The 288,358-nt window shown below is 38.4% G+C and overlaps 18 protein-coding genes across 23 annotated transcripts in view; 8 read left to right on the forward strand and 10 right to left on the reverse strand.

Annotated features, from left to right (window-relative positions):
• LOC146480995 (uncharacterized) overlaps positions 1-396 on the reverse strand; it is a 31,740-nt gene extending 31,344 nt beyond the window's left edge. The window contains exon 1 of the mRNA XM_085108686.1: positions 121-396. The gene's annotated coding sequence lies outside the window, so the exon portion shown is untranslated. The remainder of the gene's footprint in view (positions 1-120) is intronic.
• A 14,504-nt stretch (positions 397-14,900) lies between these two features.
• LOC146480998 (FK506-binding protein 2-like) lies at positions 14,901-19,326 on the reverse strand. The gene is made up of 3 exons (XM_085108687.1): positions 18,974-19,326; positions 17,070-17,340; positions 14,901-15,272 (listed from the first exon to the last, which is right to left on the reverse strand). The coding sequence occupies exons 1-3, from the start codon at positions 19,186-19,188 to the stop codon at positions 15,117-15,119; spliced, it is 642 nt and encodes a 213-aa protein (XP_084964813.1). The 5' UTR covers positions 19,189-19,326; the 3' UTR covers positions 14,901-15,116.
• Positions 19,327-20,781: 1,455 nt separating this feature from the next.
• On the reverse strand, positions 20,782-26,986 carry LOC146480999 (uncharacterized). The gene is made up of 3 exons (XM_085108689.1): positions 26,700-26,986; positions 23,837-23,940; positions 20,782-21,939 (listed from the first exon to the last, which is right to left on the reverse strand). Exons 1-3 carry the CDS (start codon positions 26,940-26,942, stop codon positions 21,522-21,524), a joined length of 765 nt encoding a protein of 254 aa, XP_084964815.1. The 5' UTR covers positions 26,943-26,986; the 3' UTR covers positions 20,782-21,521.
• Positions 26,987-29,162: 2,176 nt separating this feature from the next.
• Positions 29,163-38,466, forward strand: LOC146481000 (uncharacterized). The gene is made up of 16 exons (XM_085108997.1): positions 29,163-29,444; positions 29,587-29,679; positions 30,128-30,493; positions 31,183-31,293; positions 31,672-31,910; positions 32,330-32,508; positions 32,774-32,873; positions 33,292-33,388; positions 33,497-33,729; positions 33,863-33,980; positions 34,182-34,273; positions 34,565-34,685; positions 34,915-35,019; positions 35,309-35,476; positions 36,440-36,829; positions 37,923-38,466. Exons 1-16 carry the CDS (start codon positions 29,213-29,215, stop codon positions 38,042-38,044), a joined length of 2,766 nt encoding a protein of 921 aa, XP_084965123.1. The 5' UTR covers positions 29,163-29,212; the 3' UTR covers positions 38,045-38,466.
• On the reverse strand, positions 35,647-37,914 carry LOC146481001 (uncharacterized). Its single transcript, XM_085108690.1, has 2 exons — positions 37,330-37,914; positions 35,647-36,835 (listed from the first exon to the last, which is right to left on the reverse strand). Exons 1-2 carry the CDS (start codon positions 37,379-37,381, stop codon positions 36,042-36,044), a joined length of 846 nt encoding a protein of 281 aa, XP_084964816.1. The 5' UTR covers positions 37,382-37,914; the 3' UTR covers positions 35,647-36,041.
• An 8,034-nt stretch (positions 38,467-46,500) lies between the features above and the next one.
• LOC146481002 (bifunctional peptidase and arginyl-hydroxylase JMJD5-like) lies at positions 46,501-54,869 on the forward strand. 2 transcript variants are annotated; one of them, XM_085108693.1, is made up of 8 exons: positions 46,513-47,040; positions 48,712-48,942; positions 49,857-50,164; positions 50,647-50,978; positions 51,970-52,133; positions 53,330-53,402; positions 54,065-54,097; positions 54,199-54,869. In XM_085108693.1, exons 1-8 carry the CDS (start codon positions 46,766-46,768, stop codon positions 54,355-54,357), a joined length of 1,575 nt encoding a protein of 524 aa, XP_084964819.1. In that variant the 5' UTR covers positions 46,513-46,765; the 3' UTR covers positions 54,358-54,869. The 2 variants fall into 2 exon arrangements, 1 of the variants encoding a protein (XP_084964819.1); XR_014864514.1 differs by lacking the exons at positions 53,330-53,402; positions 54,065-54,097; positions 54,199-54,869 and adding an exon at positions 52,257-52,707 and having other exon boundaries at positions 46,501-47,040; positions 51,970-52,219.
• A 281-nt stretch (positions 54,870-55,150) lies between these two features.
• LOC146481003 (MPN domain-containing protein-like) lies at positions 55,151-71,415 on the reverse strand. The gene is made up of 14 exons (XM_085108692.1): positions 71,330-71,415; positions 68,004-68,234; positions 66,992-67,138; positions 64,414-64,479; positions 63,870-64,189; positions 63,234-63,370; positions 62,364-62,466; positions 60,611-60,707; positions 60,408-60,480; positions 59,798-59,874; positions 58,987-59,155; positions 58,376-58,536; positions 56,847-56,939; positions 55,151-55,971 (listed from the first exon to the last, which is right to left on the reverse strand). Exons 2-14 carry the CDS (start codon positions 68,226-68,228, stop codon positions 55,894-55,896), a joined length of 1,746 nt encoding a protein of 581 aa, XP_084964818.1. The 5' UTR covers positions 68,229-68,234; positions 71,330-71,415; the 3' UTR covers positions 55,151-55,893.
• A 46-nt stretch (positions 71,416-71,461) lies between these two features.
• On the forward strand, positions 71,462-99,469 carry LOC146481004 (puromycin-sensitive aminopeptidase-like). The gene is made up of 23 exons (XM_085108691.1): positions 71,462-71,767; positions 73,914-73,995; positions 75,283-75,482; positions 76,371-76,478; positions 77,643-77,843; positions 80,011-80,107; positions 80,315-80,348; positions 80,789-80,859; positions 81,163-81,206; positions 82,039-82,190; positions 83,296-83,308; positions 83,822-83,926; positions 84,791-84,851; positions 84,978-85,087; positions 85,980-86,043; positions 86,738-86,871; positions 87,797-87,931; positions 91,497-91,716; positions 93,818-94,125; positions 95,198-95,250; positions 96,370-96,469; positions 97,571-97,618; positions 98,357-99,469. The coding sequence occupies exons 1-23, from the start codon at positions 71,507-71,509 to the stop codon at positions 98,492-98,494; spliced, it is 2,739 nt and encodes a 912-aa protein (XP_084964817.1). The 5' UTR covers positions 71,462-71,506; the 3' UTR covers positions 98,495-99,469.
• Positions 99,470-100,680: 1,211 nt separating this feature from the next.
• LOC146481005 (flap endonuclease GEN homolog 1-like) lies at positions 100,681-122,446 on the reverse strand. Of its 3 annotated transcripts, XM_085108695.1 has the most exons (19): positions 122,310-122,446; positions 121,796-121,877; positions 121,055-121,235; positions 119,355-119,444; positions 118,163-118,249; positions 115,718-115,766; positions 114,185-114,320; positions 113,141-113,209; positions 112,922-112,958; positions 111,879-111,968; positions 109,521-109,571; positions 108,116-108,192; positions 107,911-108,022; positions 107,335-107,413; positions 106,289-106,317; positions 105,623-105,691; positions 104,129-104,168; positions 103,177-103,227; positions 100,681-102,839 (listed from the first exon to the last, which is right to left on the reverse strand). In XM_085108695.1, the coding sequence occupies exons 3-19, from the start codon at positions 121,118-121,120 to the stop codon at positions 102,796-102,798; spliced, it is 1,176 nt and encodes a 391-aa protein (XP_084964821.1). In that variant the 5' UTR covers positions 121,121-121,235; positions 121,796-121,877; positions 122,310-122,446; the 3' UTR covers positions 100,681-102,795. The 3 variants fall into 3 exon arrangements, with proteins under 3 accessions (XP_084964821.1, XP_084964820.1, XP_084964822.1); XM_085108694.1 differs by lacking the exon at positions 121,796-121,877 and having other exon boundaries at positions 122,310-122,397; XM_085108696.1 differs by lacking the exons at positions 121,796-121,877; positions 122,310-122,446 and having other exon boundaries at positions 121,055-121,538.
• LOC146481006 (puromycin-sensitive aminopeptidase-like) lies at positions 121,911-149,306 on the forward strand. The gene is made up of 24 exons (XM_085108697.1): positions 121,911-122,482; positions 124,378-124,459; positions 125,856-126,055; positions 127,403-127,510; positions 128,336-128,536; positions 130,174-130,270; positions 131,264-131,297; positions 132,913-132,983; positions 133,537-133,571; positions 134,184-134,192; positions 135,718-135,869; positions 136,681-136,693; positions 137,028-137,132; positions 138,175-138,235; positions 140,475-140,584; positions 140,930-140,993; positions 142,443-142,576; positions 143,035-143,169; positions 143,744-143,963; positions 144,613-144,920; positions 145,545-145,597; positions 146,544-146,643; positions 147,179-147,226; positions 147,913-149,306. The coding sequence occupies exons 1-24, from the start codon at positions 122,072-122,074 to the stop codon at positions 148,042-148,044; spliced, it is 2,883 nt and encodes a 960-aa protein (XP_084964823.1). The 5' UTR covers positions 121,911-122,071; the 3' UTR covers positions 148,045-149,306.
• Positions 149,307-149,583: 277 nt separating this feature from the next.
• LOC146481007 (uncharacterized) lies at positions 149,584-155,984 on the reverse strand. The gene is made up of 5 exons (XM_085108998.1): positions 155,970-155,984; positions 153,585-153,851; positions 151,575-151,677; positions 150,665-150,843; positions 149,584-150,191 (listed from the first exon to the last, which is right to left on the reverse strand). Exons 1-5 carry the CDS (start codon positions 155,982-155,984, stop codon positions 150,054-150,056), a joined length of 702 nt encoding a protein of 233 aa, XP_084965124.1. The 3' UTR covers positions 149,584-150,053.
• An 18,258-nt stretch (positions 155,985-174,242) lies between these two features.
• Positions 174,243-186,973, reverse strand: LOC146481008 (uncharacterized). Of its 2 annotated transcripts, none has more exons than XM_085108698.1 (5): positions 186,911-186,973; positions 179,452-179,718; positions 178,013-178,115; positions 177,111-177,211; positions 174,243-175,279 (listed from the first exon to the last, which is right to left on the reverse strand). In XM_085108698.1, the coding sequence occupies exons 1-5, from the start codon at positions 186,965-186,967 to the stop codon at positions 175,091-175,093; spliced, it is 717 nt and encodes a 238-aa protein (XP_084964824.1). In that variant the 5' UTR covers positions 186,968-186,973; the 3' UTR covers positions 174,243-175,090. The 2 variants fall into 2 exon arrangements, with proteins under 2 accessions (XP_084964824.1, XP_084964825.1); XM_085108699.1 differs by lacking the exon at positions 186,911-186,973 and adding an exon at positions 181,796-181,950.
• A 4,764-nt stretch (positions 186,974-191,737) lies between these two features.
• Positions 191,738-197,380, forward strand: LOC146481009 (uncharacterized). The gene is made up of 2 exons (XM_085108568.1): positions 191,738-195,420; positions 196,115-197,380. The coding sequence occupies exon 1, from the start codon at positions 192,685-192,687 to the stop codon at positions 194,560-194,562; it is 1,878 nt and encodes a 625-aa protein (XP_084964694.1). The 5' UTR covers positions 191,738-192,684; the 3' UTR covers positions 194,563-195,420; positions 196,115-197,380.
• Positions 197,381-204,102: 6,722 nt separating this feature from the next.
• LOC146481010 (dermatan-sulfate epimerase-like protein) lies at positions 204,103-209,363 on the reverse strand. The gene has a single exon (XM_085108569.1). It carries the CDS (start codon positions 208,732-208,734, stop codon positions 206,392-206,394), a length of 2,343 nt encoding a protein of 780 aa, XP_084964695.1. The 5' UTR covers positions 208,735-209,363; the 3' UTR covers positions 204,103-206,391.
• Positions 209,364-215,898: 6,535 nt separating this feature from the next.
• LOC146481011 (uncharacterized) lies at positions 215,899-217,956 on the forward strand (the record flags this gene model as incomplete). Its single annotated transcript, XM_085108999.1, has 1 exon — positions 215,899-217,956. A coding segment is annotated over one exon (1,041 nt), but the record flags the coding sequence as incomplete, so codon positions are not given.
• An 11,496-nt stretch (positions 217,957-229,452) lies between these two features.
• Positions 229,453-234,960, forward strand: LOC146481012 (carbohydrate sulfotransferase 9-like). The gene is made up of 3 exons (XM_085108702.1): positions 229,453-230,889; positions 231,277-231,332; positions 233,943-234,960. The coding sequence occupies exons 1-3, from the start codon at positions 230,739-230,741 to the stop codon at positions 234,765-234,767; spliced, it is 1,032 nt and encodes a 343-aa protein (XP_084964828.1). The 5' UTR covers positions 229,453-230,738; the 3' UTR covers positions 234,768-234,960.
• Positions 234,961-236,131: 1,171 nt separating this feature from the next.
• Positions 236,132-250,550, reverse strand: LOC146481013 (uncharacterized). Of its 2 annotated transcripts, XM_085108701.1 has the most exons (16): positions 250,410-250,550; positions 250,005-250,101; positions 249,377-249,562; positions 248,733-248,856; positions 247,763-247,938; positions 246,884-247,102; positions 245,359-245,427; positions 242,791-242,913; positions 242,077-242,190; positions 241,116-241,232; positions 240,093-240,230; positions 239,340-239,423; positions 238,662-238,820; positions 238,171-238,268; positions 237,036-237,183; positions 236,132-236,379 (listed from the first exon to the last, which is right to left on the reverse strand). In XM_085108701.1, exons 2-15 carry the CDS (start codon positions 250,099-250,101, stop codon positions 237,040-237,042), a joined length of 1,848 nt encoding a protein of 615 aa, XP_084964827.1. In that variant the 5' UTR covers positions 250,410-250,550; the 3' UTR covers positions 236,132-236,379; positions 237,036-237,039. The 2 variants fall into 2 exon arrangements, with proteins under 2 accessions (XP_084964827.1, XP_084964826.1); XM_085108700.1 differs by having other exon boundaries at positions 236,132-237,183; positions 250,410-250,549.
• Positions 250,551-255,921: 5,371 nt separating this feature from the next.
• The window catches only part of LOC146481014 (uncharacterized), a 68,837-nt gene continuing 36,400 nt past the window's right edge, over positions 255,922-288,358 (forward strand). Inside the window, exons 1-11 of the mRNA XM_085108715.1 lie at positions 255,922-256,030; positions 261,103-261,234; positions 261,900-262,062; positions 263,340-263,518; positions 264,686-264,848; positions 267,696-267,868; positions 271,994-272,144; positions 273,332-273,519; positions 277,727-277,966; positions 281,118-281,229; positions 287,068-287,139. Coding sequence (XP_084964841.1) covers positions 261,168-261,234; positions 261,900-262,062; positions 263,340-263,518; positions 264,686-264,848; positions 267,696-267,868; positions 271,994-272,144; positions 273,332-273,519; positions 277,727-277,966; positions 281,118-281,229; positions 287,068-287,139 — 1,508 coding nt within the window. The 5' untranslated portion in view covers positions 255,922-256,030; positions 261,103-261,167. The remainder of the gene's footprint in view (positions 256,031-261,102; positions 261,235-261,899; positions 262,063-263,339; positions 263,519-264,685; positions 264,849-267,695; positions 267,869-271,993; positions 272,145-273,331; positions 273,520-277,726; positions 277,967-281,117; positions 281,230-287,067; positions 287,140-288,358) is intronic.

The raw sequence follows: 288,358 nt of genomic DNA on the forward strand, positions 1-288,358 counted from the left end.
GTTAGTGATCTAGAATTTACCAATTTACCATCGACACACGAAAATAAGCTGATAGATCCACGATTAACATTTGATTCGTAAGTTACATGACATTGTTTATATATTTTACTTCAGGCTTACCTTATTGTAGAGGAAAATACTTGTAGTCTTCAAACAATTTAGGAATATTCACTTTCCTACGTGAGGCAAGTCATGCTCTTTGCATTCGTTATTCCATACTAAATAATGCATGTCATTGTTCGATGGAAAATTAGTGCCAATCTTTACATCATCCTTAAGAATCCCGAGTTTCTCGTAACCAGTGACACAGGTTTCTGATAGTTTAGAGATTAAGTCTTTTTCTTTCTTCAATCAAACTTGTTTTTCTGTCAAATAAAAACCTTTTTGTAGCATGAAACTACCTAAGGTCCATTCTTAATAAATAACATCCCTTCGATCAAACGGTAAAAGTGTTTTTCATGTATGACACATTTTAATGTTTAATGTGCTCCTTAAAAGGAGCGATGCCTGAAAATTTTGAGCAGATGGTGGCCAAGATAATAATTTTCTTTCCCCTCATATTTCGTGTGTTGCTAGGCACTACTAAGTTGATTATCGCGATGCAGTTTGTTTTTCCAAAAAAACCTCTTTAATTGTTCGAAAGACGGAAACATACATTTTTACGGCCGGTGGCCTCAAATGATGAAGCAGCCGCGCGCGGCCATCGCGGCAGTGAGTGTTCAGTTATTGTTACCGTATTTTTTTTGTTCTTGTCCACGTAACATGAGAGTGATTTCACTAGTACTGACGACGGTATTAAGTTTATAACTAAATCTTGATTTGATTCGTAAGTTGCGGGGCATTGTTTATATATTTTGCTTTAGGCTCAATACCTTATTGTTGAGGGAAATTCTTAGAACCTTCAAACAATTTAGAGATATCCAGTTTTCCGTGTGAGGCAAGATGCTCTTTGAATTCCTTATTCCATAATCAACAAATAAAGAAGCCTCGACTGTGCTCTGTTCTGTTGTAAAGCACGCAGGGAGCGACTGAAGAACGAAAGAAATGTTGGGGGAAACACGAGACGTAGTCGAGCGTTTCTCCCTACTTCGTGAGTGCTCTAGCCGCTTCCTAAGTGCTTTACAACAGAACAGAGCACAGTCGAGGCTTCTTTAGTTGTTTTATGATATAGAATCCTTTTATTTTCCCACGCATTCACCCTATTTTCAAAACAAAATTCATTTTCTAAACTAACAGAAGTGGCGTCAGCGTGCATCCGTACTCTGATAGAGCACGCTAAAATAAGTCAATCACAATCCTTGTTAGAATGGTTCAAATGATTTGATTGGTTGAACAAGACGAAAGCTGTCAAAAATGTCAGAGCAAACCATCAAAGTTAACAAACTTTGCATAGTTCGAATGTAAAGCCGGTGCTTCTTCATAGTTTTTCCATTTAAAAATCAAGATGGAAACGGTAAAATGTTCAGTGAAATCCGGTGGATTTGTGGCTCATGAAAATCTGGACGTTAATTAACATGGCAATTCGAAAACAAACTGCTTAAAGCTTGCGGCTGGTATTAAACTAACAGCTGCGGTGTGTCTTGTGAAGGAACCACAGTCGAATTCACGTGAGCAAGAGGACTGCTGGAACTGTTGACACCGTTAGGAAAACTGGGCTGCTGTCGCCTCCCGCTCAATGCTCCGGAGAGGATATTTGAACAAGCTGTCAGTTGTTCACTCGAAGGGCGAGCGTTGCAATCTCTGAGGCTTGCTTCACTGTGGTTAGCGGAGGTGGCCGTGATGTGCCATGATGGAACTTGCACGGAAAATGTTAGGATCTTGTAAGTTTATATACGTCTGTACTAATTAAATTTTCAGTTGTCTCAATTTTTTGTTTGATTTTTTACACGAAAATATAGCTAACAAGCGTTTACCGTATTTTTTTAACACTGTACTTAAGCTTATGACATTTTTACATCTTTGGTTCAAGAATATGAGCTGCCCATTTTATGTTATCTTTGGTGTTTTTCGTCTCTGCTTTCGTTGTAATTTCGTTAAATTTCGGTGGTTGACATGTGTCATGATATTCAGCGGTATTACATTTCATTGTTGCCTAGTAACACTCGGTACATGTGCAGTGGTGCAGATCATAGAAACCATGTGCTTTCGCCTAATGGCGGTCTTTGTAAGCTTTTGTTGTGTTTTCCAAATAAGCCTTGTGAGATTTCAAGACATGGTGGCAGCAGTAAAACATGAAACTACTCGACTGGCCAGATTGAAAGAAGAATTTCTTGCGATTTCGACTCTCAACGAAGCTTCAAAAGAGGACGGCGATGTCCAGGTCAGTGCTCTCGTTAACACAATAGGGAGAGAAGCCGAACATGTGTACAAGTCCTTTACCTTAGCAGAAGGAGACGAGAAGAAATTTGACGTGATATTGCCAAAGTTTGACGAGCATTTAGTTCCAAAACGAAACGTAATTCACGAGCGAGTACGTTTTCACCAAAGGAACTAAAGAGAAGGAGAGACGGTCGACCCTTTCGTTCGAAGCCTTTATGAGATAGCGGAACACGGTGATTTTACAACCAGTCGGGATCAGCAAACACGAGACAGGATCGTCATCGGAATTTTGGACAAGAACGTGTCTCAGAAGTTGCAGTTAAAGGCAGATTTAACGTTAGAAGCAGCGATTCAAATAGCTCGCCAGTCAGAAATTGTGAAGTCTTAGATAACAGATCAGAGCTCCCACCCAGTGAAGAATCTGGAAGAGGTGCAAGGCCAGAGGAGGCCAGTTCCCTCCCGTCCGACGAAAGGAAAAGGGAAGAAAGCGGAGTCCGCCCAACAGCAAAGCCAGAAGAAATGTGGCAGATGCGGCCTCAACAACACAAAACCAGAATACTGTCTAGCAAAAGACAAGAATCGAAGTGTAGGTGAAGAAAGGTCACTTTGCGGCTGTGTGTCGGTTTACGTTTGCACATGAGGTGCAAAGAGATGATAATGTTGCTGCAAAAGGCAGTGGCGTTAGCCATTGGTTCTTAGGTGCATTGTCTGGTGACTCACTCGAGGAAAATAAGTAGAGAGTTCAGCTGAAGGTCAGCGGTAAGCCAGTAGATTTCAAGATTGAAACGAATGCAGATATAACTGCGATGTCCAAGTCTACTTTTGACAGTCTGCCAAACCATCCCAAGTTACATCCATCCAGGATAGCGCTTTTTAGTCCGGGAGGCGAATTACAGTGTGCGGGACAGTTTACAACAACAGTGACATGTTGTAATAAGAACCATGAAGTGGATATCTTTGTAATGAGAGGAGAACATCAAGTAATTTTGCTAGGTAGACAAGCGGCCTGCGAAATGGGTCTAGTTGCGAGATTGGAAGAGGTGGATGCAGAGTTGTTTGGGGACATAGGTCTATTAAAGTGTGACCCGATAAGGAACCAGTTGGATGAGAATGTTGAACCTTATTGCATCACCACAGTCAGAAGGATTGTTTTCCCTTTGATGCCAAAAGTAGAAGAAGAGCTAAGGCGGATGAATGAAGCCGATATCATTGAAAGAATCACAGGGCCGACAGAATGGTGCGCACCCATGGTGCCCGTACAGAAAAGTAATGAGAAGCTGAGGATCTACGTTGATCTGAAAAAGTTGAATAGCGCGGTCAAGCGTGCAAGATTTGTTTTGCCTATCTTGGGAGACATCGCTCCAAAGATAGCTGGTGCTCAATACTTTTCAAAGCTGGATGCATCAAGCGGATTCTGACAGATTCCCCTCCATCCTGAAAGTGCCAAATTGACCACGTTAATCACTCCAATGGGGCGGTTCTGTTTTAAAAAACTGCCGTTTGGAATTACTTGTTCCCCAGAGATCTTTCAATGTCAAATGACTGACTTACTAAAGAATGAGGAAGGTTGCAAAGCGATCATGGATGATATTATTGTGTATGGAAAGTCTGCTGAAAAGAATGATGAGAATTTACGGAAGACACTTGAAATCATCAAGGAGTCAGGTCTAAAACTGAACAGGGAGAAATTTGAGTTCAAGAAAGACAGGTTAACCTACTTCGGACATGTCCGCAGTGCTGACGGAGTAAGTCCAGACCCTGAAAAGGTGAACACTATCAGACACCTAGAAGCGCCAAACAATGTTCCAAAGGTACGCAGAGTAATGGGCATGATTAACTACCTCGGAAGGTTCATACTCAACCTTGCTACACAAACTAATCCAATGTCTTATCTGCTGAAGTCTGATAATGTTTGAACTTGGGGACCTCCCCAGAAAAAGGCATTTGACAAGGTCAAGGGGTGATGTGAAGAATACTTTGAGTATTGTATATGAAGTTTTTGTTTTTTTTTGTTTTGGGGTTACATGACCTACTAGGATTAACGTTTTGAGTCGTTTTGGGACCACGAGATTTTTTGGAGTATTTGTATTTTTGTTTATAAAACCATTTAACGGTCAATTGGAACCATACTGGTAGCAGAGCGAGGTTCTTGAAGGGAAAACCATGCCAAGAAATCCAACGAACAAGAACAAAGCTCGTGATAGAGCAGAAATTAAAGACAGCGCCGGAGCCGACGATGCCCGCCAAGAAATTTCAAACAAGATCCAGGAACGGAAAGGCGCAAAAGCTAAGTCGAAATCGTCGTCTACAAGGAGGAGAAAGCAGTTGTTGGATTTATTATAAGATAGGATCGCAGGGAATCATCGTGAGATTCGAGATTCCCGAAAACTGTTGGATGAGGCACAAGAACGTGTTATTGAGGATCTGTCATCGTTGGCAGAATTGTATTCGAAAGCAAGTGATCGTGGTGCTCTGGAGAAAACAAGTCGTGAGATTGAGGATATCGAAGAAGAATTTGCTAAATTCAAGAGTGTTTTCAAGAGTATTTGCATGCCATCAAAGATGAACTGTCGAGTCAAGCATCAGAATTTTCTGATAAACCATTTGGTTTGCATTCAAAGGAAAAGAAAGCGCGCTAACATGTGTCCGACCTCGAGGAGAAATTTCGTGAAAAGGAAGAATCAATCAAGTGCGCTCGAAAACAACTTGATAAAGAATACGCACGCCGTCAGAAGGAGATGGAATCCAAAATTCGAGAAGGTAAGAAGGAGTTATCCCTGGCAAAACAAGATGCTACAGATAAATTATGCAAACGCGATGGTGACATATTGGATAAGGAACTTGGGTTATCGTGCCCGCCGTTGCCATAGAATGATACAAAGTCGGAAACCAAAGAAGATGGATCGTCCAATCATGAGCTTGGAAAGGATATGTGAAAACAATAAGCGAGAGTATTAATTTTGGTCTTCAGTGGAGACAAACGGTATCATGGGAGCTGGAAAGCTGCATTAATGGCTTGTGTTGACAAGGCCCCAGCCACTGCAGAGTATAAGTTGTTGCAGTTGAAATAGTACCTGTCTGGGGAAGCATTGAAGGCGGTCGAGAGCCTGGGTCATTCGCCGGAAGCCTATGAAACAGCTAAGAGCAGATTAGAGAGAAAATATGGTGGACAGCGTCCTCAGGTCAATTTGTATATGGAGGAATTAGACCAGTTCTGACCTATTCGTACTGATAATGCTAAAGATCTGGATAAATTAGCAGACTTACTAGATGTGATCGTCATTAATCTCAAAGAAGCTGGAAGACACGAAGAACTTGGCCATGGGTCTTTGTACATTAAGATACAGAAGAAAATGACCGAGTTGATGTTTGCTAATTACAACAGATGGGTGTTTGAACATAAAAAAACCAGAGTGTGTTGATACACTTCGAGAGTGGATCATTCAAGAAGCTTAGTTTCATACTGTTGCAGCAGAGACATTATGTGGAGTCTCAGGAAGGCGCAAAGAAGGAGCCAGACCTTCTTTTGACAGACAAGAGCACAAGGAAAGGCTAAAAACCTTGACCGTGAGTTTTGCAGAAAAGACCAACCCCTGTGGCGTTGTGAAAAATTTAAGAAAATGGATGTCCAAAGCCGTTGCCTTACAGCTAAACAATTGAGAGTTTCTTTCCGTTGACTACGAAGAAATCACACCAGCGACCGCTGTGCCCGGAGTAAGCCCTGTGGTATTGATAGCTGTCAAAGAACGCACAATAGATTGCTGCATGGAGGTCTAGTAACAAGAAATGATTTTGTTGGAGCCGGAAAGAGCATTGGTTACTGAGATGGGACATTCACAGAGCGGAAATGTTCCAGCCAGTCCTAGCACGGAGGGGGAGCGCAGGTTTTTGAACGAGAGTTCCCTAAAAATAACAATGATGACTCCGAAGCCCACAGAACAGGCACATTTTGTGGCTTTGAGTGCCGTACCGGTGGTTGGGAAGAATAAAGGGCGGAGGTTGGTCTTGAATGCGTTGTTGGATAATGCTAGTACCAAGACTTAAATACACAGTGATGTGGCCGATGAGGGTTGGAGGGAACCATGCAGAAGATCACTGTTAACGGCCTCAACGGTGGAGAGGATTCCTTCCAGACCATGCTGGTGGAGTTTGACCTGCAGGGTGTGGATGGCAGGACTAATGTAAGGATTTCAGCATATACCGCAACATGAGTAACTGGAAACATGCGGCTAGTCAACGGCAAGCTGCAAAATGGGAGCATCTACAAGGCATTAACTTCCCCGATATTGGTCCTCGACCAGTCGTTGACATGTTGATTGGGATAGATTATGCGGAACTGCATTATTCAATTAAGAACATTTTTGGGCAACCTGGTGAGCCTGTGGCCCGACGGACACCTTTAGGCTGGACATGCATCAGGGCCGCAGATTTGATTCCTGGTGGCACAACTTTGACCCATCTTAACATGGCCTACTTTGTGCAATCATCAAGAAAGCACAACAGGAAGCATTTCATGAAGATTACACGGCACTGGTAAAACAGAAGGCTCTTCCATCAAAATACAAGCTATTGAGTTTGAAGCCAGTCCTGGCCGAAGATGGCCTGGTTCGATCGGATAGCAGACAACGCTATGTTGACTATTTGCCATTTGATGCAAGGTTCCCTGACATTCTACTAAGGAAGAATTCGGTGACAAGGCTGATTGTGAAATCCTTTCATGAGGGAAGCAATCACTCAGCGGGAACCAAACACACGCTTTCATTGCTGTCGTTCCGATTTTGAATCATGCAGGCAAGAGAAGAGATTCATGAGGTGGAAAGAGAACGCTGCGAATACCAACTAAGGAAAGCAAAGTCTGCACAGCAGATAATGGCCCCACTACCAAAGATCCGACTGAAATTGCCCTTGCCAGCGTTCGCCCGAACAGCAGTCGACTTTGCAGGACTATTTGTGAGCGTACAAGGAAGGGGCAAGAGAAGAACATAGCGTTACCTATGCTTATTTACATGCTTGCTGTCACGCGCTTTTCACCTAGAGATGGCATGCGGGCTGGACTCAGATTCCTTCTTGAATGCATTCTTCCCTATGACAAATCGAACAGGTCTACTAGAGGAGATGATATCTAACAACGGGAGTAATTTTGTTGGAGCAGAGCGAGAGCTAAGGGAGCTAGTTGCAAAACTGTACCAAGACAAGATTGTAAGTTCCGTTGCAAATAGAGGTGTAAAGTGGAACTTTAACCCCCTCTGGCGCCCCATTCTGGTGGGGTCTATGAGATAAGCGGCCAAGAGAGCAGCATATGCAATACTGGGGAGTGCGGACGTTACAGACGAGGAACTGACGACTGCATTTACGGGTGCTAAAGCTCTTAGTAACTCCAGGCCGTTAACGTACCAGTCAGCAAACCCCTTAGATGATGTACCACTCACTCCTAATCACTTCTTGTTCAGACAAGTGGGGGATCAGTGTGCTACAGAAACAGTTGACAGTAGCCAGTTTAGCCCACGAAAACGTTGGAGACGTCTACAAGAGATGGTGCAGCATTTCTGGCACCGCTGGCTTCGAAAATGGCTACCAACACTCAACCGTATGACAAAGTGGCAGAAGGAACAGAAAGACATCCGGGTCAATGATGTTGTTCTAATGATTGCCCCAGACACGCCTCGTGGACATTGGCCCCTGGGTAGAGATCAGGAGGTCTACCCTGGAAAGTACAGGCATGTTCGCCAGGATTTGTCCGTTAGAATGTGTCGCAGAGGACGCAGCAGCCAGGAGACAAGATGAATACTGAGGACACTAACGTTATGACCACTTAAAAACATTGAAAGCGCTTTGAACCATGCTAAGGAACACCGAGAACATTAAGTATAAACGTTATGGGTTCGATGAGCTACTGGCCTATCGAGAAGGGGGAGAATGATGTGAAGCATACTTTGAGTATTGTATATGAAGTTGTGTTTTTTTTTGGGGGGGGGGGGAGGGGTCACATGATCTACTAGGATTGAAAAACGTGGTGGGTCGTTTTGGGACCACGAGGTTTTTTGGAGTATTTGTAGTTTTGTTTAGAAAACCATTAACGGTTAACCATTAACGAAAACCATTAACCATGGGGATAATTTCAAACTCCACTGTGTTAGCTTTCTATGACTCAGAGAAGCCAACTGTTGTGTGTGCGGATACTAGTAGCTATGGAAATAGTGGGGTTCTGATTCACGGGCATGATGGCCAATTCTGTCCAGTTGCGTTTTGTTCAAGAACACCGACAAAGGCTGAAGTCAAATATGCCCAAATTGAGAAAGAGTGTCTGGCCGTGGTGTGGACGTGTGAGAGGTTATCACGTTATCTGGTAGGACTTCCAACTTTCAAGCTTTTGACAAATCACAAACCTTTAGTTACACTGATCACCCGCAGAGATCTTGACAAGACACCACTACGTAACGGTCACAGAGGCTGTTCATGCGTCTGATGAGGTTCTGGTAACTGGCAAGCAAATGGTGGTGACAGATACCTTGTCTAAACGCCCTCTAAAGCAACTGCAGGACCCAGACACCGTAGAAGGCGTTCAAGCTTTTGTAGGCTTGATTGAGTCTAATATAATGAACGGTGAAAGGAAAGTTCACTTGAAAATGTTTTCGGATAGGACTGATATAAAAATAAAAACAAAAAAAAAGTCAAAAATGGTTTTGAAAGAAACACAGACGTTTCGGGTATATAACCCTTCTTCAGTGTGGAGACAACCATTGAAATGCGCTACAGGACACAAGCACGCATATGAACAGTAGCGCGCGCATGCATTGAAAGTTACAATTCAAATATAACTAAAATTGACGTTAGGTCCATCCGGCTGAACAGTTCCAAGTTGGAAAATCAACCTCATTTCGCGCTGCTTGCGCTGGAGGTTTGTCCCATGCATAACTGCATACTGCGCATTCGGATATCTGTAATACTGTGACCCGTGGAGTCGAAATGTTGGGCCACAGGGCACCCAGGAGTGTTGTTGCGGACACTATGTAAGTGTTCGCTAAAACGACTCCTGAGGCTCCGACCGGTTTCACCAATGTGAAGAATGGTAAGGCATTGGTTACAGAATATGCAGTACACAAGATTACTGTACTGGCATGTGAAATGGTCACTGACAGAAAAAGAGTAGTTAGGGCCTCGTATCTCGGTTTCAGGACTGATGCACTGGCAAGTATAGCAACAAGGGCGTTGACACGCACGTGATCCATACTCCTCAGTGGAGGAGTGGTCGCTATAGTGTACATGCATGTTTCTTAGGTTGAGGTCGCGTTTGTATGCCACGAAAGGCGGTTGTGGGAAAACAACCCGCGTTTGCTGATCGGTTGATAGAATACGGAAGTTCTGAAGTAGAAACCGTTTGATTTTGGTGTTTAACGTGTGGTATGCGAGAACCAGAAGTACTCTACTTTTTGATTGAGTCTACCAGGCCAGCCATCGATACTTAAATGAGGAGGATCAGAGAAGCAACTGCCAGAGATACACAGCTCCAAAAGGCGATAGAACTAACGTTACAAGGGTGGTCAGAGCGCGTGAAAGAGGTCCCACTCCAGGTACGAGAGTTCTTCGATTCTCGGGGACACCTGTCGATAAGCGATGGCCTTCTTACATACGATGATCGCGTAGTGATACCTACTGACATGAGAGAAGAAGTATTTGAGCGCATTCACACGAGGCTGCAAGGAATCACAAAGTGTCGAGCACGTGCCAATTTGTCAGTTTGGTAGCCTGCTATTTCTAAAGAGATTAAGGAAAAGGTTGAGTCTTGCCACTTCTGCCAAGAGAACCAAGCTGTTCAGAGAAAAGAACCACTTATACCCACTATTCTACCTGACAGAACCTGGAAGAAGGTGTCTACTGATTTTTTTGAGCTAGGCGATCAGATGTACCTTGTGGTAATGGATTACTATTCAAGGTTCATCGAGATCCCTAGCCTAGTGGGGACGGCAAGCCTGGTCGTCACCCAAAAGCTGAAGTCTGTGTTTGCACGATGGGGTATTCCAGAGGAACTAGTGAGTGACAAAGGCACCCAGTTCAAGTCAGCTTGGTTACCACATCAGGCCCACATCACCACCAGGCGAATGGTCCCACAGAAAGAGGGGTACAAATCTCCAAGCGAGTCCTGAAACAAGAAGATTCATTCCTTACGCTTATGGCGTATCGTGCAACTCCCATCCCAGCCAAGGGGAAGACCTCATCTAAGCTGATTATGGGAAGACAGATACGGACGACTCTCCCGTCAATTACCAAGGTCTTTGAGCCTAAGTTTCTATGCCATGTAGCTGCTAATAAAGCAGATACGGAAAAAAAGAAGAGCTACAAGGAGTCTTTCGACAGGCTCAATGGCACGTGAGAACTACCTGAGCTCCAACCGGGAGACTGGGTGAGAACTACGCTAGATACTGAGAACCAGTGGATTTACAGAAGCTAAAGTCGTTGATAAAGACCAAATCCCAATATCGTACATTATTGGCTCTGGTGGTCGAGTGTTGCGAAGAAATCGGAGGCACCTAAGGAGAATCCCTCCACCCACTTGTTAAGATCCGCAAGAGGAGGGCTCGCCGATTCCAGGAACCAGTTGTGAGACTACCACCAAACTTGTTCAGGAGGAGAACTCCGCTCCGGAATTTAGCAACACCAGCCCCACAAGCAACTTGGATCTTATCTCAGAACAGAGGATCTCCAGTGGGAGACATATCAGGAAACCTGTTCGTTATAGAGAGTGACTTTGATAGTCATCAGGGGGTGTGCGTCACGACCCACAAAGGGTGCTGGGTAAAAATATGGAAATGGCCCATTTGCCTCTGGTCACGATCGAGTAAACATCTCTCCAACGTAAGACTTATGTCGATTTACAGTCGCACTGAAACTGGGCATTCAAACTTTGCTTCCTTTCCCAAAATCTATCACTAAAGACAGCAATGTGGCAAATTTCAACGGTCTAGTGGCAGCCGTAGATGATTTTTGTTGGATACACAGGGCGATTTCGTTGAGTTATTCCCGGTTCGGAGACAATCAAAGGCGAGAAGTTGTTATGTTTATTCTTATACTAGTATTTTGTGCCGTCACGTCTGCTTATAGACGCTTTATTATATAGATATTTAGACCGCGAGCGGTCGAGTGGTCCCTTTCTCCTAAGTTCTGCGGCACGCGATGGATCTAGCGAGCGGTGAGGCCGCGAGCCGCGAGTTCATTTTTGGAATTTGCATAATTTTATCGTTACTTTGCGCGCGTGATCTAAGGAAAAAGTACGACTGCTCGCAGTGTATTTTTCATTTTTTTCGCTCATTTGTATTTTACTTTTTTATCTCAGGGTGATAGAGATCTACATTTCCTTCCTGGATTTGTTGGAGAGAAAAAGCATTCGCCCGTTGGCTTTTTTCGGTCGGTTTCCCGTGAGTTGAGCTACTTTGTTTACACGATCTCTTCATAGATTCTCTATTAGTTCAACGGCTTCCAACGGAATAAACATAAGGGGTAGACCCGGGTAGACCCCAAAAATTCTAAAGTAGAAAGGGTAAGCTAGCTTAATGTGCAAAAGTATTGGCCAAACCCAGCAAGAGCAAGTAGCTTTAGCCTCAAGAAATGCAGTAAATCAACGACCAAAACAACATGGCGGCAGCGAGGTCGTCACCTTTGGAATGGCTACAGACGCGAACAAATGCTTCAGCTTAAAAAGTAAGCTAACCAACATTAAGCCAATTTGTTCCTCTAACTTTGAAACGAATTTCAACCGGGAAAAAATGTCACAGACTTCGTTAATGACGAAATTTTCGACAGGCTGACTTCTCCAGACTGATGTTCGACTACTGATCAAATAACGCATTCTGATTGGTCGAATTTCGTGACGCACACCGCCTATTAGGAGTTGGGATTTTAATTGTAAGGACTTTGGTCGTTGCATTGCTTGGCTATTGCTGGCCGCCCAATCATTGTTTAGGATATCTGGGCATCCAGAAGTTTTTACTGATAATAATAATAATAATAATAATAATAATAATAATAATAATAATAATAATAATAATAATAATAATAATAATAATAATAATATTAAAAATAAAAATTAAATAAACCGAGAGAGAAGTCCAGGCATTTCACAAACGGGCTGATGGCGTGACACCGTTGCTTCGTGCATCTGTGCTCTGATAGAGCACGCTGTTTCAACCAATCAGCACGCGTGTTACATCGAAACTTTATTATAACTAAATTAGACTGCAAAACAGTCGTATTTTTTGCATTGGTTCACAGTCGTAGGAGTACGCGCGGTCTTCGATCGAAAGGTCTGGACCGAGTGTGAAAACGGAGAGTGGGACTGGGGAGAGACGCTGAAAAATACGACTGTCGGCTATCCATACAACGAATTCGTTCGAATTTCCCGTCGCTGTACGAACGGGAAATTCCCATTGGTTGAATTATGACGCTACCTGTCAACATAATGTCAATCGCACCTCATCAGAGATAATCGAGCCTATGTCAATTTCACGCTTTAATGATCTCTTCGCGGGGAAATGGAAGACCTGAATTTGGATGCGCTTGCGAGAGATTTGGGATTTATTCTGAAATCAGAGCAAAAGGAAGCGGTCGAGTCGCTTCTCAGAGGAAGGGATGTTTTTGGTGTGTTACCGACAGGCTTTAGAAAAAGTCTTATTTATCAACTGTCTGTTTTGGCGAAGAACGCGAGCCCAAAAGCAGTTTCTTCGGTCGAACGGCCGACGATCATTGTCATTTGCCCACTAAAGAGCATCATAGAAGAGCAGATAACATCAAATGAGTTCAACTTTCGACGCAAGAGAATTCCCTTCGTCCAGTTCAAGAGAGAGATCAACTGTAATTACTTTCGCCAGCATCGGCAACGTTTTACCGTTTCTTCGGGGCTCAACAAACATGTTTTCTGAGGATATCCAACCGGTTTTAAAATTCCCATACTGAATTTTAAAAGAACGACCACACAATCTGCAATTATCCGCCGTGGTCGCTTCCTTCGACTTTCTTCCACGTCGAGAAGCAGGTTTCTTTGGTGTTGTTTGATTCATATTTAAAAACAAAACACTTCCGCCAACATTTCGGTTAAAAGCCGAACACGCTTACATTAAAAATAAAAAATAAATAAACCCATCGAGTGTATCATATTTAAATGTGGCGGAGCTGTCAGCGAATTTTCGCACCTTAGTGATATCCGAGTCAGAACGAATTCGTTGTATGGAAAGCCGACAGTCCTTTTTTCTCGCCTCACACGCCCTGCGGGCGTGTGAGGCTCGCGCTCGCGCTTCGCGCGCGCGAATCCACGCTTACGGCGCTTCGCGCCTTTGTAAGAGAAAAAACGACTGTTTTGCAGTCTATAACTAAATAATGTATGCCATTGTTCGATGAACAATTACCGCCAATCTTGACATCATCCATAAGAATCTCGAGTTTCTTGTGCCAATGGCACAGGTTTCTGATTTATTTTAGACCCACATACGTTACTTTTAGGCCCTCGATCTATTTGTTGTTTCTGTTTTTCTGTCCAATATATAAAAACGTTTTTGTAGCATCAAACTATCTAAGGTGCATTCTTAATGAACACCAGCTCTTCAATCAAATGGTAAAAAATATTTTCCATGTTTGACAGAAGGAGTATAAATGCCTAATGTCTAAAAATTTCGACCAGATGGTGGCTACGATTAAAAATTACTTTCCCCTTATATTTCGTGCATTGTAAGGTACTGCTAAGTTGATAATGGTGACACAGTTTGTTTGTCAAAAAAAAAAATGTTTTTTGAGTATATTTCCATAGTGATGCCGCAAACTGACTAATAATAATCTGTAGTACTAATAACACTACAAAGTTTTGTGTAAATCTTAGAAAAGAATAAGGATTTAGAGGGGTGGGGTAGTTGGTAAGAGCCTTGCTGAGCTGTCGTGTCGTCGAGACGCAAAGGGCAAGTAACGGGGGTAGTCAGTTTCGAAATTACCACGTTACAGCAAAGTACTGTAGGCTCAACAAAAACAGGACCGTGCGGGTAGTTACCCCTGGGTTTTGCATTGTGGTGAGAATGCTTGTCACGTGACTTGTGGACGCCCAAACCCTAACCCTAACCCAAACCTAGTCCTGGTCATAAAAGCTAAGCGAAAGGCCGACGACACCGACGTTAATTCTACAATCCCAACCCTAAGCATGCGTTTCACCCGAGGCTCACCGTTGCTGTTTCCTGGTGGAGTCAAATATCCTGGTCACGTGATGTCCATTGTTTCTCTTAATATATTTTTTTGTCAGTATATTTCCTTTGTGATGTCGCACACTATAGAAACTGATAATAATTCGTAGTACTGATAACACTACAAAAAAGGACAAGGATGTATTTAAAAAGTGGCCACCTTTAGACACATTTTGGTGCTTAGAAGTTTGGAAGAAACATAAGAATTTCTGTGTACGATACATTCAGAATATTCGAAAACACCCGATAACTGAATATGTCCAAAACCATGTGCTATGCGCCCTGATCAGACTTTGCTTGAAGTTTGCACGTGCGCTTATGATAAATTCCTCATTTTTATCCTTAAAGACTAAAACAAGACAACAGTACGAGAAAGTGGAGATCTTTGTTAAAACTCATTCGTTTGTTGTAAGTAATTACATGACTGAACAGGTTTTTGAGATGTCACATGCGAAAAATTGAAAAGAAAAGATATTACTGATTTAAACATCACTGTTTACGGAATGAAGACTTGGTTTTCTAGATCTGCTGGTTAATTTATATATTTTGTATACCTAAATAAAAATATTGCGGTTAAAAAGTCTATAGCTCTCCATGCTTTAATCCCTGAAATTCGTCGTGTGAAATATAGCCATCCTTGTTTTTGTCTTCCTCGTGGAAGATTTCTTGCATCATCGTCTCATGGCTTTCGTCTCCTTCCCCGTGTGAGAGTCCCTCCCGCCTCAGGTAGCCTGCGACCTGCGAGAAACAAAAACCAGAATTATTAAAAACCAGATCATAGTATAATGGAATTCCAGGGAATTGATTGGATTAGCGCCCATGGTATATTATGCACTTAATGTATGGTCCCGAGGGAAACAGTTAGTTTAGTTTTCCCTCGAGTCCTGATGTTTCCCGAGAGGAAGTCGAGGGAAACATCAGGACTCGAGGGAAAACAAAACTATACCATACATTAAGTACCTTGTTATATATTTAGACTTTCCCTTCAACAGTCACAGCAAAACAAACAAACAAGCAACTGAGAGGGCAACAACTGTAGAATTGTATCATTTGTATTTGATCAGGGGCACGTGGCCAAGAATCAACCAATCACAGTGCTCGTTTTGTTGATTGAAAGTCTAGGTATATAACAAAAGCCATTATACCACGCCCGAGAATTAGCGACCATTAAATTGTCTTCTGGTTGTTCTTGCAAAACGAAATCAGCAAGATCTAGTAACATTTCTTGATTGTTTTTAATAAAACAATTTTTCCACTGAATCACGCTTGTACATATTGGATATGAGATGTTTATAGCTAACTACGCGCCTCGTTGGCTATCTACCATCTCATATCCAACAAACACGAGTGATATAATTGTTAATTATAATTCGTTTCTATGGTTTATATCATACATTGTGCGGGTGTGCTGCGGATTACGTTAGCCGTGTTTGTTTCTAGTGTGCGTGCTGGGGAAGAGAAAGGCAAAAGAGACAAGAGTACTACCCCATCTATTTTCTTTTTTTCCCCTCCCCCCTGTTTTGTTTTTTGTCTTCTTACCTTTCCCTCACCGTCGCGCTATAATTATAGATATCTTTAGATTCTAGTACGCCGAGTACGAGGGCGAGTTTTTGCAAAAGAGAAAAAGTGAACCACCGTCGTTTTGGCGGGAAAACGAGATAGCCGTCGTCATTTTACTACGAGTTTTCGTGAGAACGTGGTAGTGGCGAAAACAAGTCTTCCAAGGGTAGGTGATCTCGTCTTTTTGGAATCACGAAACGGCTTAACTATCATCATTCAAAAAAACTAAGTATTTCTTAGTACCTCGCTAAAAACTTGAAGTCAAATCTCGTGTTCCTAGAATCTAAAGGTCTCTATTGAAAAACGTATCAAGTAAGAAATTTTTGATTTGGCGAAAGAACAGAACTTCCGAAACCCTTTCTTCTTCCGTAGTTCTTAACAAGTGCGTCTATGCCTGTGTTAATATGATGCTGGGCTCATTGATCTCAGTTCGGTGATCGCGAACTTGGCCAGAATACAGGAAAGCAAGGGACAGTGAGAAGTCTTGCAATCGCTGAGTTTAATTTGTTCATTTATGAGTTTTGCCTAACTATCGTGTATGACATTGTAAATCTTGACCATTCAAGTGAAATTCTACTTCACACGGCACTCTACTTCGGCCACCATGCAGTTTTTGTGAGAAGGTCGGGTTGCTAGGTAACGAAACGTCTCTTTGTAGCAAATCTTGTTGACGAGTTGGCTTGAGCTGGTGGATATCGAACCTATTTTCTGATTGGCTAAACTTCCTGTAAACACTAACATTAACATGTTTGTTCTCCTCTTTGTTTTCCATCAATTCGTTGTAATTGTAACGGAGTGAATTTGTGCAGAATTTAAGTCATTTTGTCACTGGCGATCATTTGCTTTCTTCTTATAACCTTGTATATTTGATGAAATAGAGAAATTGTACGAAGAAATGAGATGCAGATCACTATTTTGGGGCTTCAGTGAGGGATAATGGAAACTGATCTTTGATTAACCTCTTCTTTGTCTTACCTCCGAGTGTGAAATCATGCCGTCTCCATCCACATCAATCTCTTTGAACATGTTGGGTTTAGCACTTTCCTCGCTAGGGTCACTTATTCTTAACAGCTCAACGTAGAACACTAGCAGCGCCCGTGGGGGAATCTTATCCCCGACGGGGTATTCCCCATATCCGTACTGGGACGGGACGACAAGTTCCCTGAGTTCTCCTACGCACATGTCCCTCAGACCCATGTCCCAGCCGGGAATGACTTGGCCTTCACCCAGTATGAACTCAAATTCACTGAGAAGTAAAAACGAAATGTTACTAAGCCATTAGTTATACCACAGCTTTACCATTATCTTTCTTGAGTGGTGGGCTGTGGTTTTTATGGCTGTGTGGGTCTCAAAACAGCATGAAACGATGTCGTTCTTTGTTGTGCTGTAATTGTTTTGATGACGAGTTTTGGGAAAGCTTTTTCACGCTTAAGTATGAGCTTCACTCACGTTCAATTTACAGCGAGCCAGACTCCTTGTTCTCCAGTCCTTAACATGATCAGTCGAGATTTGCCGGTGTAAATACCGCCAAAAACAATTGTGAGCGTTTCATATTTGGGTCAGAAAAAGGTTGAAGTGATTTTTGCAGTAAAGAGAAAGGTTCTACGTGGTCAAAGCTTGTGGAAACTTGAACGCAAAACGGAGAGTTCGTAGAGAAATTTTCACTTAGCAACGGATCAGTTTGAAAATTCTGCCCAGGTTTCCCAGCTGGCTCTCGGTCATGCCAACAGGGCAAAACATTTGCATGTGTGAAAATAGTCTTATTGCGACGGTTTAGCATTACATATTGGCAGTAAAAAAAGTTATGAGCTAGTTCGTCTGAATTTCCCTTTAATAGTGCATATGGGCTCCAGTTGTTCATGTAATACTGGTTTCACCATTCTACAAAGAGGGCTAAAAAGTTGGTTTAAAAGAAATTCAAGGACGTCTTCGCTTTCTGGTTTTATTTAATAATAATATTCTATAACTTATTTTTGACAATTATAATGTCAATGTCGTTGTAAGGACTCCAAAAGAGCACAGAAAAACCTGCTCAACTTTTGACACATCGAAGATAAATTTAACGCCCAACCATTTTATCCATTTTTCCGTCGATCGAGCAAAAATGATTGCAAACTACTCCGCTTAGAAAGTAGAGCTTGAGCTCGAGGAAGTTTTATTAAAAAAAGTCAGTATAGATAATGCGCAGGAACACAGCCTAACATCTGGTTTGATGCCAGATACGCTGCATGCATTGACTACAATAATGTAGCTTTTTGCTATGGACTAATTATGTATTGAATTAAGGCTAACTTAAAACTGCGGAATCTGTCAAAATTTTCACATGCAGTTAGGCTGAAACAACTTCCAGTCTACTTGTTCGGCGTTGAAAAGTTGTGGGATTTTAATTACCTTCCGGCGAATTTTAATATTCTGCGATCGAGAGCTGAAACGCGTGCGCATAAAATTATGAAGCCAGCGCGAAACTTTCTTCCGCAATAATTTTTTCCACGGTCCGTTTATAACAGAAATGGCCAATTCGAGAATATCTTTCAGTTATTTGACTAACTCGTTTGAAATCAGTAACCCTTGCATCACCTTGCGATAAAATTTCTTCTCCATTGAACACGTTGGGCTACAATTCTGATGACCGCTTACTCCAGATACAAAATTAAATAACACCAGAAAATATCGATTTTCACTGAGCGGGAAACGCAAAATTTCGGTCGCGCCAATTCGCAAATCTGCTTCATAAAAGTTCTGCAAAAATTTCTTGCTGTACAGTAGTAGACGAGCAACTTCATTTGCAGAAAGATTTGTGCTCAACAAAACAGCGTACTGCAAATGAAGCCAAGAATATTGCAACTTTTGGCGTGAAAAAAGGCATTTTTATTACTTACCTGATAGGAAGTACCGGCGTCTGATCTATGAGGGTGTTGTTGTATCTAACTGTAAGCAGATCTCCATCTTTTGATTCCCTCGGACAGTTTTTGGGCTTTATCATAATTCCTACCGAAAGATGATCCCTATCTTGCTCGCCTTTATGCTTCCCGGCTTGGGCGAAGGAGGAGTAAGCGAGTAAAAATGCAAAACCGGTCAACAATGTAGAAACCATTGTAAAAAGTTAGTCCGCTCGCGAAGAAAGTTTCACTTAGTTCCTGTTCACCAGCACTGCAACAGCACACTAGAACACGGCTTTGCAGGCAGATAATAATTATTACAACGCATTTGAATATGTCCACGTAGAATCAAGGCCACGAGTGAGCAAACGTGGACAGGAAATTAAAATTCATGACAGCGTTGGTAAACTGAAACATTCATTCCGCGAACCGACATGTTTCTAAGAGACGGGGGCCTCCATTGTTTAATATGCGATAGTCTTTTATTCGCAAAATTCATTTAAAAACCTTTCCAAAATGAGTGGAAAATAGACTTCTTGGTCACACAAAACTGTTTCGTTTATCCGCTAGAAAAAGGAATGAATTAGAACTAGTGTTTTAGGTTTTTTTCGTCGTAAAAGTCTTCCTCGGCCATTAACTTGCTACAGGTTGGGGCATGGCCAGGCTTTACTCTATGAACGCAATCATGTTATTTAACGACAGTTTTGCTTGTAGTCTTTAGAACATAACGATTTGAATCACAATGGAGTAGTCACACAATCTCAGTCAATCTTGGGAAACGCTGAGAAAGAACCAAGTACTAATTTGGCACTTAACTCTTTAGGATAGCATCGGAGTTGCACATGTCCACATGCAGTTGAGAAAAGAACTTTTTATTTGAATACAAACAAAAAAGGAAATTTTAGGCCCAATAAACTGGACATTGTTTTAATCAAAAACGGAGAGTTCAGTTCAATGGTGAAAATAAAGATGCTTTTTGAAGTTGAGCACTCGGTTCCTCTTCATAAAGTCTGCAAATTATGTTTTCTCAAATACACTTTGACGCGATTTTCGAAAACCGACGTCCGGTTTAGTCTTGAAGTTCGTCTTGTATAAATTTGAGCAGAGCTGCTGGGATAGGCTATTTGCTAGTTACCTTTCGTTAATCAAGACGAACGAAGACAGACAAATATTCATGTTAAGGCTGGTTTCCATATGATCGCAGACCTTATTGCGATCTGCGATCATATGGAAACCAGCCTTTAATCTGGGCAAAAAAATTGTCACTGGAGAAAACGTTTGCACAAGCCGATTTCTCACGGTTCAAAACGACAAGCCTCCCAGCGAGACAAATACGGATAATTTGTTCCAAACGAACACTAAATTAATTTGTCTATATCGGACCTCTAATGCGTGACAAGGTGAGTTTTGTGACGATTTCACAACCATTACAAATCCCTTTAGTGTTAACTGTCGGATAGTTCACAGCGATTCTTCGCAAATCAATTAATAAAGCTGAAATCACGTTCTTTTTGTTATGTCTCCATAGATCTTCTCGTTCCTGTAATCTGTACGGCAGAGCGTAGCTTGCACAAAGGCTTACCGGCTGCGGTAAGCGGACCTTGGCCTATGAAAGTTTGTCAGCCAGTTTAGCCCTAGTCCAGCAAAGAGTAAAAATGGGATGTTATTAGCGAAACAGAAAAACACAAGTCTGTTCAAATTAGGACACAGATGTGTCGGATTCTCACCTTTGATATTAATTCCGCTCTGAATATTTGACCAAAAAAAATGATATATTTAAATAATAAAAAAAAAACAAATCCCACACATAAAAACACCAGTTAAGGTATATTTTTGTTCCCTCTGATTCTACATGTACTTACAAACACCCTGGTTTCTTTTCAAGCTTAACAAATAGCTTGGTAACAATTGAAATTCAAAGCTCAGATTTACTGCTATTTTTTTTTCATGACCAAAAGCGCGTTGTTTTTTTCTTGTTAATGATCAACATCAATTCCAGTTTGAGCTTTCAGAAAGGTCTCAGTTTTACTGTTTGAAAGTATTTTCACTGCTCTTTGAACTTAAGCTTGAGAATGGTTGATGTACAACGAAGGTAATTCCCAGGAAGCGACACTGATCAAATTTACAACTGTATTAAAAGTTAAAGGTCCTCAACATTTAGGTTCCGTCTTTTAGCACTTACCAATGTTGTCTTATGGGAGAGGTGGGGGATGAGTGTTGGGGGACATGCTGATGTGGGTCAGTTTGGTTTCAATATTATGGATCAGTAAGAAAGTCCAATTGACCCATTTTAGGCTGATATGCAGATCCCGTTCATGTATCCATCATTTATCAATTGACATCGGAAAAATGATATTGATCAAATGCCCCAAATTCTGCAGGCCCCTACTTCCAGCTGCCCCCTACCCCCACCCTAACCGCTGCCAATCCAACATGGCATGATACATTATAACTGTAACAAGTACTTCATCCTGTTCAAGACTAACACTTCTTCAAGGTTGTCCTCAGCAGCACTCTTCAACGAGGTTGAAACGTTTTTATTTCGCGTTCACAATTCATCATGTCTGGCTTGTTTTGGCCACCATTCAAGCAGTTCACTCACGGCATCCCAGTTGATGATCTTCCAAAACCCTTGAACATACGCTGCTCTGCGATTCTGATGCTTCAGATAATACGCATGCTCCCAGACGTCAATCACTAAAACGGGGTAGAGCCCTTCTTGGTTAAAGGGGCTGTCCTGGTTTCCCATGCCGATAATATTAAAGCCCCCTTCGTCAACATTATAGCATAGCCATGTGTAGCCTGAACCAAACAAATTCAGTGCATTGTTCTCAAAGGCTTGTTGGAACTTTGAGAAACTCCCAAAAGACTCATCAATCAGCTGAGCTACTCGGCCAGTGGGTCTTCTTTCTTCGTCATTTGGGTTTGGAGACATGATTGCCCAGAACAAGGCATGATTAACAAACCTGGAAAGGAAACAAAAAGTAAATCTTCAACCATATTCTGCCCCATGATCAAAAGGTCATGTGGCAAATTAGCCGTAAGGGAATTTACTCATTACTGCTGATGAAGCCCTTGTGATAAGAGTGAAAGCTTCACAATGTGTTTAGTTGTAATTTCTAGTCTCTGCAGAGGTGGATAGCCATTGATAATTTAATTAACTAACATATTAAATATTATTTAGCATACCACTTCACAACAGGATTGTTTTGATCTGAGTGGACATAATCTGTGATCCGGCCCTAATGAGTTTAGTATTGCTGTGACGTTCTCTGGTGTCAGTTGCTTCTCAAACCTGTAATGACCATTTCTGAGTTGCTGAGTAGCGGTGAACCTCATTATGAAAGCAAGGCTAAGTGCAAACGTTGACTCGGAAAACTCGTAAATGGCCTATTCACTTAGGAGTGTGCAGTTCCAGAAATATCCATACCACCCCCACGATTTTTGGTTTTGCACCCCCTCCCTCCAGGAAATTCCAGTTTAGGTTCATACTTTGCTTGTAAAATTTTGACTTTTAACACCCCGCTCCCTCTAGCTGGAATTTCTGCTGACCTTCCATGGGGTGGGTATGGATTTTTTTCATGGAACTGCGCAATGGTTTACCAGGCAGAGATATGGCTGATTGCAGTTATATTGGGTACACCCTGTTGATGTTGATCCGCTGCTGGTTTAAATCCCTCATTGCAGATATGGTACATTCCAACCTGAAGAAGTGGGCCACCCATAGAGAGATTTCAGAGGACCTTTTATCTTGAAAGGGAGTCCATGATTATTGAACTTCTAACCTAATTTAACTTCTAATTTTATAGTGTAGCAAAATACACTTGAAGATAGAAATACAGCATTGATGGTAGTGGCTTGCATATCGACATCAAATCTGAAGATCAATGGTTTTATAAGGCCTTATCCTTTGCTGCAGTGTTGTTTCCTTAGACAAGAAACTTTACTCCACATTGTAGAAATCTTCCACCCAAGTGTATAATGTCGGCACAGTGGACTACCATACCATCCAAGGGGGGTGTCAGTGGTAATTCTCCTATCAATTGTACTTCATATTAAAGAAACTGGGTCAAATTTCATCAATGCGCACCTGACGCACTTGTGTGACATTACAGCTGCTGTACCTCAGTCTACATAATATTAGACGTCAAGTACTCTTCCTTAGGGAGTGGAGAGTGCAGCAGATACGTAACGAAACAGGGATCGCAAATATTTAAATTTTGGAAAATATGGAATTTATTAAGATGTTCGGAAAGAGCAAAATGGAAAAATGTCTAATTGCCAAAAATCAGCACCTTATTGCAATTTTGGGTTGAGATATTAGCACTGCTATGCTGCTATGACTCCATACAAATTCCTTCTAATTTTGTTTCAGTTTTAAACTCCATAGAAATCCTTCTTATTTTTCCTTTGTTGTAAACGTTTAGAATGGAGGTAAAATTAGAAGGATTTGTATTTGTCTCAGTTCTAAACTCCATAAAAATCCTTCTCATTTTGCCTTCCTTGTAAACATTTAGAATGGAGGTGCACGTAAAATTAGAAGGATTTGTATCGAGTCATAGCAGCATAACAATGCTATTATCTCACCCCAAATTGCAATATTCAAAATGGTGATTTTTGGCAAATAGACATTTTTCATTATGGTCTTTCAGAATAAATTATCTCTGTCAACAAATCCCATAATTTCATAAATTAGTTTTTGTGATGCCATCACTTGAGAACTCTATGTTGAGCTTTAAACAGGAAGTTCCGGGATTAAGTGTCTTACTTTGCATCTCACGCCCACAAAGGTGTGAAATGAGGGAGGGGCTTGCCCTTTTACAGCAGAACTTCTTGTTTAAGAAGAATACAAACTTGACTCACCCTCCACCATTGTTTTGGATTTTCTCTCTCCAGTCATATGGTATGAAGTTGGCAAAGTGCAGGATTCCTATGATGGGTCTTGAAGCTACTGCTTTCTGGTAGCCCTACAATGTCATGAATACATGATAGTATCAGATCAAGACTTTTAGAAATTGAAAATTGCACCCCTACTTGCACTGTATTTGCTCAGATATTAGGGATCCACAGGAAACCTGGATACCCCTACTGGTTTAGACTGTGAGCGGTCTTACTTTTCTCCTTAGATCACACGTGCAAAGCGAAGGTAAAATTATGCAAATTAGAAAAGTCGCTAGAACTTGCTACAAATCTGGCAAGCATGATTCGGAGCATGACAGAACTTAAAAGAAAGAGACTGCTTGCAGTCTAATTCTGGCTAAAACCCCTTAGTGGGGTCCTACTGTATGTGATAAATGGCACCTAAGGATGGTAGGCTGGGGTGGGTTGCACATTGAGGCTAGTTTGCATGATTGCCAGCCTTTTTTTTTACTTTTAAATACAAAATTACTGTAGCATGTGTACTTGGTTTAAATGGTAGATAGATAACTGACACTAAACTAAATTAAAATAAAGATACCATGATATCATATCATATTATGTAGTTTCAGAAATTATCCATAAACCCCCCTTCCCCTCCACCACCCTAACTTTTGGAAGGAATTTCTCCCAAGAACTCTCATTCCTCACTGTTACATACCAGCAGATAAGGAGACGTTAGAAACAAGAATGGTGTGACAAGCAATTAGCTATAGCATGCAGGGATGTCACTAAGAGCTGGCTACTGGTAAATTTCACGGACTGAAAGAGATCTTATCAGTGACTGAAATTTCGACAACACAATTTTAAAGATGGACAGTCCAAAAGAGCTCAATGCGCCTGCTGAGGTTGTAACTAAATCTCTAAGCTCGTGAACTAGATTTGAAATTAAAGTTGTTTACTACATCAAACTCAATCTCATCCTCTTATTCAAATCTAAAGGTAGCTACTGACTGACCAAAAAAAACTTTTTAAAAATTTATTTGCAACTTAGTGAGTTGCCAAGATGCACGAGCAATAACTGTTGGGGTATAGAACAGTCCTTGAAAATGATGGGTCTGCGCTGACTCTGGGGAAATTTTCGGCGAGTCTCAAAGTCTCAGCATCTCAAACAAGAGTCTCAGAACCTCAAGCTCGCAAAAAATAAAGTGGCTCTGGGAATCTTGTACATGTATTTTCAAATTTGAATATCAGAGTCTTGCAAGCCAAGTTGTTTAGTCTGAATGAACCATCATTGATAAAACAACAAGAAGACGAATAGTGAAAAACAGCTCAACACTGCAGTCGCACAGGCTGTGAAATATGTACATTGTAGACTTCGATAAATTCTATTTGTAATTATTGCTGTATTATACCTAAAGAAAAGAGCAAGGCTGATTTCACGGGGTCTCATGTTCGGATTTGAAAAAAAAAATTAAGTCTCAGCCTTGGATTCTAAATGAGGGCGTCAGCATCTCGGCAAGTCTCAAATTTAACTATTCTATACCCCTACTGTTATTGGTGGCAAAATATACATGATGATACTTGTCTAGTCAGACCCCCGGGGGGGGGGGTACTCCCCTATATGGGCTATATGGGGACATACCGCTGGATAGGGTATGGTTTTTGGCCCCTCTGTCCTGAACAGGGTATATCATTTCAAGCGAGTCTGTCCTGGAGTGATGGCAAAAAATCCCAGAATTTCGCATTAACAGCGGTGAACCTTAAGTGGAAACTCAATTGACGTGAAGCATTGTTCACAAAAATAAATAACAGACAAATGTCTCTGATTTCGGATTGCCAAATACTCGACGACAGTCTTGCAACCATACCCTGTCTAGTACGGGTCCTGGTATTCGCGTTTCAATGCGTGCAACATCACGTCCGGTAATTGACAGTGAGCCTTTAAATGTTATTACTATTAACAATAAACACGTGTGTAACACAAGAGCTAGATGTTGCCCTTTGTCCTGAGTAGGGTCTTAAAATAGAGGACATTGTCCTACACACTCCCCCCTGGGAGTCAGACATGTCCTGCTTTGAGAAACGGACAGTTTGCTGAGAGAGGCTGGAGTAAAACTGTGCATTTTTTTGAACAGATAATGTTCAGCAACAAATACTTACATGTACATTTGAAACATTGGATAAGATCTCTGCACAACCACCGCATTAGTTATGCATGCACCACTGCCATACTAACCCTTGTTCAAAAAAGGCGAGTGTGAAATAGAGTTTAAGTTGCAAAATATACAAGCATTACTAATGTATGGGTCTTGACAATTATTATTGCATACAATTATATTATCCTTTAAATATTTTTGCCAGATATACACACATAGGATGTTGACTGAGAGCACGTGGATATACTCTTCAATCTTACTGTTTTCACATGTTTTTCTTCGTATTGAAGCCACTGTACTTTGAAAAATGGGGGATATCAATCACGGAATATCATCTGAGATGGTCAGGCAAGCGAAAATACATGTGTAACGTGCCCAGCTGACACCCAACCCACTGGTCGCTTGCTCTCGGGGGCTATAGACCTATACAACAAAACTTTCGTAATCAGAAATGTCGTGGTCAAAAACTGCGACTCCTTGAAAGGCCATTTGTTTTCTCCGGAAAGGCGTTAACCGTTCAAAATTAATTCTTGAAAATATTCGGACGTTACACGTTATAAAGCCACCTCCATACAAATGGTAAGCTTAAGCTTACTTAAAATTCCCCCTGCAAATTATAGTCATCATGATGAAACCCTCATAATATTACTAACTTCCAGCATGTAAAACCATTAAAACTTCAACCAAAGAAAAGTTTAAACTGAACTCACCGATTCCCTGAAACTTTTTAACGCCTCATTCAGTTTTTTGGTGTAAGCGGCATGATGCCCCAAATGATGAACTCTCATCGTTGCTTCGTCAATGAACGGTTCTAAAGCATCATAACTGTACGGTAGCTCGGGCAGACTGTATTCTTCCTTATATTGTATGATCTGGTCATAAGTTGTGGCACATTCTATGTTATGAAGATGAAGGAAAAGGAACAAAAACGCCACAAAGAAATTCGCCGCCATCGTTCTAAAATTGCTTCGACGAAATGCGGGCGCTGAAAAAATACCAAGTCACGCAGTCAATCACGCAAGTCACGAAATTCCCTGGGTTTCGGCCTCGTTCCCAGGGTCTCTCCTGAGGAAACGAGGTTGGTGAAATCGTCGTTTGCGTCTCGACCATCTGTCACTGGGTCTCCAAGGATGGCTCGAGGCCAGTACAAATCGATGATGAGTCAAGGAGATTTTCAATCAAAAGAAAAAATTCGTAACCGCGTTTCAAATAAAAATTATCTGGCGAACTCTCTTTTAGTGTTATGTTGCATGCTAAAAATTGTTCTGCCCTTCGCTTACATTGAGCAAGAAAAGTTTTCAACACTCTGCACTGTTCGAAGGGCATGTTCGAAGCGCGTCACTCCCATCCCTCCTCTCCTTCACAGGCGGGACTCTCATATGAAAGGGGCGGGGATGCTCGTCGGAGACCTATCTGGGCGTGGCCCAAGCTTTTTTGTTGTTGTTGTTGTTTTTTTCCCTAATAGCCCATTTTATATATATCAAATATATACATTTTTATATTTCTTTTTGTGCAACCCTTAACGAGACCTTCACGGATAAATATATAAATGGCGTTTTGCCCCGAACACCCTAAGTGAGGGGTATCGAATGGTCCTATTCAATTTAAGGTGCTCACAAAATTTGGCCTTTGCTCGCCAATTGCTCGCAAAAATTACACGGGTGCTCGCTTGCCCGTGTTCGCAAAATTTTTGCAATTGCTCGCACGCTCGCATTCTCGTTAACATGTGCTCGATTGCTCGAAATTTCGTTAATCCTGCTTTGTAGTTTTTTTTTATGCATATATAAACGATAAATCAGTTATGATTACAGTAGAGAGAAATGGAAAACTTTAGATCGCGGGCTTTAGATCTAGTAGATCTCCTTGAGAGCTCTTTGAAGTTCTTAAGGTCACTCCCCTAAAATAGAACCTACACTCAGATTTTTTCCAAACTTTGCCCATGTGTGGTTCATTGTATGTAAACTGCAAAAATGAAATAAAAAGAGGGGGTCACCATGCTTGTTCTTCAGCAACGAAGCATTGAAATAAGGTAATTTCTGCATGTTTGGACAAAAAGGACTATAATAGAGCATTTGCCAAAAACAGGAATTATTTTCTGAAGAGAAGGGTTAACGGCTCATTTCATAAAATTTTTTCCCTGTTCATAAATCATTTTCAATGTAAAATCTGTTTGAAAACTATTCCTAACCAGTACTACTGAGATATTCAACAAAATAATATAATTCTTTACCTCTGAAGGTAGGCCAAAATGTCCATTGGCTAGATATTAGGCACAAAATTTGATATTTCTAACACTAGGATTTTCCTTAAATTTTCTCAGTAGTTGGTAAACGATATTGTGGTTAGAAATCTGAAAAGAGAAAACAGGTTCCCCGAGTTGGTTTTGCAGATATTTCACAAAGCAGTGGTAAATCGAGCTTCAAAACTGGTTTCTCCGCGAAGGGACTGGGGCGAGTCTTATGAAAACACCTTAATTTCCGCGCAAAATGCAAATTAAAAATTTTGTTGTTAGATGCAAGTCAGATTGAGTGATACTCAGTAGTTAGCTAGAAATGGGCGTAATTTTTTTTTTATTTTGGCATTGTGCGCAGTAGAGTTGCGCACTGCAAAACAGGGGAATGACCTTAAGCGTCCGACTGACTCACGCGAAGCTACGTGACGTAATTTGGCATCAAGCAGGGCACAATTGGCTGTAAGATGCTGGGACTGGTTTGAGCCTAGGCAACACAGCGGCAAAATGAGTGCGCATGCTCCGGGGATTTGTGATTCAATCGTGAATCGATTACGAATGCTCCACTTCAATCGCCAAATTCACACCTGTTACCAAAATATTTTTTTTGTTGAATAAGATATGTGATGGAGCAAGTTCGAAGGAACCTTTCCTGAAAGCGGCAACCTTAGCTATTTTGATTTGGGCTTATCCACGCGAAATGAGAACAAGCAATTGAAATTTTAAAAAAGCCGCCATTTTGCCGAGTAAGATTGCTCACGCGTGACGAGCATGCGCACTCATTTGACCGCTGTGTGAGCCTAGGCTCGATTACCAGCCGCTGTTCGGGAAAATGAGCCCGCACTCATCCCCCCGAAAAGACAACACAGTCTCCCCAACGAATTCACTCATATCATGAATTGTCAAAATCGATTGAATTCATTGAAATCATGAATTTAACAAGGAACGTTCCCGTGGTGCTTAGCTTTCTCGCAAAGCTGAGTAGGAAACAAAATGGCGTCTTCAGGGCCTACAAAAAGATCAAAGAAGGATGCCAAATCAGCGCTTGAAGAAGCCATCGAGGAATGCGATAAACTGCTGAAGACATCGAAAAAACAAAGGAAAAAGACAAGGTATCGCATTTCTCGGAATCCTCTTACCGGGAAACGCAATACAAAACATCCTTATAAGCCAAGATTTCGAAACCAGCCGCCGAGTACAAGCGGCTCGGGTCATGAGCCCGATGGTAAGCGAATGCCATGCTTTTTAGAAGATTTCTGGGTTTTTTTTTTAATAAAGATAAATGATTCTTTATAATACAGTAAGTGTTGTCAAGTTAGCTTACGCTTGAGCTGCAATAAAATTCTCCTCGTTTCGTCTTGCCGTAGGTCAGAATTCAGATACCTCCGATGTCGATTCTTACGATGCAAGTCATGATCTCCCAGGCATTGAGCAGGGTATGCCACCATCAAGTGAAGATGGTACGTTACTGTCAATTGCCCATGTACTGTGATTGCGTATTGTTGGCGCTTGAAGATTGCTTATTCCCCAACCCCAAGTCTGGGCAGACATACAATTACAAATGCCCTAATGCCCGGCAAATGTGCAAGGGTTTAGGAGATGGAAACATAGTTAATTTATAGTCTTTTTTACGTTTAGTTTTTAGCACAATCGACCCCACAAGCTTTTTATCTTTAATATTCATCATTTAAAAAAAAAAAGAGGTTATCTATCCATCCATCCCTCCATCTATCTAAACATTATTAATAAATTTTAAATGAAAGGTGTACATTGTACATTAGATATGAGATTGTCCCAATGCTTTTTATTTTATTAATTCATTATTATTATTGCTATTATTATTATTATTATTATTATTATTATTATTATTATTTAAATTATGAAAAAGTCTGTTTAATTGTTCCACAGATAATCTTGAAAATGCCTTGAGCAGGTGTGAGGATATTCTCACCTCTCTAAAAATACCATCACCCAAAAACTGGGAGACACGTATGACAAATTTGTCATCCAACTGGGACAGCGCACGAAAGCTGTTAATGGAGGCAGTCCTCAGTTGTGAAAGCCTTCCCTCACCTGAACAGTGTCAGGCATGTTTGTCGGGAAATGTCCTTATCAGATGCCATGACTGCCCCAAGAAGTTCTTTTGTCCCTCTTGTGACAACGAAATACATGCGTTATTGCCTTTTCACAACCGAGATGGGTATGTCAATGGTTTCTTTGAAGCTATCCCACCAACTGTGACTGTAGATGAAAATGGATACAAGAAAAATATAGGTAAGCAGCTCCTAACACCACTAGCAACCACCCAAATACAAAAAGCATCCATGGGAAAATGTAAAGATTGAGGTGGTCCCTTATTAGAGATCAGATCACAGGTGGTATAATATTATTATTCAGTCATTCACCTGTGGTACAGTACGTGGTTTTTCCAGCAGCCTACACACAAATGTACCCAGTTGAGTGACCCAAACATTGATGCAGTACCATTTTAGTAGCAATGCTCTGTCACAACTTGCCAGTATGATCACCAAACCGAACACAGTTTCCCTTATTATTTACCTACACTGTAGGGTATGAGCAACTGTCATGAGCAACTGTCATGAGCCTCTTTCAAATTATCCAAGTTGTGCCAATCATAAGTTAGTATTGCCTGTCAATTTGTGGCTTATGGGAGGTTAATAGCAAAAAACAATTTCAAACCTCTTGTCCAAAAAGTAGATACGGTTGCTTACGGTGCTGGTCGCTTTAAAGAGAGACTCTAACAACATTGATGTTCTCTCTGGTTTTAATGGGTTTTTTTTATTTTTCTTTGGTAAATTGAATTTACATGGAGCCATTGAAATTTGTATTCATTGATTGGTCACTGTTGTTGTTATTCATCCATTCTAAGCAAACTTTGATGTTATACAAAATACTTTTTATGCTGAAGACTAATGTTTCTATTATTTCATTCTTTTTTAAAGTGAAGCAATTTCCAGACATTGTGTTGCCAGCTTGTTGCCCAGCCTGTAAAGAACCTGGTGTTTTATGCCAACTTCCAGCTTCTGGAACAATAATTGTTGTAAATGAGAAAGGTACAAGAACAACCATCAGTCTCTTGTGTGTTTAATCCCTTTTTCTTTGTTTAAGTTAAACAGTACATTGAAAATTTTGTTTCATTTTCTTCAAGTTATGTTTATGTAAATTTAATTCATTTTATTTACATTCTGTATCCTATTAAGTTTTAAAACTTTTGAAAATACTCTATTTTTTGATACCATGATGTTAGTGTTAGTTGGCTTTTGAATAACCACACCCTGTACATGTATTTATGTTGGTTTTAATTCTACTACATGTACAAGTTTACTGGGAATACAGGGTCAGCAGCAGTTGTATTTGTTGTATGCTGCAGAAGTGTTTTTTTGTCTTATGCACTGTTATCTTTATCACCTGTCATTGTTCTTGATTTTTAGGACGATTTGATTTAAACAAGTTTACTGTTCAGTGCAGTGCATGCAAAACATGCAATCCATCATGGTCTCTGCGTGATGTGGTACATGCAGGATACTGGCCAGGGAGTCCCACAGATACAAGTTATGTCTTTGACCAGCAGTTATTTTATCTGTGGGATTCCTTGCAAAAGAGAATGCCAGGGACCTCTGAAACCTCCTTTGTAAGAGCTCTTGAAGATGTTTCAGTTCTGAAGGGAAGAGTAAGTTTTAAACATGTAAAGATAAATTTAATACTGTTTTGTAATGCCACATTGAAGTTTAATAAAGAGATTGATATTAAGTCTTAAGGATAATGTGCAAAAGAGTACTGTTATAATACCCCACACCAAGGCAGGTTTAAAAAAGTAATGGGAAGGCTATCCCTTTAAACACCTTATTTGATTGTCAATCCACATTTCCAAAATCATAAAAAGGAATCAACCAATACTGAATTTACAATAATTGATTATTACTTAAATTTTACCAAAACTCTGTTTTTATGTTCAATTGTATTGTTCTTATTCTGATTTAAATTTGCATAGTATTCGGTTGCAGTGAGTACAAAGTTAATGTTTGTTGATTCTTTTGTTTGTTGTACTGCACCATGTTGTTAAAACAATATGTCCCATTGTGTTCACAGGCAGCAACTATTAGCTATTCGACTTTTAGTCGTGCCTTTAAAGAGTGGAAGTTCTGCCAGCATGAGTTAGACTGTCTTCAAGGACTGAACTGGATGCATTGTCCTTCTTGCTCCATTTTTCAGCATTCTTGTCACGTGGATGGCAATATGAAACTTTATCGTTTTAAGTCATCAGGAAGGTCAGTATAAAGATTTATTTCACAGGATGTAGTGGAAGTGGACACCTGCATGCATAGAAATGTTTACTTTTAGTCTGAGTCTATGGTTTCTTCTAAACATCACATTTTGCCTTAAATTTCTTGAGATGCTTTTTATGTTGTAGCGTTAATTGAATGTGAATACACTTTCAACAATAATCGTTGTTGGCTGTGCATATTATAATTTTGTCTTACATTGTAGCAAAGATTTGATACATGTTCTTTTTCAATAATTCTCTGTTCACAGTCAGCGAAGGCCATCCTACTATGGAGATATCTTCATTGCCAATAAGGACAATGTTGACAGTCACTTGAAGACGGTCTATGCAAAACAGTCCAAATCTAAGGTTTATTGGGAACACTTAGTGTCTATCCCATTATTACATATACCTAGTTGTTTACCCAGGAAATGTTTCTATTGTACAGTACAACGTTGGAGTAGCTTGTTTTTCAGGTTTTACTTATCATACATGTATATACACTTTCTAGCATATTTTGAAGTTTTGGAATTTTTTTAAGAATATATCCCCTTTTTTGCTTTGAAATCACTCGCTTGTATGTTTAATTGAGAGGATGTCCATATTCACAAACTCAGACACTTTTTCATATTTTGCTATGAAGGTTCTTTTTAAAACGAATTTAAGTTTCAGCAACAAATAAATGACCTTAGGCAATGTGACAACTGATACCTGTGTTCTGAGAATGTCTTCTGAAGCTTACTCAAATTGCATGTTGCCTTCAACAAGGTTTCTTTTGTTTTTGTAGGATAGTGATAATAGATGTGGGGATTCACACTGGAGGGCTGCAAACAACAAAGGAAGAAAGTCAGGCAAACTTGATGAGACTGGACTTGAAATAGCAGGTCAAAATATACTTTAAACAAAATATTACACCCATGCTTTAAAGTTTATCACATACTGTAGTTGTTTTTGGTAGATAGACTCCCTCTGAGTGAAAACTCTTGTTATAGGTTGCAGGCATGGTCTGGCTCAGTGGGCTGTGAATATGTTCCAGGGGGAGTTGTTTGGTTATGCAAACTATATACATCTAAAAAAAATGATACCTGCTGGTGTCAATTTTTTTTGGGAGGATATAGTTTGTAAATATTGGAAATGGGCAAGAAAGACTGGTGGTCTAGATGGAAGCAACATGAAACCTGCCTTGTCAGTAATGCATGCTAAGGCGCACAACTGGACTTGTCAGGTAATAACCAGTACTTGTAATCTCACAAAGTCTTCAACAGTACTTGAACATGAACTACAAGTTACATGTACATTCTTGGCGGCTTTTACCTGGAGAAATTGCTATGAATTGCAATGAAGTTTCTAATATACAGGTCATATGGGGAGGCCGTTGGCAGGAGGGAAGTGCCTGTTCCACAGGTGAGGAAGTGGAGCAAATCAACTCCCACATGTCACGGTGCGGCAACACAACAAAGTACATGCTTCCTGAGAGTAAGTGGTAATCTTAAACGATAATGCACTCATGAAGACCCCTCCTTTTTTGTTTGTAATTATGATGGCCATTTTCATTGGAATAATATGTTGTAACAATATTATTATTATTGACAATTCATGTATAACCTTGTTTTAATTTAATGTACTTACTTTGAATATGTTGAATGTTTATACAAACTGTTTTTCAAAATTTTCCAGACAGAGAAGAGCTCATTACTGAGCATGCCCTCCGATGGAACAGGAGGAAAATTATAAGCATGGTACAGAGTCTTACTCAACGATGCACTCGTGTAAGCTTTTTAATTTTTGATTATTTGTGGAAAGTCAGCTCATTCCTTCAGGGTTAACACTGCATAAAATTTCAATAATTTCCATTATAAAATCATAAGATTCCATGTCTGTTGAGTGAGGTCTTCCTTAGAGGCACTTCATGGCCGTTGTCCTTTTAAGTTGTAAATCTCTTGTAGAAAGCGCAATTTAATTATTTTGTGTTAAGTTTTTAAAACGCTACTGTTTGTTTTCTTTGTGTTAGCAAAGTATTTATCAAGTCAATTCTTGTCTTTCTTCCATTGCTTTAATAGGCCGTTAAGATGGAAAATGCATCTCAAAAAGAGTTCAATGATGCTCTTGAAACATACCATGTTTCCTTACATCAGTTCAAACCAGAGGAATGGAAGAAAGTTGTGATTGACCATGCCAAAGGTAACTACTTTCTAAAGTCACAAATCAAATGTAAAAGGAAATCCTTGAGATACTACCCGTCTTTCTGTATTACGGTAACTGTACACTGTATAAGGACTCAACCTTATTTGATTTTTTTTGTTTACAGGTGGGAATGGTGGGAATAACTCCTTCTAGTGAACCATCTTCAATTACACAACTTAATGGAATACTTAATGGAGTATGTACATATCTATTTCTCTTTACTTAGAAGTGGAGGCCTTGCAGGCAACCTCTGGTGTTCGACTCCAAGATGAAATTGAACTCTTGGTTTCCAATATAGAGCTCACCACTCGTGCAATGAACAGATTGTCAGGTATTCATTACTTTGCAACTCTTTCATCTACAAATTTCAGTAAACTTACTTCACCGGAACCATTATTGTCTTTTGTGTTTCTTGGGGTAAAACCTGTTACTAACATTATTAATTCATTTTGTTTCGTCCTTTGCGTTGAAACTCCTTCTGCTTTGCAATATCTTGCATTATGTCATTATCTTGTATTTATTCCGGATTATTTGAAGTAGTGTTTAGCAATGGAAAGTAGCTACCTCCTTTATCTATGTTATTGTGTTTTACCCTTTTTACTTTGTTAAATCTGATGCAGATTCATGCAAGCAGCGAACGCGACTTCGCAGTAAGATCACTGCGGACAAGAGTAAATTGGCTTCTCGTCTTCAACAGTACAATGCAGAAAGGAACTGTAGTGATCAAGAATCCAATTGCATCTTGTCTGAAGTCATGAAAGGAAACTTCCCTTGGGGAAATAATGCAGGTTAGCTGTTTGTACATTGTTTTCTCACAAAGGGTTAATGCTCGAAACGTCAGCACTCTCATATCTCTTTACAGTGGCCAATGTAGCTGTAGTTATCAACTGTTGCTGATCAACCAAAATTTTTCTAGGCATTTTTTTTATTGTTATGTCATTTAAGGGGTACAGCTTATTATGGGGATTTTGTTTTTTGTTCTAACCACTTTGAAGTTTTTCTTCGATAAAGTTGTTTGTTATATAAACATGTCCCAGCTATGTGTCCTTGTATGCAAAAGTCATGTACAACCGTTGTGACCAAAGCACTTTCCCTCCGAGTCGGTCCATTTTATTACTTTACTAACTTGATAGCTGTCCATGGCTGCGTGTTGCTCAGACTCTGCTTTTCACAGTCTTACACTGTATTTTAGTAATTGTTCATTTTGTTAATTTCATTTAGTCTGGGCATACTTGCTACGCCGTGCTGATGAGGCCCAACAAGGCCGAAACAGCTTTTAAAAATTGCTCTTCAATTACTCCTAACAGTTTATAGAATTTTCGTTTATGGAGAATTGACTTTGAGCACAGCTAGTCACACAAGAGTAGCCATGACTCTCTCCTGATATTGGGGCAGCAGCATTGGCGCAGTGGTGGGAGCGACTGGCGCTGGGATTTTGGGTCCAAGCGTCTGTGATATCTGTACACAGATATTGCCAGGGGGGATAAGTTTCCCATGGATAACATTCCTTGATTCCCAAGGGACTCCAAGTGCCTTGACGGTGTTATTATTGACGTAAGCAACAAGTTTATCGCTTGCTTTTGGCACAGTTGACGAATGAGCTATTTCACCAGTAGAAGCGACTGAAGAAGATGACTGAGGCAGCAATTTGTTTTCGAAATTAACACGCTTGTAGACATCGGAATATCCAGTTGAAAGCGAATGACTAGGGCAGGCTTTTGGGCTGGCAGAGGTGGTTTGAGGCGGCATAGACGAAGCAACAAGAGGTGGCGTGGATGAAGCAACAGTAGGTAGAATGGACGAAGAAACTGTAGGTAGCGTAGAAGAACAAACAACAGGTGGAATGGACGAAGAAACAGTAGATAGCGTAGAGGAAACAACAATAGGGGAAATGGACGAAGAAACAGTAGGTAGCGTAGAAGAACAAACCACAGGTGGAATGGACGAAGAAACAGTAGGCAGCGTAGAGGAAACAACAATAGGTGGTGATGATAGGGGAATGGATGAGGGTGTGCAAGTAGTGGAGTCACTGGTTATAGAATGTGAGATTACTGACACAGAAGCTTGTGCAGGGGGAGTGCTTGTGGATATGGAGGCCGGCGTCGACGAAGCAGCCACAGCAGCAGTACTTGCCTCTGCAAGTTCCTCTGTTAAAGAGAAAAAATAGGGCTTTTAAAAACCTGACCTCAATATCATTAGGCCAGTTACAAGAGACACTGTTGAACCCTGTCATTACAGTAAACGCTTTGCAAAAATGCCATAATGTACTCTTTTCCGAAAACAGGTTTTCTCTACGGCCCCTCTATGATACAAACAATGATACTATCAGAACAAAAAAAGAGAACAATAACAACACCACTAACAGGGTAAATCTTATTCAACAAACGTAATTCATATGTCCTGTGAAAAGTAGTGATTGGGAATTGACTCGCTATGTGTTTACTAAAACTTGCAAGTAGATTACTCCAAATTTCAGTCTTGACAAATTCTTTATTAGGCTTGCAGTTTCATGTGTTTCATAGAAGTATCATGCACCTACACATATCACGCTTCAAGATTTGTCTTTCACACTAAAGGTAATTGTAAGGGCCATATGCACACCAATAGAAAAGTGTCTGTGCGAAATGCATTATTTACTTACGATCGATAAAACGCTCAAAGAGATCTAGGGCACCCTTCCCTGCTGGATGCATGCTTTCTTGGTCCTCACACAACCCAAGAAATCTAGCAGCAGCGCCCGGAGTGCCATAGTAGGATATGGTGTCGCCTTTCCCATGTGGGTGATAATAAAAAACAACAACATCCCAATTATGTTTTTTATAGAGGATGTTTGCCTATAAAAGAATAAATACATTCATTTATATTTTGAGATAGCACATGACCAAGAAAAGTATTGAAGGAGTAACATTTTTTTAATTATAAAGGTCCATATCAGCCCTAAGCGGCCTTACTAAAGCCCTTTTCACTTTACATTATTGGACTGGGGATATTCAAACGATCCATGTGTGAGCATATATATGGAAATTTCCTAAAAAAAGGGGGGCTAAGTCCGTTCCTTTTCCAAGTGAGATTAAAATAGACAGGCAGATTCATTACGGTACACACATCCACACATACAGGCAGGTTTTCATTAAAAAACTGCAATCAGTTGGGGATAAGGTACACAACTCACTTACGTCAAACCTCTATCAAGGAGTCACCCTCAGGAAGTGCCTAAGTGACCATGAAAAACAGGTTGCAGAATGCACAGAATATACAATAATAATAATAATAATGAAGATGATGATGACGATGACGATGATGAAGATGATGCTGATAATAATAACAACAACAATACTACTTTACATCGCATTTGATCACTTGATGTTCAGTTAATTCTCAAGGGCATTTGCAATTTACTAACTGCAGGCATGTCAACACTTTCTAACCAGTTACTGGTTAAAACAGATGTTACTGAAAGAACACAATGTGCAATACTGAAAAGACTTTTCAGAAAAGTGTGCAAACAGTAACTTCTGTTTGACAATGAACAAATGTATTCAAAACACCATACCAAGAGCTGCTACACTGAGCCCCACCCACCACAACAATTAAATAAAATTAAATAAATAATCATTATCACAGAAAATACAATACAAAAAGAAATTACCCTTTTTTCTAGAATTTCTCTCTGGTTGGTTGGGTTTGTCTTTCCCATATTTTCAATATCATTCCAGTTGAATGATTTAGATCGGAAAACAACCCCACAGGAATCATGCTTGCATATTTTTGCTGCAGGTGGACTAAATTGCTTGCAATTGTTGCACACCTAAAATAGCAAATCCTTCAAAATTAAACAACAGTTATGGCCATTAATTTATAAGTGGTTTCAGGGGTTAAAAGTAATGCTTACCTCTCATTGCAAACATTAATTTTGCAATTAAAATGTACCAATAAATTTTTATTAGCATGAACAGATACAAGGGCACCTTTGTTTCCCCAGAAACATTAACCTAGTTGTATTAATAAATCTCAGAAGTGAGGTAAGTGAAATATTTCATAACCATGACTGATTAGAGGGGAGGAGAGAAGCTTCTTGTCCCCTCCCCCTTGCTTGCAGACTATAACTACTACTTATTAAGCCCCATAACAACCATTACAACCTCTCACATATATCCATCAGAGTATTCATTGGCAGCAGTAAATGTAATAGAAAATAATGGAAAAACTGGCTCCAGCTATAATGAAGAATGTCACAAATGAAACTAGAATATAGTATGAATTAAGGCATGCATCAAGAATTAATAACAGAATCGGATGTACATAATGAGAAACACAGGGTTTGACAAACTCAATCCCAGCACCAGGGTGACAGAGTTGTTCCTCAAAGCAACACAAACACAACCTTTCCCACTGACTAAAAATCAAAGAGTTTATCTTTTTCAGCTTCAATCTGAAGGTCTAGTTTTAAAACTACTGGGGTAACTGTTTACAGGACATTCTCTCCAAGATACTAACTCTACATTAATATCTTAACGCATTTGGATTGCGGTAGTTTTTACATGTAAACAGAAAATTATGATATATTTACCCAATCAAAATGACGATGTATAGAAGGTAAGGAGATTAAAATATAACATAATTCCAGTATTGCTTTTTATGGCTAATGCCTGTACTAGTGAGCTTAAAAATTTAATCTCACAGCTACATATTTAACATGATTGTTAATTATCTAAAACATGATTGTCTAATTGTCTAATTCACAGTGAAAAGTTAAGTTATGATCCTTGCAATCTATGTCAAATTATTTTCAATTGAAATATTTTTTTAACTATTTATTAAGAAAAAATTAAAGGTAACAAAAAGAAGATCGACACTTGAATCAGTGGTAACTACTGTGCACACATCTTTCTAAAACTTACATATAAACAAATAACAACCAACCACAAAATACTGTAGCTAAGTTAGGCTGCAGGGCTCATAATGACAAGCCGGTAATATACCTTCCATCCTCTTTTTCTGGGCAGAGTGTTCCCTTGTTGGCTTGAATCTGAAAAGGGGTAAAAAACATCATATCTCTCACCACTGATTGGCAATTTCATAAAGATATGATGATAGGGTATATTTGTTACTATGATGCATCAAATAATTAACAAATTAACTATGCCTTGAATGCCCAATTTTGCCTACAAGCAAGAAGATGATATGAATTAAAGAACTGCTTTTAAGCATTTCTTAAATAATTGTTCCAATATAAAAAATTATATCATGCACCATAACTACTGGTAATTAGTATCATAAGGTATTTAATTAATACCTGATCATGGAAATAAGTGGAAAAAATATAAACATAAAATCCAGTCTTATTTGATCTGTGGAAAATTTTTATTTTACCTGTTTCCCAGCTATTGGAAAATCCATTGACTTCTGGCTGTTATACAGAGTTGTGGTCTCATGTCAGAAGCTAATTTCTGAGATACTGTGCTGACACTTTGAACATGCTGGCATTAGGACTGTTAACAGCAAGGGTTCATTACATTCTCAGTGGTTCTCTTACATCCCCAAATTGGAGACAGGATTGCCCTTTTCTATGAGGATCATCCAAACCATGTGAAGGTCTGACCATTTGCTGATCTCAATGCAAAGGCAGCACCTTCTCCTCAGTTATTTTTAATACCTGAGTGTGGGTATGGTCAGGAAAGAGTCTGTGACCTAATGTCCAGCAGTCTGCTGCTCTACAAACTGACCGTAAAGGGTATTGTTATCCCATTAGTTTACAACAGTCAAAGCCGCAAAAGATGCAAAAAAATTGAAGATATCCGTTGTATGCAAGGCAAAGTATAACACTGAGATTAGATGACTAAGCTTTACTTTCAACAATGGAACATTGCAAAAATGATATAACAAATGCTTAACTCAGGCTATGTTTTTTCTATAAACAAACAAGGTGGTGAAGGGGAGGGTGGGGGGTCCAATCACAAATCATGAACATATTTTTCCTAAATGACAATTCATGTGTGTATTTTATGGCTTTTCAAAAAACACATATTTTATATTGACAAGAGAAAAGTAAGTCAAAGCAAATAATTCAACTTAAGTGTATTCAGAGAGGAATTTCTTTAAAATCACATAGCACATTATAAGTACCAAGATCTGTCCTGTTTTAAAACAGCAAGGGTAACACTTACAAAAACAAAATGAGGTAATAATTGTGATAAATTTTCAACAACAGGCCTTTCAATTTATGGTTATTAGCCCACATTTATTATGATGACATGACAACACTCTATTTAGCACTGTGATCAAGCTTTGTCACAATAAAGAAATGGTTAAATCCAATAAAAGTTCACTGTAATATTATAATTTAAACTTCACCACGACCTCCCTCTGGAATTTGTTTATATCTCTGACTTTCCACACTGACATAAAAATGGTTGAACATTTTGAGTTTTTAGGTAAATGCAGAGTTATATAATTAAAAAAATAATGTAAAATGGTTAATCAATGACTCTGTTGACAGCCTGGTAACACCAGCATATTACTAGAAAGTAACATTTGGTTCACGTGTCTAACAATTAAGAAGATCATAGCTCATGCTAAGCTATCAGTAATTTTAATATATTATTATGGATCACACCTACTTAAGAATAGTTAATATTGAGCTCTTTGTGCATTTCATGAACTTTTATTTGCCAAATACTGCATCACGCATAACTCCTTTACTACACTGAACAAACAATTCTTCCACCACTTCTTTTACCTATAAAATATGAGGGCATGAGTTTCACCTCTTAATCTTATGTATCCACAAAAATGAAATCAATGATAAATGTGCTTTTAAAACCTCTCAAATATATTTAATAAAATAAACCAAGCCATTGCAAGAGAATGGCCACTTTGCAGACTGCTGTCTTATTTTTAGAGGTTCTGATTGTATATTAAACATTTTGAAGTTAACCTAGCTGAAGCTCAAAGTTTAATCCAATCCACACTTTGCCAACGAAAAAAAAAGGAAGCACACATTTTATTCAACTGTACAGATCAATTAATTTTAGCTATCAATGATCAAAAAATTAATTTACAAAATATTGCAAAAAAAATATAATGCTATTCAATGAATATTTAATGAGCATTCCTTTCCTTTCGTCATTGGTTGGACCAGTAGGCTGAACTCCACGGTCGAAAAAGAAACTTTCACAAGGAATTGGCTCTGTTTTGATGAAAACTACAAAAAAAAAAAAAAAAATTAAAAAAGGTTTGTTACTGTATATTTTAAACATAAAATTGCTCTTAGAGAACCATGAACCATGTACAGGACCCAACTATTTCAAATGTAATCATCACTATGAACAGTCACAATAACACTTGTTTCTGTGCATGTGACATTAACCCTTTTCAAATCAAGTTTAAGCTAATAATATAAGGGGTATCGAATGGTCTATGCGAGCAGTGTGTTTATTTTTGCGAGCACGAGCAGTTGCCAAATTTTTCTTGCGAGCAGCGAGCACTTTAAAAAAATACAGATGGTGAGCAGCGAGCACTTCGAGTACTTCATAAATTTTCCACTAGCCAAAATCTCTCTTTTATTAATAGGATAAAATTAATGTTTTGCGCCAAATAATAGCTAATAATCTGGCTGACACCTCCAAAACAGAACAATTGTTACAGGCTGAACTGTTGAAGAAAGACTGAAGCCAGAGGTAAGGATGTTTAAACCTTTTTGTTTTAATCCTATCATAACTGATTTATTGTTTATATATGTATGAAAAATAACTACGAAGGAGGATTAACGAAATTTCGAGCAATCAAGCACATGTCAACGAGAATGTGAGCAAGCGAGCAGTTGCAAAAATTTTGCGAGCACGATCAAACGATCACCCGTGTAATTTTTGCGAGCAATTCGAGCAAAGGCCAAATTTTGCGAGCACTTTTAAATTAAATGGGACCATTCAATACCCCTAATATATTAGGATGAACTTTACATACAAAAAAGTGTACATTTGATTGCCTTTGTTCCATAATATAATGAATACATATATATGTACTAAAAATCCAGGGATCGTTTAAAGTTTAAAATCGTATGAAATGCTTCTCTGCCCATGAGCTCCGTTTTATCATCATCATCATCATAACCATTATCATCCTTAATTTATTTATTTGAACACAGTTAAAAAATTCACCAGGGCAATACAAAAAAACCGACAAACTATCAATATCAAAATTTTATTCAACCATTTATCTCTAGACAGCAATTCTAAATCCTAAAGAAAAACTTGACAAACTTGACCTGTTTTCCAAGAATGCAGTCAAAAACTCTGGTCTATCGAACACGAAGTAAGAAATCATTTGCAAGGCTTGGATTAGGGGATGAAAAGTACAGTAGATGAACATATCTCTGGTAACTGATTAAATAAAGCTTACAACTAGCACTCTATTGGTAAGAATTGGCCGAGCAGGGCGGTCAGTTCGAAAAGGCGGTCGCCATTTTTAAGCTCGGGATCTACAAATTCTTCCAACTTGCATAATCAGATAAATTTAAGCTTTTTAAGTTCCATTTCGCGCGTATAATCAAGCATTCAAATTGAAGAATTTCACAGCGAAGTGACAGGTCTGGCCAGCCAGTTCTGACAAATGGTCGACAAAGGGAAAGTAAATTTATAGCTAGCATACATTCTCGAGATCAAGGAAAGATTACCGCAATGAGAGCGCATCATTACAGAATTTTGTTGTAAAATCTGACCCCACCACAGCGAAATTTTCGAAAATGTTCAGGTATCTGAGGCATAGTTTCTTACCTTTGTTTTGGGTACTCATTCCAGTAAGATTACAACGAAGAAAGGAATTTACAGACGACTGCAAGCTGGAAATTATAGACCACGCAAATGCATTTACATACGAGAAAGGGCCGGGGATCCGGGAAGGTCCCGGGGAAGGTGCAGCCACACAATAGAATGAGTATTTGATCAACTTGACCAGCGGTATTTACAACGTTAAATTCATGATTTTAGTGAATTCAATCGATTTTGACAATTCATGATTTGAGTGAATTCGTGGGTGATCCTGCCATACGGAGCTTGAGCCCGCAGTACGAGCGGCAGTCAAAACTGGTTATCCTACGTCATTAGCAAGTGACACTTCACTTGGGACTAAATGACAATACTATCGAATTTGTTGTTTATCACCGCTCCAGTCGCTCTAGAGTTCTCGAAAATGGCCTATTTCTCCAACGTAAAGCAAACGGGAAACCACTAGATACCTTTCCCCAGCATTCTGGACCTTTCCACACAGCCACTTAGCTTCACTTAGTGAATAACACCTCACAGCGTTAAAAAGAAGGAGAGCGAAAAACCTTGACAACCGCGGCCGTCCGACACGGGCAGTGCTTTTAAATGAGGTACTCCTTAAACAATTTGCGCTATTCTATGCGTTTAAATATAAAATGTAGCACTAAATAAATTAATAAATATGTATAGAAGTATACAGAATAAAATTATTTACACTACTGTATACGCATGATTTTTATTAAATTTAGTTTGCGGCTTTATGATGTATCCGCGAAAAAGTTTCAATTTCTATTTTTCATTTGGTTGTAATGGTTGATGGCATGCATTACTCACTTTTTTCGAATCACCGCCCCGAGCTTGTTGTGAGTTATCAGCGAGTAAGCCGTCAGTATCTTTTTTAGCTGAGAACCCGAGTTTCACAACAGACATTTCCAGCCCAGATTTGGGAACTGAGTTCGCACAACATGTACCTCTAATATTTGCTAAAATATTATAAATATTTACCTCTTGCTCTGAGTTTCAAGTTCAGATTCAAAAATCCAACCAAGAAGAACAACGTAGTGAACTGGCCCGCAGGTAGCGAGTGGTAATCTAGGCGGGCCAGACTTTCAAATCAATCTATTGCTAGTAGTTGTTAAAATTTCACCTATTTACATTTAGACATTTCACCTATAAATTTAGACGTGATTCCTGTTCTTGTTATTCAAATTTTTGAAGATAATCCAAACCCCGATTCAAAACAGTAATAAGTTTAAGCCCCAAATTCACATCATTTCCATTATTATTAAAACTTTACGTGCATTTCCTTCTGATATTTTGTCTGGCTTTTTACTTTTGCTGTTTCTTTGTTACCCTATCTAAAACTCGCCCTACATGTTCTTTCCACCTCTTGCTCATGGCATTCACTAACTTGATAAATATGTCTGATGTTTGGCATCCATAAATTCTTACTCTAGCTCACATGTGGTGGGGGGGGGGGGGGTCTATTTCCCCCCTTTCAATCTCATGTTTGGGGTTCCACCAATTGAAAGCATTTTATTTTAAATGCAATGGGATACCAAGAATACTTGCTAAGTTCTGTTTTCTCCACATAGTTTTAAACTAAGCAAAAATATTCCTGTATTAGTGAGCACTACCCATAAGAAACCCGAGTATCTCGGTGCGTACTATTGTTTGCGCAGTAACAATAGTAGGCACCATCCTTAAAGACATTTAACATTTGACACTCTCCCACCCACGCACCCTGTCTAAGGGGTGATGCATCCGGCTGGAAATACATTTACCAATGTTATTCAATTTATATAATTTCTTTATTTATAACAATTTAATGGCACAAATCGGTAAATAAAAAGTAAAAAATATCTAAAATAGCCATAAGGATAATCTGTTAAATTTTAGGGTAAAAGCACCTCATACTGAGACAGATCACCAATTACCAAAACAAAAAATGTAGGGACAATAAATGACAATAAAACTAGCCATAAAGCTAGTAAGTTAATTAATGAAATTATTTAAATTATAATGAAATCACATATGTTGGTCGGTGAGCGAAGAGTCCAGTCCACAGTTGATCGATATAGCCTTCTTATTCCGTTCCGAGCTATTGCTGGGCTGCGTTTCAACATTTTACAGACACTGACAATTAGCCGCACACTTTAAGTGTCTTTTTGAGCTTTAAACACAAGTGCTGCAGGAGGATTGCAAGCAGAGGACGTGGAAAACTCTCAAAGATTTATACTCGTTGTTACCTAGCAGAGAAACAGGTCGGGAATTTGTATCCCTAAACACTACAGTTCCCACCCGGCGAGATCAGTCTCTCCGAAATGTAAGAACAATTTGAAAAGCATATTCCAAAACCGGAATGCAAACAAAAGCTGTCCATAAATTGTACGACGAGTCGGCCAAAGCGTCGGAGTCTTCACTGTGAACCTCACGCGGCGAAGATCACTATATACTGGTCATTCAACCGAAAACAAAACAACGCAGTAAATCGATCAATACTTGTAGTCGCCGTGCTATGTCGTGAACTTGGTAAAATCAAAAGCACGAAACAGAAAACAACACTTCAGGCCATGCTAAATATTTTTCTTGCGCTTTCAATAAGCACTTCATGTAATTTCTCTTGCTTGGCACAACCAATCACAGAGCGCAGATATCAATGACGTATGAAAACTCAGTTTTGACCCGTTGCTGAAATCTGATTGGTTGATTTAAATTTCAGACGCGCGGACCGTATGGCAGGATCGTGTTGGAAAAGACGGCTGAGGACCCGAGACGGCGGAAATCGAGTCTAGTTGAGCCGCCTTAGCTTTGCGCCTATTGTTCTGTTTTGGAGGTGTCAGCCAGATTATTAGCTATTACTTGTCGGCTAGCGGAAAATTTACGGAGTACTCAAAGTGCTCGCTGCTCGCCATCTGTATTTTTCTAAAGTGCTCGCTGCTCGCCATCTGTATTTTCTAAAGCGCTCGCTGCTCGCCATCTGTATTTTCTAAAGTGCTCGCAGCTCGCCATCTGTATTTTCTAAAGTGCTCGCTGCCCGCCATCTGTATTTTTCTAAAGTGGTCGCTGCTCGCCATCTGTATTTTCTAAAGTGCTCGCTGCTCGCGAGAAAAATTTGACAACTGCTCGTGCTCGCAAAAATAAACACACTGCTCGCATGCTCGCAAAGCGAGTACATCTCTTTCCGCTTCCGCGCTCCTTTTGTTTTCGCGCGGCAGAGATCTGGGCTCCAGCAGCACAGGGTCCCCAAAATTCTACTTGGAGGGAAACTTGGAGGTGACAATAACACTCGATTCCCACCTGTTCGAAATCAAAATGTTGATCTTTAATAAGCCGCAAACAGGTGAAATTTTCAAGATGTTCAAAGAAAACATACTGAGTTGTGTATTGCTCATTTATATGATAAGTGTTAGCCCGTCAGTTTGCCTCAACGAATCCCCTTTGGGTCATTTGAAGCCGTTCGGACAACATAGAGACCCCGATGTTGTAACTGATGAACTCGAGATTGTCCCACATCCGACGATGTTTTGGGAAAAATACGTGTCGAAAAAACGACCTGTTGTCTTTAGAGGGGCTGCCAAACATTCCAGGTAGGTACTGGTCGACTTGTAATTCCTGTACATGTCCAGTAATTGAACGGCTTCAGACGAAGTCGAACTATTATCATAGAATAGCGCAAAAAAACCTCGGAAAACGTGTTGGCCTGAGGGAAAACTAGCTGTTAGATTTTGCCGGTACTGTAGTTTCAGGAACTACGGCTACAGTAAATTAACAGCCGTGAGAGATCTCCGGTTTTGGCTTCCGTAATTAAGTAATAATAGTCGAATTAATATTCTTGGCAAACATTTATTGAAGTTTTTCGGTCGAGTACAAATTAAGTTCTAGCTTATCAAAATGAATGTCTTGATCTTGATCTCTTACTTGACAAGTAGTTTAAACTTTTTATTTTTTAAAAAACTCAGATTAAAATGTCATGAAGTGTTTTGTTTTTGTAAAAGAAGTAAGCATATTTGTTGTTCCTTTTAAAAATATTGAATGCAATTTTTTATGGAAACCACTGATTGTGTTCAAGCCTTGCCAAATAAAATGTTTAGCTGCAGTGTTAAAAAGGGTTTAAGCCTTCAATCAGCTCCGGGTGTCGATTAAAAGAACAGCTGTCTAGATAACAATTGACATACATTTTACTTTAGCATATTTTTGCATACTGATCAGGTACTGATCTTTCATCGAAGCTGTATGGGTATGAATTTTCAAGGAGCGTGTGCGCTCTGTTTTTCTGAAATCTTATCATGTCAACGGTGTATAAATGTTCCCTGATCATTATGCACCCTTGCAGCTCCCCAAATCTTGCTTTCTGGTCTTTGATTGGCACTTTGCTATATTTAGTAAATGAATTCATATTTCATTAGCTTGTTGTTAATTTATAGAGTCTTGGTCTCACATTTTCTAACAAGAGGCTTGCAGTCTTGCAAAGTGTCAGATTTACCTTTCTATATTACCCCTCACTGTGAGAGGCTCATTTGTGAAAAGTCCCAGCTTGGAGATAAACCTCAGAATCCTTTGTATTTGCCTACATGACAACCTCTAGGTAAAGAGGACAATGTCCAGGGCCTAATATGATGGCCTATTAATGGACCATCTGTTGGTGTTACTAAGCAACAAAACAATAAATAATTTGTGGATTTGATTTTCACCCTGGTCAAACCAATAAAACTGCATATGAGCAAATAAATATAAGCAGATACTTTGAACTTGTAAGTATTGTGGTTTAAATTTTTTTTTGGTTTAAAACTTTTCAAACCAGTTTAATTTTCATTTTCCTTTGTTTGGTATTAATTTGGGCAAATAAATAAATAAATAAATAAATAAATAAATAAATAAATAAATAAATAAATAAATAAATAAATAAATAAATAAATAAATAAATAAATTACCATAATCTGAGACAAAGGGAAATGAAAATCAAACTGGTTTGAAAATTTTTGAACCACACGTGCATTGGGTGCTATCATGCCAGAAATTAGTTTCATATCAAACTGATTATTTTGTCAACGATCATGGGTGAGTGGTTAGCACAAACTTCCTTGATAGCCAGGGTATATTTCTGTTTTGATCTTGTCCCTCAGGGTACAAGCAAATATAAAAGAAATGGGGTCTCTGCAAATTGGGAAATTGGTGAAAAAAATCATGTTTTTTTTAATTATTTTTGCATCCTTGAATTTTTTTTAATTTTTATCTTTTTTTTGTTGTTGTTGTTTTAGAGCATATGAGCTATGGACAGAAGAATTTTTAATTTCAGAATACGGGAATCTTACTGTGCGACTTGAATCACGAGCTGAAAGCAACCAAAGAGTACCAGCTGGTGAAGATGGAATTCTCGGCCGAGATACTGTAAGGCATTTTATACAAAACTACCAGAAGGTGGATGCCTATGTAATCTCACAGGTTCCTCAACCAATGGAAAAAGATATTGGAATACCTCCTTGTTTGAGGTATTGCTGGTATTTAAATTTATTTAATGTGTAGTTTTATTGTACAGCTTCAATTTATTAATACCATTATAAACACTCGCTTTGAAAAAACCCCACATTGATGGTTTATGTTATCTCATTTATGGAGAGAATTACTTTCTTCAAAATAATACAGAATTTAAACTCAAAGTAGCTTTTCCCAAAAGTCTCTTTGTCACCTGTCGCTGACATTATTCTGACTAGATTTACATGATTTTGTACTCACTGTATCATAAACATGACATAATTTATTCCTTATTAACAGGCTAATTCCTTATGATACTTATCTCTCTGGGTATGACATTGTTTTCCTTCAACTTGGTCACATTCATTTTTGAGTTTGACTGATTTTTTTTTATTATAATCAGCTTCCTTCTTGGCCTGCTAGCAGAGGTCTCTCTTTCTTGGCCAATGGAAATATCTCATTTTTCTCCTGGCTGATGAAGAGGGGCCTAGCTTCAAAGTAGTTCTAAGAGCAGGGAAATTATCAGCACTTCTTGGAGAAGAAGGGGTGGGAGGGGGAAGGGGTATCTATGACATTCAAAGGTGGTCAGGATCTAAAACGCAGGTCACATGTTACAGGTACAACTATAACCCTAACCCTGACTTAGACCTATAACCTGTTACTTGTGACCCGCGGATTTAAAGGGGAATATTACCTAGGGAGGGAGGCTTAATTATAATATTATTATTATAACTTTTAAGAACTTTAATTTATGTTATGTTCTGCATGAGAAGTTGCAATTTCTTGCAGGTGCATTTTCATGTAAAGCGTCCCCTCAAAAATCTCCATAGAGACTGGACTCGCAGAAGCCAATTTCCAGAGAATTAAAGAACACCTTTGAAAACCCATGTTTTAATATAATATACATGTAATTATTCGCTGAACCTTGCAGATGTGGTTCCTTTACTGAAGCCATCCAAGAGGTTCATCTCTTTCTTTCTGCCCGTGGAGGCCAAACCAAGCTACACCAAGATCCATACAGTAACATTCATTGTATATTTAATGGCACCAAAGATTGGCTTCTAGTTAACCCAGATCAAACAGATCTTGTCTACATGTCTGAAGATTCTGAATTTGAGTGGGGAGGATATTCAGAGATTGATGCAGATTCTGTCAACCTGGAGATGTTTCCAAAAATTAAGGATGTACATTATTCTAAAGTGACAATGAACAAGGGTGACTGCATCTTTATGCCTGGAGGTAAGGATTTCTATGTGACATTGTGCAGCTTGGGAAGGGGAGTGGGGAGAGGGGGGGCTGGGGGTACTCTGCTCAGGTATTTTTGTTACAGAGGGGTAATTATGCCAATGAAGCAAACCAAAGATTTTAGACAATCCAAATCTCGTACCCAGAGTCCTCAGGCTTTTTGGTCAGCGGGTGGTCGCCAGGAGAGACTCTGGGGTACTGGAATTTTATTCCCGCAGGATTTCTGCGGTAAAACAATGCAAGCGGTTAGGCAGCTGTTTATGGGAAAGCCAATCAAAAAAATTTAAATAAAATTCCAGTCTCCCAGAGTCTCTGCTGGCGCCCATCCGCTGACCAAAAAGCCTGGGGACTCTGGGTATGAGATTGAGACAACCCAAAAACTCCTACTGGCCGCTGACCCCAAAATCGTCCAATGGGCCACCCAAAAATGTCCATTGAATTTAATTTTTTTTTTTTGTTTCTCAAAATTTGAACAGGATACTGGCACCAAGTGCGCTCCTGGGGATACATGAATTCAGCAGTGTCCATCTGGTTCTCGCAGTTGAAGAGTTTCACAAACCAAGGCTGTGATAAAGTAGAGGTCGCCTTCACACCTATGGACCAAGTTATGGTGCTATGGAGGTTCTCTGGGTATGGTAGCTTGACTCAAGGACACATGGATATTCACATTGTCAAACGATTTATGTTAACATTAGCTGACAGTGAGGGGAAGATCTGGCTGCATGATTTTGTAACAAAGTACCTCAACAGTGAAAGGGGTAAAAAGAGAGATGCAATGAGAGAAGATGAACAGAAAAGGGCAAGTGAGGTAGGGAGTCCTTTGCAAGCAGGCACCTTTGCCTGACAGTGTTAAGCCTTACGCTGTCTAGTAGGCAGTTTTTCATGCAACTTGTTTTTAATTAATTACAATTTTGTTGCACCATTGCAGGGCAAGTTGCATAAAATGTATGTTGCATCTAATTGTAAAATGCCCTGAAGTGAATGTTCATGTCTCTCAAAGTTTTTTGTTGCACTCAGCATTGTTTAAGGACGGTGCCTACTATTGTTACTGCGCATCTCGAGATACCCGGGTTTTCTATGGGTGGTGCCTGCTAATACAGGAAAATTTTTTGGCAGTTTAAAACTATATGGAGAAAACAGAATGTAGCATGTGCTCTTGGTATCCCAAAAGAAAATTAGGAATAACCATGCATTTTTCAGAGATAACTAGGCTTCAATTTAGAAAAAAAATCCCATACATTGCTTTATAATTTTTGGCACTTTACCGCACAAAAATACTTCTTTATAATTAATAATTATTATTATTAGGCACCGTCTTTAAAGCAGAATAGAGTTCTTCTTCTTGTAATGACTGCAGCAACAGAATTTAAGTTGCAAGACATGTTTATGTATTTCAGGGCATGTTACTCTAACTACAGCAGTAGGCAATTTTTGTGCAACTTGTATTGCAACATAATTGAAATACAAGTTGATAAGACATGTGTATAAACATACTCGAGGCTTATTGCAGGAAACATTTCTTTGAGGAAAGAGGACTTGTTCGACCCTACTTCCCTGCAGGCTCACTTTCATACCACACCTGTGTGCCCCTGTTTACCTAACTCTACTTTACACAACTAGCTGCTTATCAAAGATGACCTATTAACCTACCTAAGATATTAGATATGTCAACCTACGTAACTGTACGGCAAAGACCCTCCAATTATCACCTACAGTCCATGGTGGCTGTAAAAATTAGTTTAACTTATGACACTAATGATAATTTGGTTTTACTGTGTTATAAACTCTCCTTGTTGCAGTTGGTTGCCTACCTTGACCCTGATGGTAAAGGCTACATCACTAAAGAATACGTACAGAGCTTTACTATTGATCAAATGAAGGAAATCTTGTTATTTGTTGATCCGAATGATGTGTCAAACACTGAAGAACTTGAATACAGCCACATTTACGCTGATGAAATTGAGTAAGTGGTCATGCAGTCAGTCAACCTATCAGCCATTCACAGAGGCACAGTTAGCTAGTCAACCAGTGAGATTGTCAAATGAATCAGTCCTGAAGTCAGTCAGTCAGTCAGTCAGTCAGTCAGTCAGTCAGTCATTTTATCATTTCAATATTGTCAGTCAGTCAACCTATAAGCCATTCACAGAGGCACCGTCAGTTAGCTAGTCAGACTGTGAGATTGTCAATGACGGACAGACAGTCAGCAGCTGTCACTCACTCACTCACTCACTCACTCACTCAGTTCAATATTGTCTTTCAGTCAGGCAGTCAGTCAGCTAGCTGGAACTAATTGTCAGCCAGTCAGTCTGTTCTGTTATATGCCAGTCAATGAGTCAGTCAGTCAGCCAGTTTTCAATGTTGGTCATTAGTCCCTTGCACAGGTGGTTGGTCATTTGACCAGTTAGACAGTCATATATCAAGTGGTCAGTTGGTCCGTAGTCACTTCCACAGATCACTAACTGGCTAACTGGTTGTCTATCAGTCTTTTATATGGCCAGTAAGCCATTCAGCTGGTCAGTCAGTCAATCAGTCTAATGACTAATAGTGTCATTCAGTGAGTTACATACAGGCCAGTCAATTCAAACAAGCCTTCCAGTCAGTCAGTAATGTTCAGTTTCTCTTTTGACTTTATTGAAATATTGGTTAGCCAGTCGATCCTCTCATCTAGTCAGTGAGCTTGTCTGTCAGTCAGTCAGTCGAAAAGTTACTCGATCTGAAGTCAATCGATCTGCCTGTCAGTCAGTCCATCAATCAATCAATCAGTCAGTCAGCCAGTCAATCAATCAATCAATCAATCAATTATGCAGCCATGTTACTGCTGTCACTCTGGAAAAATTGATGAACACCTCCCCGTAAACCTGACGGATGACTGTAGGAAAATGGTCAGTCGACAAGCAGCCAACAAACGGCCAACAGAAAGCTGACAAACAGGCTGAAATAGCCAACAGATGGCCGACAAATGGCCAACAGATGGCTAACAGTCACTGAGCCCCAGCCCCCAGTCATTCAGTCTTCCAACCAGCCAGTTAATTTGTCAGTTAGACAGTCATTCAGTCAGCCAGCCAGCCAGTTATTCAGTCACTCTGTGTTAATGCCTGCTACGTACCCAATCATCAATAAAAAGGTAAACATGTTATAAAATGTCTGACTCTTTTTCAGAGGTTTGCTGACTGACAGCTATGATAAGGAGGGAATGTTTGATAAAGACAAGTTTGTGTCAAGCTATGTCAAGGTAAGAATGAGCAAGGACCATAAGTTAAAAACATGAAGGACATTTTTCAGAAAGAAAAATTAAAATTGACCAATCCAACAAAAATTTTGATGGCTAATAAATTAAACCAGTGATGGTGAGAACCATATAAAAGAGCACAAGTGCAAGATCCCAAATTTATTTTAGAATCAAAAGTGAAAGCCCCCTTACTGCCTTTTCATCAAAGCAGCAATTACAGTCAATCTGTATCATGCGTGACCAGTATTTTTGACATTTGAACAAAGTTTTGAAATTTACATGTCAGTTGTCACTGAGATTTCAATTCCCATAGAAATTTCCTTAGTTTATTAAATTATGGTATAAAGCTAAAAATTTTTCTTTACATTCCAACATTATTTCTAGAATAACAATTGTTTCCCAGGTATTTTGAATTGTTTGTAGATTTCCAGAGAAATCTTCCAGATTCCATTCAAATACCGTGGACATTGCAAGAGGAGTTTAAATGTTGATTTCATTCTTGGAAATACTGGTTATGTGTGACATACACTGACTAACGTCTGTAACTATTATTACTTACATTTACTTGATGGCTATGAGGGTTAGAGGTTGTACATTACTTTGCATTTTATAGTTTTATATTCTAACCTTGCTTGTTTGTAGTAATTGTTTTTTTCCTATTCTAGGATCTTGGAGGAACTCATAAAAAGGCTTTGGAGGTAACTGTACTGTCTTGTTAATTGTCACTGTGGAGTTCTACATGTATCAGCATAGAAAGTGCTCATAAAATAACGAATGCATTTTACCACCCTCTTTACAGATTGTGGAAAATCTTGGAGCATCTGACAAACAGGTGTCACTAGCTGAGATTGTAGTCCAATTCCCCCAAGCCTTGGAAAAGTTTCACAGTTCAAAAGTGCATGATCCTACGTTTGAGCGGAAAATGTACCAACGTCTTCATCAACATGATGAACTTTGATAGTTCAATAACTGATGTGCAGACACCTTAATTATTTATGTATACCTAGTATGTGTAAAATGGAAGTAACAACTGTTTCATAAAAAGAGGAGCTACTAAGAGTTTAAATGTGAATAAAAGAGAACAATAATAGTGCAATAATTATTATGAGCTCAGTATTTGGTCAATTTGTGTGAAATTTGGACAACCAAAAGATCTTTGAAAGATCTATAAATTGAAGGCATAAAATCATGCCCCCTCCTATATGAGACTTGATTTACCACCCCTCAAACTTTTGGATTTTTTTTCCTTTGTACATTAAGGGTCCAGTTGATATCTTACAACAAGTGATGTACTGAGAGCTGTACATTAAGCTATAGTGTAGGGGGATACCCAGTATGTACAACGAATAAGCAAAATTTTTATCTTCTTTCGTTTTGGACTTTTCTCACTCTAATATGTGACCTCCTTCATCTCTGTTGGTGTGATTTATAGCACACCCCGGAAAATACCTTTTAAATGGTATATCACATGTGGTCTCCCAATTCATGGTTAGCGATTTAGAAAAATTTGCCATTTCCCTCGGACGGGAAAGGGTTAATGTCTCCCAAGAAATGATGGGAATGAGATTACACACTTGGCATATTTTGTGTTTTTACTTTGGAGCTTGAAGTCAGCATTGTTTTCGATGAGAGAAGATGCTCAAACCAAGAGTGATTTCTTTACAGGCGATGTATTTTCAACGTGATATTATTTGCTGGATGTTTTAACATTATTTATGGAAAGGAAATTCCCAAAACATATTTTTTGAAAATAATTATGATGAATTTTGAAAGCAGTTTCAATAATTTTGGAAACATTATTTTATTTTATTTTTTACGATAGCTGGTAACATCTACTTGAATAGACCGTAAAAACAACTCATTAATTTTAATACCGGCTCCTAACAAGAACCCTGCATGAGTGACTTTCTTTAGTTTCTGAATGGCCTCTTTCCTTGCAGAACTTAACACGGAATAGGCTGGTAAATCACAAAGACCTGGTTGCACTAACTATTAGAAACCAAGATCACAGCCTTATTGTAAGGAATGATGGAAAAATTGGACACTGTAAGCGGTGATAATGATAGTGTGTTACTTAGTATAAAAATTAAATGCTATTTACCCAAGGTAGTGGCCAGTTTTTCTTTACCACCTTCTTACAGTACAGTATTCATCTGACTGTCCAGTGTATTTTTCTAGAAATTGCAAACAATATTTGGAGGATACAATAGGTGAAATGCACCACAGGCACTGACTTTAACAGTTAAAATGCAGGCCACATGATTTAAATCGCATAACCGCTGCTAAATGCTGGGAAAACATGAAATAGCTGTCAAACTACTAGTTAACACAATTTCTCAGCTTTTATTTTAAGACTTGAACAATTATAGTTACAAACAAAGCATTCAATGTTTTTGTTCCCTTATACTTGGGTTGAGGTAATGTCAAAGCGCTAAAAATAATTTACTATACAATGGATATGAAAAGCGAAGTAAACATTCTAAACAATTGTTTACTATGTTAGGAGCGTGTTGATGAATTCTAGAAATCTTCCATCTGTTTGGTCTGTTGGGAATTTCTTTATCAAAGAGGACTAAGAAAAGAAGAGAAAGTTGTTAGTTAATGCCACAAAAATGTATATCAGGAGAGCAAATAAAAATTCTGCACCTTGAAAAAGCCTTGTTCTCAGCAATTACTTCTACTGAGAAACATTTGAGTGGGAAGTGGAAGAGAAGGGGGCAGGAACTGAGAGAGGAAGGGTAGGAACTTGAAGAGGGAGGGAGGGAGGGAACTGAGATCTATTGGAGGAGAGACTGGGAGAGAAGAGGTGGGAACAAAGAGAGGAGGGGCTAGGAGCTGGGAGAGAAAGAGGTACACAAACTGGGACAGTAGGAGGGGTTACTGGGAGAGAAGGGGGTGAAAACTGGGAAAGAAGGGAATAGGAACTGAGAGAGAAGCAGGTGGGAACTAAGACAGGATGAAAGGAACTGGAAGAGGAAGATGCACAAAATACTGGGAGAGGAGGAGGGGCAACTGGGAGAAGAGAAGCTGGGAAGAGATGGGGGTGGGGCTGGGAGAAAAGGGGGTAGGAACTGTGAGAAGAGAAGGTGGGAACAGGGAGAAACAAAGGGTGGGAACTTGTCACTGGGATGGAAAGGCAGAAGAAAGGCTAAAAAGAACAACATTACAATACTGAACAAACTTCATTCCAAACAGTACATGCCAGATATAGTGGTCACTATGGAAGGACTGTTAAACAGGAGCAAATGGCACAGAAAAGGCAGGTGTGACAAGTCCCCCCTTTTATTATAATCATTATTTTCTGTAATATACATGTAGCTCTCTATTTTTAGAGCATTTGAACTTTTCTCCCACAGGTCATGGGTTTAAATCCACTCAATATTCAATGTCCAATAATAATTACGCTTTCTGTTGTTTACTGTACACTGGATATTCTTCAAATCCTACCTTCACTTTGTCAAGGTATGTCTGGCTGCCATGCCACATGTTATGAAAGTTGATAGTGTCTGGACTGCCTTTGTAGAAACTCCACATCCATCTCTGAAAACAAAAAAGGAATCAAAATTTAAAACAAATCATCTTCCATGATGGAAGAAATCATTCAAAAAGCATTTGGTCACTATTTTGTTTTGGATTCAATATTGTAAAAAAACATATTTGATTCTATGACCAAGTATGAACAAAGGTTATATACACTCAATTCAAAAATTAAGCAGACGATGATAACGTGATTCCCTTGTAGGATTGATTATTTTTTTATCCCAAAACACCTACTGTACTTTGCTTTGTCTGTCTTGTAAATCACAATGTACATGTATGCAGGTACAGACAATAATTTTCCCATGGAAGAGATGGACACCCCCTCCCCCCGACCCCTCTGGAAATTCCAGTAATATTAACCCTTTCCTGCCCAAGTGAATGCCGAATTTTTCTAAATCACAAACTATGAACTGGGAGACCACATGTGATATACCATTTAAAAGTTATTTCCTGGGGTATGCTATAAATCACATCAACAGAGATGGAGGAGGTCACATATTAGAGTGAGAATAGTCCAAAACAAAAGAAAAAAACTTTGAAAATTTTTCCTATTTGTTGTACATACTAGGCACCCCCCCCCCCCCCCCTAAACTATAGCTTAATGTACAGCTCTCACTGCATTGCTTGTTGTACGATTCTAACGGGGCTGTTCACGTACAAAGGAAAAAAATTCAAAAAGTTTGAGGGGTGGTAAATCAAGTCTCATATAGGAGGGGGGTATGATTTTATGCCTGCAATTTGTAGATCTTTCCAAGATCTTTTGGTTGTGCAAATTTAATACAAATTGACCAAATACTGAGCTCATAATTGCGTCTTGTGCCATGTGGCACTCTTGGGCGGGAAATGGTTAAGCTACATATCTTAAAATTTTAAGCAACATATCTCAAAAATTTTTTTGCACCCCCTGCTGACTTCTCTCCCTTTTGCAACGGGAGGGGTGGTATGATAGTTTCTGGAACTGCACGCTTTAAAGGGGCAGTATCATGGGAGATCGATGGGAGATATCATGATTTTTTGCCAACATTCACTAAATTTAAACTTTGAACACTGTGTTAATTAATTTCTCAATCGCTAATTTAAAGAAATATTAATAGTGATCCTGAGACGAAAGGTTGAACCATTTGAAATATACTACAACCGGCGATTTTTAGTGCGTTACAACAGCAGAATTTGAAAACGTCCGCCAGACGTTTTCAAATTTGAACTCCTCTCTATCTTGGTCATCTGCCGGCGAAAATATCCTTGGATAGTTTCTTTACATTCTTATAGTCTTTTAATGGAATTTTGTCATTATATCTTGGCTGCTATCAACCGAATAGCGTCTTTCTGATTTTCGATGTGTTACTAAAAATAGCGTGATACTGTCCCTTTAACCTCTGCAAACTGATCAATTGGGTATCAATTAAACAGTTGCCATGATTTAAACCTGGACTTACCAGTTCATTAAGAAGGTCCTGTGTTAGGAACTGATCTTGGTGCATAGTGGTATTCATAAGCATTGGGATACCCAGCTTATGAGCTTGACTGTCGGGTGATGCTTGAACCCAGAAAGCTCGCACAGTCGATTCTTTTGTTGGTCGGTAACTGTCGTAAGGTGCTGTTAATAATAATTTGAAAGATTTGAAAAAAAAGCTGACTGTAACCTAGCAGCAAATAATGCAACAATTATTTAAAACAGTATGCCAGTGAAGAACCCTCATTTCTGCTAGATTTGATTTAAAACCATTAATTTTGGAAAACCTATAAAACAATTCTCGCCATCTGACAGTGTTCTAGACTGCGAGCAGTCACACTGTTTTCCTCAGATCACATGCGCAAAGTGAAAGTTTAAATTATGCAAATTAGAAAAGAGGACATAGAGGGATATTTGGGGATCTCAAGGGAGGAAAAACTTGCTCACAAACTTTGCTGCTCCCTAGATCCACCAAGCACTGTCTCTCGCGCTACAGAAATTAGGAGAAGAAAGAGACAGCTCGCAGTTTAACAATGTTCATAGGGAGGTAACAAAAGCTAAACAAAATAGAAGTTTAACCTTTCATATACTTACACACTATAATACCAAGGCATGGTCCATATGGTGCATTTTCATATTGCAAGATGCTCTGATATTTCAGCTGGTTTTGAATATCTTGCACCGATGGGTCAGGCTGATATGATGGATGACTGTGATACCAACCTACAAGAGTAAGACCTCGCTGGGCAATGGCATTCCGAACCTGGGACGAAAAAACATGGAGGAATGGTTTTAAAACTAGTGTAGCTTTGATTAAAGTGCTGCTGGGGCATTTCCTCTATTAATCCTCTTTCCACAAGGATGGGGGCTTTTTAAGAGGGGTGGGGGGGGGGGGGAAGAGGCTTATTACAGTGCAATGAACTCAACCGGGGCCAAAAAAACCGACACCTTGAAATTTAAAGAAACGTTAGATCGTTTTTTTAATTGGTTTATAAACTACCATAGCTAGACTCCTTTGTTGTAAACGTGACCTGTGATTGGCTGATCAATGTTGGGTGGCCCCGGTTGAGTTCATTGCACTGTAGAAGGGTCGCTTAATAGAGCAAGCTACCCAATATGCATGCACTGAAGGGAGACATACACTGTACCAAAAAGATGCTGCATCTTGTTTGTTTTACTATAATTATAATTATATGTCTTATTATCAGTTGTCATTGAGCATTGAGCATTTTTTGTTAATGGCAAATAAAATTGAATTGAATTGAATTGAGATGATATGGCTCACTCCAAACAGCACATGATGCAAAAACATGCAAAAACTCAAACTTCCATTGAAACCAGGGTGGGGTGGGATGGGAGAGGGGGGGGGGGGGGTTAAGTGGTGTAATAGATCCATACACTGTACCTCTTCCTCCACTTTCGGTGCATTTTCTTTATCAGCAAATCGGCAGCGGCATGGAAAAGCCTGCACAATCTTCATATCTAAATAGTATGTAGTATAATAATTATTATTATGAAAAACAATTGTACAACAAAGCCTCCATGTGTGACCACCTCTCGTAAGCAACCACCCCCTGTAAGTGATCACTAAGTGAGCACCAATATTGCATTAATCTTGACTAATTAATTGTCTGCCAAGAATCATGATAAATTGGGCTCTACGAGGGAAAAACATTATGGTTTCTAACACAAAAACTACATATTTATACACAGGAAATTCAATGTAAGCTGTAGCAAGAAAAACCTCAGCATGAGGCTTATTTTAATAATTTTAATTTATTAAAATAAATTAACCCAGCTGACTCTTTAGGACTGTGCATCTTCAAAATTAGCCTCATTCTGGTATTTTGTGGAATGCCATTTGAATTCTATACTTTCTTTAAAAATTTCAGATACTTAGCTCTTGAGACTCCCCCTCCTCTTCCAAAAAATTTCTAATAACTTTCCACGACTCGGGGAAATGGATATTAAATTCCGGAATAGCACAAATGTAGGTATACATGAAGTGAACTTACGATGAGACTGAGGGTCAAACTTTCCTGCTAAATATCCCACTACTTCACTTGTTGTTAAATGGCAATGATAGTCCTGCAAATTAAATTAATTTTATAAAATAAATTCATAACACTGCTATCAGATTTAAGTGTCCTAAATAATTCAAAAGCAATAGTTGTTGTACCAAACAATGATAGAGGCAGGCATGATAGATAATACTCACCATAAGCAAAAGACAGTTTGTAGAAATATCAACTGAAAATGGCTGCATTTTTCCCATGGCAGTGAAATTCACAAGCTCTACCAGGGTATGGGGGTCGCTATAAAACAGAAAATAAATCCACGATTGAATACTCTATTGTTACTGTATTTATTTACTAACTTGCTCAACAGTGCAAAACATTAAGTTCACAGTCTTGAACAAGAGTCCAGAGGTTCTAGAATTTGACCTTGCTGACATGAGTTTTTTTGCCTGCGTAACCCTCCTTTGCATGCCCCGCTCTTTCTCGCCCCCTATATTTTTCATGCGCCTGCTACCTACTAAAGCTAGTTCTTTTAATTTATCATTAGGCCCATGCCAGTGAAGTAAAGTGGTTGAGGAATCCAATGGATGCACGCTAGAAATTCATTGAAAATTCACATCATCTTTTTTTTAAAAAAATGAGGAAACTACTGACACCACTTTTTAACCTTACTATAGGTAATAAATGCGTCATGAAATTAACGTGAATTTTAAAAAATTGCGTAAATTTAAGCCACGTTAATTTTTGTTAACATTAACTTCCTCGTCTTTAATTAAGTGGTGCATTAATTTCCACGGCCTTGATTTCCACTATTTTTGCACCAAATTCTCGATACACTTCTGAAAGGAAAAAAGCACTGTTGGAGATCCCCCGGTATGATGGACACTGTAAAGAACGCTCAAAATGGTCAGATTCTGTGGCTTAACCCTAACATTTAGGAACAATTCCACGAACATTGTTTGCATTTGGGATCTTTAAACTAAGTGTTAAAAGAAGTTTGTTCCTGTAGTCTCAACAAATTGTTTCTTTGTGGCAGTTGAGTTACTTAATTTCCCTCATTTTGAAATTTTAGCACCTCTTTCGCGTTAATTTCCTTTATTGCGAGGTAATTTTTCCTGCAATTCACGTTAATTTAAGTCGTGTTCATTTCCAATACCTTAATTTTTTTATTGACACGAGCGTTAATTTCCTATAATAAGGTATCTAGGGACACAATTTTAAATTTCTGACTAAAAGCCTGTTACAAGTACATACATGTACTGTACATACAGTGTGTATAATGAATTAACATTGGAAGGGGTGCCTAGAAAAAAGCCCTAAGTGACTTCTGATAAATTGCTAGATTCTTCTTACAAATTTCCTTGTATTTGCTTGTGAAACAAAAGGAGAATTTGACCTTACATCAAAAGTCACTTAGGGCCTTATTCCACGCACCCCTTCATTTACATGCAATGAGTGGGGGAAATAACTGCCTCATGAACTCAATGAAGTTCTTTTTCAGTTTTGCTCCTAAAAAAATATTTATTTCCATCTTTCCTTGCATATCTGTACAACTTACTAATTTAAAAGCAAAACAAGTCCTAAGAGCACATTGACAAAACAAGGCCCGATATGTTATATTTATTTATATTTTTTATTAAAGACTACAATGTTAGTTGTGAAATACATTGTATACTCATAATCTGCCGTTCACAAAGAATACTCATGATTGAAAAGTGCCTTTTCCAAGTAAAGAATTTTTTAAAGGACAGCTAAACAAGGGTTTCTATAAAATACATTATAAAATGGGGCACAACTTTGGAGTTTTAACCTGGTGGCCTTGTGAAAAATAATAGGCAAATATGAGCTGACAATAATAATTATTATTAACAAAATTTAATCAACAACAATTACTGCAATGACAACCTAAAATTTCATAAAACATTTAGCTGTTTTTGGAGGTTTTATTCTTACCTGTCTGGAGTCAACATTGCGTATTTAATTGATTGTCGATTCCTAATGGCTGGCCGCTTGCGACCTCCAGAGGCAGGTGGAGATGACAATGGACTAGGCAACTCTAATGTCCATGCACATGTAATAAAAAAGAAGTGTTTTAAGCTGTGCATATATGCTACACAAAATGTGCCTAGTGCATTTTTACAGACTGAACAGCTTTGAAGCTAAGGGATACATGTTAATTTAAAAAATACCCGTAACTACATGTACCAACTTACAGTAACTAAAAAGGAAGTCAGACAACTTGAAATATTATTAATATTTGTTTCTTACACGTAAGCCCCACTAGCTAGTGACAAGCATTCTACTTTCTCCATAAAATATCGATACTTGATCAATAAAACTAAGTAGATCATAAGAATAAAAGAAATGATCAACAACAATAAAATGGTCTGATGTTCAAACAAATTATAAATACCGGTAATAATAATTATATTATCATTCATTAAATATTAATTAGCACCATAAGAAATAATATTAAGGAGAGCAATGAGGAGGACATGTACAGTATGTTGATACCTGGGCTTAAAGGGTTAAAATATACAGTATTGTCTGTATACTCTAATATGTAACTAAATTGTTGGAATAAGTAATCCCTGACCTCCCAGTAAAGAGACAAAGTGTAAATTTATGGGTCAGAGAACAAAAAAATAGAGGAGGAGTTTGTTTGACTAAAATTAATGTATTAAAGGTTACAAAGTCTGTGGAATTATGCAATGTGTATGTACTGCAAGTACTGTGTAAGCCTGAATGGATTCATTTTCATGTGCGGATAAACAGTGCTATAAAAATACTGATTGAAATTTAGTTATAATATTATTCTCTTACCAACTGGACTTCTCAGTGCTCCTGAAGGCCTCGATGCTGATGATGGGGAAGAAGAAGTTGGTGAGACAAGTGAAGGAGACTTTTGTTGAGGTGGTGGGGCAGGAGGTGGGTGAATGTAACCGATGTTTGGTTTCCGTCTGTGAAGAGAATGATAACAAAACAATTTGAAATTTTAATTTGCAAAAAGGTTTTAGGCAAGTGAATCTTACTCCTTGAATATATAAGCTGCTGTTGGCTTGCTGAAAATGCACTTGCTAGACAAGTATTTTTTGACACTTTTGACAACATATATGTCTGAATTAATTCGTCTCTTTGAAAACAAAAGGAACTACATGTACAGTACGTAATTATAAGTCTTCAAGTGTTACGAGATTATCAGCTGAAGTTTTTCCAAAGATTAAGAAAACTAAATCCAAATTTGTGATGTGATCAAGGCTCTCTGAACTGATGCCCACAGGAATGAGCCATTGGGTGTCCCTGAGTCTCAAAGATGAAAAGCTACATGTACAGTGTAAGCTGCGACCCCTCAAATCAAAGCTACAGGTAGTTGAGCAGTTCTTTCCCAAGTGGTGTTCAACCTTTTTTGAGCCCATGGATGAAATCCTAGAGTGGAAAGATACTGAGCAATTTACTAACCCTCGACCTGATGATGTTGAATGTGGTGCTTTACTGGGCCGTTTCGTCTCTGTTGGCCAGTAACTTGTTGTTGTACCTGACACTGAAACCTTGTGTTCTGTGCTTTTTGGAGCTGCAGTTGCCTGTGAGGTAGAAGGCCTTGGTGAATGAAAACTGGTTGACGAAGCTGATGATGATGACGAAGACACATTGTGCACATCTCCATGGCTAGTAGATGGTTTATTTGGAGGGGACTTGTGTGACGAAAGGGGAGTAGACTGAGATGTCGAAGGAGGCAACTCTTTTTGGGATACTGGTGGAGGTACTTGGCTTGATGACGCCTAGAATTCAACAAACTTCTATTTAAGAGCTGATCAAAAGAATCTTCTTGCTTCTTGAAATAACTTTTAGCACCTTAAACATTCTGCAAACATGTAGTTTTTGAAACTGCATGTACTTTTAGTATAAGGATAAATTATATCTAATGGGAATTCATGCACTGGTGACTACAAACTAAAATAAATTTTCATTGTTGTTACATATTATAGCTTTTCAAAATTCTTACAGATGGATTTTGTTTCCTAAACCAAGTGGTCTTGAACTGATCCAATTTTTTACCCTTGTACTTCACCTGCAAATTAGAAAGAAGATGAAAGCAATTATTAAGAAAGAAGATCTTAAGTTGTATCTGGAACAGTCAAAATAATGGTTCAGTTTTGTTAACAATAACCCTACTAGTACACAGAAACAGACAGTTCTGTTTTTGGTTTTGCAGTAACTTTTATAATCAATAACAACCATTATGTGAACTGTTTGTGAAACAAGTTGGGTTGCGACCAGTATCCTCCTACAAAGACTATGAAGGACTTGCCCCCTCTGCATGTGCCGACCTTAAGAGCCATGGGCCTCATCCTACTGAAGGCAAGTTCAGCCTGGGCCCATTTCTGAAAGGTCCTCGACACTGAATTACTGGGTTTGGTCTTCCCAAATATCATTCTGTTCTGTGTTCACAGTGTTCATAGTTAGTTTAATATGTACAAGTATAATATAATTTTATGGAATTTTGTAATGGATTTGAAAACAAAACCCAAACAAACAAAAAAAAAATTACAGTGAGTTACACTGTATAATTGCAACTTTCAAGAAACAAGATCCAGATAATATTATTTTATGAGGTCCACGGTGGCTACTCCTGGGGTAACATGATCTGTTAAATCGGACCCTAACATTAAAGAAGCTCCCTTTCCAACTCCTCCAGTACCCTGGGTACCAAATCAACACTTCTTCCTCAACAAATGTTGCCTACTTTTTGCCACTGTTGCCTACATGTACATACTTTTCTATATTAATTTTCTTATCAATTTTTTAGAGCTTTTAAAAAGCGCAATTGAACAATAATTATTAAATGGAAATTTTACTACACTTATATCAGCAGTGTTATTAATAAAATAATACTTTGTTAATGACTTGGAGCAAGTTTGCTCCCTGATGGTGTGGCATAGAGTGGCATTAGCGTTTATTAGTGTACAGTTTGTTGTGCTGGTTGCACCTTCAGTGTAAGTAGCATTTGGGCATTTGTTGTCGTTGCATTACTGTTTGGGCCTGGTTCAGGTCCACAGGCGGCTATGTGGCCAGCGGTATTCTCATGTGGTTTAGGCACGCACCTTTGCATGTGCTCGGAATTTTACTCTACTCAGCATTTTCTGTGCTGTTGTTGGTTTATCGTTTTTGTAGCCAAGGACTTTTCTGGGTTTGGGTTGGCGGTACCATCCTGCTGGCTCCTGGGCACCCAACCTCCATAATTTGTGACCTCTCACACAAAAATGTACCTTACAGTATCCGTTTTTGCACGGCTAACAATTTTTTTTTTTGAACGGTAGCTCAAGCCGTTCAAACGGCTCACAGTTTTTTTTGGAATGGATAGCTCGAACTGTTCAAACAGCTCTTAATTATTTTTGAATGGATAACTCAAGCTGTTCGAATGGCTCACAGTTTTTTTGAAACGGATAGCTCAAACCATTCGCATGGCATCCCATCTTGTTCAAAGAGCTGATAATCGGCTTATGAACAGGGCTTCTGATATTTCGTGCGGTCGCGGAGCCGCGAAATTCGGGTATATGCGCGGAATCCCGTGAAATTCACAAAAAATTGCGTATTAACGCGAAATTCGTTAAAAATCCTTCCAAATACATGTCGGTACAACATATTAGAAACTTTTCTTGGCTACTCAGGGGCTGTTTACTTTCCATAAATGCAAATTTATCTTGAAATTTCGTCACTGCCACGAGTAAACACAACGTACCATAACTACCAGGCGTTCTTAGATTAATGTTGCGAAAAACTGGGCACAAGAAATGAGAAGACTTTTTGGTGACACTATACGGAGTGGGAAAGGAAACTGCTGTCTGTAGTAATGTAGGGACATGTTTAATCGTACGTGCAGGACACGATCGAAGCGCAAAAATGTTTTGACTTCACAAATGGATTTGAACCTTCGATCACGAACAATCTTGCCTTGTAAACTGCAAAGCAACACAAGAGACCAAGGAGAGAAAAAAAATTTATTCCGTTACAGTGTTCGGCTCTAAATTGCAGCTGAAAAAGGAGGTTAACCGGCCAGATGTTTCGGTAAAGCTAATGTTTAAATTCTTGTAGCTCGAAACAAGAACAACTGCCTTGAGAACTGTGTTGGAATTATTGAACTTTTGTGTTTTCTTTCTTGCCCTGAATTTCACATCCTTCCAATATATCTTTTTTTTTCTGGAATCTTTCTTCTTGGCTTTTTTCTTTGTTTTTCGGCGAAATTTGCCCCGAAAATTCTAAAAAAAATTCCCGCGAAATTGGCCGTTTTCTCCGCGAATTTGTCTCCAAAAATCCCACAAAATTTGACTTTTTTTCCCGCGTATTATCAGAAGCCCTGTATGAATGGCTATCCATTTCAAAACGGCATACCGTACGGAACATTTTCTCGTGAGAGATCACAATTTTGATCATTGTAGATGTTAAAGTCATGTATCATTGGGCTTGGATATCACCAATGTAAAAAGAGACTGTAAGGTTTGCTGGTAGCCATAATGTTACCCCAAACAAATTAATTTACTATGTGATAAACAACCTATAAACTAAGCTGATAAACCACTCACAGAAGCCCATCCACATCCTGACTTCTTGGATGGATTAACAAGCCTCTTGCAGTAAATTGCCCATGCAGATGGTGAGTTGAACACTTGATTAGCTTCAGGCCATCTTATTCTACCATCAGGTTGGAGATCAGCCACAAACTTTTGACCCTGAAACAAAAGTTAAGAGCCATTAAAACAAGAAAACAGTATGACAGCAGACAGTTTCATTACACTATATCAGTCCTGCAAATAACAGTTGGTTATTTATTAAGACATTGCCCAACATGTCAAACTACAGTGCAGACCTGTCAGAATTAAGCGAACCAAAACAAGAAAACATTTGTGCTTGGGTTGGTGCCGGCAAATTTTGTGACAACTGAGATACTAGGAGGTTTCAACCGCTATTCAGGTTAGTAACAGCATAGTTCCTTTTTTCGAACAAGTAGTATTTTACTAATCAGCTTAGATTTATGTTTTCTATAACACATGCTGAATATTTAATACCAGTTAGGAGTTGTTTTTAAAGTCGCCAGTATTTATGAAGTGGTAAGATTCAAAATATGATAACATAACTGTCATTGGCTGATTTCATAAAATGCAAATTTGGTGTTTGTTGGCAACCTGTTGAATTCTTTTGTTTTATTTGACAATACACCACACAAAGAGAACTTATGATGATGAATAACAATGGCAAAAATGACAACTTTTAGACTAGTCTAAAAATACGTGCATGGTTAAAATTATTTCAACCTAGGTTGATTTGTATTTGTCTTTGTTTCAGATGTAAATTACCCAACCTTAAACAAAGGAAAATACAAATCAACCTAGGTTGAAATCATTTTAACCTGGATTCATTTTAACCTACAGTGTACAACACATACATGTACAGTGTATGCATTTTTGCTGCCTCAAGAACGCATCTGCGTAGTTCGCTTAATTCTGACCTGCACTGTAATTCTAAACCTTTCTCTGATGTGGTGTTCATGTAATAAAGATGACTCATGATGTACACATGTAAGCTACTTGTACTAACCAAGTAATCAATAGAGAGGCATTTTTCTCCAGGCTCCATCACACCATCCTCAAGAAGCATGCCCAAGGTGACACCACGTCCTGTTAACACTGATCGCGGCTTCCTCCGTTTTTTTGGTTTTGCAGCAGATGGTTTGTCTGCTTCATCTTCCTCCTCCTCATCATTATCATCTTCATCCTCCTTCATCACTTCATCTTCCTCAACATCGTCAATGTCATCTTCCATTGTTTACTATAAATTAAAATAATAGGTACAATTTATGTATGTTACAGTGTAATAGGGATAAATGAATGTTTCCCCTTTCCATTTTTGTTAAATTGGTACCAGTATACATAGTAATAATTATTATTTTAATGGGGCCACATGTAATAAAGGTGAGGTTGTAAATGAATGTACGTTAATCTCGAGACAATGCTGGCCAGCATTCTCCTTCACTAAATTATGTGGGGTGGTCTGAGGGCCTTCACAGGGCCTCAGTAAATTTACAGCTCTCTTGTTGAGGTCAACCCGTTTCGCTTGTGTTGCTCTGCGTGTATAGTTGTGGAGAAAGCTTTTAATATATGCTGCCGCCCAAGGTTCTAGGTATTTACTAAGTATGTCAGGATCCGACAAATGTCGACAAACTTGTCCCTGGGCAAGTGGGAGGCAAAAAGCACTTGCCCCGCAGGAGGACCTGGTTGTCCAATATATAGCGTGATGGAAGAAAGTCTAGCAAAATTAATTCTTGTAATTTGCAAAGTAAAAGAGTGAAGAAAGTACAATATTCTAATGCATTTGTACCAAAAGCAAAATTGCAGGTAACCACAACATCTCTCTTTATTTGCAACAACATGTTGACTCTATGGCTCAGATAAAACATTTTTCTTTTTTCTTTTTGGACTCCGAGGGTCAGAAATGGTTGGCCACGTGTAACAGATTTTGCATTTCATAACGCCGCATTCGGTGTCCACCATAAGCCAAGGAAATTCCTGAAGCCACCTCGTTTGGAATACCCTTTTGCGTCTTTTGGAATCGTACTCCTTGTCGTCATATTTTGTCTTCCGTTTTGCGTTTTTTTCGGCACTCGTGTGACCGGTAACGGTCTTCGGCGATTTCGTGACAAACTTATCCATAATTGCACAATAATGGCAGAAGACCACTTGTTAGGGGAATAGTGGCCTGGCCTTTTGGCCTCTACTGGGAAAAACTGGGGCTAAAAGTTACAAAGCACGTAAAAATGGCGATCGAAACCGATAAAAACAACGGAACGAAACTCGACGACATGTCGACAAAAAGGTCTGAATTGTACCCCAAAATGCCTCAAGTTTTATTGCAAAAGGTAAACATTACATAGATTTCAACATATTACACACTTGTCAGTAAACCACCACAGCCCGGTGGGCTTCTTCGAGGAACAGAACACTTGCCCGGTAAAGTTTTCAGCTTGTCCCGGCAGGCGTCCGGGCTCAGTATTTGTCGGACCCTGTAGTATGTATAATTTAATTTTTCCACTAATCATGAGGAATTCAGTGTGAAGGTGCCTAGTGGTTGACTTTCACGTGGTTGTCATGGTTACCTTCCGCACTCACTTTCAGTTCTCACAGAGCTTTCAGGCACCTTCCCTACACTCATCTATTGGTGATCAACAAATTTAACTTTTTTAAATAAGATGCCATTCCCAGCATTTACTACAAATTCACCATAATTCTGCAAATCCTAAATTTTATCCAGAAATTATGGAACACAACCAGATAGTCATAACAGTTGTATGACAAAGTACATGTAAACAGACAACAAAATGGCATAATTGGGAGGGGCACAGTCCTGTAGCAGGTTATTTGAAACAGGTCGTACACACAAAACCAAACTTCAGTCTCACTTAATTATCTCTTCACTAACTTGGGGACTGCAGCCTTTTTATCTTTGAACAACCAGGGCCAGGTATCCAAGTTGAAGGATCCTCCTTGAAATTATGTGAAAGATGGGTTAGCCAGTACAATGCACTGCATGGCACCTTGTACTGTATAATGATAAGATGGCAAAGGCAAGGAAAAGCCATATATCTAAAGCAGGAATGTAGCCAGATCAAGACAACATAAGATCCACCTGTGAGGAAGTCTCAGAGGGGTCAAAATTAAAGACCAAGAAAGGACTGTATGAGCCATTTAGACACCTGGGAACTTGTTGAGGAGAGATGCAAGATGTTAGCTGCAGACAAGGGTGGACCTGGCTGCTAGAAAAAGAAATCAGAAGCTGATCACAATACATGAATACAACATGAAGAACCAAGAAGTGAAGAGAAGTTATAGGACAGATACATGTAGATTTGGAGGACAATGAGAATCAACAAGATTGCTCAAGAAGTGTTGAAAGCTGTGAAGAAAAACACATCAAGAAAGTGTATGATACCATGAGGCTGCTCACTGGAAAGAGAATCAAACACCAGGCCTTTATCAACTGAGAAGTCTGTTGTTTGGGAGTCTGGTGGCCAAGGAGGATCTCAAACGAGGACTTGTGGCTGTACACCAAGCAGTAGAATTGAAATTACCATTTGAAATACAGTGTAAGAAGTGAGATGGATTGGCCATACACTGAGGAAACCTGGAAGCCTCAAGGGACTAGGAGGAATGGCAGTTTAATATGGCAAAGAACAACCCAGCATGTCTTGGAATGAATCGAGATGGGCAGCACAAAACTGAGTCTACTGGAGAACTACAGCGGAGGCCCCTTGCTACAGACAGAGTGGAGAGGAATAAATCTTTGAAAAATTTGTCACCTTTCAGCACACAAGAATATCTTGAGGTGTGTGCCCATGGGAATAGGTAACCTCGCCTCCAATTTTTCAAGATGGCGTCTTTTGCGTGAAGATCGTCCAAGTCGCATAAACTACAGTTATAGTAGCTTGTACCACCGCCCTCGGATCGTCACCCTTAAAAATGGCACACTTGAATATGGGCAAGCCACCTACATGTACACTAACTCTACGCTACATTTTTTCCTGAACATCTCGTACGAAAGGTCTCCACGTACTGAGTTTGAATCATGTTTTCATGTACATGTACCTGTGCGCTTTATACTCCGATCCACTTTAAACTAAACTTAATGCATGAACTGTAAGCTTCTGAACAACTCGAAAAGCAGAGAGTGAATAAATCAGCTCAACGCAAACTTTGGAAAAAATGCCTACTGTTTGAATTGAACGCTCAATTTAATTAACCAATTCAAGTCAGAAGAGGTCAATTTCATTGTGATCATGCATGCCATCAAGAAGTACGCTCGTTTTCAAGATCGAAACGCTCAACATTTCAAAATAAACAGTAAATGCAACAATATACACATAGACTCACCAATCAGGGACAGAATGTTCTTCGCCGTTGCTCACGGTCGAACACCAGCCTTTTGCTTTGACAATTAAGGCACGCTTAAGTTTCCGATGTATTCCTCGGTAAAGCATCGGATCTTCCGAGAAACCTCGTGCTATCTTCGTAACCTTATGATTTCCCTGTGAGCTCCTTTTCAATCACATGCGAGTCAGAGTTTTTCGTTTCCGCTTTCTTACTTCAATCTTTCTTTGTTCCCCAAACAATTCGCTTCGTCTCTGTAAGAGCTCTGTCTGCCTTTCAACAACATCAGAGAACCGTTTACAAATCGTAACAACCATGACTACGGCAAAGAAACCTTTTGAGCGACTTCCAACCAACGTGTTACCGAAGAACTACAAACTGACTTTGCAGCCAAATCTCACGGAATTCATTTTCACTGGGAAAGAGGTTATAGATGTGGAGGTAAGTGGGCTTGTGTAGGAAAATTTTTATTGAAAAACTTGAATGTCCTTGGGAAAGAAATCGCTACCACAGTTATCCTCGTGTGTTCAAGTCCAGGCGCCAGTTGTTCTGAAAGAGCGGATCACTTTATCCAGTATCTAGATAAGGTGCTATCCAGCGGATAAAAAATTGATGTATCAGTTAGAGTACACTGAGTACACTTTATCCACTGGGTAGTGATTTATCCACTGGATAGAGTTATCTGCTCTTTGAACAACCAGGGCCAACTCTGATTATGACCATGCACCTGATGTGCCACTAAGAGATGTGCAGAGTCCCCTTTTTTGTGGGGGAGGGGTGGGGGGGTCCTCAAGTACAGTCAAACCTCTGTTGACGGACACCTCCTGTAGGTGGACACCTCTCGCAAGCGGACACTTGGTCAAATTTTCAGCTACATACAAACACTACATTTTTAACCTCTCATAATCGGGGAGTCCTCTCTTAAGACACTTTTCTGGTCTCAAGGGTGTCCGCTTATGGGAAGTTCAACTGTAAATTAGTGATGGCAGAAGTTGATTCCTCCTGACTTTTTGGGCAGTTAAAAAATAAGGGAAAGATTACCACACTGTATTTATTTTCACTGCAAGTGTAATGTTCAGAGTTCAAGGATGGCTCAATAATAATTATTACAGAAATACTCGGAAAAAGGGAATCAGAGTGCGCCCAACAGGAGTTGAACCTATGACCTATTTATGTATATAATGACCATTATATCGCTAGACTGGTAACATTCCTTTAAATAGTTGGGGGCAGAATTATTGTGATATGTATTAAAACAACAACAATTACAATGTACAAAGAAACAAACTGTTTAGTTTTACCAAGTTTGATTATCCAGGAAATTTTTATTATATACCTATTTTGAAATTGCTGGTGATCCTTGGAATCTGATTGGCTCTCAACAGTGCGATTTATCCACAAATCGCACTATTTTTTGCTCTAAATCACATCCTTTCTCTATCCCATCAAAATGAAAATGAAATAATAAAAATAAAATACTAAATAATGACAAAAAAAATTATATGATTTCAAAATAGGTGTAATAAAGTCACTGTGGTAATGTTGAACTTTGCGTCGTGCAATTTTAGTCTGAGATCATACTTGTGATTTCAAATCAAACTCGAGCTGCACGCTCATTCGATTTTGAAATCACGCATATGATTTCAGACCAAATTGCACTCCACTCAGTTCAATTACCATTATACATCATGGGGAAGGAGGGAACTCCTATTGTGGAATTAGTTACAAATATTTATGAGGTAGACTCTGAATCAAATTCTAGGTCGGCTTACATCCTTGGAGTAGGTGGGTGGGACAGTGGGAATTTCCTATAGAATAAAAAATGCAAATGAGACCTTTAAACCAAATTCAAGATATCTCTGCCTGAATAGCTCATAAGACTGGGATATATAGAGATGCCAACCTCTGGAGATTTGAAGTCTGGAGATCTTCTTTGTGTTTACCAAGGTTGCTTTTATTTGGGAGATTTGGTGGCCTGTATTGAAGATTGGAAGATTCCCTGTATTTTGGAGACTTCCTGTTGATCTGGGAGAGTTGGCACCTCTGGTAACAGGGGATAAATAGGGAAGTGGAAACTCTGTGATGAGTCAGTAATGACTATTGACAGGGTATACCACTGAAGTAAGGAGTTTGTCTCTGTCATGTTCCGGTGGAGAGGAGGGGGACTGTTTAAGACTTCAGTGGCACAGTCTATAATTATTAAAGTGAGATAATACCATGTGGGCAAGTTTGATGTTGGCTCTGAAACAAATTGTTTAAAAATAAATGAAATTACCTCAAAAACTGCTATTCTTTTAGCTACGTACATACATGTACAGTTAGTACAAGTATGTTGAGTTCATACATGTATAAGGAGTAACATGAAGCCCTCAACTTCTGTTTGACTGTTCAAAGCTACATGAGTGGTCCCTGACAGAAATGTTTTACTTTTCAATAATAGTGCCATCAAGTAGTCCCTCAGTCTGTTCTTAATGCATTTTAATATTTAATTATCGAGGATGAGAACTACAGTGTACATGTAACAAAGAGATAAATATTATTGGAGATTGAAATGAGGCAGGTGTTACAATAAGTTATCTTGTTTTAGGTCGGACAATCAACAGACAAGGTGAAAATGAACTGTATGGACATTGACATCAAGTCAGCAAATTTCACAGCTAATGGTTCAAGTAAGGATTTCGTAAATATCATTATACTTAAACATGTGATTCTAAGATGAATGTAGAAAAGAATAGCAACTGTAAAGAAATTTGAGATACCAACTGAACACTCTAGCCTCCCTTGTAGACGCTCTTTTCGTTCATCATGGAATTTGTCAGGACTCCTTGGGGAGGAAAGATTGCGTGACAAACCAAAAGAGTGTCTGTGAGGGAGGGAGACTCAAGCCAGTGTCAAGAATTATGATTCAAGACTTGACTTTATCCAAACAGCTAGAGATTTATCCGAAGTTGTGGTTTTCCTTTAGTATTAATTATACATGTGCAGCACCTGGTTGCAGTTGCTTTCCTTTGTTTGTTTGTTTCATTCAATTTTTTCCCCCTATCATTATGCCAGGATCATGGATTTCTACTTGACTAGAATTGAGCTGGCTCAACCAATTCAACCCTACCATCACCCTACATGTACCTTAGCCTACTCTACGCTGCTTCTCATTATTCTACCCTACTCTACCCTTTTCTATCCTATCATATGCCACCCTACCCTACCATACCCTGGTAAAGCTTTTATGTTTTAACCTTGGGTAACCAAACTATTAAGTCAACCAACCTTTCCTACCCTATTCTACCCTACCTTATCCTATCCCACCCTACTCTACATTTACCCAATCCTACCCTACCCTACCCTACATGTACTTTACTCTAATCTTTTCTACTCTACTCTACTCTGTTGTACTCTACTCTTTGGCTCTTGCTACTCAATCTAGTTAATGAATAGAGATCCTAGGATGGTTCAAAACTTTCACCAATAATTTTCATCAAGGAATGGGACACATAAATTTGGTTGTTATTTCCCACTGATTTGGGACCATGTGTACAATGTAAGTCAATTTCTTGTATCTGGACTTCTTAGAATTTGATTTTGTGGTATTTGTCAACTCCAGTGGGATAGCCATATGACTTCCTATCATGGCTGGAAGGTATACATGTAGGAGGAGATCAAAGTCAACTTATCGGGAGGTCACAGATGTTTATAGCGCTAGTGTCCATGTACTGTACTTGTACAGTGTACATGTAAGTGACTGGGATGTCAACCAAGATTTTGAGATTCCTCTGGTATCTACAGATATTTATTCATATTTATTTCACATGATTACATGACTGTATATGAAACTTCAAGATTGCACATAACATTCTGCTGAAACTCTCAAGGCACGTACAGTGTAATTCATCTTCTTTGGTGATCAAAGCCCTCTCAGTCTGGCATGGAATAAATAATTCTTTGGTTATCTTCTTTAGCTGTGAATCCATCTGACATCAGCTATGACAAGGAGGAAGAGACAGTGACAATCAGTTTTCCTTCCCCTCTTCCCCTGGGAAATGGCCAGTTATTTGTAGACTTCACCGGCGAATTAAATGACAAGATGAAAGGATTCTACAGAAGTAAATACACAGGCACTGATGGAAAGGAAAAGTATTGTGCTGTCACCCAGTTTGAAGTAAGTGCACATTATAATTATTATTTGACCAGTGCTTATATAAGGCAAGGGCATTCCTTATACAGCTGTACTATTATTATTAATTATAATGCCTGCGAGAGTGTAGGCAAAGCTGCTGTCTGACTAGGGCAGGTCGACGTGGTTGGTTGAGCTGGCTTTGCATAACAGACAACCCATGTACTGTTTGAGGATGGATGGTGAAGCATACTGTAGGTGTACATATTCAAATTATATTTAATGAAAAGACAACCACTTTTTAACAAATGAAAATATTTTATTATACACACACACACTTGACAAGATGGATGCTAATAACCAAACCCATTGTTCAAACAGATGCTTAAAATTTTACATCTTAAGTGGCTTACCTTTGGATGCAGGTAATAACAGCGATCATACATATCATGGACACTACAACTTAACTGGGCTAGGTCATGTAAACTAACTTTGTTTGGCAACTTGGGTTGGTTTAACTGACCTACAGTGTAGGTTGGTAGTCAACCTAACAGACCCTTCTGTATGTTGAATTTTTTCCAAACATTATTTTTGTTATGTACATTGTATGCCTTACATTTCAGCTGTGAATGTTATTAATTAGTACTGTCAGTATGTAGTAAACCGTTGTAATGTACAGTGTACTTTGCATTGAGCTTCATATTTCTGGTTTTGTCAATCAATTCAGGAAAATTAACTACAGTTTCTGTAAAATTGAAGCTTTTGGCAGCCTTATTACCTTTCCTTAATTAAATTGGACATACAGTGTTGACATTTTTCAATGGCGGGTTCAAGAGGTAGAAATTTAAAATAAATACCCCTTGTGTCCAGTAGAGTTTTAAAATTATTTTCAATTGATGGTACAATCTACATGTACGTTCTTTCTCTTCTCAGCCAACAGACGCAAGGCGAGCTTTTCCCTGCTGGGATGAACCTGCTCTGAAAGCCACATTTGATGTCACGCTGGTTGTACCCAAAGATAGAATAGCTTTATCAAACATGGTACATTTAAATACATGTGCAAATAGCAATATTATCCCCTTTGGCCCTTGGCCACACAGTGATGGTTTTGTCTGGAAAATACTAATATAAATTTACTAGTTTATAATTATGTTATTCACCAGCTGGGAGGTCCATATTTGAAAAAAAATAATGCCCTCTGTCTTGTGGCACTCAGCCTGCAACCTCAGGCCATACCCAAGACAAAGGGCGCAGTTTTTCCTGACCTAGTCCCAGGTCTTGCATCAAATCAGCCCAGGTGTGCAAACATGATTGAAAAAATTCCACTCCATGCTGGAACCAAGCAGATTGCATGTTTTACAGGATTCCACCCACTCACACACTGAGAAAAAAGTAAAGCAAGTATGGTAATGCCTGAATGCAAACTCCCAGATAAACTAATGAGGAATTCCCAAGCGTCATTTTTTGCTGAAGAGTTGTTGCCTACATTGTAAATCGAAGACCCCCATGACTGAAGGATGAGTGGCGATTGGGACGGGGCAGAGGATAAGGGGTCAATTCACCCACAGAGCCCAGAGCGTCCTGTACAACCTGTAAATTATTGAGTTTTAAAATTTTGCTGCTTTCTTATGTCTTACTTGATGGAAAGGTTCTTTGCAATATTATGGAAATAATTTAATACATTTGCGCATTTTTTGATCGGCAATTAATTACAGCATTATGTTAGAAAAGGCAATGATCAAGCTGTTTGATTCCTAAGATTAAACATGATTATAATAAAAGCTAGATGTACAGAAAAGACATGTTGTTAACGAATCCTTAACTGCATGTGCATGATGTTGACATGCTGCTCAGTGTCTAATCACGATCAAAGGGTTTGGTAGCATTTTAAGTTTGCTTAAAGTGGTGCATTTGGCCATAAAATCCAAATAATTTGCTCCAAAGAATAATTATAATTATAGAGGCTCTTTTCTTGGCACATACATTTGGCTTGGTTCCATATCTACTTTTTATCTCGAGGGAAAGTAGATTATTTAATGGCTAAAAATACAAAAATGCTACATACTAGATTTAATAATTATGTCAAACATGAACTAAGTAATTTTAAGGTCAATTTTGCCCAGGTTACAAGCTAAGTCCTTCAATTATTTTAAGAATTTGCTTTTTGTATCACTAATAGTGGTACTATTTTTCATCACACTATAGGATGTAGTAGAGGAGAAAGATGTAGCTGAAGATAGTTCTCTTAGAAGTGTGAAATATGCCCAATCACCCATCATGTCCACATATCTGTTGGCGTTTGTTGTTGGAGAGTTTGATTTTGTTGAAGGAAAAGATTGTGATGGTGTGAACATCAGAGTTTTTACACCAAAAGGAAAAGCAGTCCAAGGGCAGTTTGCTTTAGAGGTCAGTACACGGTGTACAAATGCATTATGAATGAACCAATTACTGACAGTGTATACTGTATTTTCTCGATAAAATGCCCCTGGTGTTTATTTAAAATTCGGCAGTGTTGACCCGGCGTTTTCTTGAGGCCGGCGTTTAATCGGGGTCCGGCGTTTATTAATGAAATGTGATTTTCAGCCATTTTTCCAGGTTGATTTATTAAGAAAGAAAGTGCATCAATAATACAACACGAACAGGGGTCCAAACTTTGCTATATTTTATTTCGCTGTGCAGCAACTATCCCAGTTATGTTACGCCCAGGCATTTTTCCTTTGAACGTTTATTAAAATACCAAAACAGCATACCGTACTTGGTATGTCGCAACAGTGTCATTCAAAAGGTTACTATTTACTTGCAACCGGTCCTTGTGACCTCGACCCCTAATAAACGCCGGGACCCCGAGCAAACGCCGGGGCCCCGATTAAATGCACCCGGCATTTATTTACAAATCAGCAGTTTTGACCCGGTGTTTAATTGGGGTCCGGCGTTTAATCGAGAAAATACGGTACAGTGCTGGCGCCATGAACTAAAACTAACTAAAGATGATTTCCACAAGGTTGAGTAGTTACTGCATCATACCATATGGTACATGTACATGTACGTGTATTTCTTGGTTCTTTTAACGCTGGACAGAAGGGGAAGGGAGAACTGGGTGTTGGTTGGGGTGCAATACAAGAAATTACCTGGTTGCACGTTAATAAATACCAACCTCTTACAACCAGTGTACCAACCAACCAACAGCTTTATACAGTATATTGTTATGTGTGTTAAGTAATATATCAAACACGAGAAGGCATGTTTCATCAGATATCCAAACACTGAGAAGTAGGTTGAAATAACGAGGCCCAGCCAAGTTTTTTTTAAAAGACTTTGAGGTGTTTGGATATCTGATGAAATGCACTTTTGAGTGGTTGATGTGGCTTCTCAGATGATCAAAAATGCTTGGACAAATTCAAGGCTAAAGTGAGAAAAATTTTTTGGTAATTAGGAACAGATATTCAAACTACGGTCACAGTAGTGGTGGTAGTAGTGTTTTCTCTTGATGAATAATTATTAATGAGTTTGAGAAGCTTCTAGCTTGTTGCCAGCAAGGCTTACTAATCTGGAACACACTTAATAATTATACATACAGTCTGCCTGTATTGATTTAAAAATAAAAATAGTTACGTACATGTAATTCCAACCCCATATAGAATAATAAAATCTTATAATAATTATGGCAATTAATAAAAATAATTTAATTTAGAATAAGTCTCCTTTTAAGTTCAACATGCATTGTAAATTTATCAAGTTCTCAGAGCTGTCTAACCTGTAAACACCTGTTACAGCTGAATACCGTTGAAATGCCCTTGATGTTACAGCTGATCTTGATGGTTATTAAGAATACAACTGGGTCATTTTACTCAGATCAAAGCAACAAGTTAAGACTGTTACAGATGTGAAGATCAATGTAACATTGTGGCCTTTAACTTAATGACAGGCCTCCGACTGAAAACTGGAGATACAGTATAACCCAGCAGGTGGTGTCATTGTCATACTTTCATTCAAAGAGTTTCTTCTTAATACAAATAAACCCAGATGAAGTGTATTTGTGTGGGTGACCTGTGGTCTTACAGTAGTGTTTCTGGGCTGTTTAATAGCTTTGAGAATAATGTTACTTTTCTGAATGATTTGCTGTGAGTCTGTCTGCCCATTTATACAAATATTCATGTACAATGTACAGTCAACTCTCTTTTTTGTGGACACCTTTGGGACCACGAGTTAGTGTCCTTAATAGCTAGATTCCATAATAGCAGGAATCTATTTCAGTCAAACGTCTGTACATGTAATTTATTTTTGCCTGGGTTAATTAGCTGCTGCTGTCTGTGTTATTGGGGTGCCCGCATTGGCGAGGTGTCTGAGAGCATTGGCGAGAGCTGACTGTGTACTCAGAAATTTTCAATGTCTATCTGTTGATACAGTGTACAATTTCCTCACGGTAACAAAGTTTGTTCTTACTGCTGCTGACAGCTGCAATTTTCTTTTTCCTCACACATACATGTGCGCTCAGGTTGCCCTTAATTAAGGATACTCTCAGTGTTAATTGTTGTGCCACTAATTAACAATATATATAATGCGTCATTTGCAGGTTGCTCAGAGGACACTACCATTCTATAAAGTCTACTTTAATATCAGTTATCCTCTGCCAAAGATGGACCTTATTGCCATTCCTGATTTTGCTGCTGGTGAGAGTCTATAAAAACCAACCTTCCCTTGTTATATTGATATGAATCAGTTCCACACCATTCATATTATAATTTATTGATTTTAATCTTGTATTGTTAGTCAAGATTGTTACATGTATGTTTAATTTACAGTGTATGCAATATTTTGTGTTTAACACCTCATAGCCTCACTGTCTCATGTTTTTTTTCCCCTTTTTTTTTTGGTAGGGGCTATGGAAAACTGGGGTCTTGTTACCTATAGGTAAGATGGACAGCCCTACAAATTTAATTTAACCATCATTGCTCATTGAAGGCTTGGTGCCTCTGAAATCCTGGATTTCCCTTTACCTCTGGGCAGATTATCTCTGGGCAAGATAGAATTTCTTGAGAAATTTTATGTCAAATTTCCCTTCCTGTGGCCAAAAAGCTTTAAAGGGTGACTGAAGTTACTGTTGGTAGATCTATATCAACTCCTTTATTTGTGCTTGTTTAATTTCCTTTTCAGCTAAACTGAACCACGTGATTAGGCTATTAAATAGAGATAAACAATAGATTTAATGCCCCATGGCCACATCCCCACATCCCAGGACCCGAGTCCCACCCTCTTCCCCTCATCCAATCCCGCCCCCTTTTCTTGTGTACATGTAGTATTTTTGTCAGGATTGTTTTTTATCTATTAATAAAAGAATACTCTTTTTCTAGGGAAACAGCTCTCCTTGTTGACCCAGAAAACACGTCTTCAGCGTCAAAACAATGGGTTGGTCTAGTTGTTGGTGAGTTTCATTCCTCAAACTTGTTTAATTGACTGTGTTTACTTTGTTGATGATCAATGGTCAGAAGTGAAACTCAGGCTTGAACTTATTAGTCCTGAATGTTCCATTTTTCAGATATTTTATGATAAATGCATTGATAGTGATTCAAGTTAGTTACCTTAAGTAATAAATTAATATTATCAATGCTAACATTATATTGTCATTTCAATAAAAATTAATGCAATGTACTATCTGCTCAAACAGTCATTATTCAATGTAATTGTACTGGAGCACTTGAAAATTAAACTTTTCATTTATTATTAGGTCACGAAATAGCTCATCAGTGGTTTGGAAATTTGGTAAGTGTTGTTAAAGTTCATGAAACTTGTGTGCCAGATACACTACATATGTGTACATGTATGCGATAGACCTAACTATTATAATTTATTCGAAAAATTATTGTAGTGTTCAGTTAAATTCATTTTGCAATTCACTGATGCAATGTTTTTCTTTTCTTGTTTTCTTTCAGGTGACCATGGTAGGTTTTCTTGCAAGCAATACAGTCTCATCATTAATATTGCAATTACAAACTTCCTAAACATGACAAAAACTGTGTTATAAAAATTTAGTTCTGGATCTATTTTTATATACTGAAACTGTACCGCCTACTCTGACATTGTTCTGTTGTTCCACTGTGTCATGCCTGGCCTTCAAACAAAGGAATTACAGTTATGTAAGAACACATGCAGGTTTTGTTGCAGTAAATGAGGTCTTGTAAACTCTTTGAAATTAGGCGTTGAGGCTGTTAAAAAAATACAATAATTTGTTGATAATGTTTACTGCAACCAGAAAGGTCTGGGTCCAGTTTCTGCAGATGAAAAGAAAATTTTTTTCTTGACAAAAGTCTGTTGTTGAATTAACAATAGCCTATTATATTGTTAGGTACAATTATATCAAGATATATTCTTGACTTAGGAGGGCTTCGTAAATCTGGTCCCGATTCAATTCAATTCAATTTTATTCACACTTATTCGAATGAACTTGAAAATTTGGGTAATTTTTCAACTTTTTTATTCTAGCTAGAGCAAGCTTATCACCTGACCTTTAATTGGTCCTACAGTACATTCTTCTTCTTGTGAAATTAAAGTTAACATTTCATTAGTGATACTGTGAGTAAATTAATTTTTCTCTTGAACCCAGGAATGGTGGACACATTTATGGCTAAATGAGGGCTTTGCATCATGGATTGAGTACCTGTGTGTAGATCACTGTTTTCCTGAGTGGGATATTTGGACACAGTTTGTTACAAATGAATACTCCAGAGCTATGGAACTTGATGCCCTTGCCAACAGGTGTGTAGAGTATAAAAAATATACGAGGAAATAAGGGATTAATGAAAGCTTTGGGTGCGCCAAATTAACATTTAATTTATTGTTAGCATTAAGTATCATTTGGTATGGTTGGGTCAGTCTGAGGTATCCAGGGTACTCCACTGCTCACTGTGCTGCCATACCCTAGACTGAGTTCAGCTAGCTGCTCCCACATGCAAGGATGGGGATACTCACAACCCAGCCATGAGTCCCCCACTACAGTCCTGAAAAAATAGTCATTGACCACATGATGAATCATACAATCTTGTAATTCTCAGAGTGGATTAAGACACAAGCTTAAGGGGAGAGAAGGAGATTTGATGACAAGCTGACTATCAAATAATTGCCCTCTTAAAAAAACATGTTAGAAAAAAACAATTAATAAGCAGTGACAGCAGATATATAGTCTAGTGAAATGCTAAATAAATGGGCTAACCCTAACCCTAATGTCTTGTCTACCCATGTGCCAGAATCCTGAACTACAGACTGTTTAAAAGCCAGGCTTTGTTGTTCACTTAGTTTCTTATTTTACTACATGAAACATTTCTATGAGCTAGGGGCCAGACTAATGTAGCTACCTTTAGATTATAAGGTGTCCTAAGCATATCTTTGGACAGCTTTTGTTAGGAATTTTGTCTGGTCCCTGGATCCCAAAGCTCAGCAAAAAAGGAATCCACCAGGTTCTGAAATGTTAAACTTTTGTGTTCCACCAAAAACTATTTGGTGTTGATGGCAGTGTCTTGGGTATGGTGGGCTTCAAAGTTCACCTGTTAGACAAAAGCCTTGATCACATCCTGTGTGTTTGGTTACAGTACATTCACATTGGCTATGATACTTTGCAAAATTTAAGTTTATCAGTACAGTGTTGTCTAGTAAAGCAAACATTGATTTTGCGAGACTTCAAATTAATGTAAACTTTGACAATTAATTTTCAAAACTTGTGATTTTATGACATAGCTTTCAAAATAAAAAATAGTGATAATCATGTATGCAACATCTGTGTTAGCTTGTGATGTCCCTCAAAAACTTAACAAAATTGTCTTACTTTCTCTTTTCTGTTCTGTTTTCTTTATGTCCTCATTTCAAGTCACCCAATTGAGGTAAGTTAGAACCATACATAGCCATTTAATATTTGATGATCCTGCTTATCCAAAAAAAAAAAATCACCCTTGCCCTTGGGCCTTCAGTTTTTATAAAGCATCTATTAAACATGGTCAAAGCAGTCAAAACATGCACATAACCTTCCTGAAACATCCTCCATGCTGCCTGACACAGACACTAGAATCCTTCCATTAATAAGGCTCAAATAATTATGTCGACTGTCAGGGTTAGCTGTTTGAAGCTGTACATATTGTTTAGTGTTTGAATTTTTTATAATATTATCATATGCAGCCAAAACTAACCAATTTTGAAATGCACAGTTTTCTCTCTGACAAATGCCTTCTTTGTAAAGCACCCCTTAAAGTAACCTATGAGCAAAATTGATGTAAGCTCATGGTGGTTTAAGCTCTAAGTTGCTCTATGTGGAACTATTTACATGACTCAGTGCTAGCTAGAACGTTTGTTTATGTCGCTATTGTAATCCATGTCTTCTCCCATCTTTTCTTGTTTAGGTCCCAGTTGGACATCCAGGGGAGATAGATGAGATTTTTGATGCTATATCATACAGCAAAGGTGCATCTGTCATCAGAATGCTGCATGACTATGTAGGAGAAAAGGTACGTAACTAAAATAATGCCTCAATTCCCATTGCAGACTTGTAGTTACTGACATGCATTTCCTAATGACCAGAAAGACTTGCAGAGCCTTACCTGTGTTAATACGTAACATGTGGTTTACTGTCAGTGGTATTAGAGTAACAGTGCTGTGAAAATCAATCTCAGTATTTGAAATGCTCAACAGTATCATCAGGTAATTTTGTCTCAATGATGATCAATGGATCTTGTCATGAATTCATTTTTGCATAGATCGATGAAAATATTTGCAATGAAATGATAGTTGCATTGTTACACACGTGTGACTGTCCTCTTTAAGAAGTGTTTTTCAGAGTATATTAGCCACTGCATTTTTAAAATTAGTATCGGTTAGATCTGTGTTAATTTCAGTGGGATTTCCTCACCTTCATCATTGTGATAAAAAGATAAACTTTTAACTTTTGTTGCTAGGGGTGATCATGCCATCATTTGCACTTTTGAGTTAAAGGTGTGCAAAGCACAAGGAAATGGTCTTTGTGCATTCATGTTGTGACTGTCTTTACTGGCCAGTGTTACGACTCCATGGAAAAGCCTTCTGTTGTGGCCAATCACTCCATGTTAGAAGAACTAAGCAAATGTTTTTCTGGGGTTGATAACATTGAGATTTGCTGACTTAAGAAGTAGCCTGTGAACAGGCTGTGAACAGGCTCCCGATTGGCGTACAGAGCTTGCTCTGAGAGTGATTTTTTGTCGATTTTTCTCTTCACTCACAGGCTTCTTTGGAATTTGCTTGTGAAAGTGAGACTGAAGCCAATTAAGTTGTTGACTCGTCAGTGAATTTGAGAGGACTTGGTTAATTTCTTGTGTGTGTTTCTTTTTAATTTTCAGGCTTTCAAAGATGGGCTTGCTTATCACTTGGATAAATTCAAGTACAGCAATGCCACAACTGGTACGTGTAGCTTAAAATAAATTATCTTTATCTGGCTAGACAGAATTTTTTGTCAAAGGTTATAATCAGGAGAGTAATAATTATATTTATTTAATTATTGCTGTGTGGTTGTGTGTTAAATTTTAGAGGACTTGTGGGCTAGTCTGTCGCATGCTAGTTCCAAGCCTGTGGCTGCTGTCATGGAAACATGGACAAAGCAAATGGGGTTCCCTGTGCTGTCTGTAACTGCGGAACAGGTATGTGGACGACAATGTGCTACGTTAACTTTCAGTATTTCAGTTCAAACAGTCTTTTACTTTTGGTGGTCACTCCTGTACAAAAATTCAAGGTGAGACACCAAGGTTCAAGCAATAAGAAATCTTGGTACCTTGTGGGAATCATATGTGATGTGGCAGAGCAATAATTCACTAAAAGGCAAGAGGGAGAAAAATGAGCCTCGTAACTTAGGTGGATTATACGGAGGAAATGGGTTGTAATTCACTGAAATCTTTTTTATATATAGTAAAAATCCTTTATTGCATATGCTAGTGTTCATCATTTGATAGAATACACCATGTTATGTACAAAAGAGAAAAGGAGAAGGAAGGTAGGGAGGAAAGACAGAAAGGAAAGAGTTGAGAGATAGGATGGACTAAAGGAGTGAAGCAAGAAAGAAGAAAGGGAGGGGGGAGGAGGTGGGGGTGGAAAGTAAGAGAGGAAGTTATGGAAGAAGAAGGAAGGAAGGGGGACCTTGTTGGAAGGATAGGAAAAAAGGGACAATAAAGAGGTAGAGAGGATAAAGGGGGGAAGTAACAAAGGGAAGAAAGAAGGAAGATAGGTAGGTAGGTAGGTAGGTAGGTATGTAACAAGGAAGGAAACCAGCAGTAACAGAAAGAGAAAATTGGCAGGATGGATGAGAGGAGGGCAGAAAGGAAAGGAATAAGGAAGTTAGTTTATAATAGTAGGTAGGTAGGTAGGTAGGTAGGTAGGTAGGTAGGTAGGTAGGTAGGTAGGTAGGTAAGTAAACAGGCAAAATGGAAGGGAGGAGTTGGGAAGGAGGGTAGATGAAAGGAACTGGAGGGAATGTTCTAGCACAAGTATTCGTTTGTGAGTAAAATTATTGATAACTGTTGATTGATTGTATATTAGAAAGGAGATTCAAGGGAAGTCACAATCTCACAGAGCAAGTTCTTTGCTGATGGGGTTAGTCAAGGTATGATTACATCACTGATCTCTTATCTTCTTTTTCTTCACTTGTTGAAGAAATTTTTCAAATTTGTGACTGCTTAGAAAATTAGCCATTTTACTCGCAGAAGAAGGTTGATCTACAAAAACCGCGTGTAGCTGCCATGCATTGTGAACCTTGCTAAATAGTAGTAATATTTTAAAATATAAAAATTCTGTACTCAGAGCACAATTAAAACTAACAGATAACAGATTCTTCGGAATCTCTCGAAGCGGATCCAGTGTTCGGTATTGTTAGCATCCAATCAGGAGAGTTAATTGAGATAAAATTACGTAAGCCCTCCTTGAACAGAGAGAATGGCTTCGAATTAGCTAGCATCTATGACACCATCTTAGCTTCCTCGGGACCATTATTGAATGTAAAGAAGGGTTACATATTATAACCCTTCTTGACATTCAAATTTGCATTGTGGCTGACGAAGTTTAGTGGATCCGAACGAAATATCCCACTTTTAAGTTTTAATTGCACTCTGAGTACAGAATTTTTATATTTTAAAATCGTGATTTCAGAGCAAGAAAACAATATTTTTGATTCCAGTAGTAATATTGTTATCCTTAGCCATTTTATAGTTGTCCCATGTTACCTTTGATGGTAAAACAATGTATGCTTGCAACAGTACCCAAGGATTCCTGATAAACATTCATTTCTCCTTATGCACCAGGTTCTTATCATTGGCAAGTTCCAGTTAACATATCATCAAGTGTTCATCCTCAGAAGAGCGTGGTTAGTACCTTACTGGATCAGACCTCTTGCACTTTGACAGTGAATGGCATTAAGCCAGATCAGTGGATCAAGGTGAGTGGTTAACACGATACTATTTGATCTAAAGTAGTAATGTTTAGGCAGTGTCGCCTTGATCAACGGGAGCTGTTTAGTTGACAGATACAGCTCGAACCAGGATCACCATTACCTAATTTGCATTGATTATAATATCATAAAAATGATAATGATGATGACGATGATGACGATGATGATGATGATGGTGATGCACAGGCGGCCTAAGCTCAAGCTGTGTGCCATGATCATTTTGCGAAATAGCGGTCACGGTGCAAATATGAGAGTTCGTATGGCAATATTTATGATCGGGTTTAGGGAGTACAAATACTGGAAAGTTCTCAATAAAAATGACCTTCCTTTTATGGTCTATTGCTTACTGTCTGTCTGCTTCTTTTAATAGCTTCAAATCAGCATAAGAAGTAAACAGACAATAGACAATACACCTTAAAAGCAAGGTACTTCTGTGGGTGATGATGGTGATGAAGCTTAATATGCTGATGCCGATACTAAAAGTCTACATCTAAAGGTTACAACAATTAGGAATGTAACATGAACAGTTTAATCAACAGTTAATCAAGATCAGTGCTAATTATCATGATCATGAGCATTTACAGGCATTGCCAAAACATTTGTACTTCAAATCAAATTATGTAGCCTGTTAAATTTAGGATTGACCACAGTACTGCAAAGTATTTTCGTAACAATCATCACCAACCTTCTAATCATTTCACGTTTCACTGTTCATTCTTTGGTAATTTTCACATCAAAACCGAGCGATGACATGGTAATTTCACACAATGCCCATGATATCATTAGATACGAAGACAGTGTGACTTATATCACAGTAATCTAAACTGCACAATACAGAGCTTGCAATTGGCTAATTTCAAATTTGGAAGAGGTAATAAAGGAAGTTAGTCTCAACTGATGCTCCATTTTGCAGTTAAATCCAGGCCAAGTTGGTTTCTATCGAGTGCAGTACTCATCCGCCATGTTGGAACTTCTTCTACCAGCCATCAGTGACAACAGCCTTCCGCCAAGAGACCGACTGGGGCTTCAGAGTGATCTCTTCGCTCTGGTATGTGGAGTGTATGCATGTTATAAAACTATCAAAACACCCTGTGATATAGTCTGAAATGTCAGCCGCCTCCTCCCCCCTAACCCACAGCGGGCGGGGATTAGGGGGGAGGAGAGGGCTGACATTTCAGACTACCTGTAATTGTTTATACCGCGGTGAAAAATAAACAAAAAAAAAAAAATAAAATAAAATAAATCCGTTAAAGATACAGTGTAAGATTTTGACTTTTAGAGTTCAAAGGTCGTTTTTTTTTTCTTTCTTTTTTTTTTTTTTTGAATCTAAGAGTTTACTAAATCATTTTATGATTTACTTTAAAAACTTTCAGTAGCTATTAAGTGAATTGGTTCTCCAGATGTCACGCATTCAAACTTCTCCTTCATTAAAAAAAGAAAGAAGCAAAAAGTCGGAAAAGGGAAGAAGAAACGGAAATGGAGAAAAAGTGGCGCGGGATGATTTTTTCACTCTCTCTAGTCCCTTGTTGTCTTCGCTCGACCCTCGCCCTCCTCGTGATTTATTTCTCTGCATTTATGTCTCTCCTCGAGCGCGAAAGAGGCCTGTTTGGAGACGAGAGCATTCATTTATTTATTTATTTATTTATTTATTTCTTCCTTTTCCTTTCCTGCATTTACACAGTTCTCCTCTTTAGCATTAAAACAAACAAACAAACAAACAAACAACTTCGAACACGGAAGACGGACAAAAGTACACATATACCACCAGCCCCATAGCAGGGTTTTCAACTGTTTTGTAAAGTAGCGGACATACTTTTGAAAGCACCGGACGTGAATGTTTTCTTGGCGCCGTAAGGCGCCTTGCGAGCGCCGAAGGCGCAAGCACCTAGGGGGGTCTGGGGGCATGCCCCCCCCCCCCCCGCCCATGAAATTTTTAAAATAGAATACTCAGAAACGCCATTTCCAGCGTTTCTGGAACCAAGGAAACAGTTTCCTAGGCAATGCTGGCGCTCACTAAAATTCTCGGTAAAAAGTAAATTACTGAATGAAAATGATCAGTTGGTAGGGGGAGGGGGAATGGCAACAACAGAATTTTCATTGGCTTATTATTATTCTGTCATCCTCTAGTCAGTATGTTCATGAGATGCCTTAGTAAGAAAAATATATAATACAGTGATAAAACAAAAATCGCCAATATTGATCTCAAAGTACCGGACGTGGAATGGCAAACGACCGGACGAAACGTCCGGCCTCCGGCCTCAAATGAAAACCCTGCCCATAGCACAGCGGCCCACGCTTCCTTAAATTGCTTTTAATTGTTATTTTTAGCTGCATGTAATTGATATAGTTTGTTTTTAAATTTTTTTTTGGTGAATCATAAAACGATTTAGTAAACTCAATGTCCCACAAAAAAATTAAATTTGTAATCTCAGTCCTTTGAGCTCTCATCGTTGACGGACTTTTCGCATTTTTGTCTGACCGTGGTTGAGTCATCTCATCAGAGCGCTATCCATCTTCAATTGTCAGTTTTATTGTTTTTTTATCCGTTTATTTCCCGTTTTTTTTTTTAAATCAAGGTCCATTGTTTTTCAACTCTCTTATTTCTGAGGTTACTAACTTTTCATCTGTTGCACCCTTCAGAAAAAGACTTAAACATTCCATTATCGACAATTACTGATTCTATATTTATAGATTGCAAATGTTCTTGCTGTTTCCTACATCTGTTCATCCTGTCTTTTCTTGTGAGGAAACCTAAGCGTACAAGCCTCAATGGTTTTTATTATGTTCCCTCGCCATGTATTTATTATTATATATTGCAATGTTAATTAATTGTTGGAAATATTTACTCATGATGGCAAATAAAGCATTGTATTGTATTGTATTGTTTTAGGGTAGAGATATTTCACCCCTAGCCACTAAGCTATCCTTCCTACATTACGCTAAGGTTAGGTCGATACCTTTTTCTCAAATCGATCCGATAATAGTGCGATTTATTCGCCGATATTTTGCATTTTTCTCGATATGGATAGCGATATTGTGATGTGAACCCTGAAGGTAGTGCCTCTGCTATAAGGGAGCTTAAGCCCGGTTCATACGTCGAACTTTACATGAGCCGAACCTAATCATTTGGTTCGGCGCATGTAAAGATCGACGTATGAATCAGTTAGGATCGACAGATTTGTATTTGGGTCGACCCGCCGTTCTATTCGACTGCGCCAGTCGAATAGAACGGCAAAAGTTCGACTTCGATTCATACGTCGAACTTTTACATGTGCCGAACCAAATGCATACGTTACGTATAAATTATATAAATTATATCTATCCCAGAGGTCTACGCGTTCCATCGACTTGGCATGCGCAAAGGACTTCATTCTGAACAAGATGACGGGAAAAGAGGAATGTGCTTGTTCTTCTTGTTTAGAAACAACTAAATATACTTGTCTGAGATGCGAAAGATTAAAAAAAAAAGAATCTATTCTTGATATGCACACGCACTTCAAACTGACAGAAACTTTCCAATACAGGCTATATCAAAGGCGAAGCCTCAAGACTTCTCAGAACAAAATCTTCAAAAACAACATTTGAAGAAAACATTACTCTATTCAAACAGAGGTTACCTCGATAACCTTATAGATAAAACTCTCTCATGGAGAAGTCAATTTCAGCGAAAGAATGTCGGCACTACAAAACAAACAAAAAACGCGCAAAAACATTTTGCCGTTTGTTACGGAATATCGCCCTTCAGTGCCTAACCTAAAACCATTCAGATGAGTAAATGGCACTTGATAGAAACTGATCAGCCTGTGCTAAGAGAGATCTACAAAGACCCTTCCCTACTTTCGTACAGAAAAGGGAGATCTTTGAAAGATTTACTCGTAAGAGCAAATTAGCTTTGAAGGTCATACTTCTTCCTATCTCGACCAGTAGGAGCCGTGTTTGACCTGTCTTCATTACTGATTTTACCAAACAAGCTCTTCCATGTCAGAATTCATCTTTCCCGCCATTTTGAATCTTGTTGAGTAAAAACAACAGCCGCTCACCACGAAAATCTATTTTCTCACTTTAGCTTTAAGTTCGACTTCAGTTAGGTTCGACGTCTGAATCAACTGCCGAACTTAATTATTTGGGTCGACCTTAATAGGTATTAGGTTCGGCTCATGTAAAGTTCGACGTATGAACCGGGCCTTAAGGAACGACGGCAACGACAACGCCGCAAAACAATAGGTTTAATGAGCCAAAACAATCGCTCTGCTCGTGCATTTTACATTTTGGTACATTTCTTTGCCATCCTCTGCAAAACAACAACGTGAAATGACCACATTTAAAGTTTTGTGGAGAACGTGAACGCACGACGGTGAATTTTTCATTTTCTTTCTTAACTTGTACGCAACTCCTACCAATTTGGTTCCTGGATAGTTCGCCATTTTTCGTGAGCGAGTGGAAATAATCGCGAAGTAGCACAAATGAAATAAAGATATATTTTCGGGTGACGTTTTCGTTGCGGTTGCCGTCGTCGTTGCTTAATCTCCCTATAAATAAGTAGAGAACGTGTAATTTTCTGGGCTGACGCCTAACCATTCTCTTTTTGTCTCGTGTACTGTGTTTCTTTCTAGTGTCGCGCTGGTCTCGTACCAGGCCCCGACGTCCTGAAAGTAGTTGAGGCATTTAGGAACGAAACAAACTACACCGTATGGAATGACCTCATTTCCAACATGGCTGGTATTGGGGGACTCCTTCAGTATTCTGACTGCTATCAGAGCTTCAAGGGCTTCTGTATCGAACTTTATGAACCTATTATGAAGAAGGTTGGCTGGAATGCCGTTGAAGGAGAAGGTAATCGTTGACACGCATGTTCCTCTAGAGAAAATAACAAGATTTAGGCCCCGTCTACACGAGCAATTTTTATATGGCAATTTTTATGTGGCAATTTTTATTTGCCCGTGTAGATGATGAGAAATGACCAATTTTTATGTGACAACTGCATTTGCTGAAAAGCTGGCTTGTTAGTTTTTGTGTGGCAAAAAAAAATTGCCACATAAAAACATTGTCCGTGTAGACGAGATGCCACATAAAATGTGACAATTTTTTCAACCTCATCTTTAGAACCCAGTCCCTACAGTCCCTAACATTTGTGCATCCAGCATGGCGCCATCTTGCTTTTTGCCTTTCCATGGACATCTCCCCTGTGCGAAATTATTACTGACGCAAATTAACAACAAATATTTGTCGATCCATCTACACGGGCAAATAAATATTGCCACATTCAGTTGCCACATAAAAATCGCTCGTGTAGACGGGGCTTTAGCATCGCGTTTACGAGAGACGGCAAACGTCATCATGCCGTTTCACGTTTCACGTAAAATAGCGTAAATCTTTTGACTTAAGCTTTATTTTTGCGAGTTTCTATGAAGCTGTTTTGTGACCCACTGTGGTGAGTTCATAAAGAAAAGTGCGGTAGGAGTGAGTTATGAAGAAATTTAAACATGAAACTTAATTTGCCCTAGTATGACTTGTCGGAAAAATTATTGGGTACTTGTTTTCAACAATTAACTACTTATATGTATAAAAAAGGAAGAAATACTTACGTAGTTCTCACGTGGAAACGGCAATCGGCAAAGGTGAAAAAATGGCGGGAAAATCATGGCCACGTGGTCTTTTCTGCCGTTCGTGTTTCACGTATACGCGATGTGGGAGACACATCACGAGACCGTAGAGAGATTTAGAATGGCGTTTTCGGCAAACGTGAGATTCGCGTTTATGCCTTCTTGGTAAAAATGTGAGTTCATTGATTAGAATAATGCAATCTACATGTAATCTGCCTTTTGATGCTAACGCAATACTACTCAATTTTACTGAGAAACGAAAACAGCAAGTGGCAAATGAAAGATGAACATGGTCACGTGGCCGTTTTTGCCGTTTATTGTAAACGTAACTCCAGATCTCTTTTTGTCGGTATTAACCCATAACGCCCCAATGTCAATGTACATCTTCTCTTCACTGTTTCTATATTTTTCTCATGTTAGTAGTTGGGAGAATTTGTTTAATAATAAAGACTTTCCACCCTTGGTGATCATTTCATTTATTCGTTTAACCTGTTGTAAGGAGAAATTAGATGGTGATCGGTATTGGGGCTTTATGGGTTAACTGGTTTTATTAAAAACTGAATCATTGTATAATGCAATTCGAGGGATTTGACTGGCTTAGCGGCCATGGTATATGAGCCATTATACCATGGCCGAAAAAAAGGCGACCATTAAATTGTCTGCTGGTTATTCTTGCACAGCGGAATCAGTAAGATGTAGGATATTGCTTGATTATTTTTAATAAAACAATTATTCCACCTGCGCTTGTTGGATATGAGATGATTATAGCCACCTCGGTGCTACGCGCCTCGTTGGCTATTTACCATCTCATATCCAACGCGCGCTCGTGGAATAATTGTTAATAAGATGAATAATATATGTAAAACATTGGCGTAATTCTTTAATCTTTCTCTGCCCTTCAAATGTAATCTGTTATCAAAACAACTGATGTAAGGTTCCATGTATAAAAATGTTAATATTTTTCAAAAACCACCGATTTACAGTTAATTACTGTTTTTTGAGTGGAAAGTTGAACTATTTGAGCCTCTCTTTGTGTAAGGTTTTATTGATATTGCATTCCTTAAATTGTTGTACATTGTAAGAGCATTGAGATTTTAATGTAATGCGCTAGAAATTAATTATCATTATTATAATTATTATTATTATTATTATAATTATTATTATTATTATTATTTTTTTTTTTTTTTCTTGCTACTTAGAGGTCTACGTACCTACCTACCTACACCACCCTACTAGCAATGTTGATTTGTAATGATCGTGTCTGTGTGTCTGTGTGTCTGTGTGTCTGTCTTTCTATCTGGCTATGAACCACGTTCCTTACTGTCCTCTAGGACACCTTGATGCTCTCCTCCGCGCTCTGATCGTTGCCTGCATGGGTAGATATGGTGATATAGCTACCGTGGCTGAGGCGTGCAGAAGATTTGACGCCCACTGTAAGGGTGAATCGATGATCCCTGCAGACTTAAGGGCACCGATATACAGCACTGTTCTTAGGCATGGTGATGGTAGCACCCTGGAGGCTGTAATGAAGCTGTTCAGAGAAGCTGATTTGCACGAGGAGAAGGTTCGACTGATGCGAACTATGGGAGCTGTATCACAACCTGAGCTCATCAAGAAAGTTTTGGACTTCGCGATGTCAGTGAGTAGTCATATTCTTTTAATCAGAAAGCACTCCCTTGCACCTTTGCATTTCATCCCGCAGAAAATCACCTTAGCACAAGAAAGTGCTGGTCAGTAGTTTTCTATGTATGGTCACACTAAAGGATGGATTTCATTCACAGATTCGAAAGTGAAAACCGTGTTGAAGAGCATAATAAACAACATCACAGGAAAGTACTGCTCACTAGATTTCATTTCAATGGTCACACTTTAGGATTTTAGCAACAGACTGAAAAGTTAGAACCCCCTTGTACAGCATAATAAACAGCACCACAGGAAAGTTCTGCTCAGTAGCTTTTATTCGAATGGTCTCACTTTAGGATTTCATTCATGCACTTGGAGGTTAGAATCACTTTTTATAGCGTAGTAAAATTTACCAAAGGAACTGAAATCCTGAAGCTGCTGTCGTCTTCAAGGTGAAACTTAACTTTTACCCGAAGACTCTAAGTAAGAACCACGCCCTCGACCCACGCACATCGGGTTTTCTTTTTATAAGGGAAACTACACACAAAAGAAAAAAATAGGAGCGTTTTTATAGGTAAAAGGATAAAAACCTTGCTTGTACAGTTTTTTTTTTGCCTCAGCTATCACATAATAGCAAAAATTTATTATCTCAAATTCCAGCTTATGAAGTCCGAACGGGGTAATGGTTGTTCGTTAAGTTGTGTCGTGTCAGATATGTATTGTCGCAGAATGAATGAAAGCGTCTGGTGATTTTTTTTAAAGGAATGCTGAGGAGTGTTTAAAAGTTTTCAAATAAACACTCAACAGTTCTTAGATTGAAAGTTATGTTATGAGTTTTAAAAAAAAAATAAATCGTTTGAAGCGCTGAGTGAATTGTCAGTCAATAAAAGTCTGGTTAATAAAGTCCTGTTTCCCGCAGTAAGTTCAGTCGTTATCCCCTTTAATTCCAAAGTTATGAAGTTCTTTCTTTCTTACCACCATTTTCGTAACATATTCTGACTAGATGGCGAGATCTTGCTTCAGTAGTGTTCTTTCACTGTGTAGCAGTCAGTATTTACTATCGAAAGTTGTTTATATTTACTTCATAGGACGAGGTACGTTCCCAGGATACTGTGTTTGTGATTGCGGGTGTCACTGGCAGGTCAGTGGCTTCAGTGTTTCCGTTTACAAATGTCAATTGTGTTGTATTTTAACTCGCATTCATCCCCCCCCCCCCCCCCCACGACCGCCCCGCTTTCGCTAAGTGCAAAGCAAGTAGGAAAATGTCTCCCCCCTCCTCTATCCTGGATAAAGTGCTTGTCAAGTGCATCATTGTCCCTGTCAGTATCTCGCAGCAAAGTTTCAATGTCAGTAGCTAGAGCTAGACCAGCGACCGTCTGGTCAGTTCTACCGTCCAACCTCTAGCAGGGTTTATTCTGATAGTTTATTCCTGTAGGTCCCCCATCGGATATTTTAGGGGGCTTTTATCTTGCGGAAAGGGGCACAATAAATTTTAGTTGTAGCACAGAACATAACAATACCAACGATAACATTTTGTTGCAAAATTAATATTCTGACATATGGTCAAGGACCTTTTACAGTCAATTCAGGCCACGCGTGAACAGTATTTCCAAGAATGAAATGAACATTCGAATTTCTCTTTGTAATGTCTGACGCGTGAATGGAATGTTGGACATTTCTCTGGAAATCGTTCCGAAAAAGACGCATTAACTGAAAAAAAGATTCAAAAATACTTGGGAAACAATTGTTATTCTTGAAATATTCAATTTTGCAATGCAAAGAAAAATTCATAGCTTTATACCGTCAATAAGCTAGGGAAATTTATACGGGAACTCTGAAATCTCGTCGGCGATTTTCAAAACTGACATGTAAATTTCAAAACTCCGTCCAAATTTCAAAAATATCGTTCACGCGCGACCTGGGTTGACTGTAAAAGTTGCTCTGATAGCAGTTAAAATTTGTTGTGTAGCGTTTTACAGGTTTTTTGTGCAGTAAAGCTTCAAAATAATATATCCATGTTCCCAAAATGTTACCCATAAATTATTGTCAAATCTCTAGTTGAAAAAGGAACATACATGTAGCCGTCCTGTGGAAAATTTGTGCGCTATATTTGACGTACCTCTGCAAATGTCTTGCTTGAAAATATTGTTATTCGTGGTAATGCAATGCCGCACTCTATAATATACTCTGCTCTAGCCCCTTCAAAAAAAAATTAAGGGTTGAAATGAAACTTTTTTGTTTGTTTTTGTTGTTGTCTCAGTGTAAAAGGACGTGAAATGGCGTGGAAATTCGTCCAGGACAACTGGGATGAACTGTACAACCGTTACGAAGGAGGATTCCTGTTGTGCCGTCTTGTCAAGGTAATTAGCGTCGTCTTTTTTGTATCTACCTTGGTTGACTTTAATAAAACCTTTGACGTCTTCAGTTCGAGTTAATTTTTTCTGTCGAATTGGCACTCCCTGGCAAGCCCAGCTCTCACATTCTTCTATCATCTAAATAGTATAACACATTCGCCAGAGTGTTTTTGCAACTTTGAATCATTTGGCAAGTACTAAATCCTTGGTTTCTGGTAATGTTTAAATTATTATTATTATTATTATTATTATTATTATTATTATTATTATTATTATTATTATTATTATTATTATTATTATTATTATTATTATGTGCAGCTGATAAACGCATGGATGCTAAAATAGAACCACATAGGGCGCGCAGCGTAACCTATACGATCTGAAGGAACTATAAAAAGAAAACTGCTGAGTTAAATAAAATAAAATTGGCGATAAAAGATAAAAATCTAATAGACAATCTAAAGCTCTCTGATACTAAAACTATATTGAGCTCCTATGCTATTCCCTCAGGGAAAGTCAAGTGACGGTAGCTTTGAAAGTTCTCACTATGTTGAGAGAACTCGAGATGGTAGCCTTCTGCATCCTTCTCAATTATCATCATCATCATCATCAGCATCATCATTATTACTATTATTATTATTATTATTATTATTATTATTATTATTATTATTATTATTATTATTATTATTATTATTATTATTATTATTATTATCATCCCTATAATCTTTGCAAGTGTATTTCCTTTGCTTTTGTAAGAGAAACGGTTGTAGAGACACGTATCCACATTAATGCCGAGCTTGGGCAAATTGGGAATTGAACCCTTCTTCTTTCCGAGCCCCTTTTCCAGGAAGTCCCTTCTCCACCAGCCTTATTATCAGCCCCTTCCCTTTGGGGTCGAATTTTACAAAGGAAATTTAACATAAAAAAATCCTTTACTGTTGAGAAATTGAACGGTGTCAGAGGAAAACGATGTGTACCCTACGAATTGTTTCGACTCAATGCCAATGCCTTCATCAGTGTGTGCAATCAATCCTTTACTGTGTTCCCTAACTGCCAGTGAAATTTTGATGTTAAATTTTTTTTTAATTTATCGTTTTTCCTTTGCAGGCGACCACAGAGATGTTCGTTACTGAACAGGCCGCTAAAGAGGTCGAAGTAAGTTGTACGCATTGTAGATTCACCAGATTTCGGATCTTTTGGATTTTCGTCTTACCAAAGAAAGAAAAGCAATCTTCTTGTCTATTCTTTGTATGGCAAAATATAGCCCACTTAAAGATGACGGAAACTTCCCGTAACAGACTGGTAACCAACAAAATGACACTCCGGCTATCCTAAATAGCTCTCCGCTTAATTTAGCCTAATTTAGCTTAAGTAGCTTGCGATTAGCCTTTATATTTGGGGTTAGGATATCTAGCCAAAAAATTGCAACACTCTTGCAGCCAGTTGTCGGTAGTCTAATGGTCATGTGTCCCGCTTGGGAATCCGACGACTCGGGAACTTCGACTCTTCCTAGCTTCATTTCTTTTTCTAACTCAACAAGGACGGGGAAAAAGCTAAGTGTGTGAAAAAAAAAAGGTTCCGAGTTGGTCTCACTCCATTTGCAACGCTGACATAGGTAAGATCATTTTAAAAAATACCCGTGTTCAAGAGCTGATCTAAAACTGGCTTCAGACGGATTTGTGAATATAAGATACTTTCTGTCACTGTAAATGATCCGTTTTTAAGTGGAAGTTAAAAAATTACTCCCCTGGAAGAGCCAACTGAGTGTGTGGTATTTGATGAGGTTGTTCGGCAACACGAAATGAGGACAGTCACTTGACCACTGGCCGGTGAACCAAACCAATTTTTTTCCTTAGACTGCTTTTGAAGTTTTCATCTGTCTTTTCTTCTCAGGAATTTTTCTCCAAACACTCCGTCCCTGCTGCCGAGAGAACCATCAAGCAATCTTTGGAGAACATTCGCCTCAACTGCAAGTGGTTGTCACGTGAATCGAACAAGATAAGCGCGTGGCTTGAGGATAAAGGATATTAAAAATTCAATACCAAATAGATCTGACAGAATTCATTCACTTCACACAAAACTTGAAAACTACGAAGAGGACTAAACTAAAAGAACGTTAACGAGCGTAGATGTTTTATTTAGGCCCACGAACAAGCAGTTTCCTTGTTACTTGCTCATCGACTAAACGACAGTTGTAGTTTTTATTACACCCATTTTGAAATCACTGGCGATCCCTGCAATCTGATTGGCTCTCAACAGTGCGATTTATTCCCAAATTGCACCATTTTTTGCGCTAAATCGCATCCTTTCTTTAGCCCATCAAAATGGAAATGAAGTAACAAAAATAGAATATTAATATTGACAATGATACTCTGTCATTTCAAAATAGGTGTAATAAAGTGGTAATTGGACTTTGTGTCGTGCAATTTTGGTCTGAAATCATACTTGTGATTTCAAATCAAACTCGCGCTGCGTCCTCGTTTGATTTTGAAATCACGCGTATGATTTCAGACCAAATTGCACTCCACTCAATTCAATTACCATGATTAATCAACGCGTTGTCTCTTGTCAGCCGCCATTCTGTTTAGTTGGACTCTGGTCTTTGAAGTTTACTGCGCCTTTCAATATCATGCGGACTCTGAAGTTCAAGATTCAACCAACCGTTACGCTTTTCCTTGCCGTCAATCACTGCAGCTGACCTCTTACAAAACAGTAACGTTTGGCTTAAGGGGGTCAAAAGGTCATATTAGTGCGCTGTGATTGGCGGATTTCGATCCACTTTTGCCGGTTTCTTTATCTTTGCGGCCAGTCGGTTGTCTTCGTAATTATGATAGACGGCAATAAAGCACGCAAATCGTTACTTGAGGTTGAAGTTCAGAGTCTATATGTCATTGAAAGGCGTAGTAACCCCTGCATTACCTACAGTCAAAACCTCGCTTTATGTAAGGTGACTCTAACATTGGGTTCTAAAGTGCGATCATTTCAATAAAAGTAAGTGAAAGACAATTTCTTTGTGGTGCTGTTTATTATTTTGCACAAGGTGGCTCTGAGTTAAAAGCAGTGCTTTCCTGAGGTGTTGTTGTGTATGGATTTTCCTGTAATGGCGTTTTTCATGGCAATGTACATTATATTGGAAGCTATGCGGGCTCTTACTGGCTAAAAAGTCGTTCTTTGTTGGGCTTCAAATGATAGGAAACGCGGTACTTCTTTTCAATGTACCTTCCTGTAGACTAAACTAAAACGTGAAATTGAAAGAAGTTTTATTTTTCTATGTACAATACTCTGCAGATATTTTCGGTAGAATATCTAAGAATATCGACAGGATTTGAAAAGAAAAAAATAATAAACACTAGGTTAAGAAACAAAGCTTTGACAACTCCACCTCCTCCTTCTACTTGAGAAAGGAGGGAGTTAAATTCACTGACAGTGTCATTTGTAAATTTCAGCCCGGGTTGAAATTCGCCATGCAATCGAACTTCTGACAAAACACTTAGCGGCGTAAAAAGGAAAGGGCTAACATAATACTGATCGCCGCTATAGACTGTATAAACAGCGATTACCGCAAGATCTGAAAAGCCGACTGGAATTAAATTATATGGCGGAGAACTCGATGGATGTTTAGGGATTTAAAACTTAATTTTTTTTTTCAATTTACGTAGTTGTCTACCGCTATGCAAGCAGCGGTAGACACAAAAGGACTGCGTAGCAAATTCCCCCCCTCTTCCCACACACACAAACACACAGTAACGTCAAGAGTATTGAAGCGGTAATGAAACCTGCCGGATGTTTCACTACATGTCTGCGAAAATGTTCCCTTCAAGGTTCAACAAATGGGTCGATGACGTCGCCTACGTCATGACCGTCGAGCAAACGCCATCTTGAAACTACCTTCAAGTAATCAAAACCAACAGAAAAATACCAAAATGACCTACAAGCATGAAAAGAATCGTAAGAGAGATAACTTTTATTCATCAAAAACAATTACAATTTCTGAAAAACCTAACTTGCTAATATGGTAATATCAAATTCAATGGACCTACTATACCAATGGACCTACTATACCAGAGTGGTTTCAGCAAAAAGTGGTGAAGTTTGGAGGTGCGCGCTCAAGTGTTAAAAAAAAGTGATAAACGTTTAAAGTCTGCGGGTACGCGGACTGCAACTAATCTTGTCACTAACATGAAGCATGTAGACATTGAAACAAGATGACACGAATACCTTGTCTACAAACAAGTGTATTTTTATTAATTCAGCAACAACCACTAACATTGAACAAGATAATGGACATGCAAAGTGTCTTGAAACAGAACGAGAAAAACGTTATGGTAAACAGAACCAAAGTTTTATTGCCAAAACTTAACATAGCATACTGGTACATATCGGTTCTTCAGACGTCATTCAGTGATTTCCTTTGGCAAAAGAATAGAGAGATTGCAAACTACACCGCGGGGAGTTTGACTTTCTCAATACCAAAATTTTCCAAACGAACTACAATATATCGTATCTGCCAATTGAACTCCTAAAATTACTTGATAAATAACAATATTCTTTAAACGTCTTATTGAATACAACTATTAAAATTATCATTATAATCTATATATTTCATATTAAACATCTTTTTTTCATCACTGCAAATATTTTCAATCTCTTACCTATTCTGAGGGCTGCGGATTTCCTCGGTAAGTAAAGTTGCTTACTTCAGTTTCCTCTCAGCGCAAACCCTAGTTTTTTCATCAAACAGGCAAACTTTTGACAGCTCAACGAATTGCTACCTGCACGGATTAGCAAGAATCATCCAATAACAAAAATGCCATGTACATAGCCGCTCGGCAATAACAAATTTATTTAACGACAACGATGGATCCCACAAACCTGTAGCTCAGAGGAAAGTCTTTGCTGACGCTATTGTTTACATTTTGCCTCATCAGTATATTCCAAACAAATGCCCACTGTAAACTAAAAGAGCAAGTCACTCTTGGCATTTAGTGAAAGTATTAGTTTGATATGTTGAAGAAAACCAGAGAAAGTAGGTTAAAAACTGTCAAATTTACAAAGAATGCATGCCTGGGTGGAAAGATTTGCCACCAATCCATGTATTCCTTGCAAAATATTGACACTTTTAACATTCGTTTCTCAAAAACTATTTAAGATAGCGCGCTTAAATTTTCATGAAAATGTTAACTTTTCCAAGCTCTTTCAATTTATAAAAGAACATTGATTTGTAGCTAGTTTTGTCGTTTATGCTAATGCATGCGAAAGGGCCAAGTATGTAAATAACGATCCTCATATTTAAAACAATTACTGTCACTGTGCTTGATACTAAAAAAATCTAATTACATTTATAGACAAGAACTTAAAAAACTTACAAAACATACAACCGATAAGAAAACGTACGTGTTAAAAGTTACATTAAAATTCCAAATCAGCCAGTGTGTTTGTGCGGTTGATCAATGGGCTTCTGATGGCTGATTTAAAAGAACTAGTACTCTTTTTCAGTTTTTCGTTAATAAGTGTGGAAGACTGTAGCCACATTGTGTACAACTAACTGTTTACGATTTGCTTTATTCGTTTACGCAACCGAATCACACCAGATTGTACTGAACAGGCCTGGTTTGTCTTACATGACCTGAGTTGTTATTTATCAGCGACATGTTCCTGAAGAGTACGTTAGTTAGGTTTGACTTTAACGTAAATTGGAATCCAGCCCTGCAGAATACGTTACCAAAAGAACGCTACAAAAAGAAGAACTGAGTTGCTGGTCACAAAAATACTTATAGCATAGACTACATTTACTTAATTCGATTTTACCGGAATCCACCCCTTGATCACGCGTCACCACAGGAAAAAAAACTACAAAAAACACTATTTTGATACACCTAAATAAAATAAATAGCTCACTAATTTATGAGAACCATGCTTTTTACAATACTAAAAAAATACGCTAACTTCCGAGGCCCTATGCGCCATGTTGGCGCCAGGGGACAAGTGAAGTGAAGTGAACTTCCGAGTACCAAAGCAACCTTGTTTTGTAGTTTAAAAATTATCTTGAAGTGCTCAGTGGAACAAGAGAGACTGTTTTCACAAGCAACAAAGGTTGTTCCAAAAAAAAGTTAATCCGTGAAAAAGTATACTCGATTTACGGTGTTCTAGACATGACTAACAACAAATGTGTGATATTCCTTGCTTGGAGGACTTCTGTTTGGTGCCATTTTCGTTTCACTTTTCCTCCCAAAATATAACATGCCACCAGAGCTTTTTTCCCAGGAAAAGAGATGTAAGGGGAGAGAAGGCATGATCACAGGTTACCAAGAATAGAGTGGCGTATTCACAGTTTATTGCTTCTCTGCGTCTATTCTTGACTCCTTTTCTTCCATTCCTAGAAATAAAAAATAACAAGAATTATAAACTGAACTAATAGTATCTTAAAATTGAACTGACAATGATGCATGCTTGTCTGTTTAGGAAAGTGTTTGTTTTTTGGGGGGGACGGAGGGGGTGGGAGTGGAGGTACATTATACAAATCAAGGGCAAATTAATGTACAAGTAAGAAATTGACACAAACATACAAGGTTCATGAACTTCTTTGCATGTTCACTTTAAATTTAATATTAATTAGCTATTTATTATCTTTTCTATTACATTTGTAATTTATTCTGTGTGGCAAAATAATAAAAATAATAAATAAATAAAATAATAATAAATATATTATGTACCATTTTTCAGCAGTTCATCCATAAAAAGTTGCCTTTTTGCAGGAGTAGTGACTGGAGAAAGAAAATAATGTTGTCAGTGAGAGGGTCATTTCCAGGGAATGGAAATGAGGGAATGAGGGAATGGTGCCTCAGTGGAAAACTACAAATATTTATGAAAATACCATATTATTTCGCTACTACACCATTTTACCATATAAGGACAAGAAAACGGAAAATATGACAGGTCGTGTACAGTATCGTTTCTCAATAGGTCATTTCCGAGTTGCTGTGTACCTCATTATGAAAGCGAGGCTAAGTGCAAAGCTTTTCATATTATGAAAATAAGTTTTGTTTGCATACGAATGAAAACTAATTTTCATAATAAAAACGTGGCACATCGCGTTCATGATGAGGTTCAAAGCAACTCGAAAATGGCTTATTTGAGTGGTCTACGCGATCGTTGGAGCTAAAATCACAGATCAAATCTAGTGGCATAATAGAATTTTTAAAGGTAATACTAGCGCATATTTTACTCATTGATCGCGTTGGAACTCGGAGAAATACGAACCATCTTATCCATGCGTATTATCTGTAAAACCACTCTTTCTTTTTGCATAAATACGATAGCTGGAAATTTGAAAAGAAAAGCTTGAAGCTTTTGAAATTATCTTCAAGTACGTTGTTTAACGAGTACACATGGTCTGTATATTTCATTATTTCAAACTTCTAGCATTGCAGTGTGCTATACTAAAAAGTAAAACTAAACCACACTGAGAAATTCCTGTTCAAGTATATTCAAACTTCGCCCTCAAAATTCCGAGAACTTTGACGAAGCTAAGAAATTTAGCTCCTGTTGACATGAATGACAGGAATTTTTTCAGTTATTAATTCATTCACTTGAAGAAATCCCCAGATCTTTCAAAATTGTTGAAGCATACATAAATATTGTAAGTTGATTGTATTCTTTCTTTACCTGGTCTTTTTGTTTGCTTTCTTTTTGTACCGTCCGCGCCCTAAAATTAAAAACAACAAAACATTATTCAACAACAGATAATGGGCCGTTTGCCGCTAACGGTCACATGGTACAAAAAACACCTAACTGGAGAGCAAGCTACGCACTGGGACATCCAAAACAAAAAAGATCAAATTTGACTGGATGAAGTCGCTTTGTTTTGGATGTCCCAGTGCGTGGCTAGCTTTTCAGCAAGGTGTTTCAGTATTGTACCATGTGACCGTTAGCTGCAAAGGGCCCATCAGAACGAAATTACCGTGATTTTCTTTCGGGATTGAGTCATGTGATTGTGCTGGACCTTTCTCTCTTTATGCATGCATTTATGTCAAGAGTATGCACGAACCGCGGCGACTGATTCCGACAATACACGAAATATTCACAAGAAGACTTTTCTATATTCTCAATAATTTATTTACTACATTCTGTTGTTGGCGTATTAGAAACCACATGCACTTTTGATTGAAATCTTGACGTACGAAACTGTTCCGCATTCCAACACTCCTAAAATTTATTTTAAAAGGAAATTGAACATAAGATTTTTTTTTTTCCAAAATGTAGTAAATAATTTTAATTTGTCTAAGATTTTCGATGACGGGAATAACTGTTATTTGTGTCCAACATTTTGCCGCGAATATGGAATACAGTAAACACAAACATTCTTAAAAGAAACTACTTTTTTCAAGGTTAGCCTGAATAAGTCTTCATATATTTATTGTAAGGTTCTTATATAACAGGTGTCTAAAATGACGAATTTCAGCCTGGAGGTTCTTAATCCACTTGTTCTTTTATGCTGGTGTTTACTGTATCAGAAATACACGAGGCGGGGGGGGGGGGGGGGAGGGGGAGGTAAACTTAAGTAATGTATTGTGATGTGACAGAAACGAAATTGCAGAAAACCTTTCATAAAGAAAATCACACGTTTCGAAGTCTAAATTTCACATTTTTAATCCCTTAGAATCCAATAACTTTCAACGAGTTTTGAAATCGCAAAATCTGCGTCTGTCTAACTTAAGTAGCTTTAAAATATCAGCACAAAACGCGATCCGCCTGTAAAAAGGAAAACCACGATCTAATTCCATCATCCGCTAATATGCCTTTCAACTTTCAGCGGAACCGAACTTCAAACTTTAGGGATTTAAGGATTTAGAAGGTAATACCTACCCCAGAAATTTTGCTCATGAATTTATTCTTGGTCAGGGGTCAGGTTGAATAGCTTTTACATGTTTATATCTTCCAATTGCTGTTTTTCACATGTTGTACCAATAGCGATTTTTACTATTTACAAGGATTGCTTTTGTTTTTTTAAATGTGCCAATCATTACACCAGGGAGCTCGTTCTTTCACAAGCGAATTCGTCTTTGTTTGGCACATTGATATCAATCGGTGACGTGACGTGAAGCATCGCTATAACAAACAGATAAATGGAATAAATTAAAGATACAAAAACACGGATACCATTTCAGATGCCTTCCTTTTTCTTGGTGCAAAATGACTACACAGCGTTCTGTTCGTTTTCGGCGTCTCCTAAAAAATGAAAATAATCTTGCTGAATAAAAAAAATGAATACAAATTTCGGTGACTTTGAAGGTATAGATCACAAAAACATTAAATCGGCATGCTCGTAAATAAGACAGTAGAAGACTGATGGGGTCTGTTGTATGATAAACATGGACCTCATGCTTTTCTTTTTTTCACAAATGGACCGAGACTAATTTGCTAAATTAGAATTTATATTCAGTGTACTCCCGCAGACTTTTTAAAATAAATTCTCAGTCACTTATTCCATGTATTATTTGTTAAATTAGTAATATTAGTTTGTAACGAATTAATGTAATGTTCAGTGTGGTTACCTGCTTAATAAATGTATATTTTCTTAAAAAAGTCGAGCTCCGTATGTGAACAAACACGAAGGAGGGCAATATAAAATTGATTCAATTTATTCCTTTAGACCGAACAAAACCGTGCAGCAAGTCAGATTGTTTCAACGGAAACAGCAGTTTCTTGGGGGTAAATGGAACACTTTTTAACCGGAGGGAAATCCCCAAACAGAGACTTCCTGATTTTACTTGTAAATGGTAAAAAACCGTAGTTACAAGTATAAACAACAGAAATGCAGCTCACCATTGTAACATTCTGTCTTCTTTTACACTCTGTCAAGAACATTGTACAACGTAAATTAGAATCACTCGTTGAAGGGAAATATAAAATTGATTCACTTATGGAGGCAGCGTGGTCGAGTGGTTAGGGCACCGGACTTGAAATCCGGTGGTCCCGGGTTGAAGTCCTGCTCTGACTGCTAGGTGGAGTTGTTTCTCGGTAGCCCCAAGTTCAACTCCTCGGACGCGCTTGCCTCCTGCCAGTTGGGATTTTTAACCATGTTATTTTCAGTTTGTGTTTATTTCGTTATGAAGTTTAATGCTCGGCCCCACTAGCACTTGTGCTATAAACACTGCCGAGGGTAAATAAAGGTTATTTATTTATTTATTTTATTTTTTTGAAATATTCACAGTTCAAGCAAAATAAACCCAGTGTGCCAATTTGTTTAACAATCAAAGCAATGCGGCAGCCTCTTTGTTGATCGTTTCTTGATTCATTTGACTCTTATTTTATTTATAATACTATTTCCACTGGACGAAAAGAAATACTGTCTACCATACTGCAGCAGGCTTAATGTTTTACGACTTTGGTTGACTTAAAGGGAAAATGTTACTGGAATTTGATGTTATATCAAAAACTCCAAAACATTCTTTTTATCAACAGAAACCTAAATGTACTGCTTATATTTGTTGTAGATTGTTACCTCGGTGTACTAGGATTACCGATAATTGTCTCTGGCCACAGATGGACTGGACTAGAATGGACTGCAACTTGAAAAATGTTAGGCTAACTGTTTTCAAGTTCTTCCATTTTTGTTCCTCAAAGATTACGCTACAGCAGGTTATGAGTCATGATCAATGATTTCTTTTTCTTGATGTTCAAGATTATTTTGTGACAAAGTGAAGGTGTTGTTGCACCATTTTAACCAAAAAAGGTCAAAATCCCCGTTATACTTCCCCTTCAATTCGAGTGGCGTTTTAAAGTCACATATCGAATGAGCCTAGTCACATCTTTTTGAAAATTTAGGTACTATCGCTTAGAGTTAAAACTTAGAAACTTTGTCGACTTACTTGACTTTTTAGCGGACTGTTTTGTCGCTTCTGCCTTGTTGAATTCCTCTACCAGATTAGGATAGGCTTGATTGAAAAGCTATAAGAGGAATAAAATGCAACTGAACAACAAAAACACCCATCCAGTCAATGCAGGTATCATGGACCAGAAACTGGTGTTCGCGTTTAAACTAACTTTGAGCAAACTGTTAGCAGTAATCCCAATGAGCCAAAGTATTCAGTTTTAAAGACTTAATAAAGAGTTTCCCTTAATAACGATCATTTTTTAAACTGGCGACCTAACAAAGCGATAACGTTTTTTTTTTATTTGATTTTTTTCTGTGAAGAGGTTTATAATTCTAAGAGAGCCTAAAAAAATGATTTTTTTTTCAATCTCTGACCGAACCAATCATGTTTCGTTGACCAAAGCAAAAACAAATACCCTTAAGAATGGAAAAATTCTGCAGTATCGAAAGTTGAATCTCAAAATGCCAGTGGCAAGTCCTTCCGTCGGTCCATCTATGTTCAAAAAGCCTTGTTACCTTAAGTTCAGGGTTCAGGACATTCAATGTTTAATCATTAAAAGACTCAAGGTACCTCCCTGGCTTCAACAGTCTGAAAAGTAGTAGGCCATGTTTCGCCAAGTTCTGCATTCTGCCACTCAACCTCGTAACATTCTACTTTCTCCTGCATTCGACATTTAACTATCCTGTAAGAAATATGAAAATTGTGAAATTAATGAAGTTCCCTCGCAGTTTCTGAACAATGCTTTGTTTAAATGATGTCACTGTAAACGTCTTACCTCATTGGTTCAACCAACGTTTTGGTGCCTTGATCACGAGCTGATTCCATTTGCCGATATGTGATTAATAACAGAACCTTAAAAGAATGATATTCGTAAATGTGGCATTAGTAAATGGCTTACCGCAGGGTTTCAAAGTAGAAACCAGCGTTATAGTTTAGCAACCTTTTACTGTCTTTTCCTTTGGGCCCTATTATAATTGGTCGCTAATTATTCACAGGCTCAAGTTTAGAAATGTCTTGCTAAGGAATTTCTCCACACAGATGACGTAATCTGTGCTTCGCATGCTGATTACTGACCAGCATTTCCTTGACAATAATTATGGCTTGGTCAACCACAGATCACCAAAGCGTGATGTGACACAGGTCACCATGCAAGCGTGATGTAAGAGTTTGTATGGCGTTAAAATTAAATCGAAAATTAGACAACAATGTTCCCACAACAACCCACAAAAGTTATAATAAAGTCTGAAAAAGCTTACCCGGTGTGTTTTGCTGAAGGCCTGTGTCTCAATAAATGAACTTCTACGAGAAAAAGTTGCTCCGGAAGGATCGCACATCATCCTTCCTGGTATGTGGTGTGGCAGGTAAGCGTGTGCTTAACTTTCAAACAAATTTTAGCGAGGTTTTCGAAGTGCTTTCTTCAAACGACGGGTCAAATTATATTCAATTCCGACTTCAAGTTTCCAACCTGGCCACTAACATAATACAGTGATACACGTGGACCAGCCGCTGAGAGATAAACCGCTCATAACGGCGATTGGAAGCACTGAGAAGCCTTGAAAACACAGCAAAACACACCGGGTAAGCTTTGTCAGACTTTATTACGTGGGTTGTTGTGGGAATATTGCTGTCTAATTTTCGATTTAATTTAAACGCCATACAACTCTTATATCACGCTTACATGGTGATCTAGGCCACATCACGCTTTGGTGACCTGTGGATATCCACAGGAGGTCTGAGATGACATGAGATAACTCAAGTGAGCAAAACACTTGAATTAGAACTTCGAACTGGATTCTGGGGATACCGGAACTGGTGTCAAAAGTTCGGAGTAGTTTTTAATACCCTCTCGACTAAAGAAAAGGCTGGATAGAGGCGCCACTATCAGTATATTTTAAACCTAGCTATTATGAGCAAAAACTACATTTCCTAAACGAAACCCGAGTAAACTCCGTCACAGTGACTTGTTTAGACTAAAAATAAACATAAAGCGCTTTCTTTACAGTCCACAAAATTATAAAAACGTGTTCAGTTGGTATTGGAACATTAAGTATATTCACAGTTCTTTCCACGCGGAAGATACTATGAAGGGACTAGCCTCAACACGACAGCCTGCCAATTTTTTAAAGTCGTATCGTGCATTACTAATATCGTACATTTTGCATTGTTATGTGGATCCCTACCTTCTCTTGGGTCCTTTTTTCTTTCAAATGGAGATTATCCTTACAAAATTCCTTTGAAATACAGAAAATCACTAATGTCAAACCTATATTGATCTGATCGATCTCAAAGTAAACGTGACCCCAAAAATGAGGTCGCCCTTACCTTTTATGAAAACCCCAACTGCATGACGTTTATTTTCGTTACCTTTATTGTTCGAGAAAAATTAAGCAGGGCTATCCTTAAGCTTGTAATCAATTGACGTAACCTCTTCTTAGAAGTCACAGAGAGAGGTATCAACGGTATCTGTATGTGGGTCTCTCGGCCCTCTCTGTCAAACTCGCCTTTCCCTGAAATTAGCCAGTTGTACCTGTATAATACGGTCAAACTCCACTAAGCGCTGGGTCACCCATCTCTGAGGATGAATGCTAATGTACAGCTTTAACTGTGTCAACAATGGTGTGGCAAGTCTGATCTCTATCTTGATATGGAGAGCTGAAGTTAAAAACTTCGTGCGGAAAATTTTTAAACTTGGCGCACTATTTTCCATATTAGGTAAGACTCCGACTAATGGCTCATAGTCAGAGTTTTTGAGCCAATTAGAGAGCTAGAAATGCAATAGTCGGAGCTGAGAATATACTAATTAACAATTATTCCACGAGCGCGCGTTGGATATGAGATGATAGATAGCCAACGAGGCGCGTATAATGTTTCATTGTAAAAAAAAAACCAAACAATCAAGAAATATTGCTAGATCTTGCTGATTTCCAGAAGGCATTTAATGGTCGCTATTTCTCGGTCATGGTATAATGGCTCATGCATGTCCCATGGCCGCTAAGCCAATCAATTCCTGGAATGCATTATACAATACTCAATATTCATGAATGCAGCCCGATAGCCCTATTTAAAAGCATGCAGTCAAGTAACTCTCAACAACTTAAGCTGTCAGCTTTGGAGGGGAGTACGTTGAAACTGAGTTGTCTGTGCTTTTAACGTCAATTCAACAGTTCACGGGAAGGTGACAGCAAACACATTAAATATTACTGTCCTTCTGATCTACTAAATTATCCCATTTATTTCCCACCTGGCCTCATGTACACAAGCTTCAAATAAAAACAGAACTTGTATTCCAATTGCAATTGCAGTCAGTTGCAGTACCTATCAATAACCATACGTACTCCTTATGTTTCCATGACACGCATATCGGCTAAGGTTTTTCCGAAGTGAAGTCCAATGAGGAACAAACGATCCCTTCGGAAGATTACTGGAACACTTCCAAAGATGTTCCTTGGAATTTTCAAAATTTCGATGGGAAGTCTTACAAAGATTTCAAAACTTGTATGTTCCAAAGACTGCCAAAGATTTCTAAAGACGACATGAACATTTCCGAAGAATTTGAAAGTCGATCAAAAATCTGCGACTTTGATAGAAGTCGAACAATTCCACGGTGACGAGGATTTCCGAAGTAACCAAAGACTTCCAAAGCGTCCCGAAGACCATCCGTAAACTTCAGAAGTCAGCATGAAAACTGGCGATCACAAAGTGAAAATTTCTAAAGCTTAGTCCTTCTTAATGATTTTGAAGAAGTTGGTTATGGTTCGTGACTAGTACTATATTTTTATTGCATATATTAAAAATAACAGATCGTAAGACTACCTAGCAATTAGTCGGGATTAATTAATTCATTCATTCATTCATTCATTCATAAATTGAAGGCTTGCGTAAATATTGACAACTTTCAAAACATTCCTCGAACCCGCTTATCCCTATAATTGCACTTTATATATAAGATCGTACGATTACCTAATACAAATTGTCACACACCGTACCACATAGACCTTTCTCATAAATGGCGGCCGATTTATTATTCTTTTCAATAAATGTTAATTAGCCCTACTAGCCTCATTTCAGGGTAAAAATTCTTTTGAATTTTGTACACGCTGACGAGGCTAGTAAGGCCAATTTTTATGAAAACAAAAGAATAATTTATCGGCCGCCATTTATGAAAAAGGTTTATACATGATTATTAAAAACTGGATCATTGTATAATGCAATTCCAGGGATTTGATTGGCTTAGCGGCCATGGTATATGAGCTATTATACCATGCCCGAGAATAGGGATCATTAAAATGGTCTTCTGGTCGTTCTTGCTAAGCGAAACCAGCCATAACTTACAATATTTCTTGATTATTTTTAATAAAACAATTATTCCACTCGCGCTTGTTGGATATGAGATGATTATAGCCAACTCGGCGCTTCGCGCCTCGTTGGCTATCTATCATCTCATATCCAACGCGCGCTCGTGGAATAATTGTTAAATATATTTTATACGTTGCAAGTTGTTTCAAAATAAATCAAATAACACTGGACATAAATTTCACCTGCAGTCTTGGTAGATCTATAGGCGCAGTCTTCAAAGAAACTTGTGGAAGGACTTCAGAGTCTCTAGGACGTAGATACTCCTGAATTACCTGTTCGTGATGAAATCAGCATAAACTTCGTTTACATATATTTCTAGCTCACGTCGTGCAATTAATATGAAGTAGTATATGCTCACCTACTTATAAGAAGTCTTAAAACGACGTTTTAGCGACTTAGGGTGAATCAAAGAAATGCCGTTACCCTTTTTTTCTTTTGTTAAATGACCAAACACAAGGTTTGAACATGATTTGAAGCAACTATAGGAAGGCAAAAAGAAATGCTACTAAAGAAGACCTTAAAAAATGATAACAGCCCTGGAGACTAAAAATGGCGGTCTCTTATCACCTCAATCTCTGGGGCAACGAGCTATTTTTTTTAAAAAAAAAAACATTGTAAATAGAGTTTGATCACAACTAGGGATGAAAATGACTTGGTTAACGACGTTTTTGAACGGCATGTTAGGTAACTTATGCATAAATTGACCTTCTATTTTCTTACAAGATTCTTCAGAGCGCGGGGGAAATAAAGACTGCAGGAATTTTAATGAGAGCGATACCATGATGTGGGGGTAGGGGTGGGGAAAAGAAAATAATAGCTCTCTCACGTGTTTGCTTTGCTTACCTATTCGCCCAACGTTTGACTTCCGTGTGTCATTTATTTTGACAATATTAATTAACTTACTTTTGTAATCTAATTATAATGTATAATAACGTAATATAGCGTAACATAATATGATATTGTCATTTAACGGAATAGTTAGTTGTGTAGGATCTGAAGTTTCGATTGAATTTATAAAGCTTAGAATTTTACTTTCATACAGAATAGAGTCAAGAACTTACAAATTCAACCGAAATAAAATGATATTGTATTAAATATTGTAATATTGCAATGAATGTACCTTATGCTTGAAATAAATTTATAAAGGGACAAATATGTTTTGAAGTAAATAACAAAACAACTGTTATTGTCATTGTTGCTGTTATTTCTTAATTGGGAGGCTCACCTCTCGATGTGGAAAGTTCTTGTTCTTCAAAGCTTTGCTATAAGTTGAGAATGGGGGCAATCAATTTAAAATGTGAGTAAACGCTTTTTGAAACTGATTGAAATTAATGGAATCAGTCAGAATCAGTTAAAATCAGAATTGCAATAGCTATTGAACATATTGCGTACATGCATAGAGCAAAAGAGTCTTCTGGATAAAGAGTATATCATATTCACGTACCATTTAATAGACTTCTCTATTTTCGAAAGATATTCATCGTTCCATGTTTTCTTTGTCCATTCATCAAACCTTGTTTTTCAATAGAAAAAAATGTAAATTTTTAACGACAAGTAAGAACACAGAAAAACAAATCAATGGGATAAAAAAGACGTATCCTTAGTCTGCGTGATCCAGACTTCATGTTTTCCAGTATCGACTTGGAGTTACGGATCAGTGTCTCATAAGAGTGAAATCTGTTGGTTCTAGTGCGAAAACCCGATGGATTTATTATCAGTCTTAAATGGAACTCATCGCTAACAAGGTCAGTATGTATGTGAATTTGTTGACATAGCTTTGGTGGTTTGATGTATTCGATTAAAGATCAAAAAGCTATACTGATGATCAGACAACACTTAGAGGGAGGGGGGTTGGGGCTACTTTATAAAAAGGACGGGAGTGGTCGTTGTATCTTTTGATAGGCGAATTTGTGGATTAGTACCACTTAAGGCGCAAAAATCAAAACTGACTACTACAGCTAATGATGATATCTTTTAGGAAATTGAGCCTGAATTACGGCAGGAACCGCGTTTGTCAGTGACCTGATGTGGTACCTTTTAGGGGCGAAACTGAGTTGGGCACGCCAAAAACCTTCATTCTGGTACTATTTTTTTATATATTATAGGGTGTTTCCAAAGATTTCCGTCAATTTTAAATGAAAGTCTCCCATTCCCACCGATCAGAAAACATTAATAGGTAGACATTCTCTAGAGTCCGCCACAAATACGGGAATCTGATTGGCTGTCGTGAAAGTCTGTTTGCTAACCGAACTTTGCAGCTTAACCATGACGTCACTGTAATCCAGGGAGGGTCATTTTCTTCACAGAGAGGAGGAGTGGAGTTTAGTAGTTTAACAATTAAATAAATAAGGGCCATTAACAGGGTCCTTTCTTAATGGTGCTAAGACTTTCACGTACTGACGTCATTGTGGGTCTGTGCTTAAATAGGTCATGGGTAAGGGCCAATCACAACGCGCGCAGAGTCTTATAGTTATTATGTAAATGTCACCTGTTAATCAAGCTGCGATGATTGATAGCTGTGATCAGTTTCATCGCTTTTTTTCCTCCAACTCCCGGCACTCCTTGAGGAAGGTAATCACATCCGAGAAGAACTCCAAGTGCTATAAGGTTCTCCCTGTTGAGATCTACAAATGCAGAGTGCAACCCTAGAATTATCCATTTTAGAGTGGAATAGATCTAAGTTAAAGTAACCTCTTTTTAGCAAACAAAAGGACCTTCACGGGATGATCGAATAATGGCATATCGTCACAAGTAGATATAATAGGATGTAAGTAAGATATAAGTAGCCAAACCAAATCGTCAGACGTGACAAGTCACTCTCACAGACGTTACAAGTAGTAGCACAGTGTCGCAAAATGCTAAAGATGACTACAGACCGTTACAAGACGTTACAATTAGTTACACATAAACACAAGCACTACCTTTAGTGACAAGACGTTACAAATACTTCCACGGCGTTACAAGAGAGCACAAGTAGTTACAAATCGTCACAAGACGTTCTAGAAATATGTCCACCGCGACAATACGTTACAAATAGTTTCACACGTTAAACCGTTGTAAGACGATACAAATAGTTATACACCGCCGTAACATGATGGAAATAGCTCGTCAAAACACGAAAGGTTACTCATAGTAGGGCAACAGCGCGGTCGAGTGGTTAGGTGACAAACATAAAATCCGTAAATGGCGGGTTCAAGGCCAATAGTCGGAGTTGTTTTACCGTACATGCTAGTATGACGCAAAGCTAAGGTTACGCTTGTAATTAAAAAGCCAGCTGGAATTCTTGAACGGGATTCGAACCCATGACCTCTGCGCTGCCAGTGCAGTGCTCTACCAACTGAGCTTTCAAGTCAACTGGGAGCTGGTCATATTGTGAGTTCGTAATATACCCGTGAAGGATGAATTAATAAATATGAATATATGAAACATCATATATTGAACTGCGGATGAAAGATTAGATAGAGGAAAGATCCTCGCAGTTAGTACGCGAAAAGAAAGCCTGAAAAAAATTCAGGCTTGAACGAGTTGGCTTGATAGCTCAATTGGTGGAGCACTGCACCGGCATCGCAGAGGCCATGGGTTCGAATCCCGATCAAGCCTGAATTTTTTTCAGGCTTTCTTTTCGCAGCTGCTTAAGTTGCGTACTAACTGCGAGAATCTTTTTTCTATCTAATCTTTCATCTGCAGTTCATTATATGATGTTTCATATATTCATATATATTACTTTAAGTTTATGTTAAATTTGATTCCAGTTTTCGAGTGGACTGTCTGCAAACTAGCTTGAGACCTTTGGGTCACAAGGCGTCAGCAGCAGAGGTACTACTGCAACATAAATTCTGGTAAAATATTTGCCAATTTATTCCACAGAGTACTGCAGGATGTTCTTCGGAATTACTTTCCTACTTTAAATCAAGGTATATTAGAAGAAAAATCCCAGTAAATATTTAAATTTATCATATGTTAATCTTACACCCTTTTACTTATTCAGCCTGGCTGATAAAACATGATTACGTGTACTTACTTAGCTGAGACTCAATATCCTCCATTTTGTAGCATTCTACAGAAGGATCCTAAAAGGTAATAATTTAAATAAGAGGAAATGTATACAAATGCATTGTCATTACACATTTTTTTTCTCTGAAGCTCTCTACCTTGATCATGAAGTTGAATAAAATTTCACCACCGTGGAGTTTAAGCAATGTTTAAAAAAACGAGCAGGAGTGTTTTATCGAGTGTTTTATGTGGGTCGCGGTCAATAAAATTAACCTTGTCCGAGAGCGGACAGCGTCCGGTCTCATCAGTTTAGCATGTTGTAAAACTGCTGAGGTCTGATTAGGAGTAAGCCGTATGTCTCTATCTCGTAGTTACTAAAACAAGGAATGACCTAAAATGATCTAAAATAAATCTGACATATTCTAAAATGATCTAAATGAAGTGAAACCAAGATGAAATTACAGAATTACAGAACTAAGTGCTTACCAAAGTAAAGGCTGATACCAGGAAACTGCTGTGAACTGCCGGAAAGACCGAAGAAGACTCGAAAAGTGCCGATGGTTGCACGAAAGCCGATTCGATGACAAAGTTGCGTACACAAACCGCACTAGAGCGAATTTTTTTTTTTTTTGGTCGGTCCGAAAGACCGAAAAATATCGGCACTGACCAATTTTTTTCGGGTTCGTTTTCCGGTCACACAAAAAAGCCACACGACAAGGCTAAATTCTTGTGTAAACACTGATAAAACGCTTTTGTAAACTATGTAAAGGCATGCCTGTGCATCAATCTCCTTAAATAAACACGCAGTTAACAAGTCAAGGGTAGTGCATGAATAAAAGATACAGCTATGTCAGTACCATATCAAATAGCCGCATCAATCAAAACCGCGTTGCTGGGTGAAACATAGAACTTCGCTTCGTACCAATCAAAACCACGTTGCTGGGGAAAAACTAGGCACTTCGTACCAATCAAAACCACGTTGCTGAGCGAAACTTGGAACTTCGCACCAATCAAAACCACGTTGCTGGGGAAAAACTAGACACTTCGCATCAATCAAAGCCGCGGTTGTGATACAGTAATTATCGGGAATTTCCCCGAAGAAGTCTCCGATAGAGACGAAACGCGTCGGAAATAAACGAAAAGTATATAACTACAAGAAGTCTTCCGTTGTGCTGCTCACTAGTCTGTGTTATAAAAATAAAAAAATAAAATCATTTTAGATCATTTTAGGTCATTCCTTGTTTTAGTATTCGGTCTCTATATCTCTCTATCGCAGCCCTTAATCCGTTCATGCATTGATCTTCTCGCTGTTTTTCCAATATGGACTTTGCCGCCACATGCACATTCGCCGAGAATGTTGTAAACTACACGGTGATCTCATTACCTTGTACATGAAAACAGCGTGTAGTCTGAACAACGAGGATTAAAATCCTCAAACAGGGCCCGCGGAGCGGGTTTTGGAGCGGAGGGGGGGGGGGGGGGGGGAGCGGGGGGGCTAAAAGTTTTAAACTTAAGTCTTCTGAAATGGCTAGAAATGCATCAAAAACTATCAACACTGATGTATCAACTAAAATATGTTTTCTTTTCTTTTGAAGTAAGGTGTCAATGCTTCAGTCTGGCCCGTACATTACATTTGACCAACACAACAAGCTGATGAGGCAGAAATTTTCCACTTGTTTTCTTATGAAAGCCAGCAGCTTGTGAAGACCCAGTTTCGTTGTTCATGTTTCCGTAAATCATATGCGCTTCTTGATTGAATGATCCAGGAACTTTGTAAAACTATTAAGTGTTTTGTGGAACGAATTGACTATTGCGTGGAACGAAACGACTTTTTTATCGTGATAGAATGAAGTGACTTTGACTTGGAACGAAACGACCATGGAACGAAACGACCGGATACCCTCTGAGCTATCAAGTGTATTTTAGTGTATTCTGTCAAGTCAAACCACGACGACCAGATATCTCTTACTAACCGATTTCGAGGTTTGTACTGTAAGATACGGACCGAGTTGTTTCCGTTGATTTATGGCCCAAGCGCGAAGGGCGCGAGCTAATAAATCAACGGGAAAAACGACGATCCGTAACTTGCAGTTAGGAATCAGAAAACGAGGTTAGTAAGATATTTATTATATCACTGAGGTTAATCGGGCGCGTGGGAAAGGAAACTTTCAAATTTAGCGAACCGTACAGTGAAAAACAGCCCGCAAAATTGACCAATCACTCCGCGCGTACTAACTGAGAAATATAATAAAACCTCTAGAACGACATTAACAAATTTGTGATATATAGTCAGCTGTTGCTTTTTTTTTGGAAATACTATTCTTGTCATCAAACACTACAGCATAGCTAAAATCTGTTATTTTTGCGGACGTAGTGAAATCTCCGTTGAAATACTTGGGAAATGATAAATTAACCATTTCCAAAATCGCAAAATTTAAACATCGCAAACAAATACTTTCATGAAGGTGCCTACCTTCTTATCGATTGAAAGGTTCTTGTAAACAGTCCTTGCTCCATAAAGAAATGCATCTCCATCATTGGTTATACAACCATCCACAACCTAAATTATTGTAAATCACTATACATGAATAACAATAAAGTGTCTTAACTAAGCTTTCACCTGAGGTACTTTTAATTACTGTGACACCTTTTACCCCAGAAGAACAGAAGGAGAGGTCTCCAACATAATTATGACCGTGCTGCTTATTGGGATATTATGCTCGGAATTCCTCAGAAGTAACGGAAGCATGCTTTGTGGGCATTCTGGCATTTTTCAAAACAATCTATTTTCACCCCTAATTCGAGTTAGGCTGATACTAATTATTGAAATCTTTCTGATGCATTATTTTCTGGCCTGAAATATATTGTAAATGTACTTTGATAACTCAACTTACAGACGCCATTCTTAAATTAGACAGTAATAAATTGCCTTATTAATGGCCCCTCAAAATATTTGTCAGTTACTTTGGTATTTAAGAACAATATGGTTGGTGCATAAGTTAAATTACCCATTTTTTCCAATGTATAACTATATTTCAAGTCAAAATATTAATTTTATCTGTTTGACTCCTTGTGAAGTGAGGGCCATTTAAGGCCCGAACGTAGCGAGGTTAATAAATTTGCCGGGCGTATTGAGGTTCGTATGTGAATCGCTTGTGAGCTAAGCCACGCAAATTCGAGTGAAAAATATATTTATATATATCGTTAAATATGTCTGTGCTGTACGTACATTGCCAGCATGGCAACAGTGCAAATAAAGTTTGAATGACGTCAGACAAAGGGAAGGTTGCTAGGCAACAACAGGTTGGGAGACAGGCTGGCGTCAGATGCAACATATTTTTTATTCATTGAAAACTCAAAGGGTTTATTCATTGAGCAGTGAAAAATGTTTGCTATGTTTGCAAATGAACCACAGGAGAATGCACAAGGGACAAGACAGATTCGCCGAGGGGGATTAAACAACGAAACTCAGCGTGAGCAGCAAAGAAGAAGGAGACATCAGGAAACCACAGAGCAAAGTCAAAAGACAAGTACATCACCTCGAATCAACTGTCCACCCAGCTCTAGCTTCATGAGGGTTTTGTGAGTCACATATTTCTAGTATTATATATCACACCATGGCATTGTGTAAGGCAGAGGATTAAGATATTGATCACAGTACTTGCCTGATGGAGATTGAGTAAAGCACAGAGAGCTTCAGCTTCCCCTCTACTCTCAATACACTGGACACCCAACAGTTTTAAGAGACTGCGGCACTGAAAATACAGCAAAGTTGAGTCATACTTATAACAATTACTTGTAATGATCAATGAATTCGAATACCTTTCTTTTAGCACCCACTTGCTTATGATAGTTTGGTATCAACATTTGATTGGACAGTCAGATGATTGACAGGTTGGTGGTTTGAAGCTAAGTTAGTCTCTGCTTATTAAATACTGCATTGTGTTTTATTTACAGTGTCCTTGGACAAAAAACTTTACTCCACATTGTCTCTCTTCACCCGCGTGTTGAATTGCAACATACTGCTGGGGGTATAACCCTGCGGTAAACTAGCATCCCATCCAGGGGACATGTAGCAGCTTAAAGGAGCATGAAATGCCAGGACATGCCTCTTGTGTGTGTACTGCATATGAGGCATGTTATAGGGACAAATTAATATCAACCTTTGAGGTTTTTATTGGTTTGTTGCTATTTTGTAGAAGGCAGATCACTAGCTGTTAATTGCAAGAGCAGTACACATGATGCAAAATTGAAAATTTGAGTTGATCACTATGTCTTAATGTCCCCACATCAGGGTGCCCAAATTCAATTAAACCAACCAAATTTCATACGTACCACAAAAAGCAGGGGCAAAATTTTGTCCCTGCAACAGAATGCCACTAGGGAAACATAACAAACTGTCCATGCCACATAATACTATAGACCCCTGGGCTGCCCCGGTTGTTCAAAAGCCGATTAATGCTAATCCCCGATTAAAAGATAACCGAGATTTTCAGCTTGCTCGTTAAAAATGTTTTGAACAGCTGCTTTTAAGCCAAAGGTCAAGAAAAGCCTAAATCAAAACTGAAGGGGAAAAATCTCTTAGAAAAATGCTTATATTGATTAGCAATTAAGGACGGTGCCTACTAATATCGAAGTATTTTTGTGCGGTTTATGACTATGCGGGATAAGCAGATCTTAGGAAGGCCTGTTGGTATCCAAAACGAAAATTGGGGGTAGCCACGCATTTTTCAGAGATAATTAAGCAATAATATCTCTAAAAAGCGCCAAAATATGAAGCAATGTATGGGATTTTTTGCCTAAATTGAAGCTTAATTATCTCTGAAAAATGCATGGTTACCCCCAATTTTCTTTCGAGATACCAAAAGCGTTTGCTAAGTTCTGCTTTCTCCGCATAGTTTTAAACCGCGCAAAAATATTCCTGTATTAGCAGGCACCACCCATAGGAAACCTGAGTATCTCGAGATGCGCAGAACGTATGCGCAGTAACAATAGTAGGCACCGTCCTTAAACTCAAATCAAACAAGGATTTACTTAATCGGGATTTGAACAACTGGGCCCTGGTGGTTCGTGACCTTATAGCAACGTTGAAACCAGATGCAAATTTTCAATTTGGAGTGCAGACAAAAAAAAAAAAAATAGGAAAAATATTTCCAGTAGACGCTGTGCGCAGGGTCCATATATCAAGCGGCAATAGTTTGCGTACCCCCTCTCCCACCCCCTGGGGATCTCGTTCGAGAATAAAACTCATGTCGCCATGAAAATTGTTTACGTCTCAAAACCGTAAACGCGATATAAAGGTTTCATCTTGCACCAAAATGAAAGTGTTACTCATATCAAGAGAACACTCCTTTTTAAAACTTACCTCTCTAACCCAGATCGCGAACTCTGATCGCCCAACACGCGCTACTGGAGAACCCGAACTACCCATGTTTGTCCACGCTTCGCCATTTTTCGCCTGGATTCGCTTCACAATGGCCTGCCATTTCAGTTCAGGTGGATTACCGTCCACGACAAATACCAACTTAACTCCTAGCCTGGTTAATCTGAGCAATCGGAAGAAGAGAATTGTCAGATGTGGTTTGTTTACATTTTTGCTAAGGTTCTTCGCACCGTGCGCCTCGCAAATCCACACGCTCAAATCAACACAAAGTGTTTTGTTGCTTAGCGTAGATAGATTTTCCTTCTTCTTGACTGGTTCTAGAATGCTCCAAAGTTGTTTTACACCCATGAAGAAAGGCTCACGATGACTTGAATTAGGATCAACCTGAGATAACTCGATCCACACGTACGACGATGTTAAAGACCGATAGACCGATAACAGCGCCTTCTTTGGTGTTGCGTTACGTATACATGGTTTAGTGATTAACTTTATAAACAACTCAAGGCGAGCAGTCGATCTCTTTCAAAAACGCACACCTGCAAACCCCCAAACATGCAAATCTGGAGATTTTGAAAAAAATCCCAGAAAAACTTGGAGATTGGGTCCTCAAACCTGGTCTGTAGAAGATCTAACTGGTACTTTTAATACGCGCAGCACAGCCTAATGTACTTAGTTATTAATTAACTTATTTAGTTTTTAATTATAAGATACTAATGTACGTACGTTTCTTTTTGCCCTGGCCGTTCTCTCAGGTCTCAGCATCTAATCAGCTAATCGCTTTAGTGATTACCCCCGGTTGCGTTGACTGTTGACAGCGAAAATCGTGCTTATAAGATTTTGGTTTTTACGGTGAAGGGAATATATGAACATATGAACATTTTTTTGCTCAGGCTTCTCTTTGGAAGTTCTCGCACTCACACCTCAGATATGATCAGATGTGACTGTTTCTCCATTATTAGTTCTTTTCATTTTTTTTAATGCATCAAAAAACACATTGATATGGAAATTTTTCAAAGGAAAAAAAAGGAAGAAGAAATAAAAGAAAAGAAAAATACGTCACGCAACATCACCTGCGTTACGACATCTCTCTGGAAGGGACTGGGAATGGTTTCTCTCTTCGTTGCAAGTGATTCCTGTCGCTTTCACAGAACATTTACACAAAACACGGCCAAAATTTTACTTCTTGCTTCTTTTCGACCTTCCACTTTCCTAGGAGCTGCAACTAGGTTAAGCCTACCTCATTTTGCATCTTCTCTTCGTCGTTTAAGTACTGTTTCAAGAATCATGGCTACGGCAAAGAGATCTTTCAAGCGACTTCCAACCAACGTGTTACCAAAGAACTACAAACTGACTTTACAGCCAAATCTCACGGAATTCACTTTCACTGGTAAGGAAGATATCGAAGTGGAGGTATGTGGTATATTACTCCTTTATTGTTGGCAATCTGTAATTTATACCTGCCAACTTTTTCTGAGTCAAACGCGTGAGATTTTTGTCTCGTCATGACCGGGATTTCGGAAAACGTCCGAGCCACTTCCGAAGATTTCCGACGATTTTCCGAAGACTTCCGAAAGTTGCCGAAAATATCCGACGATATTCTGACGACCTTTGAACACTTACGATTCAAACGGATTGTAGACATTTGAATGCTTTTGCAATTGTTATAGGGAGCAAAGAAATAATACATAACAAATCTGAAATGAAATGAAGATTTTTTAGATCAACTCGTCCGGATTAGTGAGTCAGGCGTGAGAAATTGTCTTTGATGCGTGAGATCGATGTCTCTAGTCCCCAGGCGTGAGACTCACGCATAATGCGTGAGAGTTGGCAGGTATACTGTAATTATGTACTGGTATGCTATTAATAGGCCATTTTACAGTTGTGTGCATAGTGACCTGGTCTTGGAATGTAAGCGAGGCTGGGGTTGACCTTGTTTTGATAGAAACCTCACTGCTTTTCATATGTAAATGCAAACTAGCTAGCATCAGAACAGCATGATCTACATATGAAAAGCAGTGAGGCTTGTATCAAAACAAGGTCACCCCCAGCCTCGCTTACAATCCAAGGCCAGGTCACTTAGCACACAACTGTAAAATGGGCTATTTATTTTATTAAATTCAGATTCAGACTGAATATTATAAAAGGCAATCATGGGTCACTGCACTTAAGGAAATTTTTGCAAAGATTTGATTACTTTGTGGCCTGCGTGCAGACGTCTCCTGTTTCCTTTGTTGCACTTAGGATAATTACTTTGTGGACAATAGCTGTCAACAAAACACTTTTCCTAGTGTCAGACCCTAACTTTTCCAGTTTGCAAATTTGTGAAAATCACCAAAAACATCAAAGATACCATAGTGCTTGGGTGGGGCAGGCAGATTTTTTGAAAATTGAGCTGAACAGTAGGGATCACAGCGGTAACTGTCAATGCTTGAACAGAACATTTGCAATAAAGTTGAAAAGGCATGGGATTTGCTTCAGTTTGCGCTCTTTCTTTGTCATGGATGGATGTGGATTTTATAACCATTGCAATCCCCTGCAATTGAACCCCACTTTTGGTGTGAAACACTTGTAATTTTTATTAGGGCTGGTGCTAAGTGGCAACCAAATTTATAGTAAAAGAGAGGCATTAATTGAAGCCCACACAAGCAATTCGCAGAGTTTGCCTAATTTGTCATCTTCTGAGCTTGAGGAGCCAAAGCTGTCTTAGGAGAAATGGACAACTGATCAAGAAAAACGTTGATACCCTAGTGGGCCTAGAATTTCAACAGTTACGTACCTCCCACAAATGCATAATCCCCACTCAGTTTGGCTTAAAAAAAATTCTTCTCCAGTTGCAGTTTTCAATTTTTGCAGATATTTTATTGGCAACGTTGAGGAAGTGTGACCCATGCCTAAGCTGAAAGCTTAATCAATGATCAGATTGTCATGATTGTTTTAAAAGCCCTATTCAGCCTGGAGGGTTGGGGGTGGGGGGGGGGATATACAAAGTGCCCATGCGAATGTTGAATAATAAAACAAACACTGCTCTCCCCCCAAGATTCAATTCCAGTTTAGCTTCATGCTTTGCTTCTAAAATTTTGGCTTTTTAAGACCCCCCTCCCCTAGGAATTTCCGAGGACATTGCATCCATGGGGTGGGTATGGTTTTTTTCTGGAACTGCACAATGATGACCTGTGATGTACATAGGAGATTCATGGAAAATCATGCTACATGTTCAAATAGGCTGAATTTAAATGCCACATTAGGTTGAGGTTATGCTGCTATTGAATAGTTGTATTAATATTCATTAAATGTTTGATTCCAAGGTTGTGGAAGGAACAAACAAAGTAATCATAAACAGTCTGGACATAACTGTTGATTCTGCCACTTTTTCTTCTGGAGATCTTCGTGAGTATTTACAATTTATTTATTGTACTACCAGTAAAATCATTTTTGACACATAAGAAACTTGTCTGAGCTAATTATTCAAGAACTAACCAAATGCTGGGGATGACAGTGCAATCACCATTCATCATAACATCCAGTGGGGGGAGGAAGTAGTTTTACTCTCTTGGGAAATATACTAGAAATATTATGCCCTCAGGCAGACCCAGGGTAGGAAGTTTAATGGTAAGGGAAAAGTTGAAGTTTTACAGTAACAGATGACGAAAAATGGTGAAGAAATATTTGCGCTATTTTTTTCCCTGCAACATTTCTTTACCAATTTTCTAGACGATTTCGTACATTTGCCCTGAGTCTCTTAACATGGTGATGTAACCAGAGTGCTGATTCAAAGAGCCATCTTGCTGTTATGATCCCATCCAACACAGAGTACTACCTCTTACTTCAACACTCTACAGAAACTGAAGTTAAGTTCTGGCCATGTGAACCTCTACCAGTCTGATCATGCACCAGACTGCTTCAGCTTTTTCACCTATATAATATGCATGCAGTCATGATCGATAATTAATGAAAATTTAATAGAAACAGTTTAGGTAAATTAGCTGCCATAAGATTGCTTTTTGTTTATAACATGATTATTAAGTCAAGCCTAATATAATAATATATTGATATCAATTGTTTTGTGATAAATCAACCCTACAACTACGAATACTAATATCATTGTTACAAGTACATAACAAATAAAATATTAAATGTAGGCTGCTTAACAAGTTCCCTCCCCTTCCATTCAAGTAATCGTTAAGAATCATACAGACATATTGGTTGTACATGTTGGATAATGAACTTTTTTTGTACATACGCTTTTTGTATGATACTGTACATAGTAATTAAAACAAAGTATACTATACAGATGTCACTTTCATTTGGTAATTAATAATGAGACGTTCTTATTTATTTAGCAACTGTTATTAGTCCTACCACTGATGAAAATTGGTCTAACTTTTTACCTACATCTCATACAAAATAGCCACAAGAACAAAGTTTGGACCATATCTGGGCAGCTGTAATTGTACTCCATTATTTTGGGAAAATTACATCTGCCTTTGGGGGTGGGGGATGGGGGATGGGTCTGGAAAGCCTATTTTAAAAGCAGAAACAATCAAATGCACTTGTAAGGCAAATTGAATGCTGGCTTGAACAAAATTTCATAACATGAAGGGTGTTCATAATCCGAGACGTACAACATACGTACAGCAATTGCTCAGTAACTGAATAAATATAAACCACACGTGAACTATTATTAACTACTTAATATTTTAATAGACCTATCATAAATGTTATGTAAGTGCTTGTAAACTGAGTGCTAGTGTTGTATATGTTTGTGTATTTGTATTCTCTACAGATTACCCATCAGAGAACATTTCTCATAGTACTGAAGATGAAACAGTTACCCTAGATTTTTCCTCCCCGCTCCCCTTGGGAAGTGGTTTGCTTTCCCTGGATTTTACTGGTGAACTGAATGACAAGTTGAAGGGATTCTATAGGTGTAAATATGAAGGGGGGGATGGAGAGGAGAAATTCTGTGCTGTTACACACTTTGAGGTAATAAACAACACCTGCATCAGGGTACTGTCCAGGTGTCCTTTGGATGCCCACTTTAAAAATAAAATTCACTTACCGTATTTACTCGAATAAGCACCGCCCCCAAATAAGCGCTGCACATGGAGCGGAATGGTTGATGAGCGCCACCCTCGAATAAGCGCTGCAACTCCGGTGCGGCGCTTATTCGAGTATTTCCATAAGATGAGCAAAAGTCAGGACATTCACTCGATGTCAGACATTGAGTGAAGAGTTGTTAAAAACCTGCAGAAAAGTATTGACCAGGCTGTTATGAAAGCCAAAACTTAGGTTAGCTTGAAGTCAGTAGTCCATGAAAAAGTACTCATGAACTAAATTAATTTCTGGTGGTACGAGCCTTTTAAATAAGCGCCGCCCTTGAATAAGCGCCGCACAGGAGACACGAAAAATAAAATAAGCGCCACGGCGCTTATTCAAGTAAATACAGTAATCCTTTAAAAATTTTACCAGGTCTACACGTGTCTAAAGGTTGCCCAGTTTTCAATTCCTGGCTAAAAGCCTGAGCTACATTTGTATTCATTTTGTACATGTCAAAAATGACAATGAATTTTGTTTTCTTGGATCCTGTGACACTATGGGAAAAATATTCATTGACTCAGCTGTTTTAAAACTTTTGCAGTTAAAATTTGTGGTTTGAGAAAAGTATTAAAACAGATTTGTAAAATTATTTGGTTCATTTCTATTTTGATGTGGGGACTGCTTGTAGGCACAGTGCACACAATGCTATTATTGAAATTTTGGGTCACTGTGCCATTGCTTCATGACACACAAATTCAACCAGCTGAATTTCATGCAATGCATAGTGCAGGAGAAATTTTGTCCCTCCAACAGAACTTTTAATAAAAGCAATATTATCTCAGGAGGGAAACTGTCACTTTGACATGTCCAATGGTGTGTCCTGAGCTTAAGTGTCGCAATAGATCAGACATTAACAACAATCTCAACATTTTTGTCTCTCAAATCAAGTGGCTCAACTGTACAGTCCAGGCACTCCATTTGGGAGAAGCTTCTCTGTCAGTCAGTAATTTTCTCAGAATCAAGTAATGTCACAAGAATCTCTTTTTAAAGGAAATGTGAAATAAAGTCTTGTATTGTATTGTATTCTCAACTGACGATTGATAATAAGTGTCTTCACAAGACTGTCACTTCAACTTTATGATTAGTTTCCTTGGTACTGCACTCCTACGGCAATTTATAATACTTGACCAGGTTCTTTTAATAAACATATTTAGACATTACAACATGAGTTGTAAACCAGCTAATCCTTATACAAATCCTTCAATTTGATGACCCAGTTACTTGTAATCACAGCCAACAGGTGCTCGCAGAGCTTTTCCTTGCTGGGATGAACCAGCTCTTCGCAGTACATTTGACATCACCATGGTGGTACCTAAGGACAGAGTAGCGTTATCAAACATGGTAACTAAATATTTGTAAAATGTTATATTTAATAGCTGCCCACTTGCAGTATCCCAATACTATAAATAATTTTGCTTAGGTTCAGTTGTTTTGCAGAATACAGAGGGTGGAATTAAGTGTTTACTGTTAAACACTCATCTACAGTATTTATCAGGTTTAAAAATACTGTTCCATGATATTTAAGGTTGTTAAACACTGATACAGTAACTGCATTAACAGCTGTCAAACAACAGTTCCTGTGTACTGATGAATTATATCCTCTGTACTCTGTACATGTATTTGATTAATGCCAGTGCCATATTAATTTTTTGCCAAGATATGCATGTCGTAATAACAACAGATTATTTTGGACCATGCCATGTACAGTTCAAGGGCTAATTATTAATATAATGTATTAAATATAATGAATTTCATGGTTTTACACTGTCTTCCAGTTAACTTTCCTTATAGAATGTTGTAATGAAGAAGACTCGCACTTCACAGCATCCAGTTCTTTTTTAATCTTGTTCAACGACGAAGAGAAGGCCCTTACTTATTGTCTTCAAGGCTTGGGAATTCTGTTGTTTATTCCCTTTTTTATGTGAGCAGCATAAAAGAAGGTGGTCATTCATTCAACAGAGCAGTTTTCTTACCAAAAAATGTGTTACATGTACATATAATACCATACCTGTGAAGGATACAATGAACACTTAAGCATCGATGTAGCTAATTAAAAGAAATCTCCCAATAATTATTTGTAAAATAAGTAGGCGAGTGAGTGTACTAGGTACAAAATTAATGGTCTGGACAAACTTTACAATAAATGCTTTGTATTGTTGATAACAGAATGTCAAAGAAGAGGAAGAACACGCCTCTGATGCCAACCTCAAGGTGGTTAAGTTTGCACAGTCACCCATCATGTCCACGTATCTAGTGGCATTTGTTGTCGGAGAGTTTGATTTCGTTGAAGGAAAAGATTCGGATGATGTGAACATCAGAGTTTACACGCCAAAAGGAAAAGCTGTGCAAGGGCAGTTTGCTTTAGAGGCGAGTAAAGGTCTTGTTCTGCTTTCATGAGGCGTATACATGTAACTCAATATGGTAGATTTTGTAGGATCATAAACACATCCCGTTTTCTGGTTGGTGTCGTTTGGCAGACCCTTGAGTTTGTCTTTGAGAATCTTTGTATTAGATCTTCGCGTATCTTGCACAGATACTGCAAAACGATTTAAGTGATCCTGCTTGTAAAACGCGCTTGAACATCCTGAGGTAACATGTGGCTGATTGTTGCAACATATTGGCCAACGGTTTTTCATAAATTTTATAAATAGCGCTAGCTTTTTGTGGGGCGCAGTTAGAAGTCAGACGACAACTGACAAAGGAGCATAAAGACTTTCTTTTTGAGCAGCTGCATATTTCTCTATAAATGAATCAAATGTTTGCATATCAGTACTGACATTTCTCTCGTGGCCTGTTTTTGTTGTTACAATGCCTTCGGCCAAAACTCACTGATCAGATTTTTTTTTTAAATCTTAAAAGTAAAGTACTTGGAGCATTTCACTGAGGGGAAAAGCATGACCCGCAAAGTATTACCAAGTGACGCCTGGAAATTTGATTTAAAATTCTATTTAAGCGAGGAAGTGTAAGGATTGCAGTTGTTATATATTAAAAGCAATAGATCTCGCTAAAACTTATCATGGAAATCCTCCATGATAGCCCACAAAAAGGACACTGCTGTCCTAGTCACTTCCACGGAGCATTAAGCCCTGGTCAAACGGCGCATGATAGTCAATGATAGTCGATGATAGTTAAAGCGCGCGCGCTCGTTTGACCACCAACTATCATGCGCTATCATCGACTATCATCAACTGTCATTTACTTTGAGCGTGTTCAAATTCTTCATGATAGTTGATGATAGTTCTTCGGTCAGCTGTTTTCTCCACCAGCGCTCTCAAGATTAATTTTCAGTTACTTCTTCCAACAACCGAAGGAAAACGAAGCAGGCAGCTGCTTTCTTTCGCCGCGAAAACTTCATCCCTGCGAAGTTTCGGCAGTGGCTGGCACTAAAGGCTCACGGTAAACTATCGTCAGCTATCACGAGTTTCTTTGAGCCGTTTGACCACCCGTTTGATAGTTGATAATAATGGATGATAGTTTTGACTAGCATCAACTATCATCGACTATCATCGACTATCATGCGCCGTTTGACTATGGCTTTATATCGGCCAACAGCATCCGTATTTTCGTCAGACCAGCTATGTGCGAAATCTTGCATCAGTTAACTCCCGAAGCAGTTAAATTGAAAAGAATACCCATGCAAAAACAGTGAATTTTGATTTTTTTTTCAACTTTACTTTTAAATACATCGGTATGTTTTGTTTACGTCCCCGATATCGCGTCCCGGCGTCCCACATCTCGCTTCCTTACGTCCCGCCTCCCCGAACTCGGGTCCTCGCGAGTTCGGGCCCGGGTCCCCGTCCCACTTTTAGACACAGCCATTGTTTACGGTTCTGCACTTGAATTGTTTTGCCATCGTTAATACAACAAATTGGAAAGAAAAGGCTTTGTGTTATCATTTGTATCAATTAAAGCACCTGGATTGAGAGCCACATCTGTTTATCATACAAACAGACTATTATGCCTCTGACACTTTCTAGTGAGTAATTCATGTGTTCTTTCGATAGGTTGCAAAGAAATGCCTACCATTTTACAAGGAGTATTTTGGAATTGGCTATCTACTGCCAAAGCTTGATCTGATTGCTATTCCAGACTTTGTTATTGGTTTGTTATAGGGCTTAAATTTAACCCTAATCCTTACGTATAGCTGTGAATTGCAACTAGATAAAATTAAGGACACGTTGGAGATAAAATAAGTGAATGCTTGAACAATCAACTTGGCTAATTGAAAGAGTTGGTAGAGAAACGAGGTACTGTAAATTTAATGATTTGACCTCGAAATACAAAATTCTTCAAATTATCTGTAACTTGGCATACGGATTGACAAATTTGATGCAACAAACATATTTCCGTATTTATGTTTAGATATCTTAAGGCTTGAATTCAATGAATTAGCGTATTATATGTAAATGTGAACCACGACTGATTTCTACTGTTCCCTGTTTGTATCGGAATGAAAAAGAAATTTAAGCAAGTATCCGTGTCTCAATTGTTTTCAGTAGGACAAGCAAGCAAAAATGTATCCGAAAGAGTCTTAAAGGAAACCTCTACTGTTGAAATAAGTTAACGTTAAATTGTTAAAACTGCAATCTTATTTAACATTTTGTCGGAAAACATGGAAATAATATTTCTGTGTCGGACAAAATAGGATTTGATTATCGCTCATTTCTCGCTTTTATATTTCCCGGGATCCGCCTTGTTGGATTTCATGACGTAATATGGTTTGTTTAATTGTTTCACACAAAAGAACTTCCGCTCACTGAAAATAGCGACAACCGTATGACGTCACAAAATCCAAAATGGCGGCACGCGGGAAATTTTGACGTCATACAGTTGCCGCCTTTGTCAGTGAACAGAAGTCCTTTTTTGAAACAATAGAGCAACCGTATTACGTCATGAAATCCAACATGACGGCGCCCGGGAAATTTAAAAGGAAACTAGGTGATAATCAAATCCTATTTTGTCTGACACAAAAATCTTATTTTCCAATGAAATTTGAGATGAGATTGTATTTTCAACAACTTAACGTTAATTTATTTCAAGAGTGGAGGTTTCCTTTAATAGTTATATGTAAAAATATTTTTATTTTTGACACAGGAGCTATGGAAAACTGGGGCTTGGTGACATACAGGTAAATAAAAATCACGTCATCGCACATTACTTTTCCTTAGTGACTGGTGAATCACCTCAAACAATTAGTGATAATTATGATACAGCAATGTTTACGAGGATCAAAATTATATAGTGATTTTAAACGGTAAGCTGTGCTCCAAGATGACTGAAAATACCGGAAAAGAAATTCCTTAACCGTTAACGGCGTGTTTCACTAAGAATTAGTAAAGCAAACTCACTATTATTCAGTTTCAGTTTCAGTTTCAGTTTATTGTTTTGCCATAAAAAGTGTAAAATTTTCATTATTTAACACTGATGGGTAGGAAACCCAAGGGAAGCCACCGTGCTTATAAGGGATGGGCTCCCTCAGTTACAGTAAGTGGAACATAGTTATACATGGGACCAAAATCAATGGCAGAGCTACAGTAAATCTTAAAATATATTACTTGGTTATATTTATCATAGATAGGCTAAAAAATAAAGCGAAAATGAAAGTGAAAAGCAGAGGTAAACAAATAAATACATACATACATACATACATAAATGAATGAATGAATATTTATGATAAGAGGAATGCTTTCAGCTTGCTACAAAAGGAAGCGGTACTTGTTGCATTTCGAATTTTAGGACTAAGAGAGTTATAAAAATTGGGACCTTGGAAACTGATGGAGAACTTTCTTATATTAGTCCTGCATTGTGGTAGATAAAAAGACTGTAGCAAGTGTCTCCGTGGGGTTTTGTGGGTTTTCTGTATGACCATACGGAAATCACTGACAGCGGAAAATATTCAAAACCCCACAGAAACACTTGCTGCTTAGGCTAATTATTGTTATAAAAGAAGTAATAGGCCATTTCCGAGTTGCTGTGAACCTCAGTATGAAAGCGAGGCTAAGTTTTGTTTGCATATGAATGAAAACTAATGTAATAACAAAAGGTTTGCACTTAGCCTCGCTTTAATAATAAGGTTCAAAGAAACTCAGAAATGGTTTTGATGGAGGACATGCCTTGTTCTTTTTGTTTCGTGGGAATTTTGTTTAAAAAAAATTTTTATTATATTTTATGGAAATAAAATGTTTTCGTTATTGTGGATTTTACATGTATTTATTGAATTTTCTTTGTTTCAGTGAGTTGTAGATATTTATTCTTAAGGCACGGTAAAACCTCTTTAAGCAGTTTAAGTAATCATTAAGTAACAAACGGACTGACCATCGAAGCTAAAATTACAAATGACAGCGAAATGAAAAGTACAAAATTACTGTTTTTCAAGGTAAACCTGTAATTTTGTCTTTCACTTTTTCGATTTTCACTTCTTTTAAGCCTAATTATGCTTTAAAGAAATAGGAAATCTGTTCTTTTTCAACTCTGCCATTGATTTTGTCATTATTCTACTGTTAAACTGTTAATAATATATGATAGAGGGAATACATTTATTTAAAAGCCTTGTGGTTTCTCATGGGCTTCCTCGCCACCTTTATTTTATCATGATTACACTTGTAATTTCATTCATAGTGGCAAAAATAAACTTGAAACTTGAGGATGCTAGGTACAAACCTCCTTAAAAAACGTAAGACAACATTACTTTATTATAAATTAGGAGCTAAACATTTTATAATTTGCTTCTCGTCTCATTAAAGGGAAACTTGCTTGTTGATAGACCCAAAAGATTCCTCATCAGCAGCGAGGCAGTATGTCGCTTTAGTTGTTGGTAAGTAACTTAATGGACTTTGATTACTGTAGGCTTGACAAAAAACGTAAGTTATGACTATTGCAATTCCTTTCAATCTCATTGAGGTGTGACGAAGAACCTTTCAATTGAGGTAGCAGTTCTATTGGGTACATTGTTAGCGTCTTTTTGTTGTAATAATTTCTTGATAGTTTAATGGTATTAACCTACACAGCAGGCCAGGGGCTCGCCTGGGACTAAAATCATACAAATTACCACGAAGAACTCAAAATTGGAAAGATCTGTTTTCTTTGAGCTCGAGCTGGAACAGGTCGGTACATTCCAATATCTCGCAGTCACCATCAATAAAAAAACTCAAACTAATTTTCCTTTCAGTAAATTAGTGCAACTGAAGTGTGACCTTTAGTTCCTCTAGTCTTATCTATCCCTTGCGAGTGGACATGTTGAATTGCGTGTAGTTTGCTATGTCACCATAATTAGCAATGTTAGGCTAACCTGTATTTTTTTGTTTTTGTCTTTTTAACATTTCGTCAAAGACATTTTAGTAATTGTTTTAATTCTTTTAACTTTACAGGCCATGAACTTGCTCACATGTGGTTTGGAAATTTGGTAAATATAACTTGTTCAAGTATTACTTTTTCAAATCATTCATTTTAATTATTTTACTTAGTATTACATTAAGGGTAACAGTTGAAACATTAATTTAGTACTAAGGTTGTTTTTTAAATGTGTTTATTTATTAATGTTATTTTATTGACCAACAAGACTCTTCAAAAATAAGTTTCAAGTAGGCCTTTAACACTGTGGGCTCTTGTTGAAATGAAGAAAACATTACTCTGGTCTCTGTTGATAGATATTAATAAATATCAAAAATCTCTACTTTTCAGCAGTCTCCAAAATGCGTAGTTTATAAAAGAATAAAATGCAAATAACATTTTATCTCAGGAAAGTTTCGAAAAGTTAATTTTCTTACTTGGATTATTTTTTGGTGTTTTCTTTCTTAAACCATCTCTTTTGTAAATTTCAAATCACTTGCTCTGAGAAAGATCAGAGAATTAACAGAAACGTCGAGATTTTAGAACCTTTTTAAAATACCTATGAGCAATTTGTTGGGTATTTTTAACATTTTGTTTATTTCAATCATACAGTTTTGCTTTTATCTTGTTGTTTAAAAGTGTAGTTTGTAGTTTACTCTGACTATCATTCTTTTTTTTGTTACAGGTGACTGTGGTAAGTTTCGTCTGCCATGTAACGTGTCTAGATTAACGCTTGTTTCCATATCTCAAAATGACTTTTGTCTTTCACTTAAAATTACGTGAAGTAAAAGTTACTTCAAACATAAGAGTAAAGGAAGGAAAATATCACATTAGTGTACACCTCGAACCCGAGTTTATCTCGGATTTTCGTTGTTTCGTGCTAGTAGACAATCAGTAAAAGTTTGAAACAAAATGCAAATCAACTTTCATTTCGCAAGGAGCACCTAAAGGAAAAGTTTTTGAACATGGCTTCATATTTAGTCAAACACCTTCTCTGGTTCACGATTGGTTAGATTTAATAAACCAAAACGTGTCATAATACACGTAAAAATAGAAGAAAACATTTTCACGTTTCCATGGAGCGAGACGAGACCACTTGTGTTTCCATTGCTGTTTCCATTGTACCCACACCTCTACGAGTGTAACTCTATCGAATCACAGACAACAAAATAAGTCAGAAAAAAATTACCTTGTCCTTGGCAGTAGTGCTTTCCGCAAGCGCTACTTTTGACCAGTGATCCATTTTACAGTTGTTTGCTTATTGACTTTGCCTTTGAGTTGAAGCGAGGCTGGAGGAACCTCACTGATTTTCATATGAAAATTATGTCGTTCTTACCGCTAACTAGTTTACATTTCCATGTGAAAATGCGCTGAGGTTTGTATCAAAACAAAGTCAACTCCAGGCTTGCTTCCAATCAAACACCAGGTGCGCTTTCCAGTTAGCCAAAATTTTAGGTTTAACCCGTTAAAATGTAAATGCTACACGCGGGTCAAACAAAATGTTTCTGGAACAATCGAGGAACTCAAATTTTTTTTTGTTTCATCCGATTGGTATGGAAATTACCGTTCCATTTGCACTAAATTTCCATTTCCATTTTGTCTTCTAACGCCATCATTGCGTCACCAGGTGGGCTTTTTTGACCCCCCCCCCCCCCCCCCCCATGAGATTGCAAGTATGGAAAGACTGGAAAAAGAGCCTTTCCTTTTGGCACGGAAAGTTTCCGATATTTTCAACCGAATATTATTGGTAAATTGAAAGCGCCCCAGGTCACTAAATACACAACTGTATTATGGGCCACTGGTCGAATGTTATGTTTGCGAAATTAGGAAACACCATAATTTTCTCTCTGTTATTGTACTAATAACAATCAAAGATTAAGGAGTGCGTTCGATGATCTCGATCCCAGGCTCTCTCTCCTTTGCCAAGTTGGTGATGATGTCATCCGCCCCTGCGAAATCCGCGGGGGATGCTAGATACGCGTCCCAAGATTCATTCATTCAATCAACGTTGCCCTATCCATACTCGACTCCAATCTGTATTAGGAGTGCGTTCTTTCTACGTCGAACCCAATAAAGAACATGAGGATACCTAAACGAAATGTCCGTGATTCCATAGGCTATAAGAGCAAGGTTATTTTGTAGCTCATGGTTCCAACTTTCCTGTATGTTATCACTTCATAAGAACCTTGTTTTGATTCTTCCGTTGATGTCTAATATAGGAATGGTGGACTCACCTGTGGCTCAAAGAGGGCTTTGCCTCATGGATTGAGTATCTTCTCGTTGATCATTGTTTTCCCGAGTTTGATGTATGGACGCAGTTTGTTAGCACAGACTTTGCCAGAGCCTTGCAACTTGATGCGTTACAAAACAGGTATTAGATCCTACCCTTTGAAAAGACACGTTTAGTGTACAGGTGGGTTGCAAAGTTCAGTATTGGATGGAACGAGGTTGTCGCACAATCTTTAGCACTTCTTTGCATAAGTCATTGTTCACAGAAATTACTATTTGTAGTGTAGTTTAATCCTTTAACTCATATATTAATCACGGGGAAGAGTGTTCCATCGCATTTCCAAACACCGAGAACTGGGTTGAAAAAACAAAAACAGTCGCGGCCGAGTATTTCAATTTATCTTTTTGCCAACTTTGAGGTGTTTGGAAATTGGGCGAAGCGCTCTACCGAGTGTTTGATATAGCTTTTCAAACTAGTAACAATTCTAATGTTATGATATTTTAGATTTCCAAACCTGTTTCATGGTACTGATTTCCTTTGTTTTCTCTGCGTGAATTGTTGATGAGCTTGAGAATGTAAGATGCGGTACGTTTTACTGATGACAAACAGTTGAAAAATTATCGTAGTACAATTATTTAAAAGAAATGTGACAGCAGTGATTTAATAGCAATAGACCATATTCATATTCTCTATATGGAACTGGATCGAGCTTGCAATGGAGGCTCATGCGGGGGAATATATTAGAAACTACTTGCATGCGAAAAGATTCCCCCGCATAAGCCTCGTGTGCAAGCTAGTTCCAGTTCAATACCGAGAATACAAATACGGTCTATTTGGTGGGAGTAGCTGCCAGTGGGTGACAGAAGTGTGACGTTTGAACTGGTTTCTAGGCTACGTGATGTTGATTGTATCATTGTGTTTCTTTTTTATATTATCACCTGCCTTGCTCAAGTCATCCTATAGAGGTAAGCACTTTTAGACAGTTTTAGACAAACTGAAGTCTATCGTTATAGTTACCCTCCATATACAGGTTTGAAAAGCGTCAAGCAAAAGGCCAATTTTGGGAATTTGTTGCCATGTTGTTTACTTTTTGAAGATTTGGAACTCGCTTTAATGTTTGCACAGTATCAGCTCTAGCCATACACGCTACTGCTTAATTCTGCCAGTGAATTACACGCCTTTGAGTTTTTATTTGAAAGTCGTTACTGTCATTTGGCAGCCTTTGTTCAATATTTCATTTATTAGCATAGAAAAAAATTAGTTGCTGTGAAATTAACAATGAAAATTGCATTATTCAAGGTTACGGTTGGTCATCCTGGAGAAATTGATGAAATATTTGATACGATCTCTTACAACAAAGGAGCGTCAATTATCAGAATGTTGCATCAGTATGTAGGAGATCAAGTGAGTTACATTTGATTGTCGCTTTACAACGGTTTTCAGTTGAGTGTCATAAAATCAAAACCAAGGTAAGAAATCATGCCAATCACAGCACAAAAAACAGCACAAAATACGAATCAGAGTTCTTAGCAAGTTACATGAAACCGGCGCCAAACGCAAATTTTGCTAACCAAACACAGTGTGGTGAGCAAACTAAAGCGAATGCGAATTACTCTCGACACTCAATTGAAAACTGTTTAAACGTACAATAAATTAGTCTGCCATGCTTACAGACAACAGAACAGATGCCTAACAGTTTCTTGATCAAGGTGAACACGAGAACAACCTAGGCTGGCCAAAATAGTTAACGAAACTTGTTACTTGAGTTGAAATTTTTCTACTGGAGTTCATGTTTCCACTGAATCCATATTTGGTATTCAAGTTGAATTACTTATTTCATTTGCCATGTATTCAACCTTCACCTATCGGACATCTCCCGTAAGCCAGGAAACATCTCTCTTATTCACACACTCAGTCCTGGCGTCTGTTTCTCAAAACGTCCGAACAACTATTTTACGTTTGCAATATTCATTAACAAAAATACGATTTTCGACAATTTTGAAAGCAACATGCTGAAAGCTTTACAAGATTAAGAAACACAGGCTAGTTTGCGCCAAAACGTACCACGTTCGAAAGAGAAACGGATGTATTAGAAATGCTTCTCAGGCACAAACACTCTTCGACGTAAGTTTGAAGAAACGGCCTCTGGTCCGAAGGGTGTCCACCTGCGGGGATTTGTACTGCAGCATGTAACCCAGTCTACCAGTTAAATCTTATAATGAAGTAAAAATGAAAAAACAACAACAACAACAACAACAATAAAAACAAAAACAAAACCAAGATATTTCCTTATTTTATTTTAACCTCAATGGAATTGTTTCTCATTCCAAGTTGTGTGTATTTTGTTAAGTTGGGTCAGTACTAAAAGTTAGTCAAGGAAGAGCAAAATAGGAATGATTCATTATTGCTTATTTCATATCTAACTACTTATATTGTGTATTCAAAGGATTTCAGAAAAGGGCTCAATCAGTACTTGAAAGCATTCGAATACAGCGCTGCGTCAACAGGTAATGTCAGTCTCAAACGTTCAGTACATGTTCGGCCGTTTTTCACCTTGGTGTGTTGTTTATCGCATGTTATTAAAGTTTCTGTAATGTTTAAAACACGTGCAGCAGTGTTTTATCGGGATCAGCAGTGTTTTATCGGGATTTAAATCCCGACCGACCGGATTTTAACTCCCGATAAAACACGTGCTGCGATTTTTTTAAACGGTTTCAAAAACGTTCCTGGAAAAGCGTGTGTCAAGAGAGTTCATAACAATGATGCTTTTGTGAACGTTGGAAATTGGCATACGAGAAGAACATTAAACACCGCATACTAATAAGGAGGAGGTTTTATCGGGTTTTAAAACCACTGCACGTGATGTTTTATCGACCATTTGATAGGTCAATGGGCTTATGAATTATTGATGAGTTTTGGAAGTATATTGAAAAAACAAAGCTTGCAGTGCAAGTTTTATTGTCAGTAGAAACGTAAAGTAACAAGATGGACATTCTCATCGGCGATTTTTCACTGCCACCACTGCACGCTAGGGGCGCTTACCATTCACGCAGACCAACCAGTTTGAAATTTTCGGCATAAATATCCGATAATATAGCTTATCTTAAGGTTGCGAAGGACCCTTAACAATGAATAAATTTGTAAGCCAACTTTCTGTGGTAGGTGTTTTTACTCTCAGACCTTCACATCTCTGAATTTCCAGGGTCGATTGCGCTGAAAATTTGTATGGAAGTTGAAGTGTACATGATTGTAGTTTTTTTCTGGAGGATCGTGCTTGCCGTAATGTTTTAAACTAGGAAAGTTGGAATTAGCGAAAAACAGCTTTTGCGTCCAAGGTTCCACCTTGAGAAGCGTCCTCGGTTAAATGATTGCATTATCTGGTGGTAAATCATAACCTGTTTTGCGGTTTCACCGAAGCAAATTTGCAGTTTCAATACTCGCAGAAAGTGTGACTTCTAAAGGAGTAAAATGTGAAGATTATTGGACTTTGAAGCGTTCGATGTTCGTTTTAAAAGTTTTTTTTTTTTGTTTTGCAATTCCGCTTCTTTGACATCACAAAACAGTACACAAACCTTACCTCCCTCGTGTGTATATTACTCTTTTAAGCTGCGAATTTTTTTATGATAATTTTATATTTAATTTAGTAACAATCTAGCGGACGTGCACACCTTTTTCTGTTTCAAGCTGCCAAAAAAACCGTATGAAACAACGACAGTTTTGAGATGCGCAAGAAGTTCTTAATTTGTACCTCAAATTTCATAATTACTAACACGCCGAATCAGAATGCGTTGAATAAATAATTATATATAACGCCAAAATAAATCTTGTCATGGATATTTCGCGTATTGTTGCAAATAGCTGTCTTGATTCGTGCATACTATTTAAATGCATACATAATGGGGGAAAGGGTCCTGCGCGACCTCAACCGAAGATGGATAACGTGCAAAATGTATCAGCATCAACTGTAAATCCCATAAGGAGCGGTAAAAGTGCATCACTTCGCTGACCGGGAGCCCATAATTTCAGAAATGTTCGAAATGTAACGAAGCATACCATTTGTACCGTGTGTAAATGAGAAGCGCCCTAGTTTTATTGCGAGGAAGTGAGTGATCCCTCCATGTTTCCGGCTTTCGGAGCTCTAATTTTTGCGAGCCTGTGAAAATAACAAATTAAAATTAAATAATCGTGCACGGAAGTAACGAAAACGATAGGCATCAAGGTAATTAACATTTTCATCAATAAAACGTTCAAACTACATAACGTCAAATTGTCAATACACGTAACAAAATGACCAAACCAGACTAAGCATAAAAATATCGCGATGGTTCCTTAGCAGAGACAATAAACTATAAGATTAGCTGTAAGCCCAGTTAATAGGAACCATCTTCATTACTTCATTTCAGTGGCGACACCTCGGTTGAGGCGAACACGATCGGATGTCAATTATTCTATTTCTAAACGGTGAACTGAAATGAAACAGTATAACACTGACTGTAGTTGCTTGAACGATATTCATTTTCCCGGCAAAAGCTTAAAACAGGCGATGAAAAAGAAAACAGTCCCGATGGCTGCCGTGACAATATCTGGAGTTGTCAATGTATTGAGTTAAGACTTCTTTGCTTCTCTGCAACCCAGTGCTCGGAAATTACCTTTTTTTGTAGTAGTGCCTTAGGGTTTTCCTTTTTATCATTGAGAATATGTCAGATGGCTTTTGCCACCTTTTTTTTCTTTTTGTCTTGTTTGAAGACGACTTGTGGGCCCATCTGTCTCATGCTAGTTCCAAACCTGTGGCTGCAGTCATGGACACCTGGACGAAGCAAATGGGATTCCCTGTGCTATCTGTCGCAGCAGAGCAGGTAGACAATGACACCATTTGTTGTGATTTTCTAGGGCACCCTCTTTGGGTTCTCTCGGGTACTGTTACTCGAAATGGTTTAGGACTAACAGAATGCACAGAATAGAAATTTTCAAAGGAAAGGGTTTTTTATACTAGAATAAGTATCTGGAACCAGTAAACGTGAATTCGTGCCGATTTGGCTCGTACCAATGAGAGGTATTTAAACTGACTTGTTAAAACTAATAAAGTTTTGCACTTAACCTCGCTTTAGTAATGAGGTTCCAAGCAACTCAGAAGTGGCCGATCAATCTCCCATTGTGGACCAAGCATCATGCATAACGTTTGGAACATTTTTTTTTTACAGAAAGAAGATGGTATTCAACTCAGAATATCACAAAGGAAGTTTTCTGCTGATGGCTCAAAAGAAGGTATTTCATTCGAAATATTCAAAGCGCACGTAATAAAGTGTAGTGAAAGCTATCAGCGTATCACCTAAGAGGTGAATAAGCATTTATTCAACTGGCTAAAATGGTTACATATTTGGATCATTGCAAGGGAGTCGCTCCACTTCATATAATTTATAGGAGGGAACGTGTGATTTATAGGCAAGCGCGTACGTGGATAAAATATATGTATTTTTAATTAGTCACCCAAACAAACCGAGCATATAAAACAGGTTAACAGAAATCGTTTTTAATTACATAGCAGTGAATGTGACAAGGAAGCCTAATAAAGCTACAAGCTTGTATAAATAGGCTTCCTGAGACTATTTTTAAAACCAAAACGTGGCTAAAAGGAGAGTAAGCAAAGAGAAACAAAAACATCACACATCGAACTTACGTCACAAATCAGCTTTAACGATATTTGCTACCTGCTGCCTGGAATTGACCTAAAAGTTAATAGCTTCAGACAAATGATCACTGAAGTAAGCCATGTATGGGTAATGGAATCCTTAAATACCGGAGAAGGACTACAACAAGGTCTTCCAGTCCCCAGGGAAGAAAAGGGATCTTTTGTCAATCAACAGCGAACAGCACATAAGCTTGAAATTAACAGAGAATATAGTTTACGGGTTGTCCTCTCTAAATTCGTTCAATTAAAAAAGAACAATGAACGGATTTTTTTGGATTTCTGAAAGTGTTATGGTTTGTAAGAAATAGAGAGCTAAAGAAAACGAAAATTGGAAGTTTGAGCAAAAAGAAACGGGTAAGAAACAAGTCCTTATCAGTGACAGCTTTCGCCAATCCGTCATGTTAGATTTCATGGATTACCGTTTTATCTGTTGTCCCTTTTTTGCCATCCAACTGAAGATTAACCAGAACTAACTGTAGTCTACAATTTCCCCTAAAACCAAAGTGGCTTGTAAAAATCTGTAGTTGGACGTTTTGCTAAGATAGGTGACGATGAATTTTCCAGTCTGTTGTAGCGAAATTTCAGTCTGTTTAGGAACAAATGTACTAAATACGAGGAAGAGTGTTTCATCAGAGTTAGAAGTAGTTTGAACCAACCTCAAGGTGTTTAGAAATCAGATGCAACACGCTTAATAATTCGTTAATAGTTCATGAAGAGAAAACAAAGTAAATCACTACCGCGAAGGAGATTTGGAAATGTGATCTTAATTGTCATAAAAATTGGTGAGATTTTGAAAATTTTATTCAAGAATTGTTAAGAGTTTAAAAGTTTAAAAGTTGGTTTAATAAAACCTCGGCTGCGCCTCGTTTTTTCAATCCAGTTCTTCGTTTTTGGACGTCGGATGAAACACTCTTCCTTGTGTTTGATATATTACTTCAAGCCCTTAGTAATTCTTGGAGAAATTCAAAGCAAACGTTCACCAAGCAAAGGACCGTAACGCTTTTTAATACCCATGTTTATGGCAGATTCGTGCAGGTGGAAAGTGCCTATTGCTGTGTCCACCAGTGTTAATCCCACTAAGCTGGCAGTTGAAACGTTGTTGGAAGATGAGTCCTGCATCTTAATGATCAGCGGAGTTGACCCGGGTCAGTGGATCAAGGTAAAGCAGTCATGTACCGTACAGACATCTACTATAACTCGTTTTTGGAGCCTTGTTACACTTTACAGGTATCACACCCAGTGATACATATAGAAAGCACGTTTGGTGACGAGGAAGCCTGGACTGAAAGCTGTGCCTTATGAGGTACAGGCTTCCGCTGGCGTAGAATAAAGAAAAACAGTTTCGTGGAAAGAGGCAAAATTTACCGAAAAACTGAATACAACGAAATACGTACGTTACACAATAATTGCATTTGGTACAAAATTTGTTATAAAAAGGTGCAGGTATAAACCAAATACGAAAAATTAAAAATAGTTACATTGCTAACAAAATATATCACAGAAAAGGTAGAAATAATAATAAGAAGATTAAACTTAGTATTATTTAGGTCAGTTAAAACAATCGTCAATTCAATGGAATTCCAGAATTCTACTTCACCACGTATTTGTACATTGCAGTTAAATCCAGGCCAAGTTGGTTTCTATCGAGTGCAGTACTCATCCGCCATGTTGGAACTTCTTCTACCAGCCATCAGTGATAACAGTCTTCCGCCAAGAGACCGACTGGGGCTTCAGAGTGATCTCTTCGCTCTGGTATGTATGAGGATACTCCCCATTCCACCGGAGATTAAATCGCATCAGCCATGGTCACAACACGACTAACGGAGACTTGCTAACTAAAAACCTTCCGCCCCATCCCGCGAAACATTTCTTTCTCAAACATTTCCGGAGGGAGTGAACGAGTGAGCTAGCGCCAAGTAAAAGTGCAGTCAAATCTCAGTAGAGCAATTTTCGTTTGACAAAGTGTGACAACGAACGAACTGTAAAATACCAATTTGATTTGTTCAGTGAGCAAACATAAGCAACTTTAAAACTGCTTTCGTTAACAAAAGATGGAAAGACTGAACTAATGCAAGAGATGAAAATGCACATTTTTGGGCTTTATCCAGGCATCAAAATTTCTCTCGTTTGTGATGTAATGCAACTAGATACCTGTTTGTGCGATTCAGTACAACGTGGCAGCAATTGGATCCGATGCCTTTGAAATACGTTTTTTTAATTTTTACCTCTAGAAAAGGTTGGGTACTAAAATTGATAAACTGTAGCTTTGCACTTTGGCGTGATCCGACCGGAGGTGACTGTCATCTTGTTTCTATTTATTTTCCAGGCACAAGCAGGACTTGTTTCCACTACTGAATTCCTAAAAGTAGCCGGACAGCTTACAAACGAGGCTAACTACACTGTATGGAATGACTTGACAGCCAACCTTAGCAGCCTCTCCAAGCTGTTGCAGAACACTGGGTTCTACTCTAGTTTCCAGACCTTCTGCGTGACGCTTTATGGAGAAATTTCCAAAAAAGTTGGATGGGACTCAAAGGAAGGCGAAGGTAAAAGAAAATGGATGGTAAATAAATCGTTGTGTTACCCATATGGCTCTTTCAATTTAAGTTTTGTTACTTTGATTTGCTGTTCTGTTATTTTGCTCACTCATTTAATTGTTTTATTAGGTCCCAGTTTTGCTCTTTAATTTATGTTGTTTTGGTTATTCATATCACCGTATTGTAAAATTAGGCAAAAGTTGATTGCTGGACTAAGTTGCGTTGTAAGGGAAAAATCTTGCCACCTAGTCATTCATTTGGAACCTTAAAACAACGAATTAAACAATGGAGTGTTTCCGAGGAAATTTGATGATCGTAAATCAAATGCTCGCTTCTCAGTCTTATAATTATGCTAGTTTTAAGAACAACAAATTTCTAAGGGCAACTATCAGACCGATAGCCCCAAGACAACAACACTTAATTGTTTTTATTGTTCGCCACTAAATTTTATTCCTGGCAAACGTTGCTGTGAGTGGAATGTGGCCTTGCCCGCCACGCGTTCCCAACAGCTCAATGGTTCGAAAATCCGACCGGCGTGCCGAAGTCTGATTCACGTCGGGGAATCAGATTTTTTTCTCTGCTCCATACCCTAACAAGATGAACATTTCATGCTTTCTACTCTAAGCTTTGTCATATAATCTCCTTGCACTCTTCTTAGGCCATTTGGATGCTCTTCTAAGGGGTTTAGTTCTCGGTGTAATGGGGCGCAGCGGGGATCCCACGACTATAGAGGAAGCTCGTAAGAGATTTGATGCCCACTGCAATGGGGAATCCACGATCTCTGCAGACTTGAGGTCAGCAGTATATAGCACTGTTCTTAAGCATGGTGATGCAAGCACGCTAGATGCCATCATGAAACTGTTCAGGGAAGCTGATTTGCACGAGGAGAAGGTTCGACTGATGAGAAGCATGGGTGCTGTGTCACAACCTGAACTCATTAAGAAAGTTTTGGACTTCTCGTTGTCGGTGAGTCTCATAAGGTACTGAAAGAGAAATTTAACAATCATCCACGTTTGAAACGCATTACGTAACAAGAAGAAGACTGTGAAGTGAGATGTTAGAGTAAGTTTACAATGGTGTTTAACATATATACCATAAGCTGGCATAAATTCCCTTCCACCTGAATCTCGGCCACAAAAATTCTTCCGAAATCTAAGCAAACCAGCTGTATAGTGATGGACCTTCGCCGATGAGTAAGGCCCCCTTTTCTTATCCCTTTCCCAGATATATTTCCATGGACTAAGCGTTCGGATATGCTGTTTTATTAGCAAGCTCCATCCATTTCAGTTTTTAACGTAAAATTGTCTTTAACGATCATTCTCACCCACCCTGAAGATAAACGTTTCCCGAAATCCCCCCCCCCCCGTCCTCAAGTATGTTCCTGCATAATATTCTTAACGTTACAATAATACCCCAAAATTGTCAGTGTCACTCTAAAAAGATTCCACGCACGGGAAATAAGAATTAACGAATGGTAAACTGGACAACACTTCCATTTGTTTCTAGATAAAAAACCTCAATCCTACGCAGGAAACAAATATAGAAAGAGAACAATAAGCACACAGTGCCATTAACATCTTCATTTTTCAGAGCGAAGTTCGATCCCAGGACACCGTCTCCGTCATCGCTGGCGCAACTGGCAGGTAAGCTTACGAGAAAACACAACTGGGCTGCAGGCATTAAAAATTTCTGATTGTTGATATATGTATGATGTAGCGCACTGCCACTAATTTCAATAATAAATCAAAGAAAACAAATACAGATACCATTGTCTATTCTATTCTTATAATCTAAACCTCCATGTGCTGGTTGCTAACATAGTCAAGTGCAATGTAATACACTTGCACTGGTAATCGTACGTGGACTTGGCCGAGCTTTATATTAGTTGAGTTGGCCTTGTCGAAGAAAACAGTGCGATGCACTTACCATTATTGATTGACCGTGCTTTAGATTGCAGGAAAGTGGAGTCGTAAGTGAACAAAAGTTCCCACCTGACTCAGTTCGGTAGCACTGGCGTGTACTTCACTTGCTTGGACTTTGATGACGCTCAAATTCGCACACCGTACACACAAGTCCGTTTAGTCTCTCCGTTTTGCCGTTTGACCCAAGGTTTTGTAAGCATGTTGGCATTACTAAACTTCTCTTCTTTTGGCAAGGGTCTTAGGAGTGCGCGTATTTCAATTTCAACGTTCGGCGCTCCTTAAGGTCCTTTTAAACGGTTTCAACATTTGACCAACATTCGTTCAACAAAAGGTGAACGGATGTTGGGCAAATGTTGGATGAACGAAGTGTTCAAACGGTTTGAACGCTATTCAACGTTTTCAAGAACAAAGGAAGTGTTGAATCGATATTGGATGAAAGTTTAAACCAATTTACATTTGATTCAACAGACTTTCAACAAGTTTTCAAGAATTTTTTACACTTTCAACAACGTTCAAACGCCCGCGACATTTGGTTCAACAAAATGGGGAACGCATGTTGAAGCAAATGTTGAAACCGTTTAAACGGGCCTTTAGTCTACGATCATTAATAGAAAACCTGGCTTCTCTTGGCCTAGGTAACCTCTAAGTTTTTGTGTTTTTCTTTCAGTTTAACTGGGCGTAAGCTCGCGTGGCAGTTTGTTCAGGAGAACTGGGACGAGCTGTATAACCGTTATGCCGGTGGACTGTTGTTCTCCAGGCTTGTTAAGGTAAACGAGTCCCTATTAAACGTTTGTGTTCTTCATCTAACAACGAAAGGAAGTGGCTACGCAACATGGTGGCAATGCATGAATAGCGTAGAAATGCATAGCCTAGAATTTGTAGTATGAAAATTATAACATGAATCAGAGGCTTTCCACACAAAGTTGCCGATTGTTTATTTACTTTTGCTCACTAAAATCCCTTCGTCTTAAAATTCCGTAAGCAGGGATGGCGCAGTGGTGAGAACACTCGCCTCCCATCAGTGTGGCTCGGGTTAGATTCCCGGACTCGGCGTCATATGTGGGTTGAGTTTGTTGTTGGTTCTCTTCCCTGTTCCGAGGGTTTTTCTCCGGGTACTCCGGTTTCCCTCCTCTTCTCAAAACCAGCATTTCTAAATTTCAATTCGACCTGGAAAAAGTGGATAGAAGAGTCACTCTGTGGAATCCATTGAATATCCATTATTATTATGTGAGAGAAGTACACAGCTAGAAAACCAAATGAAGCAAAGAAATGTGACTTTCACTATCCATTTCTCTTTCAAAGGTTACAACAGATTCGTTTGCAACTGAACAGGACATCAAGGAAATTCAGGTAACGAATGCATGGAAATTGTAGTTGGTTAATCGTTGTAGGCTCCTTGGTGGTGGTGGTATATATTTAACTGAATTTTCACAAAATATTAGTTTGATCGGAATGGTGTCAAATACTGTAAATTGGCTAAGTCTGGCTGGAAATGGGCTTCTTGCCCCTTTCGAAGCCTTTTCGTAGGATTTGGGGAAGACTAAAGTTTGACCGGTATGATGCCAAATGCTGTAAAAATACTAAGTCTGGCTGAAAATGGGCTTCTTGCCCCCTTTCTTTTCGTGGCATATGGGGAAAACTATTTTATTTCGGGTTATATCTTCAAGATTGCCAAAAATGGAAAAAGTATGAGAAGAATGATGGCCAAGTTGAGGCACTTGGCGTTTAAACGCGGACTTTTTGAGAACTTGTCGGGGATCTTTTGCTTTCAATTTCTTCAACAATTATTAATAATTGGAGAAACCATATCAAACTCCCGAAAAAGTTTTTCATCCGGTATCCAAACATCGCGGCTTATCTGGAGTTGTTGTTGTTATTTTTGTTTTGTTTTGTTTGTTTTTTTTTTTGTTGTTGTTGTTTTTTTCCAGCCCCACTGTCTTTTCGGTGTTTGGAAATCGGAAGAAATACTCTTTCGAGCGTTTGATATACATGACTTGCAGTACCGTTAGCTTATGGCTTTTATGATTTACTTCTAGGATTTCTTTTCCAAGCACGCTGTTCCGAACGCTGAGCGAACTGTACAACAGTCACTGGAAAACATACGTTTGAATGTGACGTGGCTATCACGTGATGCCAATAAGATGCAAGATTGGCTCACAAGCAATTAATACTACTAGCTAAGCCTGTGATCGTTTGCGCGTGACTACAGGTTAAATGAGTGAAAAGTCAGCCATTTAGCCCTTTTCATGCTTGGGTTAAACTGTAGGTAGGTTAAGGTACCTCTAACTTTTCTGGCGTTGGATGAAATCCTAAGGTTTGACCATTCAAATACAAGCTGTTGAGCGCAAATTGTTCTGGGCCCTGGGCCCGGTTGTTCGAAGCCCGATTAAGTTAATCCTGGGTTAACGTAAACTTTGATTCAAGTTTAATTACTGATCAATAAAGATTGTTCCTTTCAAAAACATTTTAATGAGCGAGATGAAAACATTGGTTAATTCTATTTCTTAATCGGGGATTAATCGGAGATTAGTGTTAATCGGCTTTCGAATAACTGGGTTCAAACCATTTGCATCACAAGCAGGGTCCGGGGTCCGGCCGTCATGCTGTACAAGGTGATTTTAACTTTTGTGTCTGTAGAAATCGTACGTTGTGAGAATTCAGGTGAAAACTTTGGAGTAGTATTTCGTTCTGCGGTGCTGTTTGTCACAATGTTCATACACTGTACTGTTTATTATAAAAGTTGTGTCAAAGTGCCTGCCATTTTAATATTATTTCGTTTACAGTCAAATTAGCCTTTTTGCCTCAACTGAGGCAAAATGTTCTTTTGATTTTTTAGCTAAAGAACGAGGGAAGAAGTGTTGAACTGAATTCGAAGAAAAGGATATTAAAATGTTAGTCATTTTGAAATAAGCTCTTTACTGTACGCTAGGCAGCTCTAAATTTGGTTCTCTGGACGTAATCGTAAGTAGCTGATAAAAAGTTCAATATCTCGAAATATTAACTGAACACAACAATTTGCCGTTAGTTCTGATAATATCTACGAGAGGTTGAAACATGTTTGGGCCCGGCTTTCGTGAAAAAAAAAAAAGCCAACTAAAGTTCCTCAAGGGAGGCCTACAGGACCCCGGAACTTATGTAAAGAAAAAGCAGGCAATAAGTATTACTAAAGGCCCGTTTCCGTAACGGTTTCAAAATTTGCTTCAACATGCGTTCAACGCTTTATTGAACCAAATGTCGGGGGCGTTTGAACAGGTCGTTCAACATTGTTGAAAGTTCAAAAATTTTTGAAAGCTTGTTGAAAGTCTGTTGAATCAAATTTAAATTGGTTTTTAAAAACTTTCGTTGAACATCGCTTCAACATTCATTTTGTTCTTGAAAGTGTTGAATGGCGTTAAAGCCGTTTGAACACTCCGTTCATCCAACATTTGCCCAGCAACCATTCAACTTTTGTTGAACGAATGTTGGGCAAATGTCGAAACCGTTTAAACGGGCCTTAAAAGGTGATAAAAACAACAAAGGAAACGACAGTCGTATGTAATTTCAATGTACTTTAATTCTCCTTTTGCTTTCTTTTTCTATTTAGTTTTTGTAGCATAAAGATAGGGAATCAAAATCCTCAATAACTGCACTTTACATTATGGTAACGTTTTATTTTAATTCAACTAATCAAATATCCTTTCATCGTTATGTAAAGCCGGAAAGGTGTGGATCAAAGTTGTCACTGTTGCTTACTAGCAAGTTGTACCCAATCTAACTACGAATAGTGTTGTATCGCCAATGTTGGTGGAATTCACGGTCCTACTTTGAGGAGAAAGATCCAGGTACAAGTATTTCCCAGGATCTACGATGCGGTACAGGTACACTGCCAAATCTGGCATAAGGTAGCTGCGGACAGCAGTATCTGTGGATTTTTTGAGCTGAAAAAAAAAAAGAAGAAGTGCAGTGGAATTAGTATAATTAAATGATTCACCCTCTTAAAGGGAACCCCTACTCCTTCAACAAATTGACGTTAAATCTAAATTTCAAAGCTTGGAAAAATAAAGTGAAGATAGCATTTTACTTTGTTACTGCCTATTTCAAACTTTCTGCGCGGCGCCATTGTGGATTTTGTATGACGTCGTACGGACTTCAAGTCCAGCGCCCCAATTACTTGGCCCTGCTGCCAGCTAATTTTTGTTTATGTTTTACGACGACAAATTCTTACCGTCGTGTAAACTTTACCAAAAGGGTTGATGGCTAGGTACCGTCCCGATGCTCTATTCTTGATGAAAGGAATCCCGTTAGTCTTTCCAGCTTGAAACACTCCTGGCATCAAAAAGAAAAAGATGGAATATTACGTGTGTTGGCACATGCCCACCGAAGTGGATTATTCGGTGTTAACACACTTCCCGATGGCAGCCTAGTAACACTTTTATCAGAAAACTGGAACAACTTAAATAAGATTCACAAATTGATTGTATTCAAACGTATGCTATGTTGATTCCTCCAAATATCTTAAGGAGATTTAAACCTTTCGGAGAAGTGCGTTTCATGGCATCTTGGCATTTTGAATCAGTTGTTCTTTTCAATCATCACGCGAAACATTGAACCGAAATATGAATTGTGATCATTTGCCGAAGCAAAGTAGAACTCGATCTTAAATACTCACGTTTTTCTAATTAACTTCAGAGGGTTAACTGTTTGTCCATGTAATTAAAAACGCCTATGTTCGCTTTGGAGCGGGCGTGGAAAAATATATTAGCCTGAATGAATATGTTAATGCCCTTTAACTCTTATGAGCCAGCTGACCCAAGAGTTAATAGAGTCTAGGAGTGGAAGAGGTATGTTGCGCTCTCCTTCATTCTCAGTGTCTTTCCTCTCCCCAGTCACCCATAGGGTAAAGAAAGAAAAGTTGTTGTCAAGGAGGTTGCTCACGCTGTTGTCGTTCTTTAACTCGTTTGCTTTGATCGTTGCGATATCGTAGGTACCTTTAAAAATAGAACGCTGTCGAAGACAGCATGTGGATGTTGGTAGTGGTATGGAGATTAAAAGCATTGAAAGAATTGACAAGAAAACCTTAGTACAAAAGACACCATTGTTTAAAAGAGCAACATTTAAGTAATATCTTCCAAGTTTTGTAATATTGTTTTCCTTAATCAGCTAATGCCTGCCCTAGTAGAGATATTTTCGCCCTCTATAAGATATTGCCTTCTGTAACGAAATATTATCCTGCAGTGTCTTACTTATAACCAGTGCTCATGAACAAAAGGCATCTCGTAAGACAGCAACGTCTACTGAGAGAAATATACAAAGATTCACTACTCTTATCGTACGAAACGGGACGTTCTCTAAAGAGGATTTGCGTGCGTGCGAAATTATAAAACGTGCGCGAAGGGGTCGTGCTGCTTTTTCAGTCTTAAATTACTTAGTATTTTTTTTGTGGACATGGTCTAATTAAGAACTCTTCCACGAACGTGCGTCGGCTATGAGATGAAGAAGACTAAAAATTTAATGGTCGCTGTTTCTCGTGCATAGTAAAATGGCTAATATACCATGGCCGTTAAGCGAATCAAATCCCTGGAGTTGCAATGATCCAGTTTTTAATAATAACTGATATCCCATTGCCGCTAAGCCAATCAAAACTGTGTAATTGCATTATCCAGTGATCTAGTTTCTCATAACAAAGAATGTACAACCCTTTTTGCCGTAACAAGCTCACCGTTCGTGTTACACTTTGCTCTGTCTTTTGTCCCGGTGACGTTGTGCCCTTTGGTCTCAATCAGGTAGTCTCCCGCTTTGTTTCTGAATGATCTGTAGCTCCCCTTTGAAATAACAATGGCAATGATAACGATCATGGTACACAATGTCAACCCTAAGTGGTCGCTTATAAATTTTACCTCTAGCGCGTTGAAGTTCTACCCTATAAGGAGGTGGAGATGCAACCATTCCCTTGGGGTTTTGTTCAATTACAACACTTTTTCCTCTTGTTATCATCAACAGACGACCCATTAAGCCCTAGACAATATATGATGGCCGAGGGTGACGTCATAAGGCGTCATAGTTTCCATAGCCGCCATACTGGATCCGGAATCTTCGATTTTCCGAACTCCAGAAAGTGCCTCAGTATACACAAAAGTCAGTAAAATCGATAAAGGATTGATAACAACGAAAATGAGACAAAAAAACGTGAATTTATAGGTACTGAAAGCCTTGGCCTCCCAAAATAAAAAAAAATACTGAATAACATATGTTGTTCAAAACAACTTGCCACAATGACAACGACAATTTTATTCGACATTTTCTCTTTGCATAATTATAAATTAGACAAGTGATTATTCACCAGCCAAACTCTTAGCACCTTTTAGGGAAAGTTAAAGGACGGAGGGGTCTCACCGTGTTGTGTTTCTAGGAATTGTATCTATTTCTCTTTGCTCAATTTCGCTCACTGTTGGTAGGCTTATCGTGCAGTTTTATTAATTCATTCCCAAGTACTTGGACATGTATATGCCCTGGACAGCCTCAAGTTCTTCGAGTTCAGTATCCGAGGAAAATGGGTCATCAAAGCAACAAAGAATAAACAAAGCTCCAAAGAAAAAAAAAACATTGCTATTCTTAAATTTCTACTAACATTAAGGCAACGCTCAAAACGAAATAACAACGTGAACCAGAAATGTGAATAACATAATTAAAATACGTAGTTAACACAGTAATACAAAGAACGCTAAGAAGCTCCTAGGGATATACTTTCACTCGCATTAGATAGATTTCTATGCAAAACATCCCATAGAACAGTTGTGTTTATTGTCTAACGCTCACCAGGTTTCAAGTGTTCTGCAAATTAGTTAGACTGCAAAACAGTCGGTTTTTTCTGTGTGTGAATGCGCGAATTCTCGCGCGCGAAGCGCGAGCCTACCACGCCCGCAGGGCGTGTGAGTCGAGAACTGAGGCAAAATTAGAACGATTTGTATGGAGTCATCGGGGCATAACAGAGCTAATATCTCGACCCCAATCGCAATAAGATGCTGATTTTTGGCAAAGTAGGCATTTTTCATCATGCTCTTTCCAGTCATATGAAATTTTAGTTTTTATGACTTCATCACCTTAGGACTCTATAGGGAGTGTACTATTTTCACGACGCGTCCCAGATTTCTGCGATGTCGGCGATCATTCCCGTCGTCGGGGACGTCGGCAGTTTTAGCTCGTTAATCCTCTAAATTGCTTCGCTCCAGTTTCCCACTCCCCCCTCCCCCACCTCCCGACAAATCAAAATGGTGTCTGTCACCGATGGTTACCTCAAATCTGGGACAGACTTCTGGCGATTTCCCGATATTTCGGCAAAATCTGGACTGTCAAAAGACAGTGAAATCCCCGGTCGTCTGGGATTTTCCCGACATATGGAAACTATGCTTTACACTGTTTCCAGAATGGAGTATTTGACCGTTATAAGTCTTAGACAGTTAACGATATTACGGGCTATGCCGTTGCCACTTGACTTAATTCTTGACATGAGGTTGTGCGTTTCATCCGACTACTAAACATCGAGAACTCAGATCAAAACGAGGAAACGTGACAAAATTTTGAATTTGTCTCATGCAGTTTTGACCAAGGCCTTATGCTTGACATCTCAAGAATGAACCTATAGTTTGCGTTTGAGTGTCAAGACAGGAAAAGTTGAAATGGGAGAAATTATCTTTAGACTAGCTTCAAACTGAGATTAATGATTACTTACAGAACTTCTTTTTGTGTTTACGATGGAGTTGGCTTCAAAATAACCAGTTTCCTCATCATCAAAATCCACGCCATTCATTTGGTATTCATTTGTCTCTTCGTCAAATTTGTCCTTGGTTGGTAGGCCATATGAAAGGCTTCGGAGTTCATCGACGTCGCCTTTGTAGTTCTTCGGCTTCCAAGCGGATTCGGAATATGAAGGTGCTCGATAAGGATAGCTACTCACGTGAACAAACAAGCAGGAAAGAAAGCCCAGCACAAAAAGAATCTATAGGAAAAGAATCTTAGTTTAATTAACACAAATATTACTATAGCCCCATATTCCTAAAGATCTAAGTTGCGTCTTCTCAACAATAGGTCACAAAAAGTAAAAAAAAATTAAAAAAAATAAAAAATTTCGGAAAATTTAAAAAAGTGATTGTCTTGAAATTATGCTAGGTTTGCTTAGACAACACCTTTTGGTAAGCAATGAAAACCATAAATGGGCTCAAGCAAAATTACATGAATAACTCATACAAACCCACGTGCTTGCGATCAGGAAAATAACACTTTCCGCCTTCGACAAGTATTTGATCATGTGAGTTTAAGGTTAACGGATACCTTCGAAAGTCGTTTTTTTGCCAAAAAAAATTTTGAGGCCAAATTATACATTATTAGTCTCGCTTCATTTTCCAAAAAAAAAAAATAAAAAGATAGCAAAACTTGAGGCGTGCACGAATAATCAACAAGAATTTTTTTTCTAATGAAATTCTATCACCCGCCAGAGTGCTATAAGCCAATTAAAATGTGTCAGCGTCAGGGCTTCCCGCGATGTTTTTCGCGGTAAAACATCCGGAGTCGTTCATTTCATGTCGCCTTTTGGGTGCAAACAAGGCATTCCATATGCTCAAGCACTGAGACTGAGACGACGTTTACAACTTGTGATTTACTCACACCAAGTTTTCGCTTGTGTTCGTTTTGCGTATCGTGTATGGCGAAAAATAAGAAAGAAAAGAGTCGTCCGTGGTTGAAAACTAAGAAGAAAACTGGTCCTAAGAAAAAGAAGAAGAAAGTTTGCGATGAAGGATGGCGAACAGCTCTTGCCGAAACGGCATAAGCGCGTAGCGTATAAGCCCAGGTACAATAATCGATATATCGAGTTCTTTGAGGCCCTCTCCCTCCCCGCATATTGCGCTCAACGTTGGCCTCCAGGTTGCGGGTGAAGGTGCGGTTATGGTTTCAATCGATGTGGTGGGTTTACACTCTCACAAACCTCACAGTGAGGGCTTAGCTACTATAAGACACGCGTTACGTGGTAGACAGAATCAGGAAATACCCACTAGTCAAATTGTTGACTTGGTGGAGTTGGTTCTTAAAAACAACAATTCTGAGTTTAATGGTAACCACTACTTACAAATCCTGGGGTACGGCAATTGGTACTAGAATGGCGCCTGCCTTTGCAAACCTGTTTATGCATGGACAGACTAGAAAGAACACTGATATCTGAGGCACGTATCAAACCATATCTATAGTTGAGGTATATTGATGATGTCTTCATCGTTTGGACAGGTAGTGAACAGGAACTCATCGAATTTCTGAACTATATTAATGAAGCGACCATCAAATTTACGTGGAGTTGGTCCAAAGAGAAAGTAAACTATTTGGATGTTCAAGTTATCAATAACCAAGGCAAGATTGAGACGGACCTTTATACAAAGGCGACAGATAAACATCAATATCTCTTTCACACTTCTTGTCATCCCAGAGGGTGCAAACAAGGCATTCCAAATGCTCAAGCACTAAGACTGAGACGAATCTGCTCTACAGAGGCAGCACTCATCATAAATATTTGTGGCGAGAGGATATCGTGAACGATTTGTGCGGGAACAGATAAGGAAAGCTACGTCCAAAACTAGCTCAAGAAAGAAACATTGTAGGTTAATCAAGTTTGATTGTCGCGATCTTGTTGTGTACTTTATATGATACCACGTCGGCACAAACCAATACAAAAAAGTATCGTTACTTAAATATAAACTTCAAGGCTCTTGATTCAATCAGGAAGACGCCAATGCAGTCATTTTCGGCCAAAATACTTCATTGTTTTTTATGTTTTCTGTCCTTTAAAATTTCTAAAGCAAAAAAACAACAAAGCCTTTTTTTTTTGTCATTTAAAGAAAGTCAAAAATAAATGATTTTTTGGTCATCCTTATCAGTCATCTAATTAAAAGCGGCTGGTAGCCGAACAAAAGCCGTGGATAGGTCTAGCTAGTTTTTTGCTTCTTAAGCAGTCTATTTTACCAACGGGTGAACAACTGAAACTCTTAAACGGTGTTAAAACTACCCGTAAGAAACACAGAAACTTTAAACTCTTTGTTACAAGCTTTTAAGAAAACAATATAGTCCTTACCCTGTTTGCGCCCATGTCGACTGAAGGTTACAAGTTGAACTTTTTGACTTCAGGCGTCTGGTTCTAATTCTACAATACCCAGCATTTTATACAGTAAGTGTCAAAATTCCCGCGTGTTGATTGGCTTGTAGCTATTGCCCATAAAAGTATAGATAATGAGAGTGACGTCGGATGTAACGTGCCGCTTTCTCAACAGAAAATAAAGCCATTTCCGCTCGTACTTTTTTTTTAATTCTAAAAATAAAATCGACAACAATTTTCTATGATCTATACTTTTATATACCATAAATCGACTCCAAAAAAATGTTCAAAACTTGGCAGTGAAACCACTCGCCTGCATGGGTGCTTGAATGACCTTTGAGACCGAAAGGCAGCAAATTCCCGCGCGTGGTAAATTTCTCACTATGGGCACGCACAGCACGAACAACAATGAAGTGCCGTTGCAACGTTTGTGTTAACTTCAAAACCTTAAATTTATGTAGAAGACAGTTAATAAATCTTCACATCATATGAAAATTGTAAGGCGAATTTATATGTTTGTCACTTCTGGGTGTGAAAGGGTTAAGAGTAAATGTCCCTAAGCATCAAATATAATCGTAAAATCACGAACACAGCTCAAAATTCGATTTCGCTCATACTTTTTCTATAGATAGGCCTTTGACCCAAACTAAACAAAACGGGGTTACGTTAGTTTGTTTTAAAATTCGTTTCTTTAAGAGTACTTAAATAAAAACGTTTAGGTTGGCGGCGGCGGCGGTGGCGTTCTAGTGTTCGTTAAAAATACATAGTAAATCTTCCGTTGCTGGAACTTAATAGTTTGGTCTCTAGGAAATTCAGCAGTGATAAAAAAAGCAGTTATTTTTCTTCCTAAACAACGGTCATGGTTTTTTCTTGAGGCCACCTCGATACTCTTTTCAAATAGTATCGAGGTACACTAAAATAACTCCCTAAAAATCATGTCGGTACGCCAAACTAGGACCTCAAACTAAACTGCAGATACAAAAAAAGGATAGATGTCAAAAGTTATGCTGGCATTTTTTTAGAATGTCGGTTTGAGGTACCTTAAAATAACTCCCTAAAAATCATGTCGGTACGCCAAACTAGGACCTCAAACTAAACTGCAGATACGAATAAAGGATAGATGTCAAAAGTTATGCTGGCATTTTTTTAGGATGTTGGTTTGAGGTACCTTAAAATAACTCCCTAAAAATCATGTCGGTACGCCAAACTAGGACCTCAAACTAAACTGCAGATACAAAAAAAGGATAGATGTCAAAAGTTATGCTGGCATTTTTTTAGGATGTCGGTTTGAGGTACCTTAAAATAACTCCCTAAAAATCATGTCGGTACGCCAAACTAGGACCTCAAACTAAACTGCAGATACAAATAAAGGATAGATGTCAAAAGTTATGCTGGTATTTTTTTTGGATGTCGGTTAGTTGTGTGATACGACTTTTTACAAATTTGCCGACGGACGCCAAGGGCAACACTAAATTTAGGAATCCGGAATCCGGGATCCGGGATCCGAAAATTGTCTGAAAATAATGTCAAAGCAAATGTTATATTTTTCGATCCGTGACACCAGAGAAAAAAATCTAATTAAGTCATTATTTCCCGCAAATGAAAAATGATTGGTCTCACGGTTAAAACATGTCAAAATAATCGCGCATGTAGTAAAGGAAAGAAAATTTGATAGTCTATATCTTGCTTTTGAAACTATGTCAAGGTTTCTGGAGACCACAAATATCACCTACAGTTACGTTCACGAGGTTTCATTTTGCATAGCCAGCAGATTATTTGTTTTCACTCAGGCAGTTTACAGCTTGTTTGACTACAGACGGCGGATTCTCCAATTAAGAGACGGTAAGTTACCTGAGTGCACACTTTCTTCTTTCTTTTGTTTTAAACTTGTTTCAACTGGTTGAGAAAAAGGCTGTTAAATGTTTCGGCCGGTCGCGAAGTGAAACTACTGGCAGAGAGAGTGAAGGTTCCAGGTAAGTCAGCAAATCGGAACCGAAGAGCGCTGATGATGCTGAAGCGCGCTGTGATGGGTATACTTATTTTATTCCGGGCCGTTATTCATTTATTCTATATGATTTATCCGCAAACACTGAATAATTTTCGAACCACCGAGTTTGTCAAGTTGCCGTGAAATGTTCATCATTCGTGTTCAGTGCTAGGTGATTAAACAAGCAGTAAACTGCCTGAGTGAAAACAGATAATCTGCTGGCCATGCAAAATAAACATTTTGAAGGCAACTTAACTGTAGGGTGATATTTGTGGTCTCCAGAAATCTTACTATAGTTTCAAAAGCAAGATATAGACAATTTTCTTTCCTTTGCTGCATGCGCGATTATTTTGACATGTTTTAACCTTACGAACAATCATTTTTCACTTGCAGGAAATAGTGACTTAATTAAATTTTTTTCTCGAAAAATATGACATTTGCGTTGTTAAGATTATTTTCAGACAATTTTTGTACAATCTAATTGTTGAATTTTGAGGATTTCTCCGGATCCGGATTCTGGATTTCGGTTTCCGGATTCCGGCTTTTTGTGTTGCCCAAAACAAGGCAAGGTTTAATCTGTTGTTGACAACTGGAGTGATGTTGAATGGGGATAAAGCTGTGCTTGTATCTCATCTGTAAAAATCAGAGTAATCAGAGGGAAAATTAGATTTTTGCCATTGTTTAATATTTTAAAATACAAACAGCTGTCCACGGTTGCCGCATTCTGTTGATTGTCATTTTGGTCTCTATCATGTCGCTGTCGTGTTAAGTTTTCTACGCAGTCCGATCAGCCTTGCAGAAATTTGATTCATTTATATTTTCGGCTGATTAGATCTTTCACAGATCCTGCGTATACTTGCAGCATTTTCGTTATGCGGTTCCTTGCAGATTGTTTGCTTTAGGGGCGGACCATTAGAAATCACGGGAGGGGTGGGGGGGGGGAAGGTAAAAATTTTTCAGTGGATGAATTTTTTTTAGTCCAAATTGTCTGCATGTATTTTTTTTTCGACGTGGAAGCTCTGCACGATTTTTTTCGTCGACAGAACTTCTTTTAATATTAAAGGCATACAAAGCTCCGCACTATGGCGGGCCATACAGTTGAACACAAAAGCGAAAAGCGTGAGAAGTTCGAAGGCAATATGGCACGTATATTCAGTGTTGTTTTTGTTGGTCTAAGATAAAAACGTCTTGTCCAATCGACAAATGGATCGTGCTTCAAAGAGTTCACAAAGCACCACAGGGAGCAGAGGAGTTATGCTAGAAATGTCAATAAAAAAACGTCTTACCTCTCTTTTCTTACTGCTGTGACATCTTTGCCGCCCACAGTCAGTTGGCCCAATAAACAGCGGTCGACACTTTTCAAAATAATTGCGGTTCGAAACGATCGATCGCAAATGAATGCATATATTTGGTTCGCAAATGAGGTTTTAACTACGCAAAGAAATACAAGAATGCCATTTTAAGAGGTAAGACGTTTTTTTATTGACATTTCTAGCATAACTCCTCTGCTCCCTGTGAAAGCATACGATAATTTTCACAGCAACAACCCTGCCATTCCCACCCGATACCTGAGAGAAATGCTAACACTCATTCTCAACGGAAATTATTTCCAATTCAATGGAAGGAACTACCTCCAAATCCACGGTACTGCCATGGGCACAAAAATGGCCGTTGCTTTTGCAAACATTTTTATGACCGACATTAAAACACAAATTGATAGCCGTAAAACCTACAGTTTGGAAATGTTACATTGACGATATCTTTCCGCTGTGGGACGCCAGTAATTTATACGATATAGAACGGTTCATCGAACAAGCAAACTAATATTCCAACAATCAAATTTATGACTTAAATCTCAAATGCTTAGACTACATTTCTAGATAAAGTTGTATACAAAGGCAATCGATTCCATCACCATTCCATACTGGATATTAAAACGCATTCCAAGTTTTGTCAATACACGCATTTTTCCTCTAGTTACCCACCAGGAGTGGGGAGGCTACTCAAATAATCTGATAACAAAGATGTCAAATTTATAGAAAGGTAATCGGCATTGAAGCAAAAAGACAACACCCCCAGACAAATTTTGCCTTTTGTAACAATATCAACCATCGTGCTCAACCTCAAACATGTTTTAGTGGGAAAATGGCGCTTAATACAAAGCAAGCCTTTCCTACGAGAGAGAGTCACCACTAATTTCCTTTAAGAAAAGGAAAATCTTTAAATAAAGTGCTTGTCAGGGCAAAACTATAGAGAGATTATGGCTTCAAAAAATTTTTCCATTGATAGAAGTCGTGCAGGCCTGTCACCCCTTGCTATTTCCTATTCAAAAGAAAGATTGTTGAAGGTTTGCTATAGTAAAATTGTTTTATATTTCTTCTACATTTGAAATCCATAAATGAGCAGGAGATCAGGTTGCATTGTCCCTTCTAAAAACATTAATACATGTAAAATGTGTTAAAATGATAGAAGAGCAGGTTATATTCTTGAAATGCGCAATAAAACTACTTGAAGTTGTGTTTTGTGGATTGATATTGTACTTTGAATCAGTTTACTTGCAGGAATTTTTTTTAACGCTGAACTGCTTGCACGAATTTTGTTTTGGGAATTGTCACCCCTCCCCCCCCCCCCCCTCCCGTGATTTCTAATGGTCCGCCCCTTACAATATTAGTAACCGATGAATTTTGCCGCTTCGACTTTTAGGAATGGGTTTCCCGGAAAAACAGACACTGACTTAGCATGTATTTGAGTTTTTTTTGAAAGCGTCAGCCCAAAATTTCGTTTTATTTTGGTAGTTCAAATATCCAAAAATAAAATGTTTCGGGACTACTATAGATTCGCATATTTTATATCCGACGAAAAAAATGGATTAAAATAAGCTTACCTGTTTGTATCAAATTACCATTGTCAAAGGGCCGTTTCTCAAAGCAAATGTCACATGGCCTTCCGTCATTACTTTACCGCTTCAGTTTACCTCAAGACGGCAGTATGAGTCCAAAGTGTATTGAACTCCATAATGTCTATGATTATGTACCTGTTCAGTCCAAAACGATGTGCTGTGACCCGCGGGAATCGTGAAACTCAGAGTGGTGAAACCATCGAAATGCAAAGTATTGTTTGAATCAGGCGTGCCTCGATTGAAGAGTCTCTTGCAGAGTACGTGAAGTAAGCAAATCAGTCGAAAACGAAGCTCAATGCAAAGTGGAATAACAGCAATTATTAAAAACTGGATCATTGTATAATGCAATTCGAGCGATTTGATTGGCTTAGCGGCCATGGTATATGAGGCATTATACCATGCCCGATAAAAAGAGACCATTAAATTGTCTTCTAATTGTTACTTGCAAAGCGGAATCCGCAAAATCTAGCAATATTTCGTGATTGTTTTTAATAAAACAATTATTCCACTCACGCTTGTTGGATATGAGATGATTATAGCCAACTCGGCGCTACGCGCCGCGTTGGCTATCTATCATCTCATATCCAACGCGCTCTCGTGGAATAATTGTTAAATATCATGAAGGATAAATGGCGTCATTATATCAAATTCAAAAACAGATATACATATCTCGCAAACCCGCTTCTCAGTTTAATAAAAGTCTTTAGCATATTTACTGAAATGAGCAACCTTTTGGAGCCGACACTTTTTTTTCATACAGTATTTTCGAAATGCGGCTGTAAACTGAAAGCGGTGAGGGTAAAAGGCGGAAAGAGTTTGCAGAATGGTATGTGGAATGGCGTGCGGAATGGAATAATTATGCGAAATACGATTTACGCGGGGGATAAATTAACTGAAGAGCGCATCCTGTTTTCGCGCCAATTTTATAAGAGCAGCAGTTTTTTCGATGTTGCGGACTATTAAACAACCAAACGACAGATCATAGATTAGAAAATATACGCCTGGGATAGAACATGTCTGATCGCTGGTTAAGAAGTGAGAGTGAAGAAATCGATGAAGTTTCGCATTCAAGGAACTAAGAATAAGTTGACAAAAAGAACGTGGCAGCGAGTAGCCTAGACAAGAAGCAACACCAGACTGGAGAAATAACATCAGTCCAAGGCCAAAACTATTATGTGAGAAATTTTAAAATTAAACTCGGTCATTTTATCAGACTCTTTGACGGTTACAATTGGTACAACTCATGGGAAAAATATGTTCTAATTTTTCTCACCTTACATTTTCGTCGAGCGACGAGTACGCAAGTCACTGTTGAGCTGCTGAGCTAGCTACCTAGCTATTCAATACGGCGATTCAGGTAGCTATAGTTCAGTTACGCGTTATCGAACTAAACATATCCGTCTTTAATTAAGGTCTTTCAGTGCCAGACATCCCAACCTAAAATGAGATTTAAAAGCGAAAAAGCCCTGGAGGAAAAAAGCAGATGATAAGTATGGTGTCTAATTATGGACACTGGTTGTGTGAAAGGTTGTCAAACTATTCTTATCACAAATGCAGTTTGGTCAAATTGTTGTTCATTTTCCCGCTCATGATAAATGAATCATCGAGCATACAGGGTATGAGAATTGATCTTTTACCGAGGATAAAAAAAAAAAAAAAGAAAAAATGTTTATTATTTGCCCTCGGTAAAGGATCAATCTTTGTCCTGAGAAGACTTCACGCTGGCACGTTATTTTTGTCAACAGCATTGAGTAAAGTCGCATTGAGTAAAGTGAACATGAAATTTAATTTACTACGGATTTACTCATAGTTCCTTGAATGCGAAAACTATAAACAGTTTTCATCGCTTTCTTTACCCTCACTTCTTCCAAATCAACAATCAGACGATCAAATCCTCGAATTGTTGTTAATATTTAGCAAGAGTCCCCCGCATCAAAAGAGCTGCTGCTCTTATAAAATTTGCGCGAAAACAGGATGCGCTCCTCAGTTAATTTATTCCCCGCGAAAATCGTATTTCGCATAATTATGCCATTCCGCAAACTCATTCCGCCTTTTTCCCTCACTGCACTTTCGCACTTTTGGTCGGTGGCGAATGTGGGATGCGGATGTAGCTTAAGTTCTACAAAATGTTTTCCAGTTTTGACCTTTTCCAGTCTCAGGGTTCGCGAAAGCGAGTTTTCTGAAAGTTAGTTGTCTGAGTCCCATCAGATAGATACGAAGAAAACCAATCATTGATAACACCGCGTATACCATAGTGATGCAATTTGCACAACAAAATGCTGTGATGTAATATATCAAGCACGAGGAAGAGTGTTTCATCAGATATCCAAACACTGAGAAGTAGGTTTGAAAAAACAAGGCTTAGCCGAGTTTTTTTTAAACGACTTCGAGGTGTTTGGATATCTGATGAAACACACTTTCGAGTGTTTGATATGGCTTCTCAAATGATCAATAATTCGTGGAGAAATTTAAGGCTAAAATTGGCAAAATTTGCAAAAAATATATATCACATATTCAAACCACGGTCACCGTAGTGATTTCTTTGTTTTCTTTTGATGAATTATTTAAAATGAGTTTGAGAACAACGGTGTCGAAGGCCTTTTTTAGATCAATAAAGACGCCACACGAATACAATCCTTTATCCATATTGTTTTTTTTATCTTTAATACTAACAATATCGAGGATTGCATGTTGGGTGGAGAAATTTTCTCGGAAACCATACGGTGATTTGAGTAAGATGTGGTGTTTTTCAATGAAAGACGAGAGTCACTTATGCATGAGTCTTTCAAATAGACGATTGAACACAGAGAGTAGTGAGATCGGCCGATAATTACCTGGCTCAGTTTTGTCACCTGTCTTGAACACTGGAATTATTTTCGCATGCTTTAATTTGGAGGGATAATCACCGGTTTGCACCGACAAGCTTATTATAGTAGCTAGGATGTCAGATAAGATGTGTTTAGCACCTTTTAAAATACGAATAGGGCAAGAGTACAAGCCATATGCTTTGTTCATAGGTGTTGATAATATCTCAGATTCAATTTTTATAAGAAGTAACAGGATCGATGAAGAAGGAGTTTGGATGTCCTTGATCACTAATATAATCACTATAAAGTGCCGACTAGTGGAAGGTACATCATCTGCAAGCTTTTTGCCTACCGATGTGAAATGGCGATTAAGAATATCCGGTAGTTCACAGTCGACACAGGTTCTGATTTTTTCCTGTTGGGATTGATTAAGTTATTAATGCCCTCCCACGTTTTTTTCATGTTAGTAAGGTTTTCTTCAAAGTACGCGTGGTAGTAGAGCTTCTTGCTAAGACGTGACTAGCTTGAGATTTTGTTTCTATAGAGTTTATAATTCACCGTATCTTCCGCTCTGAACAATGCATTTTTAATTAAAATAGATTTACGTAAAACGCGTGTAATCCATGGTTTAGCAAGTTGTTTACCTTTCGTTCTTGAGATAGCTTTGAGAGGCGCATGCTTGTTAACGAGTTTATTTATTTTATTATAAAAACACGAAAATGTCTTGTCAGCAGAATTTCTGGCCACCCAATCAATTTGCAGAAGATCATCATTGAAGGCCGCTTGCGAAAAATGCGAATAGTCACGAACCTTGCACTTTTTGCGGTAGGATTCCTCCCTAGGGGAGTGAAAAAGTGCGAACTAGGAATAATGATCACTGATATCGGAAACAATATTTCCGCTGGAAAGTTTACCTTCGACCCTATTAACAAAAATGTTGTCAATCAAGGTAGCCGAGTTGTTGTAAACTCGAGTAGGCAATTGTTGGGACATCTCTTATGAATTAGCTGCCTGGAGACAAGCTGCCGCTTCTCATCTAAACAAAATTCTTCTGCTGCATAAACGAGCCCTTCGTCTGATGTACTTTTTTGATAGTAGAACTCACGCCATCCCTCTGTCAATTCCGGTCTCTTGCCGCTGAATATGCTCTATTTTAAACATATTGCTACTCTAATGCGTGATATTTTTAGCCATTGTGCTTCTTCAACAATCGCTGAACTGTTCACTTGTTCTGACCAGATCCATTCTCACTACACTAGATTTTCAGCGTCGGGTAATTTTCATGTCCAACTTTTAAGACTCAACCAACAGCTGCTGTCCTTTTCTAGAATTGGAACGAGAGTCACGTAAAACACTTTTCAAACGTAAACTGGATGAATTGCCAGGTTCTGGAGACTGAGGAGATGTATGTTGATATAAACGCTGTCACTCGTATTAATCTTATGTCACTACTTAGTTAGCTTGCATTTAACCTTCTAAATAATAATTAGTCATTTAGGTGATTTATTTATTCATTTATTTTCCTATTTAATTATTTTTCTCTTTGTTTAATGAATCTATTTTGTGCTGTTAATTTTCTGTTCCTTTTGAGCGTGTAACAACTATCAATGCTACCCACCTCGAATAGCCCTTGCTAATTGTGGGTATCTTATATTGTAATAAATCTTCTCTTCTAATAAATTGTTGTTGTTGTTGTTCTCAAAAAAGGTGTATTGGAAGTTGCGTGAGGGTGACGCAATGTGACGCAAAGTGACGATCCGTGTTCACCATGTGAATTTCTGTAAAACAGTATTCGAAATAGACGAAAATACTGCACAAAATTCTGGTTGGAACGGCTGAGCTCGCGGTGAAAGATTCACAGTGGTGCAGAGCTTGGCTTGCATAGTGGGGAACGTAAGATTTAAAAGAGAACTAAGGAAACAACGACAAAGAAATCAAGCTTGTTTGAGGTCAGTGACATGAATGAGGTGAGTTACGGCAAAAATGTAGAAACTATGCAGCCACGCTGTTTCGTTATGTCAATTTACTGCACTTTAAGGTTATGATTTCAATTCAAAAAAAGAACAGAAAGGGGGTTTACAGTTGATACTTGGTACAAATAGATGTTTCTAGCGGCTTATTTCAATAAAAAAGTGGAAGTTTAAACAATTCGAGTGTGCTTGTTGTTCATCTCAAAATGGCGGATAGTGAAAATGTGCTCAGTTTAGAAATGTTTTTTTCTTAAAGTACGAAAGATCCCAAGAAATTGAAGCGGTAGAAACTGAAAACTATCATCAGTTGTACCCCCAGGAGGTTTTTCGGTGAGATTCTTTGCGTACCGCAGGTATTTATGGCTAGTTTGTTGGAGGTCCTAACGAGGCTTAGAAAGAAGCCGTTGATTCCTTCCGTTGGTTCTTTTTTCTAAAAAAAATCGTAAAATATTTATAACAAGAGTTGGCTGGCTATGTTACAAGTCAGAGAACTAAAAAAACATTTAATGAATAGGATTTGCGTGTAAGCGAAAGTTACGATTGCCTGATTTAGTAGCGTAATGAATGTTGACATTATTTGAGGTTTTGTTGACCAAAAATGCTGACGATCATTTAAAATTCAATTATCGTAAACGAGTGGTTATTTGAATAAATGGATGCCCTTTTCATAATTGTGGTACTAGGGCCTATCAATGTACAAAGTATGAGCGAATTCAAATTTTGAGCAGTGTCCGGGATTTCTTTGGTTTTTACAGACATTTACTCTTAATAAATCTAATGTTTCTGTGGCACTATTATTATTGTCATCACTTCCACTGTTGCCACTGTGGTCAAGTGTGACATCATTATCTGAATTCCATGTTCTAGCTCTGAAAATCCAACAATAACAAACGTTACTGCTCTCTGAGTCCATACAAAATTTTGTGTGACAAGAGTGTAGAAGTAGACAAATTCGATTTGAAAGTTCCAAATTTTTCCCATACAAAACCCCTAATTTTAACACTGGCTTATTATGTAATGAACCAGCAATAAATTCAGTGTACCCCAAGGAAACCGAAGAAAATTCCTGCAAATAAAGGGAAACCTGAGATTGAAACAATAAATTTTTCAATTTTTGTCGCTTGCTCATACCCTTACTTGTGAAATTTTTATACTAGGTCTGTATTGTAACTGTGTATGTTATCAAAAATTAGTCAAAGTCAAATATCCAAAGGAAAAGTGAAGTCATCACTTGACCACTCTATGCTATTGCTGAAAGAAATTTTGTTACTCCCACTCTTCTCTTAGCTTCCTGGTGATTCCCCAGAAGAGCCGATTGGTAAAAAAAAATGCATTAGTGCATTTTATGGGATATTTTATGTTGAGAACATAAAAGCAAGCAATAAGCAATTCAAGTTCATTTGCCATTGACTTGGAGCCTAAGTTCACCACTTCTTTCCCCTCTACAGCTATACACAATGGTTCCAAACACCAGAATTCGCCTGAACTAATCATGCGAGGGAAAGTTGTTTTCCCTATGGCCTGGTCCAAATTGTCGTCATCCTAAAAGAACAGGAAAAAAAATGAAATCACCATTTTGATATAACACTGACATTTAAGTCATTGGTTCAAGTGGTAAAGTGGGTCTTGCCCTGTGCAAGTCCGTGTTGCCGTGAAACATGTAAGAGTACTCTTATTCCACTCTTCCACCACCCTCCTTGACTATGTCAGTAAAACAGGCATTGTAAGAACTTTGCTTTTTTACACCTGTTATTATATTTTAATCTTCTTGTAGCGGAGTTTCGCGCGCGAAGCCCCATAGTTTTTTTGGTAAACTCATCAGCATAGATGCCAAGTCTCCAGCTTCCGAGTGGAGACTCCAGCTTTCAGACCCAATCTGTAACTCTCCAGCCGAGCAAGCAAAATCTCCAGCTGAACTCGGGTTAACAGTTTTTGAAATAAATACATCATAATAAAGAAAAGAAGGTGTAAACGAAAGAAAATTGCCTGATGATTAAACAAGTTTTATTTTCTTGTATATCATATAAATGATTGTTCCGCATGCAAACGTAAAACCGACTGTGATCCGAGAAATCGTGAAAACGACGAGAAATCAGCGAGAAATCGACGAACAATTGGACCCCACCCTTCTTTCTCTTCTTAACTGCTCGTGTTTGTTTACCCGAAGTGACCTAGGTTCAAATTTGTCTTTGCAGCCACCCAGCACCATGTTGAAGAAAGCTAAGACTGCAACTTGGGACTATAACAAGCTTCATTCCAGTGGTACTAGCACAAACTGATTCTGAGCAGTTCCAAAACATTAACTTTGGCTATCAGTTCAGGTTTAACATGGCAAGAAACTTGTTGGATTCGGCGCTCGAGAAAATCTCAAGCCAGCTTCTCCCTTGAAATTGACATCTCTGCATCAGTGAGAGAAACGTTGGTTTGGTTATGACGTCACTTCCGTCCATCCAACCGTCCGACCGTATGTACGTACGCTCATCCATGTAAGCCAATGTGAAATGACACACTCAAACCCTGTGCTGCAAACCGCTTTTTTTTCGGCGGGAAGTTGCACCGCTGACTGCGTTTTAGAAAAAAAATAGCAATAATATAATTTTGACAGAATACGAAGTCAATATTTTTCACCAACAGCTGGAGAAAGAGCAATACGACTAGGGCGGGAGAAACAAATCGACTGGCACATTATCGTCTTGAAGTGGAACGTTTCGCTCACTTGAAGTTGTAAAACGAACGCAAAAATCAGCAATGGAATGAAAGGACTTTTTATTCTCAGAAGAGGCGAGTATATTCATGTGATTTTGAAACTTTGCTGGTTTGCTGTCTTGCAAGATTTTGTTTTCTTGCAGTTTTAACACGCCGTTTAAGTTAAGCTTATAGAGCTAAATACTGCTAACTTCAGAGCAGTCTTTTGAGCTCATTCTTCACGTTTTACTTTCTAACCTCCTCCAAGTTTTGCCTTCCAACAGTGGTAGAAAGAGTAAGACGACTCGCGACGGGAGAGGTGGCACGGCATAAGCAGCCGAATCTTGAAGTGAAATCATTTTACTCCGATGCGGCGCGACGAAACGTCGGATCATTCCTCTTGAAGTGGAACGTTTCGCTCACGTAACGTTGTAAAACGAACAAAAACATCAGCAATGGAATGAAAGGACTGGTTATTCTCAAAGAGGCGGGTATATTCATGTGATTTTGTCGACAAAACTTTGTTGGATTGCTGTTTTGCAAGATATTGACACGCAGTTTATTTTAAACTTATAGAGCTAAATGCAGCTAACTTCAGAGCAGTCTTTTGAGCTCATTTTTTCGGTCCATTTTTATTATTTCCCTTGGAGTTTTATTTTCTAATCTCAGTGGGAAAAAGAGCAAGGCGACTAGCAGCGGGAGAAACAATTGGACTCTTTTAGAGGCGGCACATCATAAACAGTGGCCGAATATTGAAGAGAAATCATTTTACTAAAAACTTAACCAGTGAGCAGCTCTCTGCGAACTGTACTTGTATAACTCTTTATTTCTCCTACGCGTTTCCTGTGACTAACGCACACTTCGTCAGGGAGTTTAACAATACAACACGAAGCGCCTGTATATATGTCTAACTCATACTAGAGTTTACATTTCGTAAGAACACACCTACGGATATAAATATAGGAATAACAAACTCCGTGGTAATGCGTCTAGGAAACAGGTGGTAAATTTCGGCAAGGTGTGACATTTTATGCGTGATATAATTTTTGGGCCCACAGTTTTAGCTAAAACTGGCCCCAAAAATTACTTACTTACAAAGATTAGCTAATGTCACAGATTTCTTGTAACATACAGTACAATCTAATTCTGGTAAGATAGTGCTAATAACACTCTTAATATGTGCGTGACTACAGTTGAAGGTAGTCTTAAAGACAATAGTCCTACCCAAGCTAGACGTATTCTTAGGTTTCTTGTAAAGCCATTTTTTTCTGTCGCTGTGTCGTATTTTACGAAACAATGGAAGCAGAAAGCTGAATGGACACCCCCTAACTCGTAGTCGTTGCAGAACTTTTCCCTAGTTTCATAAAATGAATTGAAGGAAGAACTGTTTCTAGCATACCTCATAAGTTTCCCTTTGATAAAGGCTCTCCCATTGCTAGAAGAGTGAAACGACTCGAAGGGTACTGTGGTGGGGTTGTTTGCTGAATTATTGATGTATCACTTTAGCTGTGGAATTTGTGGATCGACAACAAGATTCTCAACGGTTTTGTCCAAAATTTTAAGGTAAAGCTTCCGAACAGATCCAACCGTTTTAGCTTAAACATGATACCATAAAATGATGTTGGAATGTACGAAGTAACATTTTATGCTATTTTACTCTAATGTTCTCGTTGGCTGCCTCTGTCTAGTGCTCAAACAAAGAAACACAGTCAATCAAGAAGGTTTTTTAAAGAGAACGTTCCAAAATAAAAAATATAAAAACAATTTTAGGCGTGCTCGCGCGCGCACCATAGGCACGCGCGGCGGAGTCCCATAGCTAAGAGATTTTGGTAAACCCATCAGTGCGAGAAAGTTTGGTTTGGTTATGACGTCACTTCCGTCCGACCGACCACCCGCCCGCCCGTCGGTCCGTACTAACGCTACTCCATGTAAGCCAACTTGAAATGAGACACTCAAACCCTGTACTGCAACCCGGGTTAATTTTTCGGCGGGAAACTGCGTGGCCAACTGCGCTGCCGCCCGCGTTTCTTTGGCAGGAAATTGCATCGCCAACTGCGTTTGAGAAAAAAAAAACTTTGAAGACGACGTGTACGACAAAACACAAACTCAATTTATGAATAAGTCTACAAACATGTAAATCAAAGAAAGGGAGATAGAAAGAGATCGAGAAAACAGGCGACGAAAAAGCGAAGTTCGACGTCAAAGAGAGCGATTGAGAGCGTTAGCAAACAGGCGAAACATGAGTGACGAACAAAGAGAGAAAGAACAGGAAAGGGTGCCGAAAAAACCCCGTGTTGCGGCACAGGGTTTGCGTGTCTCATTTCACATTGGCTTACTTAGATGAGCGTATGTGCTGTAACCCGGGTTGTTTTTCGGCGGGAAAATGCATGGCCAACTGCGCTGCCGGCCGCGTTTGTTTGGCGGGAAGTTGCATCGCCAACTGCGTTTGAGAAAAAAAAACAAAACAAAAAAATATAATTTTGAAGACGACAAGATACAAAGTCAATTTTTATATGTGACCAACAGCAGGAGAAAGAGCAAGGCAACTAGCGGCGGGAGAAACAAATCGACTGGCTCATCATCAGAATCTGGAAGTGAAATCATTTTACTCCAATCCGGCGCCAAGAAACGTTGGATATTTCCTCTTGAAGTGAAACGTCTCGCTCACTTAACGTTGTAAAACGAACGGAAAATCAGCAATGGAATAAAGGGACTGGTTATTCTCAGAAGAGGCGAGTACATTCTTGCAATTTTGTTGACAAAACTTTGCTAGTTTGCTGGTTTGCAAGATCGATATTGTTTTCTTGCAGTTTTGACACGCCTTTTAATTTAAGCTTGCTAACTTCAGAACAGTATTTTGAGGTCATTTTTTCGGTCCATGTTGATGATTTCCATTGGAGTTTTATTTTCTGATCTCGTCCAATTTTGCCGTCAAACAGCGGGAGAAAGAGCAAGGCGGATCGCGGCGGGAGAAACAAATCGACTCTTTTAGCAGCTTTTAGAGGCGGCACTTCAAAAACAGCGGCCGAATCTTGAAGATAAATTATTTTACCTTAATCCGGCGCGATGAAATGAAATTAAGTGGCAATGAATTTTTCCTCTTGAAGTGCAACTTAACGTTGTAAACGAACGAAAACATCAGCAATTGAATAAAAGGACTGGTTATTCTCCAAAGAGGCGAGTATATTCATGTGATTTTGTTGACAAAACTTTGCTGTTTTTGCAAGATATTTTTTTCTTGTTGTGCTGACACTGCAACTTGTTTAACCTCACAGCAGCCTTTTGTGCTCATTTTCGGTCCATGTTCGTTATTTTCCTTGCAGTTTTATTTTCTAATCTCATCTCATTTTGCTTCGTTAAAAAAAAAATGATTCTGAGCTAAAATAGTGAGTCAAACAAACGTCTCCCAACATTGTATCGTTGGCATAAACTACTGTGACAAGTTTTTCTCGCATATATTTCTAATTTTAGCATTTATTTCTGACAATCTTGACAGAGAACAAACAAAAATACTTAAAACAGTAGGATATGACCGCAAAGATTAAGATGTGTGATTTTCACTGAAAGTCTTTTCAAAGAACGTTAAACGCGAATGTAAAATTAAAGTGTGATTTCATTTTCATTAAAACAAAGTTTACTCAAAACATTCATTCGCTTGTTTTTTTGTGAATTTTTTAAAGATCGTTGTTTAGTTTATTTCTGTACTTATTGCTATGAATTATCACAGTGCTTTTTTCATTTATTACTCAAAGATATATTTCAAGTGTGTTTTTTGGTTAGTGTATCCATTTTCTCTGAGGTTTATAGCGTACGACCTTCTTGATAAGCAAAATTTACTAGACAGTGACAGTGCCGGTAGCACGCGTTGGCTGTTTACAAACCGTTTTGCCTCGATCATCTTAAAAACTAACAACAATAATAAAAGCAGAATATTTTCATTTTGAGTCCATTTAAATTCCGCTTTTATACCACAGAGGGCAAAATGTTCCTAAAACTATCAAGGAACTTCGTAAAGCAGTCAGTAAAACACTCATCGAAGGTGCGAGCAAACCAACAAATTATCTAATTTTTTCGTAAGGTACAAAACAAACAAAACCGACGAGAACAGTTCCCATTATACACATGTAATTAAGAAAGAATACAAGTTTAATTCAGGAGCAAACTAACAACGATAAATCAAATGTTAGGCATCAATTAATTGTCTACCTGCGCTGTGAAGTTTCCTACCGCTTGGAAATCACACTAACATAGATCGATAAAAATAGCAAACGATGGATCCAAAGAAGGAACTATTTACTTGCGGAGTAATTTCTTCCTGCTCCTTCCTCCCATCAAAAGGACACTTTCATACTCGGTTATCGTTCTTTGAAAGCACTTGGACGCCATGACTGATTTCAGTTTCTCAACCAAAAAAAAAATAAAATCAATCCGATCCAAGTCTAGATCTTTAGCTTTTGACACAAATAATCGTTTGCTGTTTCTTGTGAGAGACACCAAAATTAACCTTAAGGGATTTCCTTCCTAGCTACAGCACTTGATTTCCATGTATTTTTGGTACAAAGAACCCGGCTTAAAGAGTCGAACTTCGAAAGAACCTCAAAGAACTTGTTTTTTTCGACACAAAATGCAGAAACCAACAAAATGTAAAACTGTCGTGCTCAGCCAATCAGGAGCGAGTATTTTCGCCGCTCGACCAATCAGGAGTAGGTAATTTTGCCCTCGGTGAAAGGAAAATTACGAAAAACTGCCCTCTGTTAGAACAAATCAGCATTCAGTAATTTTGCCCTCTGTTTTACATTATTGTTGATGAGCAGTTAGCTGCTTATGCATTAAAAATGTACTATATAACTGCAGAATTGATGAGGAACTCATAAGGTTATTACGTTCATACAATAAGCAGACTTCTGTCGTGGAGCTCGGGTTTTAGGCTTGGCTAAATATATATATTACCGAACATTTTGTCATCGTCGGTTAATGCAAGGTTCGTTGCATTAGAAAAAATGATGGAAACATTCTGGAATTATAATTTAAACGTACTTTTAATTTTCTTTTTACAATTTTCTATCTAGTTATACGATAAAGATATGAAATGGAAATCTTCATAAATGCTTTTGTTACAGTTTACGTATAATGTTTTATAGAATTCATTTAAATAAATTACCCTCTAATTACTAGTTATTGAAGGAATTTGTTTCACTAAATACGATAGTAGGTTTCTGTTGATTTAATTTTAAAACAAATCATTAATCACTAGGAAAAGAACAAACGTTTCTTTGTCATACGCAATACTGATCCCTTTAATTGTTTTATTGGCTTGTTGCTTGATGTTTTTTTAAATCTATTAAAAAAATACTTTATATTTAATCTGAGATGTGTGGTGTGAAGTCTAAGTATAGAATAGCTTCGAATTCAGAACTTTACTTGAAAATCTACCGTTAAAATTAAATAATTCATTTGCCAATTTGTACTCTTCTGTTTTAGATTAATTGTGCAAGGGGCAATGCCCCGCCAATTGTCGAAACTGCGCTTACTTAATTTCCTGTTTGTTCTAGCAGCAAATACAACGAAACATACAGCCAAAGTCAGGAACCTTTTTTGTTTTTTCAGAAAACACTTAAGCAAGCGCCTTAAACATTCCTTAAACACTATGCTTACAATTTCTGGGAGTGTGTACTCTTGCCCTATCTAGACCGAGATTGGAGATTTGCCTGCACCAGCTTTGAACTTTTGTAATTTTTTTTTTTAATATTTAAGTAAACGCCATGAAAATTCGTGACTTCAAAAATGTATCAGCAAACAATTTGATGTGGTAGATCACGATACATTGAGTTTGATGTTATCATAGCAATCAATTTCAGACGGACTGTTTTTTTTTCTTTAAGCAGAAAATGGAATATTCCTGCACAGAAAGTGTTATGTTCTTAGCTCATTTCAGTGTTCTATTTGTTTTGATTACTTTTTCGTCTATTTTGGCGGTTTTCTGGTTTTTCAAGGTAATCCAGAAATCCAAAATGGCCGCTGTTTGGCAATCATGTCGTAATTATAACGTCATATGATGTTATCTTCTGTCGTTGCGGACCTCAACGGAAATATCGTTTGGACGTGCCTCAAGACGAATAAAGCGCGGTCTAGATAGAGTAAGTCGTAAATATGCTGTTTTTACAAACGCTTAAATCAACAAAAGACAAAAAGAATCTTGATCATTAAATATTATCCAAGTTATTTGAAGGGAAGGTTCAAGTGGCTCTAGGAAAAATGAACTAGTCGATGCGTAGTTTACGAGACACCCTTTAACCTTTTCACTGCTAGAAGAAGATACGTAATTCTTGAAGCTCTGTGGAAGATATCCTTACCGAATTGGACAATTCCGTGTTGCCAAATAGGCCTTCGTATGGAAGCGAGGCCTAACACATAAACGCATATACGATGCTTTTTTACTGGCGTGTAATGGAAGACTCATTTAGATGTGAAAAGCAGTGGATCATGCCTCGCTTTGAAAAAGAGGCCCAAGGCAACACGAGAATGGCCCAATGTGAAGATTTAAACGGATTGTACCCTTAGTAGTGTTATCCAGCAAAAAAATATTGAACAGGAGTTTTCCTGGTTTCAAAATAACTTACTGGCAAGTTTAACTGCTTTTAGCATTTGTGCTCTTGGGAGTAAAATTATTAACAAAATAAATACAACGTGGTTACTTTTGGCAGTGAACTAAGGTTAAAGGGCATGGATCAAATTTGTTACTCGTTTGCTTACTAACAGGTGTTACCCAATCTAACTTGAAATAATGCTGTATCACCAAGGCTGGTGGGTGCTACGGTTCGGCTTTGAGGAGAAATATCCAGGTACAAGTATCTCTTAGGATTTTTTAAGATGCGGTACAGGTACACTTGTAAGGTCGGCGTAACATAAATGCGGATGACAGTATCTGTGCCTTTGGTGAGCTGGAAAAAAAGTAAAGTAGCATTAGCCCAGTTAAAGGATTTACCTCCTGAGGCAGGAACAAAAAATAATGTCTTCGTTAGCCTCGGTAACTACATGTAATGTAAACTGAACGTAGTATAAGAGGATTTCTGACTGCATACTAAGACATTGGCTTACAAAACTAGCTACACATTAATGCACTCTAAAAAATTGATCGTCGTATGTTAAATTGTTTTTGAGAGACGAACGTTAAAATTGGCAAGATTTTACAAAGAATGTGTGGCTGGGTTGCAAGAGTAGCCAAACATTCTAGGTTTTGCAGTTTTTGAAAGCAAATTTCTCTAAGAATATTAACCCTATATTATCTAGACCGGGGGGTGGGAATCTGCTCGCGGCGATTTTGAACCTAACTAACCTTTCAAAGCAAACACGCCCTGAAGCTTCAGGACTTTATCAGAAATTTATCTTGGGAAAAAAATTGACGTGGCTGGTTAATGTTCATTGACCTTGATGTTGCCATGATAACCAATTTTTGACAAGCAGTTTTTCAAGAAAATAGAAAACCCCTTTATAAACTAGGAAAAATCACGTTTCTTTCCGTATTTTTTTTATGGTTTTAGCTCATAATAGTGTTATTGTTTTTTATTACTTTTTTGTCCAATTTAGACGCTTTCCTGAAGTTTTGGAAATATCCAGGGCTGGGTTTGTTCGAAAGCCGATTAACGCTAATCCATCGAGGTTTTCAACTCGCTCATTAAGGATGGTTTATAAGGCTCATTTTAATCTGATGGTAAAGAAAAGTCCAAGGCAAAACTGAGGGGCAAAAATCTTTTGGAGACATCCTAATGGATTAGTAAATATACTCGAAACAAAGTTCACGTTAACCCAAGATTAGCTTAATCGGGCTTTGAACAACTCGGCCCAGAAATCCAAGATGGCCACCATTTGTGTAATCCTGACCTTATTAGCCGGTCTAGACAGGGATTAAACATAACTCAGTAATATTTACACTAAATAGAGTCACGAGTTACTAGTTAATGGTGACCATTTGTTCATAGCTTGTTGTATTATATATGTTTATGAGGTAAAATGTAAACAATAACCTCAGCAAAGATTCTCCTGTAATGTAGCATTGGTAGCAGTGGTTTGGCTACGAGTCGCAAAGCGTTGAATTGTCTTATTTTGGTACGTTTATTTGTAACAGATGATCGATAAATTTCTTGTGTAACTTCCGTTCGTTGAATTAGAGTGCGTTGTGGTATAGAGGCACCCGAGACGTTTTAGGAAAATACTTAACTTGTTGACTCCTGCATTGCCACATGGTTTTGTAACCTTTCAAAGGCATATTTGTTTAACTTAACACAGTACGACCCGTTCGGATGCTTTAGCAGAAAAATTTAAGTTGCAGAAAGTTTTAGGGAACAGAATCTTATTCCACGAGCTTTTAGACGTGTATTTCGTGGTCTTACGCTTTGAGAACGAACCATAGTTCAAATCCACAAATTAATCCCTCTTTACTGGTCGAAAGATGCTTTTTCGGGTCGTATCAGATCAACAGTATCTCCAAACGTACAAGCTGCTGCTCAGTGGCTTTACGAAAATAGTAGCTGACCCTTTTACGCATTTTTTAAGGGCATATTTGCGCCTCCGAAAGCAAAAGGAATTAATTTTTCAGTGTCAATTAAATCCGAAATTCTGAGGAGATTAAAGGCCTTCCGAGCAGATTTCCACCGAAATGTGCCGTTGAGTGCCCCTGTTATGACTTCTACAGTTTTTGCACAAGTACACAGTGCGTACCAAGTTTTGATGTTACAACAGTAACTGGAAAATAAATTCATCTTCCAGCCTTACCGTGGTGTAAACATGTCCGCTATCGTTGATGGCTAGGTACCGCCCGGTCACTTTGTTCTTGATGTAAGGAATCCCGTTAATCTTTCCGACTCGAAACACTCCTGGCAACCAAAGAAAAAGAGCAAATATTCACTTATGATGACACAGAATAACGTTTTTACCCGAAAAATAATAATAAAAAAACAACCACTTGAAGGATTCATAGGTAGATTATAGGAAAGGGCGGTGCCTACTAATACAGAAGTATTTTTAGGCATTTAAGGACTATGCAGATCTTAGCAAGGGCTATTGGAATCCAAAAAGAAAATAAGGGGTAACCACACATTATTGAGAGATAATAATGCAAAAATAATTCAAAAAAGCGCCAAAATACAAAATAATGTATGTCATGTTTCCCAAATTATAGCTTAATTACCTCTGAAAAATGCGTAGTTACTCATAATTTTGTTTTGGGATTTCAATAGCCCTTGCCTAGATCTGCTTTTCCCGCGTAGTTATAAACCGCACAAAACCATCCTCGTTTTAGCAGGCACTACTCCCGACTTTCTCGTACCATCCCGAGATGACGTTGAAACATTGTTGGCAAATTGTTGGCAATGAATCTTAAGTACGAAACAGGTTATTATGCCAAAACAATAAATTTCGCGCATGCGTCAGGTGGCGCGATAGGCTCATGATGAAAGGGTAATTATAAACTGCTATGTAATATAAAACGCAAGTGCCCGCTATGGGGCGGGCGCCACCTTATTAAAATTACACCAAACCTTTTTGACCACCTTGCTTGCCATCACCAATAACGATTAGCATAATTGTTGCATAGAATGTTTTTAAAGGAGGATTTGTGACGGCCTTTAATTAAGTTACAGTTTTAGAGTTTTAATGACATCACACGACAACCTTACCGTTTGTGTTACACTTTACTCTGTCTTTTGTGCCGACGACTCTGTGATGTAAATCTTCAATCAGGTAATATCCTTGTTTGTTTTTGAATGATCTATCGCTCGCCTTTGAATAAAATAAAGCGAAATAAATCTTCTTTGTTTAATCAGAATGGAGGCATGTCAGAAAGATGTCGCAAACTCAAGTGGCGACGGCATGGAACGAAGCACTTTACAACAACGCAATGACATTTTGAAACAGGCAATTGACTGACAATAAAATTCATGAATAGATTCTCTATGATGAATTCAACAAAAATGTGACGCTTCGTAGAGATGTAATTCACAATAAGGAAATATAGGAGTATGAATTTTACGATTATCTAAAAAATGTACCACAGGTAGACTGCCACGCAATCCATAAATTTTTTATCTTTATTTTTTCTCGAGTTTCAATCATTCCCTTATTCTGCGTGACGCGTTTATTTCTGATGTCGTTTTATAACTTAGAGGGGCAGTGTCACATTTTCTTGTGTCACTTTGAATAGCCTTGAATCGATGGAATCGTCAAAATAACGGCTCCGTTTTTTTTAACAATAAACATACTAGTGCACAGAAACTAGTATCAGTTATGTTTGGCTGTGGATGACCAGGATGAAGATGGAGTGCAACGTGAAAACATTTGCCAATTTTTCGCCAATTTGCAAATTTTTCTAGTTCTTAAACTTCCTGTGTATTGTCAAGAATTCGCTAAGAACTGAGTATAGTTTGTTCTTCCCAGGATAAATCTCTTAACATTTCTTCCCGGCGCTTTAACAGCAATTTCATGTGAGAAAAAGCGTTCCTTGTCAAATATTGGGCAGTTTTCATGACAGTTTTTCGTGACAGTGCCTCTTTAATGTTTGAAGATTTCACCCTAACCTCAAATTGTTATATTACCACAATTAATAGACCATCTGGGAGGTTAAAGTCCAATAGTTTGGAAATGGAGTACGCTTGGCAGTTAATACAGTCTAAAGTTCGCTATTCATAATGGAATTCATTTGTTTTAGACAATAAATTGGACATTCCTCAAGTGAGTATCACGTTAACAAAGCAGAGTAATTTTAAGAACCGCCAAAAATGATTAAACAATGTTCAATTACGTAGAAAATCGTGGCCTTCAAAATTTAGAGTATGGTCCGCAACAGGGTTAAAATGATATTTTTAAACTAACGTTTTCTTTTTATGGTTGGAGGAAATTCATAATCCAAAGGTTATTCTTCGATATTCGATCAAAAAGTTCTAGTTTTGTGTTAATATTTCCCTTTTTTGTTTTTCCGACGGTCAAAAACAGTTTGCAAACTTTGTTGATGAGTTCTGAGGACTATGAACCCTAATAATCCGCGCAAATCACACCATCCATCATTTATTAGGACAAAATTTGTAAAATATATATCATGCCAACAACAAATTATACTTACAGGGTGTGGGCTTCTTTTGTTGTTTGTGAGTTCAAAATAGCCATCGTCCTCGTCATCAAAATCCACTTCATTCGCCTTGTATTCGTTCTCAATTTCGTCAAATTCGGCAACAGACGGTAAGGGACCATCTGAAAGGCTTCGGAAATCGTCGACATCATCTTCGGAATTCTTCGGGGACCAGGTAAATTCGGAATCTGAGGGTGCTTGGTTAGGGTGGCTACTCACGTGAACGAAGGCGTAGGAAAGGAAGCACAGAATAACTGCAATCTGCATGAAGGAATAAAATAATTAAATTGTTATTATTATGGTCTATTTTTCCTATTGCATAATGGCCGAAAGGAAAAATGAATTTTGACTAAATGAATTGTAATTCCCATCAAATTATTCCAATTGAACTCACAGAAAAATGATTTTATGTTTTGAAGTCGATTCTACCCATATATTTCGTAAAAAAGGCGTGAAAAACACTCAATTCACGAGATTCTTCACGTGCCCATTCGAACATATTGAAAACCCAGCATTTTGTTGGAATCTCAGGCGCCCCTGGTCGCGGAGACCGAATTGGACAATCGTCTGAAGATCCTATGGACAAACACCATATATGCAGTTATGGACAGATTTTGACAGGAGCGTAATAAAGGAACGAGAAAGCTGGAATAGAGATGGTCGAGAGAATACGACTTCGAAATCACGTACACAGTTGAAGCTGTTGTCACCGGAATATTTCGTTGGTGTTTTGAATTCCATACCACGGAGTCAAAACAATTTACATCCTTTCTGGTTAGAAGAAAAAACATCTTTCAGAATACGTTTTCTTCAGTTCAGCGCTGTAAGACTGTTTTAAGCGCTCCATTTGTTCTCTTTTGGATAGCGATTGTTTGCGATAAAAATATTTCTTTATCAGATGTACTGGAAAATAAAAGAACACAGTCATCCCACGTGGAAGCCAACCGAAGAGGCCGGAGTCTGTGAATAGACTGAAGTGCTTCAAGCATCGTGTGGGTGAGATCTGAATAAACAGTTATGAATTCAAATTTTTTCTTCGTTTAACTGCGTCTGCCTTAAAAGAACATCTGTTAACGTCTGATTTCATTAAAAAATTAGACCTAAAGACTAAGCATATTTTAAGACAAATACATCAGTCGAGTCAGAGCTATTTTATTCCAGTATTTCAATAAAAACACAGGGTCAATTAAAGTGCCTGTATAAGATCTGAGTATAACTCGTGTTCTTGTCCTTTCTCGGAAAGGTTTTTCTCAGGTACTCCGGTTTTCCCTCTCCTCAAAGACCAATCACATACAATCACGAGAGTGTCCCTATACTGTAAAGAGCATTTGATCATCTCGTCATGGAATTATGCGCTATACAAAATGTGCAAATTTATTTAAAGGTTAATTTTTTTAAACTTGGAAGCTGTCACGTGGTACGAACTACCGTACACGGAAACACAAAGCACCTACAAGCTCAGACACCGACGGCTGCAATCAGAAAAACCCCCCTGTCATGCCAAACTAAATTATACAATGGTTTCCACGAAGGGGTTTCGAAGTTGGAGGCGAGAGCTTTGTCAAATTTTGCTACCACTTTAAACTGAACTCCCTAGCGAAGATTCTTAATCGAAAACTAAACTAAAATTGGCCGTAACTTTGCGCAGAGCCTGTTTCTAAATTAGTTCGTGGCCTAACAAAATATTATGCCGCATTCGCGACGAAATGATTTATCTATTTATACTAGTAATACTGTTTGTACAGTATTACACACGGGGACGAGGTTCATCTGTTTCTTTGTGACATTTATTCACCAATTAACAGTTTTAAGACGCCGTGAAATGGGAGACACCCTGCAGCGGGTTTCAAAATTTCCGGTGAAGTTGCTTGAAAGCTTGTTGCTTAGTTTCATTATTAAGCTTGCTGTATGAGTAATCAGTTTTGGATGTTCCTTGTCAAAAATTTTTCTCGTTTCCAAATAGATCACGCGCAGCCCGTCAACAAGAAGAGAAAATCATCGGCCTGTCAAAATTCTTAATTGTCTTTCAGATTTTCGATGATTTTTATAAAATAAATGTTGAACAAATGCCATAAAAAAGCGTTAATAGATAAATTGGCTTTTTCAGGAAGCTTAAAAAAGATGTCCAGAAAGTTCTCCCTATAAATTATCAAGTTACAAGCGTCTGACAGGCGAATGAAAAAAGCCTGGCCACGCTTTCATTTCACTCTAAATCTTAAAGTAGAAAAATTTCCATTCAGCCTTTTAAGTCCGCATATGTTTATGAAACTAGCAGTAAGAGACTAAAAAGTTAAGCTTTAAACGTTCAGATGTAAGCTGTAAAGAAATATAGACCTACCCACGCTGTGCCCATTGTGACAGGAGTTTGAGAGGTAAGCTAGGCGTCTAGGCTGTGCTATTATAGTTTAAGCAGTTGCGCGACTAAGCTTTAGTGGCAAGGATCTTTTTCAGGCATGGGTTTATATACACTAACGCGAACATATTGAGCAGGTGGAAGGACTTTATTCCGGCTTGGAATATCTTTCAAGGAGGGTGGTTACCTTAAAAGGTGCTCACTTATCAACATGTCAGGCTATATTAATTTGAACTTCCTTTATATCCGATTACCTGTATTAAGACAGGGTTGAAAGCTAAGGCTATCTTTTAGATTATACAATTTCCTTTTTAGCGCACGACCTCACGTAAAGTCTACTGTTTTACTTTATCCAGTGTCGCAGACTCTTTCTCTCTTCCTCTAGCTAGCACCAATTTTTAAATGTTTCGTTTTGATAAGGAGGAAAAGGCTTTATATTTCTCTTCAAATTTACTTAGGCTCAATTACCACTCTTTTTGCTTCAGACATGAGTGGATATTGACGTAAAAGAATACATTTGCGGTGGCTTAGCCTTAATTTTGAAGTGCAGGGATAACCCTCAAGCACATGTTTCCCGAGAATTAAACAGGTTTGCTAAGACAAACCAGTTTTAAATTTACGCCTTGAATACAATTGAAGTTTAACGCCTTGAATGTCTAATTTGCAATGGAAAGAGGCAAGGTATTAAATGACGAAAGTTAATTAGGTTTAAAAAGCGATAAACTAAAAAAATAATAATGTAATAAACGAGTTTTATAATGCCTTAAAAAAAGAAAGATGAGTTTTTTTTGTGGGAGAAAAATACAATAGACGATAACTCATCAGTTCAGTTAAAAATATTATGTTAACCGCGAGTAACCGCTAAGTTTTCGTTCCTATTTCACGTAAGAGTTATTTTAAATCGAAAATTCTGGAAAGCTATAGTGTTCTCAATGTGTTCCGGTACAGGTGTGAATAGCCAAAATGAGTGGTATTGTGATGATCAGCCCTCGCGAACCGCAGCCCACAATGAGGCCATTAGGCTAAGTTGGATTTGTAAATGAAACTTCACGTATCAAAACATGATTGAAAATGCTTCTCAGGCTCGAATTTAATCTCGTTTATAGCAATCTTCAAAGTAACTGTGCACACTTTTGTCTCTTATAACGTTTGCTAAGATTGGTAGCAGCCTCTGGTGCTGAAACATGGTTTTACTCCTTTGGTTTGTTGGTCAAATTCTAAACTGTGTGGTACAAAAGAAATGCATGGAGCAATACTTCCCCGGGGTGTCGTTTGTGGGAATTCTAAATTTAGATTATGTTGATGAAATCCTACAGGGGAGTCATTCAAAGATAAGCTATTGAGCAGTGCTTCTCAGTGATGTCCTCTGTAGTGGGGTAAAAGTTGTTTTTAACTTTTCGCTCTGCGAATGACGTGCTTAAAGTTTGACCATTCAATTGACAAACTGTTGATAAACACCTTCCTATGGTGTTTTTATTTTGCTTAAACTAGTACAAGGTCCTCCTTACGTCTATGGGCAATCATACAGTTCAACTATCGACTAGTCAAATAAACACTACTCTGCAATGGTACTCTCTATTATGCTTTAGAATATGGTTCTAGCGTTTGAGTGTAGAGGTAAAATCCTTACGATTAAAATGAAAACCATTGAGCAATTGGCTTTGGGGTATAAAACTTGGAAATTTTCTAATGACTGATTTATCATTCCAAATTCACTTGTTCAAACACTCAAGCTTTCTCGCCAGTGATTCATATATTTGCCTTAACACTTGTTCTTCCCACCATCGAAAATGCATAATTATATTTCATTTATGCAGCAATTAATGGCTTGTAGTCTACAAAAGAGGGTATACTGGACTGTTTGAAGGTTTGTACAAGCTGCCGAATACGCACGAAACGGATTTCAAACATTGCTAATTGTTCCTCTGTGAAACGCGTTTTACCGAGTAATTTCATTCAATTTAAACATTATTCCAATTCCGCAAGTAATTGGCGTGGCCCAGGAGACTGGATAACTTCCAATTAAATTTTGAAGCTAAAAATTAGTTTTTATGAAGTACGCTGAGTAAAAAAGACAAAAAAGCCTATTAGGCAAGTCATCGGTAATTGTAGCTGGTTGTTTAATAAGCATGGGGAATGAGACTGTAAAACTTGGCTGGAATCGTTACCCACACTGAAAATATTAATTGAATTCTTCTGCGTGACAGCGGAACTCTAAATTTGAAAAGATTTGTGAAATTTTTCCTCCAACAAAAAGCATTAACAAAGGAAAACGGCCATCAAATAAAGAGAAAAAATTATGATAATGAATCCCAACTATTTTTCTTTGAAATGTTTCCAAATTTCCAGCTTTTCGGCGATACTCAGAGAGACAATCGTCTATATTAAAGACAAAGGTTATTTAGCTGACATGCTGAATTTTCAACTACCTGCTTTTCACCAGATGTTCCTGTATATCGGCTAAGTAGCTTCGCTGGCTGTCGTTTTCGACATGTAATACTTTTTCTCGAAAAACTTAAATAAACGTGCGTGATTGTCAAACACAAAATCAGTCGGAATTATTTCCTCGATGGATTCAGCTCGAGTGGATGTTGAAACAGGCCCCTTACAAATTCATATCACACAACGATCCGGTTGATAAGTTGGCAATTACCCGCTGTTATATTCACCCGTAAGATAATGAGCGCCACGCTTGCTTTCAAAACAACAATACCCCTTTCACCTGTTGATGTTATCAAGTGATTTTCCATTCATCCTTTTGTATTTACGCGCTGAAAGGCGTTAATATGTTATTTGCTATAGGCGATTATTAACGATGCTTATAAAGAGTGCCTTATTATATTGGTTCATAGCAGCTATCTTCTGACTGAACAACGACCACAGACCATCTGCAGGAAAAACTAGCATTCTATCGCTTTTCAGCTGGATACAGTGAGAACTCTCTTCACAAGGGTTATTTCCAGCGTACGTTTGCAATGTAGAAAACAAATTTCTTTCCTGCGGGTAGTAGTCTGTGGCATCGTTTTAGGAAGCGCAAATTATAGTAACAGGAAATTCATCGACAGTGGTCTCTCAATGTCTTTTAGTGAAATGTAATATTGTGCTATTGCGATGTAGTTCTGAGTTCCACTTGTGAAACCTCTTCGTCACGGTCATGAAATACTGGCTTTGATGCTAGAGGTTGGTTTTGAAAAATACAACAAAGGGGACAGCTTTTTGGCTCATTTTTTCCCATATTTTCTTTCCCAAACATAATATAAATTTGGCGGTGTAAGGAAGATAGAATCGACTTACTTAATTTTTTTGACGACGCTCTCTCAACGAACTGCAAAACCAATTGGCAAGATAAACATTTAGAATTGCTTTTGTGTTCAAAAAGCGTAGGCAATAGTGAAAGTAATGGCGCCATTGTTTTCACTTTCACTGCAATTGCAACCAGTTCAATAGACTTGCCTCAAATCGACTGTACTCCCACAAAACGGACCTTGAGAAAGTATACCAGTTGAAGAATAAATAAAATTAATGAGTTGGCAAGAATAAACAGTCATTTCAAGCTGTAATTTTCTTCCTCTGAAAAGAAAACTTGCTTGGGGGAGAGTTTCATAAAGATAAAACATCATTTCTTTGATAATTGTTAATATCTCACTGCAAGTTGTTTTTCAGTGCACTTGTTACATTTTTCTGCTTCCTCAGCTTCTTGTAACCGACGCTCATCCATTTATTCAAACAGATGTTATTTTCAAGTGTGTAATAGTTGATTCAGCAGTTGTGTTTTGTTTTCTTACGGGTATCCTTCTTTCCCATCCTCCACACTACTGACTTTTTATAAAATCTTCAGTACCTTGGTCGGAAACGCAACCAAATACTTTCGTCTACGGAAGAGTTTTCGTAACATTTTCACCTTCCTACAATTACGCATTTTGGTTTGGAAACTCTCATTTTCCGGTGAATTTTGCTATTCTCTGCAGTGAAACAATCTAATTTCAAAAGGTACCTCTCTCGCCCATTCACAAACAAACGCGTTTTTATAAACGACCCGTATGAAGCAGTCACCACTTACAACGGAAGTGGAATGTTCTCGTTTTGGCGCTTTCTGCCGTCACCGTCTCTCTAACGAAAACCATCTTGCACCGAAGCAAGATTTTTTCCTGTTCTTGAAGAGAAACAAAAACAACGGTAACTCACAAAAGAGGTACGTATATATAGTTTGGCAGACTCCGCGATTTGGAAGCGTCCGCATGTTTAGGCAACCCGGTAATGTGTTTTCGAACGTCTCTCCATCTTTGAAGGGCGTTTTCGAAAGTTTCTGTTTTCATAATCCGACCGTTTGTGATCATTTTAGTGTAGACGGCAGAGAAAAATAACGCTCAAGAACGTAAAAGTTCTCATTCAAAATTCATTACGGATCTCGGCAAGCCGTTCTGAAATAATCTCTTATAAGCACATCAGGCTGACGATGGTCGTTAGGACACATGCGAGTATTTCGCTGAACGGACGGTGGCGCTAAAATGGTCCAATAATCAACCCCAGCTCGGATGTGGTATTACCTTTTTCTATAAAGAGAAAGAGAGAATTTATGCCGCTCCCCTATCGTACTGTTTAGTATTTATTAGCTTGGTCAAAGTAATCGCGTTCCTGTACTCTAAAAAGACCCAATGGCTACATTTCAGCGCTGTCCCATAGTGATTCAGTTCCAATGGGGTTCGTTGAATGTCTAACCAGCACTTATATTAAAATTTGAAAGAGAAAAAAAAATTTATTCGCTTTATCAAGAGTGAAGCACCGTTTAGTCCTCTGAACCCTTTTCTTTTGTATGGGCGTGTTCGGATTGTTTCCTTGACGAACACCCCTCCTCCTCCCACCTTGCTTACCTTCATTTCACCCTTAAGCGAGCTTGATAAAAAAAATACGAAGCTTTTCTATTTACTAATTTAAAAATATAAAAACATTTAGCAACTGAAACGGATTATGTATAAAGTAATATAGCGACTGACTTCAGAAGTAGTTAAAGAGGGGAGCGAAACTGATCCAGCGCACCCGTTTATGATTAACAAAACACAATGATCGAATCTAACACTTTTTTTGCGATACACAACTCACCTTCGTCGAATAAAGCAGTCCAGTAGAATGCAGAACAAGATCGTTGTGACTCATCATGGTAACCTAGAGTCGGGTGTAACAAAGACAGCGTCTCAAATGATTCGGTGTATGTTTTTTTTTTACAGCAATAAAACTTACAATACGGCAGCTACTCTTTTATATTATTTTATGCTGTACTGTTTTAGCCTTCTTTTCTTCTGAACTTAAGTTATTTAAATTGTTTCTTTTTTCGGCTATGAACATGAACAACAAGAAACTATGGATGAAAACCGCATTAAGTCTGCCTTTTCGCAACTAAATCGGCCATTTTGGAAATGAGGCTAGCTGGTGAGAATGATACGGCATTTGCAGGTACGGGGAAACAGAGTCAGACGTCAGATGTGATGAACTGTTATGAATTGTAAACTTAAGATCCCAGAAATAATATTTTTATCGGAAAATTCCATTTAAATGTGCTAGATGAGACTGGGCTAAAGCGCGTAATTGTAGTCAACTCCCTTTATTGGGGACACGGGACCCCAGTTCGTGTCCTTAATAGCGAGAGTCCGTAAGAGTGAGAATTTATTTCAGTCAAACGTCTGTAATATATTTTGCCGGGAATTTAGCTGCAGTCAATATTATCGGGATGTCCGTAATAGCAAGGAGTCCGCAAGGCGAGGAGTTGACTGTATATAAGTTTTCATTTTCCATGCATAACGTACCGGGAAGATGTTTTCCCGCAGACATGTATAGGGCTTTCCCGACAAAGGTTTACGTAAGGTAAGAGGAAATTTCCCGCTTTCAACCTAAAGACATTATTCAAATCTCTTACTTGGTATCTTAAGTTATCTTTCAGAATTTTATTTCCAAGCATTTTCGGAAACTCTTAGAATACAGATCTGTCTTTTTCCCATTAAAACTCTGTATTAGATCCAAATGGCGAGCTTTACCACTAGCGAACTGAATTTGATATGACCAATTAAACAAAACAAAACGAAAAAAGAAAACAAGCTTTCTCCAGCGTTAGCCAGTTAAAGTTTGCTTGCTTAATCGTTTAAAAATCACAGGCTTTTTTGCTGAATTCACTAACTTATATTGTGGGCAACAAAATGGGTAAGGGATTAGCGCCAAAATCAACAATGTTTAGCCCTAAGTGTTTTTGAACAGCTTGGGAGCAAATTTTATCTTATGCAAATACACTTTAGTTCCGCCTAGCTAGGTGCATTAGCTTCTCACCTTCTTTTTCGGTGAAAAGCCTCTTCAGGTGGAAATTCCTTTTGGCAGTTAGTGAGCTAGTGGAACAAATGCAATGAAGCACAGTTTAGCGTTATGGCTGACTTTTCCAGTGGCTCTGAACAATTCGCGCAATACGCAGCTTGAATATTTTTTTGCTTGGCAGTTTAACAAAACCTTATTTTGGCGTCAGTTAAACATGATTTTTAATTAAGAGGAAAATGCTGTATGATGAATGAAGATCTCAGAAGAGCCTATTGTAAAGAATAAAAATTCACGACAAAAGAGTCAATAGACACAGATGCATGGCTGTCAGCTAAAGTGGGTTCAATATTTGAAAACCAAGGCAGCATTACATTTACTCATCAAACATATTTTTTTCTTCAGTTTGTTTGAAAAGAACTAACATTTCAGGTTTGTTTTATATCCAGTCTTTGTAACTGTGCTATGTGATAAAAAAGAGAAAAGAAAAGAAAAACGAAAAGAAAACAAAGTGCCATAATTTTTAAATTCATTCACTCAAACCTTCGTGCTTGATTTACGCTCGTTAGATTTTTCCTGAACAGAAACAACCGACGTTTTCAAAAAACAGCTTGAGTAAATAAAAATACTTCTTCATTGTGTGAAAAGTTCAATTTAATCTTCAGTTTTTTAAAGAAGGTGGTTAACAGTCGAAGACGCATGGCATTGATTAATAAATTATGACAGCTTGCTTGAATAATTGCGTGTTTAATTTGAATGTGAGAGAATAATGCCAAATTGTGTAGTTTATTAGTGCAGGACTATGAGTGTAATTAAAAAGTGCAAGCTTTATTATCACAGAGACTGCAAATCGAACATATTACCTGCTTCTTCCAAATTGTGTCATTTCTGAATATTTAGTGACACTTGGTACTATAAGTTATTACCCGGATAATTTTTCATGTTCTCCAACCGGTTCTGCTTGGGAATGTATGGAAGGGAGCCTGGCCTATCGGGGCGCCGCTAGTAGGTGTTGTTACTCGCTATCCCCGAGTTCAACTCCTCATTCACGCTGGCTTGCAAATAGCCAGTTGGTTTGCCTCCTGCCAGTTGGGATTTTTATGTTCACTTGAAATTATTTGTTTTGTGTAGTTTAATCCTCGGCATCATTGTATAACCTGCCGCTTATTTATCCACTGCCGTGGATAAATATACGTTGTTATTATTATCATTATTATTAAAACAGGTGTTGTTCTTAGCGTTGTTCACATTTCGAGTTGTACTTGTTTTGTTTGATTCGAAAGGGATGTAGCAGCCGTTAGCGTTTGACGGGTACGAAGACACTTCTAGAATCCATATAGCATCCCGGAGATTTAACGGTGGCAAGCAAGGCTGAGTGTCAGAAATAGGAAAGTTTGAATTTCCCAACAGGATAAAAATTCAAAAGCAGCAATAACCAGGGTACCAGGAAGCTCTTGCCACCTACTCCACCCCTAGTCCCACAACAGAAACCATAAGCTGTAAAACTATTTCGTAACTGACGAAAAAAATGTCAAATAGGGGGCGCGATCTATTCAACCAAAATTTCCGTAAATTCCGGTACAGAATCAAATGGAACGGAAATTTTCGAAAAGTTCGTTTCGAAAATTTTGGACAACCTCTGGAGGTTGTCCTTTTTCTAGGAAATTTGGAAATTCCGGGAATTTTCTGTCCCATTGGGGTTTTCATTTCGATGAAACACTCGCGCAATCTGGCGCTAGCTAGCGGTGATCGGCGTGGTTTACAAAATGCAATGTGTTTATCTTACTTCACCTCGGATGATTAAAGTACTTTCTACAAAATGTTTGCGTTGATAACGAAGGAAACATTGCACCTCCCATTGCTCAGTTGCCCGATGAATCGAAAACAAAGAAGATTGACTCGAGAAATGCGCTTAATGTACGCAAATCTTAGCATCTGAATTCCCGCAATCGCATCCATAATATTTATTGCATGAATTTTAAAGCTTAAAATATAGCTGTTCAAAAATTCTGTGTCCTAACGCTATGAAAATGAACTTAGCAGTCTATCGATACCTCGGAAGAACAGAATCATCCATCGAGGACGATTACTGGCCCCTTGAAGTGGCAAACACCCATCCATTTGACAAACGGAAATTTCGGAAATCCTTACCGGAAATTTTGGCCCAATGGATCGCGCCCAGAGTTTCAAAATTAATAAATGGAGACCATCGTAGTTATATACGTATCTTAAGCAGCTGCGAAAAGAAAGACTGAAAAATTCAGGCTTGAACGGGATTTGAATCCATGACCTTTGCGATACCGGTGTAGCGCTGAGCTATCGAGCTAATTGGGATCGATCTGGCCATTTTGATAATAAAAAATTATTTTACCTCAAAAGGTTCTCCTTCTTTCTTCGGAATAGCTGCTAGACCTTCAAAGCCCAGATCGCCTTTGGAAAAACTTGTTATAAACGAAGGACATTTAAACTTGACTACTCGCGGCCAGCCACCTTTTTTTTTCAGTCTTATAACAATTTATTGCTTTGAAGCGCTCTCGATCCAGTCTCACTCTGCATCAAACGTTACTCAAGATCCCAATCACCATTTTATAGGCCATTCGATGAGTTCTTTCCCGCGTCGTGGTTAATTCTGAGTTTGAGACAGGGGCATACGGTTTGATTTTGAGAGCTGCCTCAACATACAGCTTATAGTTTCCAGTCTCCACACGGTCCTTGTGTTTGATATAGTCTTTTGCATTACTGTTTCAGGTGTAAATCGTTTTGTTTTACACCCAAATTAGGCTATCAAGCTAGCTATCTCAAAGGAACAAGTGTTGGGAAACTAAAATCAGACCATAAGAAATGATTCTTTATTTAATCGAAAACGCTTTTACAGATTTTTTTTTCTAATTTTGCCGACAATTTGTCTAGGTTGAGTAGTTTAAATCCTGAAAATTTTGTTGTAAAGTGTCTGACCAGATTTCGAGATAATCGACGTTATTTAAAATAAAGTGCTTTGCGTCACTGTTACTATGGTAACAGCTGTTGCTTGGAAACCAACAAAACCAGACAATTTGGTCATAATTTGAATAGGTGGTGTAGTATGATGGAAATCGAAGCAAGCCTTCCATGCGGAATATTGATTTAAAAAGGTCCACCCCAATGCCAGAAAAACTGCCTCCTTAAAACTTATGCATGCATCTTACATGTAAAGGAGGCTGAAGAAATGAACCTAATTTGAGTTGTAATTAATATTATTTGAATGAACGACTGTAATATCGTAAATTTATATAATTGAACTTGAACTCAGCGCCGTTAAAAGTGGGTACATATTGGTAATTCGACATTAAATTTTCTTGTTAGTCTCCTTCATTCCGAATTGGTATTTACGAGATATTTCGGTGAAACTTTGAATTGAATGTTTGCTGCAAAGGGAAATAGTTCAGAAATTTTATTGTTTGGTTGCCAAAAGCCTTTGAAACTTGCTACAAAGTTTGTATAATAATGTTCGTTAACTTCGAAATTGAACTTTCAACATCCGAAGCCGATATAACTGAACTCAAAAAGGCATTGTAACCAATTTTTAGTGTGGCTTTTGTATGAATAGGAACGTTATAACAACAGTGCAAAGAAATAAGTACTTATTACCTTTGGCTACGGATGGCTAGGATGGAAAGGGTTGTAACGAAAAATAACCACTTGAGCTGCAATTAATATTACTGCAAAGAAAAACTGTATTTACTTTGGTATAAGACCGGAAATTACACAGAGGGATACTTCTTGGATTGAATTGCGTCCTTAGACAGATTTTTAGGGAAACTCTCTTGTTGATTTAGAAAAGGGAAGATACAAACATCCCTTTTCTTGTACTAAGAAGAAAAACAAAACAAAACAAGAGAAGTTGCAACAAAAAAATGAAGCTTATGCCTGGCTTGATCTCATGTTAAAAAATATTGCTCGCGCCGCTCGAACATAAAATTCCTACCTTCTCAACACAGACAAATATCCTCTCTAAGTATTGCTTTTTAACTTGCAGGACCGCAGACTTGCTGAAATTAAGCGATAAATCGATATCAAGCAACAGTGAACGGTAATCCTGTTTCTAAACTTCAAAGTTTTCAGGCTTTGTTCTGTACAAGTAGTGTTGTTTCAAAAATAACACTAATTTAAGTTTACTAAATATATAGGTCGTAAAAATAGTCTTACGTCACCGTTTTCAAGAGTCTTCGTTTTCACTTGTCAGCATAAAAACGAAACGTGTCTGAAATGTTCCTCTTTTGAAACCATTTTCGAATGTCCCCATTTTCATCATTTTTTCGATCGTTTTAACGTGGACGGTAGGCGAAAACGTACAATTAAAGACGTACGCGTTTTCAAACGAAAGCACATTGGTTTGGACGGGGCCGGAATGGAATAGTATTTTCCTGCGTTTGACTGTGGAATTAGCAGGAAAATATGCTCTCATCGGTATCTTTTGTTTGATTAGGTATGTGCGCTGGAATGTGGGTTACGTAATTAGTTAGGGTATTTATAGTCGGGTTTGAGGTTAGTTATTTCATCTCGGTCTCGCTTATTCAGCGTTCGGGTTATTAGTTATCGTCATGAACAAAAAGGAGTTTGTCGAACTTCTTGCGAAGTCTCAAGAAACCATTTTGGAACGCGTTGATGCGAAGTTACAAGACATCAAGAGGTCCATTTCCGAAGATCAAGAAGACTGCGTGCGATCTGTTGTTAAAAAGTTTAAAGAAGATCATTCTGTCAAGTGGAAGAAAGTTGGTAACGAGAGGCAATTCAACTTCAACGAATCTGTAGAAGCCAAATTTGTTTCAGCTATCTCCGCTCTTGAGAAGAAGAAGTTGGATAAGGATAAGAAAGAGCTGGAAGAAGGTAAGAAGCTTTTGTCTGAACGTCAAAAATTGATTAAGCTTGCCGATCGATCGGAGTGTGGTTGGGCTACGGCTTCGGCCTACGTGACGGATGACTTGGCAGACACTACTGGTGATGAACGGCGCATTTCTAAAGCGGAAAAATCGGCGAAGAAGGCCCTTGAATCTAAACGAGAGAAATCGCGTGCTAATCGGGTTCTTCTAATTACAAGTCTAATAATGCTTCTACTTCTTCTTTTGTTTCTCATCCACGCTACGGCGCTGACGACGCTTTCAAGTCCTTTCGTCCCCCCTTTCAGTTTCGCCAGGCCGCCTTTCTACCCAGAACTCAGTTCAGGAAAGGAACCTGCTTCGCTTGTGGTTCAGAAGGACATTGGAGAAACAACTGTCCCAATCTCGTTGCTTCATCAAGATCAGATAAGTCAAACAAGTGATGCTTTTGATTTTGAAAAATCTGCCGAACCTACTTTGTTCAAGGTTGGTTCCCTCAAGGAACACGTTGAATTTTGGATGAATTCCATTCGTGCTTCTGACTTTATCATTAACACCATTGTTGAAGGGTACAAAATCCCTTTCATCGATTTGCCTGAGAATTTTATTCCTAATAGATCGTCGGCTTTCAAGCTTAAAGTTTTTGTTGACGATGCCATTTCAGAATTAATTGAGCGTGGCTGTGTTTCCGAAGTTGATTATCCGCCCAACTTTATCAACCCCTTGCACGTGGTTCAGCAGTCCAGTGGCAAATGCCGACTTATTTTGGATCTTTCTTTTTTAAACCGTTTTGTTTGGAAGCAGTCGGTGCGCTACGAAGATATTCGCACTGTGTTTGATTTGTTTCAGTCGGGTTATTTTTTCTTTACCTTTGATCTTAAATCTGGATATCCGCATCATGTCGAAATCTTTCCTGATCATCGCCAGTATTTGGGTTTTTCTTGGTGTTCTGGTTCAGAGATTAAGTATTTTGTTTTTAATGTTTTGCCTTTTGGCTTGTCTTCGGCGCCGTACATTTTCACTAAGTTAGTGCGTTCTCTTGTTTATTATTGGCGTGGGCTTGGCCGTCGTGTCGTAACCTTCCTTGATGACGGTATTGGTGGGAGCCCCGATTTAGCTGCCTGCCAGGGGCTCAGTCGCTTATGTCGCTCTTATTTGGACCTCGCCGGTTTCTTTGTGAACCTTCAAAAATCCATGTGGGAGCCTTTGCAGGTCGGTACCTGGCTTGGCTTTCATCTTGATTTCAGCCTTAACATTATTTCCGTTCCTGTTTCAAAGATTACGAAGCTTCAAGAAAGCATTTCGCGCGTTCTCGGGCTTCCTCTTGCAAACGCTAAGGATCTGGCTGGAATTGCCGGTCAGCTGAACTCTATGTTTTTGGCCATAGGGAACATTGTGCGTTTGATGACCCGTTCAATGCACGCTCAGATTTCGGCTCAAAGGTCGTGGTTTTCCACTTTTTCTCTTGAAAGCTCGGTCGTGGAAGAATTAGTTTTTTGGCAGTCCAATTTAGGTCGTCTTAATGGCTGTCGTATTTGGTTCAAATCCAGTGCAGTTAGAGTGGCATATTTGGATGCGAGTGATACCGGATATGGCGGTTAAATTGTTGAGCTTGGGCCCCAGGTGGCGATTCAAGGCGCTTGGTCTGCCGATTCAGCGATGGGGAGTTCTACGATGCGGGAGATTTTGGCCGTTAGAAAAGTATTGCAATCGTTTGCGCCTAAGCTCGCAGGGTTATGTGTCAAGTGGTACACGGACAACCAGAATGTTGCCCATATTATTGACGTTGGTAGTAGGAAGCCTTGTTTTCAAGAAGAGGCTAAGCTTATTTTTAAGATTTGCGTTCTTCATGGTATCTCTATCGAGCCGGAATGGGTGCCCAGATCAAGTAACGAGCAGGTGGATTATTTAAGTCGTATTGTTGACTTCGACGATTGGTTCGTTAGTCCTCACATTTTTCGTTTTTTAGAATTGAAATGGGGGCCTCATTCTATTGATCGTTTTGCTGATGAACATAACCATTTGTTGCCTAGATTTGCTTCCAGGTTTTGGAATCCTCGCTGTGAAGCCATGGACACCTTTACCAGGTCGTGGAGCTTCGATAACAACTGGCTTTGTCCGCCACCTCACCTTGTTCCCAGCCAGGGTGTTAAAGCGCATGAGGTCTTGCTGCGCTCAAGGTTCGTTGATTGTCCCGCTCTGGCGTTCCGCTCCTTTCTGGCCTCTTATTACATCTGACGGTCTTCATCTGGCTCCTTTTGTCGTGGATTGGGTAGACCTCCCTCCTTTGAAGTCTACTTTCTGCATCGGTCGTCACAGTTCTGGTGTATTTGGGAGAGAGGATCTTAATTTCAGGATTTTGGCTCTTCGTATTAATTTCAGATCTGCGCGTTTTTCTAATGCCGGTTTCTGTACTAGTGTTCAAGGTTGGTGTTCTCGTTGTTCATCTGCGTCAGTTTGGTAAGTTTTTTTATGTTATATTTTGTTGGTCTGAGGTCAGTAGGTGGCCTTCAGTTTTCCAGTGGGTCGCTTGTTTTTTGCTTTTTCTTTTTTCTTTTGGTTTGTTTTTTATTTATAGCCAGTGGGTGGTTTGCGCGTTGCCAATAAGTGGCTAACGCAGATTTCTTTAGTTCTATTTGATCTGCCAGTGGGTGGCTTGCGCGTGGCCAGTGGGTGGCTTGCGCGTAGCCAGTGGGTGGCTCACGCTATTTTGTCAGCTGTATTATCAGTTTTACTTCTTATGTCAGTGGGTGGCTTGCGTGTAGTCACTGGGTGGCTTCTTTTGTTTTAGTTTATAGGGGTGGTGTGTTATTTTCTTTTTTTTAAGCCCCGTTCTCGTCTTCTCGAATTGGGCAGCGCTTGGCTTAAAGCGAGCCACACCCAGGGTTGAGTGTGTTTTTGTCTTGGGTCAAACTGAGATTTAGAGGAGAGTAGTATTTTCCTGCGTTTGCAGGAAAATATGCCCTCATCGGTATCTTTTGTTTGATTAGGTATGTTAGCTGATATGTGGGTTACGTAATTAGTTAGGGTATTTATAGTCGGGTGTGAGGTTAGTTATTTCATCTTGGTCTCGCTTATTCAGCGTTCGGGTTATTTTATTATTTTTGGGGGTGTCATTTGTGTGTTGTGTTCTTTTTATTGTCTTACTTTGCAGATGTTTTCAACTCTTCTATGTGGACAAATTTTCGGGAAGCTGTTGCTCAGAACGATGTTGCCTTATCTTCGCTTGCGGAATCTTTACCTGGAGTAGTTTTGGCTACCAGAGCCCCTAGCACGTCAGCCAAATATACCGCCTCTTACAACCGATGGAAACCCTGGGCGCGGAGTCATTCCTTGATAGCTTTTCCTGCATCGCTTTTTGAGTTTGCTCTTTACTTGCGATTCTTGATGATTGACGCAAAGACAGCGTCCCCCTCTGGAGTCTGCCGTCCACAGTATTGCTTGGATGCACCAACTGGGTGGTGAGCCGTCTCCTTCAGATCATCCGCTAATGAAGAATGTTCTTGCTGGTGCGCAGCGTATGCTGGCCCATCGCACTTCCAAGAAGGAGCCAATTACTATTTCTCAGCTTGAACATTTAGTTGCTTCTAAGGCCGATCCGATGGCCTTTTTGTATAATATTCGTTCTGTTGTTATTTGTATTTTAGCTTTTGCTGCTTTTCTTCGCTTTGATGAACTGGCTAAGTTAAATCGTTCAGACGTCGTGATTGAGTGTAGCTATTTAAAGCCATTTATAGAATCTAGCAAAACTGATCAGTATAGGGATGGGGCTTGAATCGTTATAGCGGCATCTGGTAAAGCTTCTTGCCCTGTTGCCTCGACCTGTCATTATTTAGAAAGACTGAGCTAATCTTGCCCCACTTAGCCCTCTGTTTTGTCAGTTATCAAAAACTGCGTATGGATATAAAGCTAGATGTAAAGGTTTTTAAAGTTACTCTCGTTTAAGAGAACTAGTGTTAGAAGCTTTTCAGGACATTGTATCTGATATTACCACTATTGGTACTCACAGTCTTAGAAGTGGCGCCGCCAATGCAGGAATTCCAGATCGCCTTTTTAAAAGACATGGCCGTTGGTCTAGTGAATCGGCCAAGGATGGCTACGTTAAAGACTCTTTGTCTTCTCGTTTATCAGTAACTCAGGCTTTAGGCCTTTAGTTTTTTCTTTTTCTTTTTTTTTTTTGGTCTTGCCCGGGGGTCCGTTGAATATGGGGTACAGCTGGCCTGGAGTTTTCCTCCTAGGAGCAAGTGGACGTACGGGGAGGTTTTTCACCCAGCTGTTGTTCCACAACCGCGGTTCAATTAGGTTTTTTAAGTTTTAGGATTTTGAGCTGTATGTTTCTAGGTTGATTTTGTAGCTTATGTATGTTTATATGCTGTATTTTCTAGCTTTTTCCAGAATAAACCGAACGCTTGGCTTGAAGCGAGCCACACCCAGGGTTGAGTGTGTTTTTGTCTTGGGTCAAACTGAGATTTAGAGGAGAGAGAAAATTTCCTTTGGAATCTAGTGTGTAATAAAACACTCCTTATTGATTCATCGTGGGTTTAAGTTTGGACATTGTTACCGTTAAAAGTGTACTGTAACATAGCCCAGTCGGTGACGACAGCCTAGTCGGTAAGAAGATCTTGTGGTACCGCGTAGAAGAAAAATTTTATCGCAAACAGTCATCCCAATGTTCTCTCTGCATATACCTTTCTTTATTTTAACGCATGTTAACATTATTCCTTAAGTGGCAAAGTAACCTATTATTAGAGTTACTAAGAAAAGCCAAAAGGTATATCAAATTTTGTATCCATGGTAACGTTAGCCAAACTCTGTTAGTGCACAGGGTTACTCCATTTCTATCTGTAAAGGTTGCTTCATGTCAAAATTTTTCAATTAGAGTACAGTGAATGTTATGCCGCTAGCACTTACATGATACAAATGTGGATCAGAGAATTAACTCTGCAGTGTTTGTTAGACATTGCAGAGTCAATTCTTCATGAAAGTTATATATCTTTTATTTTTCTTTTATATTTTTTAATGTCCAGTATATTGTAGTTTGAAACTGTTCCCTAAGGGAATTTGAAATCAATTCAAGGAACATTGAACAACAAGTCAAGGATGCGTGTTAAACAGTAAAATACTTCATAATTGCGTTAATTTACTATTTTTGAAACAAAAAAAATTACTTCCTTTATAAGTTAATTACAATCCTTCATTCTATATTGGATCAATCACAAACATCAGGTATTTGGTGAATAAAGTACCTCAGGCGGCTACTATATTTATTTCTACCGTAAGCCCACCGTAAGCTACGGTGATGCGCCCACAGTCATTGATGCATGCGGCTTGTGCCTTGGGGGTAATCTTTCAACAGACGCGTAATAAGATTGCATGACACTTTGTTCGATCACGTTCTGGTGTTTTAATTGGCAAAATCGGTTTGTGCCACAATTTCCAGGGAATTTAGCCGGAATCTACATCAAATTTGACTTCTCTGCGCCCAGTGCAGGAGTTTTTCCAGCCCAGCAAAATTGACGGCGAATGTCATGTCTTCCTTGTGTTAAACGTGAAAATAAATGTAAAGAGAACGTGAGAAAAACACCACGTTTACCCTCTTGGGAAAACATCTGAAAACATTTTGGAAAACAAAGTGTTCACAGGAGTTTTTCGAGCGCAGCATAATTGACAGTAAATGCCATGTTTACCTTGTGTTAACCGCAAACAGATACAGCTAGAAAACCTAAGATAAACGCCGCGTTCACTCAGGCGGGAAAATGTAAAGAAAACATTCCTGGTTGTTCTGAATAAAGCGCTTTGACTGGCGGTTTTCCGCGCGATGGAAAACATGTGATAAACTTTACATTTTGCCTGCATTCACAAAAGAAGAACTAATAATTTACAGAACGTTTTCCAAAATCGGAAAACTGAAGACTAATACTAAATTTTACTAGAATTCTCCGTTTGGTAAAATCACTGGTGAATGAGGGTTTTCTTGCCGGGTTAAGGTTCTACCTGAGAAAACAACACTCGATCACACATTAAACTTCTTACATCTTGACTAAGGAATAAAATCTGCTGATAAGCCCAAATGACGGTACCAACTTGTACTGCGTTTGATGTTCACTTGTTTGTTTAGCAAAACTTTCTTGTTTGTAGATTAAGTCTATTAATCCTCCAAAGTGATTAATTGTGTCTGACAAACCGCTTCAAGTCATCAACTTGTATCTGATGATGAACGCGTGACTGACAAGTTCTTCGAGTTATTCGCTTAGCAAGTGTCTCTCGATCCCAAATTTCGGATAAACACGAACCTTATGCTTTCGTAGTCAGATTAATAATAGTGCTTTTCTCAAAAAACTACACCGAGACGATGCGATGAAAATTTCAGTTTTTCTTACCTTAAGATCAGCTGCTCCCCAGAATGACTAAACCGCAAAAAACACATGATGTGACGCGACTGTCACACACATTAAACAACGCACTTCTTCTCATAATACTCAGCACCCCCAAATAGGGATTTTTGATTAACTGCTACCCCTGTTTTTTGTGATGTCACGAGACACAAACTCCTTTTGGGAATTTTTTGTTTTACGTCATCCTAACGATCTCTTACTTGCGGGCTTGAACAATAAAACGTCATCATTACCCAACGATTCCTCGCAGCCCCTGTTCAAGCAAATCGAGATAATTTCTGGCATATAGACTGTATATTTCAACTGTAAGTACTTTCCATAATATACGCGCAAGCTATAAGAGTTCCTCCTGCGGGAGCAACAAACAGCAGCCGCGATATTGTTTTTCTGTTAGAATCCCATGATGCATAGATAAAAAGTAACTCTCAATCTTAAGCCCGGCGAAGATACAGCGAACTCCGAACTGTAAACTGGGCGACGTTTACGGTTTACGGTTTGCAGTTTTGAGAGGAAATCTTCAATCTGGTCCCTATTGTTTATAGCCGCCGTCCGATTTGCTACCTCGTGACGTGTTTTATCCAGTGAGAGCGCACAGAAATTAATCGGTGGAATAGAATTGGTTCCACTGCCAAGTTTAGAGCATTTTATGGCGTCATTTTCTGGTCTTAAAAGAATAGACCATAGAAAATTGTATTTACAATAACACGTAAACTGTACGAGCGGATTTTTTTTTTCCGGTAGAGAACACGCAAGCATTACATCTGGCCCCAGTTTGCTCAAAGAGCGGATAGTTTTATCCACTGGATAGGTCGCTATCCGGCAGGTGAAACGTGTGCAAGATTTTCCCAATAGCCCTATAATTTGTGGATAGAGTAGAAGCATATGTGAAATTTAAGTATGGAATTGTGCAACTTGCCAAAGGCGTCAGTTGGAGTACATTTGCTCCGCTGGGTAGTGACTTATCCTGTGGATAAAGTTATCCACTCTTTGAACAACTGGGGCCTGGTGTTTATTTTTTTATTGTCTTTACTCTTATAGACAATAGCTACGAGCCAATCTGCGCGCGATAATTTTGACCGTTATTGTAGAAAACATTACCACTGCTTATGGTACTCAAATAACTAATACCCAGGGCACCAAAGCGTGGACCTTGCAATACGGGACAATGTTAAAGATAGGCCTAAATCTATGCAAGTATTACCGGGGGCAGCCACAAAGAATGTTATATTAAAGCAAAACACTAAAAATGCTGTCTCCTGTTCCAAGATCAATTTGGTGTCCTTTCAAAGGCACATTTTCATAAGCTATAGTACAGTGTTATCGGTTCGGAATCTTATCGCGATCCTGGGTATCTTCCCATTGCCATCGCTGAGATGTCAATATAAAGTCGTATTGCTGTCTCAAAATGACGGTTTCTTATTGGCTCAAAAACTGTCATGTAAGCATGACAGCACGGCACTTAAATGGTTCGGCGCGCACAGATCAAAATTTTACTTCTGCGAATGAACATGCAACGTTGGATGGTTGTTTATTTCTTTTCATTTGAGTTTACAAAGCTTCTGACACTGTTCAAGGACCACTTATTACATTTTTTTGTGGTGAACATGTACCATGATACAGCAGTCACAACTTCTTTCTTGAAGGTAAGCGAAAATTTGATAAAGAGAAATTTACTTAAAAGACTTTCTCGAGTGTGAAAGCGGCCATGGTAAATAACAATGAGCTTAAATTCCAATAAATTATGACATTTTCAAAGCAAAAGGATCTGTTTCTTTTCTGATGTCTCTTATCTCTAGAAAAAATTGCTCCAAGAGCTCTGCTGCGTTCTCTTTCATGGCTCAGGTCTGTCAATTTGATCTTCTTGTCGTAGCGCCGAACGGCAGACTCGGTAATTTTTACAGTATTCTTCGCCGCTTGGTCTCTTTCAAATTTCTAAATCTCCACGGCATCTAAGCTAGGATAACAGTGCTCTGTTAAATTCATTTTTGGGTACTTAAGTATGGTTGCTCTTTTTTATTCTTGCTTCTGGTTGTGAGGTTTATTCATCACTGTTTTTATGTTGTTGTTTATATCTCGGCGGTAACAAATTTTCAATAAAATTTACTGGTAAATGTTCAAACCTACTAGCTCGTCTATTTCATCAATGGTAGGTGCTTTATGGACTGTAAATTTTTTGCCTTTTCTTTGTTTTGACGTAAAAAATAAAGCCATAAATTCAAATAACCCGCCCCGAGAAAAAATTTCGCGTACGGATATTGCCATGGTTACAGTTTAACTGAAATAAGAATTTCTCTTTCAATCAGCGCACGATTTGTACTTTATCCGTTTACTTTCTCAAACAAATGTCAGTATCGCGATAAAAAACTAAATTCGATTTTGAGACGGCAATACGACTTTATATTGACGGCGTTGGGAGAAAATATATTCCGTATTGGGCTCCGTCGCTTCGCGACTCCGCCCAATACGGAATATATTTTCTCCCAACTAGCCGTCAATATAAAGTCGTATTGCCGTCTCAAAATAGAATTTAGTTTATATTATTTCCCGAATTTAAGAGCTATTGCTGGGTTTACGAAAATGCTAGCTGATATTCCTTCGCATTTTTTCGATGTATTTACCCCTCCTAAAACGAAAGGAATAAGATTCCATGGGTAAAGTGAAATTTTGAGCGAAATTTTGCCGAAGAGAACTTTAGATTTTCCTTCAAACTAAACCCAAAATTCTGAGGTTTAGAGGAAGCATCCACTAAATGAACAGTTATCTGCGGCCCCTGTATAATATAATTTACCTGTTTCACCTACTTGTGTAGGTTCCATCTTGTGCTGTTACGATTTAATAATCGGATGATCGGATGATCAACTGAAGGCAAGTGCATCAAGGTAAATATTTTTTCACAGGAATAATAATCAAATTACCTATGAAATTTGAAACGAAATGGTCTCTTTGAAAACTACAATAATTTCCGGAAGTGTTTTGGAGAGCGGAAGGTATAATAAAGGTTTCTATGAGCCAAATGTATACCGTGAATGAAAAGGATATTAGCGATAGAAATTTGGCTGAGACAGTAAAAAATTTCGAAGGCAACTAACTTATTGTAACGCATTAATTTTGAGCCTGACATAGTCTCATAATAATGTAGAGAACTGATTTTATTGAGCTCGTTGCTTTTGCCAGCGGCATTGAAATAAAAGAGGCAGGTACTTTTTGTATGTGGACGCATAGTATACCTTTCGAAAGGTTCTTCATACAACTGATTGAAAAGAGGCTTTATACAGAATACGGCCGCTAAATAAAGATGGTGGCTTAAAGATATTGTAGTGTGCAACGTTTAAATGGAAACTGGTTTAGAGGGGATTTAATTTCTGGGTGACGAACAAAGATCGTCGCCAACAAAACCTTTTGTCGTACAATTGAATATCCCCACTGCTAGGCGAACATCTTCAGATGGTAACATGAAGAGTAGGCATTGTCTGGAGATTATTAACCACAAGAAATCAGATAGGTACAAAATTTGACAGAAAATGTATTTAAATGCAATTCAGTTCATGAAAGTAGTCAAAGACGAGAAATGACGTTTTTTTTTTTCAAAAATACTAAATTCAGCGTTTGACTAACGAACGGATTCAAACGGGATTCGGTAAAGAAGATTTCTAAGGGAAGTTAGGGGTATTATTCTTGGGCAACCAACGATAACATAAAAGCAAAATAGTTAATAGTGATGTTGTTTCATACATTCCCAGATTAGTTTATAGCCTCTTTAAAGGCGATTTTGTGTAAGGAAACACAGTTTTATCTTTAGCTGAAAATTTAAATTGCCAAAAATATTAGGGGACGGAAACTTATTTCCCTAATTTACGAGCTGCTATTAGCCCGGGTATTAACCTTTCGAAAGCGCTAGGTGGCCTATTTCTCGCACATTTAACGACGCATTTGCCTCCCAGAAAAAAAAAAAAAGGGAACGTAGCAAGAGATGACCTTTCACTAAAGAAAACGTTAGGTTTTCTTCACAATTTAATCAGAATTTCTGTAGCGCGTAATGCCCTTCCGAACAGAATCTACCGAAATGAACCATTCACAACGTTTAAAATGTTATTTTTTCTAAAATTGAATCATGTGGTGTAAGGAACGATTTTACGCTTACCTTTACAATGTCAGTGATGAGTTTTGCCACTCGAAGTGCTTGAGAACATCGTCAGTTGCAGATGTAGGTTATCTCTAGATTTAATTTACATTAAATGATTTTTTGCTGGTTGATCAATCAGGCAGCTGTCGGGTGTAACATTTTTTTCACAAACGTTTTGTCAATTTATCGCTATGTTTCTGCGGCAGGCTTCACCATTTTAAGCTTTTAACCTGGAGTTAGATGAATTTTCTTCCAAAATGTAAAACTTTACAAACGATAAAACGATAACCGAAGCAATATGTTCTCCTAGTCTTTTAAGGCCAATTTAATTCCTCTTACAATCGTTTTAAACTTTTTTAGGTAATATTTAATCAGCTTAGAAGGTTAATCACTTCTCCAATCGATTTCTGATTCTGAAATTAAAATAAACGAAGACGCAACGCCGGCAGTGTTCAAGATATCGCTCACTGCGTTTGATTTAATTTCTTTTCTGAAAACCCTCCCAAATTATTCAGTGTATAACTAATAGAGTTGATGTTCTTGGGCGTAAATATGTTTTTGGCCCTTGTCAGAACTCATGAGCCCGGGTCGGGCCAAAAATATGTTTACGCCTAAAACTAAATTAACCAAACCTCTATAGCCACAGTATGGGGACGAAGAGGCTCTCTTTGTCTCTAGGATACCAATTTCATACATAGATAAAGTATGCCTCTATAACACAGACGTTCTCTTATTAAGGACAGCTCACTTAATTCAAAGGGGAAGTTACTTTAATCCAGTGGATAAGTCGCTATCAATGGATAAACTGTACTCCAACTAATGCGTCTTATCTTTTAACTAATGAACAGCGATTTATCCTACTAATAAAGTTATTCACTGGTTAACCAACTGGAGGTTGCGGACTAAAAATTATACAAAAAGTGAAACTTGATTGTATGTTGATATGATGTAAAATTTACGCCGCTCTAAAAAAGTGAAGGCATCAAATAAATACCAATTTTAAATAAATGCCATTTCCACCGGGATAGATAAATACATTTATTTACCCTCTAACAAGACAATATATGCTAATGAATAAAAGTAAAACACTGAATTCGAAAAGAAACGAATAAAATGAAATAACAACAAATAAGACTAAAATGGCGATACTGTAAATTTACATAATATAAAATCTGAGGTCATGGACTCATGGTAAGATGGAAAAAGATCGCATCGTGTAAGGAATACCAGTTCCACATTTCTTATTTCGAAGCGAGTATTATTGAATCGAATGTGGTAACTTCATTTTATTAACACCTGGAAATCTTTTAATATAGTCTCTGACAATCCAAAAGGTTCCTTACTGTCCATTTCAATAACATACGGACTCTGAATGTCAAGATTTAACCAATCGTTACGCAATTCACTGCCATCAATCACTACAGCGGACCTCTTAGAAAAAAATAACTTTGGCTCAACGGGGTCAAAAGGCCATGATCATGCGCTGTAATTGGTGGAGTTCGATGCACTTTGTCGGTTTCTGTATTTTTGTGGTCAGTCGGTTGTGGCCGTAATCATGATTGACGGCAGTAAAACAGACAAATCGTTAGTTACGGTTGAAGTTCAGCGTCCGTTTGTTATTGAAAGGCGCAGTAAATCATTCAGGCGAAAGATTTTTAATTGATTTAAACAGAATGAATAACGTGTTCTGCATTCGCAGATCGGTTAGAGCGGTGAGGTCAGGGGACTGAGCAATGTATAGTTACTAGCTCGCTTTCATGTAACTAATCCCGTGTTCTCCTAAACTGTATAAAAATACGACTAACAAAGAATTTTCTAATTACGAAATTCGACTTCACTTAGAACCTCATACAATTTTAGCTAGTCCTTGAAATATTTCTGAGAGCTAATTTCCACGCACCGATCAATCAGACCGATTTGGCCCAATCTGATGAAGAGAACGAGCCAGCAGACGAAAATCAGGCGATTTTTAAAATTTGTTGCAGTGCTAGCATCCCACCCTGCACCAACAGAAAATCAATCGGCCGACAAATTCAGTAACATAGTTGGCCGGCCCATTCGCTGAATCTACTAATTGTGTCAAAACCAAAATGCTTGAATATGATTGGTTCTGGACAGTCCATATTTATAGCTTAATTTTGCTATGTAATTTGAAGAACTTTGCTATGTAATTTGAAAATTTAAAACTGTCCGCTTTGACCTGTCCGATTACTAGAAGCTTGTAATCGGACAGGTCAAATCGGACAGTTAAAGAACCAATGAAAAGTGGCAAAGGCCACTTGCCAATGAAATTTCACTACAGGGCACATGATAACCAATCAAAATTAATGAAAAAATTGTGACCAGGTAAGCTGTCCAGCTTCAACTGGAAAAGAAAAATGGAGGAAACTGACTCGTCAAGACAGAGATTCTCGCATTTTGTTATTGGCACAATTAATTGGTAATAAGAGTTCGAGTCGTACAATTCAGGGGTAATCAGGCTCGTAATTTCAAATCGGCCTCGCGCAAATTACTCGCCCGATTACTCCCTGAATTGTACTCCACTCAGTCCTATTACCATCACTAATCGGACCCTATTAATCAGCACGTGTACTTACTATTAACCTGAACATTGTCAAATTGTACTGAGCCCGGTTGTTCGAAAGCCGATTAACGTTAATCCGCGATTAAAGGTTAACCGAGGTTTTCTGCTCGCTCGTTAAAGTTGTTTTTAAACTCTAATGTTAAGCTAGTGGTAAAGAAAAGTCAACGTCAAAACTGAGGGACAAAATCTTTTTGAAAAATCTTTATTGTTGTGTAATTAAACTCGAAACAAAGTTGTTGTTAATCCAGGATTAGCTTAATCGGGTATTGAACAACTGGGCCTATAACAAGTCCTTTTAATTGTCATATTACTAGTATTCATTTCCTTAGTTACCATATTACCAATAACCACATTAATACCATTCCGCCCATAAAATATGCAACGTAGATGCGCTGGTTGTATCTCAACGAACGTCGACAAGTAGTTTTAAGAATGAAAAGTGCAACAAGACCTGATACCAAGGCAAACAGGGTGATTAAATTTAGTATCTTTGAAAAATGAAATTGATGAACTTGTTCCTCTGGGGCACGCTGAATGGAGCTCCTTCTACCAAGCTTAATTGGTGGCTTGTAACCGACTTGAACTTTTGCAAACCCATCAAAGCCAAGAAATTCAAATCGTTTCTGAAATGTTGTGGCAATTGATACCCGGTAACGGAGGCCATTTATTTCCATAAACACGTTCACTCCATCTCCCTTGCCTTCTAATTTAGGTTTCGCCACCTCGTTTCCAGGTGCAATAAAAAGATACCCCAGTCTCGTTTGTTTCTGATTTAATATTGTTGTGACGTTGAGGAAGTGGGTTTTTCTAGTACCGGCCTCTGCAAGATGCTCGGTATTTTGCGATTGAACAAGGCTATGCCCTTGATGAGCGTTGAACCAGAGAACGAGATATGACTGGTCCTCCAACGTGATTGAGGCTGAAGAGTCTCCGTATTGGTCTTCTTGTAGAGAAAACGGAGCGTTTCTATTGTGAAAAAAAGCTCCAACAAATCGAGTTGGGCTTTCTGCTGTGGTCTCAACATGGTCAACGACTAACAGAACCCCGGGATTCAACAGCACAACAGCACGATACACACTTGTAAGTCCTAGAGTAGGGTTGTACCATCCAGAATACTCGCCACTTATGAAAACAACGTCATCAGCCTTGGAAGCAGCAATTACTTCAGCCTCAGCAAACCAAGGTGGCTCGCTTTTGTATCCCATCCATTTTTTACAGTCTCCAATTTGTCCTTCATAAAGCCCAGAACAGGTGGGAATTGTTGTCGGCCCAAATAGTAGTGCATTATTCAGCCATGTGTATTTCGGACCATAGAGGGCCTCTGTGATGAAAGGAACCCCGTTGGGTGCAAAAACAAAAGAACCTTGGTCTGGATGTTCGTGGCCTGGATTAAAGTTACGCCATCCTGATATCCATGTGTATGGCTTGAGTCTAACAATGTTATTTACTGCCTTACCGTGTAACACACTTGATTTAAAAGAAAGAAACGTGTTCTTTTGTTCGTCATCATCCAGCGTTCCACCTCCGTAAGTTACAACTCCCCAGTCTTCGAAAACATGAAGCTGAGGGATTGAAGCATTCGGTGGTTCGATTTCCAGAATACTAGCGTCGTAGAAAATGAACTCAGTATGAAGAGTGCAAAAACGATGTCCGAAGGAACCTACCAAAGCAGAGTCTTCCAAACGCATCCTTCGGATTTTACCTGCAAGCCAATTTCCGTAGCCATTTCGCATGACGTAATTGTCTAAAAAAACTAGCTGGCTTTCGGGTCCGTAAAACCAGTTGAGGTTTGAATCTGCAATGCCAACTGTCTCTCTAAATCCGGGAAGAATTGTTCGGTACATAAACCAGAAGTGTTCGCGTAGCCAGAAGTTATTTGTTAAGTCGCGCCCGAGGTGTCGCTTAGCCAGGAAAATATATTGGGTAAGAGATCTTGAGGTGTAAGAGCCATAAGCAACACCTTCTTCCATGGAGCCGTCAACAACAAGGTTAAGAAGAAACATGGTCCTCTCTAGCATTAGATGAGCTCTTTGTTTCCAACTTTTAGCTTCTTGCATGTCTTGCTCAATTGCCAATGCACCCGTAAACAATGCGACATAATTAGTGGCAACGTGATTTTGAATGTACTGTGTACCCCAAGAAATCTTGAAAGATCTCTCGTAAAGCTCTTTCGTAACAGCTGAGATCTTCCAAAGTGTTTTTGTTCGGAGGGTATGATTAAGATAATCGTACAGGAAATCGTAGGCTGTTGCCACGCCAACCAGGCTGTGTGCCACGGGTACGTCGTCCACCATAGTAGCGCTAACTCTCCAGTTGGGCAAGGACACGAAGGCATCAAAAAACTGAAGAGCCACGTTTCTGGCCCGGATGTCGGTGGGACTTAAAACGCAGTACATCGCTAACGCACCGAAGTTGTTTCCGTGGTCTTCATTCCATCTGCTGGCGAATTCGTTCCAATCTCGTGGAGGGAGAAATCTTGAAGGCTCTCTTTTCATCTCTTCTGCTGCTTGTGCCAAGCGAGCAAAAATGCCTTGATGCGTTGTTTGTGCTTGCTTTTGTAAACGCTTTACATCTTGCCGAGAAAAATAGAGATTGGGATGAATGGATTGTTCTTGTGAGATTTGTATCGAACTTAACAGAGAAATTAGTGCCATCCAGTTAGAGAAAATCATTTCTTCAGTTGAATTTCGTTACTTTCTGTAGAGTGAAATAGAATTGTCACTAGCGTGATTACGAGTGTCATATCATTTGGTAAAAAATGGAAAAATTAAAGCAGCTCAATTTTAAAATTTAACTTGCGTCTTTCGCTTTAACACTCATCTTTATTCACCCATTTCTTGTTTGCTTAATTTTGAAACATCACGATTATTAAACAAACATTGTCCCATCTTCAATTAACACAGGCGTTTAAATCTGAAGACAAGTTTTTGCCGGAGTTTTTGTCTCTGCACAAGTAAACGTCAGGGTAAAAGAAAGAAAAGTAAATAAACCAAAATACACGAGAACAATAATCGAAGATAAGCAATTACCTACTTTTGAAACGAATTCGAAGTTAAACCTCTCTCTTCAATCTATGTCTTCTTATGCTCTATGTGGAGTGACCGACCGAATTACAGTGCCCATGAAATGGTATAAAAAGCTTGCGTAGCCGTCGTTTTCTTTCCAAACGATCGCCAGAAGTTAACGAAAACTGCTGGGGAGAAGGAGCAAATGTTTTGCGTCTTTTTGACGTGCTCTCGCAAAGCAAGCGACTTATACTTAGGCTAAAACGTGACTGACTGTCCAAATGATTGCGGCTTAGCAGTACTATCCTATGGTGCTCTTCATTGTGCTGGACGTAGTAGTTTTTAATTTGTGAATATGTGATATCAGTTAGTTCTGCTTGGTGGTGACCATTCATATGAAGTATGGTGGACAGTACTTTCCTTTGGTGTCTTATTATTCTGTAAAAGCTGATAATAGCTTTAGAATCTTTGGGTAAGAGTTCAAGGTGTGCTGAATGAAAGCAATACCTTCCTGGTGCTGTAAGGATTTTACCCGGGTGGGGGGGGGGGGGGGGGTAATTCCCAAAAAAATTGGGTAGGGGTGTGCGGCCCAAAATCTGCGATTTTCCCTACCCTATTTATGGCCTGAAGTAGCTTCTTCTAAAAATAAAAATCGAACCCAGGACTAGAGTGCAAAAATCTATACCCTAGTTATTACCAAAATGGCGGCAAAATGGCTAAAAATCGATACCCTATTTATGACCAAAACAGCCGAAAAACCATACCCTTTGGCGCGGCACATACCTATATAGCCCATGTAAGGGAGTCCCCCCCCGGGGGATTTTAGTATTCTGTACAATAAAGCTATTTGTATTATTAAAGTTATTGGTTTACTTGAGCTTTGGAACTTTTGTGAGTGAAACCGAGTTGCTAGAAAAAAGTATTCGATTTTTCAAGAGCTTTTGGACTGTAGCGAGTGAAACCGTTGAGACTGAGTTACCAGATAAGTGACAGTTAGTTGATAACAATATAAAGCTACTGTGTAGCCGACTTCAACTAGATAATTAGGGGATTTTGTTTGTTTCAAGCGCTATAGTTGGTCAGAAAATCATCGGAAATTTAACTTCAGTGTTATAACGAAATGGTGACCTTACATTTACAACACTTATTAAAAAAGAAATCTTCACTGAAGTTAAAAATTGACCAAGAACTACATGACGCTATTTACATTTTGATCGGAAAGGGATGAAGTAAAAAAATAAAATGCCTAATGTATGTATTAAAGAATCGACATTGGTGGAATATTGGAACAGGTGTTTAAATACAACATCAATCAATTGTCTTCTTTAATGCAAAAATCCCCTGATGTTAACGTTTGTGTACCCGTCTTTGTCAGTAAATAAAAATGGCTTTTAATTTAAGGCTCTGTATTATTAAAATACATTTTCAATCGCTTTTATTGAAAGGCGTAGAGTAATTAAAATTCAATTAAAAATAATTTCCTCTTATTCGTGGCGTTTTCATTCGTGTTCACCATTCACTGTTGTAGTTTCCGCCATCGTTTCCAAAATCTTTGTTTTCGCTCCTATATTTAATTGTCTACGTATGGAGCGCCGAACTGTGTAAAGAAAACTTGTTCGTTTTAGTCTGTTTTGCCCTCCTATTGATTGGTCTTTTTTTAAAACTAGGTTTCTGGAACATTTTGTATCGGTTAGACGAGAGCACAAGGACTGACAGTAGACAAGAACCTCCTTTTTCAAATAATAATAAAAAAAAGACCGAAAAATCTTAACTCAGGAAGGAGGTAAGTTTGCGCTGGAGCAGATTGCCAAACACCAATCAGCCTACTTTTTAGTGTTGGATTCATTCTTTTTCTTTACACTTGACAATCGTTTGTCCATGCAGCTCATATTTTCAATAATAGGAGATCTCCTTGGCGGGTGTGACGCACGATTTCTGACGATCCGTCTGTAATGAATCCCCCAAAGCCCTATTAATGCAGTGTAACTGCTAGGAATTCCTAATTACCAATGTAACATCACAAACATCACAGTCTCGGTACGAATTTCGATGTGCCCAAAATCCCTTCGGTTATTGAAATCTACTTTCCATTAGCTTTGAAATCACGTATGTATATAGCTAAGGGATTCGTTGCAACGAACACGTGAAAGAAATTTATTTATGCAAGGGTATAACATAACAATTAGCTGTTGGTCAAAGATGTGCTTGTATTTTTGCAAAATTTCGACCACAAAAAGGCGCATTTTCTTAAAGAAAACAAATAAATCACAGGTTTGAAGTATCTAGCATCCTTTCTTTCTTTCCTAGGTTTAAGAACCCTTGTCCAAAGATGGTTCATACAAGAAATTCACGACAGTTCGGTATTGTGTTAACATGCTCGCAAATAGACCTTTTTACCGATACGGCGGCCATTTTGAAGAACTTAATTTTGCTGAACATTATGGGGTGCCCAGGGGGCAAAAACTGAAGCGAAACAACGCGTTATCTTGGTTAGTGTACGGGTCTTCTCCGATTCTCGTTTGCGGGAAAACTTGTCCACGTACATAACAAAACTTACAGTCAACCCAGGTCACGCCTGAACGATATTTTTGAAATTTGAACGGAGTTTTGAAATTTACATGTCAGTTTTGAAAATCACCAACGAGATTTCAGAGTTCCCGTATAAATTTCCCTAGGTTATTGACGGTATCAAGCTATGAATTTTTCTTTACATTGCAAAATTGAATATTTCAAGAATAACAATTGTTTCCCAAGTATTTTGAATCTTTTTTTTCAGTTAATGCGTCTTTTTCGGAACGATTTCCAGAGAAATGTCCAACATTCCATTCACACGTCGGACATTTAATACAAAGAGAAATTCGAATGTTCATTTCATTCTCGGAAATACTGTTCACGCATGACCTGGATTGACTGTAACTGAAAGTGCTTAGTTGAGACGTTCACAGTTATTTTCAAGACGTACAAATAAACAGGGTATGCTCACCGTTATGTTCGATTTAGTTCCCCTAATGAGAGCTCCTCTTGAATGTTAACAAGCGCCCCTATTCCCTATTGTATATAAAGTGCCCCATTTTTGACAAGCGACGTTATGAGGTCAGCTCTATATTAAACTGTCTCATCTGAAAGTAATACTATAATTCTTGTAACTATTATTTTATATTAAGAAGGATGAGAGTGTGCTATGCTGGCCAAGTGAACTCAGAATCTGACGAGGGAAATAACTCCCTACTTATTAAAAATGTAAATTAGCATCGTGGGTGATTAATCGAGTCATTCGTTAATAACACCTTCATTTTTTACTGACATCTTCACAATGGCTCTTAATTTTCCGATATCCCTTTCTAGACTTGGCCTTTAACGTTTATACCCATTTTCAGACCGGTTTCTAGAATCCATACCCGTGTGACAACTTTCTGACAAACGAAGTGCAAGAGTGCTTGCCATCTTGTTCATCTCCGACGTCCTGATTTTAAGAGAATGATACCAACCAAGGTGCAGAAGTTTTTCGCCTGCAGGTAAAGAAACCTTTGTGCTTTCTTTTACCTCGTTCACATTTTCATCGCATTGTACATGTATTGTGTCGGTGTTGTGTCATATGAATAAGAGGGTTCCGCCTTCGTCTGGGAGAGACGGGAGTTGATAAGGATATCTCTAAAATAAAACAAATAAGCACACTAAAAGCTGAAGAATTCTGTTTGTTCACGTCGATAAAATGTGGCATAATGCAACTGTCCTATTCCGAGCTATATTATTACGACGTCTGCCTTGAAATGTAGGAGACTGTGCCAAAGATCAAGTCCTCAGCAGCGAACGATATTTTGAAATTGTACGTTATTTCTCGTTTTTATTCGATTACTTTCTTTGTTGACTTCATAACACAAATCCTAAAAAGTAATAAAATATGATAACAAGGGAATAAAAACATTGAAATCATCTCATCTGATTAAAAGCTCTACAACCATTATAATTAAAATATCACCTAGCAATTTCAGTACGAAGGTTTGGTAAATGAAGATGATTACTTTTTCTTGCGTGGCGGCTATGAACAGGTCCGTCGAAAGTAAAGTAATTGTTACAAAATCTGAGTGCAACGACCATTAATACATTTCTCAACTAGTTTAAGAGCTTTTCTTTTGAGCGTGCGCGAACTAAGATAACTCAAGGCCAAGTCGCTATCACTAAACAGTATGAATATTCGTTGATGTCTGGTTCATGATTGGTAAATTTCCCTAGCTTATTGACTGTATAAAGCTTTGAATTTTTTCTTTACATTGCAAAATTGAATATTTCAAGAATAACAATTGTTTCCCAAGTATTTTGAATCTTTTTTTCAGTTAACGCGTCTTTTTCGGAACGATTCCCAGAGAAATGTCCAACATTCCATTCACACGTCGGACATTTACAGTCAATCCAGGTCACGCGTGTACAGTATTTCCAAGAATGAAATGAACATTCGAATTTCTCTTCGTAATGTCCGACGTGTGAATGGAATGTTGGACATTTCTCTGGAAATCGTTCCGAAAAAGACGCATTAACTGAAAAAAAAAAGATTCAAAATACTTGGGAAACAATTGTTATTCTTGAAATATTCAATTTTGCAATGTAAAGAAAAATTCATAGCTTGATACCGTCAATACGGCTAGGGAAATTTATACGGGAACTCTAAAATCTCGTTGGCCATTTTACAAAACTGACATGTAAATTTGAAAACTCCGTTTAAATTTCAAAAATATCGTTCACGCGTGACCTGGGTTGACTGTAATACAAAGAGAAATTCGAATGTTCATTTCATTCTTGGAAATACGGTTCACGCGTGACCTGGATTGACTGTAAGACAATCTGATATGTTATTGTACTCAACATCAGTGACATGTCCGCTTTCACATATATTTTTTCCCTCCTTCGCGGATTTCATGTCATTGTTTTTCGACAAGTACGCTTCCACGTCACATCATCATGTCAGGAAATAATAGCTTCCCTTCAGCCAATTGTCCAGTTTCTCCGCGAAAGGAAGAGGGTAAAGAAACCTTTGTGCTTTCTTTTACCTTGTTCACATCTTCATCGCATTGCACATGTATTGTGTCGATGTTGTGTCATATGAATAAGAGGGTTCCGCCTTCGTCTGGGAGAGACGGGAGTTGATAAGGATATCTCTAAAATAAAACAAATAAGCACACTAAAAGCTGAAGAATTCTGTTTGTTCACGTCGATGAAATGTGGCATAATGCAACTGTCCTATTCCGAGCTATATTATCACGACGTCTGCCTTGAAATGTAGGAGACTGTGCCAAAGATCAAGTCCTCAGCAGCGAACGATATTTTGAAATTGTACGTTATTTCTCGTTTTTATTCGATTACTTTCTTTGTTGACTTCATAACACAAATCCTAAAAAGTAATAAAATATGATAACAAGGGAATAAAAACATTGAAATCATCTCATCTGATTAAAAGCTCTACAACCATTATAATTAAAATATCACCTAGCAATTTCAGTACGAAGGTTTGGTAAATGAAGATGATTACTTTTTCTTGCGTGGCGGCTATGAACAGGTCCGTCGAAAGTAAAGTAATTGTTACAAAATCTGAGTGCAACGACCATTAATACATTTCTCAACTAGTTTAAGAGCTTTTCTTTTGAGCGTGCGCGAACTAAGATAACTCAAGGCCAAGTCGCTATCACTAAACAGTATGAATATTCGTTGATGTCTGGTTCCTGATTGGCATATTTATAATGCGAATGTGACTCGCATCGAATAAAATTAAAGTTCGTGGTAAACGACGCATCTGCACTATGCCCAACTTTTAGGCCATTGATCTCTCAACTGAATTTAATCGTCTTAAGCTGATGTTTAAGAACGTCAAGTACCCTGACCGCCTCAACAACTTCACTATCCCTCACTTTGTCACCTTAATGACGTCTTGGGGATTCTGCCCAACCACCCCTCAACGGAAATAATGTTGACCGACCGGTATTGCTATTTAAAGACCAAAGTTCGGCCAATGAAGTGATAAAAAAAATTACCTGAGGAAGAAAATCGATCATACTCTTTAACCAGAGTTTCAGAGCCGCAAAATTGGTGTAGACTCTAAGAGGTGCAAAACTAAACCAATCAAGCATTTGGTGAACGATCACAGCACTAAAACTATCGGCAAGCTTAGCAGCAACTTCTCCGTCTTCAAGAAATGTAAGAGAAAATTAGGCGTTTTAATTTATGAGATGTTGTATGGCCTAGCCTGAACACCTACCATCCTATTTGTTTACACATATCATGTGGTATGGGCTTAATGTACTTTTACAAAAGAGCATTTACAGAAGTCTGCCTGCATTAACTGTACCTTCTTGTCATGTTCATATCATGTACAATGTAAACCTTAGTTTAAGATCCCCATTCTTCTGGACATTCTAGTTGAGCTTTACAGTAGCAAATTTTGGCTTTGGAATTGCTACCTTCTCCTCAGAAAAAAACAAGGCAGATTCCTTAAGTCCAAACAATAGAAGAAAATCGTTCGAATGTATCAATAATCTTTGCAAAGTTGTTAACAATCATCTATCTAACCAATCAGATCATGATAACAGAATCTAATATCATGTAACGGATGCATCAAAAGAATGTACACAGGCTTCCTCCCCTCCCAGACCTTCGCCTTACACTCCCTTGGTAGCCGGTTCACAAGCTAATATATAGTTCTTCGAAGCTGGGGGTAGTGAGGTAGAATTGAAATATCGATTCCCGTTCTATATTGAAAATTATTTTGATGTTCGTTGTCTAGTCTTCCCAGCCTTCGCAACAAAGATTATAAGTGGTTTCCTGAGAAACTGCTAACTGCTTACTGTTCATCTGTTTTTCTTTCTTCACAGGTTTACTGTCATTGAATTAAGGAGTTTTTTTATCCTTATATCCACTGTAAGCGTCATTTTGGCCATAATTGGTGTATCATTTCTTTCCAAAGAACAAAAGAGGTCCGTTTTGCAAGCACAAAGAAGTGAAAAATTCTACAAGCCATTCATATATCTCACACAAACCAAAGAGTGTCTTCCCCCAAGGAAGGCGTCTTCGAATCAGATCGGCGATTCCACAACTTGCAACTGCGACGTACTTGTGCTAAGTTACGAAAAACAGTGTCAAGAAGTAACAACCGCCGAGCACATCTCCTATATGTTTGATCCGAACACTACTTGGGCCTCAGGAAGAAATAAACTGTTTTTTGCGGCAATGAAAAGGCAGCTAGGCTACCATTATTACATATTCATAGACGATGATACATTTCTTAAGTTTAATGGGTACACTCCTCCCGAGATGAAGAAGTTGCAACCGTTTAGGGCCTTCGAAGGATGGCTTTTAGACTACGAGCCTGCTTTAGGTGTTGCAGCTTATCGGCGCCATAAAAGTGCAGATGCAGCTTTTAAGAGGAGGGAAATCTTATGTGGAAAGACTGAAAAATCTATGGTCATACCAATAGCGTGGTTTGACGGCTGTATTAACGCTTACCATTACAAAGCCGTAGCACATGTTTTACCCTACCCTACGCTACGCAGAGGTACAAGTTGGTATATACCAAACAGACATTTGATGTCTGCCGTTGAACTCAAATTTCCAGGCCAGGCCATGATGTTTGTACCGATCACCATTTCTAACCTCCGCCACGGCAGCTACCCAAAGGCATTACGCGGGGAGATGTCAAAATACTGGCGAGTATTTATAGAGAAGATTCAAGAAAAGGCACCTTTAGTTTACAGAAACCGTTCCATATGGGGAAACTTCAAGAAAAAATTGGGTAGACGTTTGAACACGTCCCCATCTCATTGCATGAATGTCACACGTCATCTTCCTATTGTGCCATACGCACATTTTGAGCGTGAAACCTCTTGAACTTAAGGCCTGGAGCAGGATTCACGAGGATCAGCTACGATGTGGTGAAGATTTACTCGATAAAATATCTTTTTTTTCACGGGGAAATTATCTAGTATCAGTTTAGTTTGAGAAAAGGGTAGCGCCTGTAAATTATAAAGTGGGCTTTCAAAGGGGAACTGTTTCTACATGTCTGGACATAACTTGTCTCGCATACTGCGAAATTAGAAGATGTTTCATTTCCAAGGTGCCAATTTAGTCCCCCTGAACTACGGTCTGAGTCAATTCCTTCAAGGGAAATTTTCGTCATAGTTTGGGGCAATCGTAGCCCTCGGATGTATTTCATACCTTAAAATTACAAGTGTTCTGCCCCTTGGATACGAAAATCAAGTTGGCCCTCAAGAATTATGTTTCAGAAAGCTCAGGGACTCATTTTAGCCCTTAGGTACATTTCGGTTCTTGAGGCGAAGCTATTTCTGGTCCTAATTTAGGATAGCCAAATTAGCCCTTAAAATAGCACCGTATAGTATTCACTGGGTTGGCTCCAATTTGGGAATGAAACAGATGTTTTAAATTTACAATGTTTTCGTTTAGGGAGGTTTTTCGTGTTAACTTACTTAAGGACGGTGCTGCCTGAGGTATTTTTGGGCGGTTTATGACTACAACAAAGGCCGTAGCAAAGGCTATTTAAATCCAAAAATAAAATTAGTGGTAATCACGCATTTTTCAAAGATAATTAAGCGAATAATAGTTCTAAAATACATAACAATGTATGGCATAATTAAGGGACAATAATTCTAAAAGGCTTTTTTAAAGAAATGCATAACAATGTATGGGATTGAAGTATTATTCAGTAAGTGACATAGTCGGAAAAACCCCGAGTGCTCCTATCAGGAATCAAACATAAGACCTTCCGATTACTAGTTCGGATGCTCTAGCACTCAGCTACAGGAGACTCGTGGGAGCTAAGGCCATTAAACTAGGTTCATGGGACAAACATCGTGCCTGCTGCTTGGATTAGAATATCATGTGTGGCATATACACAATGGAATAAATGTGATGGAATATTTTAGGCCTGGTGACTAAATGAGAGTGAAGTTTTATTTAGTAAGTGACACAGGTATACTCGGAAAAAAAATACATGAAAGTCATTTATTCACCAGGCTTAAAATATTCCATCACACTTATTCCATTGCGCATTATTCCATCACAAATCATGATTCGCCAACTCGTGCGTAAATAACGTGATACCGACACACTTTCCATGAAGTATTCTATATTCTATATATATTAACTTAAAAAAAAAAAAAAAAAAAGCAAAATAATTTTTTTCAAGTACATACTTTTAAACTGGGGATATTTTGTTTTATCTTACTGTAGACTTTGTTAGAGTCAGACCATATATATAATGTTTGTCTTATTTTAAAATTGTTATGTCTAAACCATGAAAAAGACAAAGCGGTTTTCATTGAGAACCGGAATACCAGAATGTAAATGCCCTAGCTAGGCAATCGCGACAGATGCAAACAACACAATGGGTTAGTTAATTACACTGCAAAACGTAGGTGTAGCCGCAGCCAAGCGTGGGTAAACGTTTGCGACAGACATAATGCATGGCTATTTAGTTTTGATTTTTAACCTCTCGAAAATAAATTCTTTATTAATGCGAGGACATTAAAGGTATCTCATAAAAAAATCTGTTAAAATTTGATAGAATGGCGAGTACGTTAGAGCTTGCCCTTATACATGTATTGCTTAAAAGAAGTTTTAGCGACCACAGTTTCGGCAAATAAACAAAGCGTTATATTAAACAAGTTCATATGCTCAGCTATGTTGTCATTGCAATGACACATAGTTCAACTGAACCATCAACGTCTGCAAGTAGTCACCGGTCCCTGAACTTACTTACACCATGCCAATTTTGGGTAACCTGGAATGCAAGGCTAAAAAAATAATGATGGGTGAGGCAATGCCATCGGAAACTTTGTTTAGAACCCGCCTTGAGAAATGAGTGATAATACCTTAGGTACTAAAAGGCTAAATACGTCTCCATTCGTGATACACTTTATTATCTTTATTTTAAAGTTTTCTGTATAATAAGCACTAACTATTGCACTTATTTGGATTTAGTAATGTCACTATCAGTTAACAGATGACAATATTAAAGTCAGAGAGTAAAACACAGTGTTCAATACCAAACCTTGTATTGTGTATGTACTGTTTTTTTGTCAGTTTGCTATTGTTACCTTAACGCGGTCTGTTCTGCGCTTACTAAAGCAAACTATGAGGTTGATTTCATTACGCTGTTGATAAACAACATTCGCGAAGGTTTCAATGCGTGCGTCCAAATAATAAATTGGTTTTGTTAGATATCACAGGAGCACTCAGGCGTATGGCGATGCCAGGACTTCACCTTTGGGGAACCAGAAAGGACTTGTATATATTCAACTCTCGCCTTGCGGACACCTCGTTATGATGGAAACCCCGATGATACGGACAGCAGCTAAGTTTCCGGCAAAACTAGATTACAGACGTTTGACTGAAATAATATCGCGCTATTAGACTCTCACTATTAAGGACTTCCGAGGGTGTCCGCAATGAAGAGAGTTGACTGTACAACATTTGCCTAGGTGTACGTCACAATAATATTATATTGTTCACAATATATATATCCCAGAAGCACTCGAAAATACGGCAATGCCAAGACAACAATCTGGTGAACCCGACAGGATAGACGCTATTTTTTTGAAGACGAGAACTTTTAAGTTTATTTGGGATTGATAACTGAATATTTCATCACTGAAGAGAATATAACCTCCTTTCAGACATCTCCTCCGTCTTTGACGCTAGAAGTTGATATTGGATTAGAGACTGCTTGGTGATCGTCTGGTCTCTAGCGAGTTAAATCTCTCGAGTGAATCTACTAGCCAAAAGTAGTTGTTTCGTTGATCGCATTTAAAATTGGGTAGATCCAGAATGGCCTCGGAAGGAACGTCAAATAAAGATGCAAGAGGCTGCGATCTAAAAGCCAACCATTTCTTAATTCTGAGATTTTGATCCTGGCAAAATCGGTTTGGAAATTTGCTACCCACGGTCCTGGAAATCAAATTAATCGCTAAAACTTCGCATATATAAATGTTGCACTTGCATATTCGAAGAACAACCAACCCTCTAAAAAAGCTCCCTTGTACACAGCTCAACACGAAGAATGTCGAAAGCTACCACATGACTCGCCCAGAAAGAAGTTTAAGAATAACTTCTTTTTTCCGGTGTTGTCAAGATTTTCATACGTAAACCAAAACAGTAATTCTACACCCCCCTTAGGAGTTCGGTCACCGGCTCAGAAAAGCTGGCTAAAGCACGGCTCAAACGTCGAACTTTACATGTGCCGAACCTAATTCAAATTAGCAAAAACAATAGCATTTTGTCATTAGCATTTAGGTTCGGCACGTGTGAAGTTCGACGCTTGAACCATGCCTAGGCTTTCCTGTAGCGAAAACAATCACGGCACCCAAGCAGCTCTGTGACGCAAATACCTTAACATCAGTTTCAATATCGTGCGTGATCTATATAAATAATCCAACTTTTTAGCTTCGGCAAAGAGCAAGCGTCGTTCTTCTACGAAGAACCGTAGGAACTTACAATCCAGCTTAATGACCGCGTCCTGTCGACAATGCCAAGACTTACGGCGCGTTTAAATTTATCAAAGTCAGTCTACGACTACTTGGATATGGAATAGAGCACGCTTCTTTCGATTTATTACAGAAGCACTTATTTTTGCGCTTCAATAACATAACGACACAATAAGTTTCTAGTAAAACTTATACTGTTCATTTAGTCATTGTTTCAAGCACATCACCGTTAGATATGTGCAGAGCCAATTTGGTTAACCTTTTGCAATGGGCTGGCCCTCGACATTCAATACATTTCTCTTTAAAAATGGCCATTCCCTTTCCATCTACAGCCTCTCTATTTTTTTTCAATTGACGACAACAACGTTGATGGCAGAAAAAAGAAATCAAAGGACTATTACTCATTATTTGTACGTTAAAAAGCACAGCCTCTTATATCATCGTTCGTAAATTGCAGAATGACTTTAATTTCTCGGTTTTGATCAGCTGAGAGAAATCTTCACTCTGCCACATTCTGTTGTACTTGAATCATATGTAAAAGGTTATCAGTTCAAAGTGATTAACTCTATTTTATACACAAATTCTAAATTATATAAAATAGGCTTCAAAACGGATGATCTGTGCTCATTTTGCAAGACAAAATCGGAAACCTTACACCACCTTTTGTGTCAGTGTTCTTTTGTTGGACAGTTTTGGAATGAATTACTAGATTACTGGCACCAACCCTCAAATCAGCAAATTCGTCTTACTCTTCCAGATGTTTTATTTGGAATAATAACTAAACCATGCCCTTTACTTAACCTACTGAATTATTTTAATTATTGGGAAACTGTTTCTATGGGACTGTAGAAGAACCCAGATCAGACCCAAAATCCAAGGATTTCAAAGTAAAATATTCATCAAATATGAAACCGAAAGAAAGATCAATAACACAAACTTCTTTAAGAAAAAGTGGGTACTATCCCCAGTTTTAATTGAAGAATTGCATTACAAATAGACTTTGTATGGTAATTACAGTCATAAGTGCAACTGTAACCCATTGTAAGTCTCTTTTTCTCTTTACTTCGTCAGTAGTAGCATTTTATTTAATATTGTAACTATTATTTTTTTCAATTAGGTTAGTATCTTTAGTTGGTATTGTTAGCATTGTAAGTAGAGTTTAGTGTTCTAGAGTTAATAAACATTTTAAAAAAAGTTTCCGCCATAGTTTTCGAAAATCTTTGTTTTCGATCATATAATCAATTGTCTACGTATGGAGCGCCGAACTATGTAAAGAAAACTTGTTCGTTTTAGTCTGTTTTGCCCTCCTATTGATTTATCTTTGTTTAAAACAAGCTTTCTAGAGCGTCTTGTATCGGTTAGACGAGAGCAAAGGACTGACAGTAGAAAAAAACCTCCGTTTTCAAAAAAAAAAAAAAAAAAAAAAGGCAGAAAAAGGAGGTAAGTTTGCGGTGGAGCAGATTACCAATCACCAAATCGGCTAATTTTTAGTGTTGGATTCATTTTTTTTTTACACTCGACAATCGTTTGTCCATATAGCTCATATTTTAAATGGAAGCTGATCTACTCGGCGGGTGTGACGCACGATTTCTGACGATCCGTCTGTAATGAGCCCCCCAAAGCCCTATTAGTGCAGTGTAACTGCCAGGACTTCCTAATTACCAATACAACATCATAAATATGACATCACAAACATCACAATCTCGGTACGAATTTCGATGTGCTCCAAGCCCTTCGGTTATTAAAATCTACATTCCATCGGCTTTGAAATCACGTATGTAGCTAAGGGATTCGTTGCAACGATCACGTGAAAGAAATTTATTTATGCAAGGGTATAACATAACAATTAGCTGTTGGTGAAAGATGTGCTTGTATTTTTGCACAATTTCGACCACAAAAAAAGGCGCATTTTCTTAAAACCAAACAATAAATCACAGGTTTGAAGTATCTAGCACCCTATCTTTCTTTCCCAAGTTTAAGAACCCTTGTCCAAAGGTAGTTCATTTAAGAATTCACGACAGTTCGGTATTGTGTTAACATACTCGCAAATTGCTTATTACACGTCTATTTTCCCTTTGGGACGAACGGTCTAGAAGGGGACGTCATCACGTTTGTGATGACATGGTCACATGTTCGTTGTCCGTTTCCACGGTTAGTCCACTCTTTTTCTCTCATTAGTTGTGCAAATTTATTTGTCCATCGCAGTTCTGAATTGTATTAACACGCTCGTAAAAATTATTATGAGTTCTGTATTGTAGGCATAAATTGACCCATACGAGCGGACAATACTGCTAGCTACAAGTGAACCAAACACTGTCTTATTCCCACTATCATTCTCCAAAAGACCTTTCAGTTTTACCTACCGGTTGGCGGACTGGGAGTTTCAATTCGTCGCGAATAATAACTGGCGAGTCATCCAAACCCTTTGACGCCTCCTTTTAAGTTAACTGAAAGTACTTAATAGATACGTTCGTGGTTATTTTCAAGACGTACAAAATAAATTCATACGGTGTGCTTACCGTAATGTTCAATTTAGTTCCCTCCTAATGAGAGCTCCCCTTGAATGTTAACAAGTGCCCCTATTCCCAATTGTATATAAAGTGTCCCATTTTTGACAAGCGACGTTATGAGGTCAGCTCTATATTTTACTGTCTCATCGGAAAGTAGTACTATAATTCTTGTAACTATTACCTTATATTAAGAAGGGTAAGAGTGTGCTATGCTGGCCAAGTGAACTCAGAATCTGATGAGAGAAATAACGCCCTAATAATTAAAAAATGTAAATTAGTATCGTGGGTGGTTGATCGAATCATTCGTTCTTAACACCTTCATATTTTAGTGACATCTTCACAATCGCTCGTAATTTTCCGATATCCCTTTCCAGACTTGCCTTCTAACGTTTATACCCATTATTAGACCGGTTTCTAGAATTCATACCCGTTTGACAACTTTCTGACAAACGAAGTGCGGACGTGCTTGCCATCTTGTTCATGTCCGGGGTCCTGATTTAAAGAGAATGATAGCAACCAAGGAACAGACGTTTTTCGGCTGCAGGTAAGCAACCTTTGTGCTTTCTTTTGCCTTGTTCACATCTTCATCGCATTATACATGTATTGTGTTGGTGTTGTGTCACATGAATAAGAGGGTTCCCGCCTTCGTCTGGGCGAATCTCAGGAAAACAAAACGTCAGCTCACAAATCTCTTGACCGTGGCCAAATTAGCTTATCAACTTAGTTGATGGAATTAAATATTTGTATCATAGAAATCTCCTTTTGAAGGGTCATATGAAGCCTCTCTCGTAAACGAAACTGTAAATGTAAAGTCTAGTGGAGCAGTGGATCAAGTTCAAAGCATGCATAGCTAGGAGAAGCAATCTTACATTGTATGTAATTGTCACTTTGCGTAGCAGTCCGACAGAGAAGGGAAAAAAGGACTATCAGTGTAACGGTCAAACTGTCAACGGTCAAACGGTCAAACAGTCAAACGGTCAAGCATGGAATGTGGGGAGAAACTCGGGATGCTTTTTAAGGAGTTTCAGGGGCGTCACTTTCCTATTTCGTACGAACGCGCTAGTATTATCGCAACCAGTAAATGCGTGCAGGGCTGTGAGGCCAAGATTGACATCAACTCCGGGATCTCTTGCAACTGCATGGATATTCAAGAGACGTCGCCTGTCACCCGTTGCTTGTTTACTTCGTTACTCAAAAACCTCTTCCAGTCACGAGGAACTTTGGTAGACGGTCCTTTCACTTGATGTGCCTTAGCAGAACCTCTTCGAGATCGTTCTACTCCTTTAATTGAACAGGGATGATAGGAGTCCGTCACAAAGTCAACATGCTGTGCCCGTGAGAGCTGATCAAAAACACATTCAGCTAGCTCTTCAAATGTGCTTGGAAGAGAAACCATTGCCTGCTGAACCGCATTCCCGTCTATGATGTAGCAAACAAATGCCACGGTGGGTCTCTGTACCAAGAGCGATTTCTCTTCTGAGGAATGCATCAACTTCGACTTGTCAGTCTTTATCAGAGCACCATCTGCAGTAGCCAGTGCCCAAGGGACCTGGCCCAACGGATAACCAGGACGTTTTCCAAGCTAACTTGATGCTCTAGCGCCAGTATCACCAGTTGCCCAAAGACGTTTCTCCCTGCTGTTATCTATGCTTCTTCTTTCCTTTCCGCAAACCATTGATGATTTGGCTTGGGTAGCAAACGTTTTGAGATTCTGTTTTTTTACTGGAGAGTGAAAGGTGGTCTCCTTCTCTACTAGTCTTTTCGGGACAAACTCCCGATTGGCCTTCTTTCCGATGTCATCAGCCATCAGTATGTCACTTTCGACATCTTGGGGCACAGGAGCGCCGAATGAAAGACAGTATAGCGCATCTTTGTCTTCGATGGTGAATGGATTAGTTAAATTACTAATGGCCTGTAAAACACTGCATGTGTCTTGCTCGCTCTTCACAATTTGCGATCCTCTCACCTCCTTGTGCGAAGTAGTCTCCTGGCGCCAGTTGTTCAAAGAGGGGATAACTGACATATGCTTGACATATGCTTCTACTCTATTCACAAATATAGGGCTATCGGGAAAATTTTAAGTATGCGTAGTTTTGTGTGTTAATTCCATGGATAATAGCTTTTAAAAAGATTGTTGGTAAAATTCCGGGATGAGTACCCTGTGGCACTTTAATTAAAATAAAGAATGGCGCCGTAAGGCCACACCCACCAATCGATCGAGTGCAAACATCGATTTTTGGAATACTCTTGGGTAGAGGTTTAAAATGATACATGTCTGCAAAAATCCCGAGATGGGGGGAGGGTTTCACTTTCTGGCCCATGGACTAAACCTTCTGCCATTTGATTACAACCACCAGACTTATTTACTTTTTTTATTTTTAAGTTTTAGGATTTGAATTTCGAGACGGGAGTAGATAAGGATATCTCTAAAAGAAAACAAATAAGCAGTTTGTCCGTCGATCAAATGAGGCATTATGCAACTGCCCTTTTCTGAGCTATATTATCACGACGTCTGCCTTGAAATATAGGAGACTGTGCCAAAGGTCAAGTCCTCAGCAGCGAAGCCTATTTTGAAATTGTACGTTATTTCTCGTTTTTATTCGATTACTTTCTCTGTTGACTTAAGAGCCACTGTCTGTAAATATCGAGCATCCGGCGTCAGTCGTGAAATTTTCAATTTCTTCATATTTTGCGCAAATAACCTCTATAGTGAGTTATTCAAAGGACCTAAAGCGCTTTAGTTTTTTTCAAAATCTAAGAAAGTTCGAAAAACGCCATTTTGGCCTTCTGGCGGCGTCGAAACTACAATAAAATTATGCATTTTCTTTTCGCTCGTTCAGATCAACGCCGCAATAACATCTATCGATGTACTTTGGTTAACTCATAACAGAACTCTTGATCTCCCTGAATCACTAAATTATTTTGAGAAAGCTGTTGAAAACTGCTTGTTTTTAGCTGTGACAATTACCCTAGTTACAGCGCTTTAGCGGATAAGGTAATTTTAGCTAACTTTAACAGCAACAAAAGCCCACTGGTACATGTAATTTGAAGTTGAAACTAGCATGGTCTTAAAGCTCATTTGTTATAGTTTGTTGTATAAAAATTGCTAAGGCGGCCCGAAAAAAGTGTCCTGTCGAGATACGGAAACGTGAAGTGTACTTTCTAGAATTTCGACCTTTCACGAAGCGACAAGAAGCATCCCGATTCCGAACAGAACCGCACATTGTAAAATCTAGCAATGGAAACCTGTTTCGAAATCCTGGATGCATCAAAACAGTCTTGTACTCAAAGCTACAATCCCTTTTGATTGAAAATATTATTATGTTAACACTTGTGGAAAACAGGAGACGTGTAGTTCAAGCCGTGAAATATGTAACTCAACGCCGCGCCGAGCAGATATCTAGAGTACCACGCACGTGTACATGACGCAAGATTGCTATTTCGTTCCACTATAATTTTACCGTTAAAACTAAAAAGAGGATCCTCAATATCATGCATGTTGTCGTCTTTCTTCGTTCATTCTTATCTTGAGATTTTTAGGCTCTGAAGGGAACACGCCTAAAAAAAAAACAAACAAACAAACAAACAAAACAAAACAAACAAACAGGGCGATCAAATTCCAAGACAAATGCAAATACGGTAGCTACAAATCCAGGCCTGATTTAGTATTCACCCGACGCAAGCTTGGCAGAGGCCCCACATGGGTTCAGTGCCCTTTCTAGCTGCATGTAATAGATGGCAATGTGGCGATTCGCCCAGCCAACGTGATCCATAATATCAGACAAGTCCGCTCCCGTGAGGGCTAAGGTAATTGCACAGCCGGATCGGAAGCCATGCAACCTCTCGCCGTTATCTACGCCCATCTTCTTGAGATATATCTTTAAACGGGCTTCTGCGGCACCTAAAGTGAAAGGTGAATCTTGAATACCCCCATTAGGTGTCGACGGACGAAACAGATAGCCACGTGTAAGGTCAACTTGGATTTGTCACGCCACATCCAGGTATTGCTCGATTGCTTTGATGGGACAGATAGTTGTTCGTGGGTTTCGTCTATTCCCAAGACATTCTCGTCCCCCTCCCTCGAGGTTTTCCCCCAAACATGATTAAACAGAAAACCGTTGTTATTTGGAAAACGTAAGATTTCAGGATCCTTGACCTGGCCCAAATCGCCTGGACGATCGCCACAGAAGAAAGCCCGTTTTAAAAGAAGCCTGGTAGCGAGCGATAATGAACCGCTGGATTGCAGAGGTAGACTTCTCCAACTCTCTTTGCAAGTGGAGTGATAGCATGGTGAGCTTATCCACAAAGAAAGGGGTGGCTTGCTTGGGTGTGACTCTGGATTGCAATTGCTCCGCGGATACTAAACGCAGGTAATTTTTCACAGATTTATCTGCTGCAGGGTTGCCCAAGCCCAGTCTCTTATCCCACTCTCCATCTCTTCCTTCAGCGTGTAAGAATCCACATGTTTTGTTTGACAGTCGTTGAGGGCAGCCACAAGGATGCCTACCTTGTTGCCCAATAAACTCAATTACAGGTATTATAGTGAACCTGCGTTCTCCCATCTTTATCCTTGAAGATAAGGAAACGACACAAATTTCGCGGTGTTACTGTCACCAAAGTTACTTGCCCCGGGAGAGCTGACGAAAACACACCAAGCTGCTTACGTAACGAATCCTTTTGCTTCGAGTAACTGGTCTCTTTTTAGTAATTTAGTAGCTCTTGCAACCGTTTATCAATCTGACTGAGGTCAACGTTCACACCTACTTGTCCGATCCGCGATGGACAGATAACCTTCCTTTTATAACCACAGCGTTGACAAAAACGAAAATTACTGTCATTTCCATGGAAGCAGATTGGGCATTTTACTGACAGAACGAAAAGCTTCGCCCCAACCGGTAATTCCTGTAGAGAAAGGAAAGTCAAAATTCATTCAGTCAGATTCACCACGCCTCTGGGGAGCACAATATTTTGCCTACAACGTAAATGTTTAACTATTAGAAGAACGGCTAAACTCCACAGAAAAAGCCCATAAGTCCCCTGAAACGCTTGGATGATGGACCCATCCCTGCTTAGACAGACGTAGAAGAGCAGTGTGATCACACTTAGAAGCCATTCTTTGCACTTTTACGCACCTATGCTGAAGGAGTAGCCACCAATACTTCCTAGGGTAGATATCCAGGACAACGATGGTGCGAGACTGTTTAAAATTTTCCAAGAACCGTAAAACTGGACCGACTAAAATCAACGGAAAGACGTACGGGCGCCGCATAGCTTAACCTTGTCGCGTTAGATCTTGGTATCTTCTTGTGTTCTTAACCGTCAGTAGTTTTAGTTTTTTGGGAAATTTACCGATCCTCTAAAACGTTTTTATAAAGAGAAAGTTATTGGCCAGTTTTGTGGTGGATTTCATAGGAACTCGACCGAAAAGAAGCTGGATTTCTGTTTCTTTGCCTGCAGCGCTTTCAAATCGCGGCCGCGAGCGGGAGTACGAGATGTCGATCGAGACCACTTCAAACGGTATTATTTAATGCTGGAATGTTTTAGGGAGCCCGGTGAACGTAAGAAAATTGTCATAGAAGGTGAGCCAACATGTTTATTGCTTCTGTTATAACCTTTATAGATAATTTAGCGTTAAAATAGTCCTTGAATCGTTTGACAACAAGCACATTTTTGCATTTTAACTTATATTGCAGAAAATGAAGATAGTATTTCATACATAGTACCAAGGAATATAATTATAACTTGAAATAAGCATGACCTGAAAAAAGGGTCGATTTCAGATGCCAAAATTAACAAAATGACACCTTTTCTTTGTGTTATTAAATTAAATGTCAACAATTAAATTCTCCTTACAATCACTTAAAAATGTTACACACATTAAAAGGAGAATTTAGCATTTTATCATCTAGTACAATTTTTTTCAGCAAATTACGTCCTAGAATTGTTCTTTGGTTGTTCTCCTATTCATAACACTCGAAATGAGATGCGAGGTTTGAATACCTCAAAGTGACACCCCATTGATAACTGGGCGTGCAGTAACATGTTTGGTATGACGTAGCATGCTAATAAATACCGAATTGGAGCAGAGCACTCCTGTTTGCTCCCACCCGCCCACTTAATTCGCGTGGGTCGTGTCATACTCCTTCCCCCCTAAGCCAAGCTGTCAATATTATCAACTGAGAATGATTGAGAGTTTTATTTAATAGTATACTTTCTTGAGGTTTATGTCCCATCCGGGCGGAGTTTTTTTTAATTTGTTTTAATTTAGGAAAACAATGGAAATTTGACAAATGAAATTACACAGAGGAGAAGGAGGAGCTCGAGTCACGGCGCAGACTCAGTCAAATCCTCACTGATTTAACATAATTTTAGGCGACAAAAGTGCATATTACTAATTTCTGCAACCATTGCAAATTGAAGGTGGGAGAGGACGCGGTGGAAATAAGTAGTCCTTCTAAAAGGCGAGTATCGTATTGATGTATTATTTTTTTAAGGAGAGAATCCTTTTGTGGTTTCAAACGGCCACTTCCGGTGGCTGAACGAGAATTGCGTGTTATACTAGAATCATGCCATGACTTTCCATACCATTCTTGGGATCAATTAGGTGGCGCGAATTTTATTCTTTAAATATTCTTTGTTCGGTGATACCAAATATTAGATTTCTAAGAAATAGACTTGTACAATTCCCACCCTCGTAAAATTCGAGATGGTGAGCAATGTAGGCAACTACACCTGTAGATGGGATCCCTAAACACAAATCTTATACACTCCTTTCTCATCGCTGTTAATTTTGTTCGATTACAGCTCTTTTAGCACATCGTGTAAAACAACGTCAAGAGGGAAGGGAGAGGTGATCTTTCCCCCCAAATTTGATCAATATTATAGAAATAACATTCAAATCAAGGCTCCCAGCACTGGGATCAACACATCAGCCTTGGCCTGTGTCTATGCAATTGTATGACAACTATTAATTCAGCATCTTTCCACTGAGATGAGCTTGAGGCAAAATATCTCATTGTTTACGAACAAGCCCGACTGCTTATATAATGGATCATAAGTGAGATCGATAAAATGATTCTGAAGAACCCAAAATACTTTACTTACGGTAGCTTGTTTTAAAGTGACAGTACCTATAACACAGCCTTTTTTCTTCTCTAATTTAAAAAGAGCAATTACTATTACTGTTTCTTTCTCGCGTTTGTATGGAAACCTGCATGGACTCCAAAAGAATGTTAGCTTTTAACTTATTTTCCTGAGCGTAATTTCGAAGACACCAAAACCACCGTTCAGTAAATTGTGCTTTGTATTGGAATACAATTGAAACTAGTGTTATATTTAATTTTCTGAGAATGTCACTGGTAACGAACAGCTTTTGGTTGAAAATATTACAGTTAGAGACCGGCGCGTCGAGTCGTAACCCGCGGATTTTGCGCATATATTATTTTAATAATTAGCATTTTGGAGTAAAATAAATAAAACAAAAGCTAAAACTTTCTACTTATTGTGCGAGTGATTTTAAAGACAGCACTGTACAAACTTTGATAGCTAAACCAAAAAGGAATAAAAGAAGAAGATATATTGTCAATTTAACGGTCTCTTTATTTTATTATAATTTATAATTACTATTACTATTATCTTAAATTATTCTTTGCTTTCTAGTGTTTGTAATTTCTTTTTAATGTTTTTTTCCTTTATAGATATGATTTCCTTTAGGAGAACACGGTTGAGTATCATCTGTCTGGTTTGTTCTATCGCGTTATTTGGTATCAGTTTGTACGTCACACTTGGAGCACGAAACTCCCTCACAAGTGTCCTCCCTGAGAGTAATGGTATCTGATTTCTTTTAGTCATAGCTTCTCACCTAAGAGAATGTTTAAGAAAAAAATAATTCAAAGTCATTGTCTTTTCTCCAAGGTTGCTCTCTGGACATTTCGTGGAATGATTCGAAAAGAAAACGAATTAACTTTCCCATGTTACTAAAGTGTTGGGTGAAGAAACACCAAGAAAAACGGTAGTTTCTTTTCACAATTCAATCAGGATTTTTGGACGCCATTTAGGCATTCTGGACTTATATTAATCGAATATACAAATGAATGCCCTTACGTAAAGTCAACAACGTCGGTCTAAAATACCCTTGTAGAAACGGTAGATTTATTCATACGTACTTCAGCCACTTTTCTGTGATATTGCTGACCTTTTTGCTTTTCTCTTGACAGTCAGTTATGTGCAGAAGCTACTGGATACTAATTATCTACGGACGATCGATGAAAAGGCAAGTTTCTCTCATAAATTCAGAGAAGATTTACTTTTAACCTAGATATTGTTTAATTGATCTTGATTTAGACAGAAAAAAATCACCAAAAGTGAATTTGTTTCATGTGAGTACCGTAGGTTTGCTCTTGTGCCGAGGAGATAAGTTTCTCGTGTAGTGTATACGTTTGCTCGTGTACTGGCCGCGGGTACAAGTGGATCGTGTGTCGAGTGTCAAAGTTACCACCGTTTGTCGTAAGTAGAAGATACTTGTGTGCGGAGCGATTAAATTGATTGCGTGTCACTTGTTTTCTAGTGTCACATTGAAAAGTCAAAAACATATATGTATTGATGGGAACATTAAAATAATAGTTCAGTTGTGTTAAATATAACTCTATTAGTGCACAAAAACTAATTTAAATAATTTTTAATAAGCAACAAGAGAATAAATTTGAGCTAAATAGTATAATATTTATATTTTTTCTTTGAATTTATGTAAATCTAATATACGAATTCCATGACATGAACACATTACAGATATTACCCTTTTACGAATTAGATGATAGGGTATTTATTTATTTATTTATTTATTTATTTAGCTTCATTAATAATATTTGGTCTAGGCAATTTCATGCTCTCATGTTTTCAGATCTCTAAAATTTATTACCTAATCCAGATAAAAATGATGAAGCTGACCCTGATTCGATATTTATTAACCCACATTCTGATTATTATAATATGTCTAAGGTTAATAATGCGCTAAATAATAGCCCAGACAAAGGTATCTCCCTCTTTCACTGTAATGTGAGAAGTCTGACTAAAAACCTAACCCTGTTAAATGATATGGATAATGAATAACTACGGAGCTGCCACTTTAGCATTTGCAGGGTCAAAAATTTGGGAAAAAATTCCTACTAAATTAGTACTTGTACTTGCTTCTACAAGCAGTACAAATTGTACCGTTTAAATGCCCAATGAACATTGGGTTTTTGAAAAGGTATTGCCCTCACTATTAATTATCATTCCTATTGTTTTTATGCAAAAATTGTAGTATGCACTTTTATTATTCTTTAATTTTTTTGCTGTTTAGTTGCACGTTATACGCCAGTTAGTTGCACGTGGCAGTGACCAACTCGAAAGCCTAAGCTCCTTTGGTCACTGCGCACATTTTACTTTTCACACTTATGTAATTTAATGCTATCTTTATATAACTTTTCTTATATATTGTAATTTCCTTTTGTTGTAAGCCATTGAAATAGTACTAAATCTTAACAGCTACACTATCACTCATTCCCAAACAAGGATAATTAATTCATGGGAGAAATAACCTTGTCATCTATCTATGCAACGACACTACCTAGCAGACCTCAATCTAAGGATTCTCTGCGAGAACCTAAATTGACCCTTTATTTGACATATCCCACAAAAACCCCTAAGACCCTATAAATACGATCTCTTTGATTAATAGCATACGGAGGCCTGCTTAACCAGCATTTCAGTGCGGTTCTAAAGAGCATTGCTGTAATGAAAATCTTTAAAAAAAATCAGAAATCCCTGCAAGATTGATTTCCTTTCTGCGACTATAGTGACTAAGGGCACTGTCACAGAGATTTTACTGTATGTTGACGAAAACTGCTGAAAGATTTTACATTAAGAACCACTTCTTTGACGTAAAATCACTCTACAGCAACGGGAGGAAAATATGAGATAATTTCTCAAGGAAGAATAAACTATAATCAGTTTTTAGAGATTTATCCAAAATTCACAGGTTCACTTGGAAAAATTTGCCATTTTTCTCAAGTTACAATGCATTTCCATCCTAGCCATCTGTAGGCAAAAGGTTTAAAATTTAAGGTTTTTAATATTGTGCACTATTCATTTCGACCAGAACTAACTCAGCCGCAATTGCGTCAAAATATCTAACCAAGTCAGCAAGTCTGTACCAGAGCTATCAAACCTTAACGATGGAGAATGGGCATTACACTTTTTTTTATAAGGACCTTTTTTATAAGAACGTCGAGGCTGAGATCAACAAAAATTTTAACAACGTATTAAAAACATTTCTCAGACTGAGAGTCGATAAAGAACGTTTTTATTTTGCTTGTCTGTATATAAAATCAAGGTAATAAATGTAAATTAACCAAAATTCTTAAGGGCATGTTTTCTCGGTTAGTCATAATCAGAAGTTCTTGATATTATATCTCAGCAGGCAATGCACTTTGAAAGGTTTCCTGGTCACGTCCGCATTGATTTACTGAAATACATTTAGTGTATACCATGTAATTTAAGAACATCTTAAGAAAGTTTTCAGCATCAAATTTCAAAAGAGTATAAGAACGTTAAGCCTCAACTCCAAAATTAGACGTTCTTTTAAAAAAACCCAGCGTTTACCGGTAGTTGCTCTTTTTCTTCCCTTTACCTTCAAAGAATACGTGATGAAAGATGATCATAATCTTCTCTAGTTTGATATGGTGCCTGATGAATTTTATTTTAATTATTATTGTATAAGTTATTTTTTCTCTTGTTGAATTTTTGGCTTACCAAAGAAAGCAATGATATGTCTACTCCATTATTCGGTAATTTAGGCACCTGTCGTTGGATAAAACTAACAGTTAACGCTCTCGTTTTTCAGGAAAATAAAGAAAATGCTGACATAGAAAGAAGACAGCATGAGACGAAAAGAATCGTGAAAGAATACTGTCATGCAAATCATCGCAATTTATCACTGCCACTGAGACGTTTCTTCGTTTTGGACTCACCCCCGCTTCTGTATTGTTTGATGCCTAAAGTGGCGTCCAGGCTGTGGCGAGAGTTACTTCTTAGAATAGGGGGGAGACAGCAACTGTCATCAAACAAATTAAACGCTACAGATGTAGAGAATTACTTCTCGAGGTCATACAAGATTATGTTCGTCCGCGAACCGTTCGAACGTTTGCTGTCGGCTTACAAAGACAAATTTATTACCAGAAGACCAGATGACCGCCCTCTTCTGCGATATTACGGCAGAAAAATTATCGAGAATTTCCGGCCTAACGCTAACCAGCAATCCCTGAATACCCTCGATGACATCACCTTTGCCGAATTCATTGAGTACATTATAAAGGAAGGGGTATATGAAGGATTGGACATCCACTGGAACACTTATGAGGAGCAGTGTTATCCTTGCCTCGTGGACTACGACTTCATAGGTCGCTTTGAGTTCTTAGGTGAAGACGGAAACTACGTATTCAAGCAAGCTGGAGTTAAACGTATTCAGTTTCCTGATGAAAAACCATCAGACACACGCGTTGAACTGTTGAAGTACTATTCGCAAATACCACTGAAGTGGATCTTGGAATTAGGTCGTATATACCGAAGTAATTTTGAGATGTTTGGATATCCCTTTCCCGGTCCTCTTGAACCTTTGTTTCATAACGCAACTCACAGTAGCTCTCCTGAAGACAGGAAGGCCGTGTAACGCAACGCAAGTTTTCTCCTAATGGTTGGGGGAATGGGAATACCTTTAATTAAAAATGGACTAAACGTGCTTAAACTTGAGGTATATAAATGGGTATGCATTTCACGAGCTGAAGTATAGAAGAGGAAAGGGAAAACTATCATTTACATTTTTAAAAGGGCCTTTCAAAACATCTCGAAAAAACCAACTCAAGTTGGTAACAAAGATGAAATAAGGTCGGAGAAACTTTTTGGTTCTAACTTTTCACATCCCGGCTGCTGTGCTCGAAACCTAGTGGTGAGATCGTGAATTTTGCAAGATTTTGCAGCTGTTAGTTCTGGAGAATACAGATCATTCAAAACCTTTCAATTCGCTAGTTATAAATAATAATATGATGAATTGCAATCGTAAGCACAAAGTTTATTTTTACATGTACTTGGAGCACTTGTCGCAGCATGCGATTGAGCACAAGTTCATAGGAGTAAATTGCAAACTTGGCTCGTCACAGGCTCTTCTACACATCAAACGACAGCTCCATCCATAGTCTGTGAAAATTTTCTAAGCGTTTGGCGGCAAACCAGTTTCCGTTCCACACTGTTTAAGTGAGGAGTGAAAGTTGTGACATTGACTAACACGGCCGTATTTCCATCGAAAATATCATAAACGAATGCTCACAACAAACCAAGAAATGCAATAACTATCGCTTTAAAATTTCTCCACGAAGTAAGATTAAACATTTCTTTGATGGTAATAAAAGCGCCGAAAGAGTTTCGCGAAAGCTGTCATGTACTGACGAGATAAGTCTATCACATTGAAACTCGTTTACTGTCATCCATGTTATTTATTTATTTATTTATTTATTTTTGCTAATTTTGCTAAGCCAATGACCAGTTTGTTTATTGGCTTTAGTAGCCTCGTGTACTTTAAGTAACTTAACTGCCGCGGGATCGGGAACATTCTGCGATCATTGCTGGCAGTTTTTCGACCAGGAAGCGTTTTCTGTCCCTCGAATGGCTACAGATTGATGTATACATTGCAGCATGAATTAAATGAAGTGAGTTTCTGTTTCTAATACACTCGATACAAATCACAAAGATTATAAGCATCGTAGTATATTGGATGCTGGACTGACAGTCGTCTACTTGTTGGAACTAATCTTGTTCTTTAACAACGTCATCTATGCCATCAAACGCTACCTGTAGAGACGTTGGTGCAATGTCTTTAGTTACTTTCTTTTACAAAAAAAAGGGCAACCTTGAAAAGTACGCCTTTATCTGGTTTCTTTATACCCAAACTTGTCTTGAAAAGAATAGTGAGTTCTCCTCCGTTCCTCCTCCTCTCGCCGCTGGATTTCGGGATGTGAAAAGTTCAAATCAGATCTAATTCCATCTTTGTTACCTACTTGCCAAGAGAGGTCAATGGAAAAGTTATTAGCAAGATCTATTTCTAGATGAAAGTTGAATATGAGGTTCTTAGGGAGACTCTGTTAATAGAGATCTAATATCATACACAAGAAACAACATTCTTTCTTACTTTTCAGTTTAATTACTTTATCTGCTTGATCATTTTACAGTGATAAATAATTTCTCTTGACTTGATTCATATCTACCTGCTACTTCATTGATTTTTTGACCTGAAAAGGAAAGTTGTTAAAATAAGGAACGGCAGTCAGAACCTCGTAGGAAAATGTTGAATTAAATAGAAAGAAAGGAAGAAAGAAAGAAAGAAAGAAAGAAAGACAGACAGACAGACAGACAGACAGACAGACAGACAGAAAAAAGAGGCCTCAGCTGCAACTGGAGTCATTACTGGGAGATTTCTTTCTTTGAAAAATGTCTTGATGGCCAATACATGTTCATTCAATTTTTTTGCTATCATTTTGAATGACACTGTGTTCGGCAAACCCGATAAGTGAAGCCCATTTCAGAGTGCTACTCATTGCTTTTACTCCAGATTTGTCAAAATGTTAGTCCCACATAAAAACACTATTTCGGTCCGAGTTTTTTATTAGATTTATTCCTCTGATTTGCAAATGTTGAGAATGAATGAAAAAATCATAAGATGTGGATCGTTGGCAAAAAAACATTTGAAGTTCGCTCTGTCGCCGAGAGGGGTGGGGAGGGGGCATTGATTGTGACGATGTAAGTTGCAATATGAGGTACTCGCGATGAGATTGGTCTAATACGGAATAATCCATAGCAACCCCCCTCATTTAAAAAAAATCGTATTACATGTAGTACTCCATTTTTGGCTGTTCGATCCAAATTTTCCTACGGACTTGTGTCGTACCTGATTATGCAGCACAGCCGTACAGCTCAAGTCTCATACACATCCAAGACTGCGGGTTGTCATGGGGAAGGACCTTAACAAACCGGGCCCTAACTGGATTAAACCTGTTTATCACAGGCGTGAAGTGGTCACAGTTTCCGTCGAAAACCTTGAGGAAATGAAGAGAAACAAGACACATTCATACTTTGTTACTTGACATGTGACTTCACAGAAATATCATAAAAGGAAGCGCCAAAAACGGAAAGAAACACTTTAAATTTTTGTTTAGGCTCTGAACCTGACAATTTGAAGCTTAGTGGTTCAAACATTGCGTGTTTGTATTTGATGGCAAGTTGCGAGACTTAAAGGACTTGTTCTTCCCTATGGAGTACATCACCAGACTAAAACGCCATTAACTAATAGATGACCATTCGTCCTCCTTACTGCAAATTAGAGTTTCCTATTCAAGGGTTAGAAAAAAAAAAAGCAATTATAACCCTTAGGTATTAGAGGAGAAAGTGCTTATATACATATATCAAGAATAAATTAGTTACCAAGAAACTTGCTCGATTTTTTTTCTCTTTATTTTAAATGGATGCGCCTCCTTGATGAACCAGTTCCAAGTTAATTTCCCAGAAAAAGGAAGTGATTGTACCCGCTGCGACTTAGAACTTGAATAACTTTTTAAATATTTGACCAAACACTCAAAAACTTAAGAAATTTTTCAGAAATTTATCTAAAAAAATGTGATGTGGTCAGTTAGTGTTCATAATGTTACCATAGCAACTAATTTTTGACAGTCATTTTTTCAGATATTAGAAAATCCCTTTGTAAAATGAAGAAAAATCACACATCTTTACGTTTTTTTTATGTTACTAGCTCATTAAAAAGTGTTCCTATATTGATTTTAATAACTTTTCGTTCAATTTCGGCGCTTTCCTGAACTTCTGGGAAAATCCAAAAATCCAAGGTATTATTGCGCATCCAAGATTGCCGCCATTTGGCAATCATGCCTTATTAACGCGTAATATGATGTCATCACTGCGCGTTGCGGACCTCAAAGGAGGGGGGGACACAATCACCTTCCCCCCCGCGGCCCCAGAAAACAAAAAAAGAAAAAGCCGTCTAGATTGGGTTAAATATGGTATGTGCTGACCTTGTTCGACCCATTCTCCTCGTAAGGCTGCCATGATGAACCATCTGTGCTGAATTCCAGCTCATACTTTTTCACATGTTCGTAGAAACCATCGCGACCTGAAAGTAGGTGTTACTAAATACAAGTATGCTACTGAATCCTTTTATATTGTAGCTTGTCTTACGAATCTGGACAACCATCACAGCATAGCCAATGACAAACGTCGATCAAATATACTTTCAAGTATTTTCAACCTAATTAACGATTATCTTAAATCATTTAACTTGCCTTTTGTTAAAAGACTGTGCATCGACTGATTTCGTGGGGTCCGGTCAAATTAATTAGACAAAATAATGAGGACTTCGCGTATGTTAATCATAATCCGCTCTGCAGTGGACAGATAACAAATTTACTAAGAACAGCCCATTCTTGTATCAGATTAGAGTTCGTATAATGAGGCGTGACAATAATGTACGCGATGATGAATGTTTGACAAAGGTGCAGAGTATTACCTTGCGTTGCAATTCCTGTGATTTGCTTGACTTTTCCCAGGTCCACCTTAATCCACTGTGGGTTTCTGCTGGAAGCACACCAGGCTCCAATCCGCCTGTTGTCAGGGTCGTCTTCGAAGTAAAGACGGGCGTTGTTTGCACCAGCGACCCAACCTCCACCTTCCAAAACGAAAAACAGCATCGTCTTGTTATATAAAATATCGCGCCTCCATCGACTTTTATTAGGCGCATTTATTACGCATAGTGGTTATGGTTGCTAGCAAACATATGTTGTTGCTGCTGTTCTTGTTGTTGTTGTTTTCTTTTATTTATCTCCTTCCAAACTTCATGACATTCTAAATATCTATGCTGGCCATAATTTTGACAGTCCAATGCTCAAGAGTGGGGATGGAAAGTGACATTAATATTGACCTCAGCATCAGTATTCGTGTGTAGCGCATGATTATCACCGCTGCTCTGTGCACTTTACAGCCATATAAAACATTAAACACTTATTTATGCTTGTTCAAGAAGCATCTCCTCCCGTCTTTTTGAAAGTACTCAAGCTCCGACTAACTGGAATTTCTATGGGCAAAATAGATCAAATGTTTACGTCTAGTCGTTCAGTTCACCGTCCCCCTCCCTCCTTTTGCTTTGCACTGAAGTGTACACGGGAATTTTAGCGATTGCTGACCTAACCTGGTGACATTTCTGACGAAGCACTGAAAGCGCTGTCTGGAAGACGGTAGTCCCAGCCAAGACCAAGGGGACTTGCGCATGCTCCTGGTGGATAAACGAAAACAGTCGAAATTACACTACAAAAATTAATGGGAACCACGAACAAAATTTTTCCTATGCCTTAACTCATGGCTAAGGGTGACACGTGTGTTAACATTTGTGCGTACTGCTTTGAGAAAGGTGGATTCTACTCCCATGTCATATTTTTCTGATGTATCTTTAGCAGTTTTATTTTGGGATCTCAAGCTTTCAATGGAAGGAAAACGATTTTACCAGATGTTTCCTCCTAAGCTAAGACAATCATCTGGGTGTGAGCTTCCTCCTTTTACCACGGGAGGGGGGGAGGAGAGGGTTGGGGTAAGTTTGCTTGTTACTCCGAGGGATGAGGTGCCTCTGGTGGCAGTTACCAGTCTATGTTTTGGTAGAACGCGTCTCGATTCCAATAAAGAATTCTTCTCAAGCTGAGTTTGCACGGGGATATATTCACGTTTACTTTTCTCTCCATTGTTTGTTACGATAGGATACGATAACTTTATCTAGACACGGTAATTTCATCAGCTTATAAATTAATCATTATCAACTATGAATCTACCTAATTACAATTATAAAAGAAAACAATAAATAAAACATCAAATTCCTCTTTTCTTGGAGGCCGTGTTTACAGTCTTACTAGCGCAAGGTAACTTTCCCAATCAACTAAAAGGTTTAACTGACCTGTGGGTTGTACTGGTTGATTGTCACACTTTGCTTTACAACTGATGAGACACTGACGGAAGATCCATCCGGACTTTTTACACTGTCCAGCAGCTGCCCAGCCGGGGCACTTGTCGCTCTTGTCTGCGCATCTTAAACCTTCGCCACAACAAAAGAAGCAAGTGATGGCTAATTTTTTTAATCCCCAACACTTCCTGCAATTGTCATATTCTCAGGAGGATGTTTCGCTATCACCTACCTACAGTATTGGACAAAACTGTTGACAAACGTGTTGGCCATCTGCAAATTCTATCGTCATATTCTTACATCAATAGTTAACTCAGTCCTCCTTATCAGTGATGGCTCGTCGTTACAAAAAGGCAGGGCAGTCGTCCGACTTTTAAAGCAACATTAGATAAGGGGAAGGCGAGGGGGGGGGGGGATGGTAAGAGTTTACTACTCTCCTGTTGGTGTTCTCTTTACAGGAGATTGAAAACTACTCCCACATTTCGAATTTTTTTCAAATGGTTTTGTCCAGGATTGTAGCTTGTTCTGAAGCTACATAGTAGAAATTTGTTAGTAAGTTTAGAATGAATCACAGCTAGTATTGTGAAGAGCAAAAGCTTAAAACATACTGCTGTAAAAAGGAAACAAGCAAGGCGATGGTAATGTCAATCAAATACGATGCCTTCTAATACGAGGGTAATTTTGAACAGATCATGACTATGTGGGAAAAACAAATCTTAGCAAGCGCTTTCGAAATACAAACAGAAATTTGAGGCTAACCACGCATTTTTGTTAGAGACAATTAAGAAACAATAATTACAAAAAGCCTGCAAATGCAATATATGTATTGTTTTCTTAATTGAAGAGCAATTATCACTTGCTAAGATGGTCATACGGTTTTAGTCATACTCATAGTCATTAGCCGCGTAAAAATAAAGTGCACAAGAAAACCGAGTTTTACGGACAATTCCTTGGTGCGCAGAACGTATGCGCAGGAACAAAAGAAGGCCCCCTCACTTAAAAAGTATTGCAACTTACCGACGCCTAAAGAGGGAGCCTGGGTTCCAGTAGGTGGTTGTGGCGAAGGCTGGTTAGTTCCTGGCGACTGTGTGGTGGGAGGCTGAGTTGGAGGTGCGGTAGGGGGTGGAGGGGAGCCTGTTAAAGGAAATGGGGTGAGTGATGTTGGACTGGTGTAAGTAAGTAAATAAATAAATAAATAAATAAATAAATAAATAAATAAATAAATAAATAAGAGGCCATCGCAGTTATGCGAGCAGTGCAACTTGGGTAGCTGCGAATAGGAGGCTAAAAAAATACAGGCTTCATCGGAATTTGAACCCATGACCTATACGATACCGGTACAGTGCTCTATCAACGGAGGTTGTGAGCTTTTAGTAATTTTTCAACTATGTTATTAAAATACCTGCAAAGTATGTGTTACAGGTTATAGGTTTTCAACCTGTTCAGCGTAAGGTCTTCATCGTCTTCATCTAGACCGGTCAATCCTATCGTTTACAAACAATAGTACTGCAGCGATGTTTAAACTAAGCTGAAGTAAATGTCATTGAAAAAAAGTAACCAAGCGTGTTTCATAATCAACCCTAGGCAGTGCCCAAATTTATTGTAGATAACTACCTACCAGATTGCATGCTTTTAGCTACTTACAAAATTGCATTCAATACATGAATTTCCTAAATTTCTCCTCCGTCTCTTAGGTTCTTCAGGTACATAACAAGTCACGAGTTCACAAAATGACCCGCTCCAAGTTAGCTTGAATCAGTTCCAATTTGTCACTTTCATGCTTAGTGACAGTTATTTGTTGTCTGCTCCTGTGATCTCATTGAAAACTCAAACTAAATTGATTCAACTAATATTTTCTAACTGTCAAGATACAATTTCCTTTTCCTGTAGCAATACTGTTAACATACGACTTCTAAATTTTGAACACAGTGCCCCAAACTCCGCAAAACAAACAAAATAGGTTAGTGTCCGATTTTACCTCCACAAACTTTGCAGCTATGGCGACAGTTTAGCAACATGTATCCTGGTGCAGTTTGGCAATGGCCATGTTGAGCCCAAAGAGGACAGTTACCATTTTTATCCATACACGAGTCTAAAACAAAGCGAAAAGCACACATTAGGCGACGCTATGTTTCCATACCACGTTTCTTTTTTCACTTTATTTTTTGTGCTTTAACTCCTTACTAAGTCAAACGCAACCTAATGGGATAAAGTACCTTTTTTTACCTTTGGCTGTGCATAGAGCATAACAAGCTTTAAACTGCGTCGGAGTAAGCAACAAAAGAAACGTTTTAGAACTATTTACTTCCAAGGTGTGTGCAAAATGTAAACGATTATACGTTGATACTTTCTGAATACTGAATGTTTTATTTCAAATTATGTTCATTACATGTACACCATATCCATCAAGTTGCAATACTTGCAATACTTGTGAAAGAAATGCAATGTTATGTGAAAGCCTGGAGAATGAATGACTCTGATTTTTCCTTTTCCGAGTATGCCTGTGTGACAGACTGAAACAAACATATCTAGCTATATATTTTTTGTTCACGAAATCTGTCAAAAAAGACAAAAATGTCTTTTTTAGATCTTGGCTACTACACAGGATGCCAGAATCGTATTAGTGAAACTGGCGATCCGAAAAATAAGTCCTTCATTTAAGACAAGGAGGTGAATCATGGTTCCTGTTTACCTGAACTGCAAAGATCACATGTAATGGTACACCAGTAAAGCATATTATCCGCATGCTCAGTACACAGCCCCCACTTCTTATAATCGCTACATTGGGAACTTTTGTCCTTGCACTGCTGGTTGCCTGGTAAAAGTTGAAAGAAGAACACTTTATCAAAGGAATAAGGTGTCTCAATAAAGATTTTTGAAGGGCCACACCTCACTTTTTCGCCTCTCAATATAATTTCTATTTCTATTTTTGTATGTCACAAATCCAATCAAATCATGTTGTTATTTCTACAAAGACTCACTTTGGTGGTTGGGTGGTTGCATCTCCGATATGCCTTAAGGTGACTGCGTAATGCAGTTATGAGTCATATGTGCCTGTCTGATATGTCTTAATGTGACTGCGTGATGCAGTTATGAGTCATATGGGCCTGTATTGATTTTACTATGTGACTGAATGATGCAGTCCTTTGTCAAAGACCCACATTTTACCATTGCTAACCATGGAGTCTCCAGTAGCTTAGTGGTTAGAGCATCCGACTAGATCACGGAGAGTCGTGGGTTCAAATCCCATTTGGAGCTCGGATTTTTTCCCGAGTTTCCGTTTGATGCAAAAACTTACCATGTTGTTATTTCTACAAATCAAATGGACTAGAATAAAAAGCTCTGTATGCTTGATTTCAAACATTTCAGAACTGAGTTTTTGTTTGGTAATAGTAACACTGTTTTGATGAAGTGATTTGAAAATAATGTCAATGTGTGTCTTGAACTGATCGTTTGAAACCAGCAACGTCTCACTGATTTTCTTCTTTGAGATAGTTCGCATTAAATTTTCTTAAAACTCTCAGGAACAGCTCGATGTAAACAATTTTAATCCAAAGTTGAAGTTGATTTTCAGAAACATCTTCAAATTTAACGATGAAGAGGACGCATAAACCGACGTAAATTAATTAATGTTTACTTTCCAAGTTATGGTAATATATGAAATCAGCGTTAACGACATTCCATCGGGATTAATATCTTTTATTGAAAAATACCGTGCTTTTCTTCTACTCGGTATCTAAAATGTAACAACACGAAAGAATGTCTTACGCATTGATTTTAGTGTATTAGTATACATTTTGGAAGGAGAGAAAAAAAAAAACCTTGGACAATCCGCATTACGTTCTGGACGCCCCGGGGACACACAAGGAACCGAGGAGGACCAAGGACGAGACGGAGGGACGACCTAGATAGTTTCCTCAAGCACTGGCACCGTGTCGCGCAAAACGTGGTCCAGTGGGGGCCAACGGGGAAGGCTTACGTCCAACGACGGACATTTAGCGGCTGAAACTATTACTGCTGCTACTAGTATACATTATGTCAACGTTGAATTTGTACCGAAAACGTTAACGTCGTCTTTGACTTCCCCTTCATCGTTAATTAAAACGTGTTCCCTAAAATCACATTTAATAAGCTGTAGGATAACATTGTTCACATCGTCAAACGTGCGAGTAAAAGATCTTAACAAAAAAATCTATCGACCTATTCCTGAGATCTTTGCAAAACCGCACAGATTTGAAATTGCAAGAAACTTTTTAATCTAGCAATGTCAGAGATTAAACCCGTTTTCATCAATCTCGTGGGGTCACAATAACTTCAGCGCACTCTTTTGGAATATTTTAAAGACATCTATTTAAAGATCTATTTTTATATTTTGGCTTCCTTTACGTTTACCATACAAAGTTATGGTTTTAGAACGCTTTTGCGATATATTTAAAATCAAACATACAGAACCTTTCCGTTTTTTGTATATTTCGTTTGCGATACACTATCGTTTAATATTTTGGCATCAGTTTTTGTACTTACACGATCGTCGTCATGGTAATATAGATTTTCTTAAAATATCAATCCTGGCAAACGTCAGTCCAATTTAAATATAGCTGGTATTAACTTTAAATCGATCAGAATTGCAGTAGACTACCAAATTAAATAGCGTCCATCAAAACACCTTGAGAAGTACGTAGTGAAATTGCCGTTAGTATAACACTTTATCTTCGAGTTAAAGTCTACAAAGAAAGACCGACAAGGTATTCTCGATTTATTAGAGTGAAAAAGAATCGAAATGATATCACGTCATCTCCAATTTTACTTTAATCCTTTGAGGAAGAGCAAGAGTTGCACACAACTGGGACATGATTATTCTTGCAATGTTTAGCTAATAAAAATTAATGTCCTGAGAAATGCGAAGGTAAAATGCCGCATCTCGATTGAAACAGCCCATCTCCTTTTTTTCCGCCTTTACTTGCCGTCTCCCCCACCCCGTTTCAGTGTTGGATCTTCCAATGGCGATCGTGCATAAAAATTCACCGTTGAAACTCAACACTGAAACACGGAGATTGGGGAAATTGAAGCCAAGCTCAAATGTGGAAACCTTCCCAAGGGAAGTGACGAGGATTTTCATCAATTATTCTTAGTGATGTTACAACATTAACCCTCTTTGAGTAGGTCTTATGTTAGTGGTCTAACAATTTTACTACACGTTGGTTTACTATTTCGTTTTTCTCTTGATTTGACAGTACTTTGGTTTTTATTTAATACTTACTTCTTTTCTGGATCCGGGGAACTGGTCGGAATGAACTGAATCCTGCAATCGCTCTCTTCGCCATCACAACTTAAAAAAATATTTAAAATTAAAAATTTAGCGTAGATGCTAAATATTTTAGTACAATCATGCCTTTCAACTATTCATTTTCTGGCAGTGCAAAATATAACACAACAACTTTAGGAACCTACACGTGTTAACATACGTGATTGTCAACTTCCTCATGATCGTCGAACGAAACTCCGCTATCACTCTTGGCTGGGTTCCTTTTTTCATGTAGGGAATGTATATTCAGCTGGATTGAATTGGAAGTCTGGAGCATTGGTTTTTCGAAGGTATAAATAACGAATTAAGTTTTACTGGTCGCTTCGGTCTTTACTAGTAGGTTCTAGCGACAGGTAAGACTTTTTATTTGGACAAGTTGAACAGACGTGCCGCCCGTAGTATTTAAGGTCGTTCTGTTGGTGGGATTGTTGAAAACTGGATCACTGAATAATGCCATCCCAGAGTTCTGATTGGCTGAATGGCCTTGGGATATCAGCTGTTAGTATATACCACACAAGTGAATAGTGCCTTTCGCGCGCGCTGATTGGCTAGCTCGGAGGTGATTAGCCAAGTACTATTCACCTCTGAACAACAGAAGAGAAACAAGATGGCTTCCCGTCTCGCCAGAGTCACTAAAGAGGAATTTATTTAGATAAACGAGGCAGCTGTTACCAAAAATACAAAAGTGGCAACAAAGTTTAGTTTGACGGTAGTAAATGGTAAGTTATTTAATCTTTCCAACCTTATATTCTAAGGCGAAACATGAAAATACAATGCCTTGTTTACGAAAACTGCCGAGCACTATAATTACAATGTATACAATGAAACATCTAATGTTTTGGAGCATGGTTTCAAAATCAAGACGAATTTCACACAACAATTAAAGAAATAACACATTAGCAACTAAACAAGTGTCTCAAAAAGTTTTAATTGTTCGCAGGAAAGCGAGACAAAACTTACTACAACAAGAAATCGCTTACAGCGCGGCGCACGAGATATTAAAATTTCCCACCATTTGTCGGTATACTGTCAAAAATAAAGGAATTCTGGCCCGCTAGTTATTCAGCTTGTGTGGTATATACTAAAACAATTATTCACCTCAGTGTCGGTGAAAGTAGTGTATATTTACCTCGCCGCTTCGCGGCTCGGTAAATATCCAACACTATTCACCTCCACTTCGGTGAATAATTGTTAATTATTAACGACTTCCCCTCAGTTGTATGGCATTAGCTTTACTAACAAGCAGGAACAAGAAATGGAACTGGAAAATGAATATTAAATAAATTAATGATTCCACTGGCGCTTGTTGATATGAGCTAACGAGGCAAGCTGGCCCTAAATCACTTCATCTCATACTGGCAACAACAAAAACAAAAATAAGATGATTGTAAAAGTAACTGGCCAAGAAATGTGTAATAAGCGCCATATTTAGTTGCCCAACATGTTATTAACATCATATTAAAGCCCCGTATTTTCTTACCATTGCACTTGTACATGGAATTGGTCTGTTTTGCGTCCCCATCACTTAGCTCAACATAAGGAGTCTTGCCTTGCATATCAACGATATTACGGATCGTGGGTTTACCATTTTTAGAAAAGGCTGTGAAGGGGTAGTGCATGATTGAAGCAAAATCATATGGCACTCCAAAGTCCACCACCTCGGTGTTCCATTTACGCTTTTCAAACGCACTCGCCAGTCCTGTGATAAAATCAAAATAACAAAGTAAATAAGTAAAGTAATTTATTTCATGTAAATAACACGTGGAGTGTTGCGCAATCTCTCGAGCTAGAGGCTCATGACAGAGTGCTTGACAATAACCCAGATCGAATTGTAGGTTTTTGAGGAGAAAGGGAAATCATTAATTAATTATCTCTGAGCAAGGATGAGAACCAACAACAAACTCAACCAACATATGACGCCGAGTCAGGGAATCGAACTCGGACCGCGTTGGTGGGAAGCTAGTGCTCTCACCACTGCGCCTTCCATTCTCCCCCATATCACTACATAATTATAAACATTTTTCATTTTCTCCTTTCTTTCTCCTGTTGCTTGTAAGCTCACGCATGAAATTGGAAAAGGCAACGGTGCAGTTAGTTTACAGGGATGAAAAGGCTTCTCGACTCTACGTTACTTTCTCGCCCCCGCGACATATCCCTACAATCAGACTAAGAAGTATTTTGAAAAACAACTTAACAATCCCAGGTGTTTTGCTTGCCCACGCAAAATATATTAATTTAATTTATTTAATTCTTACACGAAATTACAGAGGTTCAATGGATTTAATAGTTGTTTTTTTCATTTGCTTCATAATTGTGTTAGGTACGGTAATTCGCGCTACGAATTTGTCGTATTATGTACCATCCAAAACATTCTCCCATATAACACTGATGTAGTTATCTCGGTCTGGTCTGCTCTGCTCGTGCCAAAAGCCAACTGTGTGACCTAATTCGTGCTCCATCACATGCTGAAAATCACAGTTGTCACCAATGGAGATCTGGGTCTTAGAGTCATGATGTCCAACATGGCCCCAACAGCTGAAATTAAGCAAGCAAAGAAATACAAAAAAATAATCAAATAACACAATAAATAAATAAAGTCGAACGGTAACGTGATTGATTAACTAATCCCAATTAATAAACAAGCAAATAAGTATATAAAGAGCTAAGCGAGTACGTGGAAGTAGTAATATTGGTTAAAAGTGGTTAACCCGTTTTTTTCTTTAAAGAGTTATGGCCTTATGGGAATTCTATAATAGCAGAAAAAACTTTCCAAATCTAACAATGGTGGACAAATAAAAAACTAAAAAGCAAAACGACCAAGCAAAAAACAAAAAACAAAAACAAAAACAACGACAACACATTTCAACCAGCTCTGCAAAAGCGGACTGTGAAATTATCTTTTCCAATCATAAATGTAAGCATAAGCCTTCCTTGTTGCATATAATCCAAGGTGTCTTTTGGAAGTTGGCATCGGTTGGGTCAGGAGACTTCTTTGCAGAAAAGTTGTCTACATTTTGACTTATTAGCATTAGCAACAGAAACATCGTTATCATTGTCACTGTCATTGTCATCATAATCATCATCATCATTATGCAATCATTACAATTCCACTCCCATGAATGGCATGAAAGAAAAATTCTTGATGATTTACAATGACCATTATCCAGACAAGTAATCTCGTCTTCAGCCAGCATATCACAATCTTTTACTGGATGCTGTGTAAGACGTCTTCGTTTTCATCCATAGAATTCTTAAGACTTTGAACTCAGTACTTGGTTTTTATTCCACCATGATCATAGTACAAATGGTTGCTTAGAAAATGCACTCACCCCTGTCCCCTGAACAACTCCAGGTATGCCTTTTCAGTGGTTCGTTCCACAAATCGGATGCATGTCTTCCTTTCCCACATCCTCATGGCCTGCAAGGTTGCAGCTACAGCACTCTCCATGTTGGCTTACAAAAAAACAAAAAAGCGATTAACCACTTAAATACATGTCCAGGGTCCCCAGGAATCTTAAAAAAGTAAAACTTCTCATCCCCTCAAAAGCAAATTAATAAATGAAGAAAAAAATGCCCCCTCTCCACCACCCGAATCTTTACTTTCGGACCGTGATTCTGTACCATGAGGTAGATTTCCGAGAAAAATGTCACCGTTAAGGTAATGTTTTTCGTTTGCTGTTTTGCAGATGAGGTAATGGTAAAGTGCTTAAGCAAGCAGCCCACGCTGTCCGTACTGTATATTTAATTTAGCTCCGGCGGTTATGGTACCACATCCTAGGAGATTACTATATTCTGCCACTAACCTATTTGTACATCTGATTGGATAGATATAATGTTTAGTGAAGTTATTGCATAACTTAGCGGAAACAATATAGAACGACAAAGACTCGAACCACTCACCCTTCCCATCCTTCCATCCTAAGTTTGGTCAATGCCCTACGTTATTTTAAAGAAGTGTCTAAACGCTACTTACCAACTGAACAGTCAAATTTGTATGGAATCACAGCGTTGGGCCATCGTTCGCTGTCCACGTTACTGGCCGCCCGTGACTGCGGGCCGTAAGGATTGCCGTATTTCTTCATATTTTCCTGTTGTTTGGGGGTGAACTTAATATCACCTCCATAAAGCGTGGTCTTGCGGCCAGGACTTTGATGAAAATCTGCAGAAGAAATGAAAATCAAATGTAGTAGTTGGAAACCCGTCTCAAAGATTAAAATGTGGCCATTTTGCAAGAAAGATATCGCTTTACAAAACCAGGATGCAACGAACACCCTCTTCTTTGGCAGTATGTTGGCACAACTTAATTCCAACTTATATATACACTAAAAGATAGTCGCGAGGCTAAAATTTCACACTGTACATGTTTGGACCTGAACACTCTAAAGTCTCTTTTACAGGAACAATTAGCACAGGAAAAAACATTCCGAGTCCCTGATAGCAATTGATAGCCATGCAACCCATCAATATAACGTTTTCGCACGAAAACTTAATCAATTTAATTTGTCGTTAAGAGGCGCCTTAGGCATCTTCGATCCTGATATCAATACCTTCTCAATTTCTCTAATAAAAGTGTAACGCAAGCCAGTATTGTTGCTTGTTACCTGGCATTTGTTCGGCGCCACCTTTTTGTGGTTGCTCTTCACTCAACACCAGAGAAGCAGACAGGCAACACAACAGAAGGAAGAAACTCTTGGTCATCTGTGAAAGAAAACAGAAACAATGATGTAAAAAAAGAAGAAGAACAACAACAACAACAACTTCATTCTTCTGAATCACAATAACGCTTCGCAGCAAACAGACGATTTGAACCATCAAACGCAACAGTTAGCGGGTGGCTCGTCAGTCACTGTCTTTGGAAAAATTGTTCCACCCTTAACTTTTTTATCACTTTCGTTACAGCTTGATCTGCAGCCTTTCATTTTCCTTTCATTTCTTATGGCAACCGTTTCAACGATCTATTCCAGTCAGGAAACGTGAACGATTAAAACAAAAATCATTGTTCCTACCTTCACTCCAATTCAATTTCTGCAAAATCCCTCAATTCGTACCCCACTTGCAGCAAAGGTAGAAGGTGCCTTTCTGTTCTTCCAAGCAGTTGTTTTGTGTACGTTTTTATTTGCACAGTGGATTGCAGCCGTAACATAACACCACGCATCTGTCTAAACCGGGTCTCCTTTCATCGCACCGCTGCTTTGTTCGAAAAATCTCTCTTCTCTCCTTAAAAAAACAAAAGTTGTAACTCGCAGAAATTTTATGTTTGTCATTGGTATTCCAGAAGCCCTTTGTCGATACCAGTATTTAGACAAATGATTTGCTAACATATCATTTGTCTAGATTGCTGGTATCAAGTAACGGCTTTCGCAATACCAAATGACATGAAATGTCTGCGAGTTTCAATTTTACGGTGTCGTTTTTATTAACTTACTGAGCACGCAAAACAAGATTATTTTAACTTCAGAAGTGTTGAAGTCTCCGCGAAGATTTCCTCCACTGTATATGAACTATACTAAGATTATTGCAATAACCTGATAACCAAACTGAAAAAAAAAATTGAAAATGAAAATGACACCAATGCCCCCTCCCCTTCTTAAGCCCATTTCATCGAATCCCTCTATATCGCACATGCATTTAAATCAAACTCTAACGTGACTAACAGAAACTCATTTTTCTTGAATACGGTTTGTAGTGAGTTACTGTCGAGGCTTCGTGAACTCCAGAGCTGCCGGAAAAATTTTCTTTCGTCGGAGTCTACAGTGTAAAACGGTTACGTTAAAACGTTTATTTTGGGCTGGAGTAATAATATATATTTGATCAAATAAAACTTGCTAGAATGTAATGTTAATTATTCGATATTATTCGGTGATGTTACACGAACAATTTTTTAAATTGTCATCCTTACGTTGAATGTTATTATCGTATTACATAGCGCGCGACAACTATTAACAAAGCACATTTGTTGCGACAACACATTGCAAGTTTTTGATCTGTCTTCAAAACCCTGCAACACGTTGCCCCAATGAAGTGTTGCGTTAAAAGTTATCCGCGCGCTGTGTTACGTTAAAAATCGTCGTTAAAAGCTGATCCAGCGTAACGTTCACCTTTCCTTTTGTTTGTCAGACGGTAACTTCATGTTTCACTTTTATTCTGTAAGGGAGAAGTTTTACAAGTAGTGGCTCTTTGTTCATACATTAATATTAGCACAGAAGATTTCATGTTTCAGTACGGGGCTTCAGTCGCCCTTCATTGGTGCTAATCAGACTAGTATCTGTCGTACGAGTAATGCTGGCGACAAAACAAATTATACCTATATTTTGGTTCGTATGTAAGAGCCGCTATCGTTTCAAAAGGAGCTGGAATACTATAAAGGTGATCTAAATGTCGAGTTATTAGAAAAAGTTTAACAGAGAAGCAGTCAATGAGTTAGAAAGTTTTTACCATTTTGAAGAAAAAAAAAAGCCCCTTGGGTGACTCAAACAATTTTATTGGTATGGTCCTATTCTTATAACGGCAAGATAAATAAGAGAACTTTGAATTTTATTTCTATTGAACGAGATAGGTTTTTTAACTTTTCTGGAACCTTTGAATCAACAATTCAGGCTTCAAATTATGTTTGCATACTAGGATTCTCTTTGTTCTTTAACGTTGCTGCAATCTGTGTTTAGCTATGCTGCAGATGCCGGTAATTTTACCCAACATTTATCACAAGGCTATTTGTTCACCTTATTTCACAAATTTCTAATAATTTTCGGTGGGACAGTCAGTTTTTTATTCTCATGTGTCATATCATTAATAGTGGTCGAGATATTGTTTCAAAAAGTGCTTTTAACCCCAAAATTGTGCTTGCTGTGTTACGGCGTATTATGTTACCTAGTTCTTCACCTGTCGCTACCAGGCAATAACCTAGGAGACTTTCAAAACTGTATTCCATTAAAGTTTTTCAGGGAACATATTCCTCACTTAATCAAAATCCTTCTATGAAGGTTTTCTAAGGTTTATCATGATTTATTTTTTGGTAGTTGATCTTCCCATAATGACGAAAAACCTTGAAAACAGTTCATCGTAAACTGTGTAAGATCTAGATTTCAACCTGAGAAACTACTAATAACATAATAGTAATCTATCATATGCGACAAATAAAATAATCAAGAAAAAAAATCAGTAGTTGCTTCAGCCTCAGTTTAAACAGCTAGCCGCAGTTACAGATTTCAGAAAAGCCCAGCCGTAAAGTAATAATTAATGGCTCTTAAAATGAGGAGTCCTTCGGTTAAATGCTTCCTGAAGTTGTTTTTTTGACAGCACGGAAGGTTTATTGATTGCTATGGTGCGATCTCAAAAAAATAGAATTTTTTGCTGGGATTGTTCGCTTCAAAATTATGTCGGGCGTTTTGAATTTGTGCGCTTTTGCAAAAGTCTCAGATCTTCGCTCTGCCTAAATATTGATAAAAGCAATTTATTTCGAAGCAAAAACTGATTTCCCTGAATACCTTTAAAGGATAAAGTCACTCCACAAATCGTATATATTTTTACATAACCAATTTAAAAGTACGCAATGAATTGATCACGAGTCATTTATCGTTGTTTCAGCATCTGACGTACAACAGATCCACACAAAATTTCTATCCATATCCAAAATCTAGCTTGAGCATCGCCATTTTGAATAGCGCCTAATAGGGTGACCGCTTTTTCGTGACGTCATTTTGCGAAGCTCAAACATAGTAAGTCACATTGATGTATTTCTTTTTCCGCGGTAAATTTTCTATTTGGTTATGGACTGAAAAAATACTGTCGCGTCCTTTCCAGACTGTAATAACAGATCCAAAAGAGATAAAGGAAGGAATGTAAGCTATCATAATCTGCCTGTAAGAAAACGAGAGCTTAGCACAGAAGTGTCTCGACCATCTTTGGTGCGAAGAGAGCTTCGGACTGCCGAGGAAACTTTCAAAATGTTGTGTGCAGCAAAAATTGTAAGACGAGTGTTTTGCTATGAAAAACCTTAAAATAAAGCATTACTACCCATACTGATTCTGGGTGGAGGAGAGGGAAGGAAGTGCCTGTGATCTTGTAAACATAGAAAACGGCACCGTTATTATTTCAAAAATAATCTCTTCTTGCTGTTGTTTTTCACTTTGTTAAGGATGGAACGTTAATTAAATATACCCCTCGAAACTCCAATGTAAGGTGTTTGGAGTTTTCTATTTCGATTCAACTTCTTTCGTTTCGCTCCCTTCGTGTGCTGTACTGCGAGAACGTTTGCTCCTTTTTTTTTCAAATCACCGCAGGGACACGGCCATGCAATTAGCATAATGCTGTCCCTATACCTTCCATACATTTGTCTGTATTGCGAACCACCCGTGAACTGCTATTAAAAATAGTTCGCGGGAAAAAATACAGGAAAATGTATGGAAAGTTCAAAACACGACTGAACGCTTTTTGTCACAGCTACATCCCTCCAATTTTGTTCTTAAAATCCTTTTCCTAGCGCCAAAAGTTTCCAATTCATGAATTTTTCAGAAGCGATGTTTTATGAGAATTATTTGACATGGGATTTCCATACAAACACTGTATTTCAAGCCTGTTTGCCTACCCGTCAAAATGGCGTCGAAAACCGTGATAAGGCCTATTCCAAGAAGAATGTGACAACTTTTCTACAATTTATACAGATTCACGGACATAAGGTTAAAACATGAGTTTCTATCCTTTCGCTATTTCTCAGAGCGAAAACAAGAGAAACACAACTGATCTGGGGATCTCTACAAAAATGCTTCCAGGTGTATCCAGGAGTAAACAAAAAGATAAAACACAAACTGGACACATCATTTGAACATGTTTCGTTCCATTCTAGTGTACTGCCTAATTATGTTTACTCGATATAACCTACTTTATAGGCTACAAGGTAGGCTGGCTATTTTGTTTCCTATGCGTTCAAAAATAATAATTGAAGTTCAAAAACTCTTCAATAATCAGAAAGCTAAGATCATAGATAGTACATAAGACACTGCATGGCTCGTATAGATATATTGATGCCAATAAAGAGGCTCACTAAATTCACGAAATTCTATGAACGCGCGCACATTTTGTGATTTATATGTACAAGTGACTGATGTTGCGAAAAATACAAATTTAAAATAAAAAAATTGCGAATACAATTTTAGAACTTTTAAATTTAGACGTCATAAGTCACCATAAGTCACCAGACGCACGAGTAGCTCATACCAGTTCTTATTCCTGAAATAAAGGCTGCCATTTAATTAAAATCTAGTGACAAAGAAATTATGAAAGTTTATATAGTGTTGCGAGAAAAATATTTAAGTTTCAGCTTGAAAGCTTTTTTTTCATACAATTTAAGCGGAGAAAAGGTGGCATTCGTCCGGTAGCGTTTATTACAAAAAAGCTTAATGACTCTCATGCTGTCTTGAATACTTTGATGAACAGGATATGTCCCAGAATCAGGTGGAATTTATGCGACGTTTCGGATGCAAAAATTGTTTACCGTGTAAGAGTGGCTAATATTGCTTAATACACCTGTTCTGTGTTAGTCAGCATGCTGGAATGAGTGAAAACAGTGCATCATAAATTATAGACTATAAACGATTTCTTCCCTGCGGTTCCTCAAAATAGTTTTAATAGCGCTGTGGTTTGTCAGCAATGTGTTGATGGTGACTTCCTTGAACTTTCGGTTGATTACGCTCGTGAAGATAACCCGTAGGTTGATTTAAAAAGAAAAAGTTCAATAAAAGTTCTGAGGAGGCTCAGATGTCGAAACTGGGGTTGGCTCAAGTTAATTTTTAGTCGCTTACTATTGACAGAACTTTGACTCGGAGCAGTTTCTAGATTCAAATGCCTTATACATCCCATCCGCCCTTAGATGAGTTAGCCTTTCTGTAAAAAAACAATTCTTTTCCTTTCCGCATGTCTTATTTTCCTTTTCCTTTGACAAGTGCAATCAAGCTGAGATGACCTCCCTATGGTCTCTCATTTTGGAACATTCAATAAATTTGCAACATGTGGAAATTATGAGATGTCAAATATCTGGGCACCTCCCTTAAACATTTAAACCTGATAATCACTGCTTCGTCTTTACTCAACGGTTACAAGCTGTTGTATCGTCATTCCTCGTTTACTTGGCTTAAACCGGTGAGAGAAAGGTGGCATTCGTTCGGGAGCGTTTATTCGATCTCAGGCTGACTTGAAGACTTTGGTGGACTGAATTGTCCCAGCATCAGGTAAATTTACGCGACTTAGCAGATGTAAAAATTGTTTACTGTGTAAGATTGGCTTATTGTTTAATACACCTGTTCTGTGTTAGATGTGCATGCTGAACGAAGTGAAAAGAGTCACCATAAACTACAGGCTATAAACGATTTCTCCTATGAGACTCCTCAAAATAATTGTAATTTCGCCGTGGTTAGTCGCCAATGTGTTCATGACGACTTTCTTGAACGTTCGGCTGATTATGTGCTCAAGGATATAACTTGCAGGTTGTTAAAAAATTGTTTTGAGATTTTCAACCGTGGCAAGGTGAAATTGACTTTATTTCTCGCACCGCTATTGAGGAGGCTCAGATGCCGAATTTGGGGTTGGCTCAAGTTAATTTTTGTTCGCTTGCTATTGAAAGAACTTCAACAAGGTTTGTGTAGGTGTTAATTTCCTTTTGGGTCTTGTTTAAGTCAGAAAAAGCATACAAGGTGTCAGGCATTTTGTTTGTTTCTTATTTTCAAGTTTGGTGCTCTCCCATAGTTTCAACGGCAACTTTCATATTGCACTTTATAACCTAGATTTGTATTCTATAACTTATGTATGCTTTTGGATGTTGATAAATCAGTAGCTGCGTATTTGTTGAAAATATTAGAAAAAGCGTTATATCTATGGATCTTACACTACAAATTGAAAAACGCTCGAACGAACTCTTTTCCCACAGTGATACAAGGGCGTCGGTTGCAGTTAACTTCCCATCCTTCAATCTTTTGCTGTTATAATAACTGAAAAAAAAAACCTTCTAAACGATGAGCTGTAAACGATAAGATTAATTAAATGGGGTATGTGGGGTTTGGGGTCTGTAAGATCATCCAACATGTCAAAAAAGGATTGCTGTCATCTCAGCCTTTAATCGCAAACTTGGAACTTGTCGAACTAGCGGACATCGACATTATTTTATACTAGATACCGGAGTATGAGCTATGTTAACAATTTGCTGATTATTGTTAGTGTCTTACGTTTACCACCGAAAAAATGTACTAGAGAAAAACTATGCAATGTTGGTGACATTACCCATTGTACCTTCCGAAATTAATGGCTTTTTTTGTATCATCGTTTAGAAGATTTTGCGCGAAATTTTTCCATTATTTTCTCCTTAGAAAAGTTGACATTGAACTGAAATTACAACTTAAGAAAAGGTTAGTATAACGATATTAATATAACTGTTGCATCTAAGGTCGTTTTCCAATTGTCAGAACTGGTTGGCCAGAATGGTCAGTTAAAAAAAAGGACTGTGACTTTTTGAAAGTCTAGAGGTCTAGAAATTCTTCGAAATTGTTTATTGAGAAAGTTCTCGGTGCCGTTTTGAAGAAATTTGAAGGACTGACTTACGGCAAGATCTTCCAAATGGTGAATTCAGTCCGAAAAATAATCGGTGCAGACGGCTAAGCGCCCTAAGCGATGAATTATAATTTGCTGCGTCAAAAATGTGCCTTTGATCTTCCCCTAGTCTTTTTTAATACTTCTGGCAAGAATATGTTCTTGGGTCAATAATCCACGCAACCCATGGAGTTAAGTGAGGTATTTCAGACGGATTTTTGTCTTAAAATGCTTTGACTTAGAGCACTTTCTAGATTCAAATGCCTTATACATCCCATCCACCCTTAGATCAGTTAGCCTTTCTGTAAAAAAGCAATCCTTTTCCTTTTCGCATGTCCTATTATCTTTTTCCCTTGACAAAAGTGCAATGATGATGGGATGACCTCTGTATGATCTCTCATTTTGGAACATTCAAAATATTTGAAATATGTGGAAATTATGAAATGTCAAATATCTGGGCACCCCCCTTAAATATTTAAACCTGATAATCACTGCCTCGTCTTTACTCAACGGTTATAAGCCGTTGCATTGTCAGTCCTTGTTTACTTGGTTTAAACCGGTGAGAGAAAGGTGGCATTCGTCCGGCAGCGTTTTTTACAAAAAAGGCTTAATCGACCTCATTCTGATTTGAAGAATTTGGTGGACTGAATTGTCCCAGCATCGGGTGAAATGTACGCGGCTTAGCAGGTGTAAAAATTGTTTACTGTGTAAGAGCGGCGTATTGCTTAATACACCTGTTCTGTGTTAGATGTGCATGCTGAACTGAGTGAAAAGAGAACACTATAAACTATAGGCTATAAACTAGTTCTGCCCTGAGACTCCTCAAAATAATTGTATTTTCGCCGTGGTTAGTCCACAATGTGTTCATGAAGATTTTCTTGAACGTTCGGCTGATTATTTGCTCAAGGAGATAACCTGCAGGTTGTTAAAAAAATTGTTTTGGCTTTTTCAATCGCGGCAAGGTGAAATGGACTTTATTTCTCGGCACCGCTATTGTGGAGGCTCAGATGGCGAATTTGGGGTTGGCTCAAGTTAAACTTTGTTCGCTTGCCATTGACAGAACCTCAACAAGGTTTGTGTAGCATTTGCATGTGTTTATTTCCTTTTTGCGTTTCGTTTAAATAAGTCAGGAAAAGTAAGGTGTCAGACATTTTGTTTCTCATGTTGAAGTTTGGTACTCTCCCATTGTTTCAACGGCAACTTTTATATTGCACTTTATAACTTAGATTTGTAGTCTACAACTTATGTATTCATTTGTCGTTGATAAATCAGAAGCTGCGTATTTGTTGAGTATATTAGAAAAAGCGTCATATCTATGGAACTTACTCACTTCAAAAACACTCAAACGTACTCGTTTCCCACAGTGGTACAAAGGAGTCGGTTGTAGTTAACTTCCCACCCTTCCATCTTTTTCTGCTATAATAACTGGAAAATATTTTACCCACTAAACGATGAGCTGTAAACGATAAGATTAATTAAATGGGGTATGTGGGGTTTGGGGTCCATGAGGATCATCCAACATGGCAAAAACGGATTGCTGTCATCTCAGCCTTTAATCAAAATTGGAACTTATCGAAACAAGCCGATTTCGATAATTTTTTTTAAAATAGATACCGGAGAATGAGTAATGTTAACAATTTGCCGATTATTGTAAGTGTTTTACGTTTACCAGGGAAAAAATATCGGAGAAAAACTATGCAATGTTGGTGACATTACCCATTGTACCTTCCGAAATTAATGATTTTTTTGTATCATCGTTTAGACGATTTTGCGCGACATTTTGCCATTATTTTCTCCTTAAAAATGTTTACATTGAACTAAAATTACAACTTATTTAAAAGGTTAGTATAAGGAGATTAATATAACTGTTGCATCTAAGGTCGTTTTCCAATTGTCAGAACTGGTTGGCCAGAATGGTCAGTTTAAAAAAAGACTGACATTTTGAAAGTCGATGTCTAGAAATTCTTCGAAATTGTTTATTGAGAAAGTTCTCGGTGCCGTTTTGAAGAAATTTGAGGGACTGACTTACGACAAGATCTTCCAAATGGTGAATTCAGTCCGAAAAATAATCGGTGCAGACGGCTAAGCGCCCTAAGAGATGAGTTATTATTTGCTGCGTCAAAAAAGTACCTTTTTGTACCTCAAGTCCTTTAATTCTGGCAATAATTTTTCTTAGTTCACTCATCCAAGTAACACTTAGACTTTAGTGAAGTATTCCTCACGGAGTTTTCCCTTAAAATGCTTTGACTCAGAGTATTATCTAAATTAAGGAGACTTGTACATCCAGTCCACCCTTCGAAGAGGCAGTCTATCTGCGAAAAACCATATTTTTCCCTTTCCGTGTGCCCTGTTTTTCGTTTTTTTTTTCTTTAGACAAAAGTGCAATCATGCTTATATCCTATCTTCTCTCGTTTTGGAACTTTCAATAAATTCGCAACAAGTGGGAATTATGGGATGCCAAATATCTGGGCACGCCTCCGTCAGATTTAAACCTGATAACAACCGCTTAGTCTTTATGCAACAGATAAAAGCTGTTGCGTCGTCAGTCATCGTTTACTTGCATTTGAACCGGTGAGTGAAACGAAATGCTTTTTTTGCTCAATTAGTGAATATTTTTTTGGTAGCAGAAAGGAAACTGTAGTACTGAACAGATGACCATCCGTTTTCGTTCTGAGAACTGTTATACAAAGCCCAGGTGCTGCTTTTGAAAACTTGACCATTCTCAATCTCAATACGAGAACGGGAATGTCTAACGGCAGTGGCCAGTTCTCGTTTTTCTGATTTTCGAAACTCCTAGCTTGTTTTGTTTTGTTTTCTTATTCATTTTTTGGAGTCCGATAACTGACAAGAGGGCATTCTGTCAGGTGAGCTTAAAAGACCTCAAGCTTAATTGAACTCTTTGCTGTAATACCGGTAATATCACAAAGGATGATAAACGGAAACTTCGCAATGCCTCTTGAACATAAGCGGAGGCCGTTATGAGCGGCAGACAAAAAAGGAAAACATGGCCTGCGAAAAGAAAAAAAAACAATTTAGTTATCCATTTTTGCCAGCAGACCTCAACCTGTTGAGTTTTCTCACAAGTCTCCTTGCCCTATTCTTTAATTACTGTAAAAAAAGGAACTGCTCAAGGTAGATTAAAAACTAAATATGGAAAAAGTAGGCGCTTTTAAACTTTTAAATTCATTGGCGCTCGTGAGCCAGTGATCCCCAAAGGTGAAATACTAAAAATTAATAGCTTACACAATAAGTTTTCTTTGGTGATTTTTGTTTTGGCTTTCATAAGGCAAAAGTTGAACTAGGACAGTTTGGTTTTAAAAGGCTTATCATGGGACCAAATAACGATCAAGGCATCTTGATGATGAAAGGCACTTTTGAGGTTACCCCTATACAAAAGCTTCCATATGGCAAACTTCTCTGCTAAACTTTCAATGTTTTTCAATGTTAAGTTTAGAAATTCATCTATATGTTGACGATCTTCTCTTTCTTTCCTCCTGCGGGAGTCTTTCTTAACCAAACCAATTAGAAAAGTTACATGGGGATACTATTATTTATTCAGCAATAAGCCTTCTCTCGGCCCGTTGGTGGTCAATTAAGTGAAGATGCAATTTAACGCCGTCGTGCATTGTGAAAATGTTTTCAGTTGGAAACCTTTTCAGCGGGACGTCATGCAAGTGATAAATATGGAAGAAACACACTGCGCTACAATAAGCCGTTTAATCAGCTGTGTGGTCTTCATTGTAGTTGTTGGATAAAATACATCCAACAAAGCGGTAAAATTACTAACTTGGCATTGATGTTAGGAAGACATTTGATTTATAGCTTAAGATTATGCATGTAAGACATATATTTTATGTTTTCACTCGAATTTGAATCATTCACCTTATACTCATATCGCTTATTTTTATTCTTGCTCCTCGATCCGTATTTGCACGCCGATTCCCTTCAAATTTACAAACACGAACGTCAAAAAACACCAGAATCGACATCCAGGTTAAAAACAGCAAAGTACCCAGACCGTAAAGTTGAATTTCAAGGGAGTTTACACGTTGTAAATTTTAGGGTTATGCTGTTATTTCTTAACATTAACTTAATACCTGTTTACTATTATTCAGTGTACCCAAGGAAATGATGCATCGCATTGACAGTGGACTTCGAACGTAATCGCTGAGAAAAATTACTTCTGTATCATGAAAACGTTATTCTTCTTATTAGTGTTGACGTGGAATGTCAGGAAAGATGCCCTCGCCAGCCAGGGTAAGCAAAGAAATAGCATTGTAAAGAAAGAAAAAGAAAAGAAAAAGCAGCACTACATCTCTTTTTGGACAAAAAGTCTCCAAAAAGCAAACTCTTTTAATTTGCTTTCTGCTTTCTTTTTGACATTTTTTTATTAAACAGGAACAGTGACATGCATAACTACATTACGTTGACAAGTTTCACGTCCCACACTCTTTATACATACGTAATACTACATGCTATATGGAGGGTAGAATGGTTTTGAAATAGGTTCAGTTAAACTTCAACCAAATTTAAATTTGGTATTTAAAAATACTCTGACCGAATCAGAAAAAAATGAAAATAGCACAATAGATCAATCAGAATTCGAAGCAAGTACATTTAAACAGTGTTAAGTGCGGAAAAATGCGTGAGATCAAATTACTATTGCTTTATTTGTCATTGGTTGGAAAAGCAAACGCTTAGACGTTCAATTAAAAACCGCTCTATGTTTACACTACTTGTAATCTTACCTTACCGTGTTATTTTGCTCTTCTATTTAAAAACATGCCGCCTTCATAAATTTCTTGTGACTCCTACATAGCTCAATGTTATCTCCTGATACATAAGCGCAACTTTTGCAGAAATAATTCCCCTTGTGATTTGATTTGTCATCTCATATGTAAAAGTATTTCCCTTCTTAATAGGTTGTGGCTCAGTAGTGTGGGGTATGTTAACAAACCCTGGATACCCGGAAAATTATCTCAGCAATATGACCTGCACATACACGGTACCTATTCCCCCCGGCATGGTGATGGGAATCTACTTTGACAAATTTAACCTGGAGGGACACCGTGATTATCCATGCACGTAAGTACATTAACACAAGTATTTATAAGTGTAATTTTCAAAACGTAGCTCGGGGTTGCAACACTGAGGTTAAAATGATTTGAACGAATTTTTTTGCTGTTAGAATAAGAAAACCGAAAACACTAATTATAATTATTTTTAGAATTCTTACCGTTCCACAACGAATCAGACCCGTGTTGAAACCGCAACAAACACACCACAAACCACATATCTAACTTATGTTGTAGCTTTCGGTTTATTTAGCTCGTATCCATTTTTTTTTCCTTCCCAGACACAATTCCATTCCAGAAATAAGTCAAGTGTTCGCAGTTTTCATGGTTGTATAATTAAACTATCAGGAACATTTTATTATTATTATTATTATTATTATTATTATTATTATTATTATTATTATTATTATTATTATTATTATAAAGGCAGAATGTCAACATCTGAATGCCAGATGTAAAATAAAAAAACCACACAAGGAGCTAGGCGGAAGCCCGTGGCTAGCCCTGCGTCTAAATTTACAGTAAAATCACATGATAAACAAAGAAAATTAAAATATTAAAAAATCTTTAAATGGTCTACCTTCATTTAGCTATTAGTTGGATGCAACGGGAGTTATTATTATTATTATTATTATTATTATTATTATTCACCCCACTGGTATTTACAACGACGAAAGGGATGGCTGACGAATGCCTAAGATACCACTCAAGATTAGCTGAGCTATTATCAGCAAAAAAGCAAAAGAGCTACGCTACAACTATTTCATGGATCAGGGCGAAAGTGTCCTTTGCAATTTTGCGGAGCGCGCTCCTATTCCTAAGGGGATCGAGAACCCCGAGAAGGAGGAACTTAAATGTTAAGGACAGGGAACTAGAAATAGAGAAGGGTCAAGCAGGACTTCCCTAGACTCGACAACTATAGATACTTTATTATTGGGTTGATTAATAGGGGTTTCTGAATTTTTCTCATTTTAGTGTATGATAGGTCATATGAATGACTTTTTTTCTTTTTTTAAATTTATTATTATTACTTTTTAAAAAGATTGTGCTTAAAAATAGCTCGGTTGTGCCTCGAAATACTTTCTTTTTTAATCACGATTGAATTGTAAATAGGTTTTTTTACTATTCTTTTTTCTACTTTTAACTTGTAAATATCAATTTTCCTTGGAATATTTTAATAAAGAGATCAATAATTTAAATTTTAAAAATATTATTATTATTATTATTATTATTATTATTTAATTAATTAATTATTTATTTATTACTATTTTTTTTTTGGGATGACAGAGACGACTATTTGAAGATTGCAAATGAGAATAACGAGATTTTTGGTGTTTGCTGTGGTGAACAAAGTGGAAACTTGATTCGTGCAACTGGGAAGTACGTAGTTTTAACATTCATCTCGAGTTCGGGCTCTGCCTTTCAAGATAAAGGATTTCAAATACGTTTTTTACCTCTTTCACCAGGTAAGTACAACTTACTTGAATTTCTTTGAACATATATCTGACGAGAAAACGGATAAAGGATATTAGTTCCAAAAAGAAAATGTGGTGCCATGTTGATGGGAAGGTGAAAACAAGTATTTGTTTTTTTAAACTGACTTGATAAGGATACATTACATGCTATACAGTACAGAGTGTAGAGTGGATTTGAGTTGGGTTTGGTAAAACTTCAACCAAATTTTAATTTGGTATTCAAAAATACTCTGACCAATCATGATCACAACAAACGCAAATAGCACAATACACAAATCAGAATACGAAGCAAGTACATTTAATCAGCTTAAAGTGCGGGAAATGTGCGTGATCAAAGCACTGTTTTTTTTATTTTTCGTTAGTTGGAAAAGAAGCGCGAGATTTTGATACCAATCATAGAGTAAAACAAAAACAAAGCAAACGCGAATTGCCTTACACGCTCAATTGAAAACCGCTCTATGTTTACACTACTAACAATCTTACCTTACCGTGTTATTTTACTCTAAAACATACAAAAAAAAAAAAAACATACTACTTTCACAAAATTCTTGTTACCCTTACATATCTCTCGATCATTTCCTGATTGTCGCGTTCCCAGTACCGGGGACGCTGGGTGTTGTGTACTGGAGTTCGCCAGGTCAACCACAGTGAAGTATAACACGGGCAGCAAGTGACTAATGCGTTTTTTAGAATCAGGCTGAGCCGTCTATTTACAACACTTGCAGTGAAAACTAAATAAAGAATACAAGATTGTCTAAATTTGATGGAACGAAAAAACTACGAATTCAACGCCGCATAAAAACGAAAGGAAAAATACGACGAATTTTACAAGCGTAATTTAGGTCTGATCTTGACTCCGGGGTTGAGAACAACTTTCTCCACGTTCTCTTAAGGCTTTGGAAGCTCCATTAGAAATAGCTCCGTGAACTCCTTAAACATAACTTTGTGCGACTAGCCAAAAATCGGGTATTCGATAACCATACAATCAAAGAAATTAAACGGAAAAGAACAAATAGTCCATGGGTGTAACTAAAGTTCATTGTTCTTGTCCGGAACGTGATACTGATACATGGGCGCAACTTCTACGGTAATAATTCACCTGGTTACCGAGTTTGATTTTGTCATCTCATATGTAAAAATATCTTTAATTCTTAATAGGTTGTGGCTCAGTAGTGAGTGGTATGTTACTAAGCCCTGGATACCCGAACAATTACCCCAGCAATATGACTTGTACTTACACGGTACCTATTCCACCCGGCATGAAGATGGGAATCTATTTTGACTATTTTAACCTGCAGGGACACCGTGAATATCCATGCAGGTAAGTAAAATAACACAAGTATTAATAAGTGTAATTTTCAAATACCCCACTTAATATTCATTCCGGCCTGTAAATCACTACAGAATATCAATACTTCGGCCGTGACAAATTTTGTTTTGTCGGCAAGTCAAATACCCCGGGATTGTCGCCTATAGAATATAGGCCGTATTCTAAGATATGTGCGACCCCAAAGAGTATCGGAATTGCGAGCCTTTTTAGTATGAAAAAGAAAAAATACATTTTAACATAGAATTTTGGTCTAAAATTCTAAACTGGGTAGGGATTTCATGCTCGTTTTTATGAGTATGAATTTTTATAGGGTAGGTCGGAGAAAGGATACCGGAAATGACATATTTTGGCCTGAAATGGGGTCAGTGTTTGGAGAGCCAACCCCCTCCCCCCATCCCAACAATATCTTGGAATCTAAATGTATGACAATTTTAGGATTTTAGCCTAATGGCATACTAGAACAGCGCTGAATAGGAAATATTGTTAAGAAATGGCTTAAGAGTCTTTGTCGAGAAAGCTTCCCGCTATAAAGAGGTATGAAAAATGTCAGATGGATTAACAGATGCTTCTTAATTTTCAACCTGAGCCAATCATGAATCCATGCGGTATAATTAGCAAAAAGCGTGCAAAGGTATGGTCAGTCTTTTTTCTTTGAGCAAGTGGATTCACAGAACACTTTGACAATTAACGCAGTGACGAAAATTATAGCCACTAAAAAACGAAAACCTGACGTTCAAGGTTTTTTCACTTGTCAATAGCATTCGAGAAACTGTGGTAAAGAGCTTAAAAAGTATCATGGGGTAAAATGTTTTTGAAGGTGAAAAAACAAAAAAAAAAAAGGAAACGATAGAAAACAGTACTATTTAATCTTGACCCGAGAGAGAGGGTGGGGGGGGGGGGGGGGGAGAGTGGGCGTATTCTGCCCGCTGAACCTAAATAACTTTTAATATTTGAGCAAACGCCCTGAAACTTCAAGACTTACTTCAGAAATTTATCTGGAAAAAATCTGATGTGGTTTGTTAGTGTTGACTGACTTTCATGCTACCATGGTAACTAATTTTTACACAGGCAAGGTTTTTTTTTCAGAAAATATCACTTGAAGAAAATGAAGAAAAATCACTTTTCCCCCTAATTTTTTTGTTTTGTGTCAGGTCATACTTTTGTTCCTTCATTGGTTTTCATTACTTTACCTTCAATTTTGGCGCTTCTCTGAACTTCAATTTCACCTTAATTTTTTCATTTTTTGTCCAGCAACAAGCATTCTAGCCTCCCTTCAGAAGCTCTTTTGGCTCGTCACACAATCTTTCGTGACCAGCCAAAAGTGCGTCTGCGAGGGAGGCTTTAAGCATCCAAACAACGAAAACCCCCAAAATAGATCACAATTACAAAACATGTTACCATATACCGGAACTGTGACTACGTTATCTGAAGCATGTCATCTAAAAATATAAATAGCGTAATCTGTGAACTAGTGAACTAGATTACTGCTCACTTTAACAACAACAAGGCACAAAAAAGTGTTAAAAAAGTGTTAATATGCAAACCGCTAATAATTGAAATCTTTCAACTGGGCTCAAAACACTACGTCACATCACTAACCCTCCTATAGCTGTCCAAGCTCCACATCCATTCCGTAAATATAACTGCTTTGGAGACGTCTAGATCTGGCACGTGCATCTCTACTACAAGACATCTAGCAACGAAAAGTTTTCAGAACAGTTTATTGGTGCTTCTTGTGATCCTCTACATTCAGAAGTTCGTAATGACATATCAAAACTCAGAGTTACCTCGTGTTATATTCACAATCATAACGATACTATTTGGACAAAACATAGCCTGCTTAAAAACGTAAAATCAAAAATCATCACTCAGTAGTTATAGTCCTATCAATTCCACATTATTTTATCTAATTTTCTCTGCAGCGCCACAGTAATGTCAACACTTAAATTCTAAGTTCGGCTGGTCCACGTAAAACCTGTCAACGTGATAAATAATATAACAACAGCATGCTATCTTAATACAAAAAAAACGCAAACTATCAAAATTAAAAATTAATTCGATTACGAGACACCTGGCTATAGCAGAAAAATTAAAACAAAATACTGTAAAATTACAAAAAAAAAAAAAAAACCAACCTTCCTTCAGTTCTACACCATAATTCACTTACGCCTAATCAAATGCTATTCCCCCTACTTTTGCTATAAAAGCATTGCTGGCGGATATAATATATAACGGATACAATTAAGCAGTCAACAGGCATGAACCCACAACTTAAAATTACAAGTGTTACGCACTTTTCAGGAAGGTTCATACTTAGTAACATGCAGCCACAAGAGTGTACTAACGTTGTACATACCCCAAAAGCCGTGTCAAAAACCTCGGGGGTTGCAACCCCGCGGTTAAAATGACTTGAACGAATTTTTGCTGTTAGACTAAGAAAACCGCGAACGCTAATAATTATTTCTGGAATTCGTATTGATCCACAACCAAGAGCCATGTTGAAACTGCAAAGACCACATAACTAATTACAGCAAAAATCAAAGATAAAAGCCGCCGTTTCGGAGTGATCATGACTCCATTGTTTTTTTGCGCCAAGATCGCTTTAAATGATGTACGTAATTAGCATGATATGTTACATAGTTCCCTTGACAATGGAGTCATGATCACTCCGAAACGGCGGCTTTAATCGTTCGTGTGTGTGTGTGTATTTTTTTTAATGTTAGCTCGTATCTGATTTTTAAATTCTTCCCCCACACAATTCACATTCCAGAAAAAAGTCCAGTGTTCCCAGTTTGCATGGTTGCACAATTAAACTATCATGTGTTTGTTTGATGACAGAGAAGACTATTTGAAGATTATAAATGAGAACAACGAGATTTTTGGTGTGTGCTGTGGTGAACAAAGTGGAAACTTGATTCATGCAACTGGGACCTACGTAGTTCTAACATTCATCTCTGGCTCTGCATTTCAAAGAAAAGGATTTGCGATATATTTTTTACCTCTTTCACCAGGTAAGTACAATAAACATTAACGGTACTAATATCATTTGGTTAAACTTTAATTTCCTTAAACATATCTCTGACGCGAAAATAGATCAAGGGTATTAGTTCCAAAACGAAACTGTAGTGCCATGTCTGTAGGGAGGTGAAACACATATTTGTTTTTGTAAACTGACTTGATAATGAACCCTTTAGGTTAATGTTTGCAGTGAGCACTCAAGCGTCTTCTTTTCTTATGAGTAGGTCAATTTTTTGTACTTTAAATTATTATGCACAGTCATTCACCTCAGGCAGTCAGTAAATATTTAACATATTGCCTGATACTTAGCCGACGAGACCGTAGGCCGAGTTACCTAAAAGCAGGCCATATTCCGCAAGATTGAGCAGGATAATTGTTTTAGTTTTCAACACATAAATAACAAAGCATAGGTTTATAGCAGAAAAGCTGGAGATCTTTATTTGTTAAAAAAGAAACTTGTTACATTTGACCGCACGCAGACGTGCATGAATGAAAGTGGAGGCTTTGTTCAAGTTTAAATGAAATCGAGAGCGTTGACCGAACTTGCATCAATATTGAGTACTCGTCTAGTGCGCCAATCGCGCTGGCAAAATTTCCACAGTTATAGCCTCAAAAGCAGAAAACAAACAGTATTTTGAAGTTTCGTAGGATTTGTTGTGTCAGCTGGGCCGAGCTGAATTGACTGGAAATTAGCTTTTCCCTATCAAAATTTGTCTATTGTTATAATTAACTTTTTAGAAGACAACAGGGCTTTTGTTTCTTATTTTAAGGGACGATTTCATGAGTGAGTGTTTCTTTGGTTACTGCGCAAGAAATTTCACTATCTGTCTTCGGTTGCAAGAAGACTTGTTATGATACTAAGCAGTTTTTTTCTTAGTCAGCTCGAATACTTCTGAGAGTAATTGCTTTGAATTGTACACCCTCTATCTTTCTGTCTACCAGAGAGATAAAGTTTCTCGAGGCACTTTGCGTGCTCGGTTTTCTCGGGTGGCTTTATCCATCTCTTCAAGAACTCTGTTTAATTGTTGCGAGAACCAATCTAAGAAAATACTGTTTGTAACTTCCGAGGCTTTGCTAGAATATGGGACAATACAAAAGTGAAGCCAAAAACTTTTTTGATCGAACTGTAATTTTACATTTTATGAAGAAAACGGTTAGCACTAAAAGTTTTTGCACTAACCATTACAAATCTTGGCAGCAAACTTGGTTGCCTTCTTTGCGTTTTATTAAGAACGTGTCCACGATAGGATCAGGCAGGAGGTGATAATACTCAAATCCGATTTGGCTCAAACTTGGCAGAAAGATTGAGTGTCATAAACATATTCATGTGTTGAAAAATCAAGTCAAAATATTTCATTTTACAAGAGTTAAATAATAAATAATAATAATAATAATAATAATAATAAATAAATAATAAAACCACTTATAGAGCGCTGTGTCCACTAATTGCTCAAAGCGCTGTACAACAATGGTTAAAATGTAAAATGCAAACTTATAGCTATTATAATGAAATTATAACTAAACTACAAATAACCAGATATCTTGGATAAGATAGGTAAAACCTGAAAAAATGGTCATTTTGGCACAAACGCTACCATATTAATTAGTCAAATTCAATTGCGTGGTTAGGCTAATAGAATTGTGACCCGGGAATAAAACCCACTGAATTGCATTCCTCATTATCCAGGTTTGAAGCACAGTGTGTTTTTTCACTCGGCTCCTTCGATTTCGTTATTTGCCTGAAGTAAGGGGTTGTTTAAGTCATTTTCACGAGAACCTCAAATTCGGAATTTTTTTGTACCCAAATATCTCTAATGGCCAACAACCTAACTATGTAACTTAACTATAAGATTGAAAAGGCATATCATAACGTTCAAAATACGCAATAAAAGCATTGAACAAATGAATAGTTTTTTGGTATGAAGCAAATATGTATTACCATCTGAACGATTTTTGTGGATTTCATCACAATTCATAATGGAAAAAATAATCTCTAAATTTTCTGACGGAACATGAAAGACAAGAAATGTTTAATGAAGTATTTTTCTGATAATAACAATAACAAAATTGGCGATGAAAGTGGGTTAGGATTAGTTTAATCAAGCTATTAACAGCTAGGTTTTCCCTCTTTTCATACAAAGTTTTATCTCAAAGAAATCTTATCTGAAGAGGTTATCTCTTTCAAATAATCGCGCATTAACGCATAGTAAGAACTAAAAATCGTAATGGCTGATACATACATGTCTTCTCAGTGCTTCAGGCTCCATTCTAGCTGCATCCTACCATTTTGTATCACACAGCCATCGCCGAATCCAATTAGCCGGCTCGATCGTTACGTCTATTTGCCTCGATTATTTCAACACGGATCCGTCATTGTCATCAACTGATTACATGTATAATTTTTAGAATATACTGTATATAGTGTTTCCAAAAATGAACCAGAAAGTAAGGTTAATAACTGAATATAAATCTATTTAGAACATAACTGACATCTAAGCTTGACAGGAGAAGATTCACTGTTTATATCCGCCATCTTGGATGCTACGTTATAAGCCTGCTGCGCGGTCAGCGGCTAAAGAAACAAGTTTCTTTTGCTGAGAGGTATTATAGAATTTATAACAAACTTTATCGCATTTCCTCGGCTAAACGAAAACACGACAAGCCAAGAAGGGATTAGAAAGACGTATCAAGAAACTGACTGAGCTATTTCAGCTTGTTGATACGAACATAAACGGGTGGCCCAACACATATCTTCGCCCCAATATGCCATCTCTTTCAAATCATTCATAACCGAATGCTCAAGACTAGCAAGAAAAAGGATTATAAAACATAAAAACCACGGAGATTGTGATTTTGGCAGTTAGTTTCCTTGTTTGTGCCCTTAACGTGGCTGGTTTTGAACCAGAGGCAGAGACAGAAGACAGTAAAAAGGGCACTAAACAGCGGAAGCATTGAAGTCCCGGATGTCACAATGGCAACCGGAAGTTCTATGTTTCCCTTTTGACCTCAAAAGAAACGTTTTTGCAATTGTATCCGTGGCGAGGAGTAAAATTGCGCCAATGAATAGGACATAAGACTTCCGGTTGCCAAATGGTACGCACGGGACGGCAACATTACCCTTCTATTGCAAACCAGTAAATAATGGGACAAATACGGTATTTACTCACATGTAATCCTCGAACAAATTTAGAGCAAATCTTTTGCACTGGGGGAAAAAATCTTTATGTCTGACAAGTGCTCTTAGCTTGTATTAGTGATAGATGTGCACAATGCGCGGACTTCTTCGCATAGTTTAGCTTAATCAATCTCTTTCCCAAAGCTCGCGCTTATTTTAATTAAGCTGAGACGAAACGCTCTGACTTAAAGGAGAGTATCTCCCCAAAGCTCGCGCTCGTTTTAATTGTTTCGATAACCGCCGACCGCGCAGCAGGCTCATAACGTAGCATCCAACGGACGGCGGATATAAACAGTGAATCTTCTCCTGACTCAAGCTTAGATGTCAGTTATATGCAGTTATTTACCTTACTTTCTGGTTCATATTTGGAAAAAAAAACCCAGTATATTCTGATAATTTTAATCAGTTGATGGCAATGACGTATCCGTGTTGAAATAATCGAGGCAGATAGACGATACGATCGAGCCGGCTAATTGGATTCGACGATGGTTGCGATACAAAATGGTAGTTAGGATGGAGCCTGAAGCACTGAGAAGACATGTATGTATCAGCCATTGCCATTTTTGTTCTTACTCTGCGTTAACGTGCGATTATTAGAAAGAGATTACGTCTTCAGATAAGCTTGGCTCAAATGAGGGGATATTGCACAAGATTGAGGAGGATAATTGTTTTATTATTCAACCATTGATAACAAAGCACAGCTTCATTGCAGAGAAGCTGGAGACGGTCTATATTTTGCAATTTTTCTCCCCAACTCACAAATTACGATTATCGTAGAAAATCTACGAAAAGACCACGGATGGCAATATTCAGTGTAGCATGACCATATTTGACCAGTATTACAATTTGTTGAATAGTAATGGTGGGTATTTACCTTGCTATTCACCCATGTATTCTTCACCCTCGCAAATAATCATTATGCATTATACAAATATTCCAACAGATTGTGGCTCAGTGGTAAATAATACACTTAACAGTCCTGGATATCCGAACCGTTTGTTCGAAAATATGATGTGCCTCTACTCGGTTTCAATTCCACAAGGCACAACAATGGAGATTTACTTTAAAGAGTTTTTCCTGGATGGTACATCGCTGTAAGTACAGAATCTACTTTACTGTGCCATTTTATAACTTGACAATTCTGAAATTCAGGAAAAGAATGAATGAATGAACGAACGAACGAACGAACGAACGAACGAACGAACGAACGAACGTACGTACGTACGTACGTACGTATGTATGTATGTATGTATGTATGTATGTATGTATGTATGTATGTATGTATGTATGTATGTATGTATGTATGTATGTATGTACGTACGTACGTACGTACGGATGGATGGATGGATGGATGGATGGATGGATGGATGGATGGATGGATGGATGTTTACCATCGAGATTCCAATCAGTATCTAAGAATTAAAGATAACAACTGTACAGTAAAAGGGCTTTCTATGAAGTGAACATACGTTAAAAAAGGGAGTAGCATACTGGTTAGGGCCTTACAGATGATAGCTCTCGAGCTCGTTTGAAGGATGAAGTATTTCATGCCTGTTTCAGAGAACCTGGGAGGTCGTTCCGTAGCTTGGCGCCGTTGTAAGCAAAAGATATTTTCATATGTTCGGTCGGAGATTTGCAAGAAACAAACTTGTTTTCATTATTTCGAAGATTATATTTCTTATTTACTACTGGTTTGAAGAGCTTTTGCAGATGGGTAGGCGCTTTATTATTCTGCGCTTTGTGATTGAATAGTCTATCACCTAGTTTTAGCCACTTTAGATTATGAATAACGTCATTGGATGTGATATCATACTCCTGCCAACAATTCTAGCAAAACGGATTTTTAACTGTTGAATTTTATTAGCCAAAGTCACCGGCAAATTATCCCATACAATATCAAAATAGTCAATTTATGATTGAACTAGTCTATTGTAAACTGGTATGCACGAGTAACACAATCCACCTCCCCCTGTTCTTGCTTGGGTAAATTATCATCAAATTGGTGTGCTATTGATGACAGTATAAACGCATAAACGCAGGAGAGGTAAGGAGGCTTTGTTCTGTCAATGGATAGAAATATGTTGTTAAAAGCCGGAAGCAGACTGACTGTGATTTTTTTCTTGTCCTTTTAAATTTTAATAAACCCTTACAGTTACCTGGGTTTCGTGTCAGCGAAACTGGGGATCAAAGGAGACAGCGGTTTAACATTAATGAATAACGCGAGTCTTTTTTTTTTGTTCCTATTCGTTTTTCTTTCCTCCTCTCTTCCCTTTTTTGGTAGTACGGAACGTTTGGACATCGGAAATGAGAGATGGAAGACAATGCATATGAATACCTACTCTGGCTATGAAAACGGGAAGACAATTATTGTACAAGGGAATTACGTGGTGTTACAATTTTCCTCAGGGCCTTGGCGTACTACGTTTCGAAACCTAGGATTTCGGATATTTTTTACTGCTGTTCCTTTTGGTAAGTACAATACTACTTCTGTGGCTTCTCTTGGATAACTCAAAAAGAATTAGAGCTTTGACGATGATTGCCTTTGAGGTCCACAACATGAAGTAATGACACCGAATGGCGTGGGAATTAGCCATGATTTTCACAAGTTGGTCATTTTTGATCCAGCATGTTGGGTATTATGTTATCTCTAACATTGTCGAATGTTAGTAGCGAATGGTACCAACAAGCGTTTGGTCAAGCATTTTGGTCAAGCATTCGGTGGCAACAACTCAAACATCAATTCCATTTACTTTGTCGCGTTTGGTAGACCAAAATGTCAAAAAAAAAAACCAATACATGCACGTTTCATTCATTTTGAAGAAAATCGGGTATAACTCGGAATGGAGCTTAAAATTGAAGGTCAATTAGCGATTAGCTAACCGTCCGCAGCCATATCGAAACAAATTCAGGATTTATTGACGGAATCTAATTTAACTAGTTTTCAAGGGTACAAAAAGCAGGTCAAATTTAAACACTCATAACTAATGATTGGTCTCCAGGTAAACAGTTAACTTTCTTTCCCAGCAATCTCAATGTTTCCAGAGACGAAGTGACCCAGGAGGCGAGGAGAATATTGAGTTTCGAAGGAATCAAAATTAACTGTTTTCCCGTTTTAGTGATTCGATAAATAGCACAACAAAAAGACTAGCCTGCGAACGCAGACGTATTTCCGGCTGTAGCTTCTCTCCGCCGAAAGAAGAAGCCACAGACGGAATTCGGAATGCGTCTGCGTTCTCAGGCTAAACAAAGACATAAATAGACCAAAAGTGAAAACAAGTAATCAGTTTTAATATTGTCAAATGGAGACATTTAAAATAATTTTAAAAAGAGCAAGGTTTATTTCACGGTCAATGTTTCCAGAGACGAAGTGACCCCGGAGGCAAGGAGAATGTTGAGTTTCGAAGGAATCAAAATTAACTGTTTTCCCGTTTTAGTGATTTGATAAATAGCACAACAAAAAGACTAGCCTGCGAACGCAGACGTATTTCCGGCTGTAGCTTCTCTCCGCCGAAAGAAGAAGCCACAGACGGAATTCGGAATGCGTCTGCGTTCTCAGGCTAAACAAAGACATAAATAGACCAAAAGTGAAAACAAGTAATCAGTTTTAATATTGTCAAATGGAGACATTTAAAATAATTTTAAAAAGAGCAAGGTTTATTTCACGGTCAGGGAAATATATTTTTCTAATATTTCGAAAGGCAGGGCCTTTCTTCTTCAGGGTATGTTATGTTTGAGACTGCTCAAAGTACTCTTAAGACAAAAATTTTCACGAAATTCCTTGATGTAATTAACATCAACCTAAAAGAGGTCAAGAAATCCACGAGTTCAAGACTTCTGTCAGAGTTGTGAACGAAAACAGTAATTTTATGACGTTATAGGACGAAAACAAGCTTTGCACCAAAACGAGGCCGTTCCTCGTGCACGTCTACGAAAATGTGTCCCACGTGGAAGGGAAAGACGCTGTCGCGTCTTATATAATGTTTTCAGCATCATCAGGCTTTTGGAGCTCCCTCGGCGGGTGGACCGGTGAGGGTGGAACTCTGCAGAGACTCTGCGCCCAGTAACTCTACCCCAATGAGGGGGGTACGGGGGAGCAGAGACGGGGGAGCATTTTGCTCAAATTAGTTTTTATTTTTTTATTGTTATATTAACATGTTAAAAGACGCGTTTTCACTTGTAACTACTTCGAATGGATGTATCTGGCACTATAAATTCGATTTAAATGTTAAGGAAGCTATGTTCTTGTCCACCTTTAAGGTGGGGGTAAACGTGAATTTGAATGGAATTTTAAGAGGTTTGAAGAAGAGATAAAAGAAAGAAAATGATTTTTAAGACACCAACAGACAGTTGATAACCACGCAAGAGCACCCCAGGTTGCTAGTGGACTAACTTGGTATCCGTCTATTACTTATTAACTACAAATTCTTATTTTAAAACTTCACTAAATCTTCAATATTTCTTATTTCTCTTAATTTTACCAATCCTTCTAGAAAAACTATCTCCCCCCAAATATACCCAAAATTCACCTAAAAATTCACAAAACACCAAACAACGTAGATTTACGGGATAAGCAGAGAGTTTTTGGATTGCTTGAAACGTGAACGAGATATTTCCATTAAACCGATTTTAAGCGACATGGAAACGGCTTTTAAGTTTACCCCCGCCTTAAGAAGAAAGGCCGTGCCTTTGGAAATATTGGAAATATACTTCCCTGACTGTGAAATCAGCCTAGCACTTTTTTTTTAGATAGGGTGCGTTTTTTTTGGGAGAATCCCAAAACGGATTTGTGATCTCAGATTATTCGGATCATGGTGCATCAAAGGAACCGACGAATCAAGTCTGGAAAAGGGTTCGGCGGTTCCTTTGATGCATCATGATCCGAATGATTTGTGATCACAAATACGTTTTCGGATTCTCCCAAAAAAACGCACCCTATATGTTCTACAATTTTTTGCTGATTAGATCCTCTACTACATGCAGGATCCAGTAATTTTAGATCGTCGCGGTGGTCCTTGCAAACACAGTTAATTACTAGTTTTTACTGTATATATAATGCCACTGAGATATATTGGCAAAATTGGGAAAAAAATCAAAGGAGAAACAAAACTGAAAAACGTACTGAATCTGACGACAATAACACGCCACCCTCACTCACGCTTTGTTCACGTACAAAAGAAGTTGACATTTACGCGGTTAACAGTTCACTTTTAATCTCTAACGTCATAAGTGTTGCAATGTCACACGCTCATGGGCTTTTGACAGCAAACAATTCTATTGTTAGATGCAATGTAACTATTAACTAGCCAATGAATGCGTGCGCTTTGGCGAAAAAAAAAACTCCTACTATATACTGAACAATAACCTAATATTGAGGTGTGTCCAAGATAATATACTGTTGGTCGGAGATCTGAGTTTCGATAGTTAAAGGTCTTTCTAATTGAGCCCAAAATGGCTTTTTGGGTAAGTGATTAAATTGTGCGAGATGAAATCGAATTTGAAAATTGGATCATAACGCAATGAGCACATATACAAACTAGTTAAATTGTTTCGCAGTCTATAGTCAATTCACAACTGATTTCTTATAAAGCCTCTAATTTTCATGATGTGAACTAAACAAAAGAGGGCTGCAATACTGAAGTTGTCACATCGTTTCCAAAAAGTTAGTCCAAACTGCAAGGTATAAACTTTCGCGAAACCACAAGCATTTAGACCACACTTCAGACTTTTCTGAAATGACGATGAAGCAAGCGTTAATAGGCCATTTCCGAGTTGCTGTGAACCTCATTATGAAAGCGAGGCTAAGTGCAAAGTTTTTGTTATGAAAATTAGTTTTAATTCATATGCAAACAAAACTAATTTTCATATGAAAAGTTTTGCACTTAATTAGCCTCGCTTTCATAGAGAAGATCACAGCAACTCGGAAGTGGCCTATTGCTAAACGTGTAAGATCTTCCACGTGCACGTCATGACCAACTTTAAGACAAGCGAAAGGTCGTTAATCTAAAGACCTCTGTTGGGTTTTTTGTCTTGTACCGTGTATCGTTCAGACCCTTAGAAACGTAAGTCTAACTTTAACAGTGAAAGAAATGGCTGGTTAAGCATAGGTCGAGTTTTCCTTTACAAAAAATAAGCAAATTAAACAGAACTTATAAGTTTTAAAATCTCAAAATTATCCGACAAATTGTTATTGGCATATTTTTTTAAAGAAAGAAATATGTATTTGTCGAAACAAGAGACTATGAGGTAAGAGAGCGAATCCCCCATGTATGCCCCTCTTCCTATGAATTTTTTTCAACTACTTTTGTTTGCGTTGCTATTTTAATGTCGACAACTTATTGGTCAATTCGAGTGACATCATTTAATTTTAAACTCAATGGTGGATTATAATTTCCCAAAATAGCATGGTGCGAACTAAAAAAAGACTGAAAATAATTATTATGGGGCATAGCAAAGGGATTCGCTCTCTAACCTCATAGTCTCTTGGTAGAAAATAAGTGTAAAGTGTCGCCTGTTTTAGTAACCAAAACATTTTTTTAACTTGTACGACCAATAGTAAAAAGTCGCTCTCAATGGTTATCTAGTTAGGAAACAACAGGGGTGGTCTTCTTTTTCTCTACATTAATCAACAAGGTCTGTCACGTAATCAACCTCTCAATTGAATTTCCATCTTCTCTAGTTGGGCCAAAGGTAATTTTGCTGGATCCGTCTCCCGTTGTGCAGCTAATAAGAGGCTTCAAACTTCCATGGTCAGTTACTGGAACGCCTCCCATATACACGGCATTGATAAGGAACTCTACAGTTTTGGTTAATACAACAAATGAGGAACCCTTTGAAGTAGACGAAGAGGGAAATTACACCTACCTGGCCATCAACAAGTATGGAATGGATAAGAAAGAGTTCTCAGTTTCTTTCAACGGTGAGAATTTGTAGCAGCCCGAGTAAAAAGCCTAATGGGGAGCAGGGATGGCGCAGTGGTAAGAGCACTCGCCTCCCACCAATGTGGCCCGGGTTCGATTCGCGGTCTCGGTGTCATATGTGGGTTGAGTTTGTTGTTGGTTCTCGTTCCTGCTCCGAGGGTTTTTCTCCGGGTACTCCGGTTTCCCTCCCTACACGAAAACCAACATTTCCAAATTCCAATTCGACCTGGAAACAGTGGAAAGAAGAGCCACTCCGTGGATTCCACTGAAATTCCTATTTATTTATTTTATTTTATTTTATTTAATTGATTGGTAATTTTGGGGGGATATTCCGGAAATTGTTACCAATTAGTATTTTTCTATTGACGTGGAGGGAGGGTATATGTGATACATCCATTTAATTTAGCACCGTCCACCAAGGCGTAGATATGACATGTTTAGTTTTCAGTGAGCGTTTCCAATGCAAACCAAACACTGTTCTCGATCGTAGTGCGGCAATCCATGTACACTATAAATTGTTGATGCATTATTCTCATTGCCTTAGTGGGACTTGTATTTTACACATGATGATATCGAATGGTGATAGGATTTCTGGCGCGTGTGTACGAATTAGCCGGAAATGAAAGGTTTCTGCGGTCTCAGAGCAGTGAGGACTGGAGCTAGTACAATTGTAGTGCATCATATGTAGAGAGGTGTACATAAGAGATGTGTTTCACGTGGAAAATCATTCTAGGCCGACACCTCACTTAGCTTGCCTTATTTTTAATTTTTGTTTGAACATGTATTTTTAAGTGTGTATCAGTCGTTCTTCTTTTCTCCACGTCAAATTGCCCATTCCATATCTACCTTAATTAGTCTAAACAACCGCCTTGGGTGGGAAACTTTTACCCCGACAAGAACACTTGTCTACGATTTACACAATTTTTTCACACTCTGATAGCCAGGAAAGTGTGACACCCCCCCCCCCCCCACCCCTTTCAACAGTTCCTTTTTGGTAATTTTACCATCCATCAAGTCAATATGATCCATGCCCCTTCCTAAGCCAGTATATTGCGATAGACTAGAGACGAGTATTGGATTCCTATGAATTCAGTTACTTTTCTCGTTAACCTTGCCTGCACAATTCCTCTTTGCTAGCTATTATCATTGCGAACAAGTCACGTAACGATCTATAACAGGGAAGTCAGTTATAGTAAAGAAAAATGTCGGAAATTCGTAATAGACCGTGCAGCATAGTAAATGTGTAATCAGTGAGTAAGCGATGTGTAGTCAATAGGTAGTCGATCAGTATCCAATAGCATCAATGAATAATCAATGACATCAATTGGCCACAAAATTTTGGCACATAGATTCGTCAACGATTATTTATATTGATCATCGCGTATGCTCAATGACTAATCAGTTGATTAGTCAGTGATTACCCATCGATTTACTCATTGATCGATGTCATTGATCATCGATAAGTTACGTTGGGATTATAACGCAGCGTCCGTAAAGCGCATGTTCTGATTGCCTGGCACGCGTCATCCATTTGCCCGTGGGCTGTACACTGTCGTGAGCTTACATTCAGCTCAGCTCCTCGCTCGTTCTTATGGCCGGGGAATCTGTCAATAATATCGAAATCAATCGTAACGAGGCAAGTAAACGGGGCTCCCATATCTTTAAAAGTGATTCTTCAGTGGGTAGACTATATTCACTGGAGGAATTTTAAACGGAATAAATGGCCTTTCGATTACTTGGGTAAAAAAACAAACTTCCTCATGAAAAAAAAAGGAAACAAGGTCTTAAGCTTGTTCTGCATGTTTATAGAACCATGCAGTCATACGTCCACAGGATTATTAAATTTTTAATTGATCGTTTTGGTGACCAGTCAAATTTAGTAATTCTGGTGGTAGCTTGGTTAAGTTTTACTCATTGAAAATATTCCGAAAATCGATATGTGAAAGCAGCACTTCAAGAAAAGTGACCACGTCTAAAAACCTCGTAAAATTACAACCATGAAATGTCTTTGAAGACGTTTGTCCTAGATTAAAAACAAAATAAAATAAAATAACTAAATAAACTTAAAGACCCTTTTTGATTGAATTTCCGTCGTCTTCCATGCTCTTTAAAAAACGTTTGGTTCTGATATTTTTAGGACGAGAAACGGTATTAGTGTAAGGCTATTAAAGTTAGTGATTGCGGGAATAACTCCAATTTTGCGCTAAATGTTGCAAGCATAAAAGCAATAAAGTCGACTAGCCTGTGCAATAGTCTAGTTATGGATGCACTTGGAAGGTTTGCTAAGCTCTCAAGAAGCTAGAGTTGCTCTCGGTTACGCAAGCAAGTCTAATGCTTCTTTCATGCTTAGCAACCTCTTACGTGCATCCATAACTAGATAGTTGCACGCTGCACATTTACCATTTCTCAAAAAAAAAATAAAAACTATTCAGGATGGTATTCTCAGGCCTTGTGTAAAATGGCCAAGACGTCTCGAAGAATGGATTGAATGGCAATGACAGGTCTTAGTGTCATTTAATCTCTCACTTACAGTTCAGAAATATGATTTTCATGTATTCACCAATGATCCTGTATTTTGGAAATTTGAGTACTCTTTGGTAACACATATGACAAAGTCGAAAAGATAAGAAAACAAATAGTAAAGCTTTTTTCAAAATAAATTGGACTCTCAAAGGAAGCAATATTTTGGAAATTAGGGCTCTGAAAATAACCCTCGATCAAAGAAAAGTTACTGAGACGAAAACAAAACGAAGAAAAGAAGCTGGCTAAAGTTAATGACATGGACGTTTAAAATTGATATGGACAGGCTCAAAATTAATTTATGATATATTTTGTTACTGAAATATGAGATTAGGTGGGTAACTCCATGAGCTTTCGTTTACACACCTCCACATTTTTATAATTTCTGTTCCTTGTAAATGTTGTAAATTAGTATGTAAAAATGAAGAAACTTGAAGATAAGGCTAGAGACTCAGTGATCGGCGGTGTAGCAAGCTCAATAGTCTGTATTAGAAAAGAATAAAATGAAAAGAGACTATTTCAACGAGCGGGTCTGGGCCATGCCTGCTCAATGACAAATAATCCATACCTTTTCGGTTCCATGGATAATATCACAGCTTCGCTTAAAAATCCTTTGCTTTTTTCTTACAGATTGCGGACCTCCAATTCAATGTTCTACTCCAGGTCGAAACATACTGGTGTGCCATCACCTCACTTCAGCGTTAGATGTCATCAAATGTGCTCCAAGGACAACATTATTGCTGTAAGATTATACGACGTTATTTTATTGTTGACACACGTAGATCAATATTAGAGTTGAGGGTCCCGAAGGGGTTAAATTTGAACTGTGATTGGCTTGTTTTTTCCCTGGGAAATGGGATTGGAGTCACTGGGACTGGAGTTACTGGGCCTAAGATTTGCTCAATGGGAGTCTGCAAGTCCGCCCTTACTGAAAGTAAAAGCTTCACTTCGGATGTCGTATCGTCTCTTCATTCGCTGGCTACAGGCCTGCTGGTCTCGTGCAAAGTCATGAACAGTTGCTATCTATGCTATGCTTGCAATCTCTCTGCATACTCGAGATAATTCTGTTCCTTAATATCAGCTTGCTGCCGTCCCAAAAGCAGATCAAAGGGAACACGCCATTCCCGCCCGAACATGAGCATTGCAGGCGTATTTCGTCGTCTCGTGCACTGCTGAACGGTATGACATCAGAAGTAGTGGTTAATGCAAGTCTAAGTCTTTCTGGTGATCCTAAACAAACGTGGCCAGTTGATTTTCTAGAGTTTTGCTGTACGTAAATTATGATCATCCGGGTGAGTGTAGTCCTGAGAAGGACTGTTTGTGGTGACTTTGACTGACGTTTCGACAACCTGAGCGGAAGTCATCTTCATTGTAACGTTCAACCATGCCATCCGACTGAGGATGCAGGGTGATTGTCTGTGTCGTATGGATCCCAAGAAAGGTGCTGACCTCTTAAAAGACATGAGACTCAAAATTTCGTCCTTGATCAGAATGGAGCTCGGCTGGCACCCCAAACCTACTGAAGAATTGAGACACTAGGACATTGGGAACAGTGAACGCTTCCTTATTTGAGAGAGTAACCCTCAGGCCATTTACTGAAGTAATCCATAGCAATCAAGAAGGAGTTGTTTCCGCTTTCCGTTTCCAGCAAAGGTCCAAAGACATGTATAACCACACGCTCCATGGGCTACCCAATACTGTACAGCTGAAGCGGCGATCTCGTTTCCACCCTGGGACCCTTCCTAGACGCAAACAGGTCACATTTGTGGCACCATTCTTCAATGTCACAACGACAATGGATCCAGTAGAACCTTTCACAGACTTTGCCCAGGGTCTTCGACACTCCTAGGTGACCATCTTCTGGACCATCATGCAGACGTTTCAGCACACCGCCACGAAGTGCTGTAGGGAGCACCAGCTGCCACGTCTCTTCGCCACGCCATCTGAGAGGCACGCAATCGTGTTGGTGTCCACTGTTGGCTTCCTAACAGTTACTCGTCCTTCGATTCTTCTTGCCCAGTGATAGCAGACTTCGAGTGCAGCTCTCTGGCAACTGGGAATGTGACAGCTGTCCTACTTCCTCTACTGTCTCCAGGAAACTCCTCCCCCTCTTGACGCTGACAATGCGTGCAATTTTTTTCAAAGCCAGGACGCCGTGACAACATATCTGCATTCTGATGACCTTTGCCCGCCCGATATTCGATGCGAAAGTCATAAGTCTGTAGTTTCTCTAACCACCGAGCCATCTGTTCTTTTGGGTTCTTGAAAGTGAGAAGACATTGTAGGGAAGCGTGGTCAGCTCTGATAGTAAACTGCCTTCCATAGAGGTAGGGGTGAAAATTCTCAATTGCTCTGACAACTGCCACGCCTAGTGGTGCAATAGTTGCGGTCAGAGCTGCTGAGTGCATGGCTGTAGTAGCCTGTGACTCTTTCTTCACCATCATGGACTTGACAGAAAACTGCCCCTACACCGACATTGCTGGTATCCGTATCTAGTAGAAAGGGTTATGTGGTGCAAGGGTACGTTAGGACCGGGGCAGACACAAGAGCATCCTTTACAAGCCTTTCTCCACTCGAATGATTGACCTTTCTCAGTCAGTTCATGAAGGGGCCTAGCAGCATCAGAGAATGACCGTACGAATCGTCGGTAGTAGGTGCACAATCCAAAAAATCTCGTGACCTCCTTGGCATTTTGTGGCACAGGCCAGGTTTCAACTGCCTCTACTTTGTCAGGGTCTGTGGTTACTCCCTCTGCAAAGACCACATGTCCAAGGAACCTAACTTTAACTTCTTAGGTTTTAACTTCTGGTTGTCTCAAGCGTTCTAACTCTCGCTCGAAGGTCAAGGCATGTAAAATTACATCATCAAGGTAAATTAAGCGCCTCAAGTCCCCGAATTACGAAATCGCGCCCATTGAAACACGTCGCCCGATAAAAGTGGGGTACCATGATGCTTTGCGAGCATTACAAAGCGTGCCGCTGCTGGCGGTATCTTTTGTCTCAAAGCATGAATCCTCAAAAGTGTTCTTTTTTTTTTTTTGCACAAGAGGAAGTAGTTTACGTAAAAAAGGTTGCAGCGCCCTTTGAAAGGAACATATTAAAGTTCTAACTTCGAATGTGGTTGATTTAGGATCATTTCAGTCAAAATTTTGGCTTGGAATCGCAGTATATTGCCGTTAAAACACGCTTCGTTGATTGAAAATTACATTTGCTTGATTCTGCCATGCCGCTCGATTATGCAAATTACTTTCAATTCACTGGAGACTGTGATTATCTGTTTTCCTCCTTTTTTACTGGAATGATAGCATGCATAATGGCCACTCTTATTGGGAACTGTCGTTTGTCATTGAATAAGCTAAAAATCATCACTTCCTTGATATCGCAGGTTAATTTTTTTTATTCTTCGCGAAGCGAGGTTAATAAATTTGTCGGGCCGAGCCGGCCCGAGCGGAGCTAATATAAGCCGCGTGAATTCGAGCGAAAAAAAAAAAATATATATATATGTTTACATATTTCGTTGAAGGTGTCTGCACTGTTGCCTAGCAACAGTGAAAAATAAAGTATGAATGAGGTCAGACTGTCTGGCGTCGTCTGGAGCAAAATTTGCATACATCGGGAAAGTTTGCGTGCCGGATCAAGTTTCAACTGCAATGTTCATCAATATTCACTGGATACAGAACTATTTCTCCAGAATGTTTTCCCTTTCTTCCAGAAATCTTTTTTGTGAAAGATTGCATTGAAGAAATTACACGTTTTGTGACCGCAGTAAAATAATTTTCCGAGGAAAATAAATTCATCGAACACGATAGCGCTTCACGCACCTTGTACATTTCGTCTCGTCAAAAATAGATTTTCAACCGCAAATTAAACTAGCCTGTGGAACCTCGAAAAGACCATGCTCATCAAAATAGTTGCTATGTTTAGAAACCTTTTAATCAACTCCTTATAATCTTGACGGGTATCTGATGGAAGATTTCCCAGTAGACCTTTCAGGCTCGTCGCAAGGTAGTTACCCTTCTGCTTATCGTCGCTTCATTGATTCATTCCAGCGACGATTTCGAACTGTGCGATGTACGGTTCCCACTGTGGCTTGCCGTCAAACGAAAGGTGGTTTTTGAACCGGCCGTTTTTGTTCAGGATCTCCACTGGAAACTGAGAGAGGCGTTGAAAACTTAAATACTTCAGGTGGAAGACTTGATTTCAAAGGCGTGAAACTTTCTACTTTAACATGCATTTGTGGATCCGCCGTATCCGCGCTTTGCTCAGTTTATCACTGAGAGTCTTCAGCTGAGAGGCGAACTTCTCTTGTGTCCTTTTGAGCCTTTCCTTAACATCTTCTTCGAAGGAACGTCGTATCGAGTCAAGGAATTCCACCTTATTTACGAAATCTCCCTCCAAAGCATTTATTTTCTCAGTCAATATATTTTTGTACAACTTGGGCTCAGTCTCCAGTTGCGATGCTTGATTATTCACACGAGTACATAGTTCTTTGAAACGTTGGGACAGTTATTCTACTTGAAGTTCAGTTTTTAACCCTTGTTGTTCTAGCCTGTTTTCTATCCCTTGGTTTTGGTCCTTTATGGACTGAAGTAACTTCATAATAGTGTCCAATTTCGAATCGGAGTCTGCCGCCGTAGAGGTGAGCCGCGGGACATTTTCATCCACGACACTCGCATCCTGCGTTTTGAAAACAATTTTCCCGCTTTTGTCGCTAATATCCGCGTCTGCCATCCCACTTCTGAGACTAAAGTTAACGTACGCTGAGTTTTCTAACACAGAACGCGAAGAACACTTTAAAATTCTTTGGTGTTCCCATCGTCCGCGAGCAAGTCACTCTTACAATCTGCTCTGCTCATACGATCACATGGCATGCCTAGATATGGAGCTACCATATTTGGGCACTATGTCACACAAAAGTCCGTTAGAGTATGAAACAAACAAAAACAAAAATTGAACTACAACATGTACACAAACATGGCGGGAGCCAATGAGTCCTCGCGCAAACTTGCAGCGCTGTTGTGCAAATCAAGTTTATTGCATCTAAAAATGTTGAAAGATCTCTTAAAATGAAGAACTGTCTAAGCTTCATCATAGCCATCATTCGAGACTTGTACTACCAAATCAGTTTAAATATTGACTGACTGTTAACACTTCGTTGAAAATCAGCATGGGTAACGCATGCGCATTTTACATGCAAGAGAGACATCTTTACACTGTACGAATACGCTATTATTTTTGGCCAATCATTTGAAAAAGCAGTCAAAAGGGTTTCTAGGTAGGCAGCAGCTAACTAGATTTACAATGCATCAAAATTCCTTCCCACGCCCACCTTACAGGAGATAGAAGAGGAACGAACAGGTGGTTGGTTTACCTAGCAGGGGACTTAGTGTTCTATTGTATTCCCGCCTGCCTTAGGGGGAATTGGAAAATGAAAATCAAATGAAACGAACAAGCTTTAATGAGGACGTGGGTTAAAATGCATGGTAAATACATCAGACAACGAAACGTTAGGGAAGATAACACAATGGATAGGGCAAGCACTTTGCCTTTGAACTTCCATGAGACTAGAACTATCGTGAAACAACAATTTGACTCCACTGAAAGGTATGAAAATAAAGTTCCATGCGGAAATGCTGAGCCACCTAATTCAGATTAAGACGTCAGTGCCTTTAGCGTCAGTGACAGTGACCCTTAAGGAAAGGTTGATCCCTGGGTATGATTTGTCCAAGAGGGTTGGGAGAATAAGAACACTGACAAGTCGGAGGCCAGACTTCTTGCAGGCTGCAGAAATGTGAAGTGATGTTGTCTCAGAAGTCGTAACCAGCCTCAATTAAGAACAAATACAGATGAAAAAAAAAAAATGAAATAAAATAAAAGAGCACGTAGGCATCACACTGGGATTTTCGTGAGTTCTGCAAGTGAGAATGGGATTTGCAAGCAGGAAAATGTTATTCGGAAAAAGTCGGGCTGGTAAATGGGTAACTTTTATTACAACCACTGGTCCTTGTAAAGCACAAAACCTCTCAACAAAAGAAAAACCTCCTAAATGAGGCATACGGACACATTAATGTTTATTTGGGAGCTTGGAAATCTCGTACCCAGAGTTCTCTGCTACTTTGGCCAGCGGATAGTGGTCAAGAGAGACTCTGGGGAACTGGAATTTTATAACCGCAGGATTTCTGCGGTAAAACAATGCAAGCTGTTCCGGAGCAGCCAATAAAAAAAATTAAATAACATTCCAGTTTTCCAGAGTCTCTCTTGGCGAATAATCGCTGGCGAAAGAGCTTGAGGACTCTAGGTTACCAGATTGAGAGATAAGACGTATGAGGCCCTACCTTTCCCCAGCGTCTTACGCAGAATCGTGATTTAGTTGTTCCAAAAATATCGTCATAAACTCCTTATGAAACCCTGCGTGTTGCCCACAGGCGAATATCTAACTATCCCATCAGAGCATCCACGGTTCACCACCTACTTAAAATTATGTAGTACCCCATGGTTCTCACCCCGCCTACATGGTACACAAATGCCACACGTTTTATCCGTTTAATCAGCAACTACCTAAACCTTTCTTTGTTTCGCAGGGAATTGGCCTTTAGCGACATTTTGCACCTACCCAATGGGATATTTGCAAATCTGACCAATCTAAAAACATTGTAAGTGAGGCGAGATAATCGAACAAAGTAAACGAAACATTTTAACCCTATCTAGACGAGGGTGTGGTGCGATCTTAAACGCAGCGACTTTCAACCTAAATAACTTTTCAAATATTTGAGCAAACGCCCCCTAACGGAATGAGTTTCTCAGAAATTTATCTGGAAAAAATATTCATGTGGTCTGTTAGTGTTCATAAAGTTTGTTGTTACCATAACAACCAATTTTTGACAAACAGTTCTTTTCTCAAAATAGAATTTCCTTTTAACAAAAATGAATAAAATTTACCTGTTTCCCTGAAATTTTTATATTTTTAACTCAAAATAGTGTTTTTATGTTGGTCTTGATTACTTTTGGTTCAATTTCGACGCTTTCCTGGAAAATCCAGAAATCCAAGATGGCCAACATTTGGCGATCATGACCTTATTATCACGTAATATGACATCATCACTTTGCGTTATGGACCTCAAAGAAAACATCCTGAAATGTAATATATATACTCCAAGTCTGTCATAGCTTTTATACTTGGAAAATTAAGGATAGGGGTACAATCAGCACCCCTCCCCCCCACAAAAAAAAGGCGGGCCAAGATAGGGTTGAAACAATGTCATGGCGCCGCACATATTCAGCCTGATATAACGGCCTGAAATAATTAGCAGGATGGGTGGAAAGGTGAGAAATGGGAAAGATGTGGTGAAAGATAGGGGTTTACCCAATTACCCTAGACGAAAAACTTAAACACGACCCTTTCTGCGCCCCTATATGGTCTTACGTTTTCTCCCTTCATGTTGAGCAGGCTGCTACTTCCTTTTTCACTTACAGAGCCTCGTACTGTTTCAACAGTTACCTAGCATGATATTTTCATCGGGAACAAACGATACTTCAGTTACACTCTCCTCATATCCAGATTCGTCTTATTCTGAGTTTCTTAATGAGTTATTGGATATTAAATCACTCGGTTCTGGCCCCGAACGACTTCCGTCCAAAGACGAAAACATGAAAGCTCTACTCTGAGGGCTTATCTCCGGGAGCTACGGCTTTTTCCCTCCACGAAAACCATTTTTGCTAAATTTCTATTGAATATGAAAACAGTGGACGAGAGAGCCACAAAAATAACTCTGACGAAGGAGTAACCCCCGAAACTTCAATACTTGAATCTTTATATGGTGGCCAAATTTCCTTATTAACTCTGCTGAAAAAAACAAACAGTTCCAGTAAACA

Source organism: Pavona decussata, unplaced genomic scaffold (assembly GCF_977016875.1).
Source record: "Pavona decussata unplaced genomic scaffold, jaPavDecu1.1 SCAFFOLD_51, whole genome shotgun sequence".
In the NCBI taxonomy this organism is placed as follows: domain Eukaryota; kingdom Metazoa; phylum Cnidaria; class Anthozoa; order Scleractinia; family Agariciidae; genus Pavona; species Pavona decussata.

Bases quoted from the DNA above. Each gene is read 5' to 3' on its own strand.
- LOC146480998 (XM_085108687.1), bottom strand. From the start codon at position 19,188: ATGGTTTCTACATTGTTGACCGGTTTTGCATTTTTACTCGCTTACTCC. The intron at 17,341-18,973 runs GTAAGTAATAAA...TTTACTTCTCAG, and splicing joins ACGCCGGTACTTCCTATCAG to TGAATTTGAGTTCATACTGG. The intron at 15,273-17,069 runs GTAAGACAAAGA...TGTTTCTCGCAG, and splicing joins GCATGATTTCACACTCGGAG to GTCGCAGGCTACCTGAGGCG.
- LOC146480999 (XM_085108689.1), bottom strand. From the start codon at position 26,942: ATGGCGGCGAATTTCTTTGTGGCGTTTTTGTTCCTTTTCCTTCATCTT. The intron at 23,941-26,699 runs GTGAGTTCAGTT...ATGACATTGTAG, and splicing joins TAAAAAGTTTCAGGGAATCG to GGCTACCAGAAAGCAGTAGC. The intron at 21,940-23,836 runs GTGAGTCAAGTT...TTTCCTTTCCAG, and splicing joins ATCCAAAACAATGGTGGAGG to GTTTGTTAATCATGCCTTGT.
- LOC146481000 (XM_085108997.1), top strand. From the start codon at position 29,213: ATGGCGTCTTCAGGGCCTACAAAAAGATCAAAGAAGGATGCCAAATCA. The intron at 34,686-34,914 runs GTAACTACTTTC...CTCTTTACTTAG, and splicing joins TGTGATTGACCATGCCAAAG to AAGTGGAGGCCTTGCAGGCA. The intron at 35,020-35,308 runs GTATTCATTACT...AATCTGATGCAG, and splicing joins TGCAATGAACAGATTGTCAG to ATTCATGCAAGCAGCGAACG.
- LOC146481001 (XM_085108690.1), bottom strand. From the start codon at position 37,381: ATGCATCCAGCAGGGAAGGGTGCCCTAGATCTCTTTGAGCGTTTTATC. The intron at 36,836-37,329 runs GTAAGTAAATAA...TCTCTTTAACAG, and splicing joins CTTTGAGCGTTTTATCGATC to AGGAACTTGCAGAGGCAAGT.
- LOC146481002 (XM_085108693.1), top strand. From the start codon at position 46,766: ATGTTGATCTTTAATAAGCCGCAAACAGGTGAAATTTTCAAGATGTTC. The intron at 50,979-51,969 runs GTAGGGAGTCCT...TCCTTGTTGCAG, and splicing joins AACAGAAAAGGGCAAGTGAG to TTGGTTGCCTACCTTGACCC. The intron at 52,134-53,329 runs GTAAGTGGTCAT...ACTCTTTTTCAG, and splicing joins ATTTACGCTGATGAAATTGA to AGGTTTGCTGACTGACAGCT.
- LOC146481003 (XM_085108692.1), bottom strand. From the start codon at position 68,228: ATGGAAGATGACATTGACGATGTTGAGGAAGATGAAGTGATGAAGGAG. The intron at 64,480-66,991 runs GTGAGTGGTTTA...TCTAATTTGCAG, and splicing joins CAGGATGTGGATGGGCTTCT to GTGAAGTACAAGGGTAAAAA. The intron at 59,156-59,797 runs GTACAGTGTATG...TTTTCGTCCCAG, and splicing joins CACCGAAAGTGGAGGAAGAG to GTTCGGAATGCCATTGCCCA.
- LOC146481004 (XM_085108691.1), top strand. From the start codon at position 71,507: ATGCGAGTCAGAGTTTTTCGTTTCCGCTTTCTTACTTCAATCTTTCTT. The intron at 81,207-82,038 runs GTTAAAGTTCAT...TCTTGAACCCAG, and splicing joins TTGGAAATTTGGTAAGTGTT to GAATGGTGGACACATTTATG. The intron at 86,044-86,737 runs GTATGATTACAT...CTTATGCACCAG, and splicing joins TGCTGATGGGGTTAGTCAAG to GTTCTTATCATTGGCAAGTT.
- LOC146481005 (XM_085108696.1), bottom strand. From the start codon at position 121,420: ATGGGTGTAAAACAACTTTGGAGCATTCTAGAACCAGTCAAGAAGAAG. The intron at 113,210-114,184 runs GTGACATTTACA...TTGAAAAACAAG, and splicing joins CATCGCAGCTTGATTAACAG to GTTTGATGAATGGACAAAGA. The intron at 105,692-106,288 runs GTGAGCTGCATT...TTCATTTTTTAG, and splicing joins GAAGACAGAATGTTACAATG to GAGACGCCGAAAACGAACAG.
- LOC146481006 (XM_085108697.1), top strand. From the start codon at position 122,072: ATGGAAATTTTTCAAAGGAAAAAAAAGGAAGAAGAAATAAAAGAAAAG. The intron at 130,271-131,263 runs GTTTGTTATAGG...TTTTTGACACAG, and splicing joins TATTCCAGACTTTGTTATTG to GAGCTATGGAAAACTGGGGC. The intron at 138,236-140,474 runs GTAATGTCAGTC...TCTTGTTTGAAG, and splicing joins ATACAGCGCTGCGTCAACAG to ACGACTTGTGGGCCCATCTG.
- LOC146481007 (XM_085108998.1), bottom strand. The intron at 151,678-153,584 runs GTAAGTAATCAT...GTTATTTCAAAG, and splicing joins TAAACACAAAAAGAAGTTCT to GGGAGCTACAGATCATTCAG. The intron at 150,192-150,664 runs GTCAGCTGGCTC...ATCTTTTTCTTT, and splicing joins TAGACTCTATTAACTCTTGG to TTGATGCCAGGAGTGTTTCA.
- LOC146481008 (XM_085108698.1), bottom strand. From the start codon at position 186,967: ATGATGAGTCACAACGATCTTGTTCTGCATTCTACTGGACTGCTTTAT. The intron at 178,116-179,451 runs GTAAGTATAATT...TTTTATTCAAAG, and splicing joins ACAAAAGAAGCCCACACCCT to GCGAGCGATAGATCATTCAA. The intron at 177,212-178,012 runs GTAAGGTTGTCG...TTTGGTTGCCAG, and splicing joins AGTAAAGTGTAACACAAACG to GAGTGTTTCGAGTCGGAAAG.
- LOC146481009 (XM_085108568.1), top strand. From the start codon at position 192,685: ATGAACAAAAAGGAGTTTGTCGAACTTCTTGCGAAGTCTCAAGAAACC.
- LOC146481010 (XM_085108569.1), bottom strand. From the start codon at position 208,734: ATGATTTTCTCTAACTGGATGGCACTAATTTCTCTGTTAAGTTCGATA.
- LOC146481012 (XM_085108702.1), top strand. From the start codon at position 230,739: ATGTTTTTTTCCTTTATAGATATGATTTCCTTTAGGAGAACACGGTTG. The intron at 230,890-231,276 runs GTATCTGATTTC...TTCTCTTGACAG, and splicing joins TGTCCTCCCTGAGAGTAATG to TCAGTTATGTGCAGAAGCTA. The intron at 231,333-233,942 runs GCAAGTTTCTCT...CTCGTTTTTCAG, and splicing joins TACGGACGATCGATGAAAAG to GAAAATAAAGAAAATGCTGA.
- LOC146481013 (XM_085108701.1), bottom strand. From the start codon at position 250,101: ATGACCAAGAGTTTCTTCCTTCTGTTGTGTTGCCTGTCTGCTTCTCTG. The intron at 248,857-249,376 runs GTAAGTAGCGTT...TTTTTTTGTAAG, and splicing joins CAAATTTGACTGTTCAGTTG to CCAACATGGAGAGTGCTGTA. The intron at 238,269-238,661 runs GTAATACTCTGC...ACCTACTTTCAG, and splicing joins CACAGGAATTGCAACGCAAG to GTCGCGATGGTTTCTACGAA.